This window comes from Neodiprion virginianus, chromosome 7, assembly GCF_021901495.1.
Source record: "Neodiprion virginianus isolate iyNeoVirg1 chromosome 7, iyNeoVirg1.1, whole genome shotgun sequence".
NCBI classification, from domain to species: Eukaryota; Metazoa; Arthropoda; class Insecta; order Hymenoptera; family Diprionidae; genus Neodiprion; species Neodiprion virginianus.
The window spans coordinates 18,703,780-18,947,959 of NC_060883.1; the positions used below are offsets into that span (position 1 = coordinate 18,703,780).

General features: G+C 37.7%; 16 protein-coding genes and 1 long non-coding RNA gene across 41 annotated transcripts; 4 read left to right on the forward strand and 13 right to left on the reverse strand.

Moving 5' to 3' along the window:
- Window positions 1-9,195: 9,195 nt before the first annotated feature.
- LOC124308444 (UDP-glycosyltransferase UGT5-like) lies at window positions 9,196-13,264 on the reverse strand. The gene is made up of 5 exons (XM_046771166.1): window positions 12,222-13,264; window positions 11,642-12,012; window positions 11,320-11,542; window positions 10,540-10,759; window positions 9,196-10,450 (listed from the first exon to the last, which is right to left on the reverse strand). Exons 1-5 carry the CDS (start codon window positions 12,694-12,696, stop codon window positions 10,147-10,149), a joined length of 1,593 nt encoding a protein of 530 aa, XP_046627122.1. The 5' UTR covers window positions 12,697-13,264; the 3' UTR covers window positions 9,196-10,146.
- Window positions 13,265-14,332: 1,068 nt separating this feature from the next.
- Window positions 14,333-17,347, reverse strand: LOC124308445 (UDP-glycosyltransferase UGT5-like). 2 transcript variants are annotated; one of them, XM_046771169.1, is made up of 6 exons: window positions 17,218-17,338; window positions 16,720-17,137; window positions 16,196-16,566; window positions 15,889-16,111; window positions 15,030-15,249; window positions 14,333-14,940 (listed from the first exon to the last, which is right to left on the reverse strand). In XM_046771169.1, exons 2-6 carry the CDS (start codon window positions 17,060-17,062, stop codon window positions 14,640-14,642), a joined length of 1,458 nt encoding a protein of 485 aa, XP_046627125.1. In that variant the 5' UTR covers window positions 17,063-17,137; window positions 17,218-17,338; the 3' UTR covers window positions 14,333-14,639. The 2 variants fall into 2 exon arrangements, with proteins under 2 accessions (XP_046627125.1, XP_046627123.1); XM_046771167.1 differs by having other exon boundaries at window positions 16,720-17,347.
- A 1,320-nt stretch (window positions 17,348-18,667) lies between these two features.
- On the reverse strand, window positions 18,668-23,453 carry LOC124308442 (UDP-glycosyltransferase UGT5-like). Its single transcript, XM_046771163.1, has 5 exons — window positions 22,668-23,453; window positions 21,602-21,972; window positions 21,280-21,502; window positions 19,297-19,516; window positions 18,668-19,207 (listed from the first exon to the last, which is right to left on the reverse strand). Exons 1-5 carry the CDS (start codon window positions 23,287-23,289, stop codon window positions 18,904-18,906), a joined length of 1,740 nt encoding a protein of 579 aa, XP_046627119.1. The 5' UTR covers window positions 23,290-23,453; the 3' UTR covers window positions 18,668-18,903.
- Window positions 23,454-23,597: 144 nt separating this feature from the next.
- On the reverse strand, window positions 23,598-26,168 carry LOC124308443 (UDP-glycosyltransferase UGT5-like). 2 transcript variants are annotated; one of them, XM_046771164.1, is made up of 5 exons: window positions 25,618-26,153; window positions 25,094-25,464; window positions 24,787-25,009; window positions 24,182-24,401; window positions 23,598-24,092 (listed from the first exon to the last, which is right to left on the reverse strand). In XM_046771164.1, exons 1-5 carry the CDS (start codon window positions 26,093-26,095, stop codon window positions 23,789-23,791), a joined length of 1,596 nt encoding a protein of 531 aa, XP_046627120.1. In that variant the 5' UTR covers window positions 26,096-26,153; the 3' UTR covers window positions 23,598-23,788. The 2 variants fall into 2 exon arrangements, with proteins under 2 accessions (XP_046627120.1, XP_046627121.1); XM_046771165.1 differs by having other exon boundaries at window positions 23,963-24,092; window positions 24,161-24,401; window positions 25,618-26,168.
- A 1,142-nt stretch (window positions 26,169-27,310) lies between these two features.
- Window positions 27,311-30,024, reverse strand: LOC124308446 (UDP-glycosyltransferase UGT5-like). Its single transcript, XM_046771170.1, has 5 exons — window positions 29,514-30,024; window positions 28,891-29,261; window positions 28,563-28,785; window positions 27,747-27,966; window positions 27,311-27,657 (listed from the first exon to the last, which is right to left on the reverse strand). The coding sequence occupies exons 1-5, from the start codon at window positions 29,980-29,982 to the stop codon at window positions 27,357-27,359; spliced, it is 1,584 nt and encodes a 527-aa protein (XP_046627126.1). The 5' UTR covers window positions 29,983-30,024; the 3' UTR covers window positions 27,311-27,356.
- A 180-nt stretch (window positions 30,025-30,204) lies between these two features.
- LOC124309473 (uncharacterized) lies at window positions 30,205-38,332 on the reverse strand. Its single transcript, XM_046773138.1, has 10 exons — window positions 36,921-38,332; window positions 36,332-36,702; window positions 35,049-35,271; window positions 34,465-34,684; window positions 34,082-34,376; window positions 32,482-33,007; window positions 31,827-32,197; window positions 31,507-31,729; window positions 30,910-31,129; window positions 30,205-30,820 (listed from the first exon to the last, which is right to left on the reverse strand). The coding sequence occupies exons 1-10, from the start codon at window positions 37,393-37,395 to the stop codon at window positions 30,517-30,519; spliced, it is 3,228 nt and encodes a 1,075-aa protein (XP_046629094.1). The 5' UTR covers window positions 37,396-38,332; the 3' UTR covers window positions 30,205-30,516.
- A 1,624-nt stretch (window positions 38,333-39,956) lies between these two features.
- On the reverse strand, window positions 39,957-43,209 carry LOC124308447 (UDP-glycosyltransferase UGT5-like). The gene is made up of 5 exons (XM_046771171.1): window positions 42,491-43,209; window positions 41,591-41,961; window positions 41,273-41,495; window positions 40,475-40,694; window positions 39,957-40,392 (listed from the first exon to the last, which is right to left on the reverse strand). The coding sequence occupies exons 1-5, from the start codon at window positions 42,957-42,959 to the stop codon at window positions 40,092-40,094; spliced, it is 1,584 nt and encodes a 527-aa protein (XP_046627127.1). The 5' UTR covers window positions 42,960-43,209; the 3' UTR covers window positions 39,957-40,091.
- Window positions 43,210-47,331: 4,122 nt separating this feature from the next.
- Window positions 47,332-54,987, reverse strand: LOC124309474 (uncharacterized). Its single transcript, XM_046773139.1, has 10 exons — window positions 54,322-54,987; window positions 53,639-54,009; window positions 53,317-53,539; window positions 52,721-52,940; window positions 52,332-52,631; window positions 50,059-50,423; window positions 48,814-49,184; window positions 48,496-48,718; window positions 47,715-47,934; window positions 47,332-47,632 (listed from the first exon to the last, which is right to left on the reverse strand). Exons 1-10 carry the CDS (start codon window positions 54,794-54,796, stop codon window positions 47,332-47,334), a joined length of 3,069 nt encoding a protein of 1,022 aa, XP_046629095.1. The 5' UTR covers window positions 54,797-54,987.
- A 466-nt stretch (window positions 54,988-55,453) lies between these two features.
- LOC124308455 (uncharacterized) lies at window positions 55,454-80,666 on the forward strand. Its single transcript, XR_006908993.1, has 5 exons — window positions 55,454-55,796; window positions 57,836-57,921; window positions 64,177-64,626; window positions 79,471-79,875; window positions 80,224-80,666. It is a non-coding gene; the product is annotated as an uncharacterized LOC124308455 (long non-coding RNA).
- Window positions 72,157-82,676, reverse strand: LOC124308449 (DNA damage-regulated autophagy modulator protein 2). Of its 2 annotated transcripts, none has more exons than XM_046771173.1 (7): window positions 82,337-82,676; window positions 78,426-78,730; window positions 75,597-75,718; window positions 73,346-73,593; window positions 73,085-73,223; window positions 72,550-72,701; window positions 72,157-72,294 (listed from the first exon to the last, which is right to left on the reverse strand). In XM_046771173.1, exons 2-7 carry the CDS (start codon window positions 78,506-78,508, stop codon window positions 72,196-72,198), a joined length of 843 nt encoding a protein of 280 aa, XP_046627129.1. In that variant the 5' UTR covers window positions 78,509-78,730; window positions 82,337-82,676; the 3' UTR covers window positions 72,157-72,195. The 2 variants fall into 2 exon arrangements, with proteins under 2 accessions (XP_046627129.1, XP_046627130.1); XM_046771174.1 differs by having other exon boundaries at window positions 73,367-73,593; window positions 82,337-82,669.
- Window positions 82,677-86,247: 3,571 nt separating this feature from the next.
- LOC124308450 (DNA damage-regulated autophagy modulator protein 2-like) lies at window positions 86,248-90,509 on the reverse strand. The gene is made up of 7 exons (XM_046771175.1): window positions 90,095-90,509; window positions 88,263-88,861; window positions 87,438-87,559; window positions 87,089-87,315; window positions 86,866-87,004; window positions 86,461-86,618; window positions 86,248-86,389 (listed from the first exon to the last, which is right to left on the reverse strand). The coding sequence occupies exons 2-7, from the start codon at window positions 88,331-88,333 to the stop codon at window positions 86,315-86,317; spliced, it is 792 nt and encodes a 263-aa protein (XP_046627131.1). The 5' UTR covers window positions 88,334-88,861; window positions 90,095-90,509; the 3' UTR covers window positions 86,248-86,314.
- A 4,625-nt stretch (window positions 90,510-95,134) lies between these two features.
- On the forward strand, window positions 95,135-130,772 carry LOC124308453 (hemolymph lipopolysaccharide-binding protein-like). 8 transcript variants are annotated; one of them, XR_006908992.1, is made up of 4 exons: window positions 95,228-95,428; window positions 95,535-95,604; window positions 95,675-96,173; window positions 97,453-97,466. XR_006908992.1 is itself a non-coding variant. In XM_046771180.1 (4 exons), exons 1-4 carry the CDS (start codon window positions 120,551-120,553, stop codon window positions 130,602-130,604), a joined length of 567 nt encoding a protein of 188 aa, XP_046627136.1. In that variant the 5' UTR covers window positions 120,237-120,550; the 3' UTR covers window positions 130,605-130,772. The 8 variants fall into 8 exon arrangements, 7 of the variants coding, with proteins under 7 accessions (XP_046627139.1, XP_046627140.1, XP_046627138.1 ...); XM_046771180.1 differs by lacking the exons at window positions 95,228-95,428; window positions 95,535-95,604; window positions 95,675-96,173; window positions 97,453-97,466 and adding exons at window positions 120,237-120,662; window positions 120,769-120,838; window positions 120,910-120,988; window positions 130,299-130,772; XM_046771183.1 differs by lacking the exons at window positions 95,675-96,173; window positions 97,453-97,466 and adding an exon at window positions 99,769-100,263 and having other exon boundaries at window positions 95,135-95,428.
- A 1,405-nt stretch (window positions 130,773-132,177) lies between these two features.
- LOC124308454 (hemolymph lipopolysaccharide-binding protein-like) lies at window positions 132,178-133,405 on the forward strand. The gene is made up of 3 exons (XM_046771185.1): window positions 132,178-132,385; window positions 132,492-132,561; window positions 132,633-133,405. The coding sequence occupies exons 1-3, from the start codon at window positions 132,274-132,276 to the stop codon at window positions 133,015-133,017; spliced, it is 567 nt and encodes a 188-aa protein (XP_046627141.1). The 5' UTR covers window positions 132,178-132,273; the 3' UTR covers window positions 133,018-133,405.
- A 90-nt stretch (window positions 133,406-133,495) lies between these two features.
- LOC124308437 (dynein heavy chain, cytoplasmic) lies at window positions 133,496-154,873 on the reverse strand. 8 transcript variants are annotated; one of them, XM_046771144.1, is made up of 23 exons: window positions 154,527-154,873; window positions 153,504-154,021; window positions 151,966-153,060; window positions 151,738-151,873; window positions 151,286-151,659; window positions 150,923-150,958; window positions 150,407-150,478; window positions 146,974-150,324; window positions 146,497-146,891; window positions 146,098-146,408; window positions 145,920-146,008; window positions 145,661-145,699; window positions 144,365-145,511; window positions 143,785-144,280; window positions 143,101-143,716; window positions 142,206-143,000; window positions 141,912-142,113; window positions 140,189-140,387; window positions 138,209-138,326; window positions 137,755-138,126; window positions 134,906-137,668; window positions 134,585-134,782; window positions 133,496-134,355 (listed from the first exon to the last, which is right to left on the reverse strand). In XM_046771144.1, exons 1-23 carry the CDS (start codon window positions 154,768-154,770, stop codon window positions 133,921-133,923), a joined length of 14,001 nt encoding a protein of 4,666 aa, XP_046627100.1. In that variant the 5' UTR covers window positions 154,771-154,873; the 3' UTR covers window positions 133,496-133,920. The 8 variants fall into 8 exon arrangements, with proteins under 8 accessions (XP_046627100.1, XP_046627101.1, XP_046627102.1 ...); XM_046771145.1 differs by lacking the exon at window positions 140,189-140,387 and adding an exon at window positions 140,985-141,180; XM_046771146.1 differs by lacking the exon at window positions 150,923-150,958.
- Window positions 154,874-155,477: 604 nt separating this feature from the next.
- On the forward strand, window positions 155,478-158,234 carry LOC124308448 (armadillo repeat-containing protein 6 homolog). Its single transcript, XM_046771172.1, has 5 exons — window positions 155,478-155,836; window positions 156,006-156,343; window positions 156,460-156,755; window positions 156,833-157,098; window positions 157,175-158,234. Exons 1-5 carry the CDS (start codon window positions 155,720-155,722, stop codon window positions 157,544-157,546), a joined length of 1,389 nt encoding a protein of 462 aa, XP_046627128.1. The 5' UTR covers window positions 155,478-155,719; the 3' UTR covers window positions 157,547-158,234.
- On the reverse strand, window positions 157,267-226,028 carry LOC124308439 (thrombospondin type-1 domain-containing protein 4-like). 5 transcript variants are annotated; one of them, XM_046771156.1, is made up of 21 exons: window positions 225,819-226,028; window positions 225,298-225,343; window positions 224,710-224,732; window positions 223,225-223,298; window positions 183,361-183,430; window positions 180,102-180,253; window positions 178,704-178,809; window positions 173,599-173,698; window positions 171,860-172,038; window positions 169,630-169,834; window positions 167,541-167,716; window positions 167,330-167,435; window positions 167,080-167,155; window positions 166,759-166,988; window positions 164,560-164,692; window positions 163,842-164,112; window positions 163,040-163,219; window positions 162,757-162,927; window positions 161,332-161,511; window positions 161,093-161,264; window positions 157,267-160,862 (listed from the first exon to the last, which is right to left on the reverse strand). In XM_046771156.1, exons 3-21 carry the CDS (start codon window positions 224,710-224,712, stop codon window positions 160,741-160,743), a joined length of 2,706 nt encoding a protein of 901 aa, XP_046627112.1. In that variant the 5' UTR covers window positions 224,713-224,732; window positions 225,298-225,343; window positions 225,819-226,028; the 3' UTR covers window positions 157,267-160,740. The 5 variants fall into 5 exon arrangements, with proteins under 5 accessions (XP_046627112.1, XP_046627113.1, XP_046627111.1 ...); XM_046771157.1 differs by lacking the exon at window positions 225,298-225,343; XM_046771155.1 differs by lacking the exon at window positions 225,298-225,343 and having other exon boundaries at window positions 224,710-225,098.
- A 3,630-nt stretch (window positions 226,029-229,658) lies between these two features.
- Window positions 229,659-235,526, reverse strand: LOC124308399 (odorant receptor Or2-like). 4 transcript variants are annotated; one of them, XM_046771086.1, is made up of 7 exons: window positions 235,395-235,526; window positions 234,276-234,778; window positions 232,840-233,276; window positions 232,110-232,209; window positions 231,756-231,797; window positions 230,585-230,743; window positions 229,659-230,086 (listed from the first exon to the last, which is right to left on the reverse strand). In XM_046771086.1, the coding sequence occupies exons 2-7, from the start codon at window positions 234,759-234,761 to the stop codon at window positions 230,012-230,014; spliced, it is 1,299 nt and encodes a 432-aa protein (XP_046627042.1). In that variant the 5' UTR covers window positions 234,762-234,778; window positions 235,395-235,526; the 3' UTR covers window positions 229,659-230,011. The 4 variants fall into 4 exon arrangements, with proteins under 4 accessions (XP_046627042.1, XP_046627040.1, XP_046627041.1 ...); XM_046771084.1 differs by having other exon boundaries at window positions 231,756-231,860; XM_046771085.1 differs by having other exon boundaries at window positions 229,659-230,093; window positions 231,756-231,860.
- Between the last annotated feature and the right edge of the window lie 8,654 nt (window positions 235,527-244,180).

Genomic DNA, 244,180 nt, shown 5'->3' on the forward strand with positions numbered 1-244,180 from the left:
TATCCTGCTTCCAAATTATCTGTACCAATCGAAATTGTTTATTTCATATTTCCTGGTCAAAAATCGATACGTTTTAATGGTCTCATTATTGATGAATATTTTTCGCATTATCTATAAATCTTTTAAGATTTATAAAAACTGCAAACGACACTGAGATTATGAACAAAAGCGAGGGGTTAATCACTCATGGATTCAATCTACTCCTCGTTACAATATTACAAGGGTTTCAAAAGATTTCAGAGATTTCAAGAATTTCAAAACATTTCTGAAGATGAAAAAAAAAAAAAAAATTTTTTTTCAATTCACAAGTTTTCAAATATTCGTTAAGATTTCAGAAGATTTGCAAAGATTTTAGAAGACTTCGAAAGATTACATGAGACTTCAAATGATTTCAAATATTTCAAAAGATTTCAAATGATTTCGAAGGATTACCAAAGATTTCACATGATTTTAATGGATATCATAAGATTTTGACAAATTTCAAAGAATACAAAGACGTTTAAAGATTTGAAGCTGTTACATAAGGCTCCAGACGATTTCAGGGGATTTCTAAGGATCTCAAAGGATTGCAAGTCATTTCAAGAGATTTCCAATAATTTTAGGGGATTGCGAAAGATTTCAAAAATTACAAAACATTTCGAGAATTTCAAAGGATTTCACAAGATTTCAAAAGCTCCGGAAGTTTTATAAGGATTTCAAAAGATTTCCAAGACTACAAAATATTTCAGAAGATTTCAAAGATTTCAAGAGATTTTACAAGATTCACGGAAAGGTGTACACCACGTTTTAGGAATGATTAATTCCTCGAATAAAAGTTTAAATGTCCATGATTTGTTTCAAAACGCTGTAACATTGTTAAAAGTCTTGTATAGTTTCATTTGAATTCTCTTTACAATTAGTTATTTTATTCCAGACGTGTTTTTTTTTTTTTTTTGTTCTTTTTCTTACTGATACGGTTTTTTTTTTCCTTACTTCCAAATAATTGAATTTTTTTTTACAATTGTTTTCGTGCTATATTCCTTATCTACATTTTTCTTCAATAGTGGATTATAACCGATTATAATCGTTGAATAAAATATTCACGAGGCATAAAAAGATCATGTATATGTATATTGTGTGCGAATGGAAAATGAGTAAAATCACCGTGCGCAAATGTCCCCGTATTAAAATTTCAGGTCATGAATGTTATTAAAATTCTACAAGATAAATTGTTAGGTTAAAAATTTCTCATCGTATAATTTTAATCGCTGCAAGTATCGTCGAATTCTTTTAATTACGAACTTCTGGTATAACAAATCAATCAATTGTCGATTTCTTGTGATTGAATTTTAATTATTATGGTAACTTCCATAATGATGATTCAAATGAACTTTGTTAACGTTTGCTAATTAAAAAATATGTTTGTTATTTTCTAACTCGTAAGTTTATCGTCTGTACATTAAAACGGTTATGCATTTTTGATTTTTTTTTTTTACCCACTCACGAATTCAAGAAAAAATATGTATCATGCGATTTGTCAGGTTTCCATTTCTGCGTGAAATTACCTGGTTTTATTCGAATCGTACGAATCATGTGAATTTTTCATTAAAAAAAAAAACACAATAAATAAATCAATAAATAATAGTCCAATGTGATTTTTATGCTGTTTGTAATTTCAAAATGTTTAAGGTTTGAAATCGAAATTCAGGTATTTCAAATTCATTTCTGAATCGGAGAGAATTTTTCTCAACTTGACGCGGTTCGTGATTGCAGGCGCAAATGGAACGCAAACTCGGAAGCCTGGGTATTAAAGTTATCTCGAGAAATTCGTTATCCAAAGTCTATTGAATCAAGCCGATTGCTGATCACGGAGTAAATCTAGCCAGAATAAAGAAACCCAGAGAATTGGAGAGTCGCTGGATTTGCACAATTGTTTTTTTTTTTTTTTTTTTTTTTTTTTTTTTTATAGCGAAATTGGAAACTTTAGCAATATGCCGAAAATGAGATTTTCGCGACACTTTTGTCTGAGGAAAAAAAAAAAATTGATAGATTCATCCTATAATATCCGTATTAAGGTTTTTGATGTCACTGCTTTGAATCTGAATCTTAGATTAAAATCCAGCGTTTTCAAAAACCATCAGAAGCTAAAATTCGTGGGAATAAAAGTATACTTCGAATTCACATCGGCCATTTTGAATTTGATCCTCATTGGAATTGCGTTTCGATCAGCGGTCGGTTTGCCGAATTTCAGGTTTTATCCAACGGCTAATCAGCTCATATTCAATTCGTCCATTATCTCAGCTGCTCCACGTATGATATGAAAATGCATGTGTGCGTTATGAATATGTATATTTGCCCGATGTGATCCGTTTATTTGCCATCCCAGGCCGCGATTTAACGGTTAGAGCTCCAATTGTTTGTTCATACGAATTCTGTGCTTTTTTCTTTCCTTTTGAAAAACGTTCCTTACAGATACATTATACATCGAATTAATAATGCGTCTCGTTAATCTCTTTTCAATCTTTTTTCTTTTTCCTCCCTCTTATTATTCAGTTCCAGTTCACGGGATTTTGAGAAATTCGAAAACTGCAGTAATAACATTTCAAATCCTTGGATACAAAAGTGCCGGAAATTAGATCGCTCTATACTTTGTTAGTCAAATTTTTTATGCAATCTCGAAAATTGGTTGCTCGATTTGAAACAAGAGCAAATATTATGTTCAATTTCGATTTTTAAGAATTATTTATTAAATTTTGAGTTTTGAAAAATACCGTGTAATATTTATTCGACCGGTTTTTTAAATATAGATCATCTCCTGCAGATTTTTCGCCAATTTTCATCTCTTTTCAATATTTCCTAACCACTTTCCGGGTAACAAACTTACAATCGAACATAGTTTCAATTCAAATCTCAGCAACTCTAGGAATTTTTCTGCGCATTTTTTGACGTCAATTTAAGTTCTCTTGGCACGTTTTCGAATTCATTAAGCCGTTCCGTTAATTTCGTTACAATTTTACCAATCAATGACGAATGTACAATTTTTACGCTTAAATAAAATTCGTTGATAAAAGCGAGAAAGGAAAGAGAAGGTAAAAGCTGGCTCACGTTTTCGGGGCGATTGAATTGGCGATAAAAGGCCGCGTGTCGGAATTACGGTCAGAATTGAAGCTCGCCCGGCTATCCAGGAATTATGATAACGAACCGAATCGGCTTGAATATCGTTGAAAACCGGTCCCATCCCCCCGCTTTGATTTGTATGGGTCATTCCACGCCAAATCGTTCAGGGTCGAACTCTCGACCTCTTGGATTTTGTCCAAGATTTTTTATATCGCTTTTCGAACTATTAAAAGCACTTAAATTTTGAATCAAATTTTTTTTTGATCAAAATTACTCATGATTTTCGAAAAATAATCTGAAAGAATTCTTAAAAATCTTACGTCAGATGTGATATTTTTTTTCAGATACTTGCTACGATCGAAGACATGTTGGCTTTCGAAAATCGTAAGAAAAACAAATTTACTTAAAAAAAATCTGCCAAATTTTGGGTTCTTTTTAGAGTTGGAACAGCGGTATAAAAAATCACTGACCAAATTTAAGACGTCGCGGGTCAGACCCTGATGGATTTGGCGTGGAATGCCCCATGTATATAAATAATTCGTTGAATTCGGGGCGTTTCAATTGAAGGATTTTATCACTTGCTTATTCAACTTTCAGAGCTGCAAGAAAAAACGTAAATAAATTCATCCCGCATTAGGTTAAACCAAATTTCAATTCGCTCTGTAAAGCTTGGTGATTTATTTCGAACGAATTTTTATGCTCTTCGCACAATTTACCAACATTCAAAAACCTCCACTTTGTCAGATGAATAGATCTAGCTTTTAGAAATTGAATGTTTCGTTGTAAAATTGACTTTTACCCAAATATAAAACTATTGCACACACATACGTCAGATAATTTAAGTGATCTTCGGATTGAGTGGAAAAATTTTATTTCATCACATTCAAATTTATTCATTGTCTATTTGAATTTCGTTCGAATAATCCTGGGGGGGGGGGGGGGGGGAATTCACAGATCATACATAAATTAAATCCAAATATTGTTTCTATTCATTCTTTTCAAGCTGATTGTTGAAATGAAATTCAAAGCGACGATGAATAAATTTTAACCTGATCAAATAAAACTTTTTCACTCGTCAAACTGAATATATTATAATTGATTGAAATCCGTCTGTTTGAAAAAAAAACCATCTTCCTTTCGTAATTGTAATTTCTTATTATTATTATTCTTATTATTTTGAAACTGAGTGAAAGATTGAAAAACATTTTACTCCGTAAATGGAATCTGTTAGAAAATATGTTTATTTTATAATTTATGTTAATAAGTTAATAATATGTGGTAATTTTTTTTTTATCCAGGAATGAAACGTTAATTATTTTTTAGGACTTTTCTTATTTTCTTTACTTCAACTTCATTTAAATAATCATTCAACCGTTGATTTGAAGATCTATAAATTCGTTGGACGAATACGTTACAGATGAAGTTACAGATTAATGATTTTTTCAAAAACTTTGTAACGCGGGAATAAATTTGGTGGGGGATGTAAAAATGTCGAGAGATTAGAAAACGAGAGAGTCACGATGTCGAATTTTAAAATATTCGAGAAATTATTTCATACATTACTTAAGTATTTAAAATATAGAATGTCGAAATCTGAGATAAGACGAATTGCAGAATTGTAAAGTGTAAAAAATTCTCCTATATTCCTAGTTGTTCTGACGTTTTAATGACTTGGCTTTCTACACTGACCTTTGCATTGTATTGTATTTTGAAAATTCTATAAAACAGAACTTCACGGTCTGATAATTCGGTATTGTGACCCTTCTATTTGCTGCTGTTTTTCTAAATTTTTACCCCCGCCCAATAAACTGCGATTAACTTAAATATAAAACGACCCCCTGTCTTGTGTGAAAGTTGTTTTTTTTTTTAAAGCAAACCATTTCTCATAATTTTCACATTATATTTATCGATATTTAAACAAACTTTGTACATATTTTTAAGCCGAAATAGTAAACCGCCCGATAGAAACGTATGTAAAAAAAAAAGTGTAGACGTGATATTTCAAAAAGCACCAGACCGATCCTGCTGAAATTTTTACAGCATCTTTATTATACTTATACCTATTGCACGAACTAGAATAATCACGATTGATCACGATTGGTAGTTTTTGTTTTACGAGCTAAACAAATGGAAAAAAATCCAAAATTGATATTGTTTTTTTCGTAAAACAAAAACTACCGAAGCTATCATGGTTATCCTAGTTCCAGGATCGCTCTAGTGCCTTTTAAAATATCACGTCGACACTTTTTTGCTAAACATGTTCATATCGGGCTGTAAAAATTAGGTTATATTCACTGTTTCGTGTCAAAAAAATTTACAAAGTTTGTTCACACGTCAATATGTGTAATGTGATAATTGTAAGAAATTTTATTTCAATGGTTTGTCTTGAAAAAATACCCAGACAAAACCTTTCAAGAAACAGCCTTCACACTCGACTACCACCCTTAACAAGTCACCTCCTGTGGTCGGTACCATGCATGCAAAGCGTGGAACCGAGTAATTTTTCCCCCCCTCAGGAAATTGCGTACCCCAGAAATAGCATGCGATTTTCGAGATAACAGACTTGTTAACCACCCTTGTAAACGAAAATCCGGAGCTTTGCCTTGGCATCTGCTGCGACAAATCGAGGTGAAGTATAATTTTTAATCGCGTGACGAATTCCGGCCAAGTAAAATATTCACGTATATAACGTTGTTGCACACGAATACAAAATTTTTACACCAAATTCTCGTGTTATTTTCTCTCCCTATTTTTTTTTTTTTTTTTATTTCTTTCCGTGTCGTCTCACTCGAACCTTGCCGATCAACGATTAATTGAACGGATAGAGTTATTGGCGGTAAATTTCATCGTAAGCTCAAACTTAAAGTTTAGTTCAACTGTTCAGACCTTTGTTTTTATCTGCGAATTTAAAAAAAAAATTTTTTTTTTCTTTTTAATTTTTTTTTTTTTTTCTGCTGCACAAATCTTTTTTTCATTTTGGTTATTACATATACAGCTTAGAATCGCGTTAACGCAACTGTAATAAATGTTTGCGTCTTTAACTCGCCCAAATTGGAAAGAAATTATATCTTATTTCCTTACCGCATGTTGTTATTACCGTTATTTTATCATCTCCGGTAAATTTTTTGCCAGAGGTAAAATTATTGAGTTAATTAATTTCATAACATCCGAGGCTGAAATTATTTTTAAATACAATATCAATGTTTACTCGTCGCGTGGAAGAATCGATTCATTTTCTCTAGCGGCAAATAAAGTTTCTAAAGTTTTTTTTTTTTTTTTTCTTGCTTATCTCTTTGCACGAATTGGTTTTACGACCCTAAAGAGCGTTGAATGATCTTAGCTGAGTGAAAAAAAAAAAAAAAAATCGCAAGGTTACGTTTCGCTCTCTCTCAAATTTTACTAATGTACACGGTGTATATTTTTCTAACAAAAAATTAATCAAGTCTTATTCAACGCTGATGCAGACAATTGTCGAAATTGAATTTACTGCATAATTTCTATGGATCATAAATGTTATTTTAAAAATTCGTAATTCACAGCTGTAGCGTGATTTGATTTAAAGTTATTGCAATTTTATATAAAAAATTCTGTACTCCAGGAATGTAAGCAAGCAGATTTTTTTTTTGTTTTCAATCATTAAACAACGAACGACGGTTAATATACATTTTGATCGTATAAATTATCACAAAGTAATCGAACAAAGATGCTAATCAACTGTCGAATTAAAAAATACGCGAGTAGAGCTTTGTGATTGTAAAAAAATAGATCGTAAAAAAATTGAAAATATTTCAATTCGTCTACGTGTTTTCATTTTCAATGCGCAACGCGAGAAGATGCAATTATAAACTCGGTGGACAATAATTGTTACGTATACAGCAATTATCAACTTTTCCTTTGTACCTATGATAATAATACAGGAACTCGACCTGCAGTCTTTGTCTTTGCGATGCGAGCTTTCACAGTGACAATTTATGGTTACGCAATATGAGCGGTAAATTCTGTGTATAAACAAGTTTTTAGTAATTTTAGAACGATAATAACAAACAACAAAATACAAATATGGAGAAAACTTTACTAGAATGAAAAAATTCACTCGCCCGTAGAAATATCAGCGATAACGATGTTTGTAGTTGAAAAGTTTTCACACGTTGTGTTGCAAACCAAATTCAATCTTGTGAAACCTGAGCATTTTCCGTATAGCACGATATTTCGCACATTTATTAGTTCCCTGGAAACAAAGTTTTGCTACTATTGAAATCAAAACATTCAGACTCTTTTTTTTTTTTTTAAAATAACAGAAATTTTATGATGGTTTGAATCGATAAATCGTAATTTATGCCGATTTTAATTCAAGTTAATGAAAGTATTAATGATCGTATAAAATTTTTTTCCTGTCACATCAAAGATGAAATTTTGCGAGGACAATTTAAAAAAGAAAATTGTTCGTTTTTTTTTTTTTTTTTCTTTTTTTTTTATTTTGAGTTCACAACAATTCGTTTTCAATTCAAAGGAAATCATACAGATTTTCACAAATTTGCTAAAAATATCGTATCGGTAATTGGAAAATATGTATAATTGTTGTAATACATGAATATAGAAAGAAAGAACCGTAAGAAACGTTCATTGAAATTCAATAAAATTTCTCAAAATCCAGAAAACTTTAGGTTTTAGTTTTTTTTTTTTTTTTTTTGTTCGTTAAGAAAAACAAAAATGTCGAGGGTCAGACTTTGGTCGGGTTCGCATGGAATTCCCCATATATACATCGCAGTCAACAAATTGTACCGAACTGGATACGATGAAACCGTTTTTGTGGGCACATCTGCGGATTTCGACTCTCACACAGCGTTTGCATGACCTTTTGCCTCGAGGCGTGGCTTCCGGGGGTTGGGAATGTACGTATTTTGGTCGACGAGGGTAACATCCGAAGTCGTATTTCATCCTTGGAAATAAGATCACCGAAGGACACGCAATTCGTTTTCAGGGGATTTTTCTCCACTGGGATTTTTTTCCCAACGCTTGCGTACAAGAAGTGGGAAGAAGTATCAGTCTTGAATCGTGGAAGGGCTGAAAGAGACGCGTTGCTATACGAAGAACCGAGTTTGAATGAGCTTTATGAGCTTTTAAGTAATTACGCCAAATGGACACGGAGCGAGACGTTTGCTTGGGGGGGGGGGGGGGGGGGGGGGGGTAAAAGCTCGGGTTTTTATCCTTGCTAAATGCTTGCTCCCCGTATAATCTTTCGGCTTCCGAGCTAAAGTCAAGACGAGGCTTTATTGTTCAATTCACTGGGTTTCTCTGTTGGAACACGTGTTTCTGCAGCTGAGGAATAAAATGATAAAAAAAAAAAAATAATAAAAAATTGTTCCAATTGCCCAAGTGATGTGATGTGAGATATTTTTTTTTGTTGATCTCCCTCGACGTACGTGGAGTAGAACGTTATTGAAAGCCTGAATTGCGACTAGCCCTTAACTACTAAGCCCTAAGCTCCCTTCGAAGCTTGAGGAAAGAAAGCGCTAATGGTAAAAGTTGATTGAATAGGTTATAATTAATGAACTTTATATGTGAGCTTTTACACGGATAGAAAATAACGTTGTAATAATCGTATTATATTACTGAAAAAATGATGTGTCCAATCTTGTCAAATCGTTATCAACTGTTGATAACAAAAGCTACTACTTGTCATTTCTTCGTAAGTTAAATTCATTAGGTTTTTACGGTTGAAGTTGCAACCCGTATCAATTGATATTAATAATGAGTCGTAAGCGCAGTTGATATTTCGTTACAAACCATTTGGAAAACCTCGACTGGTGCGAATGAACTGTGTTCATGATTAAACCTTGTCACAATTACCTAAAGTAGACTAATGTGGGGTCCGTTTCAAGATCATCATCTTTTTCCAGTCGGCTGGAAAAAATATCATCTTCGAATGTCGAAATAACGATTTAGGGTAGTTTTGAAAACGTTGCTAGAAATTCTCTTCGTGTTTCGTTGTTCAACGTGACACATTTGATATTTGATCCAAGGCTCATGGATATGAAACCTTGGGTCGCTTCGTACAAAATTTTCTGAAGGTTCTCTACACCAAATAACAGAATTAGATTTCAGCAGGATTGCATTTTATTTATTAATATTTTGGTGTAGGAATCATAGAATAACATGTAAAAATATTCTTGACATTTCGTTTATCACAAAGGGGTGTGAAATTATCGTTGAACCTTTGCACGATTAGTATCAAAATTCGAAACATCAGCTTCACAATAAGTGCCGAAGTAATTATTAGATATTCTGTACATGCGATGATTCGTCGACATTAAGCTGGTCCGTATTTTCAATGATTGCCACCAAACTGTGAGAATGAAATTGCAGATGAAAATAGATTAGATTACGATAAAAATTACATGACTATAACCGGAACGTCGAAACGTTTGATCAGAGGTAACAAACCCGGTCAGGAAATCATCTCAATTATCATAAAGTCAAACTTTTCTCCGCTATTCGATGCAAATAGTGTCTTTAGTTCTGAATTGCTGAGGAGAGGTCCGGTCATCGACATTAACCTTGGCATTATGCTCCGGATCAATCGAAGCGTTTGTTTCACCTCATTCTGTTCTGCTATCCAATTCACATCTCTACTCACTTCCTCCGTCCGAAATCGAAACATTCGCGCTATTCGGCGAGAATGTTTTTTTCAATATTGTGAAAATATTTGTACAAGAATAATTCGGCATTGTGCTTGTGAAACGTTATTATTGCTAGCGAGGCATCAGGTCTACGTGATGTTTTATTAACTGTAAAAATAAAACAGGAAACACAACAGTTCCCAAAAATACAAAGTCTTGAGTTACAGAAGAGGTCAAATAAACTGTGCTATTTGCATAAAGGTGATGTGGAATGTGAGCTGATATTTCGAATATCATTTATTTGATAGACATGTGATTCCTATTGGGCCCTTTAACGGGTTTGATTTATTTCGTGATGATTTGTTCATACGTCCATTTCATAAAAATGTTTTTCATAAAATACCAACTGCAATAAAATCTCCAGCATAAACTAACATAATTTTTCTTTCTTGCCAACTGACAGCTGATCACAGTTTAGCAAACGAACAGTGTAAACCAATACCTTGTACAGTACAACTAGTGCTATGATCAAAGCTGTCCAAATCGTGGTAGAAATAATGAAAACCAAGTCCATGTCCTGACGCTGATACCAGGGATCGTCGGCTGTTGTCGAATGGAGATGAGGAGCACCTTTGTGACGTATCACGTGTTCCGTCCACCAAACCGCGTTCTCCAACGAATCGTACGGCTTGTCTTTCATCAAGTCCCGCAGTTCGAGCATCCGTTTCTTGTAGCTGGAAGAGATCAAGGTCATTGATATCCGTACAACTGGCACTGCAGTCACGTGACGAATTGTGATGACTACGAAAAGTGTTTTGCTCACCTGCTATCGACCACAATTGACTGAATCGCTTTCACCAGGTCCACCCTGTTAACACTAAGGATTTCTAACTTCTTTCCAACACCAAGGGAAGCCAGTTTGTTCACGTGTGTGTCCTGATCGCTGTAAACAGGTAAACCGATCACAGGAACAGCGTGAGAAATCGCCTCCTCTGTGCTCTGAAGTCCTCCTTGGTATATGAATACTTTCAGATTCGGATGCGCTAAATGGACATCAGTTTTGGTATTGAATACATGTTTCGATCGTCATTAATTTACGATTACCTCGTTTCCGAGATTAGACTTGAACCGTTTCGTCCATTAATGTTGTGATTTAATGATTGTTGTACAAAACGAACAGGCGGAAGTTTTCGGAAAGGACACGGAAGTAAAAAATGGTTGGTTGAGTGTTGAATAACAATTCGGTCAAGGTAGTTACAAAAAAAAAAAAACGAAAACATTGAAGCAAGTTGTACTTTGTTCAAAGCAATTAATTTTCCACAAAACTTAGTTATAAAATACCCTTCTTTTAGTTAACGGGGTCACCTTTTTGTGGGTTTACTCAGACTTTAACCACAACCAGCCAGAACTCGAATTTCTTCATTTCCCTTATTTCTTCAGTTCAATATTTTGGTTTTTGAAGAAAGTATTTGCAATTTGACTGACACGTTAAACAACACAAGCACGAGCGATGTTTAGCGATTTGTTGATCTTGGTCACGCCAGTCAGGATCTTAAACTTCTACGGATGAGTAAAATCGGTAACGGGTTTCAGGCTTGGATACCTAGAATGGACTGTTGTGGGGCCCATTTCATGATTATCACGTTGTCCGGCCGGCCAGGAAGAACATCATCTTCGAATTTCCAAATAACGGTGTAGGGTAGCGACGAAAATGCGGCTATAAATTCTTCCCGCATTTCGTTACTCAACATGACGCTCTTGACGTTCGTTCCGAGGCTCATGTATATGAAGCCTTGCGTCGCGTCATCCAAAGTCTTCTGAAGGTTCTGCGCTCAAAAACCGTGTAACGTTATGATCTGATTGCGTTAGATTTATTGATATCTCATTGAAATCATTAAACGGTTCAAACATGTTTAAAACGATACCTGTGACAGCGGCTTGACTTTATCTGAGATGTGAAATCCACCGATGTCTATTATTTTAGGAATATTCGGTCTAACAAACGAAATTGGTGCTTGCTGATTAACGAAAATCAAACTAACGTTCTTTTCGATATCGGCAATGTCAGGAACGTCGCTTCCAAAATATTCCCTCGCTATATACTGTTGCCTCGACAAATAATCCGTCCTGTAATAGTGCAAAAATCTCCAACTGTCCACGAAGTTCTGTAGCCTTTCCCAAAGTGAAGATTTTCCAAGGACTTTTATTTTGGCGTCCCAATGCGCGGGATGAGAAGGTATCATGGGATTGCCAACTGCATATTGCAAATGAATCGGCAAACCAAAAGATGCTACACCTTTACAACAAATGACAGACAGTATCATAATAGGATCTACCACAAGACCTCGAGAATCGTTGTTGAATCGTTCCAAATACAGCAGTTGCGATCTATTTCCGAAGTCTTGAAGTGAGTTCTACAATTGTTGCCGTAGTATTTACTAGAATTGCTGTATCTGTGACGATTCTAAGATAAGCAGCTGAACAAATGTATTGAAAATTACTTACCCACAACTGGAACGTCAAGTCGTTTGGCGAGAGGTAAAATAGCGGGCCAATACAGCATCTCGATTATCAGCAAGTCAAACTTTTCGCCACTGTTAGGTGAACAAAACTTTTTCACTTCCGGAATGCTGAGAACGCGTTCGGTCATTGAAATGAATCTTGACATTACGCCTTGGAGCAATTCAAGCCATGACCCCATTTTTCTAATCGCTATCCAATCTATATCCTCATTAAAACCGTCGTAGAGAAAATGTATGTCTATCTCCGTGTAGTTCTTCAGGTCTGGATCGTCGATCGGGTCCGTAGTGATAACGACGAGTTCATGACCTCGCTCTCTCAGCGCCAGAGTCAGTCCACGATATACGATTTGATGACTGATAGAAGGAAACGGAAATATTCCAAGTATTCTCGATGCAAATACGTGGTGAAAATCACTCGTGGATAGAATCAATACAGCCGATATCAAGATACGCGACATTTTCTTCACTTAAAATAACAACGGCTAAGCGTGTAGACTGGCGTTACGAAGTACGGAGACAACTATTATTATATCACGGTATCCAACAACACGACATCGGGTGGCTTGCGCGAGATTGTGGTGTGGGTAAAACGAGTGACGACTATTTGTGTGTTTACTGAGTAGATTAAACGATGCATGTCTGCGGCTTGTCAGCCAACTCAAGATTGATTTTGAATCAAAACATAAATACCAGGTACTTTACCCAGTTGGTTCGGTGCTCCGTGGATCCCAGAGTTAGATACACAGGGAATCTCTGGTGAAAGAACCAACTCCGAGTCAACAAATGCGCAAATTTTCATTAATAACATTTGTTGCTGCTGTTTTTGAAATTGTGCATGCGCACTGCGTGGCTCGGAGTTGGCTCCATGGAGATTACATAAGGAGACCGAATTCCATGTGAACAAATAACTGTCTGAAGGCAGTGGACAGTGGAAGAGGCGTGAAGTGGCAGTGAAAATTTTCTACGAATCACATTGCAAGATCATCGATTAGTCGATTTTGGACATTCCTGCAACCAATGACACTTCGGTTCAAAAGGAACACTGGTGGCGCTAGTGGTACTAAAAGTTAACCTCATGTGTACGATTACTGTGACAAGTTTTTTCAATTCACCCACTTGAGTTCAGTCTCCTTATGTAGTCTTCATGCGCCTATCCTTTATTATCGATACACAATCATTTGCACTTACATTTGCCTCCCAAGTGCTTATGAGATAATGTGAGACAGCATTCGTATGGTATTACGTTATCTAATCCAATGGTCGAAAATACTAAGTTCGAGTCTAGGTAACACTTGCAGAAGAAACGTTATTTAGTCCAGTTACCGGGGCCGTATAGGTCTACTTTAAAAAGATTGCCGACATAACGAATCTTGATCAAAATGGTTCATTTGGGGGTGTAAACGAGAGTCTATTTGAAGTCCTAAAAATTTTACACCGCGCCGTTCCGAAATTCCAGTTTTCGCGCCATAAGTGTAGAACGGTGATTGAAAAGACGAATTTGTTTAAAATTTCGTAAGCTTCCTAACTGACACACGTATCTTTTTCTCCAGCAAACAAGAACAATTTACCGTAAAATAATGAACATCTTTTTCAGCTCATTCGTGTTTCACTTCTACAAATTCGTCGCGAGGGTGACGACAGATTTATACCATACCGTTTTTTAATGCGCTCGTTAATGCACATTATTTCGCTGATAACTATCGAAAACTTACTCGCCTCTCTATGCCACAATTCGGCATATCAGTGTGGAAGACACTACTAATAAAGTATAACTGGAGGTTGCGGATAAATGGTGTTACCGAAAAGAGTGACCTGAATCTGGATATTGATGAAGATGAGCCAAAGACTTATAAAATAGAGAAGAGCAAACGGTTTATTAAGTGTTGTCGCAAGTGCGTAGCGACGGGTAAGACTAGAGTCGAAGCATCCAGTAGTCTTGAATTGTCTCCTTATTTTTGTAGGCTGGACGAACTCACTTCCGATGACTTTTGCAACGTATACAATATGCCGCAGAATGGAAATCAATACCACATTCTCCTGGAATGCCATTATCTCTTGATTTTTCACATTCGATTAATGAAAACTTCTCCGCAATATTGTAAATATCATTTTACAAGTGTATTTGTTCAGCGTAACCGCACGATCGTGATGTCACATGTTAAACTCATTTGTACAGGATGTGATGGCCATAACGAGTTATTAACAAGTAAAAACAATTTAGTATTGACGTTTCTTGAACTCCGGAATATACCGAATCTATTAGCAAGCATGAAATTTGAAAGAAAAATGATAACCTATTCGTAATAAGAATAACATCTCGGACGATTTTAGTAGATATAGACGGAACACAAACCCATGGTACAAATTTCCACCGGTGTGTTCAGTGTGGCTCATCAAACTTTTAACATACCTTTTCCTTTTTGCTGACGAGCAGCTTATACTTTAGTACGTGAATACTGTAAAGTAATAACTTATATAGTACAACTAGTGATACGGTCAAAGCTGTCAAAATCGCAGCAGAAATTAAAAAAATCAAGTCCATATCTTGCCGCTGGTACCAGGGATCGTTGGCTGTCGTTGAATGGAGATGCGGAGCGCCTTTGTGACGTATCACGTGTTCCGTCCACCAAACCGCGTTCTCCAACGAATCGTACGGTTTGTCTCTTATCAAATCCCGCAATTTCAACATTCGCTGCTTGTAGCTGAAAACGATTGACGGGATTAAAATCCGTACGACTACTTCCGCAGTTGAATGGCAAATTTTACCGACTATGAAACACGTTGTGCTCACCTGCCGTCGAGCACAACGGATTGAATCGCTTCTAGTAAACCCGTCCTGTTCACAGTGAGGATTTCTAACTTTGTTCCAACGCCAAGGGACACCATTTTATTGACATGTGTATCCTGATCGGCAAATACTGGCAACCCGATCACAGGAACAACGTGAGAAATCGCCTCTTCTGTACTCTGAAGTCCTCCTTGGTATATGAAAGCTTTGATATTGGGATGCGCTGAACAAACAAAGTAGTCTAAGATATTGAATGAATCTTTTTCTTCTTTAATATCGTCAAGTCGTTAAAAAATCAGACTACATTAAAGTTATTTCACTTCAGTGATATTCGTAAATTGTATATTGTTGTATGGAAGTTGAGAAATTACAATATTTCAAGAGGAAGAATAAATTGCTCGTGGTTCGGCACCATATCGATTATGTGATTGGGAAAAACTAAAATCCTGAAAGCAAAGTCTACTTCGTTGGAAATAATTAATTGTCAAAAAAAAATCAGTATCAAAATAGCATCCGTACAGACAGTATCGATATTATATCAAAGGATCTCATAAAATAACCTCGTAAACACCGTTTCATGTCGCTGAAAGATGATTATTGTCAAATCATTATCTATTGTTGATAATCAAAGCTAGAATCTTTGTCTCCAAACCTAATTTCTTCCATCCATTCAATGTATTAGTTTTGAAGGTAATTATAATTCTGACCAGGATAAAACACTAAAAAGAGTAAAAACCTGCAATGAATTTCAAATCAAGTTATGACAACGTATTTCGAGTGGGGTTAAGTCATTCACAAGCCTGTTAGAAACCTATACCTCTATAATCGGAACGAACTACCAATGAGATCCAGTCATCCTTACCTAAGATGGATTGCTGCGGAGCCCACTTCATGATTATTACGTTATCTGGCTGGCCGACGAGGATATCATCTTCGAATTTCCAAATGACGGTGTAGGGTAGTTTCGAAAAGGCTGCCAGAAATTCTTCCCGTGTTTCATCACTCAACATGACGCTCCTGACGTTCGTTCCAAGGCTCATGTATATGAAGCCTTGCGTCGCTTCATCCAGGATTCTCTGAAGGTGCTACGCCGAAAAAATAGAATAAAGTTCCACTTGTCAATATTCTATTGGAATTATAGACCGGTTGAAATATCTTTGCAACGATACCTTCGACAGCGGCTCAATCTGCTTTGAGACGTGAAATCCACCGATGTCTATGATCTTGGGTATATTTGGTTTCACAAACGAAATCGGTGCTTGCTGATTGACGAAAACCAAACTAACGTTATTTTCCATGTCTGCGACATCAGGGATGCCGCGTCCAAAATGTTTCTCCGCGATCGCCTGCTGCCTTGGCAAATAATCGGTTCTGTAAAAGTGCACGAATCTCCACGCGTGCACAAAGTTCTGCAGCCTTTGCCAAAACGACAATCTCCCGAGCTCTTTTATCTCGGCATCCCAATGAGCTGGATGAGATGGCATGATAGGATTGCCGATGCCATACTGTATTTGAAGAGGCAAACCTAAAGATGTCATGCCTGCAAAATATAATACAGACGGTTTTATTGTCGAATAGATTAACCAGAAATCGTAGACAAGTATCGTTGAACCTTTTCGGGAACATCGATTACGGCGAATATCGGTAATTAGAACACGTTAAATTCAGTCAAATCGTAATAAAAATTACTTGCCTATGATCGGAACATCAAATTGTTTGGCGAGAGGTAGAAAGGCGGGCCAATACAGCATCTCAATTAATAACAAGTCAAACTTCTCCCCACTGTTGGTTGAAAACAACTTTTTCACTTCTGGGAGACTGAAAATTCTTTCAGTTATCAGTACTAACCGCGGAACCAAGTTATAGATCAATTCAAACCATGTATCTTTTTTTCGACTTGCTATCCAATCGACTTCTCCATTGAAGTACTCGTATAAAAAGTTCACATTTATCTCCGTGTAGTTCTGTAGGGTTGGATCGTTGACTGGGTCTGTCGTTATAACAACAAGCTCGTGTCCGCGTTCTCTCAAAGCCATGGTCAGCCCTCGGAATACGACTTGATGGCTGAACGACGGCGTCGGAAATATTCCCAGTATTCTCGATGCATATCCCTGATGCAAAACACATGCGACTAGGATCAGTGCAGCGGATACAAAACAACGTGACATTTTCGTCAATTAGAATTACTCACAGCCCAGTTCACTGAGTAACGTTTCGAAGTCCGGAGCTCACTATTTAATTGGGTCGGATAAACGACATCGAATCAAGTACACTTCCCACCGCGACCTTATAAGGAAGCATGAGACGGCATTTTCATCATTTTATCTGTCGGAGTCTCATTAACATATATTTTATACATGGTTGTGCACGTGCCTTGAGACGTTTGAGTATATTTTTTCTTCAGTTATTTATCAGGCTGATCTTCATGCTTTTTTTGTAGAGATGGCTAGAAGTTCGTAATGAACATGACGCTGTGTAAAAATCAGCGTGATTACGTAAAACTAATTGTAAGTCGATCGCATGATTTCATTTTGTTTAATGAACAGTCTCAGAACTTTGTCGAGGGTATTTGCTTGCTTGGTATGGAGTATGGATGACTGCGCACAAGAACTCGTTATTCAGTTTTTGGTGATAGTGAAAGATCATTATCCATACGTTTGTGATAGCCATTTCTTTATTCAACCTGAATCGCTCTTGTCACAGTATTCTCTGGTAGCGCATTGCACACGACATTGCGAATTTCCAACATTTTCTTAACACTCGAGGACACGATTTTATGGACTTGTGTGTACTGATCAGTCATTACGGGCAATCCGATCTTTGGAACAGTGTGAAGAACTGCTTTCTCTGTGCTGTCGACTCTTCCTTCGTACATGAAAGATTTTATATTCCGATGCGCTGAACAGACAATAGTAAAGATATGAAATAAATTTCTTGGTAATCATTCGTTTTTGATCCATTTCAAATATGGGACAAGATAATATGATATGTACCGAAATTTCTTACAATGTTGTAGTTGGTAGGAGTATTAGTGTAGTATTGTTGATATCTGTTTTATTATTACATGGGACAAATTGTCTTGGGATTTGATGGGTACGAGAAGGTTTAGGGAGAGGGAGAACACACGCATTGCATTGATCATAATGTAATTATTTCTTTATAAAAAATCGATTCTCAACAACAATGATGAGCAGAAATGCCATTACTTAAAACCACAGATAGCATTTTCAATGATTCAGAACAACATGTTGCTAAAACAGGTGATACCTTAATTTTGATGGACCATTATTAATTACCGATAACAAAAGCAACAATCTGCATCTGCGTATCTAATTTTTTAATTAATTTAAAAATCTCACGACCAGAATCAGTGCAATCGTAATCAAATGACGCGACATTTTCTTTCACTATAAATTATTGTATCGGTGCGACGTACCGTCCACACAGCTCGTCAGGTTCTGAGCAACTTTCAGCACGTCTACATCTTCGCTATTCAGCGGGGAGGTTTCTGAAATATTGTGAAAATAGTTTCGCGAAGACTAATTTGGGATTGTATTCGCGAAACATTATTATTTCTACTCAGGCATCAGGTCTACGTGATATTTTATTAGCTAAGAAAACGAAACATGAAACACAACAGGAAATGTCAAATAAACCGTGTATTGTATAAAGTCGGTGTCTAATGTGTGCTGATATTTCCAACACCATTTACTTGGCAACTCTTGGAATTACGTATATGCTCAATTATCGGATAGACATTAGATTCCTGTTGGATCCTTTGGGGTATTTGATTCACACGGTGGCACTCAGTTTTAATATCTATTTTACACAAATGTCTTTCGGAAAATATCTACTGCGACAAAGTCTCAGATGTAATCTAACGTACTTTGTTTTTTTTGCCAACTAATTTCCGATTATGGTTTAGCAAACGGACACTGTGTACCAACACCTTGTATAATACAACTAGTGCTACAATAGATACTATCCAAATTGTGGTAGAGATAACGAAAATTAGGTCCATATCTTGCTGTTGGTACCAGGGATCGTCGGCTGTCGTCGAATGGAGATGCGGAGCACCTTTGTGACGTATCACGTGTTCCGTCCACCAAACCGCGTTCTCCAACGAATCGTACGGCTTGTCTTCCATCAAATCCCGCAATTTCAACATTCGCTGCTTGTAGCTGAAAATGATATACAGGATTAAAATCCATACGACTATTTCCGCAGTTAAATGACAAATTTTAACGACTATGAAACACGTTGTGCTCACCTGCCGTCGAGCACAATGGTGTTAATCGCATCCACTAAATCTATCCTGTTGAGAGTAAGGATTTCCAACTTCTTGCCAACACCCAGGGACACCATTTTATTGACTTGTGTATCCTGATCGACAAATACTGGCAACCCGATCACAGGAACAACGTGAGAAATCGCCTCTTCTGTACTCTGAAGTCCTCCTTGGTATATGAAGGCTTTTATATTGGGATGCGCTAAAGGGACATTCATAGAGAACATTGAATGAAAATTTTGCAAGTTACTCTTGCCCATTGCTCTGTTCAGATTAAATTTATGATTTTAGCATCTATCGCAGTGGAATTTTAAGTTGTTCCTAGTATTCGTAGTACTGTTATTTGTAATTTGGGGCTTGGTAACACGTGAGCCAGTTAGTTGGAGAAACTCAGTATCAGTTACTTGTAACAGTCGAGTATATAATCCAAGGAATCATATACATTGAATTAGCACACCCACTTTCAAAATATTGAATTTCGTTTGATTGAGATTTAATCGCTCTTTGATTGCTGTTTCTTGCTTTATTCTTGCTTTATTTTATTTTTTTTTTTTTTCAACAATCACAATAGGCCACGCATGGTCGGGAACTCATCCTAACGACTCCAGAGAGGGCTTTGAATCGCCTCAGACCCAACGTTTCATTCGGCCGTAGACAACATTACAGAGTTACTGTGTAATATAAACAAAAGGATAAACTTTGCAGTGGAAATAATAACAAGACAATTTCGAGTACCTGTAAACAGATTTAAAAAAAAGTGATGGAAAACTAAAACCTCGTGTGTACATGTCCGCAGTAATGGGGTGTAAATGATTTGTTTGAAGACATGAAATTCTGTTCAAGATTACAGAAAATTGATTGAAAATTGATGAAAAAGTTGATTTCACAAAAGAACTTTGTTTTGTAACATTGTAATATTGTTTACTATTGAAGAAAACGTTGGATCAAAAACGATCGCATCTGATTTGTGATACTACGAACAAGCGCGTGGAACCAAATCCTTCAAAGCCCTCCAGAACCGTTAGAATAAGTTTCCGACCGTGGGTGTCCTATCTCAAAATGCTAGCCGAGGCAGCCTCTACATACCTTAGAAATTTGTGCGGAGTTGAAATATACACCCTGTATATACTTAAATTTACAACAGAGTCTCTCACTTAGATTCTCACAATGGACAGTAGAGTAATTTCTTTCTCTTTTAGATAAGCGATTATTGCACATACAAGGAAACATCCCTAGCGTATTGAGCGACAAAAATCGGGTCCAGTTCGTTTTTCAAACATCATCGAATTACTTAAATTCTTGTCTCTGACCGTAGCAGGAGTGAGATTTTTGAGTAGGAGTGTGAATAGAAAAATCAAACGGGTGTTATACGAAGGTGAATTGCCGAGAAATAAAATCCTGTGCATTGTGCATTTCCAAAATCACAATTCGAGGTTACGAGGGTGGATTTTTTTAAACTCGATTTGCGGCTGGTCATTGTTTTCTCGTCGGGGATGGATTTTACAAAGCAAGGGGGTAAGCAAAAAAATTAGGGTTGCCGGATTACTTGAGGAAATAAAAAAGAAAAATAATATGGTGTTGTCTTTTTTTTTTACCGGTACCCGTTCTCAATTTATTACTGCGGCGCTGTTCACGTTTTTGATTGCTAGCAGCACCACAAATTTCGGCTGAAGGGGTTGAGCAAAAAAATAAGAATACAAGAGAGATTTATTCTCAAACAAATAGAATTGAAAAAAAATTAATATTTTGAAAATGGGTGTACTAATTTAGTGGACCTCGAAGAATTTTGCAATTTTCGTCTTTCCAGGAATATATAATTATGACGTTGTTCGTGAACCTAAGTATTCCATTACGTGAAATATATGCTAAGTCATAGAAATTTTGAAAAAGAATGAGAAATCAAGTGTTGGCTGGCCGAATTGACAAGCATTCATAAAACGAAATGTCAATGAGATCCAGACGTACCTAAGATGGACTGTTGCGGAGCCCACTTCATGATTATCACGTTGTCTGGTCGGCCAGGAAGAATCTCATTTTCAAATTTCCAAATAACGGTGTAGGGCAGTTTTGAAAACGCGGCAAGAAATTCTTCCCTTGTTTCGTTACTCAACATGACGCTCTTGACGTTCGTTCCAAGGCTCATGTATACGAAGCCTTGCGTCGCAGCGTCCAAAGTCTTCTGAAGGTTCTGTTCCCAAAAACGGGGTGATATTACGATATGATTACGATCGATCAATTAATGTTTTATAAAAATGACGAAGCATTTGAAATGTATTGAGAATTATACCTTTGACAGCGGTTCAATTTTCTTGGAGATATGAAATCCACCGATGTCTATGATTTTAGGAATGTTTGGCCTGACGAACGAAATCGCTGCCTGCTGATTGATAAAAATCAAACTAACATTTCTCTCAATATCAGCAATATCAGGAAGTTCAGTTCCAAAATATTTTCTAGATATTTCCTGATGTCCTCGCAAATAAACGGTTCTGTAATAATACAAAAATCTCCAAGCGTACACGAAGTTTTGTAACCGTTGCCAAAACGACAATTTTCCCAGGGCTTTTATCTCAGTGTCCCAATGCGCCGGATCAGATGGCATTATGGGGTTGCCGATGCCGTAATGCATTTGAAGAGGCAGCCCGAACGATGTCATACCTTCGTAACACGTGAAAAATAGTTTTACAATTTCATCTATCGTAACGGGTGTGTAATGATCGTTAAACCGTTGCATGTACCGTAATTTAAGAAATCGTTCCAACTCGCAAAGAAGGTCGATATGCCAGGTCGATATCTCCGATTTGATTTCTTTTCTAATATGTCATAGTAGACTGAAAACTGAGCAACATGTGTTTTTTTCTATCTTTCACTAAACGCCTTAAGGGGATGAAACCACCGTCCAAAGTAAGGCATGTCAAGGGACGATTTGGCAGTTTTTTTTTTGTTTTTTTTTTTTTTATTGACAAAATGACATTCTTCATTTCTAATTATGAGAAAACTTTTCCAGTTGGATTGGTTAAAAAATGTTATGTTCTTGTGGGTGAAACTGCCGAATCGCTCCTTGACATGTTTTACGTTGGAGGGTAGTTTCACTTCCTCTAAATGTTCAATGGAAGATAAAAAAAATATATATATATGTATCGCTCAGTTTTTAGTCCACTATAACATATTACAAAAGTAATGAAATCGGAGATATCTACCCGTGATAACTTCCTTATCAGAAAGTAAGTTTTACTTCAATCATTGCGTAAATATTCACGAAAATCGTTGTACCTGCGCTGATTTGACAATAAGAAATTGACTTCGCTCTATCGCAGATGATAACCATTAACTTGATGATAGAAATCGCTCACCTATAACTGGAACATCGAAATATTTGGCGAAAGATAAAAAGCTGGGCCAATACAGCATCTCGATTATCAACAGGTCAAACTTCTCCCCACTGTTTGGTGAATACAACTTTTTCACATCCGGATGTTTGAGAACCCGTTCGGACATCGGTATAAACCTTGGCGCGACGGATTGGAACAATTCGTTCCAAGTCACCTTGTGCCGAGTAGCAATCCAATCAACATCCTTGGTAAAGTCAGCGTACAGAAAGTTTATATCTATCTCCGTGTAATTCTTGAGGGTTGGATCGTTGATTGGGTCCGTGGTGATAACGACCAGCTCGTGGCCTCGCTCCCTCAGAGCCGTGGTAAGCCCTCGAAATACGACTTGATGACTTAACGACGGCATTGGAAATATGCAGAGTATTCTTGAGGCACGTCCCTGATGCAAAACACCCGCGACCAGGATCAGTGCAGCGAAAATTGAACAACGCGACATGCTCGTTGATTCGAAATATATCCAGCTTGGTTGTTTAACTTGTGGTTCGGAGTCAGATGTTCGATATGTTCTATCGTGTTGACCAGTATTGAGTCGGTTATAATCACTTTTATTTCCCACTCCAGTTTCCGAAGCATGAGACGTCATTATAAATTTACCGTCTGGCGTTTTATTCTGATAAGCATAATAATTTCACAGTTATATACCAGACTACGTTTGCACAGATAGATAATAGAAAATTTGCAATGAACATGTCATTACTTACCATGAATCAGCATGATTAGATACAACCAAGATGATTACATAATTCAAGTAAGTATCGTATAACTGTGAGCTTTTTCAAATGATCAGCTCATTTCGCACAATTTTTTAAAGCTTGCACACAATAACTTTTCGTTCGGTAATTGAAAAACTCGAAAAATTATTACTCACAGGTATTTGATAACTATTCCATCTTTCGACTTAAATCCTTTTATTAATGCAATTCTGAAGTTATGCGTATTGCAAATTACATTTCATCCTGACAATGATGAAAAATCACAACGCTTATTTACATAATAATCAACGTAGGTATTAGGAATTTCAATGGTCCATGATGAAAAATTTCGTCACAAACCTACTGCAGTGATATATTGCGATGAAGAAATCAACACGTCTTTTCTTTTTTGCTGATCGTCTGCCAATTGTGGTTAAGATAATGAATACAGTAAGCCATTAACTTATATACTACAACTGCTGATATACTTAGAGCCGTCTGAATCGCTGTAGTGATAATAAAAATTATATCCATATCTTGTCGCTGATGCCAGGGATCGTCGGCTGTCGTAGAGTGCAGATAAGGGGCACCCTTGTGACGTATCACGTGTTCCGTCCACCAAACCGCGTTCTCCAACGAATCGTACGGCTTGTCTTCCATCAAATCCCGCAATTTCAACATTCGCTGCTTGTAGCTGAAAACGGTTGACGGGATTAAAATCCGTACGACTACTTCCGCAGTTGAATGACAAATTTTACCGACTATGAAACACGTTGTGCTCACCTGCCGTCGAGCACAACGGATTGAATCGCTTCTAGTAAACCCGTCCTGTTCACAGTGAGGATTTCTAACTTTGTTCCAACGCCAAGGGACACCATTTTATTGACATGTGTATCCTGATCGGCAAATACTGGCAACCCGATCACAGGAACAACGTGAGAAATCGCCTCCTCTGTACTCTGAAGTCCTCCTTGGTATATGAAAGCTTTGATATTGGGATGCGCTGAACAGAGGTTCATAAAGACATTAAATGAAATTCATATCGAATTTATAAGAGGTTTGGGCGTCTATTAGTAGCAAAATTGGAAGTCGCTTCTTTTTTAATTTTTTGACGGGAAAAGTCAGGGAATTTGATTGAAATTGTCGCTATCCTGGTATAGGAATACTGAATTCTGACGTTAGTCGTTATCCTACGTATTTTGTTATGTGGAATGAGACAGGTTTCTGTTTTTTTTTTTCTTCTTCAATATTTCCCAACGTCTTTTGTAGTCCATCTAAAATATTTTTCAAATCACAGGAATATTGAGAAAGAATTAGAAGTCAAGTTTGTTGTAAGAATTAATATGCGTGAAGAGAACAAAATGCCAATTAGATCCATTCATCCTTACCTAAGATGGATTGCTGCGGAGCCCACTTCATGATTATTACGTTATCTGGCTGGCCGACGAGGATATCATCTTCGAATTTCCAAATGACGATGTAGGGTAGTTTCGAAAAGGCTGCCAGAAATTCTTCCCTTGTTTCATCACTCAACATGACGCTCTTGACGTTCGTTCCAAGGCTCATGTATATGAAGCCTTGCGTCGCTTCATCCAGGATTCTCTGAAGGTGCTACGCCGAAAAAATAGAATAAAGTTCCACTAGTCAATATTCTATTGGAATTATAGACCGGTTGAAATATCTTTGCAACGATACCTTCGACAGCGGCTCAATCTGCTTTGAGACGTGAAATCCACCGATGTCTATGATCTTGGGTATATTTGGTTTCACAAACGAAATCGGTGCTTGCTGATTGACGAAAACCAAACTAACGTTATTTTCGATGTCTGCAACATCAGGGATGCCGCGTCCAAAATGTTTCTCCGCGATCGCCTGCTGCCTTGGCAAATAATCGGTTCTGTAAAAGTGCACGAATCTCCACGCGTGCACAAAGTTCTGCAGCCTTTGCCAAAACGACAATCTCCCGAGCTCTTTTATCTCGGCATCCCAATGAGCTGGATGAGATGGCATGATAGGATTGCCGATGCCATACTGCATTTGAAGAGGCAAACCTAAAGATGTCATGCCTGCAAAATATAATACAGACGGTTTTATTGTCGAATAGATTAACCAGAAATCGTAGACAAGTATCGTTGAACCTTTTCGGGAACATCGATTACGGCGAATATCGGTAATTAGGACACGTTAAATTCAGTCAAATCGTAATAAAAATTACTTGCCTATGATCGGAACATCAAATTGTTTGGCGAGAGGTAGAAAGGCGGGCCATACAAGCATCTCAATTATTAACAAGTCAAACTTTTCCCCGCTTTCTGGTGAATATAACCTTTTAACTTCAGGGTGGTTAAGAACTCGTTCAGTCATTGGTATAAGTCTTGGAAACATGTCGTGGCACAATCCAAGCCATGTCCTCTTTTTTCGGGTTGCAATCCAGTCCACATCTTCATTAAAGTCCTCGTATAGAAAGTTCACATTAATCTCCGTGTAGTTCTTCAGGGTTGGATCGTTGATCGGGTCGGTAGTGATGACAACGAGTTCGTGACCTCGCTCCCTGAGAGCCACGGTCAGCCCTCGAAATACGATTTGATGACTGATCGAAGGGAACGGAAAGATTCCAAGTATTCTCGATGCATATCCTTGCTGCAAAACACCAGCGACTAGGATCAGCGTAACGGATATTAAACAACCCGACGTCATTGCCAATTCGAAATACCCAACAGCGTGGTTCACTGACTAAGCTTTCGGAGTAATAAGCTCGCTATTATATCGTGTTAACCAGCAAAACAATTTCCAATCACTGGAATTTCTTAACCAAGAACTTATGTGAAAGCATGAGACGGCATTTTCATCGTTTTATGTATCATCGTGTTACAGACATGTACGCGTTGTTATTCACAGCCGTTCCAAGGACCACGTTCTGGTCTAGATAACGTCGAGAAAAGAGGCGTTAGTGTAAGATGATTAAATGCCGTTGCATACTCATGACAACCTCGTACGAACACGCCAATTGCGAAGTTTGAATACATTTTCCCTAGTCACGTATTATGTTACTTTCTGCACTTTGAGATTGCTGGACATTCACAATGAGCGTGAAACTGTATACAAATTAGCATAATTCACTGAAATACAGTCGAATATATGACTTCGCATCGTACATTAAGTGCACGGAAAAAAAAATTCAGCTCGTGGAACTAAATATTAGATAGTTACTTGTAAACAGTTCGTCGAACTAAACGTTCTGTTATTGGAAGAGCACTGCATGGTTCGTATAACTGACTGTTAGTCAGCTGTCATAGCTGTACGTTGTTCAGCTCTCTCAGCTAAACAGCTTCGTTCGAAGAGCTAGACCAGAATTTTTCGGCTCCGCTCACAGCGCTTATTATTAAATAGTACAATTATATTGCTATTAGTATTATTTTTCATCATTATTATCATTATTTATTCGGTGTCATTTACATATTTGAATGGACTATTTAAACAATTCTCTATCAACTGTATTTAAATCATACTCATGAAATTTGAAGGTTATGAAATATGTCAACGCACCAGAGCACAGCGCAACTTACAGCTCTTAGAGCAAAACCATTCAGCTGTGAGAGCTGAACAACTTGCAGCTATCAGAGCTGACTAATATATAGTTGCTGTAACTACAAGATAGACCGTAGAGTGCGTATAGTTACTGGAGCTGTAGAATACAGCTCGCCGAACAGAATTTTTTTTTCCGTGTGGGGATATGACTTCAGTTACGGGTATTTGCACCTTTCGATATCCGAAGTTTAGATAATTGCGTAAACTTTTCGAGTGAACTAAATAGCAAAGTACGTGATATGATAATAACGATTGAAAACTTATAACCATTATTTATTGTATGTTAATGTATGTAGCTACTACAAGTTTTTATTCCAGAATAACAATTTACATGATCTTCTTACCGCGACAATATCCGTAGTAGAATTTATCATGCTCTTTTTTTTTTGCTCATCAACTGCCGATTATCCTTGCTGCAGTTAATACTATAAACCAATAACTTATACAAGACAAATAGTGTTATACTGAAAGCTATCCAAATCACGGTAGAAATAATGAAAATCAAGTCCATGTCCTGACGCTGATACCAGGGATCGTCGGCTGTCGTCGAATGGAGATGCGGAGCGCCCCTGTGACGTATCACGTGTTCCGTCCACCAAACCGCGTTCTTCAACGAATCGTACGGCTTGTCTTCCATCAAATCTCGTAATTTCAGCATTCGTTGTTTGTAGCTGCAAATGGTGAAAATAACTGAAATTCGTACGACTGCCTCTGCAGTCACGTGATGAATTTTAACGACCGTTAAACATATTGTGCATACTTGACGTCCGTTGTGACGGATCGAATCGCTTCCACCAAATCCATTCTATTAAAAGTGAGAATCTCCAACTTTTTCCCAACGCCTAGGGACACCATTTTGTTTACGTGAGTGTACTGATCTCCCAAAGTTGGTAACCCGATTACTGGAACAGCGTAAGAAACTGCTTCCTCTGTGCTTTGGAGTCCTCCTTGGTATATGAAAGCTTTTATATTCGGATGCGCTGAACAGACAGTAATAAAGGTATCAAATCCAATGCCCGGACGTCATTCTTCTTCCTGCTTCGTTCTAGTTATCGGTAATATGATGCGTAAAAAAATTTCTCACGGTATAATAGGTGGTAGATGTACCAGTTACAGTATTATTAATATTTGTTAGTATAACCTGGAACCCAGTGTTACGGGACTTGATGGGAGTAAGATACTTGAACAAGGAGGAAAATATGTGCATTGATCATGTGGTAATTATTTCTTGAAAAATTTCAGTTATCAACAATAATGAGTAGCAAAATTGGCACTATTAAAAATTAACGGCGTCATCATTGAGGATTTGAAATAAATTGACGCTTAACAATCGTGTCATGCTGCTGAAAGAGGTTGTCTCGTGACTTTTATTGTACCATTATCAGTTGCCGGTGACAAAAGCCACAACCTGCATCTACGTCTTCACCATCCATTCAATTCGACAGTTTTCAAAGCAATAGTTGCAACGCGTGTCAACTAATACTAATAACGTATCTTGAGTTCAGTTGCATTTCTAATTGGAACCATCGAGTTCTCCAAATGAAATCAAACAGCACTGGAACCTTGTCATAGTTACCCAAAATAGTCTGCTGTGGAGCCCACTTCATGGTTATCACGTTGTCCGGTCGGCCAGGAAGAATATCATCCTCAAATTTCCAAATTACGATGTGGGGCAGTTGTGAAAATGCGGCAAGAAACTCTCCTCGCGTTTTATTAGTCAACATGGTGCTTTTAAAGTTCGATCCAAGGCTCATGTATATAAAGCCGTGCGTCGCTTCGTCCAAAGTCTTTTGAAGGTCCTAAGCCCAAGACAGAAAGGTTGAGCTTTCGCGATGATTACATTTTATTTTGTGATATCTTAGTATACGAATCGTTGGAAGGTTGAAATATCTCTACAACGATACCTGTGACAGAGTCTCAATATGCTTCGAGACATGAAATCCACCGATATTGATGATCTTGGGAATGTTTGGACTCACAAACGAAATCGGTGCTTGCTGATTGACGAAAACGAGGCTAATATTTTTTTCCATATCAGCAATATCAGGAATGTCATTTCCAAAATATTTCCTCGCAATCATTTGTTGCCTCGGCAAACAATCCGTTTCGATAAAATGCACTAATCTCCACGCGTACACAAGGTTCCACAACCTTTGCCAAAGAGACAATTTTCCCAGCACTTTTATCTCAGCGTCCCAGTGCGCCGGATGAGAAGGCATTACTGGATTTCCAATTCGATATTGTGAGTGAAGAGATAGACCGAGAGATGATATACCTTTGTGACATGTAATAGGTAAGTTTACATTTGGATCTATCACAAGACATGGATAATTATCGCTAAACCGTTGCACGTACAGCAATTGCACCGTGTGTCAAGACTCGAAACATGAGTTTTGCAATTAATGCAAACACAACTACTCGAATGGCTGTACGCACAATAATTCGACGACACCTGCTTTATTCGTTATTGTTTGACAATGATCTCCAGGTAACTATGAGAATGGAATTGCAGGTGAAAATTACTTACCAATAACTGGAACGTCGAATCGTTTGGCTAGAGGTAAAAGGGCTTGCCAAGAAAGCATCTCAATTATCAACAAATCAAACTTTTCTCCACTGTTCGGTGCATACAGTTTTTTCACAACTGAATGACTTAGGATGCGTTGGCTCATCAGCATGAACTTCTCTACTAAGTCCTGCACTTTTTCGAGCCACGTTGTCTTATTTGGAGGTAAAACGCAATTCACAATTTTATATGCCTCGTCATAAAGAAAATGCACATCTATTTCCGTGTAATTCGTAAGGGTTGGATCGTTGATTGGATCTGCGGTGATAACGACGAGCTCGTGGCCTCGCTCCCTCAGAGCCAGAGTCAGTTGACGATATACGAATTGATGACTGACCGAAGTGGCAGGAAACACACCTAATATTCTCGACGCGAATCCTTGTTGACAAATTATTACGACTAGAATCACCGTAATTAAATGACGCGACATTTTTGTTCACTGTTAATTATACCAACGGTATGGCGCGGCGTACCGTTCACACAACTCATCGGGTTCTAAGCAGCTTGTAGCTCATTTCAACTTTTTGTAGTGACAGAAACATTCGCACCACCTGACGAAAATATTTTCGAAATGTTGTAAAAATATTTGCACAAGACCACTTTGGCACTGTGCTTGTGAAACATTATTATCACTATCAAGGGATCAGGTCTACGTGATATTTTATCAGCTGCAAAAATAAAACAGAAAATACAACGCTTATAAAAACACAACTTCTTGCAGTACAGGAATGGTCAAATAAACTGTGTATTTCCATAAAGCCGGTGTCGAATGTGTGTTGATATTTCCAAAACCATTTATTTGGCAACTCTTTGAATTACGCGTATGTTCAATTATCGGATAGACATGAGATCCCTGTTAGACCCTTTCGAGTATTTGATTCACTTCGTGGTCGTCAGTTTTAATATCTATTTTATACAAATGTCTTTCGTCAACTACCTGCTGCAACAAAATCTTAGAAGTAATCTAACATACTTTGTCTTTTTGGTCAACCGGTAGATGATTGCGGCTTAGCAAACGGACACTGTGAACCAATACTTTGTACAGTACAACTAGTGCTGTAATCAGAGCTATCGAAATCACAGATGAAATGATAAAGATCAAGTCCATGTTTTGCTGCTGATACCAGGGATCGTCGGCTGTCGTCGAATGGAGATGCGGAGCGCCTTTGTGACGTATCACGTGTTCCGTCCACCAAACCGCGTTCTCCAACGAATCGTACGGCTTGTCTTCCATCAAATCTCGTAATTTCAACATTCTTTCCTTGTAACTGGAAATCATTAACGTAATTGAAATCCGTAAGACTGATTCTGCAGTTGTCTAATAAATTTTAACGACCGTAAAACAAATTTTAAATACCTGCTGTCGGTTACGACGGATTCAATTGTTTCCACCAGATTCACCCTGTTTACGGTGAGAATTTCTAACTGCTTTCCAACACCGAGGGACACCATTTTATCGACTTGTGTGTCCTGATCGGCAAACACTGGTAGCCCAATCACCGGAACAGCGTAAGAAACTGCTTCCTCTGTACTCTGAAGTCCTCCTTGGTATATGAAAGCTTTTATATTCGGATGCGCTAAAATAAAAATGAGATGCGTGTTCTCGAAAAAGTGATCCGACCCTCGTACTATCACAAGTTGAGTAAATTTTTAGTCTTTTATCGATTTTTCACGTGTTTCATCTCGTTCGGCAGGAAGGCTGTTGTTGTTTAGGTGGCGGAAGTTGTGGTGGAAAATTGTCTAGAAAAGCCTTTCAAATTATAGCGAAAAATAGACTATCCTCGAAGTGATCGCAGTTCCTGAGGACTTGTGGTGTCGAAAAATGTTTCGTCTGTCTTTTATCGCGGTCAAAATGAAAAAATAAATTCATTTCCAAAAATTTACAGTATCTGCAGATTGAAATTAGGCCATCAGTCAGCTCATGTTCTAGTTAATAAACGGATTGTGAAATCACCTAGAATAGATTGCTGCGGTGCCCACTTTACGGTAAAAACATTGTCCGGTTTGTCCGGGAGAAAGTCACTCTCAAATTTCCAAATAACGATGTACGGGAGTTTTGAAAACGCGGCTATGAATTCGCCCCGCGTTTCTTTACTCAACGTTGCGCTCTTGACGTTCGATCCAAGGCTCATGTATATGAAGCCTTGCGTTGCTTCGTCCAAGGTCCTCTGAAGGTCCTGTAATAAAAAAGAATACGGTTACAATAGAAGTTTATAAACACGTGCCGATAATTTGCTTGATCCTCTAATGATTCAAACATTCCGAAAACCATACCTTCGATAAAGGCTCGCTCTGATTTGACACGTGAAACCCACCGATACCTACAATATTGGGAATGTTTGGTCTCACGAATGTAATCGGTGTCTGTTGATTCACGAAAACTAGGCTGATATTTTTTTCAACGTCACCGATATCAGGAATATCATTTCCAAAGTATTTCCTTGCAATCTCTTGCTGTTTCTGCATGTAATCTGTTCTATACCAGTATAGAAATCGCCACGTTCGTACGAAGTTTTTCAACCTTTGCCAAAATGTTAGGTCTCCCAAAACCGCCGCACCGCAATCCCAATTTGATGGATGAGAAGCCATTATGGGATTCCCGATTCCGTATTGCATGTAAACTGAGAGACTCAGAGACGCCATACCTTCATGAAATATAATCGATTGTTTGAGATTATATTTATAAATGATCGCAAGTCGTAAATAAGCGTTTTCACATTGTTGCAGGTACATTAAATTGCAATACAATAAATGTCGTGACAAATTGTAACATAGTCATTATAATTTGAGTCCGTGACGTATTCAAGCTAGAATCATCGTATCTGAAATGATTTGATCATAAACTGACAAACCATACTGATTTCTAAATATTCCTACAGAATTTTGAAAGTAGGTCTAGATAAAAATTATTTTTATAATCATCACTTGCCCACCACTGGAACGTCGAATCGTTTTGCTAGGGGTAAATAGGCTGGCCAGTAAAGCATCTCAATTAACATCAAGTCAAACTTTTCCCCACTGTTCGGCGCATAAAGCTTTCGTACTTCCGAATGGCCAAGAGCGCCTTCGGTCATCGTCATGAAGATTGGTGTTATTCTCCTTAGGACCCCAAGCCACGTGTCTTCATTCCGACCAGCGATCCAATCCGTCTCTTTATTGAAGATATCATACAGAAAGCTCACATCCACCTCCGTGTAGTTCTTCAGGGTCGGATCATTGATCGGGTTCGGAGTGACTACAACGAGTTCGTGACCTCGCTCCCTTAGCGCCAAAGTCAATCCCCTAAATACGACCTGATGACTCAACGAGGGCATCGGAAATATGCCGAGAATTCTCGCTGCGTATACTTGATGCAGATCACCGATCGCCAGGATCAGTGTAACCGATATTAAATACCGCGACATTATCGTCCGCCCGAAATAATCACACCGTGATTTTCCAACTACTGTCTTGGACTGCGAACGTAACTCTGAAAGCAATTCGTTATTTGCGGCGCGTACGCCACTTCGCATTGATCAATAAGTACTTATTTGTGAGCCCTTGCCACACAAATAACTATTTTACTTCACAGATTAGGTTAGGTTATCGCATTTGCGTTCAGATATCTCGAGGGCAAGCTGATCGTTTAGAGTGTGATTACGATTGGTCCAAATGTTACTCCGTATCAATGATGATAAATACGTGTTCAGAAACGTTCGTGAAATATTCGATATTAAAAAAAAAATTCGTAAACATCGTTAATGGATCTACTCGTATCGTGCATACGTGTGAGACACTGATGGTCCATACGACTGATAAATAATGAATATGCAATTTATAAATCGAAAATAATTATGAATAATCTCAGTCGTATATTTCACCTACAAGCTACAAGTCGTATGCTATCTCTTTTGCAAGTGTTCGCATTCCATTTTACTGTATTGGTTGCATTTGACACAAAGTTTCAACGTTTGTGAAGCTGCTTCAAACTTGATGTGCACACGTATACAGTTCATACAATACCAGTAATGCAAATCATACATTTTGTATAATCGGTGTCGAAAAATTTGGATAATTCGACGCTTATCTATCGAAAAATGTCACGTTTCCATTGCGTGATGAAAATACCAAATTTGAAACGGCAGGTTACCAGATGTCACTGAGTGCTCAGCGTTATGCCAACACAAGAAATCATGAACTTGAATAAGTCCTAATTCCTCCCAGCATCATTTCCGAATTGAATACTTTGCTATGTCAGGCACACCAGCATCAAATCAATCTTGTCTAACACAGTCTCGTTTTGATTCGAGGCAAAGTATCATTAGAACGAAGCACACATCAACGCCGAAATTATTTGCTTATAGTTCGATTGAACAACAATTCGACGATGCACTTTAATTTCGCTGAATTTTTATCGGAGTACTAACAGATATTTTCAGTGTCATATTGCAAAGGGTCGCCTACATAGTTTCGTAATAAAAATTCACCGAAGCATTGTTTATTTACATAAAACATACAGGTGACAATATGCACAGATTTAATTATCGTACTTTTTTCTGCTTGCTAATAAACTGCCGATCGTGATTGAGCAAATGAATACTGTAAACCAAGAACTTGTACGAAACACCTAGTGTTATAATCAAAGCTATGAAAGTCGCCGATGAAATAATGAAAATTAAGTCCATGTCTTGCCGCTGATACCATGGAGCGTCGGCTATCGTCGAATGGAGATGCGGAGCGCCCTTGTGACGTATCACGTGTTCCGTCCACCAAACCGCGTTCTCCAAAGAATCGTACGGCTTGTCTCTTATCAGATCCCGCAAGTTTATCATCCGTTGCTTGTAGCTAAAACAGATCAATGTAACTGAAATCCATCCCACTGCCACACTGCAGTTACGTAACGAATTTTTACGACTATGAAACATATGCCTACCCGTTATCTAGCACAACGGAGCGAATTGCTTCCAGTAGATTCTCCCTATTAACGCTCAAAATATTCAAATTTCGACCAACACCAAGAGACACCATTTTATTTACAAGTGTATCCTGATCGGCTAATACTGGTAAACCAATCACGGGAACAGCGTGAGAAATCGCTTCTTCTGTACTCTGAAGTCCTCCTTGGTATATGAAAGCCTTTATGTTCGGGTGCGCTGATAAAACAGTGTTAATAAATAAATAAATAATCCAGATATCATTAATTGAAACTCGATTCCTACACTTGGAGCACATACAGCGTCTATCGGTCGAGGACTGATTCTACAATGTTTGAAGAATATCGGAGAATTTTTTCAACTTGATCCGATGAGTAGTTTCGAAATGGTAAACCGTGACTGTGAGCCACAGTGTGATTCGTGATTGAAAAAATAAGTGTATGCCCCGAGGGTTAGGAAAGAAGATACAGGCAATATCACACACTGTGCATCGAGGTGTCAACGAAGATTCAAAGCAAAGTGAAGTGGGTAACCAACAATTTTTTACCAGGTTAAAAAATGATTAAAACCTAGTTACAATTACCTAAAATAGACTGCTGCGGGGCCCACTTCATGATTATCACGTTCTCCGGCTGTCCGGGAAGAACATCACCCTCAAATTTCCAAATAACGATGTAGGGCAGTCGTGAAAATGCGGCTATAAACTCTCCACGTGTTTCGTTACTCAACATGATGCTTTTCACGTTTGTTCCAAGGCTCATGTATATGAAGCCCTCCGTTGCTTTGTCCAAAATCTTTTGAAGGTCCTATGCCCAAAAAGTAACAGAGAATAACCGAGTGAATATGTTTCATAGATTGAGGGGGTTCCCCAAGTAAGAGTAGTTGAAAATAATTATTTTATTTAATGTTTTATTATGACTAGACTAATGGCGAAACAGATTGAACTGAAACGCATTTGACAGTTGCGGATTTTTGCTTTAAAATACAAGAAAGTTTTTCAAACAATCTTAAAAATTCACTACTGCATGTCGGTTTAAGTAGAACTCTGCAGAAAAAGATTGGCAAAACGCTACCTACGTTTGTAGGCGAACAGAATATCCGAATTACAAAAACCACGAGTTTATAGATTCGTCAATATATCCTCTAAGCTCCTATGAAACGGATTTGTGATAAATTCAAATTAGGCCTAATAACGACTTTTTTCATCAGATATCGCGTTTTTTTTTGTTTTTTTTTTTTTTTTTTGTCAGACTTTCGTGAACGTTTTCATTAAAAAGCAACACCATTGTAAAAACCTAAGAAATGAACAATTTGTTTTTTTTGTGTTGTGTATTTTGTTGATAATTTTTTGTATTGTACCTAAATATACTCCTAATAACTTCCTTAAATATTACAATTTTATTTCCTGTTCTTCCATCTAAAAAAAAAAAAAAAATTATTAAAAAAGCGTTTTTCTTGTTTTTTACAGTGGTGTTACCTCTTAATTTCTCAAAAACAAAAGGTCGAATCAAAAAACCGTTCCACGAAAGCACAGAGAATATATTAACGATACTACAGCGTTTTAGTTTTGGTATTTCGGATATTTCGTTCGCCTGTAAACGTGGTTACCGTTCGCCAATCGTTTTCTACAGAACTTCATTTGAAGCGAGGCGAAGTAGAGCAGTTAAGTTTCAACATAACGAAGGGAAAAAAATTTCTAGCTTCAAAACGGAAATTTATAGCTTTCGAATGCATTTAGTTTTACCGTTCATTAGTCTAACCACAATAAATGAATCGAATGACCATTTTCTATTGCTCTTACTTAGGAAATCGTGTTTAATCATCTACTGAAATCACTCGATGGCTCTAATGTTTCAATAACGCTACCTCCGACAGAGGCTTCGTCTCTTTTGACATGTGGAATCCACCGATGTCTATGACTCGAGGAATGTTCGGCCTGACGAATGAAATCGACGATTGTTGATTGACGAAAACCAGACTGACGTTCTTTTCCAATTCACCAATATCGGAAATATCCTTTCCAAGGTATTTCCGTGCAGTAGCCTGCTGCGCTTGGAGGTAATCTGTTCTGTACCAGTACAGATATGTCCACAACTGTACAAAGTTCTGCAATCTCTGCCAGAATGTCAGCTTTCCAATCACTTGTATTTTGGCATCCCAATGCGAAGGATGAGAAGGCATTATGGGATTTCCAATTCCATAATGCATTTGAACATTAAGACCCAACGACGACATACCTTCACAGAACGCAGAAAATAGTTTTGAACTAATTCGAGCTTGATAAAACGTTCGCAAAGAAACTTCGCACCTCGCAGCTTGAATTTTGCAGTAAGAACTATTCTGTTCATGCAATTTATCTGTCGTTTGCATTCATCCGTAAATAATCGCGTCTAGTCGGTAAAAGGAAAAGCGTATTTCAAGCTTCCAGTTTCTCAAAGACAATCATTACGCTTACCGATGACTGGAACATCGAGTCGCTCACCAAGAGCGAACAACGCTGGCCAAACAAGCATCTCAATCAATAACAAGTCGAACTTTTCCCCTCTGTTTGTAGAGTAAAGCTTTTTCAATTCTGGATGGCCCAGCACGGTTTCGGTAACCTGTATAAACTTCGGCGCCAGTGTCTGTATCGACTCGAGCCACGTGTTGGTCTCTCGATGAGCAACCCAGTCCAAATTCTTGTTGAATTCTCCATAAAGAATGCTAACATCTATCTCCGTGTAGTTGGTCAGGGTTGGATCGTTGACCGGGTCCGTGGTAACGATGACAAGTTCGTGACCTCGCTCTCTCAGCGCCAACGTCAGTCCACGATATACGACTTGATGACTGATCGAAGGTAGGGGAAATACACCGAGAATTCTCGAGGTGAATCCCTGATGTAAAACACTCGTGGCCAGGATAAGTGCAACGAACATTGAGTGTCGCGACATATTTTTGACCGTTCGAAGTAACGCGGTAACTCTAAGTACTGAAGATTTTCGCGATTTACACTGTTGCCAGTACTCGTATCATTTCCTACTCATAACGACCTTATCTGGTCGATGGTTAACTCGATGCTGATACGTTTTGGTATTTGAGTGAGACGTATGCATGCGTACCAATGCTGGAAGGTTAACAATCTGAGTGAGAGAGACGTTACGTTTTTATGTCACAATATTGCTTAATGCTTCCGATAAAGATATAGGTGCGTGCCTTTTAGTGAATCGTGTACGATCCGTCCTCCTTGAACATTTATCAGTACCGAGGGGAACTTGAGAGGCTCAACATCATGTCCACGTGTTGAATCAATGCCAAATTCTCAGTTTATTTTATTGCATTATTAGAAAATGGTAGTGACTTGCAGATAGTGTTAGAATATGTATCCGAGTACACGGTGATTCGTTAGAAATTATGAACATATTATTCGTATCGTGAATAGACGAAAAGGGGGACATTTGTGAAAATTATTAGTATTTCGATAAAGAATAATTCGTGATCCGAAGTGATTTTTTTTTATACTTAGAGAAGAATTCACGGCTATTCAGCTCGGAATTAATTTCATAATGATACTTATGCGATTGTATTAATAATAAACTATATCTCATGATCTATCTATTCTGCAGTACATAGTGCCAAGAGAATTACGATGCTTTGGTTTTTGTCCTGGCTGATAGCTGATAGTTAAATACGTGAAGACCATGAATCAATAATTTGTACGTCACAAGTAGTGTTGTACTGAAAACTGCCAGAATCCCCGTAGTAATGAAGAATATCAAGTCCATGTTTTGTCGCTGATACCAGGGATCGTCGGCTGTCGTCGAATGAAGATGCGGGAGCGCCTTTATGACGTATCACGTGTTTCGTCACCGAACCGCGTTCTCCAACGAATCGTACCAAACTAAGCACGAATTTAGATAAACATTGCTCGTATACATTATGAGAATCCCTTACCTATTACTGGAATTCCAAATCGCTCGACAAGAGGCAGCAAAGCAGGTCCACGAGTCATCTCAAGTAATAACAAATCTAATTTTCTTCCAGAAGCTCGTACAGATAGTTTATATATATCTCTGTGAAACTCTCGAGGGTCGGATCGTTGATCGGGTTCAGGTTACAAAATGCATCGGGAGAACAGCCAGTGGTGACGAACACTGTATCGCCGCGTCGTACATTTCGGTTTTTGTGTTTTCAACTGTGTTTTGTGCTCAAACGACACTTCCAATCTCCAAATACTGTCCTCCAGCTGTGCAAATAGCCAGAGGGTAGTTCAAGACTCAAAATAAAGCCATGCCTGTATGTATAGCTTGGTAAAATATTATTCGGATGATTCGCTGACGTAATCATGCGATGCATAAATGTTTCACAACCTTGATGTGTTCATGCTGATATTTTTTTACGCACGTTTTGACATTTTGGATATGAAATACGAATAATACCGTAGCAAAAATCTACAACGATTTTCAAAGAATTTTATGCGAATTATACCTACTTAGTAATCCATTTGTTTTCCAACCCTCACGTATATGAAGCCTTGCGTTGCTTTGTCCAAAATCCTCTGAAGTTCCTACACCCGAGAAAAAAAGAGAAATTTGATATTTAATTCTGTCTCGTTTAACCCTAAAACGGTAAAGCTATTTTTGTTGGTTTTTTTTTTTTTTTTTTTTTTAATTCCTTACCCATTCCCAAGAACGGGGGGTGAAAAAACGGCTCCATTTTGTAAATTTCATCTCTCGGGTACATCATATCGTTAAGGGTCCCATGGGGTCTCATTTTCTTTGTTTTTTAATGAAGAATCACGTGGCCCGAGAAACTTTTTACGTCAGGTCCAAAAAGGTAGTGAAGAATTGATGTGTTTCGTTTCGAAAACGTAAGCTGTTCTCTTGCGGTGAGAAATTTCAATTCGTGTGGGGCGTTTTTTTTTTCAAACCCCGTTATCGTTCTGGGGTTCATAATGATGTAGGAAAATTACCGTACCGATTTGAAGTTTTCGAATACCGCAACTTCCAAAGTGGCTCAATCTGCTTTGAAATATGAAATCCGTCGATTTCTATCATCTTAGGAACATTTGGCCTTGCGAATGCAATCCGTGCTTGTTGGTTGATAAAAAACTAAACGTTTTTAAAAACTTGACGTTTTTCTCAAGCTCACAAAGGTCGGCAATGTCATCTCCAAAACGTTTTCTCGCAAGTTCCTGTTGCTTTAGCATGTGATTCGATCAATACAAGTACAGATAGTGCCAAAACTGTATAACCTCGTTCGAACTTTGCCACAGTGAAAATTCTCCGAGTTCTCTTATTTCCATGTCCCAATGTGACGGTTAGGAAAACATTGTATGATTGTCAAATGGGTATTGCATTTCAACAGTTAGACCCATGAAAGGTATACTTTCTCAAAGTATAAAACATAGTTTTACGATTAAATTTGACAACCGTTGTTCAAATAATTGGAGAACAAAATTCGTGATAGGGTTACGGACTCGGAACAAAAATTTCGCTATTTAATCTATTGCACCCACTATACAATTTATACTTTCATATGTTATTACCGAAAATGAATGCAGGAAATAACGTATAAAAAAGACACATGTAATTTAATTGCGAAAATCACTAAATCACTTACGTATAATTCACATGTAATTCGTAACGACTTAACACACTTTTTCCTTTTTCCTAATCAAGTGTTGATGTTTGAGGAAATAAATGCTGTAAGCTAACAGCTTGTATAAGACTCGTAGTGCTATAGTACAAGCTGCCAAAATCGCGGTAGAAATGATGAAAATCAAGTCGATGTCTTGTCGTTGATACCAGGGATCGTCGGCTGTCGTCGAATGAAGATGAGGAGCACCTTTGTGACGTATCACGTATTCCGTCCACCAAACCGCGTTTTCCAACGAATCGTACGGTTTGTCTCTCACCAAGTCCCGCAATTTCAGCATGCTTAGTTTGTAGCTGAAAACAATCAGTATAATTAAAGTCACAGTTCGATTGCGAATTTCGATTTTGGATGGAAAGTGTGTTTTGTTTCACGCACCTGTCATCGCGCACGATGGATTGTATCGCTTCCACTAGGTCGAATCTGTCGACGCTGGAGATGTCCAGCTTCTTACCAACTCCAAGAGAGACAATCTTGTCGATATTTGATGTTTGATCACCGAGAACTGGTAATCCGATCACAGGAACAGCATGAGAAATCGCCTCCTCTGTGCTCTGAAGTCCTCCTTGGTATATGAAAACTTTTATATTCGGATGCGCTGAAAAGACATCGTGTTCGGATATTAAACGAATGTTTTAGATAACGTGAAGTTGCGTCGTCTCATTGAAATGAGGTATTCCAGTAGAACTTGCACCCTTTGTCTTCTCTCGTGCACTGCATTTCCAGAAAGCAATGAAGATTAAGGGGATCACTGTGAGTCAGTTCCGATTAGTGACAAAAAGTATATTTCGTCTCGTCGTAATAACTCGATGAAAGCTAAACCTGTCCGGTTGAATGTCTTTTTTCTTCTTCGCTTTATACACCCCGACACTATACAAAATCCAACTAACGATCAAGCTGTATTATTCTGACTAACAATCAGTTACGAATTTTGGAGAATGATGATAATTCATGCATGAATTTACAATTAGTACTGACCAGAAATGAATTTCTCAAACCACAACCACAACAACTCAAACAAACCACTGGTATGTATGTCCTGTTACGTGGGACGTGAGATTCAGTTTGTTCGAGGAATAACCGGGAAATTGGATCATTTTTTGTTCCTCGGAATATTTTTCAAAGTTAACTGACACTGGTATCCTAAGAAAGAAATGTTAAATAATGCACAATTACCCAGGACTGACTGTTGTGGAATCCATTTCATGGTATGGACGTTGTCCGGCTGACCCGGAAGAAGGTTGTCTTCATATTTCCAAATAACGGTGTAGGGTATTTCCGAAAACGCAGCAATAAATTCGCCCCGCATTTCGTTACTTAACGAAGCACTTTTGGTGTTTGTTCCAAGGCTCATGTATACGAAGCCTTGGGTTGCTTCGTCCAAAATCATCCGAAGGTCCTGCGTACAAAATGAGCCAAGATTGCGTGACTATGCTTCGCCAAATACTAATCAACGGAAAATGCCCAACGACGGAAATATTTCGGCCACAATACCTTTGATAGAGGCTCGAGCCGATCCGAAATGTGCAATCCACCAATATCGATTATCTTGGGAACATTCGGACGGACGTATGAAATTGGTGCCTGTTGGTTGGCGAAAACCAAACTGACATTTTTTTCCAAGTCACAAAGATCCGGAATATCGTTTCCAAAATATTTTCTCGCAATTTCCTGCTGCGTCTGCATGTACGTTGTTCTGTAGTGAAACAGAAATCTCCACGTCTGTACAAAGTTGCATAGTCTTTGCCAAAATGTCAACTTTTCCAAGCCTATTCCTCTGCCGTTCCAATATGGCGGCTGAGAAGGCATTATAGGATTGCCAAACTGATAGTGCACTTGGGGAGTCGGACTCATTGACGTAATTCCTTCATGAATGGTAAGATACAGTTTGTCAATTGAAATTATTAGAGCCCGTGGACAATTAATCTTGTACTGTAGAAAGTAGAGTCGCAGGAAAAAATTGGCTTATGGCTCATTACCCTACGATTGAAGTATGATTACAGAAATAACTTGAGAACATAACTCGAGATTACCATAAATTCTATTAACTACGGAACTTGTATGCATTCCATAATAAGATAAACCATTCTCGTTGGGTCAACTGTAGCTTTATCATAGTATGAGAAATTATCCATTCAATTCCAGTAACCACATATATAGTGTTTTCAGAGCGCTGGGTTGACGTACCAATCACTCAATTTTACAGTTAAAATGCGGAGAATTCGATTGTATTTTTTAAAATTGTACAAAAATCATCACGATGGAATACAATGCAGTGGCAATAATTGAACGATATATGGTTGAGATATTATCATTCATAAACAATCATCGAGAATCTGTAAAAGTATGAATGCCGACAAAATTTGTTTGTATGATAATACGAATATCATTTACCTATGACTGGAATTTCGTATCGCTTAGCGAAAAGCAGAACAGCAGGCCAACGAAGTGCTTCAAATAGTAACAAATCAAACGTTTCTCGACTTTCCGGTTCGTACAATTTCTGCAATTCTGGATGGCTGAGGATGCCTTCAGTTATCGTCAAAAATTTCGGTGTTGATTGCATGATAAAGTCATAGTACGTGTACTTTTTTGCAACAGATATCCAATCCAATCTCCAGTGTTCGTACATGAAGCTCACATCTATCTCCGTGTAGTTCTTCAGGGTTGGGTCGTTGATCGGGTTAGGAGTGACTACAACGAGCTCGTGACCTCGCTCCCTCAACGCCAGCGTCAATCCTCGAAATGCAATTTGATGACTGAACGAAGGAAACGGAAATATGCCGAGTATCCTTGCGGCGCATCCCGGATGTAAAACACCCACGATCGCAATCAGAGTAGCCGTTATAAAATGCCGCGACATCTCAGTCCACTCGCAGTATTATCGGCCCGGCAATGTACTAGTTCGATTCGAATCACGAAGCCCGTTATTGCAGCTATTGCTTCGGAAGTTCCTAGTCCCGGTTACAAGGTGCATCAGAACGACAGGCCGATTGAAAAAAACGATATCCTCTCGTACACCGCAGTTTATATGTGGAATACTAACCGTCGCGCTTTATATACGACACTTTTGTGGCCGAGCATATCAAGACGTCACCTTTGCAATCCAAATATTCTTCGCCAGCTGTGCAAGTAGCAAGCGTGCAGTCCAACAGTGAAGACGATGGAGTCGAAGGAAATTTTTGGCACAGTACGTAATACGGGTTATTCGCGGACGTAACATAAACTTCATCCGAGTCCAAACAACTGAGAAAACATGCATTACTGTGTGATGCGTAAATGTTGTTTCATGCTTTCGACAAGTATGTACATCCACACGAGTTCTCACGTAAATTCCGGTACTACAAAAATGAACAAAAAAATCTTGCTTTAGAAAAATAGTGAAACATTTTTGGAAAGGTCGGTCGAGAATCATGATTAGTGATTTCGTGAGAAACATGATTTGTTCAAGATAACAAAATGATGCTGTTCATCGCTTACTGCTTAGGCTGCTGTCGTTATTTGGTAATAAAATCGAAATCGCATCCTACTGATCACTGACATTGAGGGACATTGATGCGTTAAGTAATACTGCCATAAATTATTACTCCGAACGAATTCTTTGTTGTTACACACAGGTTTTAGATCAGGGACTTCAGGTGTGTCGTGAATTTTCATGATATCTAAGAGTATACCGGAGCCTAGGTTATTTCACAGCGCTATCTCGCGAATAGGATCAAAAATATTTCTCCTAATCTGTAAGGCCCTATTGTATTTAGCGATCTTGGCAACAAAGGAAGTGGAAGGTCATTGTTTTTCGGGGCAGGTTATCTATCTTTGTTCATTCCCAGAACTTTGATAAGCCAATTTAGAACATGACTATAGATTTTAACAGCAATGCGGGAAATACCAGGCTCCATTCTCACAGAGTAACTCGGAGTGCATTGCGGTAAATTTAATAATCGGCTGTGATATAGCAACTGTATTTGTTCAATTTCGTTCCAAACATCTTATCACATAGATCGATGAAGCAATCATTAGGATCGAGTTAACAAGGATTCAAAAAATCTTTTGTCGGTATCAACGTAGCTTATGCTTAACAAAAAGTACCGGTCGATTTTAACGAAAAATGAATATATCTTCGAAATACTGCTACGTAGCGGATTGTTTCATCAGGTTTTCATGATTTATGAGTAATAGGATCTACCGAAGTCATGAAAACCATCGCTATCTAGAAAAAATTACTTTTTCGTGTGTGTGTGTCACTTATTTCAACTATCCTCCAAGCCAACACATCACTGGCACGATTCAGACGACGATAACTCCATTTTATATTCAATCTCGGGTACAGATATGAACAAATAATCGATTTTCATGAAATAATCTCAGTTGCCTCACCTAAGAAAGATTCCTTTTCGCAGACACCCAGCTTCGAGTTCATAAGTTTCTTCAATTCGCAGCATTCCTCGTTCACTCATGGTCTTCTCGCAACTTTGCCGAAGCGTTAAATCATTCCCAGCTTAGTCGTGGCTTCGGTGATATCACAGTCTAGGTTATTATTCGTATCAATCACGGTCCCGTCGATTAGTGCGACTTGCAACGAGAAAGTCATTGAGTCAAAATATTTATGGCATAGTTTGTCTCTTCGTTTAATGGTTTCATTCTGGGAATCGGCAGAGTCGATATGCATACCATTCGAGCCTTGGATTGCCAGAGCTGTAAGAAAACGATTCGAGTCTACGGAATCGAGGAGAACTATTAGATCTGTAATTAGTTCGAATGCATTTTCATTGATAACCATAGTAGGTCAATAACAGAGCAATCGGTACTGCTGGCATAAGTATATTTTGCGGGATGCTCACTGCGTATCTTACCATTCAAGACGTAGAATCCCAGTTCGACCATACAATCGACAAAAGCGGCTCTCCTTGCATTTTTAATTAAATCAATGGATACTCTCTCGCGCAACATGTCGGAGTTGCAATTTTACTCGTTGGTTTGGTAGTAATGAAGAAGAAGAAGGTATGAAAGGAAGAAGACTATGTGATCATGCAGATTTTATTCGGAAAGAAATCTTCAAGTATGTCAATCAGTAATTTCATACCATTACCGAGTAGCTTTGAGACTCGATAGAATATTTATACATTATTATAACACCTACGGTTGTATTGTATATTCATATCTGTGTGTAAAAAGTTGCAACACGGTGAATGTATGATGATCGAGAGAAACAGAGGTCAAAACAGTTCGATGACATCGCCCATTCTCAGTGCAATTCATTTCAAGAAAAATAAACATAGCTATTTCGTCGATTGATCGGAACAAGATGATCGGCACCGAGTGTTGAAAATACCAAAACCATTGGGACATGGCGATGATGTGCGGAGTGTTATACAGTTGCGGATTTATCTGTCTGATGAAATGCTTTATCAACTGCCATTAGTTGCGTATGTGCCAATTTCGTCCAGCTAAATTACCATTTACTGCATTATTAAAAGACCTCGTTGTTCTGGATTGAAACTAATCTTAAGCGGTAGAATTTGTTAAACCATTAAAATACCATTCGGTATGCTACATGTATGGTCTTGAATTTCACATATCATTGAAGCGACTGATTTACTTTTGTTGATGGTATCAGATATTGAAACGTCGGTACTCGAATAGATCACGATCCAGGCATACAAATATTCATACCTGTATGGTTTTATAGCCGGTGGTAAAATTTTTTCAGTTGTGTGAAATTTCATTCGAATTTTCAATAAAATCTTACCGAATTAAACGAACGTGCTTGTTTGGGTGCATCGGATGAGCTATCTCGTACACAATTGTAATGAAGTTCATCCGTTCCAAACAAGTTTGAACATCTATTCTGAGGACATCGATCAATCGTCTCGGCTCTTTATAAGCGCAAAATCACTGTAATACTAATTTCAATTATTCAAGTTATCGCGGATAAAATGATCAACGGGGTCTTCGCAATAAGAAAATATTATACGCGTATTGAGTAGAGAAATCAAAAATAATTGCATCAAATTTATTCTTCTTTCAATTAAATAAAAATCAATGAAAATACAGTAGGTTTGAAACTGCAATAATATGACGTCGTCCATCGTAAGGTATATCTATATATTGCGAAATCAATAAAATTGATTTTATTGTAATAACCGAAATTATTGTTTCTTATGACAAGTAGAGAATACGATCTAATTATTTTGTCTTTATTTATGTTGGACACTTGCAAAGTTTTGTTTTTTTACATGCTCGCAGACCCGATTCGATTACTCCTCACAACCTGGCAGAGGCCATCGGTTAAACTTGAACGAGGCGAAGAGCAAATCGTCGGAGTAAACGATAATTTGATCAAATTGCGTAAATAAATTATGCCAGTATATTAAATGTAATTTTATCAGCGCTGATGATGCGACATTATAATTTTGGTGCGTATTAGGGCAGAGATGTCAAAGAGAAAACACTGGACTGAGGGATATGTGATAGCTTGGAAAAAAAAAACGCAGATACAAGAACTATTGGTTGTAAGATTAGCGCTCAGGGTCTTATTGGACGTATATTCCCAACCAAAAGTGAGTCTCGGTGTTAATATTGAACACCAGATAAAAATTGAGCATTTCACGACGAGATAGAGATATATATGAAATAGAATGAATTTCACTGAAGATTTATTAAACAAATTTTTGTTCAAACAATTCACTAACAGCTTCTTAGCATTATTGTTATTCAAAACGAATTATCTTGTAGACTCGGTTATGATTGATTTTTTTTTTTAAATTTGTACCTCATCATGAAGTGTTCAATATTCTCGCTTAATTTTACAACATAACTGAATGCATTACTGAAAGGTATAGCAAATCAGTTTCAGTGGTGATGTAGAAGATAATTTTATTAATAAAATAAGCCTTCGTAGAGTGCTATTAAACCGATCTCTACCTGACTTCGAACAATTTCGAAACAAAGCATCACTGACATTTCAGTTTTCGTTGAGTTTTCGCCGGCAGCTTGGAAAATCCGCGTGACTGCCGTGTTGAATTACTTTGTGGGGCAAAAGTTTCGTAATTATGGAAGATGAAAGAATCGTTGACGATGATGAGCACTCACGGAGAAACACTTTTAATTTCGGTAAAACAGAGGAAAATCGTTCAACGTTCTACAAGGAAACCTCTATTTCGTGACAAAAATTGAATGACATGTGTTCGAATTGATGGCTATAAAAAAAAAAAAAAAATGCAATTTACAATGACTTAATACACTTTTTCCTTTTTCCTAATCAAGTGCTGACGATTGAGGGAATGAATGCCGTAAGCTAACAGTTCGTATGAGACTCCTAGTGCTATACTAAGAGCTGTCCATATAATAGTAGTGATCAAAAAAATCAAGTCCATGTCTTGTCGCTGATACCAAGGATCGTCGGCTGTCGTCGAATGGAGATGAGGAGCACCTTTGTGACGTATCACGTGTTCCGTCCACCAAACCGCGTTTTCCAACGAATCGTACGGCTTGTCTTTCACCAAGTCCCGCAATTTCCGCATGCTTCGCTTGTAGCTGGAAACAATCGGTATAATTAAAGTCACAGTTCGATTGCGAATTTCGAGTTTGGATGCAAAGTGTGCTTTGTTTCACGTACCTGTCATCGCGCACGATGGATTGTATCGCTTCCACTAGGTCGAATCGGTCGACGCTGGAGATGTCCAGCTTCTTACCGACTCCAAGAGAGACAATCTTGTCGATATTTGGTATTTGATCACCGAGAACTGGTAATCCGATCACAGGAACAGCATGAAAAATCGCCTCCTCTGTACTCTGAAGTCCTCCTTGGTATATGAAAACTTTGATGTTGGGATGCGCTGAAAAGACATCGTGTTCGGATATTATACGAATGTTTCAGATATCGTGAAGTTGCGTCGTCTCATTGAAATGAGGTATTCCAGTAGCACTTGCACCCTTTGTCTTCTCTCGTGCACTGCATTTACAGAAAGTAATGAAGATTAAGGGGATCACTGTGAGTCAGTTCCGATTAGTGACAAAAAGTATATTTCGTCTCGTCGTAATAACTCGATGAAAGCGAAACCTGTCCGGTTGAATGTCTTTTTTCTTCTTCGCTTACACACCCCGACATTATACAAAATCCAACTAACGATCAAGCTGTATTATTATGACTAAGGGTCAGTTACGAATTTTGCAGAATAATGATACTTCATGGTTGCATCTGACTGACTGACCAGAAATGAATTTCTAAAACCGCAAGCTATTATTTAGAAACGGAGTTCTCTTGAGTGGTACATATGTCCTGTTACGTGGGGCGTAAGATTCAGTTTGTCATCATCATTTTTTGTTCCTCGGAATATTTTTCAAAGTTAACTGACACTGGTATCCTAAGAAAGAAATGTTAAATAATGCACAATTACCCAGGACTGACTGTTGTGGAATCCATTTCATGGTATGGACGTTGTCCGGCTGACCCGGAAGAAGGTCGTCTTCATATTTCCAAATAACGGTGTAGGGCATTTCCGAAAACGCAGCAATAAATTCGCCCCGCATTTCGTTACTTAACGAAGCACTTTTGGTGTTTGTTCCAAGGCTCATGTATACGAAGCCTTGGGTTGCTTCGTCCAAAATCATCCGAAGGTCCTGCGTACAAAATGAGCCAAGATTGCGTGACTATGCTTCGCCAAATACTAATCAACGGAAAATGCCCAACGACGGAAATATTTCGGCCACAATACCTTTGATAGAGGCTCGAGCCGATCCGAAATGTGCAATCCACCAATATCGATTATCTTGGGAACATTCGGACGGACGTATGAAATTGGTGCCTGTTGGTTGGCGAAAACCAAACTGACATTTTTTTCCAAGTCACAAAGATCCGGAATATCGTTTCCAAAATATTTTCTCGCAATTTCCTGCTGCATCTGCATGTACGTTGTTCTGTAGTGAAACAGAAATCTCCACGTCTGTACAAAGTTGCATAGTCTTTGCCAAAATGTCAACTTTTCCAAGCCTATTCCTCTGCCGTTCGAATATGGCGGCTGAGAAGGCATTATAGGATTGCCAAACTGATAGTGCACTTGGTTAGTCGGACTCAGTGACGTAATTCCTTCATGGATGGTAAGATACAGTTTGTCAATTGAAATTATTAGAGCCCGTGGACAATTATTCTTGTATTGTAGAAAGTACACTCGCAGGAAAAAATTATCTTATGGTTCATTACCTTACGGTTCAATTATGATGCCAATAATAACTTGATAATGTAACTCGAGATTAGCATGAATTCTATTGTATATGGAACCTGTATGTATTTTTTAATATGATAAGTCATTCTTGGTGGGTCAATTGTAGCATTATCAAAGTATGAGAAACAATACTTTTAATTCCAGTAACCATATGTGGAGTGTTTTCAAAGAGTGAGGTTGATATAGTCGTTGGAGCATGCAACCGGTAATTGAAAATACGTTTTTCATTGTCTGTCGATTGACAATGATGGTGTATCACATATGTAGTGAAATTGGGCGTTATAAAGAAACATAAGACTTTCTTTTTTCTGGCTACACTTACCCAACTGCAACGGTCATTTTATACTGAATGTGTAGCTCAGGCTACTGTATCGTGTATAAAAATGAAGTTATTGTTAAACAAATTACAAGTTTAGTGGACTGGTATATATAGATACACCTACTATACGCATCTGCCACCTTGCGGAAATAATATTATGGTAATCTATACTGTAGTGCCATAGTTACTTTTGACAGTTACAGGAGTCACCTCCGGTAACTCAGTTTTATAATTAAAAGATGAACAATTCGATTGTATTTTTCAAGAGTGTACAAAAATCATTCGGATGAAATAGAATGCAGTGGCAATGATTGAACATGCATGGTTGAGACATTATCATCCATAAACAATCATCGAGAATTTGGGAAAATATAAACGCCGAAAAAATTTGTTAACGTGCTAATCCGAAAATAACTTGCCTATGACTGGAATTTCGAATCGCTTAGCAAGAAGCAGAAGAGCAGGCCATCGAATTGTCTCAAATAGTAACAAATCAAACGTTTCTCCACTTTCCGGTTCGTACAATTTCTGCAGTTCTGGATGGCTGAGGATGCCTTCAGTTATCATCAAAAATTTCGGTGTTGATTTCATGACAAAGTCCCACCACGTGTACTTTTTTACAACAGATATCCAATCCAATCTGAGGTGTTCATACACGAAGCTCACATCTATCTCCGTGTAGTTCTTCAGGGTTGGGTCGTTGATCGGGTTAGGAGTGACTACAACGAGCTCGTGACCTCGCTCCCTCAACGCCAGCGTCAATCCTCGAAATGCAATTTGATGACTGAACGAAGGAAACGGAAATATGCCGAGTATCCTTGCGGCGCATCCCGGATGTAAAACACCCACGATCGCAATCAGAGTAGCCGTTATAAAATGCCGCGACATCTCAGTCCACTCGCAGTATTATCGGCCCGGCAATGTACTAGTTCGATTCGAATCACGAAGCCCGTTATTGCAGCTATTGCTTCGGAAGTTCCTAGTCCCGGTTACAAGGTGCATCAGAACGACAGGCCGATTGAAAAAAACGATATCCTCTCGTACACCGCAGTTTATATGTGGAATACTAACCGTCGCGCTTTATATACGACACTTTTGTGGCCGAGCATATCAAGACGTCACCTTTGCAATCCAAATATTCTTCGCCAGCTGTGCAAGTAGCAAGCGTGCAGTCCAACAGTGAAGACGATGGAGTCGAAGGAAATTTTTGGCACAGTACGTAATACGGGTTATTCGCGGACGTAACATAAACTTCATCCGAGTCCAAACAACTGAGAAAACATGCATTACTGTGTGATGCGTAAATGTTGTTTCATGCTTTCGACAAGTATGTACATCCACACGAGTTCTCACGTAAATTCCGGTACTACAAAAATGAACAAAAAAATCTTGCTTTAGAAAAATAGTGAAACATTTTTGGAAAGGTCGGTCGAGAATCATGATTAGTGATTTCGTGAGAAACATGATTTGTTCAAGATAACAAAATGATGCTGTTCATCGCTTACTGCTTAGGCTGCTGTCGTTATTTGGTAATAAAATCGAAATCGCATCCTACTGATCACTGACATTCAGGGACATTGATGCGTTAAGTAATACTGCCACAAAATATTACTCCCAACGAATTCCTTATTGTTACATCTCCGCTGTGTAAATCAATACGCTTTTTGCTTTCTGCTGACCAACACCTGTGAACACTTGAGTAATCGCATATTGTGGACTAAAAAGTTATATAATACAGCTAGTATTATATACAAAGTCGTAAAAAATTCAGCAGAAATGGAGAAAATCAAGTCCATGTCTTGTCGCTGATACCAAGGATCATCGGCGGTATCACGTGTTCCGTCGACGAAACCGCGTTCTCCAACAAATCGTACCGCTTGTCTCTTAGCAAATCCCGTAACTTCATCATTCATTGTTCATAGTTGGAAATATAGTGTAATCAATATACACACGATTATTTGGTTACCTCATAAATGACCAATTTTCAATAGCCTAAAATGTATGTCATACATACCTGCCATCATGGACAACGGAGTATAACGCGTGAAGTAAATCGTCGTTGTTAAAAGTGAGAATTTTCAACTTTTTCCAACGCCTAAGGACACCATTTTATCGATTATTGTATCCTGATTATGAAAAAACCGCTAAGCTGATCAAAGGAACAACGTAAGAAATCGCCTCTTGTTACATTTCTTTAGACTCATTGCTGATAGGCACGGGTGTGATTCGCGCGTGAGACATCGAATGCTGTGGAACTGTGGTTCCTCGGTATTCTACATTATCAATTCCACGCTTCGTTGGTACGCAGAGTCAGATTGTGAGATTATTTTGGTAACATGAGGGTTAAATACAATTTGTAATTCTGAAAAATTGTAATCAATTCCAGAAAAACCGTTCAAGTTGTGAATTCGAGACTTAACGCGCAAACGCACGCACGTCTCGCAAAACTTTCAAAAGCTTTGATTTTTCAAATTGCTGAGCCAAGTTCACATACACGCATTTTTGTGTGAAATATGATTATTTGTCAGGCAAATTAAATTCTTCAAGTATGTTGCATAGAATAGCACAGTTCAGGTATCAAAGGTCATAAAAAATTTGCAAAAATGATGGATCAATTATATTCAATCATCCATTTCGCATACACATTATCACCGTTGTAATACATCTGTTGTGACATTTACATGGAACGAGTCAATATGCTTTGTGCTTTTTGCGGTCGGGCAACCGATGTTTAAGCACACGAATACTGCGAACCATCAACTTATGTAATACAACTAATGTTATACTGAAAGCTATCAAAATCACAGTTGAAATAATGAAAATCAAGTCCATGTCTTGCCGCTGATACCAGGGATCGTCGGCTGTCGTAGAGTGCAGATAAGGGGCACCCTTGTGACGTATCACGTGTTCCGTCCACCAAATCGCGTTCTCCAACGAATCGTACGGCTTATCTTTCAGCAAGTCACGCAAATTCAGCATACGTTGCTTGTAGCTGAAAATGATGAGCGTTATCAGAATTGATGCAACTATTTGGCAACTTGACGAATTTGTAATTTCTATCCGAGAATGTGTCATACATACCTGCTGTCCTGTACAACTGAGTGTATCGCTTCGAGTAAATCTGCCCTGTTCAGAGTAAGGATTTCCAACTTTTTCCCAACTCCTAAAGACACCATTTTCTCCACCATCATGTCCTGGTCAGCAAATACTGGTAACCCGATAACGGGAACGATGTGAGAAATCGCTTCCTCTGTACTTTGTAGACCTCCTTGGTATATGAAAGCTTTTATATTCGGATGCGCTAAACAGGAAATGTAACCAGGTGTTGAACTAATTTTTACGATGGTATGGATCGTATAGTATAATAATTACAGTGATACGTTTTTTTTTAATGCAATGGGATTGCGCTTCGTAATGAAAATGGAGTTCACTGGGACTCATTTGAGTTCCGTCTCACAAGCATAAAAAATAACGGTGTCATTACGTAGGAAGTTGTTTGTAAGATCGTTTAATCATTATGCTAACAAAAAAAAAAAATAGCAATTCAAATGAGGGATTAGATTCGAAGTGGGGTTGAATCAGGAATAGTGGCGATATACGACACGTTCAAACGTCGAAAAAATGTAAAAAATGTTTTCAATGAAATCGAATATTGAGCAAAACCTTGTCGTCGTCACCTAAAATAGACTGCTGCGGGGTCCACTTCATGATTATCACGTTCTCTGGCAGGCCGGGAAGAAACTCATCCTCGTATTTCCAGATAACGGTGTAGGGCAATTTTGAAAATGTTGCGATGAATTCATCTCGTATTTCATTACTCAACATGGAACTTTTGACATTTGATCCAAGGCTCATGTATATGAAACCTTGCGTGGCTTTGTCTAAGGTCCTCTGAAGATCCTACGTCAAAAAATAAATCAAGATTGTAGTACATTTTCTTTCTATGCATCAAGCACCTACTAAAGTTTTCTAAAACTGTGAATGTCTTGTTATTCATACCTTCGAGAGAGGTTTCACCTGCTTCGAGACGTGGAATCCACCAATTTCAATAATCCTGGGAGTATTAGGTCTGAGGTATGAAATGGGCGCTTGCTGATTAACGAAAATCAAGCTGATGTTTTTTTCAAGATCTCGGAGATCAGGTACATCATTTCCAAAATATTTCCATGCTACCTCCTGTTGCGTCGAAATGATAGCGCTTTGGTAATGGTACAGATATCTCCATATCCTCACGAAATTCTTTAGTCTTTGCCACAGCGTCAACTCTCCCAGCACAGCCTTCCCAGCGTCCCAGTGTGACGGATGAGAGGACAGTACTGGATTACCAATTGCGTAATGAATATTGGTAGTCAACCCCAGAGACGTTAGACCTTAACAACGTGTTAAAGACTGTCTTAAAATGCAATTTAATTACCGTAATTACCGTACATGATAGACAAAAATTGTTGAAACGTTGCAGGTACATCAGTAACATCAGTTACAAGATATTGTACAACCAGAGATGTCGTGCATAAGGTTCAACTGATTTATGACGTTCACCATAGGGAACATTTCGTGCTAACATTTTTTATTGCAAAACATTTTCAGCCTGAAATTGTCACCTCTCTCAAGTTAATCCCTCTATCAAATCATCAATTGCGAAGTGCTTGAATAATTTCTGTTCGCAATAAAAAATAACTTGCCTATAACTGGAACGTCAAATCGTTTACCGAGTGGTAAAAATACAGGCCAATAAAACGCCTCGATAATTAGTAGGTCAAACTTTTCCCCACTATCCGGTGCGTAGAGGTTCCTGAGTTCTGGTAGGTTGAGGATGCGATCAGCCTGCGACTTGAACGCGGGAGTCCAATTGGCAACTACGTCGAACCAGGTTTCGTGTTCCCGGTTAGTAACCCAATCCACATGTTGAATAAAGTCCTTGTATAGAAAGTTGATGCTTATCTCGGTGTAGTTTTTCAAGGCCGGGTCGTCGACTGGGTCCGTCGTTACGACGACAAGCTCGTGGCCTCGCTCCCTCAGAGCCATTGTCAGCCCACGAAACACGATTTGATGGCTGATCGAACTCGATGGACATATGGCCAGGATCCTTGATGCCCATACATGATGTAAAACAGCCACGACCAGCACCGACGCGACTGATATCAAATGTTTCGTCATAGTGTTCGTACTTCCGTACTTCCAGCACCTCGCACCACAGACTGAGTTCCGAAGAACGAAGCTCACTATTAATGTACTACATGCTACCGGGGATACGGCACCCTGTCACTTGAATCCGCTATTCCCGAGCGTGCAAGACGGCATACATTTAAGATATTTCCGTCTGACTGTATGCGAGTGGAACGAGCGTTTCTTATACTTTGCTAAACACGACACAGTCTTACGGACAAAGAGGCAAATCTAATTTCCCACACAATTTTTTATACCAATCGCTGCTGGGCACGTGTGATCTACGCGTCAGGCAGCGTATCCGGAAAAACTGGTATTCCTCAGTAATGAATAGAATAATTCATTGGCATTCACTGTCAGATTGTTAGAGTATAACTATACGATTACCGATCTAAGTTTTTTTCCCTTTCTTTTCAACATAGCCTTACCCTGACCACGGAGTCCTATTAGCATTATGACTTACAGCATCGATAATGCGTCTAATATTAATAGTTGAATTATAATTTCAATGTCAACGCCGTCCAGGTGATTGTGGAAAAAAAATAGGGAAAATCCTGTGCCACAACACAGTTCCATTTTTTTTTCCTATCACTTGTATCGTTCTAAATTCGACAGTGAGTGAAAAAAAATTGTTCTGCATTCCGTGCCGGTACTTTGACGTGATTTGTGGCTATCATTTACCACATCCATGACTTGAAGCATCGCGTTTTTTACCGTCGGTTTTATTTCTTCAATCTCTTACATAATATGTCAAGGGTATTGAAAGGCGCGCATGACACACACGTGTGACGGTACCAGAATCAAACGAATCAGTTGATGCTAAATATTGAACAACGTTGTATTTCGAATCAGTCTAGTTTGATGGCTCCACACTGATATGATTTCAGTTACATAATGAACGGAGTCTTCAGACTCCAGTACTTGAGGATCCTTCGCCACGTCGGAAAAATATTCGACGCTCACAAATCGACGGAATTTTTGCGATAATAAGGTGGGGCTCAAAATCCCGAAAGACCAAAAAGTGAACTGGTCGACAAAGACAAAATTTTCGTGATACGAATTTCAAAACAACGAACGATCAGCGTACCCAAGTAACTGTTTTCCCAAAAGTTCATTTAACCAAACGCTCTATTATCCGAAAAAGTATTTTCAGAACAGTCGGCATTCCGAATGACCAAGGCCCAGAATGTGGATAAAGAGAAATATGAAAGTTCCGGAATCAAAAATTGAGACCGGCTGATGCTTCGAATAGCCGCCCGAAAAACCCAAAAAATTAGCTGTCGACAATCAAAGTTCCGACCTTTCGACTCTTTGGTCAGTCGTTATTGATATCCTGGGTCTTCACTGTGAATCGATGAGCGTGTGGATGAAAAATATTATTTAAAATATTGCGAAGAGCAATACTATAGCAAAGAAGTGTACAAGGCCATCGCGATTTCTTGTCGCATCTATAATTGGAATCGTATTATGTGTTATAAAAACTTCCTCATTCGCTCATTATTATTTGATGGATGAAAAAATCCTACATTCATCTCTCGGTACTCATTCTTCAAGTGGAGAACAAAGAGATGATTTGAATTTCTGCTCAGAAAACTACCCAAGTGAAGCTTTTCGATTGACTCCAATTGCAGCAAGAGAAAAAAAAGTGTTTGCCCGTGAAATTCATTCCATGGAAAACGAACGTCTCGTTTGCGGAAACACCGTTCGTCGATTATTTGATTGACATTAATTTGATACACCGGAACATTAGCAATTGTAGAAATGACCAGAAATAGCCCAAGCCCTCAGCTGGTGTTCAATTATACTGAAATCATATGAGTTAATGTAGTTGGGTAATAATTTCGGAAATTTTTCATTCACGTGAGTGTTAATTATACAATTCTTTTAGTAATTTCAAATGATTTACCGTTTAGTTACCGAGTTTTTTTTTTTTTTTATTTCAAAGCTGAGCTGTTTTATATTGTGTAGATAGGAAGTGGGATATAAAAACTGATTGTTTCGAGTTGGCTGTCTTATAATAAAATGTTTATAGGATGGTAAGAAATATTGAATAAGGTAAAATGGATATTTATGAACAATACAACAAATTTTTGCTAATTTTCTCAGTCATTTAATAGTTAAAAACGTGATATAAAAAAAGAGAAATCCAATTCTACATTTGGCAACGTCGCAAGTATGCACATTACGCCCTGTACTCAAATTATTACTTTTCTGCTGTTTTTTTTTTTTTTTGTCTTTCCATTGCGAATTTCCCCTTAAATCGTAACTGATCCGACACTTTGATTTACAAAAATATGGATTACAGCGAGGTAAACGTCGAAGGTTCGACCAGACTGCAAAAAAAAAAAAGAAAATCACGCGACGTTGCCAAATTTATTTTCGGATTATACGTGAAATATAGTTCTCACGATTACCCGTCGGATGGCGCTACCGTCGCTAACCAACTACCTTAAAGAATGAGAAGTATGGAGAACTCGAGGTATTCAGAGTATATAGATAGAATATGTATCCACCTTGCGGTGTGTTTATAATTCACTTTGTCTACCGGGGGGGGCAAAGTTTGCATAAGTAAGCCGAGGAGCCCCGGGAAAAAAGAAACACGTTGACGAATTGCTACACCGGCAATTTGTCCGGTTAAACCCTGCAGGTTTCTGGTTTCTCGCTAAACTTTTTACCCCCGTCAGATGCTGTCGAGTTACTGAAGGACCTTGTATGCGCGACTTGTAATTTACCTTTTTTTTTTTTTTTTTCTTCAACTGTATTTTTATTCATCTTATTTTACTTTTACCGTGTAATATCGATCGTATTACAAAACAGGGAAACCTTTCTCTGCACGCTGCTCTGCGGCGGAGAAAATGAAGAGCGTTGAACCATCGTCAACCATTTTTTCGAACGGTACCCAATCGAATACCATTTGCAAATTTTGATTTTTTCGACATTTTGCCTTCTCCCTTCAATTGTTTCAACAGTTCATTTCAGACCCGAGGCAAATTTGCTTAACCTTTTTTATCTTGTTCTTTTTTTTTCTAGATTCTACCCCGACACGGAATTTCCAGACCATCCAAAACCAGGCCCGTGGGAAAAAATCCTGAGGATTTTCCGAGGTCGAAAATGAGGTTTGTAAGATTTGATCAAGGATTACGCGTTCCGAATAAGTTCGTTTCAATTTCGTACAGGTACCAACGCACTATGCCGTCTCTCCTCTACCTTTCTTCTCCGTCCTTCGTTTTTTCTTTTTCTTTCCTTGAGTTTTTTTTTTTTTTTTTTTCCCCTCGTCTCCTCCCTTTCCACCCTTGATTCCCAGCATCGCCTTCTATCTCGTACTCGCATTTTCGGATCTAAACCCAAATACATCCAACTTCTTTCCCTCGGGGTTACCTAGCGTCTAACCGGCATCCGTTCGATAGATGAAAAAGCGTTTTATCCCATCCGCGAAAAAAGTACAACGACGCCGGTGCCTTTACCTTGTGTGCTAATATAAGAACGCGACTTAAGATTAATATCAGATATTCATTTTCGCGCGAAAAAAATTTTAGCACAGGTTTGCTTCTCTGAATTTAATTTCTTCACGTACATCGTATCTTCGTAACGCCTTGTTTTTTTTTTTTTTCCCCCCCGTTTTTCATCCCGCTGCTGCAGAGTGCGTAAATTGCTGCGTACCATCCAAGCTTAGAGAATTTATGAGGATCTTTGCGAATTCCGCAAAATCGCAAAGCCGAATTTCTTGGCGACGTTGTATTGCGAGGTTTCATGTACCGAGAATTTGCGTAGTTCGAGAAAACAGGACGGAAGAGTAATCAAGCTGGGTCTTCTGACGTTTATTCTCCTTGGCTATACAGGGCATTCCATGCCAGATTGTCCAATTTTTAATACTGAATCATTTCGTTTTTGATCTAACTTTTTCTTACAAATTTTCCATGTCATTTACCCAATTATAAAATTGAGTTTATTTCTCACAGAATTACGTAATTAAATTCTAGCTATTCGACAGTTATCTACAGAGAAAAAAATGAAACGTTCGCTTATGTTGTAAAATCGAAGTAATTTTTGATCGACGTTTTTAAATATTTTCAAACCGCATTTTTCCAGATCAATAATCGTATACTGTGTTTCGAAGCGGTCAGTTTCAAGTTTTATACGATAGTTTAAAATTCGGTATACGGTAAATCCAAAACGATGACAAGAGAAGGCGAAAAATACATGTAATTTGCATGAGAATTGACGTACCTGTAGAAGGTTTTCGAAGGTTGAAATTCCTATATTTCAGGTAAAATAAAATTAATCGAATTTTGGAGAAACTTGATTTCACTTCAACAACGTTAATTTCGAAATACTCGTATGCGTACATTTTTAAGCTCAAGCACTGTTTACAAACAAATGACTATAATGTCTGGATACAAAAATCTTGAAGAAGCGTTGATCGTTGGTATACTTGGCAAGGAATGCGCCATAGGTTACTCAGGCGCTAATACAGCTGGCTGAGAATGGAGGAGGGAAACTCCTCCAGGCTTGAAACTGGTCCCCGAATACGGGTGACATGGATTTTCATCACTTTCCGAAGTTCCAGGGTCGCCAAAAGTTTTGCTGGTGTAGTCGTGGACCCTCCTCCTGACTTGAGACGTTGCCCTGACGATAAGAGCCTACAGCGAACTCCGAAATAAGCCGAAAGCGAGGGATGAAAATGTTGAAATCGGCAGTGTGGAGGAAAAAAAAATTAAGAAAAACCTTTCGCGTCGCATACGGCTAATTACTCGAGGCTGCAGGGGCGTAATTTTCCTATGTACGCAAAACTGAAATTATCAGAGCGTGATGTAAATTAACCCGAATCGCAGAGCGTTGGTTTTCGCAAAATGGCGTTCATAACTCGTGTTCCACGGTAGAACGAATCGTCGCCGAGAGAAGTTTGACGAGTGTTTAAAGCCTCAAAGATCTCCCGTCAGGCGGCAAGGTTTTTGACAAATCACGCAAAACAACAACAACAAGGGTTGGGTTTTGTCATGAAACTTAACCCTCGACTCGCTCGCGTGTTTCGCGTTTTATTTTGTAAGGTATACGTATATGCGATGCATTTGCCACGGATCGCACGGGCGGAACCCGCTCGGTTTCCTAATACATAAATGTCGCCCTTGGTAATTTATCAAGACCTCGTATTTATGCGCGAAAACCTTGCCGCGGCGATATATATACTTTCATCGTTTTACGACCGTGCTGCATAGTTTGGAAGGGTCGTGGTTGAAATTCCCATTTTGAAAACTTCCGAAAGCGAAACTTGAGGTAAAATATTCAAACCTTGAGGAAACATCAGAGGTTCGAATGATCCAAGATTTTCAGTCGTGTGAATTTCTGGCTTGGTGATATTTCTCCACTTTGAACTTTCTTAGTTTTGGATTTTCGATATTTTCACATTCGGAATCCTGGAACCATTTTCATTTTCGGTTTTTTTCATATTTTGCACCCGCTCGTTGAGTAAACTACGCTGTGCGAGTAGATTTTGATTTTTGAAATTTTACTCTATCAAACCTTCATTTTTCGGAACTTTGCTCTATCCTAACTTGAATTTTCAAAATCTATCATTTCGGAACTTTGAGCCGTCAGCTTTCCGATTACTCGAAACTTTGTTGTTTCTTCAAAGTTAGATTTCTTTAAGTTTCACCACAAAATAAATCGTAATTAGGCGCTTTCGAAACTTTTAACAATCGAAACTTCAACTCCGCCCCGTTTGGAAAAGCCGGATTCACTAAAATCTGTGCTTTGATCGTAACTTTACCTGGAGTTTTTTTTCTTTTTCTTATCAAACTCGTCATCACGCAGCTAATGCTACATTTCGAATTTGTAATTTCACAGAAACGAACTACACAGTTTTTTGATCAAACGATTCATCGTAGATTTGGATTAAATGTCTTTTTCCATCAACTCCATTATTCAAGATTTTGATTCGCTACTAATTTTTTCTACTAATCCATCAACTGGTCCAGGTGATTTTTTATTCTTGTTTCAATAATAGATCAATCGTGATAGACTTTGATTAATTGTTTGACCAATGAATCTGCAACAAGCCGAAATTGGTTTCAGTGAGCCAGAAAATTTCTTCATATCGTTGATTGCTTTTTATCTGTCAAAAAAGTCAAACTTCTTTAAAAACGTAATACCTACAAAAAACGATAATTTCCCCGAATCGTAAAATTTATAAACTCAAGCTAATGACATACAGCAGGTGCTAAAAAAATGTTTTAGCTTGCGTATAAATGATTCGAAATTTTGTGAATTTAAGAAATTCTCAAAGTAATAACGCAAAACAAAAATTTCATGCCAAGAAAGCGGAAGCATGAATTTGAATACGGGGCTTGTTTAACGTTTAAAAAATAATAAATGAGAAACTGAGCAATGTATAATATACTTTAACCTAAAGCTACGATATAGGAATATATAATCTCTGGTAGATGTATGTGCCACACGTTTTACATATGCATATAAATCGCAGAGGCAGTCAGACGTGCCGGGGCAAAGGGTGAAAAGAAAATACTCTGGGAAACGTCGTGTCGAACAAGCTGTACCGTTGCTTTCCCCGTCCGACGATACATTTTTGACGTTGGAGAGACGTCGGAACGATGTTTCGCCCGACGAAAAACCGAGGGAATAATATTTTAGGTTTTACTTTCGAGCCACACACCTGCGAGATTTCGGATGTGGAGGTTGATGCGTGTGATTAAAATTCCCAGCTTCGCTGCTAATTACTTTCCCGATATGAGCGTAGCTTCTGGGGTTACGTACCTAAAAAGGTAAAAAAAACGGAACCTCGGTAGGATCACTTTGTTTTCTGCAGTTTGTCAAGAACCTTTTTCTCAGAAACGGGTTCCGGCATCAAGTTCAAATTAATAATACTAAAGTCTACGGTCCCTTGGAGGTGTGAAAAATTCGAGCTTTCAAGTTAACGCAATGAAAAGATACAGCCATATTCATGTGACAAACTAACTCGTTAAAACCATTCCGTTTACCTAGAATCGTGAAATTTGAAGAGAAGCAGAGTCTCGCAGCACAAGTGAAAGAAAAGTCCGGGAATTCGTTAATTTTTAGTAATATTACTGAAAATTATGAAAAAAATAAAAAGAAATAATCAAGTTTTTACGGAACCCCCCGGTTTTTTATATACTGCTTTAATTTCTCCGTATATTTTTTGCGGTATATTCGATCGGACTAGGAAAACCTGCGAAGTGATCATCGTGTCAAGTTTTCCAACGTCAGGATGAAATGAGATTCCGAATGGGATCGCATACAGCGAAGTCCGCTAAAGGTACATAAGCCGAGTCTGTAAAAGGACCACCCATCAAAGTCCGAAAGAATTTGGCGAACTCGAGAAAGACTCCACGTTCAATCTCCCGCTGACCTTTGACCTGAGAAATAATAAATCCTCGGCCGATGCTGGCCGGTCTTACGTTCCTTTGCAGCTGTTCATTTCCCGGCTTTCATCTTTTGCAGGTTCGTTTCAGCTACCTTCTTTTATGAGGTGGGATTTGACTTCTGTTTGACCCGCGTTGCCGGTGTAATATCACTGCCAATTTCAATTACCCTCGCGTTGGAACGAAATTAATAACGAACCGAGAATGAAGGCGAAAGACCGGGCGAGGTTATCGCGACTCGTTTCAAAAACTTGGATTTATTTTTATCCTGGACGTGCGATTCGGGGGTCAGAGCTGTACTTCAATATAGGGGGAATTGAAAACTCCCTTTGCGGTTTAAGGTGGACGCTGACTAAGACGGCGAATTTACGACGAGTTTTTGTCCGGACGTGAGAAAAGCGAGATGAGAGAACCAAGGTAGAAAACTCGACTGACATGAATCTTTCATCAGTCCTCGCCTCCGGCCTTCCACACCACCTTTCATACCTCCTAGTCCCTGCGCTTCTTTTCCGATCTTTTGGCACCGTCTTTTCCCGCGTTGAGAGCTAGGTTAGGTAGCGTTAAAGAGGCACTCGTTGTCCCCTTAACCGTATGACGATGTAACGCTTATAAATAAATTTTGCTCGTACCTCTTCATTCCTCTCAAACTCCTCGTTAAAGTTCCAAGTAAAATCTTTATATCCGAAGACTCGATTCGTTATAATCACGGAGAATCTTCATCCTTTCACTCCTGATCAACCACCTTGATTACAAAAGAACTGTGATCGACTGATTCCGGATGGTTTGAATCTCCGTTAAATCGACTTGAGAAAGCCTGGAACGAAGTTTGGGACTGAGGAGCTTCCCTCCGAGTGCTTTCTTAGGTCCTTGTAATGGACGTCTCGTTCATATTCGGGCACAACTCATAAACTGCTGACGCAGGTATTATTTCGTTGGGATCGAGTCTGCAGAAATAAGAAATAATCCATCACCCTACATCCCATGCTGTTAAGGTATCAGAGCGATGGAAAACACCGATAAGATACAAGTTGATGCTGTCGTGTACTGTTTTATTTATGAGTTATCGATCAGGAATTCATATCGGCTGAGGAATAATTTAAGGGTTTTTTTATTCCCTCTCTTTCTCTCTCTCTCTCTCTCTCTCTCTGCTCATTCACCTCTGTGATGCATGATGACAGACAAAGCTGCGTGCGTGAGAACCGAATGACACTGCGTACGAAGTGACCCAGAACACGGTTAAAAGGTATAGGAGACGTTGCGGAAGCGTGAGAGTTTCTCTATTTTTCTCCCTCTTTCTCTGCTGTTTGCGTTTCTCCTATCCAGAGGCAATCCCAATCGCTGACGCTTTGCTTCCGGCTGACTTGCGCCCAGGCTCATATCCTCGCTACATTAACGGAAGCTCGACGTATGCGCCACTCACACTAGGAAAAGCCAACCGCCAATCCCTGTCAATAGGAGTGAATTTCCGATTTCATCCGCCTCACTATTCCTATCAGTTTCCCGCCACTACCTTGGTAAACCTAAACCTCTGCCAGCATAACTCCCGGCTTGTATGCCCTATTGAAACGCGTCTCGATATTCAGATCCGATGGAAATATCATCGGAGAAAGGGACGCAAACGTTGAATCAAAGAAACGGGAAATGCTTTTCATTACGCTACTCTTCTCGTCTTTGAAAACGAGTTCCCCTAATGCATCCGTGACGTCATAGACACTTCTATTTTATTCAAAGCCCGCGCTCGCTTTACGGTTGATTAAAAATAGAGGTTGTGAACATTTTCCACTCGTGCCAGGCGAGAAAAACTTACTTCAATATTCACTCTTGCGGTATTCGTTCGTCGACTGTCAAACGAGTTGGCCAAAGTCGCGAGGTGGTGTAAATAGATCGAAATATGGCCGCCATTGTTTCCGGAACTCCGCAGCGCGTTGATATAAATCGAACATGAATTCTTTACCAAAACATTCCTGTTTTCAGATTCGTTGTCAAGAATGTCTGGGAACGAGTCAAAAGTTATCAGCTCTGCGTAATCGTGACAAGACGAAAGGCTTCTTCGGGAATTTCCGCCTTGCGAAGAATCGGTAATTACTAACGAGACGAGAAACGAAGTTTCGGTCAGTCGATCGCCGAGCGTTGTAACGATAACATCGGATACTCGGTTTCTCGTTTACGTCTAAAATCGGTAGTTTTCGTAGTTGGCATTTGAAAATGTTGATTAACGCGATAAGAATCATTTGCGCAGCATGCAATTTGTGAGATTGAATATCTCTAAAAAATCAATGAAGCGCGAATAAATTAAATGTGATTGAGGTGAAAATAAAGCTGATTCGTTCTGATCAACAGTGATACAGGATTATACGTGACCAGGATAACACACAAGATTAACCTGTGAGTTGGATAAATGTGGCTGGATTCGTAATCTTCAAGGTAATTAAATATGTAGATTCTTTTGTAACGAGTTTTACGAAGAAACTTTTATCCGGGTTTGATTAAAATTTTTGTGTACAGACTTTTAAATGAAGGGGTCTTTTGAAGTACTCCTGTTTTATCTACGTCTCAAAGGAATTTTTTCATCCCAAAGGATTATTACAAGCATAACTTTTCAGCGTATATATATACGATATTCGTAATCTCTTTGAATGTTATAATAATCTCGTGTAAATATGTAGATCCGTAGAAGAAATTTCGTTATATATTCCTGTAGTTGTAATAATCCGAACGACAATCTCTGGATATTATTCGTAATCCTAGAATCCTTGAGATTATCTACAGTTTAATGCTTGGTCGTAAAAGCGATGTAAATGATATTAATTCGAATTGTCTGTATCGAGAAAAATCATCCAGAATGAATCGAAGGAAAACTCGCAACACAAATTTAACAGAATTTTCGTAATATTAAAGTCTCGATAAGATAAAAATATCACACAAGTTCACGAGAAGAAATTCTTGAATAATTCCATGAAAAATAAATAAATAAATAAATAAATAAAAAAATTGGAGAAATATTCGTCAGATTTTTTCAACGAATTGAATACAGCCGAGTGGTAGAGGGTAAAATGGCGAGTCGAAATGTGCAGTATTTCACCCCGTCTAAGGGCGCCGCCCAGCGCGGACATGAAGAGTATAAATGCGATCATAAACTGGCAGCGAGTGACACCATTAAACGATTAATATCCGCGGCGCAGACCGAAGCGAGGGCGTAAACTGTTTGACGTAAAATTTTAACGGTTATTGTATATATTAATAACGCGAAATACCGAAGGGTACGTAGCGCTTTAATGCGGGAGCACGGATCGAACCTGCTGTCGCAGAGAGTGTCTCTTCATGGCTCATTGAATTACGGTAATGGAGTATTTACTCGTAAAAGTTTGAAGGAATTCACTCACCCCCTTTCGTCCCTTGCCCCAAGCAAACATCGGCTCACATAGGATACCTCTGTACGTGTTGTACGTAAATTACGTTTTTGCGGATACCGAATATCGCTGTACGGGACTCTGTTCTTTCCCAACGAAAATTAACCGAGCCGTTAACTTTATCAGGGTTTCTTTCTTCGTCGTCGTATTACACCCTCGGCGATCGTAAGCTGGCCTCTTCCAACATTCACTTCGCAACTTTAAAGCCAAGGGAATCCTCCTCTGTACAGTAGCGATGGTAAAAAACGTGATCGAAAATCAAACCCTCGTATTCTTAAGTACCGTAACGTAAACCTGAATACTTTGCAAATTTAAAATGTATATTTATTTCAATGTGTGATAAACTGTCGATTTCTTTGTGTTAATCTTACACTCAAAACTGTGCAGAGTTTGTAGTTATTTCAGTCTCATTGCGAGGTCAGTTTTCGGTGTTTAAAAACTGATCGTAATCCTGGAATTCTGTAGGTAGTTGAAAGTTTCAAATCATTCAAGGGGGTGATAACCCTTTTCCCATTGATTTTCGAATTGATTTTAAATCGCTGCTGTTGATACGCTAAAGTTTTCCAAATAACTAACGAATACACAACTGAAAGTTGCTAATTTTATTTTTAATTTCAGATTTTCATATTTAAAAAAAGATTTATTATAGTTCGAGTTTCGACATGTTCAGCAGGTAACAAAATTCGCGACGATCATTTACTTTTCACTTCATTATGATGTTGTTCGTTATGCCAGATTTCGTAAAAATCTAGCAAGCCGTTTCAAAATCATCGTGTAAAAAAAGTTGAGGAACGTTGCATCGAGTGAAACGAGTGTAAAGCTGAAGAAATATAGACGATTTTTGAAAATCGAATTTAAAGGCTAAGAATAAAAATAAAACTACAGTATTTTTTTCAGCTGCTTGTATAAATCGTCGGTTATTCGTCGACCTTCCCCAATCAATCGCACAACAGCAGTTCAGAGTTGACCTAAAACCGAAATTTTGTCTAAAAAAAAAAAAATAATAAATAAAAAAAAAAAAATTTACGTATATATAATTAAAAACGTTTTTCCTTTTAAACCCAAATTTTCTGAATGAGTTTTAACGCGTATAAGTTTAAACGTGGAATGAAGCCGATGATAATTATGATGATGATGATGATGATGATGATGATGATGGCGGCGATGAAATTAATTGGTACCCAGCGTGCAGCCGAACTTATTCTTGCTAATAAAAAGGCTCTTAATATACGCGCAATCGTTTGAACGAAGTGATGAAATTCACAACCCTCGAACAAAGGGCGAGGAGGAGGGACGGAACGCGCGCTTGCTCCTCTTAACAAATAGCCTCGTTAGGAGGACAAAGATCTTTGTAATTTTCCGTACCTCGAGCTAAAAGTAGGCCATGAAATTCTGCCGTTCCGGCACGCCAACGGTCTTTTCAATTTTACCTGAAATAAAAATAAAGGGGAGCTAGACAAACGAAGTGGCGTAAGAATGCTGGAATAAATAACAAATTATGAAAAAACAATGAAATCGGAGTTTGAAAAGTGACAATGAAGTTTAATTATTATACCGGTAAATTTTGGTATAAGAGTCTCTTCTTTCTTTACATGGAAAAACATTGTCAACCAGAAACACTATTGGTAAAGAAAATTTAAGTCTTCCATATGTTTTTGCCGAGTAGTTTTGTTTCACTTATTTTTTCTAAAAATGATCTCAACATCTTTTTTACAGCTGTGTAAAACAAATTTCAAATAATGAACCAATTCGCATCGCAATTAATGACAATCGGACCTTTCTAGGAAAAAAATGTATGGTATGAAATTTTCTTTAACGTTGAAGTGTTGATTGCTTGAATTGAATTCAACGTCGAAGCTTTCGAACCTTTGATACACAGATTTGTCATCCTTAAAGTGTCTTCAGAAAATTTCAAACCTCACTTTTTATTAATCTTATTCCAAGATCGTCATGCATCGAGTATTTATCAAATTGATGAATTCTCAATGTACGGCCATGTGGCAATAAAATAAATGAAAGGTATCGATTTTTGGTCAACCAACTCCCTTGAGCATAAATCCTGCAAACGAAGTTTTCACGTTGCTTCATCAAACGAATCGGAACAATAAATAAAGAAATGAAATATTCACAAAACATTCGGACGCCTCGTCCGAGTTTATTTATCCATATCGATATTTGACTGATTGTGAATTTGAATGGAATCGGGCCGAATGGCGGTTGGATAGCAAACCGGATTGTCTGGCTGTCAATCTAGAAAATTAACGGCCTAATAAAATCCGATTTTTTTTCCAGCCGAATGTTTGAACGGAGATAAAAATAACACTCGATATAGACGTATATTTTATTCTTTATTCTCCCTCTCTCTCTCTCTATCTCTTTCTCTTTCTATCCTCCCTCAATGAGTTCACATACCTCCATATACGACTGAAACTAGGACTCTAACAATAAACGTTCTCGGCAAGGGGGTTAATAAAAGTCGTATAAAGCTTCGTGTGAATTTGAAAATGCGAGGATATAAATTCACGCACATTATATACGAAGGGGTAAGGCTACGATCATCGCACCTTGAAAATCACACACGATCTTTATTTCATTATAACATTTTTGATATCGATAATTTTATTTTAGTTTTAGGCACTTTCGAAAATATTTATATACGTATATATTAGTATTATTTTTAATTGTAATATTCAATAACATACTCTTGTTTCTCACGTATCCAATGCACTTCTCACAATACTGATAATGTTTGAAAATTATCGTAAAATGACGTCGTACAATTACGTTACAATATGCAGACTTTTTTTTTTTTTTTTTTTCTTTACGTATAACACAAAAAAAGAAAACGACGTCAAAGTTTGTAACGTCCTAACGCAACGAATCATTGGGCAAAAATCACTCATACGCGATGTGAGGATGACATTGCAGTAATTAAGTTTCCAAAATGGTTTAGTGAATTTCTGATAATTCTGAAATTACGAAGAATGAAGATTTTTTTTTTTTTTTTTAGATGTGTCGTTACTTTGAAATTGCAGTCTTCGATATCATAAAAACAAGGATGTTTTAAAAAATTAGTAATCATTTGCTTTTTACCTAACTTTTACACATTGCGTTTTATACATTCTATGGCAATAATTTACATGGTGGAACGAGAACCTGAATTACTACTACTGTTATAATAATAATAATAATAATAATAATAATAATAATAATAATAATAATATGTCGCATGCACGATTTATGCGTAAAATTGCCGGAATCATCGCAAAATATAGTAATGATTAAACGAGCTCCGAACTCTCTTGATTCTTATTTCTTATTCTGTTTTACAATTGTACAATGACGTTATTCTGATCTTTATACAAAAACTATGCGGAAGCTTATCGTACGATATAAACTACTTTTTTTCTTAGGCCATTATAATTTCAATCCTTAACTAATCCATTTCTTCGCCAAATTTGATAAAATCAAATTAGATTTTCCTAATCGATTTTCTATCAATTCGCATAGTTTATTACAAGCATTATAATTGTTACGTTTGATAAGATAATTTTAGAATATTTCCAGTCGAATTCCCGATTTCGTCGAATTTAGCGCTAACTATTCAATTTATCACACACGATATTCTCATTCATTCATAGCCATGCAATGTCATCGTCCATATTTTATTTCGTATATAATAGGAGAGTGATAAAATTGGAATCGTCGATGTGACTCGACGATACGATGGACAATTTAACTTGTTGGCTCTTATATATATAGAATAATTGGTTTTTATACCTTTTGTTAAAAATTACGCGGGTGTCGGAATACGTTATTCAAGCTTGAGAAAATGCGTGTCTAAATGATAGCGCGATATATATAAGCGATCGTCATACTTATGTTTAGTCGATAATTGTACGTGTATTAATGAAACTAGGAGGAGGTATATTATAGACCTAATTATTTTACTCTCACGATATATTTGGTTTGACTAGTCTTCGACTTACGATAAGTCTCAAGCGCTGGGGTAATATTATTACTTTTAGCTGAAAAAATAGGGTATTCGCAACTACTCGACGTCGATCACTAATTTTTCTTAAAAAAAAATTCCGGACCTACCTGGCTTTGTCTCATGAAAATAAGTCCAAATAGAAATTACCATTTGTTCCTTTTTTTTTTTCAAATTACGACGAAGAGGCGTTTGGTTAAAATAAATAAAAATTAACCAGATATCTAACTTAACGAGTTGACGAAAATCTGTAACAAAAGAATTGTCTTTTCACCCCATAAAATATCGAACTGATCGAAAATTATTAGTTCATAATGCATAGCTTCTGTGTTGCAGAAGTGAAAAATCGATAAGAGACTGAATTATAATAAATCACATTCACTGACATTACGCATGTGCGCAATAACATAATTATCATACAGGCATAACAGACTTAGACTTTCCTGGACGAAATTATCAAATTTATCAAAGCTCGATAACGTCACGATTCAAAGTCGAACCGTAAATGGTCGACACGTGAAATGTGCGAAAAAATAAAAGTCCAAAACGGCGAACAGTGATGATGAAAAATGAAGTGAAAGAGTGAAAAAACATGAGCGATGAACTTCACTCCATTAGTCCATTTCTGTCGTAGCTTACGGACCTGAAGGCGTCGTCGACGAGATCAGTGAGGCACCTGACAGCCTGCAAAAGCGCTGCGAGAAGAAGAGACAACGACAAAGAGATCAGCTTGCTTGGAACGAGGGCGGCGTTGTCAGAGCTTTGAATGCGGCCCGTTTTTTTCCGCTTCCGTTTCTCGAAGCTGTTTGACTTGAACGGTTTTGCATTCGGAGAGTTTCCTCTTCCGGCGGTGATTTTGTCCAGGGAGCTTTTTCTCATTCTGGGTGATCTCTCCTGGGAGTTTTTCCGCGTCTCGGTCACATTACCGACGCCTATATTCGACCTTGAATTCTTCCTAGCCTTCTCACCGCTCGGCAATGCCGACTGTCGACTTGATATTATGCTCTCGATTTTTCGCCGGAACTCGTCGGTCTTCGCCTCGACTTCGGCCAGCCGATTCTCCTTCGACTTCCGACTCGACCTTCGACTCGATTGCTCGCTTCGCTTTCTCCCGTACAGCGACTTGTTGTCCAGCGTATCGTCCGATTTCGCCTTGACGTTGATCTCTAGATATCCGTCACCGCATTCGTTTTCACCCTTGAACTGAAGGCTTTCGAAAGAGGACTTGCCCCTCCAGCAAGGGTCACCCGTTACCTGGAACATCATCTCGTTCTCGTCCAGCGAGTTGGTCCTACTGTGGCACTTCTTACTCTCCACTAACTTCTTGTCCTCGATCCTGCTGTTCAAATTGTCATTTATCTCACCGTAATTCGACGATAAGTCCCCGCTGTTCATCGAGTAGGATTTAATGTTCTTCCCTGCCTGCTTGAAACGCCCCTTCGTCGGTGTCTTGCTCAGACTGTTCGGTATGAAGTTAACATTCTTGTCGTTCGATCCGCAGAACGTTGAGTTGCAAGTCCCGACGAGTTCCCCGAGATTCGGAGGCGCGCTTGCAAAGGGCTTTTCATCGTTAAACTGCAAGAGATTGTCGTCGTTTGTAAAGGTGTCGTGATCGGAATCTGGCGTCACGTCGTTCCCCGAGATTTTGACGAGTTCGTCGCGCTCCTCGTTGAATGTGAATGAGAACAGCTGCCCGCGCTTAACGGACTCTATGTTCTCCGTGCAAAGTAGGTCCTGGACTTCGAACAAGCTACGCTCGATGCTTGGACTCTTGTACAGCAGGTTCTTCAGCTCCGGAATATCAAGGTCCTGGACCTGGAGCAAGTTCTGCTCAATGTTGAGCAGGCTTTCCTCAATCTGTACAAGGCACTCCTCGATGTCGCATGTGGTGCTGGTCTCCTCGGTGGACCTTGAGGTGCGACTGGAGTCGCTGCGCGCCGGACTAGATGCGAGGTCGAATCGATTTTGGCTGTTGTAGAAGACCTGGTAGTTGCTGTGGCTGTTGGCAATCTCGTAGTTGGCCTCGTCCCGCGGGATAAGGTTCTCAACCGAAATTTCCTCGGCCTCTGGCCCGGTCCGACAGTCGCTACAGCTCTCGGAGAGCACACGGTACGTCTCGTGGCTGTTGGCTATGGACACGCAATGGCTATTCGCCTCGGAACTGTGCGACGCCCGAATTCTCCTGGTCCATGAATCGAAGCTGTGAGTGTCCTCGGTTAGCAGGTTGTAGTTGCTGTGGCTATTCGCGTCCGGGTAGGTAGCGCGCTCCGGGGTGTTGTCCGAGCTCTGGGAACCCCCAAGGAACATGCAACGGCTCCCGAGGATGTTCTCGTCGTCGCTGTCCAGGTTCAGAAGGTTCCTCCGGGACCCGTCTGCTCCTTCCGCGTTCTCAACACTCGCGTCGACGTGGATCTCCACCGGGCATAACACCCGGGAACGTCCTATCATCGAGTTGTAGTTGTCCCGGTGATCGACCGACGTTCTCTCGTCCAGGAAGTCGTAGGCTTGGACTCTGTAGCTCGGGCAAGGTGTGTTCACCGGCGAATGTGCCATACCGTTCGCCAACTGACCGCCGCCCCATCTTCTGCCCGATCAAATGATCGTCGTTGGCGGTTTCGGCTGTGGCACCTCGTCCTGGCTCTCGTTCAATACCTCGTTGCTGGTCCTCAGGCGACACGGTTTAAACAGTATCTGCGGAAGATATTTCCGTGGTTACTAGAATCATCGTTAATACTCTTCGGTGATTCAACCTTCCTCATAATCATCATCATCAACTGTTATATACGTGCGTAGCGTGCATCAGAGTATATTTATCGTTCCTGATCGAAGAATCCGATCATAGCTTCGGGATTCTGCTCACGTGTCTCCGGCTACCTGGCCATTGTCACCGCGGTTTCTATTGCGATAAAACTTAATGAATAAGTAATGAGGATCCAGTGGGCTCACCTTCGGTCGTTTCAGCTGAACGCCTCGAAACTCGTCGGTGAAGGTAAGGATGTAGACGCAGAAGCATCCGGCACACAGCCATTCGGCAACCGTGCTTGCCATGTGCAGTTCCCAACCGCCATCTGCCTTGTACCACTTCCTGGGATTGTTACCTGAAAACATCATGCTGAATTATCACCTGTGAAGTTTGGTATCTCGTTTCTGTCCGGCATCGCCCATTGCAGCGTGACCGTAAGGTTAAACGGTGCGCAAAACTGGCCACAAGTTCGTCTCCTGCATATACATAATTGCATAATGCATGTTGGTTTCAAAGACCCGAACATCCAATATCGGTTATTCGACTCATTCAAGGAGCTGATAAAAAATCAACCCACTGAATTATTTATCAACCTTCCACTACGTTCTCGCATACAAACCGGTGCAGATTTATGCGAGAAGGTTGAGTTCGCGCGAGGAATTTATGATCAAAAAAAAAAAAAAAATGCCTGCAAAACGGCTCGTCTGGATATTTTCCAACACCTTGCTCTCGACTAACCGTGATAGTTCAGACGGGCCAACACCGCAGTAACGGTGCCGATGATGAACAGGATTGTACATGAGACTACCAGGGACAAACGAAGATGCGCAATCTTGATCGAGCACCCCAGTGGATGTAGATAGTAGGAGCAAACTACCTGAAAAAAATGAATCACCCAAAGCTTTAGAATCAAACTTGAAAGTAAGTGGCACAAAGGGAGAAGAAAGAACCTATGTTCGAAGCTTCTGGTTATTTTTGCAAGAGCACGCTGATCCTGACCTTGATCAAGTCGAGGCTTACCTGGGTCCAAAAGTAGGCCGTTCCACATCCGAAGCAGACTAGCGCTCCGATCAGATGAACGACAATGACATTGGTCTCCTGGAAGTTTGCGACCATGGACAATCCCAGGCACGTCAGGAGGCCGAGGATCAGAGCAGCCCTGTTCCACTTTGGTAGCGAAGCGTTGAACTGGTAGGAGCTGGAGAGTTCCTTGGTGTGAGAATACCGTATGTAGATAACGACGCACACTGTAATACAAACGAAGCAGAGATCAGCGAGGAGCTTGTTTACTCTCTTACACACTAGGAATAGACAACGATACATCGAAGTCGTAGAAATGTCAAGGATAGTGAGAATGCGGTGCTCAATTCAAGGACTCTCATACTTTTCGACATTATTATGAGTCGGAATCGGTTTGTGTGGATTATTCATCGGTGGTCAAAGTTTAAAGTCTTGAATTCAGAATAAATTCATGGAACTTCTGAGTGAGCCCATGATGTAGCTTACCACGGAATTTTAGCAACAATTTACCTCATCGACTTGCGGATCGATTCTACCGATAAACACCTTATCATCTCATCGAGTTTACTACACCAGCGGTGATGAGTGAAATTTTCGCCAAGTCATTTTCTCGCAAGTAAACAATGTGAGTACCAATAAATTGCGGTCATTGAATAATCCGATAAACCACTTGAATACGGAGATAATACACTCGAAGAATGTAACGTTATACCCACTCATTGCGTAATCATCCGATTACTGTTAGAATCATTGAGAAAACGGGTAATGGGAGCAATAATATAATTGTAAAGATACAATGACAATAAAAAATCTACCTAACAGTTGTTCAACTGCATAAAGCAGTACCGATGCTGACGAACAATGAATCGTTTAACTGTCCACACCTTCTCGGGAACGGATACACATCGGCAGATATTTTTAGAATTTTTATGCCAATTCGACGCGTCACCCTCGTACCGTTGCCGAGAAAAATGATCCGGTAGCGAGTTAGACGTAATCAAGTCTATTTCTGGTGTGAAAGTAGCAAACTGAGGAAGACCATGTTGACGTTAGTAACATTAAGGTAACCAAATGTCATGGAATAAATCTTTCTACAATCTTGTACGAACTTTCAAGAAGTTTACTTTCCAAAATATGTACACGTTTTCTTCCTTACGATTGACTTGCTGGATTTCAGACAATCCCAAGGTTGCGAAGTAACGATTTCCCGAAACATGCATCGTTAAAGTAACGTCACCAGCTTCAACCTCATTGTGTAAGTCAGTTGACACTTGAGGTCCGTTTAAAGTTTTTACTTCGTGATCACTGAGTGAAGTGACAAATTCGCTTGACTTTGTACATGGCACTCCTTCCCTAGTTTCGGAGATGACTTTGGTACCGTTCCAGCATTGGCGCTTCCTCATTTTTCCCACTATGTCACGTATCGGAATCGCTCATCGTCGGTGACAATCGGCAATTTATGTCCGTCTATACACGCTTGTGTACCGTTTCATCGATACTTTATAGCCAGTTAGAAACGGACGTTAACTACTTCCTAATCGGTAATACGGCTGGTTCAAAGACCCCGCGGTTACGTCAAGCCGAGCCTCACTGTCGGATCAGTGAATGGATCGACCGAAGGCTGCATTGTCTCTCTCTCTCTCTCGCTCTCTCTTTAAGTCTTGACCTTGCATCGCAGTGTCATCTCACTTCCAAGGCTTCCGTGAACCAGTAAACATATCGGCAAATAATTATCATCATTGTGATTTAAGGTCACAAAACCTTCTCCATGATTACTGTCAAGTTGTAATTGCGAGATTTATGCAAGTAAAAATTCAGCAACATCTTGTAGAACTACGTTATGCTTAGAAGATGCTTCGTGGATAAGATATAGACTGTGGGAGGATCTTTAACTGCCCAAGTACGCGCATATCAAGATGTTACACAATATTTAAATCGCATGTGTGGTAGTCGGATCACGTATGCGACTTGGACCGTGTTTATCAAATATCAATGTTTTTACGTACTTGAATAATTACCGAGCGCATTAATTAACGTACAATATTGTTCAAGGTGAATAATTCGGCGGTGATCGCGTAATATATTGCACTGAGAGAAATTTTTATTTCCGTTTACCGCTCAGTGTGCCCATGAGATTCTTTCGAAATGTCAATTTGATCCTACCTAATATAGAACGAGTCATAATGATGTTTACACAAAGTAAACGGCTATCCAATATTTCTCTACTCACTTGTCGCAGCTGCCATATTTATTATTTGAGCGAAGATGCAACTTTCCGGCGGGTAAGTCGCCGTGTCTGAAATATAAGGGAATCCCGCCTCCACGTGTCCCAACGTAACGGCAATGATGTATCTGCAATAAAACAAGAGCATGTATTATCGAAATTATCATTCTCACAACAAAAAGTTGTTGTCTTACAAATCTTGACGTGTACGAATTCGAAACACCAAAAACACAAGTTTCAAGCCGTAAAGAAGCTGCCTAATGAATATTCGACACCAGGTCGCATATTTTATTATTTTTTTTTTTTTTTTTATTATTTTTGTTTTTCTCACTTCTTTCAACCCGAATTAGAATGAATTTATATCCATTTAATCAAGGTGTCGTAAGTTGTGAGCTTAGGTATAACGTGCGATGAGTTTGTACGTAATTTCATATCTTTGATCACTTTTCATCGATACTAATGCGATTATAGTGTTTTTATAAGCGATACGATATCAATTGTTGGAAATTTATTTATACAATGATGAATTCGCAAATATGTACTTTATTGAATCATTATCAGACACAGTAAACATCACGTTAAGTTGGGGTAAAAATTCTGGCAATCTTAGGCTGTATTATCGTTGCTGTTACGTAGGTGCGAAAGATGCCGATAATAATATAAAGAATAAAACATTGTCGGCGAATATTATCGTATCGACGGATTTAAAACCGAGAGTAACAATCCCAGGCAAGCCTTGAATAGCCCGAAGTGTATGATAAATCATTTCTTTTTTTTTCTTTTTTTTTTCCTTCAAGTATCTTGTTTTTCTCATTCGCGTAACTCCGCGTAACTTTTTCCTTTTGGTTTCTTTGCTTGTTGGTGTTATTGTTTTTTTTTATTTTTTTTTAAAATTTTTTTTTTTTTTACAACTCCTTCAGTCCAACTCCAACGACTTTAATGGGGGCGAAAAAAACAAGAAAAAAGATTCGCGACTCGTTTAATACCGCGCATAGATTTTCATCCTTTGAGATTCCGCGTAATTTTTCAGACATAATAATAACAATGACGATGAGAAATAAGTGCCAGGGTATTCAACCGGTGCCAAAAATATATTTTATATCTACTGCGGGATGTACAAAATCGCGTAGTATCCGTGAATCTATCCCGTGGTGGATTTTCAAACCTTTCAACAGTCGAAAACCGTTGCAGCACTGTGAATAATTGAACAATCCTATTACACGTTGTGTAATCAAATTTCATCTAATTAAACTGACGACGTATACGATATGCGTGTATGTATAAACACGTATGCGTGTGCATACGTGTGTCGAGGATTGGTAAGTAGGTATTGCATCACGTCTTGGTAAAACGTGCCGTGGTGTTAATGAAATTCTTACGAGTATAAACACAGCGAATAATTTGCATTTACGTCTGCAAGTGTGTATTTAGGCACGTTAAACAAAGTGCAAACGGTCACGTATTTAAACGGTTAGAAAAGGGTAAAAATATACGCTAACGATTACGATGACAATAAAGAAGCAATTCGGCACCGTCTGGTTCTATTGACCTGAATTCTCTGTGGTCCGAGAATAAAAAAAAAAAAAAAAAAGAAGGTACGTTTGTCAGCCTCTTTATTGCTGTTATTTACTACTCGGCGCATCTGAGTAATTAGTAGATTTTATCGTGTCACCGGAGTTTTATCGCTGAAACTTTTTCTAATCCGTAATTTAACGCCTACTTGATTCGTGTGCAGCAGCAGCTCAAGCTGCATGAAAAAGACCTTGACGAAACCCTGAGATTTAATAAGAACCTTAGAGTCATTAAACGAGAGGCGAACGGTTGGGCAACTCGACTTATACTTCGACTAATCACACACGCACTTTGATTAACTTCCATGGATATGTATACGTATGCATTTGAAGCAATGTGCAGTGTTTGCCCTCGAATTACAAAGTAGGCACCCATAATAATATGACTCGTGGATATCTGTTTTATAACAACTGTGAGAATTCGTTGAGAAACTCGCGTGAAGTTGTTCTTTGGTAATAAAAAAGTTGCCTTATCGGAAGTATTTCGCAAGTTCGAGTTTATCGGTCAAGATTGAAAAACGCTGTGAGAAATCATTACTTGATCGCACGTTGTGATTGACTATTGTTTTTTGATAAACTTTACTTCTTCTTCTTCTTCTTTGGTCGAGTTGAGAAATTGCAATAGATTTTTTTAGACTCCAAGTCGAGCTGAAAGTCTTAAGTCAATCCACATATTCTTTAGATATTTGCAGAACAAGACTGCGGCGGTGTTTATGATAAAAAAAATTCCCAGTCACGTTTTATACCTGTCTCTGTCGATCTGCTATGCAATTACATCCCATGTTACGACAATTTATTTTTTTCAAATGGAAAAGAAAATCGTCGAATCACTTCTACGTAAGAAATTAAAATTATAGACCGTAATATAAATTGGAAATTTTGAAGAAAACTTCAAATATGCAGTTTGTGAGACATCTTAAGTTTGGCGTCATTTTTACTTCGATGGATCCGCGTTAAGTCGTTTTAAAGCATTTGTGAATCTGCTCAATTGTTCCGAGTTGAAAAACACTTGTATTGAAACAGCGTACACTGAGAGAAATTTTTAATTCCGGTACCGTTCAGTCCTTGAAATTAATAAATTGACGTTAAAGCCTTGTTTAGCTAAAAAATTAGAGTAAACCTCAGAAACTGATTTTGCGTTGCAATAACCAAAACAGGATCGACGATAGCGCAAAATGTTGTTACTGAATTTATCCAATTACCGTAACGAATGAAATTTTTCTTGGTGTAAATTTCCAAAGATTCTTCGAAAGGTAAAACTTACGTGGCGATGAAGGTCGTCGGTATGAGGATGAACAAGAATATCGGAACGTAGTGAAGATTCTCGAGGGTCTTTTCGATCTCCATGGCTGCGGGGAAGGGCCCGAAACAGGGTCCGGTGATACTCGTCGCGTTTCGACCGCGTGTCTAAATCGTTCTTCACGACTCAAGCTCCGAAGCTACTCTGTCAGAGGCACCGAACACTCATGTGCTATTGCGGCAAAATCTCGAGGAAGCGTTATCGAACCTTGCCATGGCTCGTGTTGAACTTTCAATCCGAACCGCAGACTTGCCTGCCCGTGGATCCTTCTGCGAAGTAAAATACACGCGGTTATAATTCCGCTCACTCAACCACCACCGGTCGTTGTCACGCCGGAGATTATTGAATTGATAATCGGTACAACTTCTTCTTTATTTCGCTTAGAAATCTTCCCACGTTTCGTCATTTTTCAGATTAACACGCGATATTGAGAAATGTGTAAGAAAATTTTGTGGTTTCGTTAAATGCAATTCCAGGATAGCCTTTTTTTTTTGAGGATACTATTTTTTCTACAAACATACACTGAAAGTTTTTATTTATACTCAATTTAGTTAATTGTTTCCTTTTTCTTTGATCGAAATCATTACATCGATATCAACATCGCCTTAAGAAATTAAATATTGAACGTGTCAGTAATTGGAGTGCGAAATCGAATCATCGTAGCTTGCGAATGTATAAATATTACGAATGCTATATTATATGCGAATATCTCGTAATGAAATGCACACAATAATGCTGATTCTTTCATCAAGTTCCGGAAAATGAATTCACTGGATAGTTATTCGCAAATTCTCACGGTCAAATGCTGTTCCCAATTATCATAAACACGATCATAACCTTCGTACACGCCAGACGATATAAATGTGCAGTTTCTTTCTTTTTTTTTACGATGACGAGTTCATCGATTCGCAGTTTTTTTTATTGGTGTAAAATTTTGCGCCGCTTCTTTCGTCACGTGTTTGTTACTTTATCTGGTGTCTAAAAATACGATTCTGTTTTATGGTTGCAGGTGTCACCTTCCTTGGATCGATCCAGAAGAACTCATGGATTCACGGAAATATTTGCGGAAAATAAAGACTATTCACAGCATACGAAAAATTTGCCTTTTTTAAAAAGATTGTCAAGTTTTCATCTACGTTGATGTTAATCTTCGTAAAAATTTCATATGACTGGAATTTAATTGCACTTTAAATGAACATCCGTATCAGTTTCCTTAAAGATGAATGAAATTATTTAACACTTTTTAATCTCATGCTTTTCAAATTGAGAAAGGAAAAAATTCGGAGGTTCTAGATCTGGAAAAAAATTTCACAGCGTACAAAACCGTGCTCACGAATAGTTAGATAATAATAATAGGAGAACGAGAAATTGATATCAACGGTTGCAAAATGGTCACCGAACTACCGAGGCAAAAGTAAGTAAACTTATCGCGTGCAGTCACCACTTCCACATACGATGTGTTAACGTGCGTTGGGAAAACCGCGAATATTCAGCGCTCTGTTACGCGACGCAAAGTCTCCGGTCATTGTCTAAATTCCGGAAACGGAAACGGCAATGAATGAATTCTTAATACTTGAAACGCCCCGGAAACTTTGTCTCGAGTCGAAAATTTATTTTCTTGAAATGAAACTTCGAGCGTGAATCGTTAATGACATTTGTCATATCCTCGAAGATGCTGGAAGGTATTCATTCGATATTCTAAAAAATATTTAAAATACAAGGCGGCTTATCCAGATTATCATTAAGACTACTTCGTTTACAGTGGAGGAAGAAAAGACGACATAACCAGATAAAATTCCAGAAACGGATGAACAAAATGAAACATTGCGCGAAGAGAAGAAAAAATATGAAACAATTTACGATAAACTAACGCAACAGATTACTGAATTTAATCTGAATCAAACAAGCGAAACTTTGAAACGAAAATCCTGAAATTGATTTTCTTTGATACCCTGATGACGAGAATATTTCAGTTTCCAGTAAGTGTAAAGTATCAGCGAAGGCGTAATAAGAATGGATGAAATTAGGCAGGTTAATGACTTTAAGCTAATTGTAAGGCGTTACTTAATTTGCTGTATTCACAATCAGATTCGAAAAGGTGAATATAAGATTTCCAAGTAAATTCGTGAGTTGAGTAAATACGCAAATATATCGAGGATCGCGATCAGGGCCAATAAACTCTTTCGATGAATCGCACAACGATCGACATTTTTTTTCACCCTTGCAACCGAATATTTTCATCGGATAATGAAACAACGATGCGACTTCGTTTCAATTAATCTACAATAAATTGTCAGCTGATAATCAGCGTACACGGAAAGTGTAATAATAAGTATGAGATAAGGAAAATTACTGTTACGGAGTACGAACGTTGTAGTGTAATTAATATCCAATCACGCGCAACGATGAAATATTATACACGCGTATCAAGATTACAGAGGAAAAAAAAAAAGAAAGAAAGTCTATCCGCGACGTAAACCGCATAATGGCTGCGTTGTATTTGACAAGTTTCCAAGGCTGTAAAAACTCAAGTCATCAGTCCTGCGTACCAGGTTCTATCATTCAAATATACTTTTCCTATGAAATTCATATCCCGTTTTCAAAATTCTCTCGACCGAGTCGATAAAAAGTGGAAACGAGCGATTAACCGATGAAACTAAACGCAAACGAGACTTTCCTGATAATGACTATCGGTATGAAACTGAGAAACTCATCATCCTTCACATCCGGGAAGTTATTTTCACTCCGGACTACGCTGCGAGAGAATCTATCTTACCGTAGCTTCCTACGATTAAACATTAGGCAACTCGAAAGTTTAACTCCAACTACACGTCTCCGACCTCTTTTCTAACAATAACAATGATGCGTGTGTAGCTAAGCGCGAACTCGCTTCTTTGTCTCCGATCGAAAATAGCCACTTCCCGTTGCCAAACGTCGAATGTACGTTAACAAATTGCGATTGTCAAAGGATCGACTTCGATCCGGCAAAAATTAATTCTATTTTCAACGACCCTCTCATGTCAGTTTGCACGAAATTAAGTGGTTAACGCCACTGTAAAAACAAAAGAAAAGCGCTTATTTGACAATTTTTATTTATTTATTTATTTTTTTTTTTGTTTTTTTGTTAGGCATACGTTTAACTCATATTTTACCCCCCCCCCCCCCCATCCCTCCTTATCTCGGTGATCGGGGTTCCTTAAAATGATCTGTCGCAGTATAGTCTTCTTATCGTTTGTAAACTGACCTCTCCTTTCCCCGGGTTTCAATTAATCCGCTATTTCACGTGTACGCCCACACAGTTCATCTCACTCTTTTCTTCTCATTATCATTTCCACCATTCCGCTGATGGATCAAACATAAAGTAGAGGCACTCCCCTAGCGAAAATGAGCCACGTCTTAAATCATACAACGTTATGACGTAAAGCAACGTAAAAACATTGACTTTGTAATTTATTGGGTAATTTTTTTTTTTTTTTTTAAACACATTTTTCTCGAATTTACAAGACAAATGACACGTCGCGACGTCGGTCATAACATCTTACGATTTATCACGTGAACATATTCGACAGGGTTTGTATCAATTCCGAAACGAACAATTCTAAAACTATTCCATTCTACGCACGTAAACTGACTTGTCACAAAGTCTCGCGCACTTAGATAAGATGATACGAGACGACGTTGACTCGAAGTGGTAAAAAAATGCAGCGCAGCTGATCTGACATTCTTGAAAAATGAAACAGACGTACGTACGTACGTCGATTAGCTCGAATTACGCAGACCAAATGGCGCAACGATGTTGCGCAGCTTTGGATTAGGATGACACACTACACTGCACTTGTGAGTGATCGAGATATCAAACACTTGTCTATATTCACCTGTTGTAACTAATCAAAAACGTTGCAGAGAACGAGGCACTGATCCGGATTCGAAGCGTCGCGTCGCAGCGAAGCCGATGACTCGAATATCACGGCTTCGGGCCGGGAGGACACTGATCACTGACTGACTGAACCCGATATCTTTTTTTGGGCGGTGGTCTTTGTCGCCTAGTTTTATTATTCGAAAACTTCACGGCACTTGGATACCTCGAGGTGTCGACTGGCGGACGGTTGTTCCGTAGTGTTTTGCAATGCCGTGGGAAGTTGTTGTAGACCGAATAATACGGCCCTCGGTTTTTCTCCGGAGGACGATCGATGTCGGAACCGCGGCGCTGCGAACTTGGCATCGCACCAAACACCGCGAGTTCTACTGCGGACGCGCGACAAATGCGAATTGCATAGCGAAATTTCGAACGCCACGGTCTGACTTAGCACCTCTTATCTCGCCGTTTTCGCTCGGACTTTGGGGAGGTTTTACGATAAACCGGTTCAAAAAACCCGCGCTTTTCATACTTTCGATGTTTGACAGGGTGAAAAATAATCCGAGATGTCGATTTACCGACGGAACTCGAACACGGGAAATGAAAACGACGACTGCATCCGCACGAGGTAAAAATAACATCGTGAATAGCGATTGCGCCTCGGTTGTTTATCGCTCGGCTAGATTTATAAATTGATTGTGACGATCTGACATCGCACCGGCATCTCTTCGTGGACTTTTGTAACAAAGATTCGTTCCACTCGGTCGATAAAAACTCTCGCAAGAAGCAGAGAGGTTTCAACCGTGGCCTGGAACTTCAACGAATCTCAAACACATAATCGCGATTACCCAGGAGTTGGAAAAGAAAATAGGCTACCATTTTTTGATCAGAGATTTTTTCAAACGAGGTTGCAAGTTCAATCGATATCCGAAATCTACAAACGTGTGTGTAAGATCTATTTCAGTTTGAGACTTATCTACCGACGGTAAGATAGAACTTTGCCGGTGATTCCGCAGCTAGTCTCTGCATTGCAATAATCACCTGAGGATAAAACCAAATGACAGCTACATGCGGTTGAAAACGTTCTGTACGGTACATCAATTCTGCATCAGAATTCATTTTACTGAATTCCCCACATCGACTTTGGGTGACGAAGTTCTTGGGGTAAGCTGATTTTTTTGTCGTGGGTTGTAAAAATGGTGTACATGAACATATATGTTATATAATCCCGCCCTTTGAAATCGCGTGGAAACATTGTTTAAAAATTTATGAAAACTATGATTTTAACGTTTTTCGCGTATTTTTTTTTTTTTCCTTTCAATTGCACAGAACAAAAGTTCGATACTTTTCTTTTTTCGTCTTTCGGTCTACAAAACTAGACGTAGCGAATTGAAAAAAAATTGATTAGATCAAAAGTTATTGGTGAAAAACCATTGATTACGTCGTTTTAAATGTATAATAATAAAGTGAGTATTTATCAGAATAACGTCTTCCCGTCACATTTAACCATTTTTTACCACAGATAAATAATTCGCGCGGAAGCTGGTTTCTGTTGGTTGAATAGTTTACAACTTATGGCCTTATAAACAAATTAGCTAAACATCGGCCTCTACAATTCTAAGAGTTATCCGACGTCACAATTTCACAGTAAAATATCGGAATCCATATTTTTTTTTTTTTTTAAATTCAATTTTGCAACGAAGAGAGAATTTTTTTTCATACGCTCTTAGCTGCAAAATTGAACTGACCATTTATTCGACTGTTTTTGTAACATTTAATTACGGACATGAAAAGAGCATGAAAAAAACTTTAATTTGAACAAAGTTTACGACCTGTTGTTTGGCAAGCGAGTGAAAAAAAATTTGCAATACGGGCGTTCAATTTACACGGCGCGACATGAGTCGTACTTTTCTCGCTAACTATTTGCTATAAATGAGTTATTTTTGTTGGAAGTTTGATACTCGTGCGAAAATTTTTAGTCACAGATTTATTTATAACACTCAGCTACGGCGAAGCAAACTGTTTGAAAGCCAAACCATGACTGCATCGGCATCTGTTCTTTCGAACCCGAGGCCCAAAATTCCCGATCCTATCTAAAATTCGTATACCTGCGTCCTTCCTTCGACTTCGCTAGCTGACGAAGAAAGTGGCTGCTACGTTCTTTCCTAGAAAACTTGGTATTTTCAATTCCAACGCAAACACGCAGTAACCAGAAATAAATTTCTTAAATAATCGTTTTTTTTTTTTTTTTTCCATACCAATTGTCAATTACGAACAATCAACGTATGATACGACAATTGATGTAATATTTCTTATGACGATCGTCAACGTAACTGGAAACATTGAAAAACAATCTCTTCTGTTTATTCCAGAAAGTAGATTTAACTTATTTTTCATTAAAAAAAAAAAATTGTTCTTTTGAAAGAAAAACATGACTAAATATGTATATTTAATCAATGCGCCAACGACGACTTTGCTTTATAAATTTTACAATTTTGGTTCACGGAATTCGATTCGCCTCGTTGCATAGTATCAAATTAGAAGATAAAAAAAAAAAATGACTCACTTATCGCAAACAGTTTCCGAGAAAAGTGCGACTGAAGTCGAGCCGTTCTATTGAACGCCAGTGAACTCGCTAAATTGCCGAACAGTAGGCCATCGACTCCATTATTTTCTAACGAATCACAAAAAACTTTTTTCAAATTAACGCTTTTCTCACGCTCCTTTCATATCCATATTAAATGTTACAAAAACAGTCGAATAAACCGTCAGTTTAATTGCACAGTTAAGGGCGTATAAAAAGAAATCCCTTGGTTGCAAAATGCATTTTTTTTTCTTTAATTATTATGGATGCCCACCGTTTTCACTACCCGCACCAAAAACATCGGCTTGCCCCAAGAAAATAACGCTCATGTCCCTATATCTCCTGAACTATAGTTTCCGGAATGGGAGGAGCAAATCGATGCACCTTTAGCTATCCGTCGATAACCTTAATTTTAGTGTCATTTGTGTGGACCTATCAGTACCGGTGTTGATCATAGATTAGTCAAGATGTGTCCGGAACATACCTACGTATTAACCGAAGCCTATTCTTAAAAAAGGTCAAAGGCCAAAGGCCAAGATTGTGATAAAAAAATAATCGAGTCGGTCGATTAATTGGGTTTGAACAATAATTAATCGATTATACTCGATTAATCGAACTTGTTATTCAAACAACAGCTTCCACGTTTGCGAATTGAAATCTATCCAGAATGACGTACGAGTATCGGATTCGTACTAATCATTATTATGTTAATATTTACGAAGTAATTAAAACTATAATCAGGTGTAGCAATAAATTGTAGCAAGAATTCGTCATCTCGGTATTTGCAGCTGCACCATTTACCGAACCGCAATTGAACCGTGTTTCAGAATCGAAACAACAAGCTGAGTAGGAACCGTTTGATCACCAGGGATTTTCCGCTTCGGGATTACAGCTTGCAATGTTTTATTGAACAATACTTGATAGTTGCTGCAATGTTTCATATTGACATTGGTCACAATGCAGTGCTAGTGTATAAATAACTATAATTCACTAATTCTTGCTGTATATAACGAATCCAGTTCGTCTTAAGTAAGAATTTCGTCTCGTGTATAAATAAAAATCATTCGGTATTTATTCTACCTTTCACGATCACTGGCTCGGTCAATTGACCAACATCACATTGACGAATGACCAAGTCTTTCACTTGCTTATCGTAGTAACTTTGAGAATATCGATCATTAAGTACTATAGAGTCCATCTCGCGTCAGCATGGACTATTCGCAAAAGACGACAACGATTCAGTGACTTATCTTCGACCCTTAGATCAGTGATTACCAAAAGTTTCGCCACACTTTAGCGAAACCTGTAGCAGATGTTCCGAATATGTGAGAGTCATGGTCAGAGTTCCCGTCCTTGCTAAGAGGGTGAATTTACGGTGGTTGACAAAATTTCGGAAGCTACACTTGTCATATTTTATACTTCTTGTATCGTAGTTTCCTGCGTCTCGGACAGTTTCGAGTTTCGTCTTTCATTGTCCAGGTAAGTCACCTGCAATTAATAACAATCTTTCGATGACTCGTTACCGTAAACTCAATGAGCTCCGGGTGACGTTCACTTACAGTGACTTCGGGTGCCTCAAAATTTATCAACCGAAACTCTGGAACGAAGGTGACCAAAAATGCGCAGAATACGATGGCCAGCATCCATTCGGCAGCCACGCTGGTCACGTGCCATTCCCACCCGCCATTCTCAGGCTGCCACTTCTTGTAGTCGGATCCTAGGAGAATTGATCAGCTCGTTATCCATCAACCATCAGAAAACACCACAATCACACACAGTGATGGAATGCCCGCAAGAAGAGGTTGCGAAAGAATGGGATTAGGACAAGCCGATTAAAAAAAAAACTTTTAACGCACACTCTCGGGCCAAAGTAAAGATACTCCTGCTTCCACATTCACTGGATAAGGGGGATTGTTGGAATCAATCTGTATTCGCCAAATGCGCTCAGGGTAGAACTCGCTCACCTTTGAACTCCAGCGTCGATATGTAGCCAGGAATGACGACTACGATTGTGAGAATTACTGTGAGAGCCGAAAGTGCACCGCGAACCCAGACAATGGTCTGACCATTCAACGCGTTGACCATCTTCTGGCTCAAGTAAGTCTGAAATGTGGAATCGGCGGAGTCTAGAATCCTTGGACATCCATATTGTAAGAAGCAAACAAATCTATGCAGTTTCACTCTCACCTGGAGAACGAAGTAAAGGGTCCCAGCCGTGAAGCACGTCATCGCGCCGGTCATGTGGGCCGCAACAACTCGGGCCTCCTGGAAGTTCGCCAGGATGTCGAGGCCCAAGCACGACAGAAAACCACTCCATGCCGTCAGCAGAACCGTCGAGCGATTCACGGAGTTGTCGCCCCGTTCAATTCGCCACTGTTCTACCTGTCGATGCCTGATGTAGACGAAGCAGGCAACTGCAATTCAAACCGTTAATTCGTTCGGTGTTATCCTACTTGTTATTACTTGCCGATCGTCGGCTTCAAGTCCATAAAAGAAATGAGGGGTGCCGGGTGGACATCCTTCGGTTATAACTTACGCAGGAACGCTGCTATGTTCAGGAGCTGCGCGAATATGCAGGACTCGGGTGACAATGTACCGGTTTCTGATATGTAAGGGAAACCGGGCACCACGTGACCCCATTGTACTGATATAGTATAACTGAAATACAACACCGTTTAATGTGTCATTGATTGTGAAAGTGCGAAATACAAGGCAAGGTGAAGAACATGAACGCGATGCTCCTACATCGTCAATTCACTATCGGATCGATATCGCCATGTGTTTGATAGTTATACGCGGTGTCGTGAAAATCTATTTGAAATCGCATGGATCGTTTTTCGTTATTCCATTATTATAACAGATTTTTCATCCGTCAAATCCCATTCAACCGATCTTGCAACGATCGTGCAACAACGCCTGCCTTACGTCTTCCAAATGGATCGTGGACCCAAGATCATACTCGTTAGCATGTACGCAGTTTACCTTTCAGCTGACCATAACATCTATTGTTCAACCGAACACCCAGTCATATGAAATTCCACGCTATTGTTCGCCGGCGATAATCAATCGAGGTGACACAAATGTTTAAAAATTATTAATTGCATTAGAATTGCGAGGCGATGACGCCATGAATATGGTACAGCAAGAGTTCGAAACAAAAGGAAAGCGTCCGATTACTTATCGCTGGCTGGTTGACATACGAGCTGAATTTACTATTCTGCAGAATTTCTTCACGCATTTTAACTGGACTAAATTATTCTTGAGACGAGAAACATTCATTTCTTTTTTTTTCAATATATTTCGAGTAAATCTTATGAAAACGAGAGAATCAGTTACATTTAAAGTCTCGGTGGATACTTACGTGATCATGAACGTGACCGGGATCAGGATGAAGAGACTCAAAGGCAGCACATGCAAGGATTCGTACGGCATTTTTGGAGAAGCTGCTGAAAACTTTTATCGGTAGGAAAATTAATTCCGGCGAGTCAGTTTGCGGATAACGAAATATCTTGTCCAAAGTCGAATAATATATGCCCTCGACTACGTGGCACAGTGATAAGGTGAATGGGCCAAGAATTCACGAGCTTCCTCGATTCGGACGTCGAAAAAGATTTTATCCAATTCTTTGGTTATAATAATACCAGTATTATCGTCTTTTCAGTCCCGGCAATTCCGTTATTGCAGCGATAAATCGATGAATTAATCCAACTATTTCACAAAGCCACTGTTTAGAATCGGTGCAGCAACTGCTTCTCGAACATCTTAGTGGAATCGGAAGGTGAAACTTTTCTTTTCCGCAAAAAATGAAGTAACTACGAAGTTCGACGCTTATGGTTTTACTTTCTTCTCCAGACTTATGATGAGAATTGGCAGATTTTTTCGATTTGCTTTACCTCTTCCGAGGTTTTGGTTTCTTTTCCTCTTTATCACGGCAAGTTGCCACAGCCACGGTACATTTTCCTGTAGGCAGAGAAATCGCGTCCTTTATCCATCGCAACAAGCGGACTAATAACTGAGCAATTAATTAGTCTTCCCAGTTCATTACGTAGCGGTTGTTGTAAATTACAAAGACACGAGTCTCGGTTAGCCCGTCTGGCTTGCGCAGATAGCTCTCGTTCTACTGACCGCACGCTTAACTCGGTGGAGTCGCAGAACGATCAGGTTCGAATACCACCGATTACGTACCAACACAATTATGAATTAATTAAAGCACGTGCCCAGGTACAATCAAATGCGTCGTTGAGCTTATCCAGAGTTTATTAGTATCCCTTAAATTAACAACGTATTACGCAACGCGTGCAGAAGCTAACGATAAACGATATGGGCTGCTTGAATGATTACAGTTGAAATCGTCGAATTGATTCAATCGCAAAATTTCTTGTCGGAGTTATTCCAACTTTCGGAATAATAACAATATAGTGACGCGTAAAAATGAAATTGGCGTTGGGAAAGATCGATTTCTAATGATTTTCAAATATGTATATGCTCTAAATTTTTTTCACAGCAAATAATTTAAGCTTACCAGTAGTATGAGACGATTAATCGTTTGGTGATGGTAAAAGTGTACTAAAAGTGACGCGCAATTAACTGTGGAGAAAAAGATTGTTCAAGGAAACGACGGAATTAATTGCAAGCTAATTCATGCATGAACAGCGGAACATAAATGCCTTCGCCCCAACTTGCGACGCGTGCTTGCGGCTTTCTTTGTCACGATTTTATGTCCGGACGTTTAGATATAAATGCATTCTTCGTTTAATGTTATTATGGAATGAATTTGCCGGATGGTAATTACTATGGACACGCATTCTCTATGGTTATTATAACTTTTACCAGGAATCGTATTTTTTTATCGTAAGACAAATCACATCCATAATTAGTTTCACTTATCGCGGACCTGACTTCGTGTTATTTCTGTTTCAGTCGTGAAATCGCAGCCATCATCGAATTACGTAGTATGAATTATTGGAATTTTCGTATTGTTAGGAAAGAAATGAGAATGAAGAATTCGCAAGTCTATTTCTGATAAATAAACTCGTACGTCGTAGATATTTTCCTGGTTGGTAAGTTTTCCTGTTTGCGTCCGAATGCAAGATAGTAACGAGGATCATATCTGAGAGGTTACCAGCGGTTATGGCACTAAGAAAGATTGCATTTCTTCTTGTTTTGCGCAAGCCATATCAAAATGATACTTACGCGTAGACGAAGAAAAAAATAAAAAACAATCCTCGTTATCTTGGTGTTGATCCAATATTCACATTTTCAAAGTTGCCACTTGGGTCTCGAATTATTTCTTACGCATTCACTTATGGTTTAATCGCGCTGCAGTTTTCGATTTATGGTACGCATTGATTACCGATCAGCGAGTAAATTTTACGAAACAGTTAAATGCGGTTTTGCAGCGCTGTCGAAGGCAGCAGCGGTATTGAGAAACTGGCAGTTTAATTAGCTTGTTGTTTCGGAAGATTGACCACATGCGTACATTGACACGTATCTACATTATTTATCGTGTCGTCTCCAGAACCAAATGACCCAAGACTCTGATCGTTTTTTCCGATTCAGTGTCACTGTTTCTACGTCAAGTAAAGTCCAAACTTCTTTCTTCCAACGCTGTGTGTAATTTTGGCGAAAACATTTTCCAGTTTTTCGCAACGGACCTCGAAGAACAAGTGATTTTATTCGAAAAGATTTGCGAAACCAGTCTCTTTTATTCGAGTTCAAAGGTCAAAAATTTTGTTCTCAACCACAAAACTTATTCACGATAAGACGTACAGGTTTCGCGGCATTTCGATGACTCTTTGAACAGAAGTCCCGATTCGGTTTCGAATCTTGTTCCACATACGTAGCAAAAAATTTTTGCGTTGATAAAGTTTACGCATCGTATAATGTTAACGTCGTTTGACTGTTTTTGTTGAATCAATCACTTAAAAAGGTCGCGAATTGATTTCAAGTATCGATCCGTTGATGCAGTTTCCAATGAATCACAGGTAACGATTTTTATGACTGAGGATTGCGCGGCGTTGAAAAATACTCGAAAATTCTGACTAACGCTAGAATATTTCTCTAGGACCAGTTGTCGAAATTATTATATTGCGGATTAGGGGAAAATGACGCGTGAATCTTGTGAGTGATAAGAAGAATCTTTACATGTTTCATAAGTTATATACAACCTCGTGTTCGCAGTAATACATATACTTGATAAAAATAGTTAGAAACGTGGGTAATTCGTATTTGAGAAACGAGAATAGATAACGGATACGATATGCTCTTATCGCATACAGTTGGTCACATGAAAACGACATGTTAAAAAGAAGGAGCTCAAAATAATTAGGAGGAAAAAAGGAATGAACCAGAACTTTACGTAAGTGACTCTTATCAGCTCGAGAGTCAGAATAATGTGGATCAAGGGAAAGAAAATTCCCGAAAGACGCGGGTTTGGGAGGTAAAGTAACTCGGGCTAAAAAAATACTTAAGGAACATTAACTTTAACAGGCGAGTTTATTATCACACTATTGTACAACTTTTCATATTCGCAGAATGTCTTATTCTTCCAATTCAATCTACGATAAATCCTAACTTGATTAGTTGATGTAATTCAGACCTGAGTATCGTTGTCTCGTGTGAGAATAAGATACTTATTATGCAGATGAAAATGTATTGTATTTTATGAAACCATAGAATATCATATTATTATGTAAAAAAAAAGGAAAAAAAAATAATTAGGTAGACACAAATTCATTATAATTGTGCCGTAAATTATCTCTAGAACGGCGAAGGTATCACATCGTTCCATATTTGTGCTGTTTCCAAATGACTGTATTTCCTGTACTCGTTGACCACTTTTTAAATCAAGTTTAACTCAAGTTGAGACTATCACGAAAGTTCAAGTTTCCGATGAGAAACGATAGTTTTCGTCTGTTCGTATGATTGCTTGACACGAACTTGAACCCAGGCTTTGACGTGCGAAGATTGTAAAAATCACAATTTAGTAATAAAAACTCGTCTGACTAACATTTAGAAATAAGGAAAGGTTTGATTGGCATTTTAGCTGTGATATTGTGTGTGCTTGGACAACGTGACCTGAAACCTGAAGAAATCGACTTCTATCGAAAAATAACAGAGCAGATTGTTACCAGACTGTTGAAATTCTCGAAATTTATCGTTAATATTGATGAAAGTTGACGCTGCAGTTGGAAATATACCTTTATAACTAACACATTTTGTCGGGAAATGAATTTCAAGAAGCGATTTCTGACTAATTGCAATTTTAGGAATGTAGTAGGGACATTAAGAAGGATTGTGAAGAAGTAACACAGGATTAAATTTAAGAGGGTTTCACCGTTGAATGCTGCAAACTTTTGATCGTTTAATTATGCTGATATAGTGCCTCGGAAAATCAATTCCAGTTTGATTGAGAGTCGTCAGAGTTTTAATCCATTTACAGAAAATTCAGGGGGGTTAGCCTTACTTTCTCAAGATTTTGCGAGCGAATAACTTTACATCGGAGGATCAATTTGTACCACCTTGACGAATTTAAACCTCACGGAAGTGAAGGACAGATCAAGAATAACGACGACTAACAGTTAAAACAATGCAAAGAAAACGAGGTGAACGTTGATTTTTTATTCATTTTCATCCAGGTTACATACAGTAGAGACAATCAGACGACACAATATCATATATTGTATCCTGCAGGTATGTGCCGCACCTGTACGCAAGCCGAAACAAAGGCTATATCTTATGAATAAGGATATAACTATCCGATACAGTATTTTTGCTATTTTACTTCATCATATGATAAATGAATTTCTTTCGCAGTGTAGAATTATATTTTGAAATTCCTCTTTGTCTTTCACTATAATTGAATTTGTCAGCTTGTATGATTATTCCATACTAAAACCTGATCACTCGAGGTAGGATTAAGGCACAACGAATGACTGAAACTTTCAGCTATGAATTTGTATTTTGTCTTCCCCACCTTCTTGAAAACCGTTCACAGCTTTCATGTACTATGGCCATCAGTTTTGATTTATTGTTCAACGGACGATCCTTGCGTTTTTGCGTCGTTTCGTCCTATCAATTTTCCCGCCATTGATCGAATTCAATGACGATTAAAGGACTGATTATACCGTCGAACATATGAGTGAGACATCTACAAATGCGAAGAACTAACAGCTCGGAAAATAGTCAGAAAATTTCGACGTTTTTCAGCGATGAATCTTGATCGGTCGCTCGCAGCGTGTTAAGACTGCGAGCAATCTAATTCTCTCGCAAAATTACGTTGGATTGGTGCACAAAAGAATTTATTCCAGCACTTTTCAGGATCGCGAAAATTTTGGCAAAAATGAAAAGGGGTTAGCCTTACTTTTTTGCCGATTTTTGACCAAAAATTTTTGGTCTAAGATTCGATTTGTATGACCCTGACATGACTAATTGGACCCCCAGGAACTCAGAAAACGCAGCGAAAAAAGCGTGGGATCGACAAGAAAGAAATTACGAAGGAAAAAGCACCTGCTGAAAAATGTCGAAAACAAAGGTTCTCGTTTTTTGGCCGTAACTTTTTGTGCGTTGGTCGCAGACGACAGGGACTGCGCACAATCGATTTCTCTTGCAAAATGACGTCGCAACAGTGCATGAAGGAATGTTTCGCAGCATTTCCTAAAGACGATGAATTTTTCGTCAAAAATTCAAGGCGTCTCGTGTGATTCAATTTAGTTTATTATCGACCCTCTTATGTTCATGATTACATTCTCATGCATGTCCGAGCAATGTATGGAGACGATAAATTTTTTTTTCTTCAACATTGTTCCCCGTCTCAGTTTTTACGTATTTATTTACGAATAAATACACCTCAATCCAAAGCCGTAATATACTCTCACATGTATAGTACTTTGTTCTCTTTACATAAGTTTGGAAACTTATCCGTAGGCCATGCAGTACTCAGCAGTCGATTCGCACATTATCGTTTCGTGTTGTTCATCCTCCGTTTTGACTTCTAGTTCAGATCAGTTTTATTTCAGGTTCGTAATAATGTCAAAGTAGCTTCTTCCACGGTCCAAGATCGATTGTTTTACGTGTTTTCCAAACTTCAGTATTGACTGTTTTCTTACCTCAATAGCTTGTTTCTTTTAGACTTGTCTGCCCATGTAGTCAGCTTGATGTTTTCCTGCTGCGTTTGTGTTTTAAAGTTTGTTACACCTTTATCGATCTTTAGCCTCGTGTAATGCGCGTGTACGATCATGTATGCTTCGTCCGTTAAATTTATTCAAGTATTTTCATTACCGCAGCCTTATGTGGGTTTGTCGAATTTCTAGCAGTCCGTGTCCTCAAAGAGATTTGCTGTAGAATACATTTTATCCTTTAAGAATGCGATCCGCAGTATGAGATTCTGAGTCTGATCTAGCAGTTCTATTTCTTAGAGTAGTAGTCTTGGATTTTTTTCGAGATTTTGTTCTATATTGTAATTGATTGACTCGTATGAGACGGATTATTCCAATGTTGTCTAACATTGTTATGAACATTAATAAATGCGAATACTAATAATAGTAATACAATGTTTAATCGATTTACAAACGCATTCAGTAACGGAATTCAGTAAATTTCCAGAACCTGTCTGTAAATTGACGGTGTAATTGTCACCAATTGAAAATTTTATCACTAATTTCAAAATTTACATTTTAGTTCTCTAGGCTTTGCTGAAATCTGATATACTGTTAAGGATTTCGCATAAAGTTTACACCTGCACGTGTGACGTAGATCCACAAGAAAATCCCACAATTTCCGAACACTGTTGAAAACTTTCATGAGTACAGTACATTTAATATACTATCAAGTAATTTCCGAATCACAGTTACGGGTTATTTGAAATTATGGATATTAAATCCTTTCGTCACAATACATTTTTCATTTCAACAGACCATTAGTATCCCTTTGTAAATGTCTCACGTAAATTCGGTAGTACGTCTAGTGAATTCCAAATGCCGTACAGTAAATGTGCATTAAATTTATAAATATAATAATTGACTAGAAAAATTTATTAAATTCAAAATAGGTTTTTGTGTTTCGCCAGCCAATTTGAGGAGATATACGAGAATTGATTGCAAATTTATTCGGAGTGCTTGGTAATTGCCTTCGAAACAACACATTTTTTTCTTAACCAGGTTTTTATCTCAAAAATAAATGTCTGATAAATTTCGTCAACAAGATTTATCGCTTGTCAGAATGAAAAGATAACCTTTGGGTTACTCAAAGCGAGTTGGTATAAAATCGAACAGCGTGTGTGGGGATGCTGGAAATCGCATCAAGCGAACAGTCGTTCCTCAGTCATAACTGCAGAAACTCAGCAGTTTTTTCTCCATTCGCGAGAATTAAACAAGTCGTTGAGCCTGCAACGGAAATAGTACATCCACACGTCAGCCATGGCGGTCGGGATGATAGCGATTCAAACGCTGCTATTCTTCGTAACTTACGCTCTGGCGGGACAATCATCCTTGGAGCCCATCATCGTCGTGCTCGCTCGTAGAGCAACCGGTGAGTATTTCCCAAACAAGTTCACAGTGTGATTCTCGCATGCGACACGGAAAGCGCGTATTTCCATTATGTCTGTGATAACGGCCTTTCGACGTTTCGGTTCCAGGAGCGACTGGAAACGCAAATCAGACCTGCCTTCTTCGAAATCCACCGGTTACCAGAAGAGACGACTACACGTGAGTGTCACCGTCGATGGTTGGTCGAAGAGAGTTTGAACGTTCATGAAATTTTTGTCATGTGATGCAGGTACTTTCCGGGCATCGGTGGCTACAAGGTGCACTTGGAATATCATTCGTGGAACCAAGCTCGAATCACCTGCGAAAAGGAAGGTGGGCACCTGGCCATCATCAATTCTTTGGCCGAGAGGGATGCAGTGGTGACGGTGCTCAGAGCAACGAACCCAGACTTTTATGTCAGTCTCGGCTTCCACGACCTTTACGAGGAGGGCCACTACGTCACTATCCACGGGCAAACTCTGGCCAGGGCTGGGTTCAACGAATGGGCGGACGGAGAACCCAATAATGAAGATGGCCCTGAAAATTGTGGATCTTGGCACCGGAATGGCGGGCTCAATGATCACAAATGCAGTGTACCACTGCCTTTCTTATGCGAGCTACCAATCCATTGACAGTGGTTGAAGAGGCGTTAAGCAGATTGCAAGAAACGTCAACGAAGCAAAATATACAATCAAGTCAGAATTTTGAAACAGAAACTCATGTTAATATACAATATAAGCCTTGAAAATGTACTGAAAAATTAAAACTTCTTAGGCGGTATAATTTATTGCAATTGCCCACTATGTGCTTTCCCTAATACCACGCAAAGTAAGCGCATTATTTCGAATAAAGATAGAAGGTCTCGATGACAGTTTCACTGTATAGTTTTTTAGGTAGGTGTGTGCATATAAATACTATTACCGACACGCATGCGTATTATGCATACGCATTATAGATGCAACATATTCATGCACAGGGAAGGGCATGTTTGATAACGAAATGAATAGTTACACAACCGAGAAGCTGGAATTGTAACAAGGCGTGACGAATTTGCAATCAGCAATGATCAAATTGCGAAATAGTGATGTTTCATCAAATAACATCATAAATGTGATTTAGGCCACTTTATTTGCATTAAAGGCACGGATTTTTGTGTGTTATTTACATTCTACTTTATACCAGCATTATTAGTTCAGGTTGAAATTAGGATTCAGCAGTAGAAAAAAATTCAATGAGGCGCAAAAATATTTCAAAGTTCTCGGTACGTGAAATTCGCCAGTAAGTATTTTAAAGTATTTTGATTTCACGTCCACCGTAGTTTCGTACGTTTACCGAACAAGTCTTCTTGCAAATTTTCACTGATACCAATCGACATACAAGACATAATTTATTCATAAATCGATGTAACATGAACGCTCACGGCTTCCAATCATCCTAAGTGACTGAGAAAATTTTCAGGTCGGATGATGATGCTTTGCCCGTGAGAAATTGGAAAATCCCACTTTTGCTAACCGTGAACGAGAATATAAACTTTGAACCGCAAGTAAAAGCAACAGTTTGAAGAAAAAGGAGCAAATTTTCGGATGTTACTCGAATGAACTTACCCTTCCGCACATCAATGACGACAAATTGAACTTGCGCTAGGTCGGCCGAAAATGAGACATACTCTTGGATTTCATTGCTATCTCACGCGCTGAATTAAGCCAGTAATTTTACAGCGCTGTCGTAAGTGAACTAAAAAAAATTTTGATGTTAACACCCAAATTTCGATGACACATAATATGTGCCGAATCTCTCCAGCCCAGTTGTACTTACCACTGGACTAACGTTTACCGCGGAGGGCATCGAAGGTAAAGGTGAAATCACACATGAAAATGCAAATCGAACCGAAGTATCACTTATTCCAATTACTTCATGACCCTTATCGTTAATTTTTCTTCATTTTTCGACAGAGAATTTTTGCTCTCAGATTCGATTTGTCCGACCCTTTCCTGAAAAACTGGACCCCCAGGAACTCAGAAAACGCAGCGGAAAGAGCGTAGGACCAACAGGAGAGAAATCACGATGGAAAAGGCACCTGCTGAAAAATGTCGAAAACAAAAGTTCTCGTTTTTCAACTGTAACTTTTTGTGCGTTGATCGCAGACGACTGGGACTGCGCCAAATCGATTTCTCTCGCAAAATAACGTCGCAATAGTGCATAAACGAATGTTTCGCAGCATTTCCCAAAGACGATGAAATCTTCGTCAAAAATTCAAGACGGCTCGTGTGATTCAATTTAGTTTATTATCGATCCTCTTATGTTCATGATTACATTCTAATGCATGTCTGAGCAATGTGTGGAGACATAAATTTATTTTTCTTCAACATTGTTACCCGTCTTAGTTTTTACGTATCTATTCACGAATAAATACACCTCAATCCAAAGCCGTAATGTACTCTCACATGTACAGTACTTTGTTCTCTTTACATAAGTTTGGAAACTTATCCGTAGGCCATGCAGTACTAAGCAGTCGATTCGCGTATTATCGTTTCGTGTTGTCCATCCTCCGTTTTGACTTCTAGTTCCGATCAGTTTTATTCTAGGTTCGTAATAATGTCGACGTATTTTCTTCCACGGTCCAAGATCTATTGTTTCGCGTGTTTTCCAAACTTCAGTATTGACTGTTGTCTTACCTCATTAGCTTGTTTCTTTTAGACTTGTCTGCTCATGTAGTCAGCTTGATGTTTTTCTGCTGCGTTTGTGTTTTAAAGTTTGGTACACCATTATCGATCTTTAGCCTCGTATAATGCGCGTGTACGATCATGTATGCTTCATCCGTCAAATTTATTCATGTATTTTCATTGCCGCAGCCTTATGTAGGTTTGTCGAATTTCTAGCAGTCCGTGTCCTCAAAGAGATTTTCTGTAGAATACATTTTATGCTTCGATAATGCGATCCGTAGGATGAGATTGTGAGTCTGATCTAGCAGTTCTATTTCTTAGAGTAGTATTTTTGGATTTTATTCGAGATTTTGTTCCATTTTGTAATTGATTAACTCGTATGAGACAGTATATTCCAATGTTGTCCAATATTGTTACGAACATTAATAAATGCGATTACTAATAATACTAATACAATGTTTGATCGATTCGCAAACGCATTCAGTAACGAAATTCAGTAAATTTCCAGAACCTGTCCGCAAATTGACGGTGTGATTGTCACAAATTGAAAATTGTATCACTAATTTCGAAATCTACATAGTAGTTCTCTGGGCTTTGCTGAAATCTGATATACTGTCAAGGATTTCGCATAAAGTTTACACCTACACATGTTACGTAGATCCACAAGAAAATCCCACAATTTCCGAGCACTGTTGAAAACTTTTATAAGTACAGTACATTGAACATACTATCAAGTAATTTCCGAATCATAGTTATGGGTTATTTGAAATTATGGATGTTAAATCCTTTCGTCACGATACATTTTTCATTCCAACAGACCATTCGCATCTCTTTGTAAATGTCTCACGTAAATTCGGTAGTACGTTTAGTAAATTCCAAATGCCGTACAGTAAATGTGCATTAAATTTATAAATATAATACATTAACTAGAAAAATGTAATGAATTCAGAATAGGTGTTTGTGTTTCGCCAGCCAATTTACAGAAATATACGAGAATTGATTGCAAATTTAATCAGAGTGCTTGGTAATTCCCTTCAAAACAACAGATTTTTTCCTCAACCAGGTTTTTATCTGTAAGCATGAATGTCTGATAAATTTCGTCAATAAGATTTATCGCTGGTCGGAATGAAAGGATAACCTTTGAGTTACTCCAAGCGAGTTGCGTATAAAATCGAACAGAGTGTGTGTGGATGCTGGAAATCGCATCAAGCGAACAGTCGGTCTTCAGTTATAGCTGCAGAAACTCGGCATTTTTTCCTCCACTCGCGAGAATTGAACACGCCGTTGAGCCTGCAACGGAAATAGTACATCCACACGACAGCCATGGCGGTCAGGATAATCGCGATTCAAACGCTGCTATTCTTCGTAACTTACGCTCTGGCGGGACAATCATCCTTGAAGCCCATCATCGTCGTGCTCGCTCGTACAGCAACCGGTGAGTATTTCCCGAACAAGTTCACAGTGTGATTCTCGCATGCGACACGGAAAGCGCGTATTCCCATTATGTCCATGATAACGGCCTTCCGATTTCACCGTTCCTGGAGCGACTGGAAACGCAGATCAGACATGCCTTCTTCGAAATCCACCGATTGTCAGAAGAAACGACTACACGTGAGTGTCATCGTCGACGCTTGGTCGAAGAGAGTTTGAACGTTCATGAAATTTTTGTCATGTGATGCAGGTACTTTCCGGGCATCGGTGGCTACAAGCTGCACTTGAAAGCAGTTTCGTGGAACCGAGCTCGAATCACCTGCGAAGAGGAAGGCGGGCACCTGGCCATCATCAATTCTTTGGCCGAGAGGGATGCAGTGGTGACGGTGCTCAAGGCAATGAACCCAAATCCGAAGTATGTCAGTCTCGGCTTCCACGACCTTTACGAGGAGGGCCACTACGTCACTATCCACGGGCGAACTCTGGCCAGGGCTGGGTTCAACGAATGGGCGGCCGGAGAACCAAATAATGATGTGGGCTTTGGAAATTGTGGATCATTGCACTTGAGTGGCGGGCTCAACGATCACAGATGCGATAAATTACTTCCTTTCGTGTGCGAGCACCCGATCCATTGATTCGTTTATAACAGTACACAATATGTTACACCAATCCGATCGTCACCCTTGGCCTGTAATTACAAGTAAAATGGTTAAATACAATATGAAGTAAATTTTGAACCAATCATATCGGATTTACAATCAATCGTTATTCATGTATAGTGATGAATTATGTACAATAAATAGATAGCATGCACTTTTGTGACGTCTCCAAACAATCCCTCGAAAATTTTTATAACAGCTGCACCGGCCGCGTTGATTCTAATTATACCGCCGGATGATAATGTCCACTTAATCAAAACTAGCGCCTGTACTACGAGAAATGCAAAAAAATAAAAAAAATAAAAAGTATCGTATTACCTAGAATAAAAATTCACTCTTCAAAGATGACGCCTCGACATTTTTCGGAAAATTGTCATAATCAGAAGAAAATTCATAAGAGCTAACGAAAACAGGAAGAGTTTATTTATCACATTAGTTACAATCAGCGATACGTAGAAAAACTTTCTTCTACAAAATCAATACAATGCCTCTTCATAATTATATATATTCACGTGCGGTCGGATAACAATTAGTACATAAAACTAAAAGCGTTGAGCCTGGAGTAAGCTGGAAACCCATACAAGCATATAAATAAATAAAAATCGAATTTCGAGGTACGTGCTTTCGTTGCAATTTATAGCATCTATGAGCGAGTAACGTCCCTTCCTCTCCTCTGATTTTCACGAGTTAAAGTATTAACATTAACATTAACACCGATTGTCACATCGAGCTGAAGCTCTTCCAGCGACCAACTGTTTGCCTGTGCGATGCACTGGCGTGTCGCAGTGATGTACGCTTCTGGGTTTAGTAGACCACCGAGCCAGACTGGGAAGGTCTGCAAACATAATTACCCAAAATGACAATAACATTTTTCTGCGAAAAGTTCTCGTGCCGTTCTCTTTAGGAAATTTCTCGTCCAATTCAGGAATTGCTGGAAGAGAAATTGACAGATGTTACAAATTTCCCGGATTATGATTAGTTTCAGTCCACTTAAGAAATCTTCATCGGAATAGTTGCGAGCTGTAAAAAAATCCTTTCCTATTTCATCATTTTATTTTGACTCTGTGACTAAAATCTGTAATCCATTGAATGACTGTGCAGCCTCTAGGAACGATGTAGCGTCCCCATTCGCCCGGTAAAATTCCTTTTACTTACTCGGATAGCATTGTTCGGTGATAATTTGTCTGCTTCTTTTCACCCTGTAACATTCCAATCGCTGGTGAAATTTCTTTCACTCTGTATTATCCATTGCTGAAATACGAAAATTATTCGCTATAGTGTATTGCGTGAATATCTATATTATTCAATGTTACCCCGCGTACCTGGAATATCAGTACAACGTCTACAAGATCGTGAATGACATCTTGCATTGATTTAGCTCCGCTATTAACTTCCCTCGCAAAGTATCTGTACAGTGGATCCTCGATATTTTCGACGGCACGTTGAAGCGTTGGTAGATTTTTGGGCGGTGATTGTAGCCACGTAGAAGCAGAGAACTCAGAAAACGCAGCAAAAAGAGCGTGGGATCAACGGGAGAGAAATTACGAAGGACAAAGCACCTGCTGAAAAATGTCGAAAACACAGGTTCTCGTTTTTTGGCTGTAACTTTTTGTGCGTTGATCGCAGACGATTGAGACTGCGCCCAATCGATTTCTCCTGCTAAATAACGTCCGAATAGTGCCGCAATCATCTTATTCCGGCACTTTTCAGAATCGCGAAAATTTTCGCCAAAAATGCGAAGGGGTTAGCCTTACTTTTTCTCCATTTTTCGACCAAAAATTTTGGGTCTCAGATTCGTTTTGAACAATCCTTTTCTGACTAATCTGACCCCCAGGAACTCAGAAGACGCAGCGAAAAGAGCGTAGGATCAACAGGAGAGAAATTACAAAGGAAAAAGCAGCTGCTGAAAAATGTCGAAAACACGGGTTCTCGTTTTTTGGCTGTTACTTCTTGTGCGTTGATCGCAGACGATTGAGACTGCGCCTGATCGATTTCTCCTGCAAAATTACGTCCGAACAGTGCCGCAATTATCTTATTCCGGCACTTTTCGAAATCGCGAAAAATTTTGCTAAAAATGCCAAGGGGTTAGCCTTGCTTTTTTTTTGGCCGAAAAATTTTAGGTCTTAGATTTGATTCAGACGACCGTTTTCTGATCAATTGGACACCCAGGACCTCAGGAAACGCAGCGAAAAGAGCGTGTGATCAACAGGAGAGAAATGGCGAAGGAAAAAGCACCTGCTGAAAAATGTCGAAAACACAGGTTTCCTTTTTTTGGCTGTAACTTTTTATACAATAATCGCAGCGTATTGGGACTGCGCCCAATCGATTTCTCTCGCTAAATTACGTCGGAATAGTGCCACAATGAATTTATTCCGGCACTTTTGAAAATCGCGAAAATTTTCGCAAAAAATGCAAAGGGGTTAGCCTTGCTTTTTTTTTGGCCGAAAAATTTTAGGTCCTAGATTTGATTCAGACCACCGTTTTCTGATCAATTGGACACCCAGGACCTCAGGAAACGCAGCGAAAAGAGCGTGTGATCAACAGGAGAGAAATGGCGAAGGAAAAAGCACCTGCTGAAAAATGTCGAAAACACAGGTTTCCTTTTTTTGGCTGTAACTTTTTATACAATAATCGCAGCGTATTGCGACTGCGCCTAATCGATTTCTCTCGCTAAATTACGTCGGAATAGTGCCACAATGAATTTATTCCGGCACTTTTGAAAATCGCGAAAATTTTCGCAAAAAATGCAGAGGGGTTAGCCTTGCTTTTTTTTTGGCCGAAAAATTTCAGGTCTTCGATTTGATTCAAACGACCGTTTTCTGATTAATTGAACACCGAGGAACTTAGAAAACGCTGCAAAAAGAGCGTGGGATCAACAGGAGAGAAATGGCGAAGGAAAAAGCACCTGCTAAAAAATGTCGAAAACACAGGTTTCCGTTTTTTGGCTCCAATATCTTATACAATAATCGCAGCGTATTGGGACTGCGCCCAATCGATTTCTCTCGCTAAATTACGTCGGAATAGTGCCACAATGAATTTATTCCGGCACTTTCGAAAATCGCGAAAATTTTGGCAAAAAATGCAAAGGGGTTAGCCTTGCTTTTTTATTGACCGAAAAATTTAAGGTCCTAGATTTGATTCAAACGACCGTTTTCTGATCAATTGGACACCCAGGAATTCAGAAAACGCAGCGAAAAGATCGTGGGATCAACAGGAGAAAAAAGGCGAAGGAAAAAGCACCTGCTGAAAAATGTCGAAAACACAGGTTTCCGTTTTTTGGCTGTAACTCTTTATACAATAATCGCAGCGTATTGGGACTGCGCCCAATTGATTTCTCTCGCTAAATTACGTCGGAATAGTGACACAATGAATTTATTCCGGCACTTTTGAAAATCGCGAAGATTTTCGCAAAAATCGCAAAAGGGTTAGCCTTGCTTTTTTTTTGGCCGAAAAATTTTAGGTCTTAGATTTGATTCAGACGACCGTTTTCTGATCAATTGGGCACCTAGGAACTTAGAAAACGCAGCAAAAAGAGCGTCTGATCAACAGGTGAGAAATGGCGAAGGAAAAAGCACCTGCTGAAAAATGTCGAAAACACAGGTTTCCGTTTTTTGGCTCCAATATCTTATACAATAATCGCAGCGTATTGGGACTGCGCCCAATCGATTTCTCTCGCTAAATTACGTCGGAATAGTGCCACAATGGATTCATTCCGGCACTTTCGAAAATCGCGAAAATTTTCGCAAAAAATGCAAAGGGGCCTTGCTTTTTTTTTGGCCGAAAAATTTTAGGTCTTAGATTTGATTCAGACGACCGTTTTCTGATCAATTGGGCACCTAGGAACTTAGAAAACGCAGCAAAAAGAGCGTCTGATCAACAGGTGAGAAATGGCGAAGGAAAAAGCACCTGCTGAAAAATGTCGAAAACACAGGTTTCCGTTTTTTGGCTGTAACTCTTTATACAATAATCGCAGCGTATTGGGACTGCGCCCAATCGATTTCTCTCGCTAAATTACGTCGGAATAGTGCCACAATGAATTTATTCCGGCACTTTTGAAAATCGCGAAAATTTTCGCAAAAAATGCATAGGGGTTAGCCTTGCTTTTTTTTTGACCGAAAAATTTTAGGTCCTGGATTTGATTCAAACGACCGTTTTCCGATCAATTGGACACCCAGGAACTCAGGAAACGCAGCGAAAAGAGCGTGGGATCAACAGGAGAGAAATGGCGAAGGTAAAAGCACCTGCTGAAAAATGTCGAAAACACAGGTTTCCGTTTTTTGGCTCCAATATCTTATACAATAATCGCAGCGTATTGGGACTGCGCCCAATCGATTTCTCTCGCTAAATTACGTCGGAATAGTGCCACAATGAATTTATTCCGGCACTTTTGAAAATCGCGAAAATTTTCGCAAAAAATGCATAGGGGTTAGCCTTGCTTTTTTTTTGACCGAAAAATTTTAGGTCCTAGATTTGATTCAAACGACCGTTTTCTGATCAATTGGACACCCGGGAACTCAGAAAACGCAGCAAAAAGAGCGTGGGATCAACAGGAGAGAAATGGCGAAGGAAAAAGCACCTGCTGAAAAATGTCAAAAACTCGGGTTTCCGTTTTTTGACTGTAACTTTTTATACAATAATCGCAGCGTATTGGGACTGCGCCCAATCGATTTCTCTCGCTAAATTACGTCGGAATAGTGACACAATGAATTTATTCCGGCGCTTTTGAAAATCGCGAAGATTTTCGCAAAAAATGCAAAGGGGTTAGCCTTGCTTTTTTTTTGGCCGAAAAATTTTAGGTCCTAGATTTGTTCCAAACGACCGTTTTCTGATCAATTGGACACCCGGGAACTCAGAAAACGCAGCGAAAAGAGCGTGGGATCAACAGGTGAGAAATGGCGAAGGAAAAAGCACCTGCTGAAAAATGTCGAAAACACAGGTTTCCGTTTTTTGGCTGTAACTCTTTATACAATAATCGCAGCGTATTGGGACTGCGCCCAATCGATTTCTCTCGCTAAATTACGTCGGAATAGTGCCACAATGGATTTATTCCGGCACTTTTGAAAATCGCGAAGATTTTCGCAAAAAATGCAAAGGGGTTAGCCTTGCTTTTTTTTTGGCCGAAAAATTTTAGGTCTTAGATTTGATTCAGACGACCGTATTCTGATCAATTGGACACCCAGGACCTCAGGAAACGCAGCGAAAAGAGCGTGTGATCAACAGGAGAGAAATGGCGAAGGAAAATGCACCTGCTGAAAAATGTCGAAAACACAGCTTTTCGTTTTTCGACTGTAACTTTTGATGCGTTGATCGCAGCGTATCGGGACTGCGCCCAATCGATATCTCCTGCAAAATTACGTCCGAATAGTGCCGCAATTAATTTATTCCAGCACTTTTCAAAATCGCGAAAATTTTCGCCAAAAATGCAAAGGGGTTAGCCCTACTTTTTCTTCATTTTTCGACCAAAAATTTTGGGTCTCAGATTCGGTTTGTATGACCCTTTCCCGACAAATTGGACCCTCAGGAACTCAGATGCGCAGCAAAAAGAGCGTGGGATCAACAGGAGAGAAATTGCGAAGGAAAATGCACCTGCTGAAAAATGTCAAAAACACAGCTTTTCGTTTTTCGACTGTAACTTTTGATGCGTTGATCGCAGCGTATCGGGACTGCGCCCAATCGATGTCTCCTGCAAAATGACGTCCGAATAGTGCCGCAATTAATTTATTCCAGCACTTTTCAAAATCGCGAAAATTTTCGCCAGAAATGCAAAGGGGTTAGCCTTACTTTTTCTTCATTTTTCGACCAAAAATTTTGGGTCTCTGATTCGTTTTGTATGACCCTTTCCCGACTGATTGGACCCTCAGGAACTCATAATACGCAGCGAAAAGAGCGTGGGATCAACGGGAGAGAAATTACGAAGGAAAATGCACCTGCTGAAAAATGTCGAAAACACAGCTTTTCGTTTTTTGGCTGTAACTTTTGATGCGTTGATCGCAGCGTATCGGGACTGCGCCCAATCGATTTCTCCTGCAAAATTACGTCCGAATAGTGCCGCAATCAATTTATTCCAGCACTTTTCAGAATCGCGAAACTTTTCGCAAAAAATGCAAAGGGGTTAGCCTTACTTGTTCTTCACTTTTCGACCAAAAATTTTGGGTCTCAGATTCGTTTTGTATGATCATTTCCCGACAAATTGGACCCCCAGGAACTCAGAAAACGCAGCGAAAAGAGCGTGGGTTCAACAGGAGAGAAATTACGAAGGAAAATGCACCTGCTGAAAAATGTCGAAAACACAGCTTTTCGTTTTTCGGCTGTAACTTTTGATGCGTTGATCGCAGCGTATCGGGACTGCGCCCAATCGATTTCTCCTGCAAAATTACGTCTCAATAGCGCCGCAATTAATTTATTCCAGCACTTTTCAAAATCGCAAAAATTTTCGCCGAAAATGCAAAGGGGTTAGCCATACTTTTTCTTCATTTTTCGACCAAAAATTTTGGGTCTCAGATTCGTTTTGTATGACCCTTTCCCGACTAATTGGACCCTCAGGAACTCATAATACGCAGCGAAAAGAGCGTGGGATCAACGGGAGAGAAATTACGAAGGAAAATGCACCTGCTGAAAAATGTCGAAAACACAGCTTTTCGTTTTTCGACTGTAACTTTTGATGCGTTGATCGCAGCGTATCGGGACTGCGCCCAATCGATTTCTCCTGCAAAATTACGTCCGAATAGTGCCGCAATCAATTTATTCCAGCACTTTTCAGAATCGCGAAACTATTGCAAAAAATGCAAAGGGGTTAGCCTTACTTGTTCTTCACTTTTCGACCAAAAATTTTGGGTCTCAGATTCGTTTTGTATGATCATTTCCCGACAAATTGGACCCCCAGGAACTCAGAAAACGCAGCGAAAAGAGCGTGGGTTCAACAGGAGAGAAATTACGAAGGAAAATGCACCTGCTGAAAAATGTCGAAAACACAGCTTTTCGTTTTTCGGCTGTAACTTTTGATGCGTTGATCGCAGCGTATCGGGACTGCGCCCAATCGATTTCTCCTGCAAAATTACGTCTCAATAGCGCCGCAATTAATTTATTCCAGCACTTTTCAAAATCGCAAAAATTTTCGCCGAAAATGCAAAGGGGTTAGCCTTACATTTTCTTCATTTTTCGACCAAAAATTTTGGGTCTCAGATTCGTTTTGTATGACCCTTTCCCGACTAATTGGACCCTCAGGAACTCATAATACGCAGCGAAAAGAGCGTGGGATCAACGGGAGAGAAATTACGAAGGAAAATGCACCTGCTGAAAAATGTCGAAAACACAGCTTTTCGTTTTTCGGCTGTAACTTTTGATGCGTTGATCGCAGCGAATCGAGACTGCGCCCAATCGATGTCTCCTGCAAAATTACGTCTTAATAACGCCGCAATTAATTTATTCCAGCACTTTTCAAAATCGCGAAAATTTTCGCCAAAAATGCAAAGGGGTTAGCCCTACTTTTTTTTCATTTTTCGACCAAAAATTTTGGGTCTCAGATTCGCTTTGTATGACCCTTCCCCGACTAATTGGACCCTCAGGAACTCAGAAAACGCAGCGAAAACAGCGTGGGATCAACAGGAGAGAAATTACGAAGGAAAATGCACCTGCTGAAAAATGTCGAAAACACAGCTTTTCGATTTTTGGCTGTAACTTTTGATGCGTTGATCGCAGCGTATCGGGACCGCGCCCAATCGATTCCTCCTGCAAAATTACGTCCGAATAGTGCCGCAATTAATTTATTCCAGCACTTTTCAGAATCGCGAAACTTTTCGCAAAAAATGCAAAGGGGTTAGCCTTACTTGTTCTTCACTTTTCGACCAAAAATTTTGGGTCTCAGATTCGTTTTGTATGATCATTTCCCGACAAATTGGACCCTCAGGAACTCAGAAAACGCAGCGAAAAGAGCGTGGGATCAACAGGAGAGAAATTACGAAGGAAAATGCACCTGCTGAAAAATGTCGAAAACACAGCTTTTCGTTTTTTGGCTGTAACTTTTGATGCGTTGATCGCAGCGTATCGGGACTGCGCCCAATCGATTTCTCCTGCAAAATTACGTCCGAATAGTGCCGCAATTAATTTATTCCAGCACTTTTCGAAATCGCGAAAATTTTCGCAAAAAATGCAAAGGGGTTAGCCTTACTTTTTCTTCATATTTCGACCAAAAATTTTGGGTCTCAGATTCGTTTTGTATGACCCTTTCCCGACAAATTGGACCCCCAGGAACTCAGAAAACGCAGCGAAAAGAGCGTGGGTTCAACAGGAGAGAAATTACGAAGGAAGATGCACCTGCTGAAAAATGTCGAAAACACAGCTTTTCGTTTTTCGACTGTAACTTTTGATGCGTTGATCGCAGCGTATCGGGACTGCGCCCAATCGATTTCTCCTGCAAAATTACGTCTCAATAGCGCCGCAAATAATTTATTCCAGCACTTTTCAAAATCGCGAAAATTTTCGCCAAAAATGCAAAGGGGTTAGCGCTACTTTTTCTTCATTTTTCGACCAAAAATTTTGGGTCTCTGATTCGTTTTGTATGACCCTTTCCCGACTAATTGGACCCTCAGGAACTCATAATACGCAGCGAAAAGAGCGTGGGATCAACGGGAGAGAAATTACGAAGGAAAATGCACCTGCTGAAAAATGTCGAAAACACAGCTTTTCGTTTTTCGGCTGTAACTTTTGATGCGTTGATCGCAGCGAATCGAGACTGCGCCCAATCGATGTCTCCTGCAAAATTACGTCTTAATAACGCCGCAATTAATTTATTCCAGCACTTTTCAAAATCGCGAAAATTTTCGCCAAAAATGCAAAGGGGTTAGCCCTACTTTTTTTTCATTTTTCGACCAAAAATTTTGGGTCTCAGATTCGCTTTGTATGACCCTTTCCCGACTAATTGGACCCTCAGGAACTCATAATACGCAGCGAAAAGAGCGTGGGATCAACGGGAGAGAAATTACGAAGGAAAATGCACCTGCTGAAAAATGTCGAAAACACAGCTTTTCGTTTTTCGACTGTAACTTTTGATGCGTTGATCGCAGCGTATCGGGACTGCGCCCAATCGATTTCTCCTGCAAAATTACGTCTCAATAGCGCCGGAAATAATTTATTCCAGCACTTTTCAAAATCGCGAAAATTTTCGCCAAAAATGCAAAGGGGTTAGCGCTGCTTTTTCTTCATTTTTCGACCAAAAATTTTGGGTCTCTGATTCGTTTTGTATGACCCTTTTCCGACTAATTGGACCCTCAGGAACTCAGAAAACGCAGCGACAAGAGCGTGGGATCAACAGAAGAGAAATTACGAAGGAAAATGCACCTGCTGAAAAATGTCGAAAACACAGGTTTTCGTTTTTCGGCTGTAACTTTTGATGCGTTGATCGCAGCGTATCGGGACTGCGCCCAATCGATTTCTCCTGCAAAATTACGTCCGAATAGTGCCGCAATTAATTTATTCCAGCACTTTTCAAAATCGCGAAAATTTTCGCCAAAAATGCAAAGGGGTTAGCCCTACTTTTTCTTCATTTTTCGACCAAAAATTTTGGGTCTCAGATTCGTTTTGTATGACCCTTTCCCGACTAATTGGACCCTCAGGAACTCAGAAAACGCAGCGAAAACAGCGTGGGATCAACAGGAGAGAAATTACGAAGGAAAATGCACCTGCTGAAAAATGTCGAAAACACAGCTTTTCGTTTTTTGGCTGTAACTTTTTATACAATAATCGCAGCGTATTGGGACTGCGCCCAATCGATTTCTCTCGCTAAATTACGTCGGAATAGTGACACAATGAATTTATTCCGGCGCTTTTGAAAATCGCGAAGATTTTCGCAAAAAATGCAAAGGGGTTAGCCTTGCTTTTTTTTTGGCCGAAAAATTTCAGGTCCTAGATTTGTTCCAAACGACCGTTTTCTGATCAATTGGACACCCGGGAACTCAGAAAACGCAGCGAAAAGATCGTGGGATCAACAGGAGAAAAAAGGCGAAGGAAAAAGCACCTGCTGAAAAATGTCGAAAACACAGGTTTCCGTTTTTTGGCTGCAACTTTTTATACAATAATCGTAGCTTATAGGGACTGCGCCCAATCGATTTCTCTCGCTAAATTACGTCGGAATAGTGCCACAATGGATTTATTCCGGCACTTTTGAAAATCGCGAAGATTTTCGCAAAAAATGCAAAGGGGTTAGCCTTGCTTTTTTTTTGGTCGAAAAATTTGAGGTCTTAGATTTGATCCTAACGACCGTTTTCTGATCAATTGGACACCCAGGAACTCAGAAAACGCAGCGAAAAGAGCGTGGGATCAACAGGAGAGAAATGGCGAAGGAAAAAGCACCTGCTGAAAAATGTCGAAAACACAGGTTTCCGTTTTTTGGCTGTCACTTCTTATACAATAATCGCAGCCGATTGGGACTGCGCCCAATCGATTTCTCTCGCTAAATTACGTCGGAATAGTGCCACAATGAATCCATTTCGGCACTTTTGAAAATCGCGGAAATTTTCGCAAAAAATGCAAAGAGGTTAGCCTTGCTTTTTTTTTGGCCGAAAAATTTTAGGTCTTTGCTTTGATACAAACGACCGTTTTCTGATCAATTGGACACCCGGGAACTCAGAAAACGCAGCGAAAAGATCGTGGGATCAACAGGAGAGAAATGGCGAAGGAAAAAGCACCTGCTGAAAAATGTCGAAAACTCGGGTTTCCGTTTTTTGACTGTAACTTTTTATACAATAATCGCAGCGTATTTGGACTGCGCCCAATCGATTTCTCTCGCTAAATTACGTCGGAATAGTGCCACAATGAATTTATTCCGGCACTTTTGAAAATCGCGAAGATTTTCGCAAAAAATGCAAAGGGGTTAGCCTTGCTTTTTTTTTGGCCGAAAAATTTTAGGTCCTAGATTTGTTCCAAACGACCGTTTTCTGATCAATTGGACACCCGGGAACTTAGAAAACGCAGCAAAAAGAGCGTGGAATAAACAGGAGAGAAATGGCGAAGGAAAAAGCACCTGCTAAAAAATGTAGAAAACACAGGTTTCCGTTTTTTGGCTCCAATATCTTATACAACGATCGCAGCGTATTGGGACTGCGCCCAATCGATTTCTCTCGCTAAATTACGTCGGAGTAGTGCCACAATGAATTTATTCCGGCACTTTTGAAAATCGCGAAGATTTTCGCAAAAAATGCAAAGGGGTTAGCCTTGCTTTTATTTTAGCCGAAAAATTTTAGGTCCTAGATTTGTTCCAAACGACCGTTTTCTGATCAATTGGACACCCGGGAACTCAGAAAACGCAGCGAAAAGATCGTGGGATCAACAGGAGAAAAAAGGCGAAGGAAAAAGCACCTGCTGAAAAATGTCGAAAACACAGGTTTCCGTTTTTTGGCTGCAACTTTTTATACAATAATCGTAGCTTATAGGGACTGCGCCCAATCGATTTCTCTCGCTAAATTACGTCGGAATAGTGCCACAATGGATTTATTCCGGCACTTTTGAAAATCGCGAAGATTTTCGCAAGAAATGCAAAGGGGTTAGCCTTGCTTTTTTTTTGGTCGAAAAATTTGAGGTCTTAGATTTGATCCTAACGACCGTTTTCTGATCAATTGGACACCCAGGAACTCAGAAAACGCAGCGAAAAGAGCGTGGGATCAACAGGAGAGAAATGGCGAAGGAAAAAGCACCTGCTGAAAAATGTCGAAAATACAGGTTTCCGTTTTTTGGCTGTCACTTCTTATACAATAATCGCAGCCGATTGGGACTGCGCCCAATCAATTTCTCTCGCTAAATTACGTCGGAATAGTGCCACAATGAATCCATTTCGGCACTTTTGAAAATCGCGGAAATTTTCGCAAAAAATGCAAAGAGGTTAGCCTTGCTTTTTTTTTGGCCGAAAAATTTTAGGTCTTTGCTTTGATACAAACGACCGTTTTCTGATCAATTGGACACCCGGGAACTCAGAAAACGCAGCGAAAAGATCGTGGGATCAACAGGAGAGAAATGGCGAAGGAAAAAGCACCTGCTGAAAAATGTCGAAAACTCGGGTTTCCGTTTTTTGACTGTAACTTTTTATACAATAATCGCAGCGTATTTGGACTGCGCCCAATCGATTTCTCTCGCTAAATTACGTCGGAATAGTGCCACAATGAATTTATTCCGGCACTTTTGAAAATCGCGAAGATTTTCGCAAAAAATGCAAAGGGGTTAGCCTTGCTTTTTTTTTGGCCGAAAAATTTTAGGTCCTAGATTTGTTCCAAACGACCGTTTTCTGATCAATTGGACACCCGGGAACTTAGAAAACGCAGCAAAAAGAGCGTGGAATAAACAGGAGAAAAATGGCGAAGGAAAAAGCACCTGCTAAAAAATGTAGAAAACACAGGTTTCCGTTTTTTGGCTCCAATATCTTATACAACGATCGCAGCGTATTGGGACTGCGCCCAATCGATTTCTCTCGCTAAATTACGTCGGAGTAGTGCCACAATGAATTTATTCCGGCACTTTTGAAAATCGCGAAGATTTTCGCAAAAAATGCAAAGGGGTTAGCCTTGCTTTTATTTTGGCCGAAAAATTTTAGGTCCTAGATTTGTTCCAAACGACCGTTTTCTGATCAATTGGACACCCGGGAACTCAGAAAACGCAGCGAAAAGATCGTGGGATCAACAGGAGAAAAAAGGCGAAGGAAAAAGCACCTGCTGAAAAATGTCGAAAACACAGGTTTCCGTTTTTTGGCTGCAACTTTTTATACAATAATCGTAGCTTATAGGGACTGCGCATAATCGATTTCTCTCGCTAAATTACGTCGGAATAGTGCCACAATGGATTTATTCCGGCACTTTTGAAAATCGCGAAGATTTTCGCAAAAAATGCAAAGGGGTTAGCCTTGCTTTTTTTTTGGTCGAAAAATTTGAGGTCTTAGATTTGATCCTAACGACCGTTTTCTGATCAATTGGACACCCAGGAACTCAGAAAACGCAGCGAAAAGAGCGTGGGATCAACAGGAGAGAAATGGCGAAGGAAAAAGCACCTGCTGAAAAATGTCGAAAACACAGGTTTCCGTTTTTTGGCTGTCACTTCTTATACAATAATCGCAGCCGATTGGGACTGCGCCCAATCGATTTCTCTCGCTAAATTACGTCGGAATAGTGCCACAATGAATTTATTCCGGCACTTTTGAAAATCGCGAAAATTTTCGCAAAAAATGCAAAGGGGTTAGCCTTGCTTTTTTTCTGACCGAAAAATTTTAGGTCCTAGATTTGATCCAAACGACCGTTTTCTGATTAATTGAACACCCGGGAACTCAGAAAACGCAGCGAAAAGATCGTGGGATCAACAGGAGAAAAAAGGCGAAGGAATAAGCACCTGCTGAAAAATGTCGAAAACACAGGTTTCCGTTTTTTAGCTGTAACTCTTTATACAATAATCGCAGCGTATTGGGACTGCGCATAATCGATTTCTCTCGCTAAATTACGTCGGAATAGTGCCACAATGAATTTATTCCGGCACTTTTGAAAATCGCGAAAATTTTCGCAAAAAATGCAAAGGGGTTAGCCTTGCTTTTTTTTTGACCGAAAAATTTTAGGTCCTAGATTTGATTCAAACGACCGTTTTCCGATCAATTGGACACCCAGGAACTTAGAAAACGCAGCGAAAAGAGCGTGGGATCAACAGGTGAGAAATGGCGGAGGAAAAAGCACCTGCTGAAAAATGTCGAAAACACAGGTTTCCGTTTTTTGGCTGTAACTCTTTATACAATAATCGCAGCGTATTGGGACTGCGCCCAATCGATTTCTCTCGCTAAATTACGTCGGAATAGTGCCACAATGAATTTATTCCGGCACTTTTGAAAATCGCGAAGATTTTCGCAAAAAATGCAAAGGGGTTAGCCTTGCTTTTTTTTTGGCCGAAAAATTTTAGGTCTTAGATTTGATTCAGACGACCGTATTCTGATCAATTGGACACCCAGGACCTCAGGAAACGCAGCGAAAAGAGCGTGTGATCAACAGGAGAGAAATGGCGAAGGAAAATGCACCTGCTGAAAAATGTCGAAAACACAGCTTTTCGTTTTTCGACTGTAACTTTTGATGCGTTGATCGCAGCGTATCGGGACTGCGCCCAATCGATGTCTCCTGCAAAATTACGTCCGAATAGTGCCGCAATTAATTTATTCCAGCACTTTTCAAAATCGCGAAAATTTTCGCCAAAAATGCAAAGGGGTTAGCCCTACTTTTTCTTCATTTTTCGACCAAAAATTTTGGGTCTCAGATTCGGTTTGTATGACCCTTTCCCGACAAATTGGACCCTCAGGAACTCAGATGCGCAGCAAAAAGAGCGTGGGATCAACAGGAGAGAAATTACGAAGGAAAATGCACCTGCTGAAAAATGTCAAAAACACAGCTTTTCGTTTTTCGACTGTAACTTTTGATGCGTTGATCGCAGCGTATCGGGACTGCGCCCAATCGATGTCTCCTGCAAAATGACGTCCGAATAGTGCCGCAATTAATTTATTCCAGCACTTTTCAAAATCGCAAAAATTTTCGCCAAAAATGCAAAGGGGTTAGCCTTACTTTTTCTTCATTTTTCGACCAAAAATTTTGGGTCTCTGATTCGTTTTGTATGACCCTTTCCCGACTAATTGGACCCTCAGGAACTCATAATACGCAGCGAAAAGAGCGTGGGATCAACGGGAGAGAAATTACGAAGGAAAATGCACCTGCTGAAAAATGTCGAAAACACAGCTTTTCGTTTTTTGGCTGTAACTTTTGATGCGTTGATCGCAGCGTATCGGGACTGCGCCCAATCGATTTCTCCTGCAAAATTACGTCCGAATAGTGCCGCAATCAATTTATTCCAGCACTTTTCAGAATCGCGAAACTTTTCGCAAAAAATGCAAAGGGGTTAGCCTTATTTGTTCTTCACTTTTCGACCAAAAATTTTGGGTCTCAGATTCGTTTTGTATGATCATTTCCCGACAAATTGGACCCCCAGGAACTCAGAAAACGCAGCAAAAAGAGCGTGGGTTCAACAGGAGAGAAATTACGAAGGAAAATGCACCTGCTGAAAAATGTCGAAAACACAGCTTTTCGTTTTTCGGCTGTAACTTTTGATGCGTTGATCGCAGCGTATCGGGACTGCGCCCAATCGATTTCTCCTGCAAAATTACGTCTCAATAACGCCGCAATTAATTTATTCCAGCACTTTTCAAAATCGCGAAAATTTTCGCCAAAAATGCAAAGGGGTTAGCCCTACTTTTTTTTCATTTTTCGACCAAAAATTTTGGGTCTCAGATTCGCTTTGTATGACCCTTCCCCGACTAATTGGACCCTCAGGAACTCAGAAAACGCAGCGAAAACAGCGTGGGATCAACAGGAGAGAAATTACGAAGGAAAATGCACCTGCTGAAAAATGTCGAAAACACAGCTTTTCGTTTTTTGGCTGTAACTTTTGATGCGTTGATCGCAGCGTATCGGGACTGCGCCCAATCGATTTCTCCTGCAAAATTACGTCCGAATAGTGCCGCAATTAATTTATTCCAGCACTTTTCAGAATCGCGAAAATTTTCGCAAAAAATGCAAAGGGGTTAGCCTTACTTTTTCTTCACTTTTCGACCAAAAATTTTGGGTCTCAGATTCGTTTTGTATGATCATTTCCCGACAAATTGGACCCCCAGGAACTCAGAAAACGCAGCGAAAAGAGCGTGGGTTCAACAGGAGAGAAATTACGAAGGAAAATGCACCTGCTGAAAAATGTCGAAAACACAGCTTTTCGTTTTTCGGCTGTAACTTTTGATGCGTTGATCGCAGCGTATCGGGACTGCGCCCAATCGATTTCTCCTGCAAAATTACGTCTCAATAGCGCCGCAATTAATTTATTCCAGCACTTTTCAAAATCGCAAAAATTTTCGCCGAAAATGCAAAGGGGTTAGCCTTACTTTTTCTTCATTTTTCGACCAAAAATTTTGGGTCTCAGATTCGTTTTGTATGACCCTTTCCCGACTAATTGGACCCTCAGGAACTCATAATACGCAGCGAAAAGAGCGTGGGATCAACGGGAGAGAAATTACGAAGGAAAATGCACCTGCTGAAAAATGTCGAAAACACAGCTTTTCGTTTTTCGACTGTAACTTTTGATGCGTTGATCGCAGCGTATCGGGACTGCGCCCAATCGATTTCTCCTGCAAAATTACGTCTCAATAGCGCCGCAAATAATTTATTCCAGCACTTTTCAAAATCGCGAAAATTTTCGCCAAAAATGCAAAGGGGTTAGCGCTACTTTTTCTTCATTTTTCGACCAAAAATTTTGGGTCTCTGATTCGTTTTGTATGACCCTTTTCCGACTAATTGGACCCTCAGGAACTCAGAAAATGCAGCGACAAGAGCGTGGGATCAACAGAAGAGAAATTACGGAAGAAAATGCACCTGCTGAAAAATGTCGAAAACACAGGTTTTCGTTTTTCGGCTGTAACTTTTGATGCGTTGATCGCAGCGTATCGGGACTGCGCCCAATCGATTTCTCCTGCAAAATTACGTCTCAATAGCGCCGCAATTAATTTATTCCAGCACTTTTCAAAATCGCAAAAATTTTCGCCAAAAATGCAAAGGGGTTAGCGCTACTTTTTCTTCATTTTTCGACCAAAAATTTTGGGTCTCTGATTCGTTTTGTATGACCCTTTTCCGACTAATTGGACCCTCAGGAACTCAGAAAATGCAGCGACAAGAGCGTGGGATCAACAGAAGAGAAATTACGGAAGAAAATGCACCTGCTGAAAAATGTCGAAAACACAGGTTTTCGTTTTTCGGCTGTAACTTTTGATGCGTTGATCGCAGCGTATCGGGACTGCGCCCAATCGATTTCTCCTGCAAAATTACGTCTCAATAGCGCCGCAATTAATTTATTCCAGCACTTTTCAAAATCGCAAAAATTTTCGCCAAAAATGCAAAGGGGTTAGCCTTACTTTTTCTTCATTTTTCGACCAAAAATTTTGGGTCTCAGATTCGTTTTGTATGACCCTTTCCCGACAAATTGGACCCTCAGGAACTCAGAAAACGCAGCGAAAAGAGCGTGGGTTCAACAGGAGAGAAATTACGAAGGAAAATGCACCTGCTGAAAAATGTCGAAAACACAGGTTTTCGTTTTTCGGCTGTAATTTTTGATGCGTTGATCGCAGCGTATCGGGACTGCGCCCAATCGATTTCTCCTGCAAAATTACGTCCGAATAGTGCCGCAATTAATTTATTCCAGCACTTTTCAAAATCGCGAAAATTTTCGCAAAAAATGCAAAGGGGTTAGCCTTACTTTTTCTCCATTTTTCGACCAAAAACTTTGGGTCTCAGAATCGTTTTGTATGACCCTTTCCCGACGAATTGGACCCTCAGGAACTCAGAGAACGCAGCGAAAAAAGCGTGGGATCAACAGGAGAGAAATTACGAAGGAAAATGCACCTGCTGAAAAATGTCGAAAACACAGGTTTTCGTTTTTTGGCTGTAACTTTTAATGCGTTGATCGCAGCGTATCGGGACTGCGCCCAATCGATTTCACCTGCAAAATTACGTCTCAACAGCGCCGCAATTAATTTATTCCAGCACTTTTCAAAATCGCGAAAATTTTCGCCAAAAATGCAAAGGTGTTAGCCTTACTTACTCTTCATTTTTCGACCAAAAATTTTGGGTCTAAGATTCGTTTTGTATGACCCTTTCCCGACTAATTGGACCCTCAGGAACTCATATTACGCAGCGAAAAAAGCGTGGGATCAACGGGAGAGAAATTACGAAGGAAAATGCACCTGCTGAAAAATGTCGAAAACACAGCTTCTCGTTTTTCGGCTGTAACTTTTGATGCGTTGATCGCAGCGTATCGGGACTGCGCCCAATCGATTCCTCCTGCAAAATTACGTCCGAATAGTGCCGCAATTAATTTATTCCAGCACTTTTCAAAATCGCGAAAATTTTCGCGAAAATTGCAAAGGGGTTAGCCTTACTTTTTCTTTATTTTTCGACCAAAAATTTTGGGTCTCAGATTCGTTTTGTATGACCCTTTCCCGACAAATTGGACCCTCAGGAACTCAGAAAACGCAGCGAAAAGAGCGTGGGATCAACAGGAGAGAAATGACGAAGGAAAATGCACCTGCTGAAAAATGTCGAAAACACAGGTTTTCGTTTTTCGGCTGTAACTTTTGATGCGTTGATCGCAGCGTATCGGGACTGCGCCCAATCGATTTCTCCTGCAAAATTACGTCCGAATAGTGCCGCAATTAATTTATTCCAGCACTTTTCAAAATCGCGAAAATTTTCGCCAAAAATGCAAAGGGGTTAGCCTTACTTTTTCTTCATTTTTCGACCAAAAATTTTGGGTCTCAGATTCGTTTTGTATGACCCTTTCCCGACTAATTGGACCCTCAGGAACTCAGAAAACGCAGCGAAAAGAGCGTGGGATCAACAGAAGAGAAATTACGAAGGAAAATGCACCTGCTGAAAAATGTCGAAAATACAGGTTCTCGTTTTTTGGCCGTAACTTTTTGTGCGTTGATTGCAGACGACTGGGACTGCGCACAATCGATTTCTCTTGCAAAATGACGTCGCAACAGTGCATGAAGGAATGTTTCGCAGCATTTCCTAAAGACGATGAATTTTTCGTCAAAAATTCAAGGCGTCTCGTGTGATTCAATTTAGTTTATTATCGACCCTCTTATGTTCATGATTACATTTTCATGCATGCCCGAGCAATGTATGGAGACAATAAATTTTTTTTTCTTGAACATTGTTACCCGTCTTAGTTTTTACGTATTTATTCACGAATAAATACACCTCAACCCAAAGCCGTAATATACTCTCACATGTATAGTACTTCGTTCTCTTTACATAAGTTTGGAAACTTATCCGTAGGCCATGCAGTACTCAGCAGTCGATTCGCGCATTATCGTTTCGTGTTGTCCATCCTCCGTTTTGACTTCTAGTTCCGATCAGTTTTATTCTAGGTTCGTAATAATGTCGACGTATTTTCTTCCACGGTCCAAGATCTATTGTTTCACGTGTTTTCCAAACTTCAGTATTGACTGTTTTCTTACCTCGTAAGCTTGTTTCTTTCATACTTGTCTGCCCATCTAGTCAGCTTGATGTTTTCCTGCTGGGTTTGTGTTTTAAAGTTTGTTACACCTTTATCGATCTTTAGCCTCGTGTAATGCGCGTGTACGATCATGTATGCTTCGTCCATTAAATTTATTCAAGTATTTTCATTACCGCAGCCTTATGTGGGTTTGTCGAATTTCTAGCAGTCCGTGTCCTCAAAGAGATTTTCTGTAGAATACATTTTATCCTTTGAGAATGCGATCTGCAGTATGAGATTCTGAGTCTGTTCTAGCAGTTCTATTTCTTAGAGTAGTAGTCTTGGATTTTTTTCGAGATTTTGTTCTATATTGTAATTGATTGACTCGTATGAGACGGATTATTCCAATGTTGTCCAACACTGTTATGAACATTAATAAATGCGATTACTTATAATACTAATACAATGTTTAATCGATTTACAAACGCATTCAGTAACGAAATTCAGTAAATTTCCAGAACCTGTCTGTAAATTGACGGTGTAATTGTCACAAGTTGAAAGTTTTATCACTAATTTCAAAATTTACATTGTAGTTCTCTGGGCTTTGCTGAAATCTGATATACTGTTAAGGATTCCGCATAAAGTTTACACCTGCACGTGTGACGTAGATCCATAAGAAAATCCCACAATTTCCGAGCACTGTTGAAAACTTTTATAAGTACAGTACATTGAACATACTATCAAGTAATTTCCGAATCATAGTTATGGGTTATTTGAAATTATGGATATTAAATCCTTTCGTCACAATACATTTTTCATTCCAACAGACCATTCGTATCTCTTTGTCAATGTCTCACGTAAATTCGGTAGTACGTTTAGTAAATTCCAAATGCCGTACAGTAAATGTGCATCAAATTTATAAATATAATACAATAACTAGAAAAATGTAATAAATTAAAAATAGGTTGTTGTGTTCCGCCAGCCAATTGAAGGAAATATACGAGAATTGATTGCAAATTTAATCAGAGTGCTTGGTAATTCCCTTCGTAACAACAGATTTTTTCCTCAACCAGGTTTTTATCTGGAAAAACAAATGTCTGAGAAACTTCGTCAATAAGATTTATCGCTGGTAAGAATGAGAGGATAACCTTTGAGTTACTCAAAGCGAGTTGGTATAAAATCGAACAGGGTGTGTGGGGATGCCGGAAATCGCATCAAGCAAACAGTCGTTCCTAAGTCATAGCTGCAGAAACTCGGCAGTTTTTTCTCCATTCGCGAGGATTGATCGAGTCGTTGAGCCTGCAACGGAAATAGTACATCCACACGTCAGCTATGGCGGTCAGACTAATCGCGATTCAAACGCTGCTGTGCCTTGTATCTTATACTTTGGGGCAACAAGCTTGCTTCGATTCCTTCGCCGTCGTGCCCGCTCGTACAGCAACCGGTGAGTATCTCTCGAACATGTTCACAGTGTGATTCTCGCACGCCGTGCTGAAAGCGCGTATTGACATTATATCTGTGATAACGGCCATCCGATGTCTCGTTTCCAGGAGCATCTGGAAACGCAGATCCGACCTACATTCTTCGAAATCCACTGGTTGTCAGAAGAGACGACTACACGTGAGTATCACCGTCGATGGTTGGTCGAAGAAAGTTTGAACGTTGATGAAATTTGGTGTTATGTGATGCAGGTACTTTCCGGGCATCGGTGGCTATAAGCTTCACTCAAGAGCAGTTTCGTGGAACCAAGCTCGAATCACCTGCGAAGAGGAAGGCGGGCACCTGGCCATCATCAATTCTTTGGCCGAGAGGGATGCAGTGGTGAAGGTGCTCGAACCAATGAAGCTAAATCTGGATTATGTCAGTCTCGGCTTCCACGACCTTTACGAGGAGGGCCACTACGTCACTATCCACGGGGAAACTCTAGCCAGGGCTGGGTTCGACGAATGGGCGGACGGAGAACCCAATAATCGACATGGCCTTGAAAATTGTGGATCTTGGTACATAAGTGGCGGGCTGAATGATCACAAATGCAGTGTACTACTGCCTTTCGTGTGCGAGCTACCAATCCATTGACAGTGGTTGGAAAAGCGTTAAGCAGATTGCAAGAGGCGTCAACAAAGCAAAATATGTAATCAAATCAGAATTTTAAAACAAAAACTCATGTTGATATACAATATAAGCCGTGAAAATGTAATGAAAAATCAAAACTTCTCACGCGGTATGATTTATTGCAATTGCTCACTCTGTCCTTCCCTTAATACCACGCAAACTGAGCGCATTATTTCGAATAAAGTTAGAAGGTCTCGATGACAGTTTCACTGTATAGTTATTTAGGTAGGTGTGTGCATATGAATACTATCTCCGACACGCATGCGTATTATGCATACGCATTATACATGTAACATATTCATGCACAGGGAAGGGCGTGTTTGATAACGAAATGAATAGTTACACAACCGAGAAGCTGGAATTGTAACAAGGCGTGACGAATTTGCAATCAGCAATGATCAAATTGCGAAATAGTGAAGTTTCATCAAATAACATCATAAATGTGATTTAGGCCACTTTAATTGCATAAAAGGCACGGATTTTTGTGTGTTATCTACATACTACTTTATACCAGCATTATTAGTTCAGGTTGAAATTAGGATTCAGCAGTAGAAAAAAATTCAATGAGGCGCAAAAATATTTCAAAGTTCTCGGTACGTGAAATTCGCCAAAAGTATTTTGATTTCACGTCCGCCGTAGTTTCGTACGTTTACCGAACAAGTCTTCTTGCAAATTTTCACTGATACCAATCGACATACAAGACATAATTTATTCATAAATCGATGTAACATGAACGCTCATGGCTTCCAATCATCCTAAGTAACTGAGAAAATTTTCAGGTCGGATGATGATGCTTTGCCCGTGAGAAATTGGAAAATCCCACTTTTGCTAACCGTGAACGAGAATATAAACTTTGAACCGCAAATAAAAGCAACAACTGGAAACGCAGATCCAACCTACCTTCTTCGAAATCCACAGGTTACCAGAAGAGACGACTACACGTGAGTGTCAGCGTCGATGGTTGGTCGAAGAGAGTTTGAACGTTCATGAAATTTGGTGTCATGTGATGCAGGTATTTTCCGGGCATCGGTAGCTACAAGCTGCACTCGAAAGCAGTCTCGTGGAACCAAGCTCGATTCATCTGCGAAAGGCAGAACATACAAGGATTCGTACGGCATTTTTGGAGAAGCTGCTGAAAACTTTTGTCGGTAGGAAAATTAATTCCGGCAAGTCAGTTTGCGGATAACGAAATATCTTGTCCAAAGTCGAATAATATATGCCCTCGACTACGTGGCACAGCGATAAGGTGAATGGGCCAGGAATGCACGAGCTTCCTCGATTCGGACGTCGGAAAAAAAAAAAAATGAGCCGTCACGGGACGCCTGGCAGATATGAAACATCGACATTATTTTGTAAAATTAAAATTAATTATAATTAATAATCAATTTAAAAAAATTAAAATTAATTAAAATTAATAATCAATTTAAAAAAATAATTTGTTTTTAAGTAAAACACAGGTTATGTGTACCGTAGTAAACAACACTGTATACACTATGGAGTATACACTATAGGTATCCGAGCTCAGTGTGGCGAGAGAGATGGCTTGACGCCGGATCGAGTGGGAAGAGAATCGTACAGTCGATTGCGCATGGCGACGCGTCGCCACACCGTACACACTACTGCATATAGACTGTATATATATACCATCATATAGCGTGGCGACGCGTCGCCACGGCATGCGTCGCCACGCCAGAAATCGGTTTTACGTGCGGCTATAGATGTTTCACATCAAAATTCTATCCAATTCTTTGGTTATAATAATACCAATATTATCGTCTTTTCAGTCCCGGCAATTCCGTTATTGCAGCGATAAATCGATCAATTAATCCAACTATTTCACAAAGCCACTGTTTAGAATCGGTGCAGCAACTGCTTCTCGAACATCTTAGTGAAATCGGAAGGTGAAACTTTTCTTTTCCGCAAAAAATGAAGTAACTACGAAGTTCGACGCTTATGGTTTTACTTTCTTCTCCAGACTTATGATGAGAATTGGCAGATTTTTTTCGATTTGCTTTACCTCTTCCGAGGTTTTGGTTTCTTTTCCTCTTTATCACGGCAAGTTGCCACAACCACGGTACATTTTCCTGTAGGCAGAGAAATCGCGTCCTTTATCCATCGCGACAAGCCGACTAATAACTGAGCAATTAATTAGTCTTCCCAGTTCATTACGTAGCGGTTGTTGTAAATTACAAAGACACGAGTCTCGGTTAGCCCGTCTGGCTTGCGCAGATAGCTCTCGTTCTACTGACCGCACGCTTAACTCGGTGGAGTCGCAGAACGATCAGGTTCGAATACCACCGATTACGTACCAACTCAATTATGAATTAATTGAAGCACCTGCCCAGGTACAATCAAATGCGTCGTTGAGCTTATCCAGAGTTTATTAGTATCCCTTAAATTAACAACGTATTACGCAACGCGTGCAGAAGCTAACGATAAACGATTTAAGGGCTGCTTGAATGATTCCAGTTGAAATCGTCGAATTGATTCAATCGCAAAATTTCTTGTCGGAGTTATTCCAACTTTCGGAATAATATCAATATAGTGACGCGTAAAAATGAAATTGGCGTTGGGACAGATCGATTTCTAATGATTTTCAAATATGTATATGCTCTAAATTTTTTTCACAGCAAATAATTTAAGCTTACCAGTAGTATGAGACGATTAATCGTTTGGTGATGGTAAAAGTGTACTAAAAGTGACGCGCAATTAATTGTGGAGAAAAAGATTGTTCAAGGAAACGACGGAATTAATTGCAAGCTAATTCATGCATGAACAGCGGAACATAAATGCCTTCGCCCCAACTTGCGAGGCGTGCTTGCGGCTTTCTTTGTCACGATTTTATGTCCGGACGTTTAGATATAAATGCATTCTTCGTTTAATGTTATTATGGAATGAATTTGCCGGATGGTAATTACTATGGACACGCATTCTCTATGGTTATTATAACTTTTACCAGGAATAATATTTTTTTATCGTAAGACAAATCACATCCATAATTAGTTTCACTTATCGCGGACCTGACTTCGTGTTATTTCTGTTTCAGTCGTGAAATCGCAGCCATCATCGAATTACGTTGTACGAATTATTGGAATTTTCGTATTGTTAGGAAAGGAATGAGAATGAAGAATTCGCAAGTCTACTTCTGATAAATAAACTCGTACGTCGTACATATTTTCCTGGTTGGTAAGTTTTCCTGTTTGCGTCCGAATGCAAGATAGTAACGAGGATCATATCTGAGAGGTTACCAGCGGTTATGGCACTAAGAACGATTGCATTTCTTCTGATTTTGCGCAAGCCATATCAAAATGATACTTACGCGTAGACGAAGAAAAAAATAAAAAACAATCCTCGTTATCTTGGTGTTGATCCAATATTCACATTCTCAAAGTTGCCACTTGGGTCTCGAATTATTTCTTACGCATTCACTTATGGTTTAATCGCGCTGCAGTTTTCGATTTATGGTACGCATTGATTACCGATCAGCGAGTAAATTTTACGAAACAGTTAAATGCGGTTTTTCAGCGCTGTCGAAGGCAGCAGCGGTATTGAGAAACTGGCAGTTTAATTAGCTTGTTGTTTCGGAAGATTGACCACATGCGTACATTGACACGTATCTACATTATTTATCGTGTCGTCTCCAGAACCAAATGACCCAAGACTCTGATCGTTTTTTCCGATTCAGTGTCACTGTTTCTACGTCAAGTAAAGTCCAAACTTCTTTCTTCCAACGCTGTGTGTAATTTTGGCGAAAACATTTTCCATTTTTTCGCAACGGACCTCGAAGAACAAGTGATTTTATTCGAAAAGATTTGCGAAACCAGTCTCTTTTATTCGAGTTCAAAGGTCAAAAATTTTGTTCTCAACCACACGACTTATTCACAATAAGACGTACAGGTTTCGCGGCATTTCGATGATTCTTTGAACAAAAGTCCCGATTCGGTTTCGAATCTTGTTCCACATACGTGGCAAAAAATTTTTGCGTTGATAAAGTTTACGCATCGTATAATGTTAACGTCGTTTGACTGTTTTTGTTGAATCAATCACTTAAAAAGGTCGCGAATTGATTTCAAGTATCGATCCGTTGATGCAGTTTCCAATGAATCACAGGTAACGATTTTTATGACTGAGGATTGCGCGGCGTTGAAAAATACTCGAAAATTCTGACTAACGCTAGAATATTTCTGTAAGACCAGTTGTCGAAATTATTAGATTGCGGATTAGGGGAAAATGACGCGTGAATCTTACGAGTGATAAGAAGAATCTTTACATGTTTCATAAGTTATATACAACCTCGTGTTCGCAGTGATACATATACTTAATAAAAATTGTTAGAAACGTGGGTAATTCGTATTTAAGAAACGAGAATAGATAACGGATACGATATGCTCTTATCGCATACAGTTGGTCACATGAAAACGACATGTTAAAAAGAAGGAGCTCAAAATAATTAGAAGGAAAAAAGGAATGAACCAGAACTTTACGTAAGTGACTCTTATCAGCTCGAGAGTCAGAATAATGTGGATCAAAGGAAAAAAAATTCCTGAAAGACGCGGGTTTGGGAGGAAAGTAACTCGGGCTAAAAAAATACTTAAGGAACATTAACTTCAACAGGCGAGTTTATTATCACACTATTGTACAACTTTTCATATTCGCAGAATGTCTTATTCTTCCAATTCAATCTACGATAAATCCTAACTTGATTAGTTGATGTAATTCAGACCTGAGTATCGTTGTCTCGTGTGAGAATAATTATTATGCGAATGAAAATGTATTGTATTTTATGAAACGACAGAATATCATATTGTTATGTAAAAAAAAGTAAAAAAAAAATAATTAGGTAGACACAAATTCATTATAATTATGCCGTAAATTATCTCTAGAACGTCGAAGGTATTACATCGTTTCATATTTGTGCTGTTTCCAAATGACTGTATTTCCTGTACTCGTTGACCACTTTTTAAATCAACTTCAACTCAAGTTGAGACTATCACGAAAGTTCAAGTTTCCGATGAGAAACGATAGTCTTCGTCTGTTCGTGTGATTGCTTGACACGAACTTGAACCCAGGCTTTGACGTGCAAAGATTGCAAAAATCACAATTTAACAATAAGAACTCGTGTGACTAACATCTAGAAATAAGGAAAGGTTTGATTGGCATTCTAGCTGTGATAATGTGTGTGCTTGGACAACGTGACCTGAAACCTGAAGAAATCGACTTCCATCGGAAAATAACAGAGCAGATTGTTACCAGCCTGTTGAAATTCTCGAAATTTATCGTTAATATTGATGAAAGTTGACGTTGCAGTTGGAAATATACCTTCAGAACTGACACATTTTGTCGGGAAATGAATTTCAAGAAGCTATTTCTGACTAATTGCAATTTCAAGAATTTAGTAAGGACATTAAGAAGGATTGTGAAAAAGTAACACAGGATTAAATTTAAGAGGGTTTCACCGTTGAATGCTGCAAACTTTTGATCGTTTAATTATGCTGACATAGTGCCTCGGAAAATCAATTCCAGTATGATTGAGAGTCGTTAGAGTTTTGATCCATTTACAAAAAATTCAAGGGGGTTAGCCTTACTTTCTCACGATTTTGTGAGCGAATAACTTTACATCAAAGTATCAATTTGTACCACCTTGACGAATTGAAACCTCAGGGAAGTGAAAGACAGATCAAGAATAACGACGACTAACAGTTAAAACAATGCAAAGAAAACGAGGTGAACGTTGATTTTTTATTCATTTTCATCCAGGTTACATACAGTAGAGACAATCAGACGACACAATATCATATATTGTATCCTGCAGGTATGTGCCGCACCTGTACGCAAGCCGAAACAAAGGCTATATCTTATGAATAAGGATATAACTATCCGATACAGTATTTTTGCTATTTTACTTCATCATATGATAAATGAATTTCTTTCGCAGTGTAGAATTATATTTTGAAATTCCTCTTTGTCTTTCACTATAATTGAATTTGTCAGCTTGTATGATTATTCCATACTAAAACCTGATCACTCGAGGTAGGATTAAGGCACAACGAATGACTGAAACTTTCAGCTATGAATTTGTATTTTGTCTTCCCCACCTTCTTGAAAACCGTTCACAGCTTTCATGTACTATGGCCATCAGTTTTGATTTATTGTTCAACGGACGATCCTTGCGTTTTTGCGTCGTTTCGTCCTATCAATTTTCCCGCCATTGATCGAATTCAATGACGATTAAAGGACTGATTATACCGTCGAACATATGAGTGAGACATCTACAAATGCGAAGAACTAACAGCTCGGAAAATAGTCAGAAAATTTTGACGTTTTTCAGCGATGAATCTTGATCGGTCGCTCGCAGCGTATTAAGACTGCGAGCAATCTAATTCTCTCGCAAAATTACGTTGGATTAGTGCACAAAAGAATTTATTCCAGCACTTTTCAGAATCGCGAAAATTTTCGCAAAAATGGAAAGGCCTTACTTTTTTGCCGAATTTCGACCAAAAACTGTTGGTCTCAGATTCGAATTGTATAACCCGTTCCCCACCAATTGGGCCCCCATGAACTCAGAAAACGCCGCGAAAAAAGCGTAGGATCGACAGGAGAGAAATCACGGAGGAAGGAGCGACTGCTGAAAAATGTCGAAAACATAGGTTCTCATTTTTTGGCTGTAACTGTTCGCGCCTTGATGGCAGACGATTGGGACTGCGCCCAATCGATTTCTCTCGCAAAATAACGTAGCAATAGTGCATGAAAGAATGTTTCGCAGCATTTCCCAAAGACGATGAAATTTTCGTCAAAAATTCAAGGCGGCTCGTGTGATTCAAGTTAGTTTATTATTGATCCCCTTGTGTTCATGATTACATTCTAATACATGTCTGAGCAATGTATGGCGACAATAAATTTATTTTTCTTGAACATTCTTACCTGTCTTAGTTTTTACGTATTTATTCACGAATAAATACACTCAAATCCAAAGCCGTAATATACTCTCACATGTATAGTACTTTGTTCTCTTCACATAAGTTTGGAAACTTATCCGCAGGCCATGCAGTACTCAGCAGTCGATTCGCGCATTATCGTTTCGTGTTGTCCATCCTCCGTTTTGACTTCTAGTTCCGATCAGTTTTATTCTAGGTTCGTAATAATGTCGAAGTATTTTCTTCCACGGTCCAACATTTATTATTTCACGTATTTGCAAACTTCAGTATCGATTGTTTTCTTACCTCATCAGCTTGTTCTTCTTAGACTTTTCTGCCCATGTAGTCAGCTTGATGCTTTCCTGCTGCGTTTGTGTTTTAAAGTTTGGTACACCTTTATCGATCTTTAGCCTCGTGTTATGCGTGTGTTCGATCTTGTATGCTTCGTCCGGTAAATTTATTCATGTATTTTCATTGCCGCAGCCTTATCTAGGTTTGTCGAGTTTCTAGCAGTCTGTGTCCTCAAAGAGATTTTCTGTATGATACATTTTATCCTTCGAAAATGCGATCCGCAGTATGAGATTCCGAGTCTTATCTAGCAGTTCTATTTCTTAGAGTAGTATTTTGGATTTTTTTCGAGATTTTGTTCCATTTTTTAATTGATTGACTCGTATGAGACAGATTATTCCAATGTTCTCCAACATTGTTATGAACATTAATAAATGCGATTACTTATAATACTAATACAATGTTTAATCGATTTAGAAACGCATTCAGTAACGAAATTCAGTAAATTTCCAGAACCTGTCTGTAAATTGACAGTGTGATTGTCACAAATTGAAAATTTTATCTCTAATTTCGAAATTTACGTAGTAGTTCTCTGGGCTTTGCTGAAATCTGATATACTGTCAAGGATTTCGCATAAAGTTTACACCTACACATGTTACGTAGATCCACAAGAAGAATCCCACAATTTCCGAGCACTGTTGAAAACTTTTATAAGTACAGTACATTGAACATACTATCAAGTAATTTCCGAATCATAGTTATGGGTTATTTGAAATTATGGATATTAAATCCTTTCGTCACAATACATTTTTCATTCCAACAGACCATTCGTATCTCTTTGTAAATGTCTCACATAAATTCGGTAGTACGTTTAGTAAATTCCAAATGCCGTACAGTAAATGTGCATTAAATTTATAAATATAATACATTAACTAGAAAAATGTAATGAATTCAAAATAGGTGTTTGTGTTTCGCCAACAAATTTACAGAAATATACGAGAATTGATTGCAAATTTAATCAGAGTGCTTGGTAATTCCCTTCGAAACAACAGATTTTTTCCACAACCAGGTTTTTATCTGTAAGCATGAATGTCTGATAAATTTCGTCAATAAGATTTATCGCTGGTCGGAATGAAAGGATAACCTTTGAGTTACTCCAAGCGAGTTGCGTATAAAATCGAACAGAGTGTGTGGGGATGCTGGAAATCGCATCAAGCGAACAGTCGGTCTTCAGTCATAGCTGCAGAAACTCGGCATTTTTTTCTCCACTCGCGAGGATTAAACACGTCGTTGAGCCTGCAACGGAAATAGTACATCCACACGACAGCCATGGCGGTCAGGATAATCGCGATTCAAACGCTGCTATTCTTCGTAACTTACGCTCTGGCGGGACAATCATCCTTGAAGCCCATCATCGTCGTGCTCGCTCGTACAGCAACCGGTGAGTATTTCCCGAACAAGTTCACAGTGTGATTCTCGCATGCGACACGGAAAGCGCGTATTCCCATTATGTCTATGATAACGGCCTTCCGATTTCACCGTTCCAGGAGCGACTGGAAACGCAGATCAGACATGCCTTCTTCGAAATCCACCGATTGTCAGAAGAAACGACTACACGTGAGTGTCATCGTCGACGCTTGGTCGAAGAGAGTTTGAACGTTCATGAAATTTTTGTCATGTGATGCAGGTACTTTCCGGGCATCGGTGGCTACAAGCTGCACTTGGAACTAGTTTCGTGGAACCAAGCTCGAATCACCTGCGAAGAGGAAGGCGGGCACCTGGCCATCATCAATTCTTTGGCCGAGAGGGATGCAGTGGTGACGGTGCTCAAATCAACAAACCTACATCCGGATTATGTCAGTCTGGGTTTCCACGACCTTTACGAGGAGGGCCAGTACGTCACTATCCACGGGCAAACTCTGGTCAGGGCTGGGTTCAACGAATGGGCGGACGGAGAACCCAATAATATTTTGGGCCCTGAAAATTGTGGATCTTTGCACTTGAGTGGCGGGCTCAACGATCACAGATGCCGTATACTACTGCCTTTCGTATGCGAGCTACCAATCCATTGACAGTGGCTGGAAAACCGTTAAGCAGATTGCAAGAGGCGTCAACAAAGCAAAATATGTAATCAAATCAGAATTTTAAAACAAAAACTCATGTTGATATACAATATAAGCCGTGAAAATGTAATGAAAAATCAAAACTTCTTACGCGGTATGATTTATTGCAATTGCTCACTCTGTCCTTCCCTTAATACCACGCAAACTGAGCGCATTATTTCGAATAAAGTTAGAAGGTCTCGATGACAGTTTCACTGTATAGTTATTTAGGTAGGTGTGTGCATATAAATACTATTTCCGACACGCATGCGTATTATGCATACGTATTATACATGTGACATATTCATGCACCGGAAAGGGCGTGTTTGATAACGAAATGAATAGTTACACAACCGAGAAGCTGGAATTGTAACAAGGCGTGACGAATTTGCAATCAGCAATGATCAAATTGCGAAATAGTGAAGTTTCATCAAATAACATCATAAATGTGATTTAGGCAACTTTAATTGCATAAAAGGCACGGATTTTTATGTGTTATTTACGTACTAATTTATACGAGCATTATTGGTTTAGGTTGAAATCAGGATTAAGTGATAGAAAAAAATTCAATGAGGCGCAAAAATATTTCAAAGTTCTCGGTACGTGAAATTCGCCAAAAGTATTTTGATTTCACGTCCGCCGTAGTTTCGTACATTTACCGAACAAGTTTTCTTGCAGATTTTCACTGATACCAATCGACATACAAGACATAATTTATTCATAAATCGGTGTTACATGAACGCTCATGGCTTCCAATCATCCTAAGTAACTGAGAAAATTTTTAGATCGGATGATTCCCTGCACGTAAGAAATTTGGAATATCCCTTAACATAACTATATGACAAACTTTGATGTTTATACCCAACTTTCGACGACACATAATAAGTGTCGAATATCTTCAGCCCGGTTGTACTGACCACTGGACTAACGTTTACCGCGGAGGGCATCGAAGATAAAGGTGAAATCACTCATGAGAATGCAAATCGAACCCAAGTATCACTTGGTCCAATTACTCCATCACCCTTATAGTTACGTTTACGTTTCCCAGAGATTATGAGAGTGAGAACTTTAAATGTCGTCGGAAAGTTCTGGACGATATGGATCATCGAAATTGACCGATTGATCGCTTTGAGCTACTTCATTAGCGGTGGTACGTATTGTCATTGATTATATTATCAGTCTGTAACATTTGGTATGCGGATTCGGGTTACTCCCATCCGCGGATAATTTCCTCGATCGCAAAGTTTCTTTGCAAAAGCATCCGATTCCGGCAGTAAGCTATCGTATGAAGATCAACGTGGATAAAAGTAAGCTGAGTGCAGGATGCAGATACCAAAATGACGCGATCATTTTTGGAACAGATAATGCTAACGTTTCGTGAGATAAACGACAAGCGGACAAACAATTATTTTTACCGTCCCGCAACCGTTGAGAGATACGGATATTTTCCGCTTTAAGGTAGTCTCTCAATACTTAAAATAATCCACCGCAGGTGATCAGAGTGAAACGATAAGCTAACGACTTGCGAGTTCGGTATAAAGGCAGCATCGTACTCGCCGTGTCTCTGCAGTTTTTCCTGGTCGCGAGGATTGAACAAGTTGTTGAGGCTGCAGCGGAAATAACGCATCACACGTCAGCCATGGCGTTCAGAATAATCGCGATTCAAACGCTGCTGTGCTTGGTATCTTATAATCTGGCGGAAAAATTATCTGCGCAGCCCATCGCCCTCGCGCTCGCTCGTAGAGCAACCGGTGAGTATTTCCCGAACAAGTTCACAGTGTGATTCTTGTACGCGATGCGGAAAGCGCGTATTCCCAGTATATCTATGATAACGGCCTTCCGATTTCATCGTTCCAGGAGGAACTGGAAACGCAGATTCGACCTACCTTCTTCGAAATCCACAGGTTACCAGAAAAGACGACTACACGTGAGTATCACCGTCGACGCTTGGTCGAAGAGAGTTTGAACTTTGATGAAATTTGGTGTCATGTGATGCAGGTACTTTCCGGGCATCGGTGGCTACAAGCTGCACTCGAAAGCAGTTTCGTGGAACCAAGCTCGATTCATCTGCGAAGAGGAAGGCGGGCACCTGGCCATCATCAATTCTTGGGCCGAGAGGGATGCAGTGGTGACGGTGCTCAAAGCAACAAACCCACATCCGGATTATGTCAGTCTGGGTTTCCACGATCTTTGCCGGGAGGGCCACCACATCACTATTCACGAGGAAACTCTGGCCAATGCTGGGTTCGACGAATGGGCGAAAGGAGAACCCAATAATAAATATGGCTCTGAAAATTGTGGATCTTTACACTCGAGTGGCGGGCTCAATGACCACAGATGCGAGGAATCACTTCCTTTCATGTGCGAGCATCCGATCCATTGATTCGTTTATAACAGTACACAATATGTTACACCAATCCGATCGTCACCCTTGGTCTGTAATTACAAGTGAAATGGTTAAATACAATATGAAGTAAATTTTGAACCAATCATATCGGATTTACAATCAATCGTTATTCATGTATAGTAATGAATTATATACAATAAATAGATAGCATGCACTATTGAGACGTCTCCAAACAATCCCTCTAAAATTCTTATAACAGCTGCACCGGCCGCGCTGATTGTAATTATACCGCCGGATGATAATGTCTACTTAATCAAAACTAGCGCCTGTACTACGAGGAATGCAAAAAAATAAAAAAAATAAAAAGTATCGTATTACCTAAAATAAAAATTCACTCTTCAAAGATGACGCCTCGACATTTTTCGGAAAACTGTCATAATCAGAAAAAAATTTATAAGAACTAACGAAAAGATGAAGAGTTTATTTATCACATTAGTTACAATCACCGCAATACAATGCCTCTTCATAATTATATATATTCACGTGCGGTCGGATAACAATTAGTACATAAAACTAAAAGCGTTAAGCCTGGAGTAAGCTGGAAACCCATACAAGCATATAAATAAATAAAAATCGAATTTCGAGGTACGTGCTTTCGTTGCAATTTATAGCATCTATGAGCGAGTAACGTCCCTTGCTCTCCTCTGATTTTCACAAGTTAAAGTATTAACATTAGCCCAATGCCTCCGATCCGCACGTGGCAGCTACTTACATTAATCTTCAAGTTTAAAGTTGTATTAAAATGAAAATAAATTATAGCTACATAATTATCTCAACATTGACATACGGAGTTTGATTATTCTGATATTAGACATACATGTGAAGCAAGGTTCGAAAAAGTTGCACACGTAATTAACCGTTCAAGATCACGGATTATAATTAGTTCAAAGCAGTGGACGTGAGTACAGCGACGCCTCTTTCATAGAAACTGTGCTGCTCTTGCCCATTCATAATATTCAAGTCAATGGTAAAGAGTAATTCCGTTCTGGTGCTATTCAGATACACCGGCAAAGAGAGTTTGCCCTTCACCGGTTCCTCTGCCGACGACCTGAACCACCTCAGCATAGTCACAGGTAAATCTGTCATTATAGTCGAAGTGAGAACTAATTGATTAGCCTTGCAATGCGCTCCTTGGAGTTTCAGACCGGTCACAGCGAACGAGCAATCGTCAGTTGCTATGTTGTCTCCATCCCCGATTGTCACATCGAGCTGAAGCTCTTCCAGCGACCAACTGTTTGCCTGTGCGATGCACTGGCGTGTCGCAGTGATGTACGCTTCTGGGTTTAGTAGACCACCGAGCCAGACTGGAAAGGTCTGCAAAAATAATTACCCAAAATGACAATAACATTTTTCGGTGAAAAGTTCTCGTGCCGTTCTCTTTAGGAAATTTCTCGTACAATTCAGGAATTGTTGGAAGAGAAATTGACAGATGTTACAAATTTCTCGGATTATGATTAGTTTCAGTCCACTTAAGTAATCTTTATCGGAATAGTTGCGAGCTGTAAAAAAATCCTTTCCTATTTTATCATTTTACTTTTCATACCTTTATCTCCTTAGCGCCCCCTTGGGATACCAATCTGGATACTTCTTGCAGCTGGCTGACTCTGTGACTAAAATCTGTAATCCATTGAATGACTGTGCAGCCTCTAGGAACGGTGTAGCGTCTCCATCCACCCGGTAAAATTCCTTTTACTAACTCGGATAGCATTGTTCGGTGATAATTTGTCTGCTTCTTTTCACCCTGTAACATTTCATTCGCTAGTAAAATTTCTTTCACTCTGTATTATCCATTGCTGAAATACGAAGATTATTCGGGATAGTGTATTGCGTAAATATCTATATTATTCAATGTTACCCCGCGTACCTGGCAAATCAGTACAACGTCCTCAAGATCGTGAATGACATCTTGCAGTAATTTAGCTCCGCTATTAACTTCCCTCTCAAAGTATCTGTACAATGGATCCTTGATATTTTCGACGGTACGTTTAAGCGTTGGTAGATTTTTGGGCAGTAATTGTAGCCACGTAGAAGCAGAGTTGTGCAAAGTCCGCATCCAGGCGGGCCTACCATCGCCCACAGCCTCTCTTGGAGCGTCGAGTGACTCTTCATTTGAATAAGCGAGCTCGTCTTCATCCTCGAGCTGTTGCATCTTGAGAAGTTTCGACACCAGATCCGTTCCCCGTGTCGTTAGAAGTACTTTCTCAGCATTGTTAGGTAGTCCAAGCCAAGACGGAGTCTGTCTGTCTGCAAGGGATTCGATCCACTTCAAGAAATGATCACGCCTTGTCCCATCGGGCATAGTGATATGCCTCTGATTTCCTTGCGCCCCGTCAACATTTGCCACCAGGGCAAAATCACCCTCGAATGATCTTGGTGTGAAAAGTTTTCCGAGGAAGGAGGCGAGCAGTCTTTGATCAAAGTCGTTGTCGATTTTACCGCCGTATATGCACTGTGACAATAGCGTGACCAGAGCATCCCATGGAACTTTTTCAGGGGGCAAATTCGTTCTACCCATTGCAGTAGCCTCGATCCACGTGTCCAAAGTGTCGCAAGCCACCCTCAGGTCACTCTCGTTGAATTCATAGTACTTTGCCCATCCCAGCGGACAATACCTCAAACGCTCTTGAACTATAGCGTGGAACCAAGCGAGAAGGAAATACAGTCTGGCTCTTTCATTCGGCGCTTTCATCATGCGAGATGCCGGCACAGTGCTGAACGTTCGCAATAAATTAGCCCTGATACCAGGAGGTGGTTCGAACACGAATATTCTACCAGCTCTGAGCAGATTGACGGGTACTTTAGGATTGATTTCCATAGTCAGGAATAGCCTGAAGCTAGCATGTGGCTGCAGACTATGCAGCTTCTTCTCAAGCTGAACCAGCCACTGAGGTGCGAGATGCACATTTTTGAGCATAACCCAACGACCCGCCTTGACGGCCATATTTATGGCTCTTTCCGCCTGGTTGAATCCCTCGGCGGAACCGATAGCGATGCTGGCAATTTGTTTAGATTGCTCGGCTGCAAGGTCGTCGACTCGACTTGACGCGTCGAATCCTGGTACGGAACAAAGCAGTGCCGGTACATTGGACTTGAGCTGATTTTCTACAACAGATCCAAAATCTAGCTCCGCCTCAGCTGCTGCCATAAAGCTTTCGCCAAGTGCCGATGTGACTACCAAAGACGCAGCTGCGATTACACGGTCTGGTCTGAACGCTTGTATGATCAGTAGCTGGTGCATAGTAATTCCAATAGGAGATAGCGGTTTTTCTTCTTCCCATAGTTTAGGGACGCAAGTTTCAGGTGTGGGTGATTGGAGCCATGTGCCGAAATCGGGATTGTTTTGTATTTTGTCAGCGAGTTTCTTGAACGCTGGTAGTCTTATTGTTAGACGCATCATCGCCTCTTGCTGCTCGGAGCTCAGTCCGTTGACTGGTGCTCCACGGATGTTGAGGACGCCTTCCTTGCCGCGTAAGAAGAACGTGAATTCGTTGTCGTACGTTGACTCGGTGATGATACCCTTCAGGTGGATGCGGCAAAGAAGTAACGCGAAAGTGAGTCTGTCAGTGTGAAGCATACCTCTAGCGACGCGTTCGTAACATACAGAGAACAAGTCGCTGGTGATGAGCGACAGCCTTTGAGTATGATCAGAAATACCAGATAGTTTTGTATTTTGGCACAATACAGATGTGAATATGTCCAAAAACATCTGTAACGAATACTGATACAAAAAGTGTACTTGATTCAGACTATCCATGGTAAAGTACATGTTTGAACAAGCCTGAGAGAGCGGCAAGTACTGTTGGGATACAGTCTCAATTTCGCCGATAACTTTGTCGGTTTCTTCAACTTTCTTACTGATGTCTGCAGCTTCTTGTTTCAGAGTTTCTAAAGTTGTTATAACAGAATCGTCATCCAGAATCTTTCCTTTGGCATCGTTGAGAGCTTGAAGCAGCGACTTTTCAAGCTGCCGCAATCTGAGGTGGAATTCTCCTTGAAGTTTAAGCAGGTCTGACCTCTTTTCATCGATATCCGGGCGCTCGGCTTTCAGAACTTGATTGAGACACTGACTCTGGAGTGAACTCCTGGTGACGGTGAAGTTGACAAAGGTAACTCGCGAACATATGTCAGGCGGGAATTCAACTGTTGGATCTCTGGTTGACAAAAATATAACAAACGATGGCGAAAGATCGATATCCTGATCTCCAAGAGTGATCAAAACTCTACCACCGGTTCTACGCAATTCTCTGTTCAATACAGGGTTGAGTATTGGATCGTAATTTTCAACGTCCTGAACCAGTAACGGATTACCAAATCGCAAAGCGCTCTCAAGATTTTTCCTGAACGAATCGTCAAGGAAACTGGTCTTCGTTATCTTCTTATCCTTGAATTCATTCATTATGAACTCTGTCGCTTGACCAGAAGGATCTATAATCAATGGATATCTGTTGAAGCGTTTCAGCATTATCGCATTCTCAGTGCACAAATCGTCTGTCGGTAAAGCATTTGCCTGCCATCTCAATCGTTCGTCTGGATTAGACAGATACTCGGTGCGAGCTATGTCGGCACGGAACTGCAAATTCGCTTGTTGCAAATGCTGGCACCAAGTGGCGAACAAGTTCTGACGATACTAGAAATTGAAAAAAAAAATGTCACGCTATAATTACCACTGAATACCCTCGTCGATGTGTTAATTATAACAAGTAAGCAACTTACATGTTGATCGAAATATCCTGCATAAGCCAGAAACGCTGAGGACAGAAGTACGTCTCCGATAATAGTCGACATTTGACTTCTGAAAGTTTCGCTGGTCGCTTCCCACCTTTCTCGCTCGATAACAAGGGACTTAAGCAGCGCAATGGATCGATCTACCTTACTCTGCACATTTTCGAGGTCCGTTTTGATGGCTTGAGCTTGCGATATGAGCTGAGCATACTCCTCCTTGTAAGACGCGATGCTTTGCTCTAGCTGAGCTATTAGATCCTTCACCTCTTCACCCTTGGATTTATTCGTATCCGCTTGACGTTCCAAAGAGTGAAGTTCATCCCTGAGTGGTTCAACGCGTTTCAACATGTCCGCATATTCGATCTAAGTGATTAAAAACAATTTCGAATAACTCGAATTGAGATAAACTTCATTCATAAGTTTTATACAGTGTTAGTCTAGTTACCTGAGCTATGGCCCATTTCACCATGGGACCACAAGCCATACTAGCACGATTCACCTTTTCAAAGTTGTAATCAGGATTACTGAGGTATCGACTCTTCATTTTTTCACGTACATCATCACTGTAGAATATAGTGAAATTAGAATTGGATTTTGTTTGACAATAACTTGGTTTCAAGATTCTACATGACCTTCAAGTGGCAAATTTAAATTTCTCAAAATATCAACTTCAGCTAAATGTTATGAATGAATTTGAAAATGTACAAAAGGCGACCCAATGAATTTACTCAATTTTTCATTTCTTTTTTCGAATTTTAATGCATTAATATAAATATAGAAGTATCAGCTAATTTGATCTTTGGTGAATTTCTAAGTATTTAGAATGCGTGTAGGACTTGAACGTGAATAAGCGTACTTGAGGGAAAAAAAAAAACCAAACGTTGAAAACAACAAACAATGAAAATCCAAACAATATCGAAAAGCCCATGGTGATGTAAAATAATCTAGAAAAAAAACTGTATATATTCTCTATATTAACAATTGCAACAAAAAATATTTATATATATGTATATATATATGTGCAAATATTTCATTATTTATTATGCGACAAAGATGATTAGCCAAATGATTAGAATTGCTTAGAGAAACAAAATTTGATTAACAACAATCACGGGGTAAATCATTGTTAGCCAATCAGTAAAATTTTCATTGCACGCCTCATGTCTTCAGTAATTAGTGACAACTTTATCAATCATTGTGTTAGCATGCAGTATAGCAAAGAGTAAATAGAAGAAACAAAAATAATAATAATAATCATAATAATAATAATATATGGGGGGGGGGGGGAAGACCCGATAAACGTTTTTCTCAATGAGTTATTATTATGTCGCCTCGTTCCAAAGCTGAAGTCAATTATATGCAACTTGTCAAATAAAATATGCACGCAAGCCGCTGATTGGCTAAGGATGACGTGTTTGAGACAAGTTGTATAAAATATTAATGGACTTCCACTGAACTGCGACGAGATGAAATACTGCGTATTATCACGTTTAGAATTTCAATAAACTAAATAATTTTTTAATCAAAGTCCTTGCTGCAAATCACTACACAATTTCGTCTGATCGCAATAAATAGTGGAAGCATTATAATATATAGCATTACCCTAACAAGCTGTCGTCGCAGAGACTTGAAATGATATAAGATTAAATAGATAAATATGCATTAATATGTGTTAGGGGACCAGCCAACATTATATCAAGCGATTGCTAAGTCATCTTTACAAAAATTGTACTCAGTGGGCGAAGCTGAAGTATCAGGCAAGGGAAAATGAAATGATACGATATGAATAATTAAAGGAACAAAAAAGCTCTACATCAATGGAATATGATTCAATTCTGTTTTTATACCAGGAATCGTTGTATGCATTCTAGTCGATAAAGCTTGCAAAAAAAAAAATTGCATTTACCACCCCTCAAGTTTTGTCCTAACAACGTAATATGAATAAGTATGTGATAACTCTGTTGCATAACAAAATTCTAAGCTATCGTGATGATTGGCACTACCGCAGTATCGATACATGAATGATTTATATTTTCGACGAAATTTACTTTACAACAGCGTTTATACTATGGTGATAATGATAAGCTGTTAATAATAAAGTATTACTGCTATTATTTTTCTTTTTCTTTTTTACAGGTGTATTAAATGTTATCAAACCAGCGATTCGTCATTGTGCGATTGAAAAAGATTTAGAAACTTTGTTATGAAAATTTATTTAAGGAGATAGGAAAAAAAATAGAATCATCCAGACGTTTTTGGAATTGACTGGGTAGTAGCATAGACTATATATGCTTTTGGATAACTAAAACGAAGTAAAAAAAAAAAAAAATTAGCTGGCCCCTCGGTACAGGTAGCTTGGTGAAATTAATTCATTTTATCAATGTTCTTTCTGGGGGGAAAAAACAAACAATGAAAGCATGCTTACGTAATGTCCTCAGTACTGAAACTAGAGACAATGGTATTGATAAAATTGTCTCTCATGATGACAGCGCGGATAGATTTCCAGTCGCTGGCATTTTCGCCTAGCAAGAGGCAGATAGACTCCAGCGCAACCTTGACGATCGCTGGTGGGTTCGCCATTGAGCGAACCTCGACCAAGTGCTGTTTCTTTATCGATTTCACCGCTATACGGAAAAATTAAACGATCTCATATAGTACAAAGAAGAAAATAGGCAGGCAATTAGAATTGGCAGAGTTATGGGTGAGATTTGTTGTTTTTTTTTTTTTTTTTGTTTTTTGATTTTTTCATCACTTTTTCTTTGTAAGAGAGAATTAAGAGAGAAGAAAAAACAAAGCATTTTCAAGTATAGGCTGCAAAGTGTGTGATTCGGCGGACCTATAAAAGTTAGAAATTAAGGCAAGATGTAAAACACAACAAAAAGATATAATGCGTATATACACGAGTAAAATTGGCGTTGACACAAATAAAATTGGACGTTTAATTCAAACGTGTTTGACATTTGAGGCTATTGAACTTCAATAATTATTCCTAATTTTGCGGAATATGCTGTATCAAAATGCTCTTTGCAATAATTTCACGATCGATGAATTTATGAACAAGTGATTTTTTCCTATCTGTTTCAACGCCGCATCGGTGAGGATTATATGAGAACAACCAACAAACACAACAGAAATATCAACATATATCAAGCAGACATTAGACTCGTTATTAGACCAGCGAGCATGGGGGACATTCAACGTTGAGCCTAGAGCAGTCTTACGTGATGTCCTCGGTGTTGAAGTTGACTATTGTTGGTATAAAGCTGTCCTTCATAATAACTGCTCGAATCTGTTTCCAGTCACTGGCATTTTCTTCCAGCAGCAGGCATATCGATTCGAGAGCAAGCTTTACGATCGCCGGCGGATTCGCCATTGATCGTATTTCAACGAGATGCTGACGTTTTATCCCCTTTACAGCTATACTCGTTCGAAATTTGCGTAAACACGTCACACAATACACGAGCATGCAATTGTATACCGTTAAAAATAGTATAAATTTGGGTAGGTATACGCAAAAAAACAAACTTTTCAAAATACGCATGTATATTACATATATATATATATATATATGTGTGTGTATGCGTATAAAGAAATTAGTTTGTATGCGAATAGAAAAAATAATTACAGAACCGGAAAGCTAGAAATGTAACACCACATGACGGCAAATTTGCGCTTAGCAATTATTAAATTCCCAAGTTTTTGGGAAGTTCTTTCGAATGATGTTGTGAATGTGATTAGAGGTACTTAATTGCATTAGAAGATATAAATTTTGGTGTCTTATTCAGATGGAAAGATATCAGTACATTATTGGTGTAATCTAGATGTAAAAAAAAAAGAGCCGAAAAAGTGCAACGATATTATAAGCTTCTCCGTTTGTGTAATTTGCAAAAGTATTTTGATTTCACATCCGCCATAGATCCGTACATTTCGACAAAAAAGGTAAAATATATGGAATGATACAACATAGAGTCTCGCTTCTGGTCATCATGCGTTACTGGGCAACTTTTGGCAATGTATAATTCTCTGCCCGAAAGACATTTGAAATAGTCTACTTTTGTCAAATGTGAATACGAACTTTGCGCTTGAAGTAAAATCAATAGTTGAAAAAAAAAGGAGTAGAATTTCTGATGTTTTCCGAATAAACTTACCGTTCTGAGCATCAATGACGGCAGGTTCGACTTGCGCAAGGTCGGCCATGACGTCATCCCTCTTTTGATTAATGGCAACAGTCTGGATGGCAAGTTGTTGCTGGATTTCCTGACTTTGAACTTTTTTCTTTTCAGCTTCCTGTTGATCCTTCACCATCTGTTTTAGCTTGGCATTCGCAGCTTCGTTTTTAGCTTGAAGTTCCTATTAACCGAAAATTCCGAAATACACGTGGGATCATAAACAATAAAGCGTGCTAATGAAAATTCCTCCACGATATAGTAAAATCTTCTCACCTGAGATTTGACAGCCAAACTTTTCTGCATCTCTTCGACCTGTTCAACCGTCTCAGCAATTTTACCCAAACCAACGTTCAAGTGCAATTGTTGTTCCTCCAAATCGCTACGTTTTTCTTGATACAATTTGACGAAGTGATGTATAAAGTCTAAATAGTGCCTAGGAGTAATTGCCATTGTCCTTCCTCCGCGCTTGGCCAGTCTGGTGTTAGCCTTGTGCAAAGTTTGATGAACGTAGACACAAGCGTTGATAACAGCGTCACGATGACTTGGTTGGGTCGGAATAAGCAGACAAGACGAAGGGAAGAAATCGGGAGATCTCCACGTCGGTTTCTCCAGATCGACGCGATTTGTAAACTCTTTACCAACTTGGAAGAGTGCGTTGTCCGACCAGTCGCCGAACCAATTCAGTACACATCTGTTGAACAGGGCAGGCGAAGTCGCTGCCCGGTCTTTGAGACCGTCGGTGCTGGGATTCATTGTGAACACGACGTGCAGATTTCTCATTACTTGTCCGGTGAACCATTTGTACAATTCTTCGTTAGAATCCAGCATCAATCCCTCACGTTGAGCACCTTCTTTGCACTGTGTCATCAACGTTGTGTATTCGTCACCTTCGAACAACCCAGGCACCTCGCCGTTGGCAAGCAAGGTATTCATACGCTCCAAGAAACCAGAATCAAGAACGTTAGATTCGTCCAGAATAAAGGCAATTTTTTCATCTTTGCATCCGGAACGTCTCAGCACTTGACGTAAGTCTTCGTCAAAGTCCTCGCCTGTGTATTTGTTGTGCACCTGTCGAAGAGTTAGGTATGTACGCATCATAAAATAACAACTTTCAATTTTCAAACATCAATCCATGTATTTTTTTAATTTGTATTAGAAAATTGCGAACCTTGATTTGGAAAATGGAAAGACCGTTCATCCAGGCGACGAAACGAGATAGAGTAGTTTTACCAGCGCCAGAAACTCCGATCAACAGAAGATGACCTTGAGGCTGCCTGAATATTCTGTCAATCCTCAGGACATGATCCAATACCTCGTCAAAGAGAACGAGCGGTACGTCTAACTCTTCTTCGTAGAACACCTTCAGTCTTGCTCTTACGTAATCCCTCAATTCCTGCCGATTGACAGGTATGTAATCTTTGGACAGCCAATTGCTGTAAAGAATAGGTCTTTCCAGAGCTTTCTCTCTATCAATTGCAGGGAAGTGTTTCAGACCGACAATGTCGATGTTTTTATTTGTCCAGGCACGTTCGGGGTCTTCAACCAATCTGTCTTGGAATAAGCGCAGTGCTTCGTGAGCCCAGAGGCGCACAAGACCCTCGACTGAAAGGCTGTCCAGTGGTCTTATTGCCTCGCATATACCGCGCACCCAGCGAGTCATTTCACGCGGCGAATAAACGTAGTGAGGCTGCATATCTTGAGTAAACTTCTCTTGCGACACGAGATAGAATTCAACCATTGCGTTGGTCAATGGCTCGGCATATCCCCGAAGTGACGGAGTCAGCCTGAAAGTTCATTTTGTTGTAAATGGAGGCAGAAATTTAAACTTAGTCTGGTGTTTAGAACATCTTACCTCAACATAGCACGCGTAAATGTTCCGTAAATTTGTTTCAGAGATGTTTCTCCGGGGTAATCAACATATATGACTGGTACGTGTCTGAGGAATCTATGACTAAGAGGTTTTCTGCCAGGATCTGTGGGAGGATTGCAGGCACCGACAAATTGGATCCGTTCCAAAGCAACCCAAGCTTGATCACTAGTTCTGTAGAATCCTCGGTGCTCCACCAATTGTCGTAGGAACGATATAACTCGCTGAGTCCCGTAATTGTCCATGTCTGGTAAATTTATCTCATCGCAGAATAGTACAAGCCACTTTCCAAGTTGGACTGGAGAGAGTATTACTCCATTTGGCGTTTTTCGGTACTCGCAGTAGTGGTCAAAGGTCTTTAGCAACAATTCTGGCGTCGTTGCAGATGAGAAATTAAGCCCCACTACTTCCATGTCTGGCAAAGCTCGTAACGCGGAAAAGAGAGTCATAGTCTTACCAGATCCAGGCGGACCACAAAGCACTGTAAAAGAGATTTGATAATTAAGAAAATGTACAATATAAATTAACTAATTTTCATGCTGAACCATAAATTTCGATCACTTACCAAGCGGTTTGTGCTCGGCTAGCCAGGTATAGAGCAAGCTCTCATGTCTGACCGTATCCAGTGTGGGAACAACAATGTCAGGACTAGCCACTTTGTGAGTCTCTACTTCGATTTGAGGTACTTTGTTACTCCATGGTAGCCATTCTCCGGTAATATTGACTTCGAAGTCAATAATCGGTGTGTTGGACTGAGCTGGCAGAGGTACAGTGGTTACGGATCTTATGAAATCACCAAGGTCAGATCTGACTTTGAGTTTAGCGTCACCGGCGAAGCTCCACAAAAGTGCGTATACCAAACACTTTGGCATATAACGTTCGAGTTGTTCGCTTGGCAGGGGAAAATCTATGTGCGTATGATTGTACTGCAGAACGTTTCGCACAGCCTGATTGAGCATGGAGAAAAGAGAGCTAAGGGCGCGTAATCTAGTGAAGTCCATGATGTGTTCTTGCTTCATCGCGTACTCCAGGCATCTGACAACTAAACCGTCCGGAGCAAAGTAGCTTTGTAAAATGCTGGCAACTTCACGTTGAACCGTAAGTGCAGGAGAAACGGTATCTTCCTTATCTGTCGACTTTTTACCCATATTGTCTTCTTCGCCATCCTCAAGCGGAATGTTACGTAGCCGAAGCATGTAGTTTTCGAATATCATTTCTGTCGATAATACGTCCTCGGAGAACCAGACCATACCGCAACGAGATACCGTGGCCAGGGTAGCGTATTTTAGATCTTGAACTTCAAACATAACGCGCACGTTTGGTGGCAGACTCAAACGTTCACCATTGGGGAGTGTTAAAAGCTTGTTGTCGTCCAGAACAGAGTTCAAGTTTTCAACCCATTCAGGATCGACATCACCGTCGAAGATAATCCATTGTCGCTTGTTAATCTCTCCTCTGACGTTGTCTATTATCTTCCTTAGAATGTGTGTGAAAAGACCGTCAGTCCATTCCCGAGTATTTGGATCCAAAACACCGTAAAGTGTTTCTTTGCTGATGGCTTTTGGATCTATAACATGGGCGACACCTTCAACACCCTCGAATCGCTCCAACGCCTTCAGCAGAACTTTCCAGGCCATTGTTTTTCCAGAACCGCTGGGACCGACCATCATCAAACCATGATTAAGGTTGCAGATTTGATAGAGTTGTAGTACCTGTGAAAAAGGAACGGTTTTGGAACACTGGACTAGTTCGATATCCCTGGAAAGTGACAATCATGCGTTGGCTCTGGTTAAGCAAAGACTGATTGCATGTTTCGATTACAACAACAATTTACAACAACAATACTCTTGTTCTATCTCACCTTAGCGACCCAGGTCTCACCGACCATCCCCTGAGCATGCTTTGAGATAAAATATCAATTTCAATTAGCACAACTAGTTCGTTCCGTTATTCGTGTTGCAATAAAGTTTATGTCATTTCTATGCCCGGTATTGTTGTTTTTTCTTTACTTGGAAAAGTGTTTTTGTGTATGTGGTTGTGAATTGATGAAATGAAGGTGTGACAATACACGCTACCTACCAATTAAAAACAATATGTTAACTTGAAATAAACAAACTTACCTTTTCTTGCCATGCTCCGCCTTGCTCGTCGCCTTCGCCACAAACGAGATATTCCTCAGCGCAGACTTTTCGAATTTCGTCCTTCAATCCTGTAACCAATTAAAACATTAGTGATGATGCTACAATTAAACATGTTTCAAAATCAACGGTCTAAATTTCGTATTTAACAAAAACCTACCCTTCATTTCGGCGCGGGTGTAATTCACATTGGGGAATACATCGTTCAGAAGACTGAATAACAGCGGTATATCTTCAGCGACAAGTTTTGGTACCATTGTTTCGCAGACAGATTGTATGAGGATTTCTTGCTCCGGTAGATTCTCGGCAATGGAAGCCTCGTCGATGTCCGAATCTCCGCGATTCTGCATATTCTCCTTGATTCTTTGGATCCTGTCACGTTTCACGTTTCCAGCCGATATCAGCACAGATTTAAGAGCTCGGAGCCCAAAGTCGTAATGCGATTGATTGGAAAGCTGTTCATCGCAAAGTCTGGAAGTGAAATACTCAATGATGATAGATAAAAGATGTGTGGATAAAACGTTTTTGACATAAGTTTTCCAGAGTCATCAAAGCTTACTTGAAGAATGGAACAATTTTGCAGGCCAGTTTCTCAGCAGATCTGAAACCTTGGCTGAACAACATTACTTCAGCGATCAACTGTCTGTCTGGTGTAGTCATAGCCAATGATCTGAACAATTTCTTCAAGTTGTCGGGCAAATTGGAACGACCAGCATATCCAGGATTCATAGTGATGAAGATAGCCATATCTGTAGAGACTCTGACCTGCTTGCCAACAAGTTCGACGCAAAGAGTTCCTCCCTTTTGTCCCTCCATTTGACTCTTGAGCGCTTCTTGGATTGTCTGTACTTGCTGTGACACCGCGGACAACATGCGTTCTTCCAGACGGTTAAATTCGTCAAAGCAACCCCAGGCTCCGACTTGACAAAGCCCAACGAAAATACGACCCATTGCCTGTAGAAAGAATTGTTGGTATATTAATGATTCCACATGATATAGAGAATTATATATATTTTACGTTTGGCATAATTCTTACCTGGAAGTCAAAGGTCTCATCACAATTAAACACCAATACGAATCTTCCGAGCTGGTGGCCTAATGCCTTTACAGACTCTGTTTTTCCAGTACCAGCAGGACCAAATGGTGATCCTCCAAGTCTAGCTTCCAATGCTTGGGTCATTGTAAGATAACATCTGTCTGTTAACGGTGTTTGGACAAGCCTGTCTTGTACACCAAGATATTCAAAGCCATAAAAGAATTTGGCATTTGCCATGTGAATGGTGAGCTGTTGAAGAACCTCGGTTTGTCTAGGATCAAAATAGAACCTCATTTCACAAAGCCATTCGAAAGCTTTAGGGTTCGAAACTTTGTTGGCCAATAGCCTTCTGGTCACCGTTCTTTTGTGTACAAATTCATTGATCAAATGCTCAAGTTTTTTTCTTCTGAGAGCAGGCTGTTCTTGTAGTACGGAATCGGCAAGCACGTTTAGAGTGCCTTCAACTTGCGTTAGAACTCTCTCGAGTGGATTTTTATTTGGGTTAGATTGAGCTTCATGCAATGCTGCTTCGACATCTTCTGACCACAGGATTTGAGCCGCAAGAACGATGATCTGAGCTTGGTACTTGTCGCACCAAGTCATAAAGGCTTCTGGATTGATGTTACCATCTTTAAACTGTTTTATATCCTGCACAGCCTTTGTGAGACTAGAAGCTAAAGTAACTCTCATTTCTTTTTCAACCATCGATAGCCACTCGTTTATTTTTGGATGATCCGTTGTTGACACTGGATCATTAAACATCACTTCTTCACCTTCCCGCGATGCGATACCAGTTATAACGGTGTTGTCTTCGTTCAACAGAATCGCTGCTACGCCAGCAAACATTTTCTTGAAGTGCTTTTGCAGTCTGGCAACGTTCTTGCTATTACCGATGATTTCAAGCAAATCTTCATCTCCCACGAAATAAAATCGAGGGAACGAGGTCCTTTCTCTTTCGAGATACTCTCCAAGAGCTTTTTGAATTTTCCCCAAAAGGTCAGCCAGACGTTCCAAAGCTCTCTGGACCCCGGGTATATTTAAAACATCCATAACCATTGGAGATTTGGACACTTTTTTCATCAATCCAAGGAACTCGGAGCTGATACTTTGGAAACGCGATGTTTCAACAGGTAGCAATGTCTTAATATCAGCGCTGCACGAAAATATACCTTCCAAATAAACCCAGCGCCGTTGCACGTCGATCCAAACATCGAATAAAGCGTTTATTCTATTCAATTTTTCCTCCCAAGTCAGAGCTTCTTCTTCAAATACCTTGTAATACGGCGACAGCTTCATAGCGGCGACAGAATTGATGTGCTCCTTGATTTTGTTGAAAAGATCATCCCATCCACGAATCAATCTACACTTGTTCTGGTAATTGATGAGGTCCAGTTCGTAGGATTGCCAAGACTCGCGTACCTGTTTCAAAAATTCTTCCAGAGCCATTTCTCCCTGAGCAACAAGTATCACGTCTTTAACAATGCTTTCGTTCTTTTGCAGATTGACATCCCACACTTGACCTAGAGTAAGATCGCTCAAAACCCAGTTGACCCTGAGTTGTCTGGTCAGTTGTTTCCAATGCCTCTCCTTCAGTGCATCAGACTTCAGTTCAACTATCAACATGTTCACCTTAGTGTAACTTTGCAACATTTTCTTAACGTATTCGTAGGAAGAATACTGTCTGAGACGAGCAGGTAACTCTTTCAACTGAGCAATCATTGTGTCAAGTTGTTGACGTAGTTTTCTCGGCTGCACGGACAGCCATGGTTTTTCACGAGTTTCGTCAATCTGTGACCAGATGCGTGACAATTCCGACCAGACTCCCTTCAAATCTTGCAATTCTTCAAACACAACTTGCATCCTATCTTCGCTGGTCGAAACGCCGCCAGGTTCTTGAAGCTCCAGAGCTTCTTTGGCCTTTGCAACGTTGTCCCGTTCCTCTTTGAGCCTGGTGAATTTACTTTCAAACAATTGAAGATGTTGCAATGCTTCGTCTGGACGCAAATGTCCTTCGACTGGCTTTCCTCTCTCCCAATCTCCCAGGTAATCTGTTGTCCTAGTTTCGACTGCTTTGTCTTCGGCAACAATCTTCATCTGCAGAGACGCGACTTGCGTCTGGATGCTGTTGTCCTTGCGCTTGATAATCTCGTTGAACGCCCCCCATTCTCCTTCTATGTTATCCACGTGCAGCCATGTGCTTGGAAATTGGAATCTTTGCCGTTCCAGTATTCTCTGACCTTCCCTGTAGACGTCGACCTGCTTCTCCCAAACCTTCATATTTCGCTTGAGAGATTGGACATAAGTTATGAATCCAACAGCGTCCGAAGTGCTTGCCGCTTCGATGGATTGCTGCTCCAAATCACCCCTCGACTTCGACACCTGAGCGTGAAAGCTCGACATTTCATTACCGAGTAGGGATCCGAATTTACCCAAGGTCTCTTTGTGCCATGAATCATACTTGAGTGAAACCTTGCTCTGCACTTTAGCAAAGTCAATTATAACAGGACCAAATTCTCTCCTTGTATCTGAAGTATCGAAAGTTGTTCTAGTCTTCTTGATGTCGTTCAAACATTTCATCCACAAATTAATATCATCTCCAAGTTTTCCATACAAATTGTCAGGCTGCAAGTCCCACAACGACTGATATCTAAGCCACTGGTCAACGTAGTTGACTATATCTTTCATCTTTACTTCAACAGCCTCGTAAGCTGCTTCCAGTGGAACTTTACCTCCTGGCAATTTAGTCAGTAAATTTCTATAAGTCCCAGACTCAGGTTTGTCGAGACCGACTTGATACCTAGAGCTTTGAAGTCTTATTTGTGATGTAACGATAGCTTGCCAAGCAAAAAGCTGCTGCATTATTTGGAAACGAGCATCTTCGATACTCGGATATAGATACATAGTTTGATTTGTAATTCGAACTTCGTGTATTTGGTTTTGTATCTTAGGATCGCCACCTGGTTTATGTGTTGGTTGTACAGGCGCGTCCGTATCCATGCTCAAGTCGACTTCTTTCTTTTGTCCCATTAGCGTATCAGTCCAGGCGTTGATCCCAGCCTCCAATCTGCTGGCTAAATTCTTTTCAACCTCCTCATCGAGTCTGGCTACCCAAATGTGCAAGTTGGAGTAATTTTTCAACGACAATTCATCGACCGATTTTTGAATTTTTGATAAGATATCTGCAAATGTGTTTGCCGAATACGGACACGTTTCTATCGACCGTACATCAACATCCAGCTGTTCCTCGACAACCAAGAGATCCTCTACTTTTTCTTGGAATGACACTACAACCTCGGAAAGACGCTGGATGTATGGATCCAACTTGTAGCTCTCCCAGACCAAAGCGATACCCTGAGTGAGAAAAAGTAATCCAAAGTAAATACAATTTCGAAGTTAGTCAAATTTTGGGCATTTTTAAAGTGTGAATCCTTACCTCTGAAATCAGGGACAAAACGTCCTTCCGCATGCCAGCAACCAGTGGTATGATACTAGCCTTATCCTCGATCTAAAATCAGACAAAGAAAATTGAAATTTATTGAATCCAGTGATATTGTGAACAGTTTCTTTTTTCATTGTCACAATGATACAACACAAATCGCACGTTTACTATATCAAGTCAAGAATTGGGAATAAACAAAATGCAAAATTAAATATCTTTATTTGACTTTCAGCGTTACTGGGGTATAAAATGGTAAGACAAAATCTGCTTGGGCGTACATAGATTCTGAAGATGGAACACGTTCGATAAAGAATACTAATATTTATAAATCATTACGGGAATACAAGAAGAATGTATTAGGGTATATTAGACAAACATATTCCTTGCTCCATCTCCATTGAAATATCAATATCAATGCTACGTTAGCTAAGCAGGCATACAATAATAATATAATTATAACAGATTTAGGCAGGATGCATAGTTGTTATTCAAGCATCGTGTAGAAACTACCTTCAATGTGGGACAGTGCGGACTCCGATTGGTAAGCTAAAAATATCGGAGATCCGAGCGATTAGACAATTTGGCGCGACTAAAGAATCCTCTTTTTTTTTTCATCTGGCACTAACTTTGTTTACCCATTTTTCTCTAACATTATCAATTGTTTTATCACGATTTCTAAGCTCTGTTAATTCGTTAAGAGAATAACGAAAATGAAATAGCATGGCTGAGAGTAACACAGCACAACTATCATATTTAAACGGCAAAAGATACGCGCCTTATATAATTCAAATCAAATCTACTGCCTACAAATCCAAATATAAGTATGAAATAAGTGAAAAATAATGATCGCCAATACAAATATGAATCGCTCACCTTTTCAAGAGTTCTTTCATAGGTCCTGATGCTCTCGATTAAGCTAATCGCGTACGGATAAAGCTGATTTGCTTGATGTGCTTTGTTCACAATCGCCAGCGGTACTCTGAATCCAAGATTCTTAAGGTTTCTCACTTCCTTGGCTAGAGTTATAATCTCAGGAAGAAAATTAACTTTCAGCTTAAGTATGTTGCCGCGTCCAGAACGAGACCTGACGCTATCTATTGTGAAGATGCGTCCAGTAACGCCGATGTTTCTTTGCTGCACTTTACGCGCCCAATCATCAAATATGTCTTGGGTAGATAGTTTCATGCGAAAACTGTCTCCATCAGCCTTCAGCTTCTGTCCTTCAATGTGGTTCTCCCAACCTTTTCCTGGTCAATGATAACGAAAATAACATTACTCTTTCCATAGTTAATTGAATAACATCATGAATCCTTAAACAAACATACCCAAGACATCTTCGACTCGTTTTAAATACATCGTTAATTGATAGTCGATTTGTTTGACCCATATAATAGATCCTGCCACAGGTGGAAGATCTCTGACTATGCTCATTTTACAACATTTGCTCTGCGAGTATTGGACCTGTAATAGAATTTGAAAAAAATTTAATGTCATAGCTGGAAAATAAGGACAGTCAAGATTGAATTTTCACATGACACTAGAATTCATTTCACCTTAAACTTCTCATGGAGAGCTTCAATGTCGTCTTTCACTCTCTGTATCAGTTGAGTTTGATATTCTCTGATAGCTCCACGAATATGAGGTCTAACGAACAAGGCATTGAACCTGGAGAAAATTCTGAACATCTCGTTGGCGTTCTTAGCTGTTCCTAATTGATCCCTGAGATGAGCAGTGATCCTGGCCTCGACTCTCTCGATTCGTTCTTCATATCTATGAACAGCTGCTTCCCAAGACTCGAGACCTTCTTTAGTGATGTCGAGGCAATCAACTTCCTTGACATTCTCGTAAGCAAGATTCACTTCCCCAATGGCGTTAGCATCCGCAGCGTCAAGCGCGAATTCTACTTTGGCATTATCGTGATCGGCACTTTCAATGCTTGCGTTATTATTACTCTGTCGAACAGTGGGTCTCAGTACACGAACTATCACCGTTCTCAGTTGTTCGTGTTGACGCCTGAAACGCCTCATGTGTTCCATTCGAGTTTGCAGCTTCTTGTGTGCCGGCGAAACTCGCCAGACCATTTTGAAGTGCTCGTCTCGTTTTTTCTTCACTATATCTCGAAGGAGCCCGGTCAGCTTGTCGTACTCGTCGTCCCACGTACTAAACACCTCGAAGCACTGGCCCATCACCTTCTCAAACTCGTCGAATGGAATATGCATCAGTCTTCGAGTCCCAAGTACTTTCAACAGCTGCTGTCCCAAGTCCCTAGAGATCGCTTCAACTAGCCTCAAGACTCTTTGTATCGGGTATTTGGTGCTTCTGATTTTTCTCAAGTGCATGAATATCTGCTGAACAGCTATCTTGATTCTTTCCAGTTCAGTCGCGGACAGCAAATCGTTGATTGGAAAATCTTTCATCAACGGATTGTAGTCATTCACTGTTGCTAATGCTTGCTTCAAACCTGTGTCAGTGTCAAAACTAACTGTTGCATGAAAACGCTTTCCATATTTCAAAATGTCCAGGGTCAACGATATCTCTATGCTTTCCCGCTTTTCCTGAATTCGATGCAACGCTCTTTCCAAATTCAACCAAAACGATATCTCCTGCAAAGCTGTACCTGACTCAGGGTCTCTGTTCAATTTTGTTACCTGCGAACAAGTCATATGTTAGTTCAGAATTGGGTGCAAGTCATGCATGATTGAAAATTAATTTCCACGTTTTTTGAATAGTCGAAATTAGTTACGCTGTGGTTTGCTTGATTCAAATAAATCTTCTATCAATGATCTTCTCTATTATCAAGATTTCCAGTATCGACTATTGACAGCATATTTCCCAAAGAAATCAATATTAGTAAAGGAATAAATTTTAAGTAGAAGGTTTCGCAGATTCTGAAAGTTTGATTTGTCATTCTCAAAGTGATTTACATTCCATCAACTGACCAGAGTTTTTGTAGAAATAAATTTTGATTCCTTTTAAATCTCGAGACACATAGAAAATTTATATTATGAATAATCCTCTGAGGGTGGTCCCAATTTATATGCTGTTTATATGTTGAAAAATTATCACGACTATAAGCTTCTAAATCTTAAACCTTTTGAATTTCTTTAATCCAACGATTGACTCCGTTTTGAAGTTGGTTCAAGAACGTAGAATCCTCTGCTTTTTCTCCAAAGTCAGCAACTTTGGGTTTCCTGCCTTCCTCCGCACACTGCTTTATTACAAGGCTAACAGTTGGATGAACGGGGAGAGATATTTCAGGTATATCTATATTTTGCTGTAAATGCAACAGCCCCATTTCGAGCTCCGCTATCTTCTTCTCAACAGAAGGTGCCATTTTATCACCGTCTCGATCAGCCCTACCGGTGCCCTGTACGTAACTTTTAAAGTATGGAGCCATAGTCTTGCTAATAGCATGTAAAGTTTCATACGGAGGGCCATCAGAAAGCGTGACCAATCGCAACTGTGGATGAATTGGTTTGTCAGCCTCAACGACTGTGCCACGTTTCGTAAAAACGAGCGATGCCATTTTTGGATTTGTGAAGTAAATCTCATTTGATATGTAATACATCACATTCTCTTTCTCTTCGTCTCCGTCCCCGCCATCTTCCTCTGAAATGATTTTATTTATTCATTTAACAATTTGTGTTACTGTTGCAATTCATAAACTCAGCATGGGATCAAGACTGAGTGACTCGTAACTAGAATGAGTCATAATACCAGAAGTAATAATAACATTGCCAGATCAATAATCAATCCACGTTTCAAGCATGGATCGGATAAAGTTGGATCGAAGAATGGAGAAATACTCATTTAGAAATATTAAGAAGGATAGGGAAAATTACTTAATTAAATCTAAAGGTTACGACTAATGGTAGTGAACGTAAGAACATGAAAATTCAGGGTTTAAAAATACGAGGCCCTGAACAAAAAAAAAAAAAAAAAAGTTAAACAAAACGAAACTAATGCCCATATTGATTTTATTAGAGGTGACGTATACCAGGAGTAACATATACATCGGATAATGTCAGGTGTACCGTTAATATGTAATGGAGGCGAGAGCGGGCGATTGGATTAGAGAATCGATTGAAATGTCAAAAATGACAGCGAGAATTACCTTTCGCCGAGCTTCTCTGTACGTACAGAGACCAGACTTGTGAATCGCTGAGGAATTTCTTTATGCATTCTTGATTATTTTTGTCCTCTAATGCAAAGTTTAGAGCGGGCGGGGAATCGTCTTCGTCGGGCAGCAAGATCGCTACAACCCTTCGTAAGTACTTTGCAAATGACGAATACGAAACTATTGCGACGTTCTGTGATTCCGGCGATGGATCGCCCGATCCGTCAAGCGAATCGCCCATTTCTTATACCGGTTCTTTCACTGTACTACACGTATTTCTCAGAATTTACACGGAGCAACCGCTCATCTCGAGCGTCGCAGACTACGCCACGAGCCGTTATGACGAACAATGGCCGACCGATCAGACGAAGTGTCAAAAGCTATAAGGACGCCGTCTGGCGAGCAGACCGTAAACCAATCTAAGCCGGTTCAGAGAGGCGAATAATGTTGCCCACGGATTTCCCGCATGTATGCCTATGGTGTTGACTGAAGATATCAACGCATTAGTATGTCAACGGCCCCTAATAAAATACATTCAACTTTAAAAGGGTTGATTATAACAGACCCAACTTTGGCGTGACAATTATAATCCAAGTGGATAACAATCGTGACGGCAGAGTCAAGTCTTTTATAATCAGCCTCTTTAAAGATATGACTGGCTCGCTACATGTCTATATGCTCTAAGATAGCTCTAAGGTTTTATGGGATTCCAATGTAAAATCGATTCAGCATAGCAGAATCCTGCTATTTTTTTTCGCTCCCATCAGCAGCCTTTATCATTACGCTATAAAGTCCACCAGGCTAGCAGTTTGAGGAGCCTGAGAGAGCTCCCGCGCGTATTTTCGTAACCTCGACGTCTCGCGACAATTACCAACAATGCCAAATTGGCAATGATCTAACACACACATTTTATTTGATGTAATCACGGCAAGGCGTCGTTATCTGTCGAGGTTTAAGTGGCGCCACCAGGTACGAAGATTTGAAATACGTAGAATTTCTGTTGAAAAGAAATAAAGGAAATAAAGTAGGGATGGAAACAAGAAACAACAAGGCCTGAAAGTGCCTCATATTGCCAAAGATGGTAATGTAGTGATCGTTGATCAGGGACGAGACGTGCTGGTGATAATTCGCATCCATGTACACATTTATCATATTTTCAATTCGACTAACTAAGCAAGAAACACTCGATCATGGCTCGCGTTATAACGCAAGAAACCTACGACGAAGTCGTAAAGGAAAATATTGAAGAATTCTCGATGACGGCCGAAGAAGCGATCGACGATGCTATCAAACAATTCGAGGCCCAAGTACGTATTTTTTAACACTCGCCTGAATATAGAACAATCTTTATCCAACAATAACAGTTTTTCTAACCAAGAAGAAAATTCTCCATTCGCTAAGTCAACCCGCTCCGTTTCGGAGTCGAGTCTCAAATATCTTTAGAGATATCATTATTGCCCAACCTTTTATTTCCAGGGCATCGATCTGAGTAACGTGATTAAGGATTTGGTCATTACTACCAACTCCGAAACGATAGAAGCCTGTCTGAATGCAGTGATCGAATGTTTCAAATCAAGCAACAAAGATGATACAGAGATTGTTGCAACTCTACAGAATCTTGAAACTGAACTAAACAAGGACATGGCGAGACGTATTCTCGCTGCGAAGCTCGGAGCCTATTCTACATTGATCGATATAATCGAGGAATCCAAAGACAATGACACGATACTGGTACCAGCGCTGAAAACAATCACTTCTCTAATGACTGGATACCCGGATTTATTAGACGACAAAGGCATCGCTTTACAAATAGAGTTAGTACTACTATTCACTGTGTTTTCTATGAAGAATCAGAAAGTATGAGAAATGTATGATTTGTTTGCGACTTCAATTTTCAATGCATAAACTGTTTCACAAATTCATTTTGCAGACTTTTGGACTGCCAGAGGGGCATATTGACGGTGCAGGTGGTACTTCGTTGGGTACGAGAATGTTGTATAAGGCACGAATTGAACAGGCAAAATATATTCAAAGCCAACATCCTCGATAAGCTTAAACAACTGTTAGACAGAAAAGAAACGGCGGGAAGCGAGTTGAAGGACATTTGTGCGGTATTCAGGGCTTTGGTACTAGATGATGATATTAGACACGCATATGGAAGAGCCCACGAACATGCAACTGCTATTGCGCGAGATTCCCTTGCTCCGCTGACTGCTTTGCTTCAAAGTAATTATTGTCCCTATCATTACATATACAACATATATAAATTACATTTAAATGTAATCAACGAATAAATTTTCCAGGATTCCAAAACGACAAAAGCGTTGTCGGAGATTTGATGCTCACTCTGGCATCTCTGATTGTCAGAAATGAATTTTGCCAGACAGTACATGATGCCGGTGGTTTGAAATTTATCCTCGATGTAATGGTCGATTATCCTGATGCAGAAAAGCTGAATCGACAAGCGTTGAAGTTGCTCAAAGCTCTGGCGGGAAACGATGATATCAAAGCTCAGATTGTCACATCTGGCGGAGTGCCTCTGATTGTATCTGCAATTAACAGACTTAAGGTAGTAAATTTCAGTCGATAGTTTCACACAGATTGAGTCAATATTTTATAAATCCGTATCATTTCCTGACTTACAGAACTTTGAAACAATTGCTGCAGCAGGAATGGGTTGTATCTCAGCGTTGACACTGAGGAATCCATCTAACGCAGGTGTTTTTTACGATTGTGGTGCACCATTAATGATCGTAGACACAATAAAGGCGCATCCAAACAATACCAACGTGATAAGAAAAGCTGCTTGGGCTGTGAGAAATATGTCTGTTAGAAATAAAACCGAGTCACGTGAATTTTTGGAGCATGGTATCGAAGATCTGTTACAAACCGTCATGCGGAACCACGATCATATTCTTGCAGAAGACATCAAAGCTGCTCTCAGAGACTTGGGACTGAATGTCCCACTAAAGGAAAGGTGGGTCGGTAAAGGTGATTCGTTAAAGCACGACGAGTAATTAAAAGCAACAGGCATTGCTTTATCGTTTTCTTGTAATAACTCATCAATTTCGCTGAGCAACATTTACGGCCATATTCCGCCGTACGAGGAAAACTAAGACTGTCCTAAGTATTGGTATCTCCTGAAAATTGAATCACTATTGAGGAAAGGTCGAATTAAATTTGTATTAAAGAACAAAAATTGCATTTTTCTTTCCAGCACTACCTACGAAATAAATAAATATGAAAAATGTTTTTCCGTTCATGATGAGTAAATGCCGATGATCATAACAGATAATCGAAAAACAAGAAGCAAGAATTAATTACATAAAATTTCTTTTTTTTTTATATCGTTCGTTTGGATCTTATTTGTTTCTCTTGGAAAAATTATTTCTTCTATAAAATATATATATTTATACATATTATACGAAATTTTATGATAACCTGTTATATAACATATACTTATCGTCATGCATTTTTATTAATTAATTTTTTTTTCACGTCACTTAACTGCCATCTATAATTACTTATTATGTATTTACGATAAGACTAATTGACTTTACACTATTTTGTATATCAAATATATATAGCATGTTTATATTTTCCACCTTGTTCGCTTGTTTTCGCCATGAACGTGCAACTTATCCATTTCCTCATTTCATCGGAGCGTGTGAAAAGTCAATAAGCATCGAAGTAAATTTTTTGTGCTATTCGAATCAAAAAAAGACAAGTTGAAGATATATTTTTAAACTACCATGCTCTCTGGCGCATTAATTTGATATTGATATTTGCTAGTTATAATAAGACTGCAATTCCAAAGTATTGTATACATACTATGTATTATACATATATACAAACAGTCGTAAAATACTATATTAATGGCAGTTCACGTAAGCTTGAATAATTTTAAACGATGTTTTTCATACAATACTAATGCATCGTTTAATGTAATTCTATCAACTAAGTAACAGTAATACGGATTTGTATAATACTAGTAAAGCTAAGCATAATATTAGTAATTTCTTTGATACAGAAATACATCAGCGAGCACGGTTCAAATTATATTATTTGTATAAAAATTGAATTTGATTGCTCCTGTTACTTACTATTATATTCGGTCTACGGTTGAAGAAAAATTTATATATTTCCAATGAAAGTATAAAAATGCGATGTAGTTTCGGTTTTCGCGTTTTAATAACGTAGACTGAACTGATGCTAATACATGCATGCATTGTTTGATTGCTGTTATCTAAATGTCAACAAAGCTTTTAATCTCGCAATATTGTTTTTTGTCGAATAATCACGTTAACACTTAAAAAGCATATAAATAATGATATTTAACTGCACTTGTCGCAATTATTACAATTCAAAGCATTACATATTGTATTGATATAAATCGTGTAGATGCTATTGAATATTCAATTTCTTTTGTTTCACTTTTACAGATTTTTCACACTTATTGTTAATCAATTATACTACAACTCGTTAATTTAATATTTATTAGTAGTAATTAATTACCGACTATCGACACGCTTCGTTCATCGCGTTACATCACAATTATATATCTTATTGCCTATACATAGTTTCATGACTTTCATCCACTCTGAGAAGTTATGTACGATTATCAGTCGAAGTGATTGAAGCAAAATAGCCTGATACTTGACATTGAAAAGAAATCAGGAGGTGAAACAAGAACCTCGACGCATAAATTTCAATACCTTGATTAGTAGTGAGAAACTCTTTTGTTTTCCTACTTTGCCAAGTTATAAGAGTAATTATTCATCGCGATAAGTCAATGTTCCTAATTTTTTTCATAATTATTCAATTCTCTTAGGTGCAAAGAATAATTAATCATAACTTTATTGTCGTCAAAATCTTCATGTAATTCTACTCTCACGTTTCATTTTAACTAGGCATAACGAATGAAAGTTTGTTGGAAAAGAAGAAGAGGAGGTGGGAAAAAGGGGGAGAAAACAGCGTTTAAATTATAAATTCCAAAGAGTTATCAGGTTGAATAGATCTGCCATTCGTCACACTATCGCGCATCTCTGCGTGCAAAAGAGTTATTTTTACCTGGGTGTTGAAATACAGCGATGTGAAAAAATATACATATATGCGAGTATATTTTTTTTTTTTAATTGCCGCGACGAATCTCTCGGCAAGCCGCATACATATACATATTCCATCATCATACTCTGTCAGCCACATGAATAAACGACCATCACAAGACAGTCAGGCAGTAGTAGTAGCGTTACATACGCTTAGCTGAATTATAATTTCAAACGCGGAATAATATGACTGTGATTTATAAGCTACGATTAAAAAGAAGTACATGCATGTATGCATCTATATACGTTTGTGAATAGCGCGCGTCATAATCCCCTTCGAATACCTATAAAAGGTAAGTATAAACGAAGAAACTGATTGATAGATCTCGCAGGGAGAAGAGTGACTGACAAAAGTAAAAAAGAGAAATAACAAAAACCGCCGTTTACGTTTCACGCGATTTGAAATCCGTAATTACCTCGCGTGCGTCACTTTAGAAAAGAAGAAAAATTCTAGAAAGCGACAGTCAATCTTCTCACATCTCAGTTGTTTCTAAAAATCTTTATGCTTTTAGTTAGAAACTAATCTACATCGTGTATAATAATTTATACTCGAATACGATATTGATAAAGTCTGATGACAGTGTGATGCAATGATAATTTATACATAATAGATAGTAATAAATTTTAAATATTATATTAAATAGAAATTCGTACTATTACAATTAACTGTACTTATATAGGTATAATATTATACATACAAGCCCGTCGAAAGATCTTTAATCGTTAATATAATATCGTTTTGTCACTTATACAGCCAAATAACGATATTGGCAAATACTGTTCATGCGCGACAAGATGCAATCTAAGGGAATTGAAAGAAAAATAAATTTTGCAATATTACGAGAGTTAAATTCTAATAAAATCTATTTTTTTGTTTCTTTGCAACAAATGAGATTCCGTATTTTGTTATGATCGTAACAGGCGTTTCACACCTTATTTATCCACTGGCTATTTCTTCTTCTTTCGCACTGTAATTTAATTAAAGCGACAAAAGGTAAAAGAATACGAATTACGACTATACCGACATACGCAGGCTTCGTTTTCAGAATTCAACGGATTGTGGCGAAAATGAGTTTGAAAAAAGTTTGACATTTATTCGACTTCACTCATAGATGGTCGCGGCAGCCGCAGCAGGAATGCTTGTAGTACTTTATTCGACACAATCGAGCCTTCAAGACCAGACTACAATTTGGATATTTGTCAACGCAGTCGGACTTTTCGTGAACCTCTGGAAACAAATAACATTATGTTATACATTATAATGATAGTGATATCAATTAACAGTAAAGAAAGAAAAAAAATAATAATAATAGAACTAATTCTAACTACATCGTTTCCTATTTCTCTGTATTCTTTTTCTTTTTCAATAAAAAAAAAAAACGTATAAACATTACATTTAACGATAAATGAGAAATTTTTTGCAGTAAATAATTAGTTTCTCGTCGCAAAATTTCTTACTTTTCGGTGGTTTCGGCGGAATGTCGAAATTGGCCTTCGATTTGCATGGCTGCTTTTCGCACGTTCTTCGAGATTTTGGTTCGCTAGATTTTGCACAACCGGTGGTCGGAACTCCTTCGAAAAGACAACGAACAACTCGGCTCTGCGTGCCGGCCCCACAGCTCTGGGTGCACTGAGGGTTAAAAATGGTGAAAAATTTGTGAATCGAAATGGTTCTCGAATTGGTATTAGTAATTTACCTCGGACCAGTCGGATGTGAACCATTCTACGGGACACGGCGGCCTTAGGCATCTCTGATCTGTTTCAGGCCGCGTCAATTCGCGACAATTGGTTTCCCCGACGATTTTCAAATCGCCACCCTTTGACGCTAGGCAAGCCACGTCGCGATGCTGAGAACCGGGACCGCAGCTAACGGTGCACTGTATTAAAGGTAAGTGAAATCGGTGAAACGAAGCATCACGGGTAATTTCGAATTATCCATATCATGCTGAAAACATTAGTCTGGATTCTATTGCCATTACACCGTCATTTTGGCTGGAAAATTATTCCCATAATTGTTAACATTTTTTCAATAAATCGAAATAATGAGTGAAAAATGTTGTCCATAACATCGGTTGAAAAATAAACAAATAGATTATAGTTGTATTATTTTCGAATAAGCCGTAAAGATCGATATTTATAGGTAGGGATTTATTCTTGATATGACGTCACGTTCTGTGACGTAAGATACGACTAAATTGTGACAGCTGACCGTTGTCCGTGTTTTCCGCGTATGGTTGGTTGAACAAGCGTACGATTGATTATATGTCATTAATTTATATGACATTGATAATTTGGAACCCGAAAAATTACAATAAAAAAATTGCGAACTTAGGTTATGTGGCAACAAAATGGCGCCGAAAACTAGGCTATGACGTCATGGGGACATTTCCCAGTAAAGCAGAGAAATTTAAAACAATTGGGTCTTATACTTTCTTTTTCCGTGTATGAGCTAATTGCAAATATAACAATAACTTAAGATTAATTGAATTTTACTGCAATAGTATTGTATTTTGTAAAATATGGATTCATAACCGATGCAACGTGACATGGGTCACGTCGTACTGTTGTATTTTTCATTAAACCGTACTTGCTTCAATTTTTGAAAATTCTGATGTTAAGAAGAAATGGGACTTCATTATTTTTGTTCACTTCAGTACTCGACTACACTGATAAAATTTTTCATCCAAATAACCATTTAATCCACCACAGAGCAAGACAGGAATTATTAATTAAACGAAAACAGTATAAAGCTGCAATCACTCGGTGATGATAATTAATAATAACAATAACGATAGACTGCAACTATTCACTCAACGTAGAATTACAAATTCCGGTTAAAAAGTTAAGGAAATAAAGGAAACTTCGATATTATATGTATAATTGTGCCGAATCTTATACTTTGTAATTATTTTTTGGGATTTTTGATGAAGATATCAAGTGAATTCCAACGTTCTCTGTGTTTCGCGTAGTTTGCCTTTACTGCACGCATGACTTTCAAAATCCGAAAAACAGAAATCAGGCCAGTAATACATTAATTTCAATTTCCATCGGGTTCTTTTCCATTCCTCGTCTAATAGAGATCATGCTGATCAATACAGAATTTGTCTCAGCAATCTACTCACCGGACTCCAAGCTCCAACGAACCACTGATACCGCATCCGGTCACAGTGTGTACCATTTCCGGTACAAGATTGGACAAGGTTTGGTTTTTTCGAGGCGTCGCAAAACACCTCGTTAACGTCACTACAGACGATTTGACGAGTTCGCAAACCGATTCCGCACTCAGCGGAACACTGCATTATATAGAAAAAAAAGAAACAAAACATTATTATTATTATTATCACCATTATTATACGCCAGTGTTTCGCCATTTTCTTTTTATTTCTTCTGTCTATTGTCTTTCACCTGAGACGACCAGTCTGTGTACAGCCAGGGCGCATTTTGAGCAGGGATCCTGTTGCACTCGGGTAAAGAATCGCAAGTTGTTTTGTTCGCGGGTCTTGTTTCATCGGGGCAGGTTGTCGATCCTGCTGTTATGCATATCACCTCTCGTTTACGAATCGCCGGACCACAGGTGCTCGAACACTGGCGACGAAAAGGACGGGAAAGAAAAAATAATAAAGATAACATAAGGGTCCGGAATTTCTCGATTTTTTTGCATAATATAATTTCACGATAACTTAAATCCTGAGAAATTGTTCAATTTATCTAGTTTTTCGTAAACAACGAAATATTACGTTATTTTTATGATTTTTCAACGATAAACTTAATCCTGATTTTCTTATTCGGTCGTCGAAAACTTTTGAAAAATTCCAAAAATATTAGAACAGTATATAGTTTGATTGAACCTTTTACCAGTTAGTCGATCAATCGACCTTTTCAAATAATCGTCATTGTTTAAGATTAATCGGTTAATCGTTTAACTGGGAATAACGATTAATCAAAGTCTACGATTATAATTCATTACTTGCACAGCCCGAATTTACAGTATTACAGTATAACTGAGCTACTATTTTGAAAAATTGGATCTTCCGATTGCACGATGGAAAAGGAAAACCTCACGTTCCCTGATTTATTATCGCTGTCGTTTTCACAAACGCGTTAAAATTCATTGCTAAAAATTAACCACCGACGAATAATGGAGAATAGTTAAAACACAAACCGACATATTTAAGTGTAAGTAAATAAAACGTCAATCTGCACTCACTTCTCCCCAATTTCCGGTCGTCCAATGGGATTCCTTCGGGATGGCTTCGACCTGCGGATGCATTTGTCTCGCCTCAGGAGGAGCCCGAGGAAATATGCAGGAAGTTAGCCTGCACTGAGTGGTCGTTTTTAAATCGGGTTTCTCGATGCAAGCACCGGAAGCAACGCGCATTGTCAACTTGGGGTTCAACTCCTGAACGCATTCGAGCTTTCGGGTCTGAATTCCGGTGCCGCAAGTCACCGAACACTGACTCCACGGACCGGCTCGCCATCTGTGCGAATGAAAGAATTTACGCATTTTCGGTTGAAAGTGAAGAAAAAAGGAAAAGAAAATGATCAGAAACGAAAATAGAGGATAGCAATGGGTTAAAAATTACAAAAATAGGATTTTATCCCAAAAAAAGTTAGAATTCTGAAAATCTCTTCTGTACCATACATACAATTTGCATATTCTTTGATTATACTATGCATATAGGGGATTCTAGGGAAAATTTGACAATGGTAAAAAGTATTTTGGGATTAGAATTTACGCGAAATTTTTTTAAATAACAGTTTTCATTTGTTGAATAAAATCTTTTGGTTTTTCTCGAATACTTAGCGTATGACGTAGCTAATAATTATGGAGAGGGTTTTACAGATTCATCAGTTTTCAGCGATAAAATCGATCTTTTGATAATTCTTTGACCGATTTCAGTGAGGTTACATTTTAAATTCCAAACCTTGCGGGACACGGCAGCGTGTTGCACCTTAAAGGCGGTGGAGAAGGTGGTCGAGCAACGTTTTTGCATCTTCTTTCGGGCGCCGTTGCCTGCGTGCTTTCTCGGAAGCATTTGAACGTCGCGTATTGCACGCCTGCGAAGAAAAATATTTGATAATGAATGGACAAAATCGCAAAAAGGAGTACGAAAAATTCCCAGAATACAAAAAGATTTACGGGTTTTACAATAAGGATACCATTTTTAGTCACAGATTTTTGAAGAGTGCGTAGTATTCTAATCGCGTAGACGATGTCTTTCAATTTTTAAGATGAATTTATGATCCAGAGAGAATCGAAATCTTTGAATAAAAATTAACGAAATGTGAATTAGTGCTAAGTTGAATTTTACGTTATTTGGAAGGAGGGTTTTAATTCGTATTTAAAAATCGACCTAGAACAAAACACGCCGCGAAACAGTTTAAAACATGTGTAAAAGCTGTTCCTATTTTTGTTTTCTATTACTTTCCCCTTTCAAACTCTTCAACAATTTTGTTTTCCCTCATAACTCGCATGGTTTACGAGCTGATAGCGGAATCGGGTGGTCTTGTTACTTAAAGAACGGCGTCCATGGGTTCTATGGGTGTAAAAAATAATAAAATAATACCCGGCTTGCAGGTCATGATTAGGCACGGCAGTGATGAGCCACAAACTGGAGCTCGCAAGAAATAAGAAAGGAAATATATTGGAGAGAGTGATTAGAGGAATTATCGTTATTGCTGTAACTAATATGCGGTGTGTAATATTATATAGGAAGAGCCTGTTGCACAGCAGCGCGGTTCCACTGCGTCAGTATCTATATTTATGCGTATTACAGCTTATGCATACGCCATGGAAAACATAGGAATTTGATGAAATTATCTTCGCCCGTTGACACGGGGTGACCTGCAGGCCTTCCGAGAACAAGCATCATTTTCCACGCCATCACTCTCACCAGCGTTCATACAAGAACTGGTGCACTGTCTATGAAAGTTACGAAACACGAGGGGCGTTCACATCGTTCAGAAAAAAAAAAAATACGCCAGCTGCACATTTAATTATTGTACCCATAGCAGTGCAAATTCGCCGTATTTTTTCAACACCAAAAATCTCACCCTTGTTATGATTGAATTATTCTCTATAATAAAAAGAGTGTCACGATTTTATTTATTTATTTTTTTGCTTTGTTTTTTTACATCGTCTACTGACTGGATTATTATGAAATAAGTGCGTGATCAACTTATCAGCAATTCACGTTATAGGCGAATTGTAGAGAATCTGTTCGCAATCAAAATAATTCCCGACGGCTAATACAAATGTGATTTTAGTATTAAAAGACTTTCTGAACAAAGTTTGACTGGATTTTAAAGCAATCTTCCTTTGATTGAATTTCTGGTTTTTAAACTTTTTCCTCGACCCTAAGGGGCGATATACTAATTTCAATGAAATTCACTTTTAGTTTTCAAGCCTTTATCCTAGAATTTTTTCCTATCAAGACGCAACGCCATCTGGCAGCAGAAAATGCAGAATGATCAGGGCTCCCGTATTTGATTATAAAACTTGTTTGTTATCTCATTTTTGTCTCAACGTCGATTCGATTTAACAAAATAAAAGTCTGACGTGTTGCACGAATATTTCGGAATCTCGATAATCGTACAACTCCCCCTAAATAAACTGTCAGCTGACTTATCTCACTTCTTTTCGACGCCATGTTGCGGTTCGGCATAATCCACCGCAAGGAATAGTAAGAAGAAGACAACAAAAGTTGGCCCGGTTTTTGGGGCAACGCAAGAGGAATTGTCAAGATGCGATTTGAGCGCCTCTTGCGGCCAAGCCCGTATAGCGTTCTTTTCCCTTCTCCCAATAATCTTACGATTCGCCATTTTCCACCGTTTCCTCGGATTTAAAGCTGGTTGGAAAAGCAATTACTCAGTTTTCACCGGTTTTCGCTCACTTTGAATGCGTATTTTACGAATTTACGGAGTATGTTTACGGCACGATGGTTTGTAGGTTAGGATCACCGCCCTTTTTTTCTTACATTTTACGGCGAAAACTTCACTTTTTTCCGTAAGAGGCGCTCAAATCGCATTCAGATAATTCTTCTTACCGTTGTCTCCTTCCTACTACTCCGTGATCCACAGTTTTGCAGTTTTTCATAAACGCCAAGAAAAGTTCAATCACTCACCGCCGCCACAGGCCTTGGAGCAAGGAGACAATGAGGCTATTTTCCAGAAGAACTTTTTCTTCTTCCTGTTCTTCTTCCTATTTCGTTCATCCTTGCCAATCAATTTTTTCTGCATCGGTTGATCGCCGGCCATTTTTCCTATCGCGTTAGATTGATTCGAGTTCCTTTTATCAACGGCCTCGTCGTCTATACGACCCGAAGCAGCATCCTTACCACCTTCGGACTTGGTCCTTTAGTCGCGGAGGTCGAGTTCAAAGTCAGTAAATACACCTCTTCGATATCCATTTTGATTTTCTCTTCGTTTCTTTATATAATACTTACATATTGGGATCCACTGGCGGCGTCACAACGTGGGCAGAATGTTCCGGAATTTCGTTGCCGATTTTCTCATTGGGACCTAAGGAAACACGTTAATTTCTTTCTTTGTCTATTCCTCTGTAATTGCACTAACTAGAATTGCAACACTGTTTTTTCTCTCCTTCTTCATCTCCTTCTTATTCTCGCTTTTCTTCGGTTGCATCGTCTTGCCTAATATGTAACATATTGTATAAACGAGATGTAATTTAATTACCAGTAACGAGTACAGGCGGTGCGAGCATCGCGATGTCTTCAAATTTCTCCTCAACCGGCAGCATGTATTTATACAATATCCCTGGATTCAATTCTTCGGATAAAATCTGCGTGGAAAAAAAAAATTAGGGTTTAAGAAAAACAATCCAACTATGGAAACATAGAGTCAAATTCAAAATTGTCGAATAAAAAGGTGAATAAAATTAACTCGCCATTAGGTCTACGGGCTCTTCGAGTGGACCTTCGGTCCAAATATTTTCGGCATGCATCAGGTTTCCACGACGATATGAAAAAACAGTCCCGGCACCTTCGTAAGCTCCAGACGAACTCAGCAAAGACGACGGAGACGGAGCGTTGAGTATGAAGCTGCCATTCGCGCCTCTCAATGCTAAAAACGAAATAAGGAAACTGAACCGCGGAGAAAAAAAAAAAATTATTTTCTACAAAAATTTATACAATTTTCCAAATTAGCATTGAAAGACCGTCGTAATTTTCTTACGCAATTTTCCTTGATATTTCGTTACTTTTTTCACAGAGGTAATTGTAGAACTGATAGCTTAATTTTAACGCTCGATTTTCATACATCAATCGCTGATATGGATATAATTTTTTATCGAATATTTTTAAATTGTTGATTCGTCGAAACGAGCACTGTCGAGTTTTTTATAAACCTAACCTGTTGGAACAAGGTTAATTATTACCAAAATGTATTAAAAACTACTACAATTTACAATTTTTTCATAAAGTTACATAATGACAGAAATTATTTTCACTGTGAAAAAATTTAATTCTGCAATGTAAAAGAGAGAAAAATTTATACATGTACGATAATAAAAAATATTAGTATCGTATTTAACTTTTCGCGTATAATGTTTGAAGTGTATGTGACAATTTGCAACTGCACAGCTGGGTATACAAGAAATTTTTGGTAAGAAATAAAAATACAAGTGTATGGAGTGTAAAGAAAGAAGGTATGTGTGTAATTATGACGTCAAGATTCTCGAATTCCAAATTTCTGTTTCTTTAACTTCGTATACTTCTATATAACATTATGTACTTGTATAAAAAGTGAAGAAAAGGAAATTATTTTAAACTTTGCGCAAAGTATTTCACTTCTCATTTATCACAGACGTAAAAATAAATTGCCGGCTAACGAATTAGAGAATTTGAACAATTCTAACGTAGAAAGTTATCGAAAGAGAATACATACAATGAAGGAAAAATACACGAAAAACTACCGTCCAATTTATAATAAATCGTCGATGAGTTTTAGATATTGTACGCAGCTATACTTTTCAAGAGTCGATCACAAGTTCAAATGCAAATGAACGAATTTTGAGACGATTGAAAAAAGGATTGCAAAGATTAAAAGACACAAAAATTCAGAAACAATCACAAGAGAGGAAGAATAAAGAAGCAAGTACTCGAAAAATTTTATAATTCTACCGTTATATTCGCGTATGCAAAAATAAAAAAATAAATTTGAATAGACGTTACACAGATCTGTCTGTATGTGCATGTAATTACGTGTTGTGTATTACCACATGGACGTATATACATACAATAATAGTGTTGCGAATTGTGGAAAAAAGAAATTTTCTTCCTTTTCAGGCCTCCAATTCACCGCATGAGTAATGCATTATATACAGAATTCTTGACTTATAACATCACGCACGCGTAATTTATACATGTATACATATACGTGTACAAGGTATACAACAATACGCGCGTATAGTATGTTAATTTCTGCGTATACATCTATGTAATACGTATAGCATAATATGAGTTATGTGTACATTTCGTACGAACGAAACTTGAGACAGAAACGAAGGCGAAAATACTATTACCGTTAAAACTTTCATCGAGGATTTAAAAGGGTCGGAATAGTGAGAGAAAAAAATGGGGAAAAGACGAAAAGATATAAAGATGATGAAGAATATATTTACAATTATGAATAAAAATGTGATCGAGAAACGAAATTTTATCTTTATCAGTTTAAACAAAGTTGAACGGATGAATGAATTGGACTGTTTCCGATTGGGACTTTTTTATATAAATCACCCATTTCGTTAACACGTGATAGAAAAAAAAAAAAAGTCATAAACCGTAAGGCACCTCTAAAATTTGAGTTGAAAATTCTACACCTTGGGAGGATTTTTATTTCTTTATTCATTTATTTTTTTGTACGGCAAAAACTGTAACGTTTATGCCTTGTTCCAGCAGATAAGCACAAAAACTATCGCCTTAACTTTATAAATTCTAAAACGAATATTGTTAATTAGAAATTAATATAAATTTTACCTAGAGCGTTTTTAGACGGCCGAATCTCCGTGACGTTTATCGAAATTGCTCCCTTTGGAATGGTCGTCACGAGCTGATGACCGGCCGATAATTTTGGCTCTAAAAAAATACCTTCGAAAAGTCGACAGCTGTTTCCTTCACCTCCGCAAACACCGCAGGCGTCATAGACTCGACCCGAACCAACGACACCGTCACATCCAACCGACTGCGAATGCAATTTTCAAAAGCGTTTGTACATTTTCAGGTTACCTTTAGGTCTGCGAGGTTAGCTTAACGAAACATCGACAAGAAGTTACCGTTTCACATTTTTAAAATGACTCTGACGGAGAATCGAGGTCGCAAAATTTGGTCATGTTTTAATTGCTTGATTACAATCGTTACTGAATATTTGCAGTTGAACGTGCAAATTGAACGAACAAAGTCGGATTGGTCGAAAATAGACGCCAATCCAATAGATTATTCGTTTTAAATGTTTTCTATTCCGACTGCAGAATCGTAACCGGCCAATTAAAAAGGCCCCTCACATTCAACATTTTGTGCAAATTGAACGAAAAAAGTTGAATTTAGTAAAAAAAATGGCCACCGTATTGGATCCGCCATTTTGAATTTTTAAATTCCAACTGCAGAATCGTAACCGACAACCTAAGAAACCCACTCACATTCAATTTTGTGCAAATTGAATGGAAAAATTTTAAATTAATCAAAAATGGCCACCATATTGGATCCGCCATTTTGAATTTTTAAATTCCAACTGCTGAATCATAATCAAGAACCTAAGGTTGGCCGATGATTTTTACGTTTCATGTAAACGAAAAATGTGACCCTGAAAGGATTAATTTTATCATTACCTCGCAAAGGAAACGAGGTCTGAGAATATGTGCAAAAATGAAAATTATAATTATCGATATCTTCGAATTGATTTTACTGTTCAACAATATATCTTGGTGTAGGCAATGCTTCGAGTTCATTTTTAATACGCAACTTTCTCGCTTTCTACTGGGAGTGGCGAAAATTTTTCATTCGCTATGGGAAAAGAATTCTTTTCAAAGGAGTTTGGCAAATAAAGAGATTCTCTCTTTTAAAACATCCTCATACGGAATATAAATTGAAAAATCATTATTCAGGTCATATTTTCAGGTTTTAGCACGTTCGTTCATTTTTTTTTATAATTCACTGTTTGTTTTTATACTCATACTCGCGAATCGGAATAATTTTTCTTCCTCCGTTTTCGACGAGAATTAACCACGTTTTAACCATCTTTTAAATGTTTTTTGACATTTCTCACGGCTATTTCTCGCTATTTCGTCTACATCGATGCTGGTGATTTCCATCATTAAGGTCATTTTTGATCAATAGCGAACACACATCGTACTTCGGTTATCTTCATTCTTGTTCTCATATATAGCATTTCATTCGTAAAAAGAAAAAAAAAAAAAAAAAAAAATTGTTGACTACACATGTCCCGTTTTTTTAAAAAGAATCTTCAATCTTTTCTATAAAGCTCCGAGTAGTTTTGACCATGTTTTCTTTTGTTATCTTTTTCACTAACTATATATATACATACATATATGCTCTACAATCGATGTGAATTACAATAAAAACGAATGAAGCTGATACAAATAATGTCTCGTAATAGTCACGACATATTTTAAAGAACACTCGATTATCTACAAAATGAAACCAAGAACGAATTCCTAACTTCTATAGTTTTTCAGATACATCGGTCAGAGTGTGTGAAAAATTCAAACCACATGATTCACCTTTTACAATTTTTGCTAACGAGTCTGGTTTCAACGAGGCTTCGTTTGATAATAAAAACTAACTTTTCAAAGGGTACGTAAGAAAACAATTAACAAAAAAAAAAAAACACCCCGATGTACATACATACATCAAATAGTACAACAAACAGTTTTTTTTTTTTTTTTACGATACCCGTTTTACCGAATTTTTCTAATTACCGTAAAAAAAAATGAAATTTTTCTCGACGTACAATAAACATAACACACCACCGCGTGCAAGTTCGTATTTAACATCGAAAGCATTAAACCTCGCGCATTATATCGACGAAGCGATAGGTATCGTCGATGTTTCGTACCTCCGATTTCCGGTTTTCAAAACTAAAAAATGGGAACCAGCAGCGTGGTGTTAAAAAATGCGAGTGGAAGAAAAAGAAAATAATAAAAAGAAAAACGGCACGGCATTATCGCCGCTGGCGCGATCTGCAAATCACCTTGCACTGGCCCCCGACACAGAGCCAACGATCGGCGGCGCCTACGGCAAGGACTCTGGGAACCCGGGAGCGTCGTCGTGGGTTTCCTCTACACGGCGTCCCGTCCAGGACGGCCGGTTCCAGGGTGGCGTAAAATCGCTCTCCTACAGCCCGGCAGTTCAACGCGCAGTCGTTCGGAGCTGAAACAAGTTTTCACGTCAAGTAAGAGAAGCAAAATTTCTGAATAACATTTACTGTTTCAAACGGATTGTCGAGTTTGACGAATGTCGAGTATAACTATATTCGCCACGTTCGTTTATCGTTTCCCGTCTATGGTTGTCTTTTTTTTTTTTTTTTTTTTTTCTTCCTGGATTCAAATTTGCACCAGTTACACAACGTACCGCAGATTTCAACGCGACTCGCGAGAATTGCTCCGGTGTCGCAATTTTTGTACATCTATTTGTTTTTAACAATTTTTCGCATCATACTTAAACATATGCCTAATAACTTCTTTAAACATTAATATCTGTAACCGTTTTTTGTATCCAAAGAAACAAAAAAAAAAACATTGGTAAAAGCGCTCTTCTTTTGTTTTTGCAGCGGTGTTACCCTTTAAGCAGACTCTGTCGAATTGACCGACAATTGAGTCTAACCGTATTGTTTATTATCCATGTTAATTCGTTGTCTTCCATCTATAATGTTTCTATGAATCAGTTGTCGCGAAGACAACTCTCTCGTTCATTTATCTTGATGATTGATTGAGAATCGAATCGCTTGATACATCGGACGATGGCTTTGAGGAATAATGATCGACTGGCAGGCGTTAAAAATCGTTATAACGTTTCGCGATAATCGTCAAATGGTTTCAATTCATTAACGTTCTATTGATTTCCACATCTCATCGTCCGTTTTACACTTGATTTCCGATTTACCAAGTAATTACCCATTGATTCCCAATGAACTTCCCAGTGTTCCAGGTGTTTCCCAGTGATTTCATTGCGATTACCTGTGACTCTATCCGATAAGGAAATCACTGATGATCACCTCGAGCGTTCAGAAATCATTGGTAATCAGCGGTAACATTGGAAATGAATGGAAATCGATTGGCAGGCTGTAAAACAATGAACGGTAATCGTTCGAAATCAGTGTTAATGAACTAGATTCATCCGTTTGATTTCTAAGTGAACGGCCAATCGCTTGCACGAGATTCAAATACCATCAATATTAATTTCTCTTAGCTATTGGGAACGAACGTGAGAGCATGGCTTGGCAACATGGCGGCGATAATTAGGACCTATCAACAAATTAATTCTTTCAGTTCAAATAACAATCGAATACCAAAGTAAAGAAATACAACGTAATCCAAGCTGTTTAGACTTAGTTTTTTCGCGTGGAATCGAGATACCGTTGAAAATACGACTGAGGAAAACTTTCAAAATTAAATATGGCGGAGTTAGAATTGCGCATATTTGTGTCACATTTTCGTTCCCAAATGCAATACACAAAGATGTTATTTTGAAATCTGTAACGATAATTGATAAGAATTTTCGTAGCAAATTTTCTAAAAATCTGTTGTTGAATTTGAAAACAAATTTGTCATGATTTCTGCAAGTATTTCATTCGCGCTAAAAATGCTGAAACCGGTATTTCGCCCTCGAAATGAAAGAAATAGAAGTTAAAAAAAATAAATAAAAAAAGCTTTTGTGTCGTAAAAATTATAGAATATCATATATACGCGTAAAAATAAAGTAAATACTCACCATCAGGAAATGGTTCCCACTGATAACTCTGCCCCTTGTAAAATTTTCCGTTGTACTTGGCGCATTGTTCAGCTCTGATATCCCCAAAATCTGGACACTCCTGTGAAAATTTCGTTGGTACAAAAGAAAAAACAAAAAAAAAACACACACACAAAAAAATGATCGAACGCAATAGGGAAAATAAAATAAAACGTCGTGATTAAACGCGATTAAGAAAAATAAGTGGAGGAGAAAAAGAAAAAAATCATTTTCTTGTAATATTACGTATATACAACAACGTCAATAAAGTCATCACGCTGTAATACATGTACGAGAAGGAATTATACGGATCGTTGACTTTATTAGGCCATCAGCGTCGATTCGGCGATGACGATATAAAAATATGCAGCCAAGAATTCGTGAATTAAATTCCTAGACGTATCGTAGCGTAAACCCTGTAATACAACAAAAGTTGTCGACATATTAAACTTAGCCGTCTGATAAAATGATGGAATAAAAGGAGCACTCTTTTTATATTTTTACGTCGAGGTCGGGGTTGAAGAGAAGAGATTTTTAAAGGCTTTTTCACGAAGGGACATTTCAATTTATTAATATATGTATAAGAATTTACATACACATATTGGGGGTTTAACATTGAACTTCATTCTGATATTTTTTATTTGTAAAAACATTGATTTTTCAAGCTCCTCTAAAAAAAAAAAAACATGGCGTCTTGCGGTGAGCGAGATATCTCCGGACTGGATCATCCGAAATGAAAAGATGAAATATATTTTGTCGACACGAGGTGTTACCTGGTCTTTAACCGGAGGAATAAGTAAAATATTAATTTTTGAACAAAACGGCGGCTTCAAAAAAAGAAAAAAAAGAAAAAAATTCGATTTTCCATAAAAATTTTCGCCTCAATTCGTTCGTCAAACGGAAAATATTTATCGGCGAGAAAAAAACCTTCGACCGAGGAGTGAAAAGGGAGTGATTCGTAAAGCTCGTGTAAAAATTTGATACCGATCGGTTTAACCGTTTTCGAGAAATCTTGCTCACCGACTTTGAAAATATAGTTTTAAGAAAAACGCGCTCAAAGTTTCAAAAGCACTTTCAAACGCTCCGTCGCGTTTTTGAAAATATACGCTCAACTCGGAGAATATTTGTCGGATCGACTAGAAATTTTCTTTGCGTTAAGTTGAATTTGTCCGCATTACGAAAATGGAATTGAAAGAAGAAAATCGATTTTTGAAAAATCCTGACCGGGTTAATCCCTTAATGCCTTGGGCATAAATCGTATGGAATCGAACTCGTGTTTCGAATTTCAAACCGAAAACAAGTCAATTATCCGGAAGCCCAAGAACATTAACGAACATTACTGAACATATGCTTCGTCATTCGAGAAAAGAAGATAGCAAAATTACGCGGAGAGATGAAGAAAAGATGAGTCACAAAGATAGAATAAATATCCGTAAGACAATTGAAATTCCGCGCGTAAAAAATTCCTCCGTACGTTATAGGTATAGTACGGTGATAAAAGTTGTCAGCTGGCTCGCACACGTTGAAAAATATGTCAACGTTACGCAATCCTCCCACTTTAACCGTATTACAAGATACCAACGCTCTGTTAACTATACGTAAGTTAAACAGGTGTCAATGAGGATGATCGACATCCTTGAATAAAAATAAGAGTAACAAAAACGATAACAGTAATAATTAAATGAGTACGCACGTATTTACGTCACAGGAAAAAAGAGATCCTGCTTCGCGGAATGCGCACAGAGTGAAAGTATTTTCACATTTTTCGCTATTAGTTTTTCACTCGTCAAGAGAAGCAAAAATATCGAGCCTCAAACTTCGGACTGTTTAAAATTATGCTTTTTTTTCGTAAATACAACAAAAATTAATTTATATGTATTATAAACCCAGAATTATCAACTGAAGAATAAATATAAGAATAAATATATGCATATATTTATTGTTCAGTTGATAATTCTGGGTTTATAATACATATAAATTAATTTTTGTTGTATTTACGAAAAAAAAAAGCATAATTTTAAACAGTCCGAAGTTTGAGGCTCGATATTTTTGAAACGGCTGGATTTACGCAAAATGTCAATCAGACCTTTTTTGTAGAGCATCAAATTTCCTATAAGACCTGATTTTGTCATACTTATGAAGTAGCTCGTTATCCCATCACAAAATTCCAAAGTTCAAAAAAAAAATTTCCCATGTTATTTAAATGGGAAATAGAAAATTACAAATCGCCACCTCTAAATATTGATATTAAGAGCTTATATTTTCACAGGGTCATTTTCTAGAGATACTCTGACGATTTTTCAATGTTCTTTGAAAAAAAAAAAAATAGTCGGTTTTTTTGGGACACTCTAATATATATATATTATATATATATCAGTTATGTAAATTCATATATTCATGGATATATTATTATAACCGACGGGGTGAATTTAAATTCAAATTCAAATGCAAATTAACACCTCGTTAAGTCTCGCCCTCTCAGAGTTCGGTTATAGGTATAATCGTTCGCGTCCTACAACAACAACAACAACAATAATAATAATAATATCGTATAATGATAATAACAACATCCTCTTCGGCACCTCAGAATTATTTATCGCCGGCACGCACGCAACCATTCTTTACTTATTTGTCGATGCATTTCTCACGATTTTTCGGTTCCCTTTCTCCTCTCGTCTCTGGGGTTAAAAAAAAAAAAAGCAATCGCGTTAAATTCGTCGTTATGATATCGTATTATAATCGTCGTGTGATTTTTACAACTCGACGGTGAAGAGAAAAAAAAAAAAAAAAAAAAATTACCGCCGTCGAATTTATTATCGTACAGCAAGAGGGATTTTTCTTCGAGTTCGATTGAAAAAAAAAAAAAAAAAAAGAAACAAAAAAGAAAGACAGAAAATCGAACGTAACAGGCGTGATAAAATTTTGTATAATCCCGCGACGTCTCTTCGTTACGGTTTTAACATCTTTCACACTCGTTTAACGAACAATTTTTCCAAATCTTATTTTTTCCTCGATGATTTCCAGGAGGAAATACGGAGCGAAAAACGTTGTTATACATAAAACGTGGTTTCATCCGCAGCTCGCTTTACATAAACGCGATGCGAAGTCTGTGTCATAAATATCCGTGTGTCATTCTGATCGTTGTTTAATTATATCAAGAAGAAGAGGAAAAAAAAAAAAAAAGGAGCATGAAGATAAAGAGCGAGGAGAAAAAGGGATAAAGAAAAAGATTCAACGTTACATATCTACATGTACACGAATGCATATCGTTAAATCATCGACGCGTTAACGTCACGAGTGACTAAACCGACTGTTTGCAACTTCCGGTTATATCAATGATGCGCAATACCTAATAGATGTACGAATCGTCGTCTCCAGCTTGTAGACGAATCTAAAACACGCCGTATATAATTGTTAGACTTTTCTTTTATGGGAAGCGAAAATGACGATGGGAAGAAAGTGAAAAAAAAAATTTTTTTTTTTTTTTTTTCTAAAAAACGAAAGATTTACCTTAAAGAAACGACAAAGTTACGCGATAGACTGAAAATGTGGCAAAATTTTCTTCGATTGTAAAATAAATAATTCTGCAAAGAGAGCGGAGAAGTGAGAGAAAATTTCGACATTTATCGTGAAATTTCTATCAGCTCGATGTAAAATATCCATTCCCGGATTTGTTCCGTCGGACGAATTGTGTGGGAAATAAAAAAAAATTTCCGCAAGACTGTACGATCTGTAAAGAGATGATCGTCGGGAGGAAATGTGAAAAGAATTAAAAAAAAAAAAAAAAAATGAAAACAGATCGTGTAGACAAGATACAAGATTTAGTTTTAAACTGTTCCGTTCATTAATCTCGAATGAAATATCGCGTTATAAATACACACATACATACATATATATATATATATACTATATGGTTTTGTATTCAATTTTTTTTCACCATATGATATATATATATATATATATATATATATATATATATTATGTATATGCGTTACACGTTTTACGTTTTAACATTATTTTTAAATGTGTATAACACGTATGCACGCGGGTGACGAAACATATGTATCGTAATTAAAGGGAATAAAATAGATCGCCGCGTGTTGAACGGGATTCAAATCTGAAACTTATACATATACATATGCGATAATATAAACGACTGAATCAACTGTTTGATAATTTTCCGTATCATAGGTCGCTATTAATTATGATTACTTTCATAACTACTGACAAACCGCGTCGGCTCGAATCGCCGACAAAGAATTTCCCCTCGAATTAAACGTGAGTTATTGTACATTACGTTGTTTCGTATATCCAAGAATAATGAATTATTGTGCCAAAGTATACGTATAATACGATATAATAACCTTACCGATGCATGATTTAATTCGACTCAAGATTATTATTATTATTATTATTATCATTATCATCATCATTGTTATTATCCGGGAATTCGTATTATTATGTACATGGAAAACGGAGCAAATATTCGGGTGGCCTTTAATATTGGTTGAGAAAAAAAAAATTTTTATTTTAGAAGGGATTGTCGAAGTAAAAAAATTTGAGAAAAATAAGTTTTACACAATTTTTCCCTGCGAAAAATTAATGCCGTTATCCGTGCTTCGACAGCTTTACTTTTTTGAAAAATTGATAAAAAATAATCGATTTCAACTCCTCGAATTTGTTGATATTAAAATTAAGAGCGGATTTCACTTTTAAAAATAATTTTTTAGTATTCCGAGTCAATTTGAGGGGTGAGAGAAAAACATGTTTGTTTTTACCGATATTAAGGGCCACCCTAAACGTGTGTATACATGTATACGATTATCGTATCGCGCAATAAATTAATTACCGAATCAGCGATATTAATTGATCACTTTTTTTTGCCAAACGCAGAGTTGTCACATTTGTCTCGAAACCTGTTTTTTTTTTTGTATTCGTAATTGTGTAATCACGTTATTACGGAAATAGAAAATGAAACTGTGTAAATGAAAATGTAAATTTTTTCATCGTTGCGAAGAAATTAATTAATAGAATAAAATATAATTAGGTTTGTGAGGAAAATAAATTTTGTTTCAAACGTTTATTACCTGAGTATTGCAGACGTGATATCGTTTGTAAGTCCCGATGCAAAACGGCTTGATTTCCGATCTCTGACCCTCGATACTGGCGATGCTGCGTTTCCGCAAATAACCCCTGAAATTACGTTCATTATTACACGTATGTAAACAAATTGGTAAGATGGAATAATTGACGGTGAAAAATTCGCGATTACTGGGGTTAATAACTTGTATTTTTTGTCAAGAAGTAGAATGGATACCGGAAAGTTCTGTATTTGATAATAACAATATTTGGCAGTTTTTAAAATATACCAAATTTGTAAGATTTCGTTATGCATGATATTTGAATTTGTTTTTTTTTTTTTTTTTTCGATCCATGCTAAAACATACAATCGATAAAGAAAACGGTTATTAACTTTGAATTACAAGCTGAAGAAGATTAATGCAAAAACGAATAACAAGTTTCTATAATCAATATTTGTTAATTCTTATAAGCCTAAGAAAAATCACGAATTACGATACGCGAGAGAGAAAAGAAGAGAGAAAATATAGGGATGAGAGTTTTAATCTTGGGACAATTGTATCATAAATTTAAAAAAAAAAAAAAAAATGTATACATTTATGTATGGGACATTTTTTAATTTCAGCAAGGATTTTTCCTACTTTGGTACTCTTAAAAAGCTTCCAAAAAAATTTACAAATCTTTTCAATCACTCGTCTTCACCCTGTGATTTTGTAAAATCCATCTCAAAAACATTCAAATCTATTTTGATGAAACAAGAAAAAAAAAAAAGAAAGAAAGAAAACGAGGAAAAGAAAATAAAAGACGAAATGAATCATTTTTACGCAAGATTCAGAGTGCGAGCTCGTTCTTTTCTAGGTTCTTTTCTTTTTTTTTTAATCATTTTTTAATCGTTTTTACTATCTTCATGACCCGTTAAGAATCTATTATAAAATTACGAAGAAATTGTGAATGTGTTTTAGAACCAGAGTAGAGATAAAAAAAAAAAAAAAAAAAAATGCGGTACGCATTGTAACAGATTTTTAACATAGGTATGAGAATAGAAGAAACGAATTAAAAAAAGATGGGAAACAATTATTTAGAAATTGAAAACAAAAACCCAGGTCCCACTTCTGAATTTTGCGCGAAAATGTTTCACATTGGAAACCGAATGTAATTTTTTTTATTAATTTTTTTTTGTAGTTTCATAAACATCAATTTGCGTGTTTTTGAGACGAGTTTAAAAAATCGTAGGGTAAAGACGAGTGATTAAGGAAATGTTGAAATTTTTATCCCAAGCTTGTTAGGTGTCGTACTAACGCAGTAAAAATCCTTGGTGAAGTGAAAAAATTTTACGGTCAAACCGTTCTTTGAATTGGCGTGGAATGACCCGTATATGTATGTAATAGGGTGAGTTTAAACCGTACCGCATCGGAACGCAATCTCTAGCCTGGGACTGTATCCCGGTCCCACAGGATCGAGAACAATCCGACCACGCAGCCCAGCTTCCCCAATTCCCTCTGACTCGTTCCATGTTTTCCGAACTGCGAAGCATTTTTTCTTGAAACATCTGATGCACCTGAAGCAAAAATAATAAATTACCGCCATTAGGTATTGTTATTCGGCTTAGGTGACTTTTTTTTTTTAACAAAACATGAATTGCCATGAATTAAGGAATGAAATGGTGACGCCGTATTTACTTGGATATCAAATCAACATGATTCAAATTCATCGAAACATTGATTTTTAGCGATTAGTGATTTATATTGATTTCCACCTCATCGTGCGATTTTTGTTGATTAAAAATGATTGCCGAACGATCTTGACGGTTTTTAGTAATTTCGAGATTGGATAGTATCGGAAAAAGTTACTGTAAATCATTTAGAAAACTGAGTAATCATTAGAAATCAATGGAAATCACGGCGTAAACTAGAAATCAGTGATTTCTTCTTGAAAGATCTGATTCACTTGGAAATTATTACCATTGAATATTATTATTCGACTTACGTGAATTTCTCATTAAAAATGAATTGGAACGAATTACGAAATAAAATGGTGACGCTGTATTTGCTCAGAAATCAAATCAACATGATTCAAATTCATCGAAACATTGATTTTTAGCGATTAGTGATTTATATTGATTTCCACCTCATCGTGCGATTTTTGTTGATTTAAAATGATTGCCGAAAGATCTTAACGGTTTTTAGTAATTTCGGGATTGGATAGTATCGGAAAAAGTTACTGCAAATCATTTAGAAAACTGAGTAATCGTTAGAAATCAATGGAAATCACGGCGTAAACTAGAAATCAGTGATTTCTTCTTGAAAGATCTGATTCACTTGGTAAATTATTACCATTAAATATTATTATTCGACTTACGTGACTTTCTCATTAAACATGAATTGGAACGAATTACGAAATAAAGTGGTGACGCTGTATTTGCTCAAAAATCAAATCAACATGATTCAAATTCACCGGAACATTGATTTTTAGTGATTGATACTGATTTCCACCTCATCGTGTGACTTTCATTGATATAAAATGATTGCCGAACGGTGAAAACGGTTTTTAGTCACTTCCAGATTGGATAGAATCACAGGTAATCACTGGAAATCATTTAGAACACTGGGTAATCGTCGGAAATCAATGAAAATCACGGCGTAAACTAGAAAACAGTGATTTTTTTTCTCTCAACAACTGTTGCATTTGATGAAACTTTCGCCATTAAGTATTATTATTCGGCTTACGTGACTTTTATTCCTTAATCTAAAATCGGAATGAACTGTATATTGAATAAAATCATGGCAGCACATTTGCTTGGAAATCAGATCAATATGATTCCAAATGAATCACGGGACAATTACCGGAAATCATTTAGAACACTGGATAATAATCGGAAATCAGTGAAATCGCATATGATAAGACAGAAATTAGTAGCAAGTTGTTACGACGATTTCCATGATTTCCACCACGGATTACCGCGCGATTTCTTCAACGCAATCGTATCGCGATTCGTCAAGTGATTCCCAATGATTTACAATGATTGAAACCATCTCGACCAACTCCTTCCTATTTCCAACAAGTTTTAAGTAGTTTAATATTTCCATAGTTATAAAATTTGATTTCCAACACATCAAGTTCGTTTAATAAAAAAAGACTCCTCGAATAAAATTAAAACGTTGTTTTTTTTTTCACACCTAATCATCGTTAAAAATTCTTCACTCCAAGATTTGATCCTATGAAATGTATGAAAAGAAATCGGCACTAAATTATGGTAAATTTTGATTGTGAAAGAAGAAAAAAAAAAAAAAACGTTAAAAGAGAGAGAGAGAGAGAGAAAAAAAGAAGAATATATGGGTAGAGAAATTGAATCGATTAAATTTGCGGTACAAGAGAAACGAAGAATTGGATGCTTGGACGAAAATGATTCGACCGTCTTCTTTTGTTTTAAAATCACTTCTCTCATTTTCCCCGTCTGTCTCTTTCTCCTTCTCTCCTTCTCTCTCTCTCTCTCTCTCTCTTTCTCTTTGCGACTGTGGATTAATACGAGTCTGGACCGGAAGTCGAGGGCCCAGCCTTTTAGGGGGGGGATTGGGGGGCGTGTAATGGATGCCTTGCCAAGACATCTTAAAACGAAGTAATGGCTCAACTGTCTAATTTATCATGACACGGACTAATTCCGTTTGATATCCGTAGGTTATATCGGTGGCATACGGGTCAATTAGAGACGGATTCGGATGCTCCTTTCTTTTCACGATCATTGTTAAACACACACAGGGACACAAGAGTGATACACAAACGCAGCAGCGAGCCTCCGGTAAATACCCTCAATTCATCTCTAAATACCTATTTAGATAAAATATAACAACAGTTTACGCCTTTTCTAATGGTTATATATATATCTTAATATATATAAATCTCGTGTCACGATGTTTGTCCTCAATGGACTCCTAAACCACTTAACCGATTATAATAAAATACGCACACCATGTGCAGTTCGATCCAACTTGAGAGATAGGATAGTTTAAATCTCAAATTATAGTCGCAATTTTAATTTATTGCTAATTATTTGTCTGTTATTATTCGACAGTCACAATTATCTGTTAACTCCGAATGATTCTAACAGATGTCGATACCTTTCGACTGGGTTGAGTAAGTAATCAATGGATGGCGCTGCTATGGTAAATCTACGAACGTGTCATATAAGCTACACTAGCAACCCATCCCGGCTTCGCACGGGCATATAATAATATAATAAAAGAAAATACACAATGTTTACAGTGAGTTTCTAGAAAAATAACATTTATATTATTACTTAATATTATTATATGCCCGTGCGAAGCCGGGATGGGCTGCTAGTATATATATATATTCTTCTAGTCGGGTTAACCCCTTCAATCATAACGGTAAGTAATCTTACCAACTATTTTATATCCATTTTTTTTTTTTTTTTTTGGATATTTAGAGAATTTTTAACACACATTTATTTGCGATTTTTTTGCTATTTCTGATCGTATAGCAAAAATTTTGTATTAAAATCATTGCCTTGTTTTGTGAACAGTACTTTTGCAAGAAAAGAAAAGAAAAATAAAAAACTCGGATCGAATCGGAAATATGAAATTCCGATCTTAATCGATACTTCGCAGAGTGTCCGATATTCTGAAATTTTGCCACCGCAAAACTTACCTGAATTGGATAATTTCTGTACTCGTCGCAATTGACCGTTTGCCAAACGATCGAAGAAAGGATGACCAATCTGAAACAGAGATGAAATTCTTCCTTTATAAGCAGCAACAACAGCAGCGGTATGTCAATGAAGAATTGTAATATGATTTCATCGGCGCAACTTTGCGCTTTCATCCTTTTCACAATCGACTTGAGAATTGAGAGAGAAGACTGGAAATTTTTTAAATGAATGGAGGAACGAACTGAATCCAAGCGAAAACCCAAGTTGCCAATTTGGAAGCGTGTACTTAGATTTTTCAATACATATAACGATCGAGTCATCGATCAAACGTTTCGTTCTTATGTTGGAATTGATCGCTGAAATTTTTTTTCGATCAAGCTCGCTCGATCGATAAAGAAACGTCATTCCGATCGGACAAGACGAAAAGCTGTACGGATCAGAGTCAATGGAACTAATTCGCCCGAATGTTTCATTCTTGCGTTCGAACGGATGATTCAAATTTTTTACCGATCAGGCCCGATCGATAAATAAAGCATCATTCCGAACGGATAAGACGAAAAGCTGTACGGATCAGAGTTAATTGAACTAATTCCCGGCCACCATTCAACTCCAAGAGAATAAGTGTGTCACTTAAAGCAAGAAATAACGCATCGCTTGTTGAGAATTCTGGGAAGCTGCGGTAATTAATCATAATAGCAGAAGCGTTGCATTAAAAGCCTAGCAAATTACACTAGACGCATTCAATTCCGTGTTATAGACGCGCAGCGGCGTAGTAAACGCATTCTACTAATTCACTCTCGCGTAATGCGCAAATCGTAAATTGCAAATATCTACTCTCGACTCAAGTAGGTACGCGCTGTGCGAATTATGTCATGTGTCTCTCACGTTTCACAGCCTGTCGCTGTATTATTCATTTACGACCTACACGTTTTACAAAGCACATGGCCTCCGATGATCGGAATAACACTGTGCAGATTTCGAATTTTTTAAAACTTTTTTTGCTCTCTTTTTGAAAAATTACTTCCCAGCTATGACGGATTTCAAACAGCGAGCAAAAAATGCCACAGAAATTGTTGGTTTTTTTTTTGTTTCGATTTTTTTTTTAACGATACCCGTATTACTCAATATTTCCAGTTGATGCAACGAACGGAAATTTTTCTCAGCGCAGGATTAGCATCGGCAAAAAGTGAAGCGGCAGTAGTAGTCGAGAAAATAAAGCACTAAAAACGGCCCAACTGTCGATTTTTTGAGCAGTAAGACGGATTTTAATGCGGTTTTTTGCATTCGCTTCGTAAGAGCGCCTACAAACTTTGTGAACTAAATTGATTAATTAATTTTTTGAAAATGCATTATGGCATTAATAATATGCATTTTGCAAGTGCACTTCCAAGAGACACTAAATAAAAAATTTGCTACTCGGGGGTTTTTGGGGTCGCTGAACACGAATATCGCCACGGCAACCGTCTCCGAGGTACCTGGTGCCCAGGGTGGACAGTATCAACGTCTTCTCCTAGAGTTTTGGCGAAAATTGTGATCGAATTTGTCGAAACTCGTTGCTTGGGGGTTTTTGGGGTCACCGAATACGAATATCGATACGGCAACCGTCTCCGAGGTACGTGGTGCCCAGGGTGAACGTTTCAACGTCTTTTTCTGGAATTATCTTGAGTATTATCATTTTTACCTCAATTAAAGTATATTGTTCTTAATTCAATCACAAATTCGATCACAATTTTCGCCAAAACTCTAGGAGAAGACGTTGATACTGTCCACCCTGGGCACCAGGTACCTCGGAGACGGTTGCCGTGGCGATATTCGTGTTCAGCGACCCCAAAAACCCCCGAGTAGCAAATTTTTTATTTAGTGTCTCTTGGAAGTGCAATTTAAAAATGAACGCAAAATGCATATTATTAATGCCATAATGCATTTCCAAAAAATTAATTAATCAATTTAGTTCACAAAGTTTGTAGGCGCTCTTATGAAGCGAATGCAAAAAACCGCATTAAAATCCGTCTTACTGCTCAAAAAATCGACAGTCCATTGCTTTATTTCCTCGACTATAGCAGCGTCTGAGAAAGCCGCGCTGTTAAGGGTGGTCCAACTCCTCGAGGATCTCGAGGCGAGGCGAGGAGAATATATTCGATATATACCCGAGGACGATACGGGTGAGGGGGAAAAAAAAAAAAAAAAAAAGGAGGCGAAATGTGAAAAAGGAAAAAGACGAAAACGGGAAAGGAGCATAACCGTGAAATATGACGCACGCTTCGCTCGCCGATAGCGCATTGTCTTCGGTGTCGAGATACTCGCCGTTCGGCCACCGTGCATATTGTTCGACCGTTACAATGGACGCGTAAGTTTAAACCGACTCCTATTAAGCATGATCGTAACAACGGGGAACCGGACGATCCGAGCCAATCGGGACGAAGGCGGACCGATGGATCTGCGACCAAGAAACTGCGCCTTTTTTTTTTTTTTTTCTTTCCAATTTTTTTATTTATTTATTTATTTATTTATTTTTTTACACCGTTTCTCGGAGATCCTTACTCACCGAAGGCGGGAAAAATTCTCGAAAAATTCCGTCGCGTCAGTTTTTGAAGTTATACTTCTTTAGGCGCGTTATGAAAAACTGATGAGAGTGAAATTTCAAGATGCGCGCGCATCACTGTAACACAAAATTAACAGGATGAAGTTGCCCATTCAACCGAATTCATTAAGTCTCGCGTCACAACACGTGTTTTATTTTCATACAAGTGCGAATTATATATGTGGCAATAAAATATATTCAGTAGTGATTCAAATTGAATATTTGGATTAATATTATTTACTATTTGTGAATATTAGTGAAAAAATTGTGCTAAAATACTTTTTCAAGTGCTCCAATATAATTGAGGTTAGTTATCCGTATGTATTATTTATTGATATAAATTAAAATATCATTATTTGATATAATTAATACTAAATATTATTAAATTATCAATGTTGAATATTTATTATTGGTTTTTTTAATATTTACAAAATAAAGAAACAAATTTAATAGAACATTTAATAAAAAGTTCGTGACAAAAATTTAATAGATTATTTAAATATAATGTAAGACATCCGTTATTTGTTTTATTGTTTTTTATTACATACTTCTTTTCTTTATCATTGTGTGACAGAAGATTTTGACATGTTGTGTATTTTTTAATGATGCCAAAGAAGTATAACTTCTCACGCGCGTACATAAGTACACGGACCCATTTTTTTTTTTTTCATTACAGGTAAAAAGGTGTCATAGGCAAAAGAAAAAAAAAAAAAAATAAACATGGAATGTTAAGTACATTTCATGAATAAATTGGTTTTTTTTTTTTTTTTTTTTTTTTTTTTATAATAAATATTGTTCAGTTCGTTGTGACGAAATCGTGGTTTTTTCGTTATTTTTATGCTTTTCTTTTTTTTTCGTTTACGCGAACACTTTGTATTTTTCAAAAATACCGTAAGCGACGGAGGGAAATGGAAGTGATATTTGGATTCGGCGTTATCGAAAAAATAATAATTGTCGACAAAAAAAAATTTTCCTCAAAAGGATGTGTTAATAATGCAGGAATTGCTGAATAATAATATGTTAGAAAATATAATGTTCGTTGCATGCATTCGAGAAAAAAGACGATATATAATATATTTAACACTCAATGAACGACGAATTCGCGTTTTACTTGACATGTTGATGTGTATTGATAATTAATAATGAATTGTTATTAAATAAAGTAGGAAGAAATTTTTGAAATTCAATTTGGTATAAAAAAAAAAATCGCATTTGAATGTATTTTTGACTTTGAAACGTCGATAAAATTTCGATTCGTTCAAATCGTTCCGTTCCACTCACCGATCATAAATTCTCTGTTATAATACAAACATGAGAGAAGTAAAATTTTCACACAACAAGTCGCATTGAAAGAATTTCAAAGAGACCAATAAAAACAAGAGTTGGAACAAATTTCGTGCTCACAAGTTTGAAACGAATCCATCGTAAAGGCTGAGAAATAAAAAAAATAAAATAAAAAAAATCTACCGAAGTCCATAAAAAAAGTTTTTTTTTTTAATAAAAGAAAGCATAAAAAAAAAATACATTTAACAAACTATGAATCGAATTCCTTCGCCGTTCACTCTCATTTCATACCTATATATATATATGTTGCAGCACTTAAATTTCAGAATTACGTGTCGCACAAAAATAAGCATACGGACACATAAATCAATGTCATATTATGAAATTGATCCACGATCTTTGATACGTTCGTTCCAACTGTAAAGAGCGTTCGAATGTTTTTTTTCTTCACATTTATTGGAGTAAATATTTCTCACCTGAAAAAAGATTTTTGAGGATTTTTTTTTCATCAGATTTAAAAAGAAAATTAAATGAAAAAAATTGTGTTCAAAAAATCTGAAAAAGAAATTCGAGCGTTTACTGGAGTTGTAACAACGGTATGAAAAATCGCTGACACTGAGAAGACTTCAACGTCAATTTATCGTTGCACGAGCGTTAAATTTTCGCAACAGTTGCAGGAAAATCTAGCAACAGCGATCGTAGTGAGAAAAAATAGCAACGGATACTAGACTTTCCGGCAACAGCCAGAAAACTAATTTTAATTTTCTACCTAGAAGTATATTTTTCGAGATTGTGATAAAAAATGAAAATATTCCAGGACTGAGCGGTAACCGCAACTAAAAATTTCTCTCAGCGAACAGACCCAGATCGATTTGGCACGGAATGCACCATATGCGTGTGATATATTATTATCTAATGTTCCATAAGGTTAACGAAAACGGCTGTGTACACAATGTAGCAATCACTGTAAATAGAGCGAGGAAAGGAGAAAATAAAAAAAAATAAAAAGTAAGAGACGCGCGACACATCATATTATGTTGTTGTATTAAATACATAGTCGCGTTTCGTCATCGCGTCGCGACCGAATCATCAGCAGCCTGCCCGGCGTCATCCGAGGTGCTCCGCGTTTTTTTCTCTTCGCTCCGCTGGTCAATATGACCGTTTCACTATTCTACCAGAGGTTACCGCTCTGTGTCATACCTACTTCATGGTGTATACTACAATGCGCAGAGTAAGGTGAGCCGAAGAAAGTAACCTATCAAATTTATGGTGCTGGAAGGACCTGTTTACTGACTGAGAAAAAAATCTCTGCCGTTCGGATAAATTTTTAACTCAATTTTAAATGGAGTCAGTGGCAGTTTGGAAATTCCCATTTAAAGAACGGGCAAAGAAAATTCTTTTTCATTAAAAATGGTCAATATGACCGTTTCACTATTCTACCAGAGGTTACCGCTCTGTGTCATACCTACTTCGTGGTGTATACTACAATGCGCAGAGTAGGGTGAGCCAAAGAAAGTAACCTATCAAATTTATGGTGTTGGAAGGACCTGTTTACTGACTGAGAAAAAAATCTCTCCCGTTCGGATAAATTTTTAACTCAATTTTAAATGGTGTCAGTGGCAGTTTGAAAATTCCCATTTAAAGAACGGGCAAAGAAAATTCTTTTTCATTAAAAATGTTACATCTTTTTCCCGTTCGAGATAGGTCCGTTTAATATCGTAAATTCGATAGGTTAGTTTCTTTGTCTCACCCTAACGCACAGAACGATTATCCATCTGTCTCTCTACTGTACAGTTTAATGCGCATGCGCTAAAATTTGAGAGAATTTGTAACGTTTGTCAGGGTGACCAACAGTCGTAAATTCGGATGACGGGTCGCCGCGATGTTTGTAATAACCTCAAAAATTTTCACAGCTTTCTGTGACGATGAACGAAACTTTTTTAAAGTGAAAACTGTGAAAATTTTTGAGGTTACGTCGGTGACGGTTGGTCGCCCTGGAAAAAAATTGCCCCAGAATTTTAGCGCATGCGCGTTGAAACGTAGAAGACGACGAAACATTTTATCGATAGATAATCACTGTGTACAACATGCACAGTTGGAAAAACAATAAGCCTGTAAAAGATCGGCTAACTAATAAGGTAGTCATAGGACACAAAGTGAGTTGACCTCAGTGGACGATTCATTGTCGGTTGTTCTACGGTCTTCAAATTTCGTCACAAAATGTTACCGACGCTATTACCCGTAAATTGTTTATTCAAGTAGTGTGACTATCGATCGGATTCTTTACTCGCCTCTTTATGATTCACCAAAGTTTTCCCAGACGTTAGACTTTTGTAAAATTGAATTCTGAATTCCGGAGGAATTTACAGGCTCTCAATCGATTCACGATTGATTAAAGTAAATTCAGGCTAAAATCCACCTTTCATCTTCGACGATTTCCGCCAATAAAATGTCGGTAACGTAAGCTTTTCAAAAATAGAGAACTCGCAGAGTTTTCGATCAATTTTCACAGCACTTTTACACACCAACTTTAACCGTGGATCTAAATTCTCCGAAATTATTCAAAATTCTGGTATATTCGATTGAATTCAAAAGTATAATTGACGAGCTGGCAAATACCTGGCACATTTTAGTTTCCACTCATGATTGACGATCGACTTTTGGGTCCAACTGGCCCCAATTTCGTTTCATTTATCAGCTGTTCGCGGGTGTATAATATGACACACTTAATTATACATATTTCTATTTTCAAGCAATAAATATATTTTCAAGCATGCATGCGTGTGTGTATATAGGTATATAGTTGTCATAATTACAATAATAACAATTATTATTATCACTATTTGAAGAATATATTTGTGTTATGTTATATTTAGTGGTACATTACTATAACTATTGTATATATTATATCCTATGTGCGTATATTAAATTCTGGCAAGACCTCGTATTATTATTATTATTATTGTTGTTGTTGTTGGTATTCTTGTTCTTGTTACTGTTCTTATACCGTTATCATAAATAAGTGTTGATAGTGGTTCTGACTATTGTTATTATTGTTGTTGTTACTATTATTATTGTCATTATTATTATCATACATATGATGTACATTGAAGGGGATTCAATGTCAATAACGCATCGATGTTAAATTTATCATGCACATGTATAATATGCCGTGTATGTGTATATGCATATAAAGGAAGAGGAAGACTCAACCGAGCGGAATTTCGTTCTCCAATTTCTGTCTCGTGTTATCTATCTAATTCTAAGACGTATCAAGAACCGAGGCAGACGTTGTTATACATATGGTGTCCCATTTTTTCAATCAAAGAAATAACCGTATTCTGATTTTAAGTAATAAAAACGAAAAGAGTAACTAAAGGAATGAATATTGGATACGAAAATGAGGAAAAAAGTGTCCAATAATATCGGACGAATAAGATATAATTTTTAAAAAACGACAAGGTAAGGCAAATATTGTGATTTGCGAATATTGATAATTCATAATTTCTCACAAATATGCGTATTTTTTTGTAGTAATAAAAACTTCAATTTCGACAAACTGGCGGGAAAAAATTTTGCCGTATTTTACCAGATTATTCTGACTTTGAGTAAGAGATGAAAAAAAAAAAAAGTTGGTAAAATTAAATCAGATTTATCTAAAAAAAAAATACGAGCATTTACAAAAATTGCATATCCTTTTAAACGAGGTTACGTTTTTCGCACGTATCGTTGCCGAGTTAAAGACTTCCGTGTTAAATTTTAATATCCTAACTACCGATCCTGATTGATGCCTTGTAGAATGCCCTATATATTACGTCTTGTATGTAAAATAACTGGACGTGATTTTATCTGCTCATACGGTTGCACGAGCAGGGAAACAAAAAAAAAACAACGTCAAAAATGGAACAAGGAATAGGAATGATAAAAAAATTTTATATAATAATAAAAACGATACCTGTAATATAAATATGCAGAAAGTGTATGAATATTTAATATGTATTCATAACGCGATTAGATAATTAGGTGGACATATTCAATTTCAAAAATTCATACCAAAAGTATCAATCGTCAGATTTTTTTTTCTCGAGTCACAAGTTTTGTCAAAAATTCCAACACCTAGTCTAAATATATATGTACGAAAGTGTGCGAACTTGGTTCAGCGATCTTGATGCTGATATTCTCTTTGAAAGTAGGGTAGAAAAGGAAAGGATCCTGAAAATTTCAGGCCGATACGATGAAATTTGGCCGCTGGGGAAATTTTTGAAATTTAAAAAAAAGTCTGCTTTTCAATAATTTTTTAAAATTTGTATCTTAGCTTCTAGTTAACTCAAAGTCTCGTTCAAAACGGCATTCTTCTCTGTTGACCTTCCACTTTCAAGAAAAAAAAAGAAATAGATTTTTAGTTCAAACCGAGTCACTGCTTTAGCGAAATTTTACCCGTTTTTGAAATGTTCTCAAATCTACAGTTTTCAATGTAGAGGGTTGACCAACTGCTGATATTTTTCATTCAGGTCTATTCCACCGATATCTTCCCTACGTTACATTAATTCCTTCTATTTCTTTAATATATAGCCACAAAAAGCCAATCGATTTTCGAAAAATCGCTATTTTCAGATAGCTGTGACTTTTTTCTTTGAGTCTCGATTTGCTTAAAAATTTTCAGTAAATTTGGTCTATCATATCCCCAACAAGTCCTAAAAAACTTCAACTTTGAAATCGAGCTAGGATAAAAGCTATGAATTTTCAAATTACCCGAAAATTGCATTGAAACCGATAAGAATTTTATTCGCGTTACGAGATACGTTGGTAATAAAATAAAATAAATAAATAAATAAATAAGTAAATAAATAAAGAACTTCTTCGCTAGATTGAATCGATTTTCGAAAGTGTTAATTACTGCGATAAGTAAAATCGATCGGATGATCGGAGATTCGGTAAGCTTGCGTGATAAATCGTCGCACGCGGCTAAAATAAAAGCTGGTTTCTAAACCCGATCTATAAACCTAGGCTATAGGCGATTCGACGATAGACGGCATTTGACAAAGCCAACGTATATATACACATTATATAGGATCAACAGCGATGCTCAACGCGCCCCGTCGAAATCAATTATTCAATGATACTGAACGCCCGGCTGGTTCGCCGAAACGAAATTTCATCCGATTTTATCTAAAATTAATATCAGATCGGTCGTCTGTGATTTTTTTATTTTTTATATTATTTTTTTTAATTTTTTTTTTATTTTGGCGTTTCTTATCTTTGATTTTTTATTTTTTTTTTCTCTTTTGCTTTTTATACTTTCATTTCTTATTTTTCGTACGAAGGGAGGAGGGGTAACTGATCTACGATTCCACGCGTCGATCTCGATAGTTTTCGATCATCGTGACCGAAACTCTTCCATCAAGCGAGATCGATCATTGATCTATGCATGGGGATATTCTTTTCTCAGAAGAATAAAAGATCCGTAAGCCTCGATATTTTTTACTACGTTCGATCGTCAATCTCTCTCTTTCTCGTTGATTATATAGCTTCTAGACATTGATTACATATTCACGTTGAATTTATTGAGACTAAATTTTTGAAAGAAATAAAGAATATTTTTCAATTATTGAATAACAGATGTTTGAGATACCGTTTCTGAAGATATGATTTTTCCTTCGTACGTTTATTTTCAAAGCCATAAAACACCAAATGTCTTGGCATTACAATTTTTCTGAGACTTGCAACTACAGGTATTTGTAACGTTACAAGAGTGCAAAAAAAATCATTCAAAATTATTGTTCAAGACTATTTTTGCTGTATTTTTAATGCTTGCAAATTCTTTGATTCACACAACGCGTTTACTTTTAAGCTAATATTTTATAACGTACGTAATTGGTATTAAAAAAAAATATATATACATATACATGCAGAGTAAAGTGAAGATCGTTTCAACGTTGATAAATTTTCAAAATACACGATATTCATAAAATGACGTTGAAATGACACTTGAAATTTATTGGACAATTCTGCCAACACAAAATATATGTATAATACAAAAATGAGTTTATTCTTCGTGACGGATTTTCAAAATTAATCCCACATTTCGTTTCAGTAGCGAATTAATATCTACTATTGATTGGTTAGAAAAATTAAATTCAACTGCAGATTTAAACTCCGAATTGTGTCTAATTGAGGCCAAGAATAAGAAACAAAAAATAAAAATAAAAATTCGACTAACGAATCAACAACGCGGTGAATATAATCGGTTTTTCGTTTTTTTTTTTTTTTTACCCAACGCCACTCGAGTTATCTTTTTTAAATTCTTCGCTTTAATTATCGCAGGATAATTAGAACAGTCCGTCCGTAAAATTTAATAAAATCCAAACGACTAGCGGTATTCAGGAAGAGGTGTTTCCCCAAAAATTAGTGCAGGGAACGAAGGAAGGGGAAAAAAAAAAAAAAAAAAAAAAAATAGAATTCGTTCAGTCAGATATTTTCGTGAGCGTGTAGAAATATTTGGCAGCAATATTTCGTCAGCTGGTGGAGTTCGGCAAAGCGTGTAACTAGCCGAGAGTGTTCTCCGGTATTTTCATCCCCGGTTTTTTTACGGTCGACAATTAAAGCCGAAGCTAGCCGTGCACTCGCTCCACATGCTACTCGGCTAAAATTTTCTCCCTGGCATCTTGCGGCGGTGAGAGAGAGAGGGAGAGAGAGGGAGAGAGAGAGAGAGATTTTCTTTTATTTATTATTATTGTTTTGTTTTCTCGTCAGGCTGCCATAGCCTGAAGTCGTTGAATGACGTGAAATTATAATTCCGTAAAATTAACGTCCCGTATGTTAATTGCAAAAAACCGGTCGACGCCCTGCCGCGTAAGTTTAAAGCTTACAAAGCGTAATATCCGACAGTGCGAAGTGAGATGAAATGCGTTCAGCAGCCGCTGCAACGATACGTTTTTATCAATTTTTCATTGCGAGATAATTGCGCGTTAGGGATTTATAAAATTATATTACAGCTCGTGAGGTGCGCTGGGAAAAATTTCATTTGCCACGGTAACTAGAAAACTTGAGCAAAACAGGTATCGTTAAAAAAAAATCGTTCGAATATTGTTGAAATTACGAGAAAAAAATTCGAAAATTAAAAAATACACTTTAGAAAAATCGTAGAAATTTTTTTTTTAAACCTGGTACCGTGCGTACAAAATTTCAAGCAACAGTCTACAGTAAATTGACCTCTGCTTCTATTTTTTTTTTTTTTTTTTTATTTATTTTTTTGCTCGAAAAAGCCCAGACATTATGAATTTTGCAGCAATATTTTTTACATCCGACGCTGTATTTTTGGGATTTTTTCTCAGATTTTTCGATCACGGCCATCGAGGTGTTCCGAAAAAAAAAAAAAATCCAAAAATTCACGACGCGGTCGAAATTTATTTTGAAAAATTTGAAAAAAAAAATTGTAATCGCTCGACAGAGTGAGAGTAACGATAGGAAAAATCGGGAACCAGATTTGAGGGGTCGAAGGGTCACACGACCCAGGTCGAAATCGTATGGAATACCTCATATATACGTGTACAGTATTGTTTCCGAGCTTAATACCAGCGGAGTGCGGCTTTGGCGGTGGGTGGACGTGTAAGAGAAGACCGCGGGTTTATAATCTCAAGATCACAATGACGAGCATTCACGTTTAGAAGCAGACCTGCAGCGAGGGCCGAAACTGCATTTTATGCCCAATCAAAAACCAATTTTATTTATCCCCCCGTGGGTCCGTCCATAACTCGAAACGCGCTCCGCGCAACGTTAATAAATTAAGTGTATGTATATACATGTGTGTGTGTGTGTGTGTATATGTATATACAAGGCGTTCCGAAGGGATACACGATGCACGCGACATTATAAGTACCTTATTCCCTTCGTAATGCCTCTTCGTCACAGAAAATCCCCTCCTTCGTCTTCGAAGAATAACCAACTGATTCACGATCGATTTAAGAGGATCTAACGCTGTATTATGTGTGCACAGTCGGTAATTACGCGCCTGCGTCTTACCGACTGAGTAAAATGTCACAGTTTATTTTTAGAATTATCGTTCGGAGATTTTGGACGTTTTTTTTTTTTTTTTGTTTTTACGCGACGGTTGCGACGATCATCGCCGATTGTGAGAGAAATTTTTAGTTCCGTTTGCCGCACAGTCCGTAACTATTTTCATTTTTTACCACTATCGAAAGATATTGTTCCAGGTAGAAAATGAAATTTAGTTTTCTAGCCGTTACCGGAAAGTCTGGTACCCGTTGCTATTCTTTCTCATCACGATCACTGTTGCTAGATTTTCTTGCAACCGTTGCGAAAATTTAACGCTCGTGCAATAATAAATTGACGTTAAAGCCTTGTTTAACTAAAAAAGTAGAGTAAACCGAAGAAACTGATTTTGCGTTGCGATTACCAAAAAAGGATCGACGATAGCGCAAAATGTTTACGCGTACCTCGTTTTTCGTAGTGCCAACAATATTTAAACATTTTTTTTTCATCGATACCTGTTTTACTGAATTTTTCTAGTTACGGTAACAAATGAAATTTTTCTCGTGTATTAACATTGAAAATATAACGATGATATTTTTACTCGGTCGGTAAATACCGGCTACACGTATATGCAGTATTTAAAATTAAAAATATATCAGCGATGTAGGTTCAAGTTTTATATAACAATATATTATATCCACAGGGTTTATTATTAGGCATTTATATATACTGTATATCGTTTTATAATTGTGTAGGCGAGATTCTACATTGTCGTATTATTATACATCACATCGGCATCGTCGTCGATACCATTTATTCAAATATTATTTATCGACGATTTATTTTTATTGCATTTAAACAATATATATATATATATACAATATGTATGTATAAAACGATTTGATTTTATAGCATATATATTACAATATTCGTCAGGGCTAATCAGGCGTGTCATCGTATAACGTGTATGGAATTCGTTCCTCCTTCGTAACATAAATTATATATATATATACATACACACTATACATTCTCATCGTATTATAATTGTAGGATATCGATTAGTTCTTCATTTCGTATAATCTTTTTTTTTTTTTTTTTTTCTTCTCCTTCTTCGCCTCGTTTTCTTTTTCTCCATATGCATTAAACCTTTCGAAAATCTTCGTTTCTCGTTTGTTTTTATTCAATCGAAATTTGTAAAAATCTTCCGGTAAAGATACCGTTGACATTTTTTTAAATAGGTATTATTTTTTTTAATTAAGATTTTTTTTTTTTCATCGAAAATACAATTTCATTAATTCATCTTCGTTTCTTTTTTTTTTTCCTCTTTTCCTTTCGAAAAGAACAATTTCAATGAAAAATACAAACAGGTATTAATGTTTTTGTTTTTTCATTGAAAATACAATTTCATTTACTCATCTTCGTTTCTTTTTTTTTCCTCTTTTCCTTTCGAAAAGAACAATTTCAATGAAAAATACAAATAGGTATTAATGTTTTTTTTTTTTTTTTCATCGAAAATACAATTTCATTTATTCATCTTCGTTTCTGTTTTTTTTTTTTTTTTTTCCTTCTCCTTCTGATAAGAACAATTTCGATGAAAAATACACCGTACCGTGGCTCAGAGACTTGGTGTAATGACCGTCGTGTGTATACATGTTTCAACAATATGTATACACGTATGCATGCAATTACACATCGTGTACGTGTGTGTGTACATAAAAAGGTGAACGTAAAGTCGGCGTTATTCGGCATAAGTACAAGTGATTTATTACAGCGATTATCTTCCGGATAGGTCGAACGAATAAGAATATGAAGGGTTTAAACTGCATAAACCATCGTCGTAGTTTTATTTTATACCGAGATTGCATACGTATCCCTGTAATATGAAAACAACGAATGCATACCCGACCTGCAGTCAAGTATAATATCCATTTGTGCGGAATATTGTTATTTTACATGCATACCGTGCCGTTTATACATAGGCACGTATAACACATATGAGGTATTCCATGCCAACTGAGAGGACATTTTCCCTGACTCCCGCCAATTTGCTTCATTATTTTTCACACGATTCTACAACCTAAAAAAGGCGCTCACCATTCTTTTTCAGATTTTTCGTTCCAACCATTCTTTTTCAAAAAATGTTACAAACCCTTTTATGGTCCTAAAAAACTCAATTTTTTGAGTTTTTTTTCCAAAAATTCACATAATTTCTGGGTCTCGAAACAAACATTTCGAGCCATAGTTCAGAGTGGAGAATTGATTTTTTGTAATTTTTAAATATTTTTTCAGAGGAATAGTTTTTCTTAGTTTCCATGTATACAAATTCTAAATTTGCTTCATTATTTTTTACATGATTCTACAACCTAAAAAAAGCGCTCACCATTCTTTTTCAAATTTTTCGTCCCAACCATCCTTTTTTAAAAAATGCTACAAACATAACACATGTTTTGTATACATACAAAATAAGATAAATTATTCTTCTAAAAAAGTATTTAAAAAGTACAAAGAATCAATTCTCCACTCTGAACTATGGCTCAAAATGTTTGTTTTGGGACCCAGAAATTATGTGAATTTTTGTAAAAAAAAAAAATAAAAAATGGCGGTTTCTTTTTTTTTGGACCATAAAAGGGTTTGTAACATTTTTGAAAAAAGAATGGTTGGAACGAAAAATCTGAAAAAAATGGTGAGTGCTTTTTTTAGGTTGTAGAATCGTATGAAAAATAATGAAGCAAATTGGCGGGGATCAGGGAAAATGTCCTCTCAGTTGGCATGGAATACCTCATATACATATATATATATATCAATATGTACATATATGTATAGTGTATACGCTAATTTTGCACGCTTTGACCCGCGACAAATTTTTTACCGCGCCGAACGAATCTCCGAGGCTTATATATACATATACATATATATAAGTTTATTCTATATATATGTAAGGATTTATTATATATATATATATATATATATATATATATATATATATATATGCATGTATATTAACGTACAAAACAGGCAGAGACCCGGCTTTAGATTTTTAGTTTTTGGTGCGTTAACTTTCACGTTGCGGCTGATTTCATATTCCTCATCTTCTTCTTCTTCTTTTCAAATTTTTCTTCTTTTTTTTTTTCTTCCTCTCTACCGCTTTCGTTACTTTCCTCCGTCCCACCTAATTTATAATACATGCATGTAAATTCTGAAACTCGCGTTACAAAAATGTGAAGACCGAACGACGAATTACAAGATTGTTAACGGAATTGTTAATTTCCATCTTCAAATAAGCATAACGTACGATTAGATCGAGAAATAAAAAAATCGACTCAATAATTAATTCCTATTTTTGTTAATATTTCATCGCAATGAGTTTAGTGTTTTTTTTTTTTTTTTTTTCTTGTTTCTATTTCATTCGTAAAAACATTTTTCACTTTTACCGATTTTGTCTGCTTCGTTCCTATTGTTCAGTTTTTTTTTTTCTACTTGTTTTTCATTCTTTTTTCCTCTTATCGCAGAACCATCCGTAACAACAACAGTGGGAAATCTTCCTTCGCCGTTCTAGTTCATCGTCGAGAGATAATAAATATACGTGCGTATTCAAATCGTCATATCCGTTTGCCAAATCAACACTTCCTGTCCAACGTGTGAGATGATAGAATAATGATGTTCGGCGAGTGTTTTTTTAACGCGATAACTGACAGTGCATTACAGATAATTACCGCTTGATAAATCGTTGTCAATGGTAAACGTATTTCTCAATGGATGGGACGAAGAAAAAATTAAATCAAAGATAAAAGTAGGTCAACTTTGATAGGGTTGAGAAAAATTTTTAAACAGCGTTTGCAGGAAAGTCGGGAAAGAATTAAAAACGGGATGAAACAAAATTGGACACGTATTACATGCACGTGTATGTAGAGGTATGTATGGAGCATTCCACGTCGACTTGATCAACGTCGAACCCTCCGATTATTCGCTGAGAAAAATTTCTCTCGGTGTTCCTTGTAAAAAAACGTTGGACAATTTTCCCAGCTCAAAAGCGATACCCTGAATCTTGTCAAATTTTTTTCATCCAGTGAATTTGATCTTCTTCCTGATTTTTAGAAACTGACGCGTCTTTCAGCGTGATTCAAAGATCTGAAGTAAAAAAAGAAAAAAAATTGAAGCACCGTTTTCGAGTTTGGGAGAATCGCATGTAAATAATTTGAAGTAAATAAAAAATTGAAAGGTTACCAGGCTGGTTCAATTGGCGTGGAATGTCCCATATATTGTGTTGTACTTGTACGCCTTGATGAACAAATGTGCATTCTGCACTCAGACCGTGCTTTCGTATTAATTAGCGTTAATTGTTTCTATTGTCATCGCAATCAGTGGTTTACCAAATGCATACACACACACACATATATATATACACACACACAAAATAAGCTATGGCAGTGAACTTGCGCCTTGTAAATATTGTAATAATAATTATCATCGTCACGTATCATGTTCTCCGACCATTTTATACACCGCGCGTCTAATTAGACTTGATTCGTTCAGTCGGTTACTTGTTTCATTATTTTTTCCTATTCCCAATGGTTCGTATTTACGTCACAGTTTCCGCATTTGCTGCAAGCATGTGAAGCAGATCGAAGCTGTTCGATTCGTGAAAATTATATCAATTCCGTAAATATAAATTATCGGATAGCAGAATCGAGTTCAAAAGTTTTTCACCTTGCAACGGTCAAAAAAACAAAAAAAAAAAATAATCGGAAATCGTGCTTCGATGTCACGGAATTCTATTCAAGCAAAAATTCTTGACGCGACGTTTTACAATTTTATCATCGTTCGGAAGTAATGTCTAAATTTTCGGAAAATAATACATAAATTGTATACATGAATCTGAGCTGAGACGTAAATTTTTCGTTGCAAATATGTTGATGCAATATTAATTAAAAAAAAAAAAAGAAAAGAAAATTAACGGATAATTTATTCGATTCATTTCAGCGCGTTGTTTAAATTTCTTCAAAATCTTCTTTTTCTTTTCATCACATTCAAGACTCCCACACTGATATTGATTTTGTTAAAAGGATATCGGTGTTGAACAGCCCGTTGAAAAGAAAATTTAGAAAACTTGCTACCGTGAATTTGGTAAGAAAAGTTTTTCCAAACGAAACAAATAATTGTGTACAGGTTTTAATTTTTTTCTCAACTGTTTGAGAACAATTCAAAAGAAACGCCGAAGCTCTCGTTGTTTTTTTTTTTTTTTTGTTTTTTTATTTTTCGAAAAACTTCGAAACAAGGAAAAAATCTTTTTATCGTTTAATAAATTCGCGAAGCAATTAGGAAAAGGCATCGACTTTGAATCGGCGATGTCGTAAAGGGACCACCCTAAATAAAGATGAAATCAACGGCGCGGGATTCTCAATTTCGAACGTAGGACTCTCAAGTTGAACGGCGATGATAAATGTAACGCCTAAGGCAAGCAGCGCATGCGGTTCTGTCGAATTCTTAAACCAATGTTTACTTTAACCAGGCAATGAAACGGGCGTGGCTTATAACCACGTGGATATAATAATATACCGAGAGATTTTCTCGAAAGGACCTTCTCGACCATTGTTGAGACAGCTATATCGGATATGCAAGTTGTAAACGTGAGCGGTAAAAAATTTACCGTATTTTTGCCACAGCAAACGCGGTAAACGTTACGGCGAATAAAATTACCAAGTTGCGTTGGTCGCGTCATGTGGGAAAAATATTGTAAGAAAAACAACTGAGATGAAATCTGAGAATCATTTTTTTAGTAATATATTTTTGCAACCAAACTGTAAGAAATTTATCGATATGTTCGCAATCGGCTGTGAATGTTGGATTGATTTCTACCGATAAAAGGAAAAAAAAAAAAGAAACGAAAATTATGATAGTGAGAATGCAAAAACAAATGACTCGCTACTTTTTTCTGTTACAGTTGTAATTTTTTAAATGAACGGTCATATATTTTGGCGATCGTCAATTTACCAAAAATTAATACAGATATATTTAAGTATATATGTACAAAGAAAATTTCTAGTCGATCCGACAAATATTCTCCGAGTTAAGCGTATATTTTCAAAAACGCGACGGAGCGTTTGAAAGTGCTTTTGAAACTTTGAGCGAGTTTTTTTTAAAACTATATTTTCGAAGTCGGTGAGCGAGATTTCTCGAAAACGGTTAAACCGATCGGTATCAAATTTTTACACGAGCTTTACGAATCACTCCCTTTTCACTCCTCGGTCGAAGGTTTTTTTCTCGCCGATAAATATTTTCCGTTTGACGAACAAATTGAGGCGAAAATTTTTATGGAAAATCGAATTTTTTTCTTTTTTTTCTTTTTTTGAAGCCGCCGTTTTGTTCAAAAATTAATATTTTACTTATTCCTCCGGTTAAAGACCAGGTAACACCTCGTGTCGACAAAATATATTTCATCTTTTCATTTCGGATGATCCAGTCCGGAGATATCTCGCTCACCGCGAGACGCCATGTTTTTTTTTTTTTTTTTAGAGAAGCTTAAAAAATCAATATTTTTACAAATAAAATATATCAGAATAAAGTTCAACGTTAAACCCCCGACATGTATATAAATTCTTACACATATATTAATAAATTGAAATGTCTCTTCGTGAAAATTTCTTGAAAAATTGTTGTTTTTTTTTTTTTTCTTTCGGCCCCCTGACCGGACATAACCTCTCAAATAAGCGACAGGTTACTGTTTGACCGTCACTCGTCGATTCTAGGAAACTCGTTTTTATCATCGAACGTTTGCTTCAGGCTGCGAGAGTTGATTGATGTCGGGCAATAAAAATGAAGGAAATGAAATCGCGCGGGCTTCGAGGAGGTCCTTTCAAGAGAACCGCTCGGTACGAAGAAGAGACGTCAGGTTCGAGAATCGAGCCTAGAGGTAAAGCCCCTCGATTCTAATTTCTTTAGCCGCACTGCTTGCAGGAGATCCTCGTAAACCTTTCAAATGCAGGGAAGTGGACGCAACGCGACGCGGCGCCTCGACGATGGTTCATATGATGCACCTTGTCCGTCTCGAGGGTCGTAAATAAGGACGATAAGCACAGAAGCGGCGCCTCTATCCGTTCCTATCTCGATCTCCGCCCATAACTTCCTTTATTCCATTTACGTTAACGCCGAGACAAAGTTTCCTTTTTTTTTCTTGTAGATTTTAGTTAAACCGATATCTTTACAACAATTGACCTTCGAATTACATTGTTGGAATTAAGTGCACAAAAAAGAACAAAAAAAAAAAAAAGACGAAGAAGAAGAAGAAGAAGAAGAAGAAGAAAAGAAACCAAGCAAATGTAACTTTTTTACTAATTTTCATTTTCTACCTAGAACTGTATTTTGTCGATTGTGGTAAAAAATGAAAATCGTCGAGGACTGAACGGTAACCGGAGATAGAAAATTTCTCTCTACGAAGAAGTATCAAGAAGTTTCCTGGGCATTGAACGAATAGTTTGGTAAGTACAGTCTTTGCAAATTTTGGTAAACTGAAATTTCAAAATAATTACAAAATTCATTAAAAATTCACGTGTACTCGGAAAAATCAACTAATTCGTTTCACATGCCAAAAAAGAGAGAAACACATTCCCGAAAAATTTTTATCACAATATTTTGTTTAAACAATTTTGCCGATCAATTTTGGGCATTGTTATTAATGAAATTTAATTTTCCGATCTTCTTCATTGTGGTCGACAAAGTGCGCAATATTGTCGACGAGACTCACTTTTTTTTATTCTCAATTGTGATCCAGGACTTTTAGCGAATCCATAAATTTGGAAGGAGTAAAAAATGCATTTTTTCTTTCTTTTGTTTTTTTTCTCCAAAGAACGAACGCGAAGAACTTCTCCCCAACACTTTCGCCCCGGAACGTTCATGGTCGAGAAGCGATATTAAAAGCGATTATTCGTATTTAATTGAACGTTACAAAAGGAAATACGACCGCAGTAATTAATGACAAGTATAATTCATACGGATAGCTGAAAGGTGAACAACGTTCTTTGCACCAGGAGCTTCATCTCCAACCACACGTATATACATCAGCTTCCGCTTTTGAGCTGATCATTCATACTTTCGACGCATAACGATGTCCACCTCAAAAAAAAAAAAAAAAAAGACGAGCTGAATACGGTTAAAAAAGGTTTAATTACCGTTAGTAAGAGATCGAACGATTGCTGCCAAATAAGTCGGTGAATCAAAATACATATAACGAATTAAAGGTTTCCCAGATCACACGTGAATGGATGATCGAAGGAACCGTTGGATGCTGGATCCCCTGACAAAAGGCGAAGACGATCATTGATCGTTATTCAAAAGCACGGCGTCGGTAGCTTCCAGTCTCGTCTCTAAATAATTATAGAAATCGCATCGGTAGAAATCGATGTTTACCATGAAGGGTGAAATCAATCGTTCCAAGGACCGGACGAACGGCTCTCGATCACGTTACCTAATTGTCATCGGGACCCGTCAGTGTCAGGGGGCAAGCCCCTCAATCACGTTACTTACTCCACCTTGGCTGCAATCACCGCTTTATTGTGCTCGGCAGACGAGCCGCCATTTCCGTGACCCAAAGGATCAACGTTGTAAGTCTACGTCTTATTTTCGACTGCCGAATTCTAAGCGGAAACATCGTCTCAAATTGTCGGGAACGTGTTTCGAGACGATACGGTACTCGGACAAGCCTTTTGTCCATTTTCATTCTTTCTTTCTTTCATTCGGATCTTCCTTTCTTGGTACTCGAGTAACATATTCTTCTCACACGCCAATCGACACCAGAAGTCCGATGACCGGGATCAAATCGTTGAAGTCAAACGCGCTAAAAATCCAGCTCTGCGGTGTGAATGAAAAAATTGAATGTTTGCTACACTGATCGCGAGATAAATTTTTAGTTCCGGTTTACCGCTCGGTTCTTGAATATTTTTATTTTTTACCACGATGAAAATTAGTTTTACTAGCTGTTGTCGGAAACTCTGGTATCCGTTACTGTTCTCTCTCATTGCGATCACTGTCGTTAGATTTTCTTGCAACTGTTGGGAAAGTTTAACGCTTGTATATTTTATATATTTTAACATTACATTTATCGACATTTGAACAAACTTTGTGCATTTTCTGAATAAAATAAAAACACACACTAGACGACCCTCTTAATTCGTCTATCGAATCGCTTCGAGTGCTCGATTCACGTCCGAATCAAACTTTGACCTGGTTTCCCGATACTTGTTAAACTTCGATCCAATATATCGGAACGATCGGTCAACGGTTTGAGAACTTGACAAAAGTTCCAATATCTAAGGAAGTTTGATGAGCGGATAATGCAGACAGTATTGCCTAATCTTTTCTTTCATCTCCAGCGGATACAATCTTTCAATAAAACTTGAGCATCGACTGGCGATGTTTTCAAAAAGTATACCTTGTGATGAATTATACGACTTATGCAGATCCTTCACTTTCCTAATAATACCCAACTCTGCACGCGATGCTTGAACAAAACCTCGCGGTCAAAACATCAGTTATTACAGACTATTGCGAAATATCTTTGCTCCCTCCTCCTCCTCTTCCTCTTCTTCTTCCTCTTTTTATTCACCGTGAATAAAAAAAAATAAAAATATCCAACTAACAAAGCTAAGGTGAAATCGGTAGGTACGTTAATTCGAATAAGTTCTGTGCTTGTGAAATGATAAGGACATATAATTGATGCGTCAAGGTACATGAATAATAACAACGACGTTAAACGCAGTAACGACTCGGTTATAAACCTCGATAATCCGATCTGACTGCCGTTTCGTTTTACGGACTCTCTTCGAGAAATCAAACGCGTGCATCTCTCCTCGTCGTAAGAATGACGACGACTACCGCAATTAACTTTGCAGAGATATGAAAGAGGCGGGATTTGTTTTCGTTTTTTATTTTTTATTTTTTTTTTTATTATTATTTATTTATTTTTTTTTTTAAATTTTTTCTCTCTCCTTTTCTTGCCCGCAAGGAACAGTTTCGGTACCGAAAGCTGCCGTGTAATTACCCGTTTCTGAGCGAAATCTGCAATACTGATCTTAAGAATCGAACGACGACTGACCGAGCAAAATAAAACAAAAATACATTGATCGGTTGTATTTATGTACATAATTTAATAACACATTCGCGACAAAACGTTGAAAAAACTGATTTTTGTACAATATTTTTAAGGTTTTGTAGAAAAAGTAAAGTTTGTAGGTTCCTTTTTTTATTTATTAATAGAAAAATTCATCGACAAAAGTTAATAAAAAAAAAAACAAATTAATCGATGTTCATTGAGTTGAATTTTATTTGGAAATACGATTCACTGCAAAATCGCTTGAAATAAATTTTTCGCCGACTGTAACATTTCTTCGAAATAATCAATCCCAAGTTAATTAAATACACCCCTCGAATAATTTTGCTGAGAAAATTTTTGTACTATCGGTTGCAGGAAAGTTGAGAGAGAAAAAAAAAAAAAAAAAAAATTAATTTCATTAAAATTTGCGTTACATGTAAAATAGATTTACGAAGAAAGAAACGTTTATAGAATTGAAAATTTTGTACAATGATGTAATTTTTTTTCTTCGTCCATAAAATTGTTATAGCAGTGATAATCGAACGTTTTTCCACATCGAGAAAATATCGTTTGGAACAGATCAAACTTGACAAACTTTTTTAGTTTTTAAAATTTTGTTTCGTGGTTTTTTTTCTTTTTTTTTTTTCTTCGGTACAATAACGATTTAATCGCAATGAAGAAAATTAACGGAGGAAATAGGATCGATTGAAAATAAGAAAGGTGGTAGTAACGAAGAGTACCTTTTACATTTTTTTTTTTTTTTTTTTTTTTTTTTTTCGAACCGGAAACTTGAAGCGTAATTTCAACAGTTTAAAATCTCACCTGCTCCTCCATTTGTGATACACATTGTGATAATACCTACAACAATGCGATTGGCTTAAATGCACGATTTCGCGCATGCTTATAACAATGCAATTTTACTAATTGTTAGTTAACAGGAAACAATTACACGCTCCCGTGATATCGCCACGTGTGTGTGTGTGTGTGTGTGTGTGTATATATATACAACCGGAAATTGTCACTCTTTGAACACGAGGATGGAACTGCACTTTGTATTGTCGTATTATAAAGATTAAACTGTGGTGTGAAAGACTGCATTTTATAAGACGATAGATACGATTTCTAACTCTTTTTCCCATCGTTTGAAAAGGGGAATAAAAAAGCGATTTAGGTGCCATTTTTTATTTGAAAAAGAAAACGGAATTCACAGCCGTTTACAATTCTTTCCCCTCTTATTTAGAAGAGAATTGAAAAAAAGATTGCTGGTGCCATTTTTTGTTTGTAAAAAAAAAAATAAAAAAAAAAAAAAAACGGCATTCACAGCCTTTTTCGATTCTTTTCTTCACTCACATACGTTATAATTGTTACCATTTCCATTGATTTTGATGAAATCTTTGAAAGGTACGTTTGAAAAAAAAAAACGAAAAAAGAAGAAAATATTGAAAAAGAATTAATTTTCATCAATTCTGCATAATAATCTAAATGTCGGTAGTTTTGCTGTAAAGTCGTAAGAATTTAAGGATTTGTTTAAACATTTTTCATCACTTACGTTTGCGATAGCAAAATTTTTAGTGTTGAAACAAAAAAAAAAAGGGACAAATAATGATATCATTGTGGCACAGATGGTGCAAAAATAATCATAAAAAAAGAATCAAATTTTTGATGAAAAAGTTGCTCGAGAATTTAAGAAAAAGCCGTAACTAGACAGAGGTTTGAATATTCACGAGTCGAAGACATTTGTACGGAAAAAAAAAAAAAAAACAGTCAGAAAAAAACAACAAAATTTCAGACTTTGGAGGCGTTATTATCGTCTGAAAAAGTTTCACCAAAATCAAGAATTACGTTATTGGGTGAAAATTTCTTGTTTAAATTGGTATAAAATGCTTCACAACCGATCCCATTTTAATACAAATTGTACTTGAAATAAATTACAATTAACCGTGTCTTGAGGAGAAAAATTTTTGTTTTCAATTCCATTCGCAATATTTATCGCGGATTCAAAACTTTTCTCAATTGGAACGTAAGTGACGCAATATGTGCCGTAAAATTTAATTCCAAAATTATAAAGTTTACTACTAAGCTCCGATTATTCGAATTCGTGCAACAATAAATTGACGTTAAAGCCTTGTTTAACTTTTTTTTTTTTTTTTTAACGATACCCGTTTTACTCAATTTTTCTAGTTGATACAACAAACGTAAATTTTTCTCAGTGCACGATCCGCAAATGCGCCCAGTTTCCGTAGGCGCATGACGTACACGCATACACGTATGTAAGGTATTGTTGCGTTTAACTGGGTCAGTAATTAGTAATTGATGAATCGAGACAACGCGTATTGTTGCATTACCGTGTGGCCGTTTGATGCGCTGCATCGTCGTTTCAAACCAGTTTTTTTTTTATACTGAATAGACCATAATCGACACCTCCCATATATACATATGTATACACGCATATACGTACATACCATAAGCCGCAGGTTAATGGTTACATTATATACCCACGAAGTAACGAACTAATTGCCAATTAAACCATCGAGTCACGTAAATACGTACGTATATATGTATAAATAATGTGTTATGTATACATACGTGCATTGTATAAACGCACCTTTCAAATTCCACGCGAATTGGATTCCCCCCCATTTTTTTTTTTTTTCTCTTTTCAGTTTACAACGTTCGATACTATTCAAAATTGCGGATTTGGAATTGGTGAAATAAAGGTGGTGGGGTAGAAAAAAATTATACCGGTATAAAATATATGTTTATATATGATAAAACGATATTAATAATAAATTAACAATTATTCAACGTAACGTAGTTTCTTTATCGACTCTTTTGCTGGAATTGAAAACAAGTTTTATCTTCTCATTGTCCCACTTTTTGCACTTGCAACCAATCAAAGTGGTTCGACTGTTTTTTCTTTTTTGTTCTTTCTTTTTTTTTTTTAAATTTCTTTTCACACGTAACCGCATTATTTCGAACATATTATACTCTAAGAGTGTATTACCCATGGTGTGTATATATGTATACATATATATATATACACGACATGAAAGAAAAGCCCGACTTTGTTTAAATGCCCCTGTTTGAGCTGCATCATATAAATAAAGTTCGTTGTTTGAAGAAGCTATTACACTTTTCCGGAGTGAGATTGCATCGTTCTGTGAGAAAAGCAATCTCGTTATAACAACGAAGAGAGATAGAGAGAGAAAGAAAGAGAGAGAGAGAAAAGAGAGTAAAAAAAAAAAAAATCCCAGGCAGCTTCTACGACATAACATCATATTCACATCATCGCGATGATCAAATATTTGTTCGTATAATAATCTTGACAAGTTGCATGTGCGCACTGCATATATAGTATATATATATATATATATATTAAGTTGCGAAGAACAAAAGGTTGCGTTCATGGTGGAGAAACATTTTTTGTATATATTTTTTTGAGCTGTTCGTTTCGTCAACGGTTTGAAACGAGAGGAAAATTAATTTTCACAAACTTTCGAACAAAGAGAAGAATAAAATTCTCTTCCCGTTGACAATGATTCTTGAATTTTCTTGCCGGGTACGGATAACGTTCGTTTGAAACGAATAGAAAAAATGAAAAAAGTAAAAAATAAAAAAAGGAAAACAAGTTGAATAAGAAAATGAATAAAATTAAGAAATTAGAAAAAAAAAACATCTGTCGTGTGTAAAATGGAGAGAGAGAGAAAATATATATAAAACAAATAAGGTGTAAGTAATATTTGCACGGCGTGAATAACACTGCAGTGTATTATTAAAAACTCTACGTCATACTTGTAGGTAATATACGGGGTGTTGAAAAAAGGTGGATACACCCGGATAGCACGAAAACGAAGTAACTTGGAGATAAACTGGTGATAGATTCCGGCTTCCCGCTGAATCCAAATTCGAACGAGAAAATTGGGGTCTCCGTTTGAAGTTTCAAATTTGGGCCTCACAAGGCCCTCATTGGGCCCATCTGGCCCAATAAACTAATATTACCATTGGATTCCAAGGGAAAAATTATTCGGGAATCTATTATCAGTTTATCTCTGACAATAAGTTAGTTCGTTTTCGTGCTATCCGGGTGTACCCACCTTTTTTCAACACCCCGTATATAATATTATACGTTATGCCAAGATCCAACGAGGCACTACGCGGAGAGAATAATGTAAACAAAATATCCCGCAGCCAGGTTATGTATATAATATAATATATATAAACATATATATATATATATATTATATACACGTGTTTCTAAAAATTCATTAGCTATTCACAAAAATAGGATAAACCACTTTGACTTTGAGAGGGTTTTTTTTTCTTTTTTTTTTTTTGCTTTTTTTCAAAGGGAGAGCAAAAGTAGGATGTTCCTTCTATCGGGTACCCAATTCTACGTGCCTAGAAAATATGTATAACCTAGGTGTGTGTGTGTGTGTGTGTGCATGTTGTCGGAATGGGGTGAGGTAAGAAAGCACCTCTCTCCACGCGCACCGTATACGATAAAAGCAAACCTAGTAACATCGCCCGGGGTGCTGAGAAAATAAAAAAAAAAAAAAAAAAACCCTATAGAAATCGTTGAGTAAACAATAACGATAAGAAACTAGGAAACACGAGGAAAAATTTGTATTCCGTTTTCTTCTTTTTTTTTTTTTTTTTTTTTGTTGTTTTCCATACGACTCCTTATTTTCTCAACTTCTATTTACTTTCGTTGTTCGCAACAGTTACGAAACGAGACAACGACGATCTCGTTATCGGTCACGCTGATTCGAAATCTAAATTATTATAATATTTTTTATCCTTTTCGTTTTTGCGTAAACGTGAAACAAAGTAATACAAAAAAAAAAAAAAAAAAAAAAAGAGAAGAAAAACAAACAACAACAATAATAACAATGATAATAACAATAACAACAATAATAATTACAGTAAGAAGATCGTCGATACTCGCGTATCAATGGACGATCGAAATTGTGAGTGAGAAAAAAAAAAAAAAAACGTTCACCATGTGAGAGAAGAGAAGATGAGAAAAAAAAAAAATGAAAAAAAAATAAACGATAATCAACGAATAACAAAAATAAAACAAAGACGACGGTCGACGACCGGGGATAACGATTTCTTCTTTATCGACACGGTGGGAAATCGAACGTTGCAAACGTTTCACGGATCGGGGGTAAAAAAAAAGAAAAAAAAAAGCAAAAGAAAAAAAAAGGCGCGGTTGGTTTCCTACCGGCGGCGCCAGGAAATGAAAAAGAATAGCTCTGTATCTTTTGCCAACAATAAACCCTTTTACGAACTGTAATTAATCTCTCGATCGCCGCCAACGGCCAAACCTGCCCTGCCCTGTTCCAGATACGTAAAAGAGAGATTATATACATACATGCATATATGCATATACGACACATTATGCATATATGTGTAAACGCTTCGGTTATTGCAGAAATTATATTGCAGAAAATTGCAGCGTAGAAAGTACGAAAAAATTTTTGACGCGTGTTTTTTTTTTTTTTATTCATTTATTCTTTACTCTCCGTCTATAAATTGAAATTATGGTACGTATATACGGTATTTTTTTTTACATCGAAAGATTGCGAGGCACTCATTTTTACTACCGTTTAATCGTTTGTCTTGCTATTTTTTAACGCAGACGATATTGGGAGAATGGAAAAGACTTTGCTTGTTTTGACATATTTTTTTTTTTTTTAATTTTTTTTACATCGACATCGCGAGGAAGAAAGTTTTCAAAATATGTGTACGTATAATTTATCGTGAATTTTAACAACGATCATCGAGCAGTTGAGAAATAACAAAAACTTGACGTTATAAAAGTGAACTGAAAAATTTCTTTCAAATTTCCACAAGCGTAGCGAAATTTATCTTTTGTTAATTCGTGTGAACAAGTTTTTTTTTTTTCTTTTAATTGCACGTACATAATGTACAGATAAATTAACTTTCTTCCGTTCGAATAGTCTCGATTTTTCCACAACAATTCGGAAACAAAAAGCAAGTCAAGAAAACGAAGAAAAAAAAAAAAAAAAAAAACAGTCGTAAATTCCAATCTTATATATTTACTTTCGATCCGATCCAATGCGAAATTCGTTTCTTACTTTTAAAGCAGAAAATTTTCCGTAACAACGATACTAAAATCTGACGAAAATGTAACGCGATTTATGTATTGTCGAAAAGTTAAATCAGAAAATTAGAAATTACAAAACGACTCGATAAAAATCATTCAATTTTCGTCAAACTTTGATCAAATTCAATATCGTTATTCAATTTTCATAATTCTAATCTACCTGTAATAATATTTGCGGGTAATATATTTAGATTTGACGACAAAGAGAAAAAAAAAAAACAAAAAAAATTGTATAAAATTAATTTAGAAACAAGTGATAAGCGACGTTATACATAACACGTGTATGTCTGAAAAATCTCGACAGAGAAACATTTGTAGGAAAAGAAACGAACACATCGCGTCGTGTCAAATAAACGTATATATATATCTTTATCCGAGATACAACGACGTTGTTATTAACGACACTTTTTCCCTCCCAATTTTCTTTAAACAGTTTTTAAGCGAAAAAGTAATATGTCACCGGTGACTCTGGTCAGCTGTGAGTTAATCCACAAATGGATTTCACAACTAAATTGTATGCACGTTCGAATACAAATGTACGTAAACGTATGCATACGTATAAACGTATATAGATGCCTGTGTGTAAATTTAGAGCGTATTAAAAACCGTTACACAAAATTTGCCAGAGAGGAAAGAAGTAGTAAAAAGATATTTAAAAACGGTCAAGGAGGAAAAGAAGAAATGACTCGCTTTTAACTCGCGCGAGGTTCGCGTACAGTTTTTGAAAGCGGGCTGACTAATTATCGTACTTTATAATACACACACACACACATATATATGGTACATTCTGTGGACCACATTTTACGCAGCTCTCATCTTCTCATGCTAGGAAATAAAACTTTGAACGTTCGTCATTCGAGAAGAAGCATGAATTCCCACTTCGTGTTTCACGTCGTTTCACACCAATAAAATCATCAAATGTAATTTCTTCATCATACGGGATTGCCTAATTATTACGCATGAATTGGTGTAAGAGTCAATTTTATAGTCCGCAGCTTTCAAGTTTTCGTATAGATGTTGAATTCGGTTAAAGAAAACAACGGAAAAAAACAAGGAACGTCAAAAAGGATTCATGCTTGGTGTCGATGAATATTCGAAACCGCATAAATTTCAAGTAAAACGGTCTGGGGATTCACAAAAATTTCGTTACTCTATACGGTGCAAAATTCTGTAGGAAAATGTACTTCATTTTATTCTGGGATTGATGTTTCTTTGCCTTTTTCTTTTTTCGAAAAAATTTCAACCGGAAGTTCACTCGAATTCGTTTGACAAAAAATTTTCCGAATCCAGTGGCGACGGGTTGAACAAAAAAATTTGTAGATATACTTGTTCAAAAAATTGTGACTCCGAAAAATATAAAAATTAGCATTTTAACGTCCATGGAAAATCCGCACCGACAATTTTTTTATCGATGAACAATTTTTTTTTTTTGTCGAATACGATGTCTGTTTTCGGTCTGAATCATTCGCTTGTCAACTCGGAACTGACAAAATTTGCAGCGAATTGGTTTGTACTGTTTCTGAGTTATTTGAAAAAATTTCCACTTTTTATCCGAACAAATTTTTGTAAAAAAAATAAAAAAAAATCAAAACCTTCTATTTGATGATTCTTATATTTTTGCAAACAACGGCTTTTTTGCCCGTTTTCTTCACTTTGCGTTTATACAATTTTCGTTTTATAATTTTAAAACGTATAATCATCTGCGTTTATTTTCCTCTACAAAAGCAGCTCGGTGAAAAATGGCGTAGATATTATACAGACGGAAAAGGGATTGAACGTTTTTTTGATTAGAAGAAGTATAACTCGATTTAAGTTGGAAAGCAAAAGATGAAGGGGAAAAAAAAAACGCGTGAGAATAAAAATGAATCAGAAATATAATTAAGGTTAAGAAAACACTTCTTTCCCCGTTATATTACACCTCAATTTGATCACCACGTATTTGGTAATTTCAATAATATTTCAAATCTCTTCTTTCCTTCCGTACAAATATCTACAGTGTATAAAAACATTCATAGAACTAATGTAAGTAGCCGTAATACGTATAATATAAATATATTTGCCTAACTAATGACTATTTCTATGTATAATGTATACAGTAATATACGTTACATGTATACGTATACGTACGTACTAAAGTTAGGTGAAATTTTAAACAAGGTATAAAACAGCTCGGTAGCAGCAAAAGCCAGTAGAGCGGAAAGATTTCCATTTTTCCATTCAATTTTCAAGCCGACTGGACTACGTTCACACACGCGCACACATGCCTATATACATATATGTACAATACACCTTTCTTAGGTAATCTTTCTTAAAAGCACAATTAGACACGCAGATGTCTTGCAGATATAATACATACGGCATGGTATATATATATATATATCGGGGTGAGCCAAAAAAACTAACCTATCGAATCTACGGGCTTGAAAGGACCTATTTATTGAAAAAAGAATTCTCCCGTTCGGAAAAATATTTATCTCAATTTTCAAAGATGTCGCAGGCTATCTGATATTTCCCATTTGAATAACACGCATAAATAATTTTTTCTTTTTTTCATTAAAAATGATGTGACTATCGAACCGTTTGAATTAAAAAAAAAAAATTTTCGAAGCATATTCTTGCAGGGCATTAAATTCTCTGAAAAACAGACCCTGGAATTGATTTTATTAGACTCCAAATTCGTACAATTACGAGCCGTGAAAGTCGAAAAAAAAACTGTCGAGAAATGAAATGTCAAAGTTGGCGTTTTTTAATTTCATAGAAAATAAAAATTCTGAAAAATTTGATTTATAAATTTGATCGAATCCGTAGAAATTACGAGTTACGTATGTAAAAATGTACCTACTTTGCGGAAAGAAAGTAAAATATGCACGAGTTATGTGCATATATATATATATATATGTAAAGGTAACCTAAGCGATAAACAAAAGCTATGCATAGAACTTGTTAAATACGGTCCGTTATTAGGAACAAAACGGGACAACTTAAAGATACGGAGGGGATAATATGCTATTTCGAATATGTATGTGTGCATATATATATATATATGTATGTATAGTACACGCCATTTGAGTTAAACGCGATTTGAATACACAAAATTACTGCACCACCAACGGCTGATGCATAGGTGTTGTTTACATTAATACACGCGCGTACACGCATGAAATATGTATTGTACACATGGGTCGCATTCGAAAATTTTCAAATAGGTTAAACGCTCGCCTAAGCACGTGTGTATTAGAATTGAGATGACGACGTGGACAAATTGACGTTACATGTGTATTTGGGGAAAGATTAAATCAATCTGACAGGATCTTTTCACGGCTGATAACGAATCAGATTCACGGTGTTAATCACTGCGTAAAAGTGGTCTACACTGACTACGATTGCATAGATTTTAAGGAAGGACTGAAGGATCGCAAAGATTACACGATGTTCGTACGGCTTGCAAAGATATTACACGGATTACAAAAAGGTTACTAGAATTACAAAAGAGATTAACAGAATTGCAAAGATTCCAGACACGGCAAAGATTGCAAAGATTACACGATGTTCGTACGGCTTGCAAAGATATTACACGGATTACAAAAAGGTTACTAGAATTACAAAAGAGATTAATAGAATTGCAAAGATTCCAGACACAGCAAAGATTGCAAAGATTACACGATGTTCGTACGGCTTGCAAAGATATTACACGGATTACAAAAAGGTTACTAGAATTACAAAAGAGATTAACAGAATTGCAAAGATTCCAGACACGGCAAAGATTGCAAAGATTACACGATGTTCGTACGGCTTGCAAAGATATTACACGGATTACAAAAAGGTTACTAGAATTACAAAAGAGATTAACAGAATTGCAAAGATTCCAGACACGGCAAAGATTGCAAAGATTACACGATGTTCGTACGGCTTGCAAAGATATTACACGGATTACAAAAAGGTTACTAGAATTACAAAAGAGATTAACAGAATTGCAAAGATTCCAGACACAGCAAAGATTGCAAAGATTACACGATGTTCGTACGGCTTGCAAAGATATTACACGGATTACAAAAAGGTTACTAGAATTACAAAAGAGATTAATAGAATTGCAAAGATTCCAGACACAGCAAAGATTGCAAAGATTACACGATGTTCGTACGGCTTGCAAAGATATTACACGGATTACAAAAAGGTTACTAGAATTACAAAAGAGATTAACAGAATTGCAAAGATTCCAGACACGGCAAAGATTGGAAAGATTACAAAAAAGTCTGCAAGGATTACAAGAATTACAAAGAGATTAATAGAATCACAAAGCTTCCAAAGACAGCAAAGATTACCGAAAGAGTGCAAAGATTGAAACTAGATACACGGATTGCAACGAGATTACAAGGATTATGAATATTCCAGAGGTAGCAAATATTACAAAGATTACCAAAAACTGCACCGATTACAAGGATTACAAAAAAAATCCAGAGACAGAAAGTATTACAAAGATCGCCAAAGGACTGCAAAGATTACAAGAAGATTACACGGATTGTAAAGAGATTACGAGGATTACAAATATTGCCAAGGGACTGGAAAGATTACACGGATCGCAGGGATTACAAAGTGATTACAATTGTTACAGGGATTTCAAGTTCTATAACGATAACACGCCGAATACAAAGAGAATGCAAAGATTACAAACGATTACAAGAAATTACAGAGGTTATATGTAACTACGTGATATTACATATCATTACATTACGCGTGTACATCGGATTACAATAGTGATTAACACCTTCTTTGAATCTAACGTGATTCAATCTGATTCGTTACGACTTGTTTTGAATCACCAATTACGTGTCGAAACAATTAAAGAAACACGAGGTTTAGAGTCAAAAATCATATTCCGACAAGTTTTATTATCCGAGAATTATATATCCTCTTGTAGCTACGGGGAAAATATGAATAAACTTGGATAAAAAAAAAAAAAAAAAAAAAACATTATAAACGGTGAATTGTTATCGAAGTAATAAACAACGCATAATAATTTTTTCGCGAATGAATTGCTTACAAATTTACATTCAAGCGATTGTTTCAGGTAATTTTTTATGCACTTTGATTTTTTTATTTTTTTTTTTTTTTTTGACACCTTTCTAAAATAAAAATTAGTGCAGTATATTACCGGGTGTAAAAACATAGAATGTATAAACATAACCGTTGGAATCAGAAGTTACGTAATTATAATAGGCGAAACATTCGTTGAATTCAATCAACTACAGATATTACATGAATACAAATAGGAATGTGCAACGTGTGCGATAAGACTTGATATTTTTCCTAGTTATGCATCGTTTTACATGCGATATACGTATTATACACCTAGTGCAGCAATGCAATGCAATGCAATGCAATGCAATAAAATAAAATAGAATGGAATGAAACGCCTGCGGTAATAAACTGTCCCTTAGTTATCTATCCGTAATACAGATTACATATTATAAAGCTCGGAATGCGTGAGTGAGGATTTTTTTTTTTATTTTCTCTTTTTCTCTTTTATCCCTCCACGTGAATGACATTTATTGCAAATTTTCTTGCCTCAAATTTGACGAAATTGGAATATATATTACATTACACTATATTTCAAGAATATATTCCCAAAATTTTGAGTCGATCTGAGCAAAACTCTTGAAGTTATTGTCTAATTAGTCTCCTGCCCTTTAACACTACAGCTCTGACAGCAGGTATACAGCTTATTTATTCACTTCTATCGATCCGCTCCATTATCCTGTTTCGAGAATATTTTATTCAGTAAATACAGGTAAGTAAAGCCATAAAGACATATTTTATATTTATACTGTACACTGTACGATATTTTAAAACGAGAGACGAGCGTCAGTTTGTCGTTGTACGTTCGATCGTGCGATTTGTGATTTTTTTTCTCAAAACTACTTTTTCAAAGTCCGTGTTCACTGCCATTTAATAACTACTCGACCGATTCGTTTACAAACTTGGTACAAATTTTCTACATATAAAATACCTCCCCCCAACGTTTGGTTGAAATTTTTTTTTTTTTTTACATTAAGGGGCTTTCCCACCCACAAAATGGCGGAATTTTTCGTGGAAAATAGCAGTTTACACTTCAGATGGCCGACGCAAAATTTTGAAATGAAAAAAAAAAAAAAAAAAAAAAAAAATCAAAGAACGTTGGGGGGGGGAAGGATTTGACGATACTTTGACTAAATTCTAACGGTTTTTTTTGTATCAGATAATTTCCGGCCGAGATACAGCGAACACCGCAAATTGTTTTTCTTTTTTCCGAAACGTTCTGGGGAAAGCTCTGTTACCGGCTTATTTTTCAATATTTCCGCATGTAAAAAATTCCGAAATATCGTTAAAAGTATACTTAATAATGTACAAAAGGTTTGATTAAATTTGCTCAATCCATAGTTTTAAAAAAAATTCACAAATAAAGTGTTGTTTTTTTTTTACACCGACCCCCCCCCCCCAAATCGACCTCAATATATGTATAAGTATGTACGCGTATAAAGTCGAGTAACAAGGTTCGTTAGACGGTTATATACATTATATACATAGGTTCATCGATTCGCGTAATACGACACGGTATGATCTGCAACGCGAACGATGGGTGATTACACGGTAGCCCGATGGAGGAAAGAGAATAGCGACGTCAGCTGGTTATAGACACAACACAATTATCCTAGTTGCCAATCACGAGGGTAAAAGGTACCTTCTAAGGCAGGGGGATAAACTGCGTGTATATTTATTACAGGTTAAATTATGCGATACCTGCATGCAACATTGCGCCAATTACATTCACGTTAACTATTGGCAAACACACACCCACCCACACACACAACACACAAATATGCAATTTTTGCTGCAGCTTGCGCAGTTTCATGCGTGTGGGTAAAATAATACGATCATGATAAAACGCCGGCTGTAATAACAAATAAATTATACCTCAGGTTGTACGGTCGAAGCGTATCCGGCGTATGTATTTCGTAACGCGAATAATAATTTATCTTAAAACTACAAACCAGATATCGACGTTGTGATAATTGAGCGGTAAGAATTATCATTCGGAGAATAGGTTACGCGAATAATGTACGTACGCACGTTATTGTTGAAAAATAAACGTAGCTTTTCATTGATGAAAATTCTCAACGTGGGATGAAATTTTTTAAACACACTTACGGTGGGTATATTTTCAACGTAATTGTAAAACGGTGAATGAAAACGTTTTTGTAACATGATGTATGATTTCTTTTGTTTGTAATTTATCGTATCCAGATTTAACGACTTTTTAACGATAAAGTAAAACGGATTTTCATACGAGTATGATTTGACTTATCGTTATTGACAACTGTTTAAAAAATTCTCACCTTTTATACTTTGGCACTTTGGTACAGGTATTACAGATTTTTATTGTCTGTAAGATTGAAGAATAGATGATGAGAAACATTGAATTCGTTTCGACAGATTATTTGTTTATATATAGTTGTGTGAATTTTAAGAATTGTAATTAAATCAAACGAACCAAATTAGATTGCACGATTAACGGTAACGAGTTTTCGTTTTTGTCACTTCTATTATGCCGAATTTCCATTATAAAAATTTATAATCCGTTGTATTGTCAATTTTTCCTCCTCTATTTAACACGGTCTCAAACATTTACTTCGGCACTTTTCGTCATTCCTCTTTGATTTGAAAATTTTTTCGCAATCGTGTACAAAGATAAAACAGAGAGATAAAGAAAGTAATGATTTACGGTCAACATATGGAGTAAAATCGATAGATATCGTTCTGAACTTGTATCATACATATAATAATACGTATCGAGTGGTTTATAGTGAATATCAGTTTGTTCGGCGAGTAGAGTTCCCCGTGTAATTTTTATTTTCTTCTCGACCTCGAGTTTTAAAAACCATAAATACATCGAGATAGCGAGAAACAAAAGTAAAACTTAAAGCGAAACAAAGAGGAAGATAAAAAGATCGGCAGGAAAAAAAAAAAAGAAGATCCACCCACGCACAAAACTTAATTGAAAAATAACAGTCGAGAAACAGATCTTTATCAACGTAGTTCGTGTATCGTTATCGATCATAATAAGCAATTCGAAAGCTAGATCATCGGTACTGCATTGTAATTAATTAACTGTCAGTAAGGAATTTTCTTATAAATAACCCGCGCGGTAAAAAAACAAAATAAAATACAAAAATACCTCCAACAAATCAAGCCGATAACAAATGCTTGGTAAAATTTTTCACAGGTATGTTAGTTGTAAAAAAAAGAAATACCAAAATTCCCAACCGTTGACACTTTCGTCGAATAAAAAAGGGTGTACGTGAAAAACGTGTGTATACACATACATGTATAAAAAAAAAAAAAAGAAAGAAGAAAGAAAATCTTTTAAAAGGACATTTTCCCTCCGAACGCTTTCAGCTACGGGGTTAAAGGGTGCGGGGATTGAAGGGCGACGAATTAATTCGAGCCGGGTAGTTCGTCGCATTTCTTTATTGTATCACTAAATTTTTTTAGTTTTTTCTTCCCCCCCCCCCCCCCCCTATTTCTAAGGCACCAAACCCGAATGTGTAACTGTGAGGTATTTTTCCAACTGCAGCCTCGCGCGCATCTTGTATAAACCCCGTAAAATCATGGCGGCTGAGTAGCAGGCGGCCCATCGTTGCATTGCACCGGGTGCACGTTTTAGCCGTAGCGAATCGTTCCCCTTGGATGATCGGATTTCTTCATTCTTGTTCAACGTGTGTAACGCGTATTATATATACATGTTCATTCTACTTCTGCGGTTCGGCGGCATTTCGAAACCCTTTTTGAAGACCGTAGAATACGCCGCACAAATGTAGCCTGATCTCTTGACGCATTCCGCGTCACGTAGCTACATATGAATTAGAAATTTTCCAGGCGAAGGGAATAATGTGACAGAAGGAATAAAACTGCTCGCAACGACCGGTTAATCGCATTAATCATCGTTTCGATGTACCCGACACCCGATTTCAAAGGATTTTGATACATTACAAAAAAATTTCAAAAGATTTCATATGACTTCAAAATTTTACGAGAGATGACACTTGAAATGATTTCAGAAAATTTCAAAGGATTTCAAAAGATTCCAAATAAAAATAAACGTTTCAGATGATTTTATACGATTGCTAAATATTTCAACACGGAGTCCAAGTGATTTCAAGAGATTTCTAACGATTGTGGTGATTTCAAGAGATTTCAATAGATTTCAAAAATTACAAAGCAATTCAAAGGATTTCATAAGATTTCAAAGAATTGCTAAGGATTTCAAAGTTTTCGAGAGATTTCGAATGACTTTAAAGGATTTTAACAGATTACAAAAAATTTCTAAACATTTCAGGTAATTTCAAAATTTTACAAGCGACGATTATTCAAATGATTTCACAATATTTCAAAAGCTTTCAGAAGCCTTCAAAGGATTTCAAAAGATTTCAAAAGATTTCAAAAATTACAAAGGAATTCAAAGGATTTCATAAGATTTCAAGAGACCCAGACGATTTCCAAAGGTTTCAACAGATTGAAAATGGTTTCAAGGAATTGCTAAGGATTTCAAAGTTTTCGAGAGATTTCGAATGACTTCAAAGGATTTTAACAGATTACAAAAAATTTCTAAAGATTTCACGTGATTTGAAAATTTTACAAGAGACGATTATTCAAATGATTTCACAATATTTCAAAAGCTTTCAGAAGCCTTCAAAGGATTTCAAAAGATTTCAACTGAAATAAGGTTTCAGATGATTTCTCAAAATTTCGAAAGATTAAAAATGATTTCAATGGATTTCAGAAGATTTCAAGGATTCTAAGAATTTATAAATATTTCAGAGATTTCGAGAGATTTCAAAATATTTTCAGAGGAGTTCGGTCGATTTCAAGAGATTTCGAGAGATTTCAGCGGATTTCAGAAAATTCCGAAAGATTTTCAAGATTACAAAAATTGCACAAGATTTCGAAAATTTATACAGACTTCGTAAGATTCGCGGAAAGATGCACACCAGATTTCATCGCGAGTGATTTGCCCGTTGGGTTGCGATAAGAGAATAAAAAGAAAAAAATTCAACATAAAATAAAAAATCGCAACGTAATTTTCTATATGGAAACAAAGATATAACGACGAACGTGTTTCCTTGACATTAGAAAAATTTAAAACATACACTGCACGAGGATTAATTTAAAACTCATGTAACGGTCTCTGCATGAATTTTCATAAGACGAAGAATTTTTCCTAAGCTATGAAAAAAAAGTTCCCCAAGCTATTGTCAACAACTGAAAAACCCTTTTCAATCGAATTGTATGTTAAAAATTTGTTTCAACATGCTAGGAAAAGAATTTTTGTAATCAAAATTAACATCAATCAACTTCAGTCTCACGGTTTAAAATTTAAAACCAAATTTTATAATTTCTCCAACTGCATACAATGTTCGACAATGAATATTGCTTTCGGTCCGATAATTGAAGCCGACTTATCAATTGAACTCAACTATTACGTTACGGGATTGACGCCATGTAATTTTATGACATCGAATCAACGATGCTCTCCCTTTCGCAATCGGATTAAGCAACTGAATAATAATAATTTTTCATCCCCAAGCTTCTCGGGATCATTTCTAACTCGATGAAACAACTTTCTCCACACAACAATTAAACCTAAATTAGTCGCATTTCAATGTCTGTACCGGATATTCCTCCAACTCTCGGTGAAAAGTAAACAACTGAACTTAAAAAAGAAGAGAAAGAAAAGAAAAAAAAAAAACACATTCGCACAATGTATTAGAATTTCAACGTCTGATCTACCCACGTAAAATGTAAATTATACTTGCGAATGATAATATTATTTCGCATAAAGAATCCGAGAAGGTTTATTCAACGACTTCAACGATCAATGAATTAAGGCTCAACACAAGCCAAATTTATCCCCGCGGTTATACAATTCAATTATATTATACGATCTGTACCGTAAAGATTAACTGTTACAAAGATAAACAAATACGTACGATTAGTTACCTGCAGGATATATTATGCAATATAATGATTGCCAGGGTTGCCACTAATTTTGGATCGCAAAATTCCCCAACTTTTCCACGTTTATTCATATTACGCTATTTGTGTCTTTTAAAATTGCAACAACTATGAAGAAAATTGAATAAATCGTTGCGTAAATAACGATAAATTAATCTCAAAGTCTTTCAACTTCGCTTGTGAGAAAAAAAAAAAAAAAAAAAAAACACTGCAATTTTCGTACAAAACTGAAGAAATTTAGTTCACAATTTTTCGAACGCACCGTCAATTTTAATTTGTTTAATTTTTCATTGCGGAACAAACGTTAATTCGTTGTAAATTTCATTGATTGCGTTGATTGATTCACGTCTAAATTTGACGAGGTTGAAGTTCGCAGCGTTATCGCGATGGGGGAAAAAAAAATAGAACGTTAAAAGAAGCGACGAGTCGTTTCGCAACTTAGGAATTAATTATCATTTCGAAGGGTTTGTCTTGCGATTGCGAAATAAGCATGTTTTGTTAATTAATACGCGATATTTATAGGGCTTAACGCATAATCTTTCCCACCATTCCCAAGTCGTAAAATGGTGAAAATTTGTTCAAATGCTCCGCGTTGCGTTTACGTCACTGTGACTTGGAACTCGTAAATTTGTTTAACGATTGTGGTAGTTTTTTTTTTTTTATTTTTTTTTTTTTGTTCATTCATTTTCGTTACTGCGAAATGTTTCGGATCGTAAATGTTTATGAACCTTGACCCAACTCACCCAATATGCGCGAATAGCATCGTGCGAATCTTCGAGCGATCGCTTATCATCGTCATCATCGCTGTTGTTTCCTCCTGTGTAAAACAAACGGAAAAGAGAGAAAATTTAATACACCGTGTTAAGTGTGGAAGGTAAAAATTGTGTTCGAAAGAAGTACGCGAGGCACGACAACTAAACTGAAATCTTACACCTTGAGAAAAAATTTTAAACTTTAATCTTATTCACGTCACGTTTTCTAAAAAGTGTCCGCAAAGCGATGTAAAGAAAATAAATCCATCTGGAATTAATATCCAAATTGGAGGAATTACGAAATAATCACATTTATATATAAACATTGCTTGCAAAATTTTAGAACTGTTGTACGTTTAAGCGAAAAAAGAAAAACATGTAAGAAAGCAGCTTTCGAGTAAATATTACATTCCAGTTTTCAATTCTAATAAAATAATATTTCAATTAAAATTGTCGTAATTAATTTTCACAGAATTTCCTCTATAAAAATTTCTCGCACTGTCGAATTCGAAGTCATTTTTTACATTCACCGCAATAACCTGATTGTTAATGTTATTTTACATGTTTCTGCAACAAATCGTTAAAGTATCATAAAACTTGTCGTCAAATTTTCATCAAGATATTGAACTATTAAATTCATAATTTTTATCTCGTCAATATTCCGGACAATCTTTTTTCCACCGGAAATTGTTATTATTTATTTACTTTTTTCACATACAATAAATATTACACATATTATCAAAGATTGAGAATATCATCTGCAATCTTAAGCTTGACCTCGTACAATATTCAGATATGAAAAAATTAAAGTGTCAATAAATTCACATATACATATATGTAATATATATATTATTTTTATACTTTTTTTTTTATTTTTTTTTTTTCTCATTTCACAAAGCGTGAATAGGACCTAGACTAGCCGACTACGGCACATAATATAGTTTGTCGTATACTTGTATTGTACTTGAAACCGGTAGTACTAGTTAGAACTGTAATAATCGTATGCATGCCGGCCAATTTATACTCTCGCGTCATTTAAATTAACAGAGTGAAATTCTTCGGCTATGACTGTTTTTATTTTCATTTTATTTTTTTTATTTTTTCCTCTCCACCTCCCTACTTCTCCTACTCCCTTTTGTCTCTTCTTTCTTTCCCTTAACAATTTCCCAACGTTACAAACACCGGTCGTATTGTAATAACGACTTCGTTTGTTCTTCGCAAGTAATTTGGCAAAATCGGCAAAATCGAACGAAATTGCGACAGCGGTGAGTGGGGGAAAAAAAAAAAGATTGTAAATGAATGATAGAAAAAAAAGAAACGTCACGTTTTTTTTTTCTAGCTTGGTTTTTTCTCGAGTGAAAAGTTATCTTCTACTGTATGAATTCTAGCAGGAATAGACGGGACAGAGAGAGGGAGAGGGAGAGAGAGAGAGAGAGAGAGAAATTAAAATGAAACCATAAAACGAAAACCGCTCACCATAATCCGGGGATATTTTCATCCTGAAGACATTCTTACGTCAGATCGTAAGCCGCGTGTTTCGTCCTCCGTGTATTATATATAGGAAGTGGTTATATACGTATACAATAAACGCGTGAGTTGAAAGAACCGATTTTCTTTTTTTTTCTACAATTTTTATTATCTTCTACTTTTTATTTCGAGTGGAATGAAAAATAATTGGACAAACATAAAAAAAAAAATCAGACAAAAATTGAGATTGAAAAACGACAATAAAATCAACACACGTGTACGCGAGTTAGACGACACCTGTAACATACATCGTACCGATCCACAACGTCACAACGAATACACGCACCACACGCACACGCGCACAAAAACACCGCGTATTTGTGTGATTGTTTATTTACCTGCGGTACAGTTGTGTATAATTAAACAAAGGTAATAAAAATTGATCGTCGCCGGGCTGTATGCATTCAAACGTTTCTACACGTATGGTAATTATGTATATAATTTTTGTAAGGGTTTACGTGTATATACAAACGCACACTCATATATATATATATATATATATATCTATAAATGTATACGTGAACTAGTTTACATTACGTTTTATACGTAAAACATATCAGATCCGGCGTGTGCCTGCGGAGATCTGCGAATTAAATTTACGGTGAAACGTTGTCCAGATCCCGTGTACAAGCGGGGTTTTATTTATTTATTTTAGTTGATTTTTTTTTTTTTATCGTTTTTGCAAATTTCAGGCTCTTGGGTAAATAAGCCAAGATAGAAGCGCGGAAATATCTATTACTAGATGTGTGCGTGGGCGTGTAAAATTATTTTTTTGCAAAAACGAGAATAGAAGGATAAAAAAAAAAAAAAAAAAAAAAAAAAGAACGATGAAAACTGAAGAAACTGAGTAAGAAGTCGGAAATACTAGTGCAGTGATGAAATATAAATATATTCTTTTGTCAGTGTGCGTCTGTGTGTGTGTGTTTGTTTGTTTTTTTTTTTTTTTATATATAATTTATGTGGATACTTTACGAAGATGACAAAAAAAAAAAAAAAGAAAAAAAAGAAGGAGGTATTTCTATTATATCGCTAATTCCGAGTCAGGTGAAATTACACACGTCGCGCTCTTTAATCGGCGGAACTCGGAAGCCAGGAACCGCGTGTTTCGAATTTGAAGCGAGCGGCGCTGGTGTCTTTCTCTGTTACGGTGTTGCCGTGGCCCGCGACGAAACCGGACTGATTGTGAACGTGCCGGGTACGCGCGGCTTGTGGCTCTGCTGCTGCCTGATCCCCCCGATGCGAACAACGATTCACGTCTAACTGCTGCTACTCTGCCCTCTCTGCTCGGCTAGGGCACGGCTCTAATCGCGAGCCAAGCTCTGCACCACCGTCTTGCGTGTTCCATGGGTGGGATGGATGGGATGGATTGTCGGATGGATCTTGGGTTGTCGGTGGATGCGGCGCAGCGCCGAACTACCCGCGGAGAGTCGCGCCGCTCTTCGTCTTTTACCTAATTCGTGCCCGCTCTGCCGGTAAGAATGATCCCCACGAATATTCTGCGACGCGATTAGAATATAGAGAGTCGGTGTTTTTTTGTTTTTCCTTCCAGATCTGTCTCTTCGTGTTCTATCTAATTCGTGCCCGCTCTGCCGGTAAAAATGATCCCCACGAATATTCTGCGACGCGAATAGAATAAAGAGAGTCGGTGTTTTTTTGTTTTCCCTTCGTGTTTTACCTAATTCGTGCCCGCTCTGCCGGTAAAAATGATCCCCACGAATATTCTGCGACGCGAATTGAATATAGAGAGTCGGTGTTTTTTTTCTTTTTCCTTCCAGATCTGTCTCTTCGTGTTCTATCTAATTCGTGCCCGCTCTGCCGGTAAAAATGATCACCACGAATATTCTGCGACGCGAATTGAATATAGAGAGTCGGTGTTTTTTTCTTTTTCCTTCCAGATCTGTCTCTTCGTGTTCTATCTAATTCATGCCCGCTCTGCCGGTAAAAATGATCCCCACGAATATTCTGCGACGCGAATTGAATATAGAGAGTCGGTGTTTTTTGTTCTCTCTTCGCAGATCTGTCGCAGATCAGTCTCGCTTCAATTATAGTTGTAATGATCTCGCAAGTCTTGAGGATATTTACAACTCTATAAAGATGAAATTTTTTTTTTTTTATTTTGTTGTAGAATATCGTAGGAGATTGTCTATGCTTAGACATTATTTTCTATCAGATAACAAATATTTGTACGAGAAAGTATGAAATTGTATTGTTAAACCACCGCCAGATGTCGCATCTAACTCACGAGAAAATCTTACTGAAGATAAATCATGTACCTTGCGGATTTAAGGCCTGCATCTCAAGATTCTTGTACTTTGAATATAATCTCGACGGATTTAGAGAACCTTTCGTAGATTTCTCCAAATCACTTTGAGTCAACGGGTGAATTATGTGCAAATAAAAGCAAAGATCGATCGTTGTTTTAAAACAGCAATTCTACGATATACAAGAGAGAGAAGTTCGCAACGTTGATGTAAAGATTCATTTTTAGTAAAAATGATTTGAGGAATCTATTTTCAAAAAGCAAAGTGTATTCAGCTTTTGGAAATTAAAATCCAAATTTTAAAAACAACAATGTTAGACTTGACAGTTCGTGACATTGACGTTGCTAACTTCAATCTGGTCGATTTCTCAAAGATCCAAAGAATTGCCGATTTTTCTTTTTTCAATAATCAAATCTTATTTTAACATATCACTTCAACTGAATAGACTAAAAAAATTTTACAACTCAAATCGTTGAAGTAGACGATAATACTTTTCACTGTAAATTCACAAAGTAAATATATTAAAATTCAAAAATATTTATTCCAAAACTCTATTATATATATATATTTGTACGTATGTATAATATCAAGAAGTCAACAATAGTACCACGTATTACACATTTTGCGTTACATGAAAAACGAGAAGCAGTGAGGAATTTAAGAAACGACAAATTAATGTAAGAAATTTAACCGAAACTTTGATTGTAATAATCATATTCAAGTGTATGAGATTATACATCACAGACACCATGGAACAGTTATTTTTAGACAAATCCATAGACGTGTCTCTGTGTGTTAGTGTTTGTGTGTGTCTGTAAGCATACATTATTATAGGACAAACCTACATTTATACATATACGTATCTATGCATAAAATGCTACCGTGAATCGGATTGCTTAAATGCCGCAATGGGATGAATTAATTTACGAGGGTCCGAGGTTATGGGCTAGGATCATAAAAGTCACGTGTTATATAAATATCATTCTTTATATTATACAGGGTGTGACATGCGGTCCTTAAAAACAACCATCCAACCACCTGAGGACCTTTACTCGACTCTATAAACGACAAGAGTTTTTTTTTTTTCTTCAAATGTTACGACCTTTCATAGAAAAAAACAAGAAAAAATGGAAGGGAAAAAAAAAAACGTTTCGGAAACTCCGATCCAAGAAACAAAAACGAAACGCAACAAAACAATTTTTTAAGTAAGAAAATTCTTGTGCACGACTCTCCAACTGTTTTCGATTTATGAAAAAATTTTTTTTTTTTATTTTTTTTCTACTAACCGTAACCAAAAAATATGTTCCGCGATGAAAATTAATTTTTCAGCTGGAAAATCTGGTGCTATTTCATGTGTCGTTGTTCTTTTTGTCCAAAGTCACTCGTACATACATTTTCCTTCGACTATTACGATGTATAATTATTAAGTAATGTTGCGGTTAGGTGAAAGAAAAAAAAAAAAAAAAAAAAAAAGGAAAGAAAATATGTATAACAAGCAAACCGTACGAACAAATCGATGTGGCAATCATGCTTCCGCAGAAAATTTACTAACATTGACGAATATTTATACCAGTTTGGACGAAACTTGTTTTTTCATTATTACATAATTGTTAAAAAAAAATTTTCACTTTTACGCAAAAACTTTTGTTATTGAAACGATATTCATTGCACGTAACGCCGTAAAATTAACCAAAAATAAGCGATTCTCGATTAAATCGAATTTTATTTAAAAATTATAATCGACCACGACTCGATATTATTTTTCTCAACAATCTGATTTTGTTTTTCATTCCCACGAACTACGCAATACGATATAAATTTATGTGATTACAGTATCACTTATTATCATTGTCCAACTTACTAAGATACCCATTAAATGTGTATAACAAGTGAAAGATAAATGAATATTTTCACCTGAAATTGAAAAGCATTCTTTAACAAAACTATAAATAATCCAAAAACTCTTCTACCATCAAGTCTACGCAACGAAATTTAAAAAATTTTCATTCCATACGCGCGTTTTCAAAAAAAAAAAAGTAGAAAATAATCGACTGATGGATTAATTTTTACCAAATCAATCGTCGTGTCGTGTTCGATTATTTTTTCGGACTCGATTAATCGATGCTCCAATTATTTTTACGCACTGCGTAGCCTGTGATATTCCGGTTGTTTGTCAAGTGAAATGAAAAGAAAAGAAACTAAAATAAAAATAGCTGGACAAAGAGGGGGGGAGAAGGATAGAGAAATTGAAAAGAAGAGGGAGGAATACGTCTATTATAGATAAATCCAACTAATGGGCCACTGGACGAGCCTGCTGCTTCTCGGCTGGCTAAGCTGCGATCTTAATTAATCGTTACAAGTTGGAGAGGACGTGATTGGCCGCGGCGAGAAGATCCTCGTTAAAGGGATTAAACGATAGTCTGAAGTCCAGGCTTGAAAATTTTTTATGTCTGACGCAAAATTTTTCAGAATTTTTTCAAACTTTTAATTTTTTTAGGTACCGATAAAATCGTTTTTAAAAATTGTAGACAATTCAAATTGAGTCGAAAAAAAAACAAACAAAGAAAACCGAGTACCTTTAAAAGTGAGAACAATCATGGAATATCACAAAAAAATGAAGAATAATTTACAACAATATTTATCTTACAGTCGTTTATTAATATCTGCGTGGTGAAATTTGAAGTCGAAAAAAAGTTTCTCATAAAACTTTAACAATAAATTAAGCTAAGTTAATTACCAGAATACTCGTGTCACAACCGTTAACGTCGCTGGCGAAATTCTTGTAGGAGTCGTGCAATAAAACTACAGTGTGTGACATGTGTGCGTTTGATTTTCTTTCTTTTTCTTTTATCATTATTTTTTTTTTTTTTTGTTCCTTCTTCATACAAAACACATACTTAACCACACACGCGTGCAACACAGACACGTAAAGTTGCAGCGCGAACCGTGTAAAGTTTTATACTCCTCTTGTTATCTAATCCGGATTTTTTTTATTGCTCGTCGTCGTCGTTCGCACGATGCATTTTACGCAGGAACATAAAATACGATGCGGATCCTTGAACGACCTGAAAACTTATTCCGTACACAATGTGTCACGTTGTATAATAACGGTAACACTAACGCTAACAACTGTTGATAATAGTATTATTAATAATAATAATAATAAGAACATTAATAATAATATTAATAAGCCAAGTCGTCGGACATTAAAAATTATCATCACGCCGCGCGTAAAGATAATAATCATTTGGGAGTATTAAAATTTGCCTGATTTTACATACCTATATGTATATAGATATGTACAAACATTACACGTATTATATAATGTAACGACCGGAAATGTTAAAGAGAGAAAAAAAAAAAAAAGAAAAAAGAAATAACAGTTGCTTCATTAATATTTGCGACAATATATGTACATATATATATATGATAAAATTTCATTCATCGTTCGGCTCTGACTTTATAATAATTATTCGATGTAACTTTTACCCCGTTTCTTTTCTCTTTGAGCTATGCGAATTAGTTGTTGAATTATTATATTTTTTTTTTTTTTATTCGCTTACCTTGAGATAAGTCTCGCGCGAAAGTGTTGCGAATTTTGCAACTGTAAGTCTCAAGGGCCTCTGAGATCTCTGAACGATCGATAACAAGGCACGACGCATTTTAGCCGATGAGAATTCGTACCAATCGCAAAAACACGCAGCATCGGCTACCAGCAGGCTCTGCAACGTTTTGCGGCGGGATTTAAATTCCGAATTTGAAAAGCTTCCGGAAGCGTCTAATTTGGTACTATTTCGTGGCGAAACTCGAAGTGAAGAAATCGAACTTTGAAGGAACGACAAAGTATTCGAATTGTCGGAAAGCCGAATTGTCTCACAAGCTCCGAAATGAAAGATTACGAAAAATGAAGGCACGATTGCGCAAAGTTACGAAAAGTAAACGTTCCGATGAAGCAGAATTCCGAAAATTTAAATACACTCAGACAGTGTATTTTACTCAACGAGCGGTTGTAAAAAAAATTATAAAAACTGAAAATCAGAATGACCGGAATTCCGAACGTGATAGTGTCGAAAATCCAAAACACAGAAAGACCAAATTCGTGAAATTTCACCAAGCCGGAAATTCACGGAACTGAAAATCTTTGATCGTTTGAAATTTCGATGTATAAGATTTTGAAATTTTCTCATTTTCGCACTTTCGGAACTTTGACTTGTCGGAGTTGAGCCTTTTCAGCATTTCCAAACTTTCATGTTTCGTCAAAGTTTGACTTCTCTACTTCGAGTTTCGTCAGCGAAAAATTCGGAACTTTTCAAATTCGGAATTGCATATAATAATTTTCAATACAACTAATAATGATATCGATAACAATTATTCAGAGAAAATTCGTACATGACTTTAAAACGTACACGAAATTTCTCGTTAATTGTTACTGGTTAGCAATTGGTATCACAAAAAAAAAAATTAGTCTTCAAGATATTTTTGCCATATATTTATGTGGCGTTAAGTCAAGAACAAAAAATCTTGGGAATGTGACAAAAAAAATAAATAAATAAATAAATAAAACCACAAAAAGTGGCTGATTCCTCAAACTAAACGTCGAACTTTGTGTATGGCCTAAAAAAACGAAAGTTGATTTTCTTTTTCTTTTTTTTCTTTCATTACAGGCAGCATGTTGAAGTTTTGATTTGTTCGAGTTGTCATTGCGTATTATAACAACAACGTCTCATAGCTTACTTGCTGAGTAACTTCGTCGCCGCAATTGCAGAATATAAATAGCTGGTACATCATTGCGGTCATCAGGGAAACCATAGAGAAAAATGGAAAACTCATTACGGGTACCTGAAGCGAAACGTAGGGTTTGGAATACAAGAAAAAACACGAAGTAAAGTACGAGAAAAGAAAAATCTCGTAATAACGATGAGATAGTAACGCGTTAAACGATTGCGGTTTAAATATGTCGAGACGTGAAGTGGTTGAACCATGATTAGCGGAGGGAATTCGCAAACTACGGTTAAATAAAACATGAAAAGACGAAGAAGTGAAAGAAAAGAGGCAGCCGAGCGCGGAGTTGAAACTGATATTACTTACCGAGGTTATTTGAAACAGTGGAAAACACATGATTACCAAATTGCTCAGAAACTGTAGCAAGACAAGTGTGCTGAATATTTCCTCCATATTCTCGGCCAAGCTAGAGACGTACAGAGAAACCGTTATACGTTCAAAATTTGAACTGAACACAGGCGAAATAATCTATCGTTGGAATAACGTTGCGTATAAAAAGCCTCGAGTCATCAGAGTTTAAAGTTCGAACAGTGAAAACGAATCTTTCCTTTCGGTAATTATTCTTACCACCTATTTTGTATCCATTTTTAAAATTTTTTTTTGCATATTTAGAGAACTTTGATAAACATATTTCTTTGCAGTTTTTTGCTATTACTTACAGCATACCAATAGAATTTCAATACTCGGGAGTAATTATTGTGACATGTTGTAAGATTTTGGATTCGCTGATTACGAATCTCATGTCGGAATTCAAAAATTCAAGACGGCGGACAATAATTTCAGATCCGATCAAATCCGGGGAAAAAACTCTGTCCGGGTAGTTTTTGGTGTGGCTGATTAGGAAACTGAAATCATATTTCGAAAATTCGGTACGGCGAATTCGTTAGATTTGAAATTTTTGTCTACCGTATTGGATCCGCCATATTGAATGATCAAAATCCGATATCAGATTCGTAATCAGCGAGTCCAAAAGCCACGTAATTTTTTAATCAAACGGTTAAAAAGTCCGTTGAAACAACAAGACACTCGTTCGTACCTTATAATGGCGCGATGATGCGCGACGCAATTTTTCAACAGCCGATAAATTTCCACGTCCAATCGTTTCCTCGAAAAAATTTCCCCATCGTCGAATTTCCAACCGTTACCGTGACTTTTGTACAAGTCGTATCGGAGCAATCTGTTAGCCCCGATCGATCTGACGGAGATCAAAGTCCGGGCGAGAATTCCGAGCTGGGTAGCAATGTGCAGAAGAATACTGCCGTAAAGAACGTCGGTCGTAACGATTATCGGGCTCAACGTCATCAGGCTGATACCTTGGTAAACGTAGGCGAGCTCGTAATAAGGCGTCACTCCAACGTCGAAGGGAAAGTAGCTCATGTACGGTAGTTTCCGTGAAACGATTTCGTTATCGTCCCCAGAAATCAGCCCTCGATCAGGTTCCGTGGTGAAATTTTTTACCCTCGTCTCGTGGCTCTGACGAAAGAAATTTCGTCTCGTAAATCGAAAAGCGCGCGAGAAGGGGAAAGATTGACGATATAGTCGAGGAAATAAAGCACTAAAAACGGCCCAACTGTCGATTTTTTGAGCAGTAAGACGGATTTTAATGCGGTTTTTTGCATTCGATTCGTAAGAGCGGCTACAAACTTTGTGAACTAAATTGATTAATTAATTTTTTGAAAATGCATTATGGCATTAATAATATGCATTTTGCAAGTGCACTTCCAAGAGACACTAAATAAAAAATTTGCTACTCGGGGGTTTTTGGGGTCGCTGAACACGAATATCGCCACGGCAACCGTCTCCGAGGTACCTGGTGCCCAGGGTGGACAGTATCAACGTCTTCTCCTAGAGTTTTGGCGAAAATTGTGATCGAATTTGTCGAAACTCGTTGCTTGGGGGTTTTTGGGGTCACTGAACACGAATATCGATACGGCAACCGTCTCCGAGGTACGTGGTGCCCAGGGTGAACGTTTCAACGTCTTTTTCTGGAATTATCTTGAGTATTATCATTTTTACCTCAATTAAAGTATATTGTTCTTAATTCAATCACAAATTCGATCACAGTTTTCGCCAAAACTCTAGGAGAAGACGTTGATACTGTCCACCCTGGGCACCAGGTACCTCGGAGACGGTTGCCGTGGCGATATTCGTGTTCAGCGACCCCAAAAACCCCCGAGTAGCAAATTTTTTATTTAGTGTCTCTTGGAAGTGCACTTGCAAAATGCATATTATTAATGCCATAATGCATTTTCAAAAAATTAATTAATCAATTTAGTTCACAAAGTTTGTAGGCGCTCTCACGAAGCGAATGCAAAAAACCGCATTAAAATCCGTCTTACTGCTCAAAAAATCGACAGTCCATTGCTTTATTTCCTCGACTAATAAGAGACGCGCGTTCGACAAAACGAGACCAAATTTACGATGACCGTTTTGAAATGAAATGAAAAAAAAGTAGAAGCCGTGCGTAATCACCGTAGAATCGGAAGAAACGTAGAGCGGACATAGGAGGCCATTGATGACGACGGAAGTGCCGATGGTGAAGTAAATCTTGAGCAATTTCTCGGTGCGACGAACGCGTTGCGAGACGAGTCGATATTCCTCGTCAGTTTTCTCACCGGGACGAATTTGAAAAGGCCCGTTTTCGAAGCTGTTGATAATTTTCCGTATGTCACTCGCTCTGGCGAGTATCAACGATATCTTCAAGCAGGCCATTGTGTGGACAATAGCGTAGCACACGTTACTTATAAAGTCGTCGAATTTTGCCCATGAGAAACGTAGCTCGATTATTTCGAGCACTGTGAAGAGGTATGCAAAGGTGAAGAGGAGGGTCGCCTGGTATACGGAGTAGAGAAACGACTTCGGCGAGCTTGACGATCGCGATTCCGAATCGTCGTAAGACCAGAGACCGAAAATTCTCAAGATCGTCAAGTGAGCAGAGAAGTAATTCGGCTTTGGCATGACGTTTCGATAGAGATCTGCGAGAAATTTGTGCGATTAGAGTTAGTGAAAGTTACGCTGACGGTGCATGTTAAAAAAAAAAAAAAAAATAGAAAATTTTTTAAAACGTCGTTACCTCGCATCTGTGTGAACCTGGTACCTGAAATGTTCAAAAATCAATTATCAAAACTTGTGCCGATTAGTGAAAGAATTTTCGTTTTTCGTAGTCCAGGAAAAAAGTAACGGGGATTTTTCAATTTTCGGAAAATCATAATTTGGTAATTTTTGGAAGCGCTGTATCTTTTTTGATTATTCACTACAAACGAAAATTTCTTCGCTACAAACAACTACAAACGATTAAGAATCAATGGAAATTTTGAAAGTTGATTTTTGAACGTGTTTGGTGCCTGGTTCACATACAGTTGTCTGAAATATATAGTAAACTGTACCGACTGACTTTGATGTCCTCAAATTTCTTTTTCTCAGCTCCAGGAATTATTATTATTTATTTATTTATTTATTTTTTTGGAACTTTCGAAAATTTAGTCACAGTTAACACTCAGAAAATCATCATTGACTCGATGATCAAAAATCATGAGAGTTACCGATAACTGGCAGTATTTTTAAGCTTATGAATTTTAGTTTCAAACTCACCGTGAAAACGGTCGAAAAAATAATATATACAAGGCTTTGCAAACGCGTCAATTTCTGCACCGTGTTAAAACTTTTCGAATGTTAATTGAATTGACAAAATCGATAGAGAGATTAAAGAGCAGGAAGTCTGCTGCTCGTCATTTAACCTGGAACTCGAAAAGTCTTCTGTAAGATCCTGGCGACGTTTTGCAGCTGACTTTATTCTCATCTCAGCTCATAGAATAATCATTAATATCCAGTCATAAGATAATGCAAATGTGAGGTAAATTGTCCGTATACGTCGGTATTTTATGCCGCAAACGTGTAATCTCAAGGTAAATATAATGTTTTGCAATAAGCGTGTTCAACATTGTACAGATGATACATTCTGCTTGCAAATTGCAAGCGACAGTTTCCACTCGATGTACGTAAACGTTACTTTATTTTTATTTTCATCCCGTCGCTTTTCGTTCCTCCGGAGGGGATTAAATTGAACAACAATGAGAAACGTCGTCAACTCTTGAAAGATGTCACGTCGTTTGAACGTATTAACGGGCTCGTCTAGTGCGAAGGCTGTTTTTTTTTTTAAGCTTTTTTTGGTTATTTTTTTCAAAGACAAACCATTGAAATAAAATTTCTCATAATTTTCACATTGTATTTATTGACGTTTGAACAAACTTTGTGAATTTTTTCGAGACGAATTTCTTCGGTAGTTTTTGTTTCAAGAGCTAAATAAAAAAATAAAAAAATAATGGACACGAAAAATTGCCGTGAAATGTTCTTCCCGACAGCCGTAAAATTTTTCCTTCTCATTACTTTTTCCAAATAAACGATCAAGGTTTTCCCAGTTTGTACGTTTATTTAGAAAAAAAAAAAGGTGCAAATATTTTGTTTCCCGATAAAAATGAAACTTTTCCAAGTTTTCTTTCAAAACCTTTTCATTCGCTCCCAAGTCCTCTCAATTTCACATTCTTTCACTCCTCCATTATCAAGATCGTCGCCATAGTTTCACGGACAGACCGACATTGTACAACCCTTTCCTCTTCACATCGATGAAACCTATCGCGAACAAAGAAACTGTTTTACCGGCTTGTCGTTTTTCCTCTTCTCTTCGATTTCAAATAAATAAACATATACACATATACATATATACATATATAATTATATATATATCCTCAAACCCAGTCTATCTCGATTTTACCCAATACAACATATTATTACGTACAATCAAAGTTCGCGATACCGTGCAAGCGACTTTCGCGACGTGAAAAAAACGGAGTGATAAGGGGTAAAAAAAAAAAAAAAAAAAAAAAAAAACCACGGAAATGAAAACAGATAGGAAGAAGAGGAAAGAAACGTGGAGAAATGGGAAAGGATTAGTAGACAGGATAAAAAAAAAAAGAAAAAAAAGAAAAAAAAAACGTACACGCGGCGAATCACGATAGGAGGTCTCATCTCAGGGATATTATACACGATCGACGCTACGATACCTGAAACGCTATACACCGCTGGCTGTGCATCATAGTTGTGTGCAGAGCGTCGAACATACGGGACAATATATTATATACATATATATATGCATATATAATACGTATATATGTATATATTACAAGACGTCAAGATGTACACAACAACAATAAATATTATAATCTGATCGCGACTAAATCCCCTCGTCGTGGACAACCGAGGCACAAATTTCCATCGATCAATAAACGATCCGTCTCAATCGGCTCCGGTTTTGTGTTCCCGTTCTTCTCCTCCGATGGATCGGTGCGTGCTCTGATCATTCCGTACATACACGCACGTATGCCGTGCGTCGGGGCGGCATAAAACCCTTAACACGCGTTATTATCGTCGTCGTAGGTGTGTGTGTGTGTGTGTATACATATATATATGTACGATATACACACGCACGCGTATAACAGAGATCAGAGGAATACCGATATCGAATTCCACCCGCAGTATTACACCGCGGCTTTATTCGTCGTGTGGAAGCGTATTAACATGTTCCTCTAATTCGACAAATATACGTACACGTATGTGTATATTATACAAGGTGTACGCCTGGCTATCGCGTACAATAATGACACACCTCCGCCTCGATCATTCTTACAGCTTCTACTACATCTACAGTCGAACCCCGCGTCTTCGATCTAACGAGACTCTCCCCACTCCAAACGACGACAGTGTTTAAAATGCGCGGAATCAGTGACGTAAGTCTGAGTCGTAAACGTGACGGGTAAAACTTTACCGTATTTTTACAGTCGGAGAAACCCGGTGACGTGACGGCGAATAAAATTACCACGTTGAATCGAATCTTGAAACATGTCATACTTGATGTGAGAAAAATATTGTAAAAAAAAATAAAAAAAAAACCGAGACGAAATCTAAGAATCATCTTTTTAGGAATATATTTTTGCAATTCAACTGTAATAAATTTATCGACATATTCATGTATCGGCTGTGGATTTTGGATTGATTTCTACTGATGAAAAAAAAAAAAAAAAAAAAAATTATGATTATGAGAGATGAAAAAACAGATGACGCGCTGCTTCTGTCTGTTACAGTTGTAATTTTGTAAATGAACGGTCATGTTTTTTGGCGATCGTCAATTTACCAAAAATAAAAAAAATAAAATAAAATAAAATACGTGACAGATATTTTTGCATTTAAATAGGTGGCGTCACCTTATTTTTGCCGTAAAACGACCGACAAAAAATGTGACCGTTATTTCGCGACACAAGATTAGATGATAAAAAAGAACATTGCCAATTTACAGTAGAATTACGGTATTTTTTTGATAACTCGATTGAGAATCTTGATATACCGGTATTTTTACATCTCTGTTATAGGCAGAATCACTTTCCGCACCAAGAAAGTGCGTCATGATTTGACTCGGGATTTTTCGATAGTTTTTTTCTTTTTTTTCTTACGAATCAATTTGAAAGACGCGGTGACGTACAATTTTTAAAAACTAAAATATACGTACACATCACGTTCTACATAATGTGCAATCTTCTTTTCATTTGTATTCATCCGTACTTTGAAAAATTTAAATCCATGACATAAAAAAATAAAAAACCCCGAAAAAAAATAAATAAATAAACAAACGTTCAAATGTTTTAAATGACACGATAATAAATTTAAAAACTCTCTTCGCCTCTATGACAAATGTGTTAAAATACCCGTCGTGAGCGTATTGTTTGCAATTATGGTACGAAGCTTTAAAAAACGGTCGATTTAACGTGTAAACAAAAAAGTAAAAATGTCGAATTCACAGTACGCGGAATAAGCGTATAATATGAAAATTCCAGAGAGCTAGGAGGACTGCAGGTCCGATTGTGGAGGTTAGTGAATGGCCAAGAAACGATGTACAAAAGTGGTACACAACCGATTTCCGTGTCGCCCAGTGCCCGTGATCGTCGCGTGATCAATCCTCCATTGAAATCGAACAAAAATGATCATCCCTTGCCGGACGCCATATACGTTACTCTCTCTCTCTCTCTCTCTCTCGCTTTTTCAACGACATGAAATATGGTCATTCGTGTCAGCGACGTTGAGACGAGACATACGTAGACTGCGGGGATATCGGATATATGAAACAACGATGTTTCCGTCCAGTGACACTGTAGTCTTTGACTCAAGTTACAAATCACTTCCATTCGTCGAATGAAACATGTACTTGTAATAATATGAAATTCTGCATACATGTGAGAAAATCGTTGAAGGAATACACACTGAGAAAAATTTCATTTGTTACGGTGACTAGGAAAAAATTAGTAAAACATGTATCGTTAAAAAAAAAACTGTTCGAATACTCCATTTTTTTAGTTAAACAAGGCTTCAACGTCGATTTATCGTTGCACGAGCGTTAAATTTTCGCAACAGTTGCAAGAAAATCTAGTAAAAGTGATCGAAATGAGAAGGAATAGTAACGGATAATAGACTTTCCGGTAACGGCTAGAAAACTAATTTTCATTTTCTACCTAGACCTATATTTTGTCGATTGTGGTAAAAGATGAAAATAGTCAAGGACTGTGCGGCAACCGGAAATAAAAATTTCTCCAAGTGCACTGCATCATTTTTACATGAAATAATTAATAATGCTTTTCAATCCAATATCCCTATAATTTTATTGTACAAGAAAACCAGAGGCTTAAAATCGGATCAGAATTTCGATATCGTGTATTAGATAAAAGCAAAGCAGCTGGTACAGAGATTCTATAACGATGTTTTTTTAGTATCGTTATAACAAAGTAAAAAAGAACTTTATCATTCGTTCAATTCGTATTTTAATTATCATCGACGTTTACACGTAAGAAATATTTTTCAACGACTGCGGAAAACATTTTTTTTATTCTTCTTCCTTCTTGCTTTCTTTTATTCTCGAACAAAGGTATGCAAGAATAATTTTTTTTTTTTTTTCCTTACAACCATTTTTACACATACTGGTTTATCAGCTTACAGACATAACATCGAATTTTGTTACGCATACAATATAACCGTTTCAATCAGATGATTCAGCGCTCCAGTTTTCCGGTTCACATAATTTTCAGATTCATACAACATCCGGTTTCCGACATCGATTATCTCCAACGCATCGGCGCTAGTAGTAGTTGTGTAGTAGAAATAGTAAATATAATTTACGTACGTGTATTCGACTCGTCTGTATGGGTAGTTATCGCAAACGACAGCGCGAGACGCGGCCTAATTCGGGGCTAATTATTTTTCTATAGCCTTGTATTATATTCTAATGTTACTGTATACAGTACACGTTAAAAATTAATAAAAAAAATTATTAATAAAAAGAAACGTTGTCTGAAAATCGCGCCAATTTGTTGCCTGTTTGTGATAGAATTAATCGCTGATTTTTTTTTTTTTTTTTGTAACTAACCGTCTTAAACAAATTGGAGAAAAGAATGAATCGTAAATGGAAACAGAATTACGATTCTTACGTTTTTTTTTTTTCGGAAAAGCTTGAAAACAGTAAGAAGGAAATATCGGCTCACTCGGGGTTCAAGCTTAAGAAACTTTGATATCCGACGCAGAATTTTTCAGAAGTGAGAACATTCGTAGAAAAAATCGCGCGCCAAATTTGAGAGGTCAAGGGTAAAAACGCGGGTCGAATTGGCGTGGAATGCCCCTTATATATATATGTATGAATGCATATACGTAATATATGATATAATAATATAATACAATATATATATAAAACCACTATGGATGCAGGGTAGAAAAAAAAAAAGAGAGAGAAAAGAAGAGGGGAGAGCTAATTTGAGATGACGGTTTATTTACTCAGGGCGGTCGAACTTGTGGATAAATAAAGGGCAAGGCCAATATACACAAAGTCGTGCGTCCATCCTCGGGGCTCACGGAATAAGAAATGAATGGTCCGACAAAAATATCTGTATATATACATGCATATAAGTATATAACATGACATGTATGCATACAGAAGGTACATATTATAGGTAAACAAATCTAAATATATTTACACCAGCTATCAAATACCTACAAAATCAACTGGCTACTTGATTTTTTCTTTACTTTTTATTTTTTTTTTTTTTTTCTCACAGTATACAATCCATTATACATGGGATATTCATTCATTCGTTTTCACTCGCGTATTGAATGAAAACTTCATATAATATACATACAGATTGAATTGCTAACGACCGAATGGTTTAATGGAGTCGTCTGGTGTTTTTTTTTTTTTTTTTTGAAGACCAACCGTTGAAACAACATTTCTCACGATTTTCACGTTATATTTAAGGACGTTTAAACAATTTTTGGGCATCATTTGGAGACGAAATAGTGAATATGACCTAATGTTTACAGTCCGATAGGAACGTATTAGAAAAAAAAAAAGTGTGGTCATGATACGTCAAAAAGTATAATAGAGATGCTGTAAAAATTTGAGCAGGATCGGTCTAGTGCTTTTTGACATATTATGGCTCAACTGTTTTTTTTTTACATACGTTCTTATCGTGTTGTATAAATCAGATTATATTCGTTACTTCGTCTCCAAAAATTCACAATTTTTTTTTAAACGTCAATAAATATAATGTAATAATTGTGAGAAATTTTGTTTCAACGGTTTGTCTTAAGAAAATCCCAAGAAAACCTTACAAATAAAAAAAAAAAAAAAAAAAAAAAAAAACAGTCTTCGCACTAGACGCACCCTCTTAATGCGCATGCGCCAAACTTCAAGAGCAACAAGCGAATGTTTGGTGAGGGTGACCAACATTTTTGAGGTTAGATACAGCGCAGCGCCTTATGAATGTTGGTAACCCTGACAAAACGACCGTTGTTCTTTGCTCTAGAATTTTTGCGCATGCGTATTAAACCATTCGATCGTTGTAGCGATTCGCTCCGTATATAAATATAAAATGACGAATAGGTTACATTCGGAGAAAACGAAACCAATCAGAGAACCAAGAAAAAAAAAAAAAAAATGGTAAAAAAAAAGGAACGACGACGATAATGATGATAATAATAATGTTAACGAATCTAAATACAACGCGCAAGAAGTTCCTTATAGAACCTTTATACCAAGCTGTAATTAGGCTGATTGCATGTGTCGGAAATAAATTAATTAATTAGTCTCAGGGCGGCACATACCACGGTAAATATGTATAATGTACAAAGTATATGATGTAGGCATGCACAGCGCGAATGACTGGAACAGTTCCGACCCGCTGTTTGATTGATAGCTCACGTTGGATGCGAGAAGGATCTACGCTATGTCTCAACATTTTTCACGTAGATCCTACACACACACACACATATATATACACACACATATATTACAGTATACACATAATATATATATATATAGCTGTATAATATTATGCACATTTTTAGTTCCCTGATCCAATTTTTCTCCTCTCGAACCTCATTATACCGATCTTTGATGCGCGGGTGTTACGTAATACAACGTATTACGATTTAGTAATTTTTAAATTCAATTACAAAGAATTTCGATTCTGATATACTTGTTTATTTGGTTTTTTGCTTTTTTTTTTTTTTTTTTTTAGTTTTGCAAACGCAACTTTAAAATTCCCCGTTTTTCCAAAATTTCTGCAACAGTTTCGTTGAATTTACCGATTTTACATATACCGGTACAATCTCTTGAAACTTGAAAATCAACCGCGCATGCGCGAGATTTATCGGCTGTTCGCGCAGGCTGGCCAACCCGAGTTTTCAGCTTTCAAACTTTGTTTCTGCCGGCGATGTAGTTGATACGAATTTTCGAGGTTAGAATCTCAAATAATTGAGAGGTGGTGACTCGGAAAGGTTTGGGAAGCATTTGTTACTGGATTGGAAAGTTGATTCTTCAAAGAACGGTCGGAATTTAATGCTTGTGCTCTTTGAAAATTCAAACGTACACATTTTGCGTAGGTTGGCCGGCCTGCATCGCAGACAAGAATATCGCTGCGGGAAGATTTCGCCGACCAATGAGATTCAATTATTTGGCGCATGCGTGGTTCATTCTCAAGTTTCAAGATATTGTCCCCGCTTTATCGACTGAATATGAAAACTTTTTTTTTTTTCTTCAAATTCAGAAAACCGTATCGAATCGTTAGCGAAGAAAACGAAACGCAAGGATGTGAACTTTTTTTCGTAGCTCGAGTGAAACCTCAAAACGCACGTTTGAAAATATCCCCGCCCAGAGCAGAATAATGACCCGTGAAAAGGACTCCGCACCCTTTTGACATTTTTCTCTTGCATCGTTGAATGAAATAGGGGAATCCTTTACGGATGTGTGCGTGTAATGATGTACAGTCGGGTGGAAAAAAATGTCCAAAGAAAAAGGTGAAATGGAACGAAGGTTCCGAAAAACTGTCACTGAATTAGACAATCCTACTGCTAATTCTTGACTATAAATTTCTCTGTGATACAAAAGTAATAAATATCGGAACACTGAATTTTATCAATAAATAACACCTGATCACGACAATATTAATAAAAGGATAAAAATCGGAAAAAATCAACCGCAAGAAAGGCGGTAAAGAAAATTAAATTTGAATAACAGTGATGCCAAAAAGTTATCAAGAAATTGTTTGAACAAAATATTGTGTAACAAATTTTTAGGAAGTGTGTGTGTTTTTTTTTTTACGTGTGAAATGAGTTCGTTGATTTTTCAAGAGTTTTTTTTTCCATTATTTTATAAATGTTGTACTTACAAAACTATTAATTCAATTCCCCGGAAAGTTATTAATTGTAATGTGAAACGTTTTTACGAAAACGTATCGAAAATTCTCAACTTCTCCTACATTTTTCAAGATCCAAAATTTCCGAGCGCGGAAATTTCAAAACAATCGAAAAATTCTTTAAAAAAATTCATCCCTGATCAGAAAAATCAGATGAATTCATTTCACATGACAAAAAAAAAAAAAAAAAAAAAAACAACATTCTCAACAAATTTGTTGCACAACGTTTTATTTGAAAAATTTATTTATAACTTTTGGACGTTGTTATTATTCAAATTTAATTTTCCCATCATCTTTATCGTGGTTGATTTTCATTCCGACTTTCATCCAATCAAAAAGTATCCAATATTGTTCGACGAGACTCACTTTTGGTTGATAATGTACACCGGCTGCATCCTTAAACTGATTTTGTGTATCCACGCGTTGGTTTTTCCCAAGATTTTTAAACCCAACGGTTATACGTTTCACGCGTTCTAAAGATTCCCTTTATTTTTGTCATCGTCGTCGTCGTCCGCATCGAGGTTTCATGATACACACCCCATCCAAAGAATGCAATGGCATCGCTTTCGACCTCTTGAAATATATGGCCGCGCA

Coding starts and splice junctions, on each gene's coding strand:
- LOC124308446 (XM_046771170.1), bottom strand. CDS start 29,982: ATGTCGCGTCATTTAATTACGGTGATTCTAGTCGTAATAATTTGTCAA. Junction 28,786..28,890: donor ATATTGAGACTCTGTCACAG/GTATCGTTGTAG, acceptor TCTTGGGCTTAG/GACCTTCAAAAGACTTTGGA. Junction 27,658..27,746: donor TCCGTCACAACGGACGTCAA/GTATGCACAATA, acceptor CACCATTTGCAG/CTACAAACAACGAATGCTGA.
- LOC124309473 (XM_046773138.1), bottom strand. CDS start 37,395: ATGTCGCGACACTCAATGTTCGTTGCACTTATCCTGGCCACGAGTGTT. Junction 34,377..34,464: donor TCCGTTGTGCTAGATAACGG/GTAGGCATATGT, acceptor GATCTGTTTTAG/CTACAAGCAACGGATGATAA. Junction 30,821..30,909: donor TCCGTCGTAACCGACAGCAG/GTATTTAAAATT, acceptor AATGATTTCCAG/TTACAAGGAAAGAATGTTGA.
- LOC124308439 (XM_046771157.1), bottom strand. Junction 166,989..167,079: donor CCGCCAGTGGATCCCAATAT/GTAAGTATTATA, acceptor CCGCGACTAAAG/GACCAAGTCCGAAGGTGGTA. Junction 164,113..164,559: donor ACGCTGCCGTGTCCCGCAAG/GTTTGGAATTTA, acceptor TCATTCGCACAG/ATGGCGAGCCGGTCCGTGGA.
- LOC124308399 (XM_046771084.1), bottom strand. CDS start 234,761: ATGCCAAAGCCGAATTACTTCTCTGCTCACTTGACGATCTTGAGAATT. Junction 233,277..234,275: donor ACGTTTCTTCCGATTCTACG/GTGATTACGCAC, acceptor TTCTTTCGTCAG/AGCCACGAGACGAGGGTAAA. Junction 231,861..232,109: donor CACTGTTTCAAATAACCTCG/GTAAGTAATATC, acceptor GTTTCGCTTCAG/GTACCCGTAATGAGTTTTCC.
- LOC124308454 (XM_046771185.1), top strand. CDS start 132,274: ATGGCGTTCAGAATAATCGCGATTCAAACGCTGCTGTGCTTGGTATCT. Junction 132,386..132,491: donor GCTCGCTCGTAGAGCAACCG/GTGAGTATTTCC, acceptor TCATCGTTCCAG/GAGGAACTGGAAACGCAGAT. Junction 132,562..132,632: donor ACCAGAAAAGACGACTACAC/GTGAGTATCACC, acceptor CATGTGATGCAG/GTACTTTCCGGGCATCGGTG.
- LOC124308450 (XM_046771175.1), bottom strand. CDS start 88,333: ATGCCGTACGAATCCTTGCATGTGCTGCCTTTGAGTCTCTTCATCCTG. Junction 87,560..88,262: donor CCGGTCACGTTCATGATCAC/GTAAGTATCCAC, acceptor GTTGTATTTCAG/TTATACTATATCAGTACAAT. Junction 87,316..87,437: donor GAACATAGCAGCGTTCCTGC/GTAAGTTATAAC, acceptor TTTGAATTGCAG/TTGCCTGCTTCGTCTACATC.
- LOC124308443 (XM_046771164.1), bottom strand. CDS start 26,095: ATGACGTCGGGTTGTTTAATATCCGTTACGCTGATCCTAGTCGCTGGT. Junction 25,010..25,093: donor AGATTGAGCCGCTGTCGAAG/GTATCGTTGCAA, acceptor TTTTCGGCGTAG/CACCTTCAGAGAATCCTGGA. Junction 24,402..24,786: donor TCCGCAGCAATCCATCTTAG/GTAAGGATGAAT, acceptor ACCTCTGTTCAG/CGCATCCCAATATCAAAGCT.
- LOC124308447 (XM_046771171.1), bottom strand. CDS start 42,959: ATGTCGCGGCATTTTATAACGGCTACTCTGATTGCGATCGTGGGTGTT. Junction 40,695..41,272: donor TCCACAACAGTCAGTCCTGG/GTAATTGTGCAT, acceptor ATGTCTTTTCAG/CGCATCCGAATATAAAAGTT. Junction 40,393..40,474: donor TCCATCGTGCGCGATGACAG/GTGCGTGAAACA, acceptor GATTGTTTTCAG/CTACAAACTAAGCATGCTGA.
- LOC124308445 (XM_046771167.1), bottom strand. CDS start 17,194: ATGTCACGTTGTTTTGTATCCGCTGCACTGATCCTAGTCGCATGTGTT. Junction 16,112..16,195: donor AGATTGAGCCGCTGTCGAAG/GTATCGTTGCAA, acceptor TTTTCGGCGTAG/CACCTTCAGAGAATCCTGGA. Junction 15,250..15,888: donor TCCGCAGCAATCCATCTTAG/GTAAGGATGACT, acceptor TTGTTTGTTCAG/CGCATCCCAATATCAAAGCT.
- LOC124308442 (XM_046771163.1), bottom strand. CDS start 23,289: ATGACGTCTCATGCTTCGGAAACTGGAGTGGGAAATAAAAGTGATTAT. Junction 21,503..21,601: donor AAATTGAACCGCTGTCAAAG/GTATAATTCTCA, acceptor TTTTGGGAACAG/AACCTTCAGAAGACTTTGGA. Junction 19,208..19,296: donor ACCATTGTGCTCGACGGCAG/GTGAGCACAACG, acceptor TATCATTTTCAG/CTACAAGCAGCGAATGTTGA.
- LOC124309474 (XM_046773139.1), bottom strand. CDS start 54,796: ATGACGAAACATTTGATATCAGTCGCGTCGGTGCTGGTCGTGGCTGTT. Junction 50,424..52,331: donor AAAAAGCACAAAGCATATTG/ACTCGTTCCATG, acceptor TCCTTCGTTCAG/TCATCAAATTGCATTTCGAG. Junction 49,185..50,058: donor ATTCGAAATTCCAGTCATAG/GCAAGTTATTTT, acceptor CCATCCATGAAG/GAATTACGTCACTGAGTCCG.
- LOC124308437 (XM_046771144.1), bottom strand. CDS start 154,770: ATGGGCGATTCGCTTGACGGATCGGGCGATCCATCGCCGGAATCACAG. Junction 146,409..146,496: donor AAAATTGTTCCATTCTTCAA/GTAAGCTTTGAT, acceptor TTTCACTTCCAG/ACTTTGCGATGAACAGCTTT. Junction 138,127..138,208: donor TGAAATGGGCCATAGCTCAG/GTAACTAGACTA, acceptor TTAATCACTTAG/ATCGAATATGCGGACATGTT.
- LOC124308453 (XM_046771183.1), top strand. CDS start 95,317: ATGGCGGTCGGGATGATAGCGATTCAAACGCTGCTATTCTTCGTAACT. Junction 95,429..95,534: donor GCTCGCTCGTAGAGCAACCG/GTGAGTATTTCC, acceptor TTTCGGTTCCAG/GAGCGACTGGAAACGCAAAT. Junction 95,605..99,768: donor ACCAGAAGAGACGACTACAC/GTGAGTGTCACC, acceptor CATGTGATGCAG/GTACTTTCCGGGCATCGGTG.
- LOC124308448 (XM_046771172.1), top strand. CDS start 155,720: ATGGCTCGCGTTATAACGCAAGAAACCTACGACGAAGTCGTAAAGGAA. Junction 156,756..156,832: donor GCTGACTGCTTTGCTTCAAA/GTAATTATTGTC, acceptor TAAATTTTCCAG/GATTCCAAAACGACAAAAGC. Junction 157,099..157,174: donor CTGCAATTAACAGACTTAAG/GTAGTAAATTTC, acceptor CCTGACTTACAG/AACTTTGAAACAATTGCTGC.
- LOC124308449 (XM_046771173.1), bottom strand. CDS start 78,508: ATGGAGATCGAAAAGACCCTCGAGAATCTTCACTACGTTCCGATATTC. Junction 73,224..73,345: donor TAAGCCTCGACTTGATCAAG/GTCAGGATCAGC, acceptor CATTTTTTTCAG/GTAGTTTGCTCCTACTATCT. Junction 72,702..73,084: donor GGCCCGTCTGAACTATCACG/GTTAGTCGAGAG, acceptor TGATGTTTTCAG/GTAACAATCCCAGGAAGTGG.
- LOC124308444 (XM_046771166.1), bottom strand. CDS start 12,696: ATGTCGCGTATCTTGATATCGGCTGTATTGATTCTATCCACGAGTGAT. Junction 10,760..11,319: donor CCCACAACAGTCCATTCTAG/GTATCCAAGCCT, acceptor ATGTCCATTTAG/CGCATCCGAATCTGAAAGTA. Junction 10,451..10,539: donor TCAATTGTGGTCGATAGCAG/GTGAGCAAAACA, acceptor GATCTCTTCCAG/CTACAAGAAACGGATGCTCG.